The following is a 288358-nucleotide window of genomic DNA, read 5'->3' as shown; positions in this document are numbered from 1 at the left end:
AAGGAAGTTCGTTAGAGTCGTACCCGGCCGTCTATTCGGTCCCACCTCCAAGCAACCTAGTTGTCTCCTTCAACTGGAATCAACTAGGCAGACCCCGTTTACCAGCCAGTATACCATTCTGGATTATTGTTCAAATATATAGAATGGTTATGGCTGGTACCATCATAGATGAGGGGGCTTCTGTGAGTATCCTTTCCTCAACTTCTTGGAAAGCGCTTGGTTCGCCATCGCTTTTACCTGAGATGAGAAATCTAACAGGCTTTGATAAAGGAACCAGTCGACCGTTAGGGATCCTTCCCAATGTGCCCATAACATTGAGAGGGAAAACCGTTCACATGAACACGATGGTAGTTCAAGGACCCCTGGATTACAATCTACTCCTTGGACAAGACTATATTTATTGCATGAGAGCCATTGTCTCATCACTCTTTAGAGTGATGTGTTTTCCGCACGAAGGAAGAGTGGTCAAGCTCGTAGACCAGCTTTCATTTCCCGGATCACGCATAGCAAATAGTCATATACCATCCCTAAATGGTCTTTTCACGCAAGAAATGTCTCAATCTCCAGTCCATCCACCCGATGAGCGCGAGTGATTCGGGGGGACATGACTGAAACCCAGGGGGCATGCACCCTGGTCTGCTTAGGCAGGAAAACTTCGGGTATAAGGTAGGTTTCCGCGAGAGAATATGACTAGTCTGTACCCCCGTCCGTGATTGGAAGAGGGGGTTATTCTGGAACAAGATTCTCTTGTCAAAGTTATGTGAGTTGGCGGGCATCGCCGCTCACCTTTGTTTGTTTCGATAGACATCGCCGAAGAAGTGTTTTGTTTGCACTGTAAATAGAGGAATCTTTGGGTAACCTGTAAGAGGTAGACCTCTCTCGGTAAAACAAATTTTTTAACGGACTAAAGAAGATGTAACCTTGAAACTCTGTTTTATACCTGGGGGCATGCAAACCTTTTGGAGTGCAAGTGAAGAGCGGCTATTTATTTTTTAAATTTATAGGACCTCTAACCCTTTAAACTCGTAGGATTGGTCGTTTCCTAACTTGCATAAAGAAAGGATGTGGGGCAAATCTCTAAAATTTGTCGTTTTTATATGAGACATTCTTATCACACGACTAGATTAATCGAGCAGTTTTAGCACATAGTTCAAGCTCGTTAAAAAATAAACATAAGACATGAGAAAATGTTCCCCCCCGTGTTTAAGCTCGTTAAAAAATGAACTATTCCCCGGTAAATAACCACCGTGAATGTAATACTTCAGCCGTTAAAGCCTTGGTCGTGTTTGCACCATCACCTCCACTTTTTCATTGGCCGATCATTCACCTCCATTTGATTGTTTACCCATTTTGAGGAACAGCTGCGAAGAGTGATTTCACTAGCCATCCTTGTGACACTGCCGTGATTGGAAAATTCCAAACCTTACCTGGAATCAGCTGCTACCCGTTTTATCACTCGTTCCTCAAAAGACGAGTCTCCTTTAAGCTCTTTTCAACTGACTCGTAAAATATGAAAAGATTGTCGAGCCATTGGTCTCTCCAGCTCGTTAAAGGGACAGGAAGTGCTATCCCTCCCTAGATTTTAATCTTTTTGGACCTGAGGGATTATTACACAAAAAGATCGAGCGCTTGTTTTGTTCGGCTCGTTAAAACTATCGAAAATTCATCCCTTCTATATTGTTTTATACTTTTTCAGACTTAAGGGATTAGATGACGAAAAAGGAATTTTGGAGTTACCTTTACGTTCCTTTTCAGACTCTCTAAAATTGAAAAGGACCGAGTTATCTTTGTCGTTAAACTCATTAAAAAGATTAATAACGACAAACTTGTCTTTAGACGAGAACGAGTTTCACTATCGCTAGGCTCGTTAAAACATAGCGATGGGTTTGCCTGAAGGGCAAATTATAGAACAAGCATATGTTATCCTCCTCAAGCTTGACAAAAATAAAGAGGTACTGGTCAGCAATGACTGGGGAAAAATTGGGAAGAAAACTCAAAGAAACTTTGTTGGTAGCAAGTCGCTCTTGAACATGACACTTCCACTCCGTGTCCGAGTCGGGTTGGGTTGTTTCATTCACCGGTCACATCACCATGGTCACGCCATACCATCCACATTTGGGGTTAATGCTACCAATCCATCACATCAATGTCGGCGATATGTTCAAGAGAAGTCATCCAGAGAAGTCACCTGTGTCTCACCCACTACCATACATTATACTCCATTCTTTCATGACCACCATCCTGAACCTTATATCACCAGATCGTTTTCACCTCCATCAAAATCATTTGCTCTGTTCTGTGTCATTGATGTGGGATTCATTAAGGCCCTCCTGTGACGGATCACTTCTTGTCAACATCAGCTCAATATCCAAGAAGTTGATCTAGGAACACCCCATTCAGTACTTTGAAGCTTGCATGCCTCAATGGCAAGTTTCTCACTTCCGGCGACAGGTATACATCAATGGCCTTCGACCGAAAGATTTTACGTGGTGTTCGACGCCAAGTCCTTTATTCACACCACGTGAATTGTACTGCAGTACCTTGAGGGTCATTATCATTATCGGTGATTCCTCTCGCGCTTGTCAACAATTTACATCATTGACTGGTAATCAAGCGATGTCTGTCCATGTTCGACTTCAAAACATTTCTCACATGGATCGACTTGTACTTCGAATGAAGATCGGACGAGATTGAAGACCCCGAATCTAGTTTCATCCATCCGAGCTGCGATATATATTCAGGGAAATAAAAACATTAAATGTACATCATTGCAGCATCCTACCAAAAGGATGATGGCTCTATCAAAATCATCAGTCTACACTCAGACGGTTGTTTGTCCTATGTACATGAAAATGAATTTATAAAGTTGATCATGGGAATGCCCGCCTCAGCTAGATCATGAAAATATTATGAAGATAATGTATTGTATTGTATCTTATTACAGGTCTCCTCCCAGCATTGAAAGAACTTCGGATCCTCATAATAAAGCATTTCACCCGACACCAAAAGGTTAACGGCCTCATACTTTAGGGGGCAACTGTTATAGACATTTTTGTGCCCTACAACTCCAAGCATGAAATGTCCATAAACCAAGGGCTCCTAAGTCCCTAAAAGTGTTGTTCTAACCCCTAAAGGAACAAGGTCAACAGATTACAGCTTCTCCCAGAAGTTCTCCACCAGAAACTGCTCAGAATTGGTCAAAACAGGATCATTGCAGCTGCTCCATTGGCTAAGTGCGTTGCATCTCACCTAAATACACTGTGAGGGTGCGTTGCATTTCAAAAGTCCCTTCTGTGGGGTGCGATGGGCGAGAAATGACAAATGGCAGTGTCATTCCGCGAGGTGGAGAGGCAATGGAAGCTTCCAGAATCTTCCCTTGTGACACTTGCCTCACTAAATTCGACCAAGGATGAGTAAGAGGCCTTCAGTCTCCAAGTGGAAACAAGAACTATCAGAGAGAAGACACTAATCAAATCACAAGCTTACTCATCCCCCTTACAGATATCTATATATGGATCCCTCATCCCAGAGATCCAGAGGCTGGAATTTTGCATATTGTAAGGAATTGTTGTTGGTTTCTAGAGACAAACATCAGATTATTGGGTGATCTAAGCTTTGTTTGAGGTGTAGAGGGGCTTCTTTGCAGGAGGTTGATGCTGGGTCAGAACAACTGGTTGTAACTCCTCCTGGATCTTTTCTTGTTTATCAATAAAAGCTATTTGAGTTTTCCTCCATGCTTTTGTATCATTAATGCTTTTTACATTTGTATGGTCAATTTAAATCTGATCCTAAATTGTTTATGAATATAGATCCATGTCTTTGTATAGTGTTGTGCTTCTGTGATCTTACAGGTACTTTGTGAAGCTGGGCATGCAAGGGAGCTGGTAGCTGGGGACTATCAAAGAAGAGAGGGATCAAATCAAAGGATTAGCGCAAGACAAAGGTTGGTCTTTCTATTCCTCTCTATCTATAATTCATAAAGGAAAAACATAAGTAGCTTTTCTCTGTTTGTTTCTAAGGCAGTTGTCACACCTTAGTGGGATAGAGCAGTTCTAAATAGAGGGATCGAGACCCGATTGGTGATTACCCCTTCATGAAGGCGCTGCATGGCTGGTTGACCGCTTCAGGGAAATCCACGCTATGGGATATATCCACGTGGGCTGGGACGCATTGGACAGGTTGGAGTTTTATTGATTTGCCTCTGGATCTTCTACAGGAATGCAACTGCCTTCGTGCTAAGCTGAATGGAATTGATCCCTCACATATACGCAGAAGAGACTCACATGGCTAGGGTTCATTATCTTCTGGTTACACAGTAGCTCAAGGCTACGCTAAACTCACTTTGAGATCGAATGTCCCTCCCGACCCTGCTCCGTGGAAGGCGGTCTGGCACATTTCCTCTCTGCCCAAAATCGACATGTTCTGTTGGCTCCTATGCCACAGGAAAATCCTCACTGATGACAAATTGCAGAGACGTGGATTCCATGGCCCGTCCAGGTGTTCCCTGTGTAGAGAGAATGTGGAATGTGCCACGCATCTCATGTTAAACTATAATTTTGTTGTGCAGGTTTGGAGTGAGCTGATGGACTATCGGAACCCCAATTTTGTTATTCCCATCTCCATAATTGATCTTTTTGCTAATTGGCAGAACAGTTATCCCAGTCCTCCTCCCAAAAACAAAGTGATTAAAGTGGCTTGGTCTTCCCTTCCTAAAATTTGCTGCTGGCAGATCTGGCTAGAGCGAAACAACAAAATTTTTAGAAACACTCAACATGATGTCAAGGTGGTAGTGGCTAAAATAAAGTTTTAGTTAAAAGAATGCTTGCGAGATCAAAAAGACGCTTCAAATCTAAATCAGTTACATACTGTTTGGGGGGCCTCCTTAAATCTGCAATTTCATCAAGCCATCAGAAATATCTACTCTACTAAAGAATGGCAAATAAGGGGGAAAAATAATGAAGACCTTCAAGACTAGATCTCCAATCAAAAGGTACACTCTCTCTTCTTCGACGGGGCAGCAAAGGGAAATCCTGGCAAGGCTGGGGCAGGAGGAACTGTAAAAAACATTGAAGGCATATCGACCCACAACTTTTCTTGGGGTCTGGGGATCAACTCCAGCGTTCAAGCTAAGGCATTGGCCCTCTTCCAAGGTCTTAAGTTGCTCTTAAATTTGGAAATCAAGGAGGTAAACATTTTTGGAGATTCTCAAGTGATAATAAAAATCATGGTGACCAACTCATCCCCTCGGGACTTAAGATTGGCAACACTGATATCTAGAATCAGAAGTTTGGGGAAACTGTTCCAAAACTTGAAATACTTCCACGTTCTGAGAGACAACAACAAAGAAGCATATCTTGAATCTAATAAAGCTGCTCTTCTCTCTGTTGGGGCAATGATATGAGACGGGGACGAAACATGGGATCCAATTCCATAATCAGACAGCTGATATGTTTTATTGCTTGCTATTGAAACAGTTCATTTGTATTTATAATCTTGGGCAAATCACAGAAATCAATTCCATAGCTGTAACCAAAAAGAGCTGGAAGCTGATCACAAGCTCCATAGCACTTTAGATTGTCGAAACTATTTGGGCTCTGCTCCCTCTCATTGTAATCGGAAATCTGGCATTTGGACCACTCAGCTAATATAATCCATAACCGTCTCTGTGAAAAAAAAAAAAACTATTTTTTCATAAACTCATGATGAATGTGTTAAGGAACTTGATAGATATAAAAACATATTTATAGGAAAAATAAATTTCAAGAAGTGGATGTCTTTTAGATTTTAAAATGATAGTGAATAATTAATTTGAAAAAGTTGAGCTATGAAGCTTTGCAATTTGTTTTTTTTTATATTTTTAATATTATTAATTTAATTAAGCATGTGATGTTTTTTATTTTTTTGAGTATTTTTTTATTTTTATTTTTAATATAAAATTTCAAATTTTAAAACTTTTAAAATAATAACTTTAAACTCTATAATTTTTTGTTGCCTACTAAAAAATGTTTTAGGTCTTGAATCCATTTACTTATATATAAACACATTTTAAACAATAAAAATGCACAATTGAAATAAAGAAAATTCACCATCTAAAAAAATTATCACCAAATTCCAAGCATAATAAATAAAATCATTAAGACAACCATTTTTTCTAAATAAAGAAAATTCACCATCTAAAAAAATTATCACCAAATTCCAAGCATAGTAAATAAAATCATTAAGACAACCATTTTTTCTAAACAAGTTTTTTTTTAAGATCCCTCAAAAAGCATAGTAAATAAAATCATTAAGACAACCATTTTTTCTAAACAAGTTTTTTTTTAAGATCCCTCAACGATTTGGAAATAGATCCTTAGATTTCAAACTCAGAAACCAATCCATGCCATCCTCTTCAAACAATGGTTCCTTATGATGGACCTTGCATGAGATTTCTGAAATGTTGAACAAATAAAATGAATGCAATTATTGCATAAGTTTGATAAAAATTTGACCATTCTTCGATTGAAGAAGATGTGTGCCGAATTTTGATACGTATTTTATTTACGATGGATCCAAGATCAAACCTAAATGGCTCCAATAACTTTCACAGAAGGAAGGAAATTGTGATGGGCTAAAAAATAACTAGCATTTGCACCAAATGTTGCAAAAGAAACGCCGTAAGGCATAAATTGAGGAACAATCACTACATGGGAATGGGCAAATCTAAATGAGATGCAAATATGTAGCAGAAATGAAATTCTAACGTTGTATAAACAGAAGTTGATTTAGGGTGCCTCACACTATTTTTTTATTAATTATTGAATTAATATTGCATATAAATCTCATAAAATTCAATCAACTTATAATTTAAGGCTCCGATCTAAATTTGATTTTGGGTCTTTAACATGGTGATTCCGTGTCTCAACTACTTAATCACTAAACCACAGGCCAACAAAGAAAAGACTGCAAAATGTTACAGCCATTACCATAGTAAACCTGATGACTCTACACACAAGAATTTTTTGGGGAGGGTGTTATTGGAATTAATGAATGGCATAACAGGAGTAGAGCCCTTGTCATCCTTCCAATCCTTGTTTACAAAAGAAAGCTCATTCTGAATGGTATATCTTAGGTATGGATCAGAAGGCAGAGCTGAAGCCTCTGATAAAAAGGAAAGAGATTTTTCCTTCACTTCATTAAAGAAACTGTAAGTGGGAGTGGGAATATAATTTTTGTTAGTTTTGAAGGTATGTGGAGCATCGAATTTCAGTAATTTGTAAGGGGATGAACTGGCCTCACTACAGTTGTTGTGGTCTAAAGTGGCTGTTAGCTATTTTTGTGGTTGATGTGAGTAGTTTTGTGAGTGTGGCCTCAATGCAAAGTGTTCTTTGTCTTCTGTGCATCTATTGCATTGTCTACAAACTCATTCTGGTGAAAATTGGGCTGGCTAGGAATTTAATACAGGACCTGCTCTACCAATGAGCTACCTGCCCTTTTGAAATTGGGCATCTTTACCGGTTTGATATCAAGGTGTGAATTGGTACCTCCAGCATTCCATTGGGTTAATGCCAAATGGTGTAGTAGCACATAGGTAACTTTTGCAGTGACGTTTCGGGGGAGTAGTTCAAGTTCTGCTGATATTCACCTTCTTTTGCTAGCTAAAAATGTGTTTTAGATATGGTTACTCAAGGTTGAAGTTATGATAATGAGAAAGATCAAGGCCTAGGTTTTGGGCCAAGTTCTTTGTATGTTTAATCTGCTACATGTGCCTCTGGTTAGAGTTCCTTCTTGAATACTTACTTGAGTTGGTGGAACTTGGAGTTCATAACACTTTCCAGCTTATTTCAAAATTCATTCCATATTTTCATGCAGCATTGCCTAAAAGTTTCCATGGTGGAATGGATGTCAGCACTGGTTGCCTTTTCTCCAGACGAATCCCGGTTCAATTATGAAAGTACTCTTCTTTATAGCATACGCTGTGTTGGGTGCCAAATTATACATTTCTGTTACTGAAATTCAACTCGATAATATGGTAATATGGATATATGTTTATTGTGTTTTCTATTTTCTAGTTGTGGTCTGCCAATCATGTACACGAGTTTTTTTTTCTTATCTTCACAAGATAAGATAATGCATGCTATGTACGTTTAGGAACATTTGAAATATTATCAGAATTGATGGAAACAAGAGAAGTTACTATGGAAACATCAGATGAGTCCAAAGTAATATCACATGGATCTTTTGATGAACTAGTAGTTGTACCTAAGCTAACCTTAACTGACAACACCTACAAGTCATTACCAACTCCTGTGTTTTATGATGCAAAAATATAACTTATAGCCTTATATGTTACAAAAATGGTTCTCCATCAACAAAAGGAGCATTCTACATCTGCAAGTGAATGGATTTATTTGGATTTCCATCACGCACAGGGAGGGGACTGCAACAATCATAGTTGTTTTTCTCTTCAGAAAAGTATACAAGATGAAGACAACTGCAAATTGATTAATTTTACAGATCCTTCTTTGAAAGCGACTTCAAATTTTTTGAATATAATGGAGTATTTTGATAAGCACCAGGATAGTCAACCTGAAAATAATGGTCCAGAGCTCTCTGAAAGTGTTGGTATATCAGATATTCCAAGGTTCAAGTCTGAGGCTGTTCTCGGTGGGGTACCTGACAACATTGACATGAAAACACAGGATAATCTACAAAATACACTTTAGTCAAGAACTAAGAAGGTCTCTTTATTGTTCAACTCTATGTTTGTATCCAGTGATCTGTCATTTTACTTGAATGTGAAAAGAATTTTTGTAAGATGTGGAGATCCTTTAGCAAAAGAAACAAGTAGCATGAAAAATTCTTTGCATACCGATCTCAATGAATTCTCAAATACTATTTCATCCGATTTTTATTGTCAAAAGAACATGATAGAACTTCATCATATTGAGATGTCCAAATAGACATTATTGATTGCATTCAAACGGATTCTGAAATGGTTTATGAGTTAGATAATGAGCTAAAAAGAATAGTACATACATTTCCAGACCTGAAAAAGCTTTGTATTCCACATGTTAATCAAGTAGATCTAATGAGTTTGATCAAGGACAGGGTTCCCAAATAGGTTCCTTGAAATGTGATACAACTTTGAGAGGACTAGGCACTCTGCATATATTATAGAAGACAACTTTTGATGTTTGTTTCTAAGTGTTCAGGTAGCATATCTGTATTTGATAGAGTTGGTTCAAAGCATAGAGTTTATGGAAGATTCTATAAAACTGCCCTATTCTTTGCTTAAATATGCCTTTCTTGACCATCAATAAGCACTTTGGATGTAACATCACCAAAACAAAGAACTTTTGGAGGAGAGTCTACCATGGACTTCATTTCCATTTTCTTATACATTTGGTTAGAAGTACCTAATTTGTTTAACACATATATAATTTTTTATGAGTTCCAATATGATGCTCACTAAAAACAAACAGATAAATCTGATGCAGCCTTGCACCAATAAGTAAACGGCGTAACGTTTCAATTTAAAACAGCAGCATTGGTCCACAGTAAAAAAGCCTTCAAGAGCCATCCTTTTCCTCCAATTGGCTACCTCGAACATCTTATCAAGTGATATGATACAACCTTGGCTTTTACACCAACAGGTATAACGATGTAATCATTCAGTTAAAACAGTAGAACTTGTGCATAGACAGTAATGAAGGGGTATCTACTTTCTCAAATTGGCTACACCATTTTTTTAGCTGTTGAAAATGCATCATATACCACATTAAAAATCAAAGAGATCTGGTGATTGACAAAATATTTTGTAAAAAAATTACTTGTTTAGATTATAACAAGCAGATCATTGTTTACACAATGGATCACAAAAAGTCCATTTGTAAGGGAATAATAATCTGTTAACTTGATCAAACAAGGGAAAGGGTACAGGGTCATAGAAAATGTGGATTCAAGCTGCTGCTGTAACGTTTTTGAGTAACCCACTTATTTCGATGATGTTTTTTGGTTTTGTCCAGATATTTTTCCATGAACAGGATAAAAAGTTTCTATAGTATTTCTTTTAAACATTTGTTAAATAAAATGCTATAGTACTCCATGCACCTGCCATGCACCTCAGTTTTTTAAAACTAACTTGTACTCGGATGTAACAGGCTGTAAATCAGAATTGGAAGACAAAAGGATAGTGTGTGAAAAAGTTGAAATACAAAAAACAAAAATAGAAGTAAATCAATTTTTCACATCATATGTAAAAGAACTTATATTCAGATCTAAATGAAACATCCAGCTCCCCCATAAACTTTATGTAATGGATGAGCTCGTATACTCCCTGTCATTAAAGGACAAGTAATGATTTCTGTCATGGATGCCCCCCCATATAATTTAAAGGTTCTCCCATTGAGATTTCCGCAAATGGATGGGCTCTCAAACACTCTGCCATTAAAAGACAAGCAAACCATTTATATTAAAAATAAGATTATATGAGTCAAAAAATACTTATTAGGATAACAGTGATGTGGTACTTATTAGGATAAAACCCTGGCAAACCATTTATATTAAAAATAATGTCGTATTGAAGAGACTATATCGAAGCGAGCTCTGCTCTGGCTCTTGCTTGTTATTCCAGATGAAGCAGCCTTCAACAGGATGAATCATCTGCTTTAGCATCCAACATGAATTGTTTATAGGTATTGACTGGACAACTTTCCTTCCTTCACAATATAATTCTGTGAAGGGAAATATCTATGAGCCAACTTCATGCATCAATAGCCACAAAGGACTAAAGCACTAACTTCACTCTATCTTAGATTTTGTTTATTTCAAAACTACTAACCTATAAAATCAATAAGATGGAATAAGCTTCATGCTAATCTTTTATCATTCATTCCTACATAATGCTTTGAACCATCATTGGTCTCAAGAATGTATTTGAGAGTCCAATATTTGATGCATTGTTTTATTTGAGAGAAGCGAGCTCTTCTCTGGCTCTTGCTTGTTATTCCAGATAAAGCAGCCTTCAACAAGATGAATCATCTGCTTTAGCATCCAACATGAATTTTTTATAGGTATTGACTGGCCAGCTTTCTTTCCTTCACAATATAATTCTGCGAAGGAAAATCTTCTCCCTTGAAGTATTTGTCTAGAATATCCTACGTTCCAGCTGCATACATTATCTGAAGTAGAGATTTTATAAATAATTAGTCAGAAAACTCTCAAGAATATCTCTGTACTTTTTATGATTCCTGTTTTCTACTTCCAAAAATGACAAAAATGATGAATTAATGGCAACATTAAAGCTTTGTGTAATGGACCATGATGCAATATAATCGACTTTTTGAATTATTTATGAGGTACGTTTGTCAATCAAAGAAATTGCTAGAAACAAAGGGGTGAAATTGGATGAAATATGACACCTAGCCATCTATTATAGTCCTAGAGATATGGGGAGTCATAGCATGGTTTGGCATGGAGCACCATGGATGATCTTTTGGAGCAGGTTGAGCAAACCAAGAGTTAGCAATGTACCTGTTTCCATCACTGCAATTGGCAAGCTAACTTGTTATAACAAACGGGAACATGGTTTAGAAATTTAGAACACAGAAGAATGATTCATTGTCTTTTAGTTGCCTCCAAGAATGACAAAAAGACTGCCAAAGCAGAAAAATACAGTTACATTGTTTTATTAGCAACATATCATCATGCTCTTTCTAAATTTGAGATAAATGTTTGATGATGGGACTTGTATGTCCATTATTGACATTGGGAAGTAAGAATTACATGGTGTTCTACCTCCTTTCACATAGTCTAATATAGAACCTAGAAGCCCACAAATAAAGTGGAAGCCCATTTACCAGAGATTTACCCAAATACTATATATTCACCAAATCAGACAAACACTGACTTGAGTATGGCTATAATCAAAAGAAACTTCAATAATGTTTTCCCACATAATCCTTTCCTCAATAATGCTTTGTCTTCAAAAAATCTTCGTCCATGACTCTAGTCATTAATTAGGATTTTCAAGCCATGTATATTCAAATTGGAGCCAGCTTTAATCAACCATCTAAGCATGCAAACACTGGCATAAAAAAGAAGATGAGCTTCTGCTAGAGAAAAGGAGATCTCGAAGCATACAAGTGCATTATTATCTCAAAGCTACTTGTGACTCAACAATAGCAGACTTCTGGGCCCTAGGGGTTAGACTGAGAGGACAAATCTCAGAGGGTTAATGCTCCCGCCTCAATTTGAATTCATAGACTTGACTATTCTGTGTGGTTGGGCCTCTCCATGGGACCTAGGGTTTATAGTGGTAGCCCAATGGACTCAAACCCATGCCTAGCGGGTATGAATCCACTCAGTTATTGATTCCCTTAATAGAAATAAAAACAAAAAACTTTCCTGCAAGCCTTGTACCATGCCACAGAATGGGCCTTACTACAAATGGCCAAAGCCTCTAAGTCTGTGTTTCAGCGCATTGGAGATTGGGATTTTTCTCTCCCCTTGCACACAGTTATGATATATAAGGGGGCTTCTATCTTTATTGTGATTAACATGTTGACTCTGTTCTATCTGCATCTATGTTCCAAATTTATTTTCTTTTTAATGAAGCCATCAATAGGGGCTTATAAATTTTCATGCATTCTTGCCAGAAGGACAATTGCTATTGCAGTATAGTTCTCATGCTAGATGGCCTACTTTCTTCTTTATCTATCCATATCTAGTTATCAAAAACATGGATTTCGAGTGCCTACTTTAATGAAGTCTCCACCAGTGGATGAGTCACACTGTCTGTACAACATTCTTGAAGGAAATCGGATGAGAAATGGAAAGAGGACCATAAGTAGTGCAAGAGCAATGCAATGGTATTTTGTATTCCTAAGCCTATTCAGATAATGAATAATGCAGTGTGGAGAATGTGATTCCAACCTTCCCGATGATCTTTTGTATAGAATTCCTAATTATTGTGAATTGCAAGTGTTTTCCAGACAGGAATAGCTTATAAAAGATAAAATTCCATTGCACAGTCAAGGAAACTCATCTGGTAGTGGTGCAAAGTGCCTTCACAAAGGCCCTGGTACTTCATGAATTTAGAGGATGTATCTGCGTTTGCATTTGATCATGTTCTAGCGAAATGTTACAATTTGTTTTAAAAATTTAAACCAAAACAAAAATCTTGCATTGCATTTAGAAGTCCAACTCACTTGACCAAGGGAAACAGTTAGAAATTTTAAGGAGGTCAGCTTCCAGTATGTAAAGAGAAGGAAATGTGGTAGGAGACCTATTGGCTAATATTGCAATAGAGGAGGAATAGAAGGATCAAACCTAAACACAAATTCATTGTTTCAAAGGGTGGAAAAAGCCATGCAAGGCTATAAATTTAATAAGAATGCTCCTGGCCAGCTCAAAGAGGGAGAAATCTTATTGCGCAGGAATTGTAAAGCCATGAGGAGGAATTTAGAAGGACCTGTTTTAATTTGAGAATTTATGAGAGAGATACCACATAGAATTCGAAGGTTGAAAGTAGTTCAGCCTAATAATTTCAAAGGGTGGAAAAAGCCATGCAAGGCTATAAATTTAATAAGAATAGTCCTGGCCAGCTCAAAGAGGGAGAAATCTTGTTGCGCAAGAATTGTAAAGCCATGAGGAGGAATTGTCATGAGAGACAAGGAATTTTCTGAGAAGTGCAAATTGGTGGGGAGAAGAAATGCATATGTAAATGCCCAAATAATAGTAAAGCACAGAAGACACTAGAGGTAGGAAGGGACCTAAGAGAATGATCAAACAGGGGATAAAGAGGAAGCACCAAAGGAGCAATCTATCTTTCCCAATTTTGGAGTATCAATGCAACATGGCTCGTCAAGAGAGGCTTGTCGAATAAAATTCTAGGTTCCAGGAGGAGAGATTCTCTAGAAAAAATAAGGAGGCAAGGCAAGTTGTTTAGCCAACCTGGAGCTATAAGACCTGGGACAGTCCAAGCCACAAAGAAATACCTTCTTGATGGTGCAGGATGAAACAGGAGGTGCAGTCTTTGGCTGGAAACGAATTTGACCTAGAAGACAAGGAGAAAAGGAATGTGAATAAGTATTTTTCACCCTGTTCAGTTCTTCATGGATTGTTGAACCAGTCAATTAAGTCATACCTTTAAACAAAGTCGATATTGAAAGGAGATGAGACTCCACTCTGCCCCTGTGTCCAGAACCTGCCACGCTCTGTTGCCAAGTTGTGCTGAGCTGTGCGGCCGGGGTCACCAGATTGAAAGGAGGCAAGGAAGGCCTCGCTCAAGGGAACACCATCATCCAAATCCAACCCATACTACCTCTATGCGCTCTGGTTGGTTTGCATCCCTGCACAAACAAGAAAACCAGTCAAAAAAAAGATAACCCTAAAAATAGAACAGAAGAAAAAGCAAGAACCCTGGCCTGGCGCTCCTCCTCCTGCAAAAAAATCTGCCCTGTGCGGCCCTCCTCATCCTCCTGGCCCTCCTCCTGCAGAAAAAGCTCGTGCAGCACACGGCGCACTGGCTAGGTAAACGGACGGGTTGGGCTGGGTTTAATTAATTTTTTAACTAATCACTGTTTTTTAATGTTTTCTTCAAACAATGGTTCCTTATGATGGACCTTGCATGAGATTTCTGAAATGTTGAACAAATAAAATGAATGCAATTATTGCATAAGTTTGATAAAAATTTGACCATTCTTCGATTGAAGAAGATGTGTGCCGAATTTTGATACGTATTTTATTTACGATGGATCCAAGATCAAACCTAAATGGCTCCAATAACTTTCACAGAAGGAAGGAAATTGTGATGGGCTAAAAAATAACAAGGAACTTACCCTAACCTAATTAAATGTGTAACGCTTTCTTCCCAGTACAATTCACCTCATAAATATGGTAATGCTAAAAATCCCAAGACATTGATACCATATTAATAAAAGATAATTTAATATCTTATTTTTCAGATATTGATATTTTTAATGCAGGTTATTACTAGCCATGGTATACTTTTTATTCAAGAAAATATATATGTTCAACATTTACAAGCTAATCATTTCATGTATTTGTGGCATACCATACCGAGAAACATGTAAAGCTATTTTGTTTTATCTCCCATGGTTGTAAGTGCAAATTCATTTGATCTCAATCTCCATTATAATCCTATCATTTTATGCTTTATTAGCAGTAGTTCTAAAAGACCGTATCAAAAAAATCATAACAATAGTGGATAGTTTTACTAAGTGAAACCATATTACGCTATGAGCTACATTATTAACGGTTGAAACCTTACATATGGTTAAAATAAAAATATATATAACTACACGATATTATATTAAGAGAATATTTCACATAATTAAAAATGAGATTTATTTCTTTTACATAGCTATTTAAAAGGTTATATTTGTCCAATAAATCAAAAACTTATTTTTTAAATTAATTCATTACAATGACTTCATCACTTTATTGCACATGTGATCTTTTTATTCTAAGATAATTTTAAAAACTCATTTTTTTAATTAATTAATTACAATTACTTCATTACTTTATTACACATGTGATCTTTTTATTCCGAAGATAATTTTATTTTAATTGCTTTTCTAAAAGAACAACACTTCCACTATAAGCACATTTACTAAAAACTAAATTCATCATAATTAATTATTATTTAGACACTCTTTTCAAAATAGTGCTTGAATCAGTGAGAATCCTTCACGCTGCTCCATACTCCTCCAAAAGGTAATCTCCTAACCGTTATCCAAATTCCTAGCATCATTAGACATCACTTTGCACATGAAATGTCTTATATCTCTCATAAAGGTATGCTACCAAACTTTCATATCATGTGCCTTGAATTATTGAAGAACAATCCCCTCATGTCTGTCTTATGACTCTGATGAAATATGATTTCTCTGATCCACAAACATCCTGGACTACTGAACATGTATCTCTTCTCCATTGCATCACTCGTGGTCTTCAAAGTGTGGACATCTTAAACTGCAAAGAATGCCAATACTTCGACGAGATCATCACCACTATCAATATCTGGTGGATCTCCAACAATGGTTAAATCTCCTTTGATAACTAAAATGGCAAAAGCTATGTGACCCATCATTGTAGATACCTAACCAAAACCCTCTTCAGAATTAGAACTTGCATCGGTATTAATTGCAATATTACAATTCTTCCCTTTGTTGTTTATAAGGCGATTAGTTTTCCAACCCACAAACTCCCGCCCATAACAAATAGGCTTTTTTGCCTAATGTATAATTTTTGGAAACTCCATAATCTCATTTTTTAGCTTGAAGCACAACATAGAATATTGTTTTAGACCTACCACAAAAATAGGATTCCTACTGCTCATTTATGTACAACAGCGGCAAAATCGTGTACAATGGACATACGACCATTGTACAAGACAATGATTGGCAGCCAGGGATGGATTTTGACGGGAAAATTGCCAGTCACGAGGTGATTTTCCCATCAAATGCAACCATTTTTTTTCATCACCATCAATATCTTTTGTTAAAATGACTAAAACGGGTGTTAGAATTGCCTAAACCGTCAAATTTAATGAGTGATTCAGATTTGAAATTCCTACACTACTAGCAGCTACTCTTTACATAATAAAAAAATTACTTTGGTAGCTTACTTTGAGTGGTAGCTAGCTACAAACATTAGTGGTTGCCTTCTTGACATTGTCGGCAACTCCCTTCCCTATACTCATTGTCTTCACACGCAATAGCCACTATCACACTGGAGGCACTTGTTTTTCACAACATCAGTTCTAATGCAAATAATAATTCTCTCATCTTTTATTCATGCGGCTCCCTTACGCGCTTTTACTCATGAGCATGATGGTTGCAAAAACTCCTGTGTTTGACGATTATTTGAAGTTGGCAGTTTGGAACAAGGTAGCAGAAAATGGAAAAGGGTATGGGGGAATACTAGTTTTAATGAAAGAAAAAGAAGATCGTCACATCCAATTAATTAAAGAAGATGCAAATAAACAATATTTATGATTGAAAATATCAGAGAATGAGAATCACATAAGAATTGTAGCATGCTATTTCGCCCCTCAAGTCTCAAAAACTTACAAAAATAAGGGGCTTGACAGCAAGTATCTGTATGCAGCTTTAAAACAAGATATTTCTGTGTACTCTCAGCAGGGAGAAGTTCTTTTAGTAGGAGATTTCAATGCTAGAACAACAAATAATCAAGTTATCATTCTTTGTTGAAAAGAGGATAACAATCCTATTTGGCTCACTGAAGACGAGAATCCCCAATGGGTGAGGTGTTCAGAAGATGACAAAGTTAGCAATCATTTTGGAGAGGAGTTTCTTACACTATGTGTGGATTTCAACTTAATTATTTGCAATGGTCTAGATAGATGGAAAAGGTCTAGGAACTTCACTTGCAACACATACAATGGGGCAAGTGTTGTTGACTATGTGATGTGTTCACAAAGCTTGATAGAAAAGATAGACGAAGTTAGTATTGGAGAGCATATTTGGGACTTAAAATCAAACCATAACCCAATTTATATAAGGTTATCATGGTTAGAAGAAAGGCAGCACGAGAGGAAAACTAAATGCTCTCAACAATCGCTATCAAGGGGCAAAATTCTTCTAACACAAGAAAATTTTACTATCTTCAAGACAATGTTCAAGAGATTAATTCAGAAGGAGAAAACCGGTTTTTGTTATGAAACCAGCTCACAAAAAGATAGAAAAGATAGATCAACGCCTTAGAATTCAGCCTCTCAAGGGGGCAACCTCCTTTACATTACACAAATGAACAATTCTTAGATGATACAAATGAAAATACCTCCTTTCTATATATAGGAGTTTAAGAGGTCATAATATAATCAGAGCCGAAATAACAATAATAATGTAAGGGCATAATAATAACAATAGTGGGCTTCTATGGGGCACAATAGTAACAATATGGGGACTACATGGGTACAACAATATAATAAGGGGGTTGTACTAATAACAATAAGGGTTTACACTAGTAGTATAGGGGCCTAACATGCCCCTCTCCTTCAAAAAGTGTTTTCCTCAACGCTTGAGTAGTTTTTGATGATTCCGTATAAAAAATTTGTCCAACCATGTGGAATCTTCAGCGGGTAAGTTCTTCCACATGATGAGATGCTTTGAAATTGATCGATTTCCTAGCTGTCGGGTTCTTGTGTCTATGACTGCTCCAGGTTCCAATATGATTTTTCCTTCCTCTTCAAGTTCTGGCAATATTGTTTGAATTGAGATATTCTGCAACTTTTGAATGAGTGGCCACACTTCTTTGTCCTTCTTCCATTCATCTGTTGCTTCTTTTATCCAATTTGGTTGGATAATAGAAATAACACAAAACAATGCTTCCACATCCTCATCCTTTCTTGAGGGTGCATCTACAACAAAAAATTTCTTCACTTTTCTGTAGATGATGTCAAAGTCATAACCCAACATATTTGTGACCCATTTTTTATGTTCTTCTAATGATAATATTTGTTCTAACATGTATTTAAGGCTATCATGATCCATTTTTACCTTGAAGTGTCTTCCCATTGGGTAAGGTCGCCATTTCTTAAGTGCGTGTAGTATTGCCAACATTTCCTTCTCATAAATAGCTTGCTTGAGATGTAACTGTAAAAATACCCAATCACCTACATCAAAACATTTTTCACTGTGATGTTGATCTACCTATTTTTTCATTCGATTCTGCACCAAAGTGGCGTTATCCTTTAAAAGTTGGAGAACTTGTTGTTGATGCTCGATGTGATGTTTCACGGCTTGAACATCACAAGATATCTTGAGAGTTTGAGGAGTGGTAATTTCTTCCAATGCTTTACAAGATATGGTCGGATTCATTTCTTGATGCTCGATGTGATCTTTCACTTCTTGAACATTTTTCTTCTTGTTATGTCCTTCTCTCTTGATAGTTTGAGGAGTAGTAATTCCGGCCAATGCATTACAAGATATGGTTGGATTCATTTCTTCTTTCTCGATGTGATCTTTCACTTCTTGAACCTTTTTTTCTTCATATGTCCTTCTATCTTGAGAGTTTGAGTGGTAATTCTTGCCAATGCTTTACAAGATATGGTTGGATTCACTTCTTCTTTCTCTGGGGTTGGGTCGTGGTGTATATCCTCTTCTTTTGATGTTTCTTGATCATTTTCTTCCTCCTCTTCATACTCTATGTAAAATAATTTCTTCTCGGCACACTTATGACCTTTAGTGCATTTTCTATCACAATTGTAACAAAACCCTTTTTATCTTTTTTCTTCCAATTGTTGTGGTGTAAGCCTTGTGGGTTGTGGAAGGCTAGGAGAAGAAACACTTCCATAATTATAGTCATGAGTGGTGGGATTCTTTGTTTTCATAATTTTGCTTTCAATTTTTCTTTCCAACTCGAATGCCTCCTCCAATGAATCAGGTTCCCAAAAACGAACCTCATGTTGAACCTTATCCTTTAAAGTCCCTATGAAGACATCAATCTTTTGCTTCTCTGGAATATAATTTACCCTTCTATTCAATTTTTGAAAGTCTTCAATGTGCTCCATTATTGAAACCTTTTGTTTGAGACTTATCAACTGGCTAAAAATAGTGTTGCTTTTTGTATCCTCATAATGTGCTGTCAATTCTTCCGTAAAGATTGCCCAAGTGATAATTTGTTTACGAGAGCAAAGCCATTGATACCATACAAACTAATTTGGTTCCAAATATAAAGTTGCAATACGTACCTTTTGTGTGTTTTGCACATTATTGAGATCAAAAAATTTCTCCATCTCTAATATCCAGTTGCGGGATCCTTGCCATCAAACTTCCTCATATCGATTTTTGGAATATGGTGGGTCTTCGATCCAACATTAGAGTCCATGAAATCATGATTAACATTTCTTTTGTTCTCATCATGAGTTTCCTTTGCTACCCTTTCACCATTAGTAATAATTTCTTGTAGAAACTTTGTCAAATCTGTCTTCAAATCTGTCTTCAAATCTGTTTTCAAATCTTCCATGCCTGTCTTCAAATCTGTCTTCAAATCTATCTTCAAATTGTCCATCTTAGCTTCCACATCATTCATCTTAGCTTCTACGCCTTTCTTTAAACAATCCATCTTAGCTTCTATGCCTTTCTTTAAACCATCCATCTTAGATTCTGTTACTTTTTGTGCAAGTGACACTTGTTGCACTTGGTCCCGTAATTTTGATATATCATGTTGCATTTCTTCCTCTTCTTCATGAGTCATGCTAGAGCTTTCAGGTTTCTTACTAGGTGTTTGCATTTTCTTTCCTCGGGGCATCAATTACTGATAATAATGCTTTACTATGCCCTTTGAATTCCTTCAAACTAATTTTTCAAACCAAGCTTATGCAAAAATTTAAAAAAAAACTACACACCATTTTTCACTTTGTAGGAGCTTGATATTGAATCTAATGTATCTCTATAATTTCGGATCATCCAGTTCTAAAATTGTGACCTGCAGTAGCCCTCTGCGTCCTCTTTTCGATGCCACCAATCTGATCCAAATTAGATTCTCCATGGAAGAGTTATGCCAAATCTCCCACAGTGACCCGATTATAGACTAGTTCAGTAGAGTGAACTCGTATGTCGTGCCACGTATCACTGTTTTGACCTTTGGCTCTAAAAAATATATACAAGAAACTACAGTCCACCCTCTTGATGTACCTTCTTACAAAATTTCAGTCTGATGCTTAGAGAGAAAGTTATGACGATTTTCCCCAGGTCACCTGTTTGGAATGTAATTCGGGGGTCTACAAAAACCCTAACTTCCTCAGACTATATCTCTGAAAATATAGCGAGACAGGATCTGAAATTCAGATTCAAGGTTCAGACTGATTTTTTCTCAAATGGGTTTTTTCTTAGCTTCTGAAACTTCGTAGCGAAATAGTTATAGCGAAAATCCCACGATGACCTGTTTGGAGCAGCGAAACACTAGAATCCACAACTCTGATACCAAATGTTATGAAACCAGCTCACAAAAAGATAAAAAAATATAGATCAACGCCTTAAAATTCAGCCTCCTCGAGGGGGAAACCTCCTTTACATTACATAAATGAACAATTCTTAGATGATACAAATGAAAACACCTCCTTTCTATATATAGGAGTCTAAGAGGTCATAATATAATCAGAGCCGACATAACAATAATAATGTAAGGGCATAATAATAACAATAGTGGGCTTCTATGGGGAACAATAGTAACAATATGGGGACTACATGGGTACAACAATATAATAAGGGGTTTGTACTAATAACAATAAGGGGTTACACTAGTAGTATAGGGGCCTAACAGTTTCAAAAGCTTCAACAGTCATGAGTTAACAAATGTAATTCAAAGTGCACTTGAGAAGTGCAAAAGAGAAAAAAATAAGAAATCAGAATCAAATTGTTTTTCTGTAAATGCTTGGTTTGATGAGGAATGAAAAAATGCAAGGAGAACCTTGAAAAAGGAAGGAAAGGAGAAGTGATCTGAAAATGAGATCTAAGATAAAATAATAAGGTATTATAGACTTATGTGCATGGATTAGTCTATGTCATTATATGCAATGGATCAATAAGATTGTGAAATGAATAGACAATGAAGCACTAACAAAACATAATAGATAACACATGACACAGAAATTTTAATAAGGAGTTCACCCAATACTCCTGGGCTACATCTCCTGGTCCAGCTTTCAGTGGTGGCCTCTCTATTATGTCTTCAAGAAGAGTTTTGTTTACAATAGTCAGCTTAATTTAAGATTCACACAAAACAGAAAACAACAATAAGAGTTTACTTGAACCTCTCAAGTTGTCTATGAGTACACAGACTCCCCTAATGTTGTTTGTGCCAACTCTGTCTCGGCATTTGCCTGAACACTGCTCTCTGCCCCTTATGCTCTCTGTTTGTGGCCTTTAAAGCCAATTTCTCTACCTGTGTTAGTGTCAGTCTTTGAATCCTTCCTCCAGTGATCAAACATGCTCTTACAAAGTGGTCTTAGGGTGTCAAAGTCAAATTTTGTCATTTCAATGTGTCTTCAAGTAAAATTTGGTCTCTAGGTATTAGGTCTAGGGTTTGTTTTCACTCCTTCCAAAGTTTTCTAAGTGTCGGTCCATGTCACCATTCAGCTGAGTGAACCATCATTCAAAGAGTTGTCATCATCATTTCAGGTTCCAATGGGTCATTTTACACCTTGTTCTTGTTTCAGTTGTTCTTGGGTAAGGCTCATTTCCATCTCCTAGGGTTTTGAAGGTAATTTTTCTTAGATGGTCAAATGATCAACAAGACTTGTGTCCTGACGTTCGTACACCTTCCCATATCCTTAATATACCTTCTTAAATAATTCCCATCATTGATATCCCTCAAATTCGTCATTTCCATCAAACCCTAGTTTATTGCTACAATTTGACAATTTTCTAGGCTAGGCCTGTGTTTTGACATTTTGGACCCCTTACCCTCACTCAATATTTGAAATTCCACTTTCCCCTGCTTCCTAACATCCCTCCTTACTTCCCAAAACTTTCTCAAGAATTTAGAAGCCCCTCATCCCCTTCATTTCCCTTCATTTCTACAAATCCCCTGTTCCACATATCGGATAGGTTTTCTTAAAACTATGTTTCTGAGCAAGAAAAGATGAATTTGACAAAAGTGAGAGAGGTTTTTGTCCATAATTGACCCCCCCAAAAAAAAAAAAACCTCTTTCAGTTTTTACACAGGTTTCATTGTTTGGGAGAAATGTCGAAAACATCATTAGCCTCAGGAGGATTGATGCACTTCTGGAGTGACCTTGGGAAAATCAAGATTTCACCTAGTTGGGATGTTCAACTGACTTGCTTGATGATTTAAATGATATCTAGACAGAGAGAGCTTTCCAATGAGCTATCATTAGCTCAATTTGGAGTTGAGAAAGACCTTCAAAAGTTGACTGCAACAACACTCTTCATTTAGGCAGCCTCATTCTGCACATTTTGACCAATATTGGGAGATTTGATTTTTGACAGGGAAAATGAACTCCAAATTGAAAAATTCAAGATTTTCTGGAAATTTGACTTGACAAGCTTTCCAACGAGCTATCACACGCCGAATTTGGACACTGGGAATGCCTTCAAAAGTCATCTGCAAAAAGGTGTTGCGCATCAAGGAGGCGTTGCGTATCAGAGGGTTGGCACTGCGCATTAGACAGTTTTTGCCAGTGTTAAATTACACAGGCGCTGCACATCAGGCAGGCGCTACGCATTGGGCTCAGTGTACTGCGCATTGGCCAGGGAGTTTCCAAAATCACTCAAATTTATCCCAAATTCTCCCAAATGCTGCATTTCACTCCTACAAGTAAGTTTTCATCGATCTTGAGCTGAAATTAGTCTTCTTCATGTTTTGTTCATGAGTTTTTCTTCTTAAAACCAAAACCCTAGCTTGCCTTCATACTTTTCACTTCATTGCCCTAAAACTACCCATTGATTCCATTTTCTCTTTCATTTTTCCCCTAAGAAACTAATCCCCTTTATTAAACCCTAAGTCTCTTATAAGTCAAAACCATAATTTCCTAAATCTTTCCCTTCATTCCCCTACTCCACTTCATTATTGTTATTCCATTTGCAAAATCTCTTCATACTCATCTTCTTTGTCGTCACCCATTGTCATTTTCACTATACCATCATCACATTACATCATTAAGACAAGCATCATGGAAAGAAGCAATGAGTATGATTTTGAAGAAGACACTCCTAGTGATAGCTCAAGGGAAAGAAATGTGCAGTCCAGGAAGCCTCACAAAGGTGGAAAAATCATTAGGGAGTAACCTATTAGCATGAGTGAACTCCTTGCTTGCCCTTTAGCCACCACATGTTTCAGATATCAGTCTTATTTAGAGTTTTGTGAAATGGTTGAGAGGGTCAAATTTCACCATGAGTTAGCAAGGCAGTTTGTGATAAACATGGATAACAATATGGTACATCTTGTTGGGATAAACTTCACTCTTTCACCCACCATCATTGCAGAGGCCACAGGAATTTCGAATGTAGGGGATAAATGGAACAAAAGGAAAAAAAAAGGATGGAAATCTCAACATTTTGGTTCATGACACTTTAGCCCAACAAAGTAACCCATGATGCAACTTTGAGCCAAAATTGGGCAAATTTTGAGACAATTTTGTCATTTTCCAAATTTTAAAAATAGAAACACAGGAAATTCTGGCTGATGCGCAATGCCACCGGTGCTACGCATTGAATTGGTGCACCCACTTGACAAATGGCTTGTAGATTTAGATTTAGAATCAAAAAATAAGCAAACCCAAAAGGTTTCATCAATTTTGGAGGAGTTCTTGGCCACCAAAAGGGCAAAAAACACTCAAAAAATGCCCTCTCTGCCACTTTTTGGACACACAGGAACCAGTATTGGGAGAATCCACTTTTGAGGGGGGAGATGACCTCAAAATCAGAAAATTCAAAATGTTCCAGAAACTAGAAAGGCAGGGCTTTCCAACAAGCTATCTTGGGCCTTATTTGGATGAGTGGAAGACCTCCAAAAGTAGCCTTGAAGTGGTGCTGTGCATCAGGAAAATTTTTGCCAATTTTTCCTGAAAACTCATAATTTCACCCAATTTGACTGTCAGTTGACTTTTTCTCTTCTCCTTAGTAAATTTTTAATGGTTAATGATGTAATATTATGTAAATATGATGAAAAATGACTTGAGGGGGTAGATACATCAGTTATAGGTGGTTTGAGGTTGAATGAATCAGTTTCCATAGTTTTAGAGGCAAGTTGTTGCATTGCCTATTTTCTAGTTCCTAGTTTATATGTTGTTGAAACAGCTCCTTGACTCATGGATTCGACCCCTGATGGCTAGGATAGGTGGTTTGAAGCCTATATAATGTACTTTCTTAGTCATTTTTAAAGGTTGGACTCTTGTGGATGCATTGAGCTACTTTGTACATCACTTCTGCAGTTTGGCAAGGAAATAAACTAGGGTTTTGCAACATTTTGTGGGATTCTTGTGGTAATGTGAATTAGCATTGTTTTCTTCTCAGTTTTTTAAGTTTATCTTATGTTTATGTGTGCAATCATCTCTCTCTTTCTACATAACTAAGTGAATCAAGTTTAAAAGGTGGAATCCATTGGTGTTTCAGGGCTCTACCTTGGGGTTTATTTAGTTTTAAATGTTTTCTGTTGTTTGAAGAGGACTCATGACCTTTGCATGCCCTCTCCAACTCCTCACCAATATTTAGACTCACCATCGCATTCAATTCAAAGTGCTAAAACACTTTCCCACCTCGCCCCACAGAAACCACTGCAAACCTGAGTTGATTTCTCGGACCCAAAGCTACCTTCCTCATCTGATCCAGCAACCAACCATTAAAATCAATCAAATTCCTCTAAGCATATACCTAGCCTAAAATTAGTATTCATACCAGTCATCTCAAGCCTTACTTGCCATATTTTCTTTAAGATTGACAAGGAGAGAGCCCTCTCCCGACCTGGTAGGGCTAGCTACCAGGTTAAGCATGGTTTGATGTTACCCTAGACCTGCCTTTTGCAGCCTGAGGTAGATTTAGGCACTAAAAACCTGTTCGTTTTACATCTTCCGCTCTCAGTCTCCCCGGCCTATGAAACACTTAGAATCCCTCTGCCAATGTTATTTAATCATTGTTTAACGTATGGAGGGGAGGTGGCCACCTATCCATAACGCTAGAGTGCCTAGGTCTCTGAAATTCTTAAGACAGTCACGTTCTGTTAAAACACATGGAAATGCATTTGAAATGGAGAAATCCACCAAAAAATCATATATCGGACTTTAGAAGTCCTTAAATTTGTTTCATTTCTCCATCGAGCCCGTTCATAGATCGAAAATCGCATATCGGGAGGGCTCTGCCTCTGTGTATCTCGTTTAATACAAAAATACACTAAAACACTACAAACCCCCGCATTCTAGACTTGAAATATTGTTTAATATCATTGATAAACCCTTTCGGGTCCAAAACATCGCATCAGTGCTTTTCCCCTTCACATTTCGTTTAACAAACGAAATTGCGAAATACATTAAAACATGGTGTTTGGCGGACTTCAAAATCCCTGCAATCTGGCTTATAATCTCATCGGTTCCGTCCATCGGTTTGCATATCTGTATATACACATAACCCCACTTCTGTGGATTTTCTGATTGCAATCTGGCGATGCAATGTGGGTCATCGATCTGCGCGCTTGATCGACAGTTCTCACTAACCCCGCCAATCGCTATCGCCTCGCTTATAAGTTCCCCGCCGATTGCAGTCGCAAGACTCATGTGAATCCTGCCGATCTCTTCTGAAGGTCACCGACAATTGCGATTACCGATCCGATCTAGACCGTTGATCGGCCATATCAGACGACTATTGTGCATCCTCTATTCCGCCTGCAATTGCTCTGTTTTATTCACGATTTCGTGGGTTTTGCCTCCCGATAGTGTATTAAAAGGCTTCCTCTTATGATATTTTCGATCCTTTTAAAGGATTTCTTTGGCTTTGGCATGATTTTTAATGGTTTTACGAAGACTTAGAGGCGTTCTTGGATCCATTTGGATCACACCTTCCCACTGGAAAAAGCTTTTGGACCATCAAAAGTTGGTTTTCAAGCATCAATTAAGTGAGGATACAGCTGCCTCACCTGTCTAATCTCTATCCATTTTGCACTGCTCGGTTTGAACCTTTGAGTCCAATCCTTAGGTACTCAACATCTCCTCTGCGCGTTGTCCTCACCTTCCTATCCAGAACTGTATCTTCCTGCAGCTCATTGAGGTATTTAGGCAACAAATCATCAATGGAAGGCAATTGAATTTGCTCTTCAGGATCTTCAATTAATGAAGGTTCAAATAGTCTTAAATTTTCTGAATTTACCACTGAATAGTTGTGCATGTATGCTGGTAGATCAAGGCGGAAAGCATTCTCACCAATTTTCTCAAGTACCTCAAAAATCCCATACCTTATTGGCATCAGCTTCTTTCCTTCACCTTGAATTTTGTCCTTGCTGATATATAGCCATACTTGATTGCCAACTTGGAATTTGTGCTCCACCCGGTTTATCATGCCTTGCCTTGTATTTGGCTTGGCTCTTTTCCAGCTATTTCTGCACTACCTAGTGAATCTCTTGGATCTGTTCAATGAATCTGGTTGCTTTATCCACATCACTGTGTCCAGCAACTGCTATATCTTTTTCAAAGACAAAATCCAAGGGAGACCTTGGTATAAAACCAGAACAGGTCTCAAAAGGAGATATCTGTGTAGAAGAATGTTTAGCATGGTTGTAAGCATGTTGCACATAACATAAATGTTCATCCCAAAGCTTGGGATGATTGTTGCAATAACCCCTGAGCAACTAGATCACTGTCTAGTTGACTACCTCTGTTTGGCCATCTGTTTGTGGATGAAAGGTTGTAATTTTCTTCAGTCTGGTGTCCATTAATTCCCATAGAATTGACCAAAACTTCCCAACAAATCGGGAGTCTCGATCAGATACTATGGAAGTGGGTAACCCAAAATGCACCCAGACATGTTGAAAGAACAATTTCGCTATTTATTCAACTGTAATCTGCTTATTACAAGGTATTAGAATACACATTTTGCTGAACCTGTCCACAATAACATATAAATAGTCATGTCCCTTTCTAGATTTTGGCAATCCCCCAACAAAGTCGATGGAACACTTTCCCAAGGACAGGAAGGGATTGGTAGTGGAGTGTACAAGCCTAGCTTTCTATTGCTAGGCTTGCTTTTAGCACACATGGTACACCCTCTTACATATCTAGAAACTGTTTCATGCATTTTTGGCCAATAGCAGTATCTTTGTAGTTGTGCAATTGTTTTGCTTACAACAAAATGACCTGATATCAGAGAAGTGTGTGCTTCCCTAATTATATTAATTCTATCTATTTGTGGAATGCATAGCTTTCCCAAATGATACAAGAGTTGCTCCTTAATATAGTAATCCACTTCTTCTACCTTTTTTCCATTACTTAAAGCTCCATATACATCTTTAAAGTCTATATCTTGAGCATATTGTTAAATGTAGCTTTCATGCATTACTGAGTTATGCTTAAGTATAGTAGATTCATTTATGATTGGTATGGCCAACATATCTACAACTTTATATGCCATTTTTATATCTGATGACTAAATGAAACTGCTATAGGAAACCCATCCACCTATAGTGTCTTGATTGTTGCAACTTAGTTTGTGAGTCCAAGTACCGAAGTGGCTAATGATCAATGTGTATTACTGTTTCTTTGCCCATTAAGTAATGTTTCCACTTCTTTACACTCTGAACTAATGCATACAATTTCTTATCATATGTAGGATAATTAACTACTGCAGAATTAAAAGTCTCAGAATGGTAGCATATGGGTTTACCATGTTGCATTAACACTGCTCCCATGGCATAATCACTGGCATTTGTTTCGATCTCAAATGGTTGTTGAAGATTTGGCAATGCTAGTACTGGTGTTGTACTAATTTTTTATTTCAAGGTGTAGAAGGTTTTCTACTGTTTGCCTCCCCACTGAAACACCTTGTTCAATCTTGTTAATGCATGTAAAGGAGCTTCAATTAAGGAAAACTTAGCAATAAACTTTCTCCAATATTGTGCTGCCCCTAGGAAGCTTCTAACTTCAGTAGCAGACTTGGGTTTAGGCCAGTTTACAATGACTACAACCCTAGAGGGATCTATCTTCAATTCACCATCCCCTACTATGTGACCCAAATAATTCAAAGATGTTTTTCCAAATTCACATTTTGATCATTTAACATACATATTTTCCTTTCTCAAAACATCTAGAGTCTGCTTTACATGCTACAAATGTTCTTCCCATGTTTTACTAAATACAAGAATGTCATCCAAATATACAATTACAAAATCATCAATAAAAGGCTTGAGTACATCATTCATTACTCTCATGAAAGTGGCAGGAGCATTAGTCAAGCCAAAAGGCATAACTAGCCATTCATACAACCCTTGCTTTGTTTTGAAAGTAGTCTTCCATGCATCTTGCTCTGCTACTCTGACTTGATGGTAACCACTATGTAGGTCCAACTTGGAAAAGTAAACAACCTCTTTCAGCTGATCCAATAGATCATCTATGCGAGGAAGGGGATAACGATTCTTGATCGTTATTTTATTCAGTGCTCGGTAATCAATGCACATCCTCCACGAACCATCCTTCTTTCTCACCAACACGATTGGAGATCCGCATGTTGATGTGCTTGGCCTTATGAACCCTTTCTCGAGAAGCTCTTGGACCTGCTTCTTTATTTCTGCATTCTCTAAAGTAGATAACCTGTACATTCCCATGTTAGGCAATGGAGCATCTTGCTACAAATTAATATCATGTACAATTTCCCTTTTTGGTGGCAGACCTTTAGGTTCTTGAAATAATATATCATATTCTGAAACAACCTTTTCTAAATTAGCTTGTTGTTTAGCATCACAACCCTCAAATATATTGGTTTTTTTAGGTTTCTTTTCCTTTACAACCATTAGTAAAAATTGTTTGCATGAATTTACAATCCTCTTCATTTGCCCTGAGTTTATGAGAGTATAATTATTTTTGAGTTTGTGAGCTCTTACAATATATTCTATTCCCTCTTTAACAAGTTGATACTTATTTTCTGCTCTATAGAAAATTGTTTTTCTATCATACAAGTAAGGACTTCCTAAAACAATTCCACATATATCTAAGGGAATTACATCTAACTCAACCTCATCTACAAATGTTGAACAAATGGAAAACCTAAGTTTACATTGTCTAGTCACTTGTAGCTTTGCTTTATCACATAACCAACCTAATGGATATGGCTTCTTGTGAGGTGTGGTTAGTAATCCCAGTTTCTTTACAATTGCTTCAGAAATTAAATTTACTTGTGAGCCACTATCAAACAAAGTATCAATCTTTTGATGCTTGGAAATGACTCTAATATGAAAAAGCTCATGTCTTCTTCTCTCACTTTCTTCACTATTAATAGTTTGGGCAGAATTACTAGAAGATGCTTTAGAATTTTTACCTTGTATACCTGTGGCTGTGATGGTCGTTTCATCACTTAAGTCTAACCCCAAATCTCTCTGAACAACAGCAACAACCTTCTTCTTCTTGCCATCGAACTTCTTGGGTTTCAGCTCCGGATGCAAATACCAGCAATGTTCATCATCATGTCCATCATTATTGCAGTGAGTGCATGAATGTTTGGCCTTTTGTACAGCATTAGCTTTCCTCTCTTTCCATTTCTGCTTTCTCTTTTCCTTGTTCTTGCTTGCAGTGGGTTTGGATGGTCCCCCAATCTCTGGGACTACATTCTTGCCTCTAGCCTCTAGATGGATAGCTTGAACAGATACCTCATCTATGCTAGTAGGGTTAAACATGAGAATGGTATGTCTTAAATAACTATGTATACCACCTATATACTTCAACAAAGTTTCAAGTGAGTCTAAAGAAATGCCTAGAATCAAAGCTCTTTTTCTAAATTCTTGGGTGTAACTTTACACACTTTTCCCTTTTAATTGGCGAAGAGTTTTCCAACTCATCATAGCTTGCTGCATATAAGCTAGTGGATAAAATTGTTTTTTAATTGCAGAAACAAATTCACTACAGAAAAAAAGAATTTTACCATGCTTTTTCAAGTCAGCTTGTGTTCTTCCTTCCCACCATACCAAGGTAGTTCCTCCAAGGCGCAGGTTGGCCAGCTGAATCTTACTTCTATCTGAATCAATATTCTGCACCTTGCAATACACATCAATCTGTCTGATCCAGTTATCTAGCTTCTCTGCATTCAGATCTCCATCATAAACATGCAAATCATATTTAACATCTAATTTAATCAAAGATGCTTTCTTCTTTTTATTTTCAGGACTATTAGGAGGTGTGGGAAGTTTTTCTTCTTTCCCTTTGCCTTTGGAATGGTAATTTAGGAGAGATTCTTCTTCTCCTTTGCCATGTTTGGAAGTTGAAGAATCTTTACTTCGACCCTTCTTAAATTCCCTATACATTTCTTCTACCATGGCTCTCATAGTCATGAAACTGTCCATGAACTGAGAGTTTGATTCCAAAGGAGTTTCTTCTGACATTTTCCTCCTAGTATAGACTATACCAATTTCTGGGTTAAATTCAACCAATTCTCCTTTTCCTAATTTAAGCTTTGATCTAGTTATCATTCACAAACAGTCCATCACAAGCTTGTCTAACCTTAACAACCTAAAGCTTTGATACCCCTCGATCTAAAAATGGGATCTAAGATAAAATAATAAGGTATTATAGAGTTATGTGCATGGATTAGTCTATGTCATTATATGCAATGGATCGATAAGATTGTGAAATGCACAGACAATGAAGCACTAACAAAACATAATAGATAACACATGACACACAAAATTTAATAAGGAGTTCACCCAATACTCCTGGGCTACATCTCCTGGTCCAGCCTTCAATGGTGGCCTCTCTATTATGTCTTCAAGCAGAGTTTTGTTTACAACAGTGAGCTCAATTTGAGCTTCACACACAACAGAAAACAACAATAAGAGTTTACTTGAACCTCTCAAGTTCTCTATGAGTACACAGACTCCCCTAATGCTCTCTGTCCCAACTCTATCTCGACATTTTCTTGAATACTGCTCTCTGCCCCTTATGCTCTCTGTCTGTGGCTTTTAAAGCCAATTGCACTGCCTGTTTGTTTCACATCTTCCGCTCTTAGTCTCCCCAGCCTCTAAAATGATTAGAATTCCTCTGCCAACATTATTCAATCATTATTTAACGTATGGAGGGGAGGTGGCCACCTATCCATAATGCCAAAGTGCCCAGGTCTCTGAAATTCTTAAGACAGCCGCGCTCTATTAAAACATAGGGAAATGCATTTGAAATGGAGAAATCTGCCAAAAACACATATATCGGACTTTAAAAGTCCTTAAATTTGTTTCATTTCTCCATCAGGTCCGTTCATAGATCGACAATTGCATATTGGAGGGCTTCGCCTCTGTGTATTTTGTTTAATACGAAAATACACTAAAACACTACAAACCCCCACATTCTAGACTTGAAATATTGTTTAATATCGTTGATAAACCCTTTCGGGTCCACAACATCGCATCAACGCTTTTCCCCTTCACATTTCATTTAACAAACGAAACTGCGAAATACATTAAAATGTGGTGTTTGGCGGACTTCAAAATCCCTGCAATCTGGCTCACAATCTCATCGGGTCGCATATCTGTATATATACATAAACCCGCTCATGTGAATCTTCCGATTGCGATCTGGTGATGCAACATGGGCCGTCGATCTGCGCGCTTGATCGATGATCCTCGCTGACCCCGCCTATCACTATCACCTCGCTTATAAGTTCCCCGCCGATCACAGTCGCAATACTCCTATGAATCCCGCCGATCTCTGCCGAAGGTCACCGCCGATTGCAATTACCGATCCGATCTGGACCGTTGACCCGCCAGATCGGACAGCTACTATGCATCCTCTATTCCGCCTACAATTGCTCTATTTTATTCATGATTTTGTGGGTTTGCCTCTAATAGTGTATTAAAAGGCTTCCTCTTATGATATTTTCAATCCTTTTAAAGGATTTCTTTGGCTTTGGCATGATTTTTAATGGTTTTACGAAGACTTAGAGGCATTCTTGGATCCATTTGGATCAAGAAGATGAATGTAAGCAGATACTAAAAAGGAAAAAGATGAGTTCATGTAAACAAGGAGAGAAGAGTTAATATATTTAAGCAAGAATAATCCAAAGGTTTTTTGGCAGGAACTGCAACCAAGGAAGAAAAGGAGAGAATAGTTAATATATTTAAGCAAGAATAATCCAAATCTTTTCTGGCAAGAACTGCAACCAAAGAAGAAGCAAATTGAAAATAATATTACAGCCAATCAATGGTTTGAATATGCAACGAAACTCTATGAGAAAGAATTTGAGGTGGAGGCCCCCCTAGGATCAATACAAATTCAAAGCTCTTCATGTTACAGGAGGTGGAGAATGGAATTAAGAAGCTGAAAACAAGAAAGGCAAAGGACTTGGTTGAACTTCAAGTAGAGTATCTAAAATGGGGAATGAAGGCTTTTGCATCGCTGATTCCGATTTAAACAAGAACACAACAAATTAAATATATAACCATACATATAGAGATGTAGCAGAAATAATACTTCATTTCATTACTGTAAAATATTGAAATATGCTTACAAACAGAAATGGAAATAAACTAGCTAGGGTGATGGTAGCTTATCTCTGAGAAAAGATGTGGCGGCTACATGCCTCTTAACTATGTTAAAATGAGGCTCGAATGCCTATTTATTGTTGAGAAATAATGGAAAACCCTAAACATCCAAAAACCTAACCCTAGAAGATGAAATGCCAAACTGTGGGCTCCGTTTGGGTAAATTGGTACATCAAATTCCCGGGGTCGTAACTTTGGAATACGATCTATGTTTTACATGCACAATATCTTGTTAGAAAGATCTATCCGAGAACTACAACTTTGGGTAGAGCAACATGGATCCATGGACCCATGTTGCTCCCATTTTTCCCAAAAACGTCATTTAGGGCCTCAAAACGGCTCTAGAAGTTTAGGACCCGAAAAATGCTAAAAATAGTAAATTGTGCTACAATTAAGGAAACTAAAAATCCAAAAAAAACAATGGTGTGGGTCCAAGTGGACTTGGCGGGTGGCCACCAATATCCACCTAGATCATTCCTCCCCCCTTAGGAAGCAATGGTCCCCATTGCATTGAGTTCCTCCATGAGATGAGGAAACTTCTGCTGAACTTGGTCCCTGGTGAGCCACTTGCCTTGGTGAAGGTGTTGGCCTGCTTTGACAACTCAATACAGCTGGATATTCTACTGGCGAGTGCTTGATATGTGTGTCCATGATCTGATCATTTGCAACTTGTTCCATGCAGTCTGGATTTAACTTTGTGGGTGTGAGTTGTTCTGCAATGATGGATGTGTCTAGTAATGGTGGAAAGTATGGCCGAAGGCGGTCCACATTGAACATTGGGTGCAAGCCAAGAATGGGGGAATGTTGAGCTCAAATTCATTGTCTCCCACAACCTTGGTAATGGTGTAAGGACCATATTGGAGTGGTCTGAGTTTCCGATAGGCTTCGGTAAGGCGTTCGCTTTGCAAATTCAACCAGACTTTGTCGCCCACCTGAAACTTATGTGGCACCCGATGTTGATCATGTCACTGCTTGTACTTGGCATTTGATTTCTCTAGAATGTTGTGGACCTGCTGGCGAATATGTTGGATGTGCTCAATGAATTTGTTTTCCTTATCTGTTTTGGACTAGACATGAGCTGAATATGCAACTGAAAATGGCATGGCCACATCAATGGGACATAGTGGCTGGAATCCCAAGCCCACCTGAAAAGGGTTGTGGCCAGTCAAGTTGTGGAGAGCCCGATTGTAGCTGTGCTAAACATAGGGGAGGCTCTCATCCCATGTGCGTGGATGCTTTGAGTTGTACATGCGCAGAATGTGTACGATCATCCTGTTGACAACCTCTGTCTAGCCATCCATTTGAGGATGGAAGGTTGTGGACTTAGTGAGTTTGGTGTCTAGCATCGACCGAAGACTGGACCAAAATGTACTGAGGAACCTGCTTTCCTGATCTGATATGATAGACTGTGGGATCCCAAAGTGTACCCACACTCTTTCAAATAAGAGTTTAGCAGTGGCTTCAGCTGTGATATTCTTCTTGTAGGCCGCCATAATGGCCTTCTTTTAGAACCTGTCAACGATCACAAAAACATAGTCGTTTCCATGCTTAGTAGAAGGAAGGCCTGACATGTAATCCTTGGATATGGATTCCCAAGGTTGACTAGGGGTAGGCAGCGGGGTATAAAGGCCTTGCTTCTTGAGGGTCGGTTTGGCAATGGCATAGGCAGTGCATGATCTTATGTACTTCTCGACATATTGTCAAAGATTCAACCAATAGAAATACTTCTGCAGTATTGCCACCATTTTCTTGACCCTGAAATGCCCAACAACCCGACTGTAGTGTGCTTCCCAAATCATCTTGGCACGCTCTCTTGAAGGAACACAAAGGTGACCCAAGTGGCATAACATGGCATCCTGGAGGTGAAAATCTTGAACATGCTGACCCTCCAAAAGTGTCTGGTATGTGTGGCCAAATTCTAGGTCGCTTTTATAGAGAAGTGGCCAATCATAAGTCTCATGCCCACAAGAGTTGAGCACTGTGGCTAACACCATGATCGGTGGTCGACTGAGGCAATATACAACATTATTGGTGTTTCCCCTTTTATACTTGATATTCAAATGGAACTATTGCAGGTATGTGGACCACTTCTGATGGCGATCATTCTGCAATTTCCCTTGGGTCTGCATGAACTGCAGGGGTCGGTGATCTATGTGGATAACCGTTTCCTTCCCAAAATGTAATGCTTCCATTGTCGGTAGGCCTACACAATGGAATACATCTCTTTGTCATAAGTGGGATACTTTCGGACTGTGTCTGAAAGTGTCTCACTGTGATATGCCACTGGATGCCTGTGTTGAGTTGATCCGAAAATCACTCATGAGTGATCTCAGTTAAATAATTAATGAATGAAGGTATTACAGACTCATGTGCTAGTGTGTGTCTATGTTATCTTAGGCAATGGATCGATCAAATTGCAAAATACACAGACACTAGAGAATGGAAAACAGTAAGAAAAAAACAGTAAGCAGATACAAGAACACAACAAATTTATAAGGAGTTCACCCAATCCTCCTGGGCTACATCTCCGGTCCAACTTTCAGTGGTGGCCTTCTTTTACGTGTCTTTAAAGTAGATTTTTTACAGTGAGGAGCTCAATTTGAGTCTCCTGAAACAAATTAGTAGGGTGGTTCTTGGATTCCCCAAGCCACTAGAGTGCACAGACTCTTCCTTACCAAGTCTCGACCTCACTGGTCTTAATGGGATGAGTCCAATTTGGTACTCAGTTCCCCGAAAGATATCCTCTCAGGGATTGCTTGAATCTCTCAAGCCTGATTCTATCTGTTCGATGTTGCCTTAGCTATGTAGGTTAGCTCGGCTCTCTGTTTTTTGCTTCTTGCTTCATTGTCTCTTTCTTCCTTTCTCACTGTCTTCACTTTGCTCTCTCTTCTTCTCTTTGTCTCTGTTTGTTCATGGCTTAAAGCCAATCCGTCTCATGACTATTCGCTTCCTCTTCCGCCCCTTCGAATCGCCTACTACTGTTCGCTTGGAATTCCCTGTCTTGCGTTATCGCCACTGTGTAACGTCTCACAGGGAAGTGGCCACTTGTCCTCTCACGAACTGCGCTAGCTCTTCCTCAAACGGTTCGGTATTTCGGTTACGCTGTGTAATGATTCATTTGCCAACTCAGTGGTCAAATTGGACTTCAGACTTTTATATGACACAACTTATTTCTCCCTCCAGATCCGGTCATTCATCGGGAACAATCTCCACCGTTAGATCTAGAGCCCCCAAATCCTACGATGTTCGCTCTTATCGTGCGATTGACTTGCTCGAATGTTAGCCCACGATGAGAGGCGGTTTTATCTCTCATCCGCCGGACACGCGTCGTGCAATGTGTAGAATTGCTCGTTCTCTTGCCAAATACACTTACTGCCCAAAATGCCTCCGATATTCCGCCGGTTTTGGATCGTGGGTCCTGTCTTTCACTTTAGCGCTTTTCCTACAGTTTCCTAGCTTCCCATGCGATTGAGCACTCGGGGCTTTTCCTTCTCGAGGGGTTTTTCCCAACGTAAGCACGATTAAATGGTCTCTGTTTTCCGATCCAGACTTCCTAACTGCTAGTTTGCGTTCTGTGCGGTCTCCATGGGCCTCAGTCAGCACGCTTTGACCGAGGTCCTCGTTGTTCCTTGCTGGCTACAAACTGCCACTGTCCAGAGGTCTTCCTGATAGCTCTTTGTTCACAAGTTTTTGAAGTTTGTCCCGATTTGATACAATCATATAAATTTGATAAATTTCATGGATCCAATTCCGATCATGGCCTTCCCACTGAAAAAGCTTTTGGACCACCAAAAGTTGGTTTTCAAGCATCGACTAAGTGAGGGTACAATTGTCTCACTTTTCCAATCTCTATCCACTTTGCACTGCTCGGCTTTGAACCCTTGAGCCCAACTCTGAGGTACTCAACATCTCCCCTGTGCGTTGTCCTCACCTTCCTATCCAGAACTGTGTCTTCTTGCAATTCATTAAGATATTCAGGTAGCAGGTCATCAATAGAAGGCAATTGACTCTGCTCTTCGGGATCTTCAATTAGTGAAGGTTCAAACAATCTCAAGCAATCTGCATTTACGACTGAGTAGATGTGCATGTAAGCTGGTAGATCAAGGCGAAAAGCATTCTCACCAATCTTCTCAAGTATCTTGAAGGGTCCATACCTGATAGGCTTTAGCTTTTTACCTTCACCTTGCATCCTGTCCTTGCTGATATACAACCAGACTTGGTCACCAACTTGGAAACTATGCTCCATCTGATGCTTGTCATGCCTTGCCTTGTATTTGGCTTGGCTCTTTTCCAGTTGTTCCTATACTGCCTGGTGGATCTCTTGGATTTGTTCAATGAACCTAGTTGCCCTGTCCACATCACTGTGTCCCTCAACTGTGGTGTCTTTACCAAAGACAAAATCCAAAGGAGACCTTGGTGTGAAACCAAAACAGGTCTCAAAAGGAGATCTTTGTGTAGAAGAATGTTTTGCTCTGTTGTAAGCATGTTGCACATAACATAAATGTTCATCCCAAAGCTTAGGATGCTTGCTACAATATCCCCTGAGTAACTGGATCACTGTCCTGTTGACTACTTCTGTCTGGCCATCAGTTTGTGGATGAAAAGCTATGCTTTTCTTCAGTTTGGTGTCCATCAGTTCCCACAAACTTGACCAAAACTTCCCCATGAATCGGTTGTCTCAATTACATATAATGGAAGTGGGTAATCCAAAATGAGCCCATACATGTTGAAAGAACAATTTTTCAGTTTGTTCAGCTGTAATCTGTTTATTACAAGGTATCAAAATACACATTTTGCTGAACCTATCCACAAAAACATACAGATAATCATGACCTTTCCTAGATTTAGGTAGTCCTCCAACAAAATCCATGGAAACACTTTCCCAAGGGTGAGAAGGAACTAGTAATGGAGTGTACAAGCCTAGTTTTCTATTGTTGGGCTTGCCTTTTGCACACATAGTACACCCTCTTACATATCTAGAAACTGTCTCGTTCATTTTTGATAACAAAACCTTTGCAGCTGTGCAATTGTTTTACTTACCCCAAAGTGACCTGATATTAGAGAAGTGTGTGCTTCTCGAATTATCTTTACTCTTTCAGTTTGTGGAATGCATAACTTCCCACAATGGTATAAGAGTCAATCCTTTACATGATAATCCAATTCTTCTACTCGTTTGCCTTGACTTAAAGTTGCATATACATCTTTAAAGTCTATATCTTGAGCATATTGTTCAATGTAACTCTCATGTAACACAAAATTGTGCTTAAGTATAGTAGATGCATTTATAATGGGTCTAGATAACATATTTGCAACTTTATTGTGTATGCCCCTTTTATATTTGATGGCTAAATGAAACCGTTGTAGAAAACCCATCTATCTATAGTGTCTTGATTGCTGCAAATTAGTTTGGGAGTGTAAATTTTTGAAGTGGTTGATGATCAGTATGTATGACTGTCTCTTTTCCCATTAAGTAATGTTTCCACTTTTTCACACTCTGTACTAATGCATAAAATTCTTTATCATATGTAGGATAGTTAACTACTATAGAATTAAATGTCTCAAAATGATAACATATGGGTTTACCATGGTGTGTCAACACTGCTCCCATGGCATTATCACTGGCATCCGTTTGGATCTCAAATGTTCTTTGAAGATCAGGCAGTGCTAGTACAGGTGTTGTACTAATATTTTCTTTCAAGGTGTCGAAGGCTTTCTGTTGTTTTCCTCCCCACTGAAACACCTTGTTCAATCCTGTTAAAGCATTTAAGGGAGCTGCAATTAAGGAAAAGTTAGAAATGAACTTTCTCCAATATTGTGCTGCTCCTAAGAAGCTTCTAACTTCTATAGCAGATTTGGGTTTAGGCCAGTTTACAATGACTGCCACCTTAGAGGTATCTATTTTCAATTCACCACCCCCTACTATATGACCCAAATAATTCAAAGATGTTTTGCCGAGTTCACATTTTGAGAGTTTAACATAAAGTTTTTCTCTTTTCAAAACATCTAGTGTCTGCTTAACATGCTTTAAGTGTTCTTCCCACATTTTGCTAAATATCATAATGTCATCTAGATACACAATAACAAAATCATCAAGAAAAGGTCTGAGTACATCATTCATTAATCTCATGAAAGTAGCAGGAGCATTAGTTAAGCCAAAAGGCATAACCAGCCACTCATACAATCCCTGCTTTGTTTTGAAAGTAGTCTTCCATGCATCTTGTTCTGCAACTCTGACCTGATGGTATCCACTATGCAAGTCTAACTTGGAAAAATAAACAGCTTCTTTCAATTAATCTAACAGATCATCTATGCGAGGAAGGCGATAACGATTTTTTATTGTTATCTTATTCAGTGCTCGGTAATCAATGCACATTCTCCACGAGTCATCTTTATTTCTCACCAAAACAATTCGTGACCCACATGGTGATGTGCTAGGTCTGATGAACCCCTTCTCGAGCAACTCCTGCACCTGCTTCTTGATTTCTGCATTCTCTAAAGCGGACAACCTATACATTCCAATGTTAGGCAATGGAGCATCTTGCTACAAAATAATATCATGCACTATTTCCTTTTTGGGTGGCAGACCTTTAGGTTCTTGAAACAAGATATCATACTCTGAAACAACCTTTTCTAAATCAGCTTGTTGTTTAGCATTACAGCCCTCAAATACATTGGTTTTATCAGGTTTCTTTTCCTTTACAACCATCAGTAAGAATTGTTTACATGAATTTATCATTCGTTTCATCTGCCCTGAGTTTATGAGAGTATAATTATTCTTGAGCTTATGATCTCTTACAAAGTATTTGATTCCATCTTTAACAAGTAGATACTTGTTCTCAGCTCTATAGAAAATAGCTTTTCTGTCATACAAGTAAGGACTTCCTAAAACAATTCCACATATATCCAAAGGAATTATGTCTAACTCAACCTCATCTACAAATGCTGACCCAAAAGAAAACTTGAGTTTGCATTGTCTAGTCACTTGTAGTTGTGCTTTATCATTTAACCATCCTAATGGGTATGGTTTCTTGTGAGGTGTAGTCACTAATCCCAACTTCTTTACAATTGCTTCAGAAATTAAATTTACTTGTGAGCCACTATCAAACAAAGTATCAATCTTTTGATATTTGGAAATAACTCGAATATGGAAAAGCTCATGTCTTTTTCTCTCATTTTCTTCATCAATAGTAGATTGTGTAGAATTACTAGTAGATGCTTCAGAATTCTTACCTCTTATACATGTGGCTGCAATAGTTGTTTCATCTCCTGAGTCTGACCCCAAATCTTTCTGAATAGTTGCAGCAGACTTCCTCTTCTCGCCCTCGAACTTCTTAGGTCTCAGCTTTGGATGCAGAATCTAACAATGCTCATCATCATGCCCATCCTTCTTACAGTGAGTGCATGAATACTTGCTCTTCTGTGCAGTGTTATCCTTCCTTGCTTTCCATTTCTGCTTTCTTTTCTCCTTATTCTTGCTTGCAGTGGGTTGGGATGATCCCCCAACTTCTGGACTTCCATTCTTTCCTCTAGCTTCTAGATGAGTAGCTTGTACAAATACCTCATTTATACTAGTGGGATTAAACATGAGGATAGTGTGCCTCATGTAGCTATGTAGACCACCAATGTACTTCAACAGAGTCTCAGGTGAGTCTAATGATATTCCTAGAATCAATGCTCTCTTTCTAAATTCTTGGGTGTATCCTTGTACACTTTGCCCTTTCAACTGTCGAAGAGTTTTCCAACTCATCATGGCTTGTTTCATGTAGGCCAATGGATAAAACTGTTTTTTGATTGCAAAAAAAAATTCACTCCAGACAGAGATAGTCTTACCATGTCTTTTCATGTCAGCTTGGGTCCTACCTTCCCACCAAACCAACGCAGTGCCTCTAAGGCATAGGCTTGCTAGCTGAATCTTGCTCTTGTCTGAATCGATACTCTGCACTCTGCAATAAACATCAATTTGTCTAATCCAATTTTCCAGTTTTTCTGCATTCAACTCTCCATCATATATAGGTAAGTCAAATTTGACATCTAGTTTAATCAAAGGTGCCTTCTTTTTATGTTCAGGGCTATTAGGAGGCGTAAGAAAGCTTTTTTCTTTCCCTTTGCCTTTTCAGTGGTCACGGAAGTGAGACTCATCTTCTCCTTTGTCTTGTTCAGAGCCTGATGAATCTTCATCCTTGTGTTTTCTAAAGTCCCTATACATTTCCTCTACCATGGAATTTATGACTAGGAAACTATCTATGAATTGAGGGTCTGGCCCCATAGAACCTTCTTCTGACATTGTCTTCTGAGGATAGACTCTCCCAATTTTAGGATTAGTTTTGACCAACTCTCCTTCTCCTAATTTGATCTTTGATCTAGTTAGCATTTAAAAACTAAATCCAGCACAAGCTTGTCTAACCTTAACAGCCTTGAGCTTTGATACCACTTGATCTGAAAATCACTCGTGAGTGATCTCAGTTAAATAATTAATGAATGAAGGTACTACAGACTCATGTGTTGGTGTGTGTCTATGTTATCTTAGGCAACAGATCGATCAGATTGCAAAATACAAAGACACTGGAGAATGGAAAACAGTAAGAAAAACACAATAAGCAGATACAAGAACACAACAAATTTATAAGGAGTTCACCCAATCCTCCTGGGCTACGTCTCCGGTCCAACTTTCAATGGTGGCTTTCTTTTATTGTGTCTTTAAAGCAGAGTTTTTACAGTGAGGAGCTCAATTTGAGTCTCCTGAAACAGATAATGCTTAGTAGGGTGGTTCTTGGATTCCCCAAGCCACTAGAGTGCACAGACTCTTCCTTACCAAGTCTCGACCTCACTGGTCTTAATGGGATGAGTCCAATTTGGTACTCAGTTCCCCGACAGATATCCTCTCAGGGATTGCTTGAATCTCTCAAGCCTGATTCTATCTGCTCGATGCTGCCTTAGCTCTGCAGGTCAGCTCGGCTCTCTGTTTTCTGCTTCTTGCTTCACTGTCTCTTTCTTCCTTTTTCACTATCTTCGCTTCGCTCTCTCTTCTTCTCTCTGTCTCTGTCTGTTCTCTGTCTGTTCATGGCTTAAAGCCAATCCGTCTCATCTCATGACTGTTCGCTTCCTCTTCTGCCCCTTCGGATCGCCTGCTGTTGTTTGCTTGGAATTCCTTGCCTCTGTGTTATCGCCACTATGCAACGTCTCACAAGGAAGTGGCCACTTGTCCTCTCACGAACTGCGCTAGCTCTTCCTCAAACGGTTCGGTATTTCAGCTACGCTGTGTAATGATTCATCCGCCAACTCAGCGGTCAAATCGGACTTCAGACTTTTATATGTCGCAGCTTATTTACCCCTCCAGATCCGGTCATTCATCGGGCACAATCTCCGCCGTTAGATCTGGAGCTCCCAGATCCTATGGTGTTCGCTCTTATCGCGCAGTTGACTTGCTCAAACGTTAGCCCGCGATGAGAGGCGGTTTTCTCTCTCATCTGCCAGACACACATCATGGAATGTGTGGATCACTTGTTCTCCTGCCAAATCTTCTTACCACCCAAAATGCCTCCGATATTACGTCGATTTTGGAGCGTGAGACCCGCCTTTCACTTTAGCACTTTTCCTACGTTTTCCCAGCTTCCCATGCAACCGAGCGCTTGGGGCTTTTCTTTCTCGAGGGGTTTTGGTCAGCGATGCGCAATTAGCGCTTATCGCGCATTAGAAACAGCCTTCGTTTTCCGACCTGGACTTCCTAACTGTTAGTTTGCGTCCTGCACAGTCTCCATGGGCCTCGGTCAGTGCGTTTTGATCAAGGTCCTCGTCGTTCCTTGCTGGCTACAAACTGCCACTGTTCAAAGGTCTTCCTGATAGCTCTTTGTTCACAAGTTTTTGAAGTCTGTCCTGATTTGATATAGTCATAGAACTTTGATGAATTTCATGGATCCAATTCAGATCATGAGTAAGGACTGCCCCAATAGCATAGTCAAAGGCATCTTTCTTGACCTCAAATGGTTGTTGCAAGTCTGGTAATGCGAGCACTGGTGCCGAGCAGAGGTGATCTTTCAACTCTATGAATGTCTTTTGTTGAGATTCAGACCAAAAGAGTTTTTCTTTCACTCCTCCCTTGGTGACTTGACTCAAGGGCCAAGTGATATGAGACAATCCCAAAACGAACCTGCAGTAGAAGATGGCAAGACCTAGAAAGTTGCGGAGCTCTGTTAGAGTGGTTGGAGATGGCCAATCCCGAATGATTTGGATCTTGGTTGGATCCACATGCACCCCCCCGTTCATCAATAATGTATCCCAGATACTGAACCTGGGTCATGCCAAAAGTGCATTTCTCCAAATTGGCACATAACTTGTGTTGCCGCAGTGTTTGGGAAACCTGTCGAATGTGGTGGAGGTGCTCTTCCCAACTCTGGCTAAAGATCAGGATGTCATCCAAGTATACCACTACAAATGAGTTGGCGAATGGCTGCAAGATGTCATCCATTAGCCTCATGAAGGTTGCATGAGCATTCTTCAATCTGAAATGCATAACCAACCATTCAAAAAGGCCCTCCTCGGCTTTGAAGGCAGTCTTCCACAAATCGAAGGGTTCAATTGGTACCTGGTGATATCCTGACTTCAAATCAATCTTGCTAAAATATTTTTCCTCCTTCAGTTGGTCCAGGAGGTCATCAATCTGTGGGATCGGGTACCTATTATGGAGAGTGATCTTGTTCAGCGCCCGATCGTCAATATATAGTCCCCAAGTCCCATCCTTCTTATGTACCAACACGATCGTGCTCCCATAGGGCGATGAACTCGGACGAATGTGACCTTTCTATAACAGCTCCTGAATATGTCTCTTGATTTCATCGTTCTCTAAAACGGAGCACCGATAGATTGGTCCATGGGGCAGCGACGCACCTGGGGTTAGATCGATGGAGTGCTTGACCTGACATTGCAGAGGAACCCCTGTGGGGGAGGTGAAGATGTCCTCATACTCCTCCACGACCTTGTCCATCTGCAATTTTCATGCGGAGGGGCCCTGTCTGAAGGTCGTGGCCACCGTCTTCTTCTTTCCTTAAGGGCGTATCATCACGAAAACAAATTTCCCGGTTTTGGAAATTGGATTACTACATTGTTTTGCAGTAACCAAAGAGATGGCGGTAGGCGGTGCTACCTCTAGTATCCTGTACAAATTATTTCCTAAAGTAACAATAATAGCACGGGGCCTTGGTTCATACATAGCATGCGCTTCCACAAGTATGGTTGTCCTAATAATACATCACAAACATCAAGGGGAGCAACGTCACAGAATACCTCATCCGTGAAGGGCTTGATGTTGTATGGAAGGCGACACTATTGGCTCATGCAAAGATCCCATCCTTGGTGAAGCAACCCGATGGTGTACGGTTGTGGATGTGTTGTGGTCAGTAAGCCCAGTCGCTTCACGACCTCTGTCGAAATGAGGTTCTTTTGGTTCCCACTGTCAACAATGAACTGTAGCTGGGAACCCTTTACCCACATCTGGGAGTGGAAGAGATGCTCCTCCTCCTTTGGATCTTCGGGTTCCTCCTTCTGGATCTTCGTGATGGCAACGATGGCGTTGGGCTCCGCATCGATAATCTACTTCCCTTTGTCATTCCCCTTGTCGGGTTCTGACTTAGAGTCGAAACATGCATCTGATTCTGAAACCTTTAGCTCGGCCACCAGTGACTGCTTGGCCCGACATTCACTTGTGTTGTGAGTGGAGCTCTTATGGAACTCACACCACTTTCCTATGTCCTTTTTCGGCTTCGCCACATTGTTCTTTGCTTGCAGCTTTGGCGGGTTGTCCTGGGCCACCCCGCCTTGGCTTTGTCCTTTGTTTTGTGGTTTGGGGGCACCTTTCCCTTGCTTCATATTCGCAGATCCAAAGTCTCACTTCTTCTAGTTAAACTTTTGCATGATCTTAACGGCATATCGGTATGCCGTGCCGAGCAAGGAGATGTTCAGGAATTATATTTCTTCCTGGATGTACCTGTGCAGGCAGCCGTGGTATTTGAGTACCAAATGCTACTCTGAATCCTTGATACCCAACTTTGTGTGAAGGGTATGGAAAATATTGGTAAACTCCAACACGTCTTGGTCCCTTCCTTGCCGCAGCGTGGTCCACTTTATGTATTGATACTCATAGCTTCCGACAGGGTAGTATTGCTCCTTGATGGCAGTCCGGAATGAACTCCAAGTGGGTGCGACTGAAAACAGTGAGGTCATACTTTCATCTTTCTGCTCGCAGTAGGTTTCCCACCAGTCCTTGATGTGGGGGGTGGCTTTCAGAAGAGCAAAAGTAATCTTTTCCCGGCCGGAAAAATCATGAATAGAAAAATACCCTTCTAGCAGATTTAACCATTTATCTACGACGTTTGCATCTATCTGACCCTTAAATATGGGAATGTCAAAGTTGACTTGTACCTTAAAGGGTGTGGTGCTTCCAGAGTAGCTACTGGAAGTATATGTGTCACCCCTGGGTAGCCGCTGAAGGCTCTGGGCAAAGTTTTCCATCATCGCATTCCTTTGTCCCTCGAGGACCTTTTCAAGCGAGATTTTGATAGGATCTCCTGCCCCCTCATCTTTCTTTTCATCCGCCATGGGAGGCCATCGGGATTTGCAAGACTGGTCTTACAAAGGTTCGACTAGTTCAAGCCCTAACTCCTTATATCCCGACCTCGTTGGGGACATGCAAAGAAAGACAGAGAAAGAACAGACCGCTCTGATACCACTGATCCAGATTTAAACAAGAATGCAACAAATTATAGGTATAACCATACATATAGAGATGCAACAAAAATAATACTTCATTTAATTACTGTAAAATACTGAAATATGCTTACAAACAAAAATGGAAATAAACTAGCTAAGGCGATGGTAGCTTATCTCTGAGAAGAGATGTGGCGGCTACATGCCTCTGAACTATGTTACAATGAGCCTCAAAGGCTTATTTATTGTTGAGAAACAATGGAAAACCCTAAACATCCAAAAACCTAACCCTAGAAGATGAAACACCAAACTGTGGGCCCCGTTTGGGTAAATTGGTACATCAACTTCCTAGGGTCGTAACTTTGGCATATGTTCTTCGTTTGACTTTCACAATATCTCGTTAGAAATATCTATCCAAGAACTACAAATTTGGGGAGAGCAACATCAGTCCAAGGCCCAAGGTTGCTCCAAATTTTCCCAAAAAACGTCGTTTAGGGCCTCAAAACGGCTCTAGAAGTTCAGGACCCGAAAAACTGCTAAAAATAGTAAACTTCGCTACAATTAAGGAAACTGAACAATTGAAAGAAACAATGGTGGGGGTCCAAGTGGACTTGGTAGGTGGCCACCAATATCCACCTGGATCAACCGCACATCATGGAAATATTCAACAACATCATTCAGGAAGGATTTCCAAGAGACTGGACAACTAGCCTAGCAATACCCCTTTTTAAAAGTGGAGACATTAATAATCCATCCAACTATAGAAAAATTATGATCAATCCTTTATTTGCAAAGATTTTCGGCAGCATGGTAGAAGACATAATTAGTAAGTGGGCAGAAGTAAAAGAAAAGAGGGCAAGAGGACAAGCGGGTCTTAGACCGAAACATTCTACAGTGGATCATGGTATCACATTGAGACACATTGTTGAAAAGGTTTGGGAGGATAAAGAAGAAGTATTTTGCTGCTTTGTTGACTTCAAAAAAGCATTTGACACAGTCCCTAGGCATAAGTTGTGGCATAGAATGGAAGAACTTGAAATTCTTGTGCATTGTAGAGTCGTTGTCCATAGATTTTATGAAGAAGTGAAAGTCAAGGTTAGAACCTCAACAGGTATTTCAGAAAGCTTTAGAAGTGACATTGGAGTCAAGCAAAGTTTCCCTCTATCCCCTACTCTTTTTGGTCTATATATTGATAAATTGGAAGAGTGGCTACATCTGCAAAGTGGAGATGGTGTTCGGCTGGGGGAGTTTGTAATAAAGCTTCTTTTGTACGCTGATGATATTGTATTGATTTCTATATCGGTCCACAGATTGCAAATGCACTTATATGCCCTTGAGCATTTTTGTAGAGCAGTGGGGATGCAAGTCAATACTAGCAAGGCCAAAATAATGATTTTCTCTAATAAAAGGAAGCAGAGCCAACATACTTTCTTCTTTGAAGACAACATTTTTGAAGAAGTAAATGAGTGCAAGTACCTTGGTATTAATTTCAACAACAAACTCAATTGGGAGGACTTCAGAAAGAAGATAATTTTAGGAGGTTGGAAAGCATTATATGTTCTTCAAAACAGATGTAGAGAGGCAAAGTTATGGGATTGGAAAATGATTAAAGTGCTTTTTGGACTCCTAGTTTGTCCACTGATGCTATATGGGTGTGAATTGTGGGCTAGCAGCGTTCCCGTCTCAAAATGGAAACAAATTGAGAAAATCCAAAAACACTTGATCATGATCAAGTTCAAAATAAAAAGTTCAGTACCTTATGAGATAATGTTGAGTGAAATAGAAGCAACTCCCATTGAAGCAATTGTTATGGTGCGGCTCATAAGATATCTAAAAAGAATTGAACAAATGAGAGTAGGTAGATGGCCTAATGTTATCTTCAATGAAGGCATGAGTGAAAGAAAGAAAACATGGATGAAACAAAACTACACATGGATACAAAAATGAAATATCTACCTCAATGCCTATCCCACAAATAGCAAGGAGCTAAAGGATTTTGTTATGGAGAAGTTTTGTAAAAAGGTATGGGGAAAAGAGTTGGGTAGAAAGAAGAAATATTACATTGAAGAATTCAACCCTACATGTGATCTACAACAAAAAGAGTTCATTGGAGCTAGCATTTCGTGGAGGGCAAAGGTTCTTATTGCTCAATTAAGGACCAACTCACATCAACTTCGGTGTGAAACAAGACAGTGGAAAAGGCCTAAAGAAGCTTGGGAAGAACGAGTGTGTACATTTTGCACGTCTGGGGCTATGGAATCAGAAAAAAATTTCATTTTGGAATGTGATGCATTCAAAGACATCAGAGAAAGTTATGAGAACATGTTAGCATTAGTGTCTTGGCATTGTCTTTTTAGCGAGCGGATTGTTGGAAGTTTGGGCCAGCTCATCATCAATTTGAATCGGAAAAAATTGAATTGCAAAAAGCGAAAAACAGGGAATTAATGGTCTCATAGACTATTTTTAGTCTCGTGGACCTTAAAATACCATTTCATTTCATTTCTCATAGTTTGGCCTTCGCCCATTTAGATACTCAATTTGCATGAATCTTGAGATCTATTTTCCTTTCTCTGAGCTCAACCTAGGTAAGATAAACCCTCTCTAAGACCATATTATGAAATGAGCTATATTACTAAATGCTAAAATACTAAATAGGGTTCATATGGAAATACACACAATATCATATTATGAAAATACTTCACATAATTTTAACGGGATTTGCCTCTCTTATATAGAATTTGTAATGTCATATTTTTCCAAAACCTTAAATGCAAACAAATTAACAATAAACGCACAACCAATCTTTAGCTTAAGTCACTATGGTAACTCATTACACATATAAGCCTTATATCCTAACAAGTCTCTTCATTTCCCATGTTTGTAACTGCAAGTTAGCTTGATCTCAATCTCCATTTTGATTACAAATTTACGATGGTCAAACCAGATCACTCCTAAATTTTTATGTTTTGAATTAAATAATCTGAAAAACATGTGTAGATGTGATATCGTGTAAAATATGCATATAGCAGCATCGAGGATATACCCATTTGACATGGGCTGCATTTGATTGTAGTCCATTTTAAACACGAGGTCAATGAAATCTATTGTTTGCTTTGTAGCGCGAACCCAAAACCATGTTAGCTATTAACCCCTGTAACTTGGATTCATTATTTGTCCATCTAGGGAAGTCATCTCTACATCCAAATCCAAAACTACTACAAAAATCAAAGAATGAATGATAACACTAAGCACCTTGGAAATGATTCTCGAATTCAGCATGACTTGAATCTGTACAAAACTGATTGGTATGAGAACTCGGATATGCCCCTTGAATTAATGAAGTAAGAGCCTTATTGGGAGATGTTAACAAATAATACAGATGCTCAATATTTATTCTGAAAATGCAAAGTTGCCCTCTTCTGTAATCTCCTTTGCAGTATACAACCAGTGAGAAATAGTAAGTGTAGTTGAATCCTTGGATAGGGCATCTTTGCAAATCAATTTGAAGATGAAAAAAATTACAATTTTAATTTTCAAATAAATCTTGGAAATGCCTCTAAATTTCCTAGATAAAGGTTCCACTAGGGATTATAGCACCCTTGATTATGACGACAATACCCGCCTTTATGAAGTATCCATCTGCCTCTCTCGCTGCTTCTTGTATATTGTTCACATTTATAATCTGAATCAAAATGTCCGTTCCAATATGCCATTAGAGAAAATTATAGCTAAAGGTCATGAAAGCAAGAACTAATCCTTTAATGTTAAGGAATTAATCATTACCTTGACATTATCTCCAATACGAGCATTCTTGTCAACGATCGCTCTTCGTAGATGTGAGTTTTTTCCAACACCAATTGGCACACCGCCTTTTGCAAAAACTGAACTTCTTTCTTCATCAGCCTGAAACCAAAAGGCCACAAAATTTTCAACAATTATAATTTCTGTAAGACAGCTTGCCATCCAGATTTGGCTCTAGTGTCAGTGATGAAATTTGTTTGCACATATTCCTGAGGAACCAAACTTGAAATATTTCTTTTCCAACAGATTTTCCACATGGAAAGAAATGAAGCAACGAATTGGCCAAATAAAATGACATACTTCATAGTAATCAGCACCTAAAAGCAAAGAATCTTCTATGATTGCACCTTCTTCAATCCGAGAACATAACCCAACAAGCGAGTGATGAATTTTGCATTTCTGCATTTGTAAAATTCACAGTAATCACCATCTACTGTGAAACAAACAACTGAAAAACTTTAAAATTTGGCGTTGGCATCTCCTACCAATACCGACGCAATTCTACAAACTATATTTTGTTGTAGGTTAACATGTTAGAGACTGCTAATACCACTAGAACAAATACCTATTTCGTTTTCAATGCAACCACTAGAACAAATACCATTACAAAAGTACCACCTTCATGATGCAACCTTCGCCAATGACACTGTCAGTGATATTTGCGTCAAGTATCTTCGAAGGTGGCAGGGACCGTTTCTGGGTATAGATTGGAGCAGAGCGATCATAAAAGCTACAAAAAATACTTCATTTTTAATTTTGAATAAAAGCTCCGCACATTCTAATTGAATATCACATGCATTCAACAACTCTATGAAACTAAGCAAATAATTCTTTGTACTCAAGAATAACAGTTATCATAAAATCATGACAAAAGATATATGTTTTCTATAATCCTTTTTATTTGATAAAAAAGTACCTGAAATCTGGAAGTGGTTTCTTGGTAAGTCCTATGTTTGCATCGTAGAAAGCCTCAATAGTACCTATATCTTCCCAGTATCCATCAAAGAGATGAGCTTGTACCTAGAGAACATGGTCGCGAAGTCAGCTTCATAAAGGATGGGTAATCATAAGTACCATATATAATAACTCTAAATGAAAGCTTTATTTTAAAAGTAGAGAAAGGACAATTGACAGAAAAGTCTCGACATGGGGAAGAAAACTGACATAAAGTAATTTGCAATGACTCTAAGAAACCTGTTGAAGAGCATTACTGTCTTATACCTATATCTGTTTTTGGGACTTATTGTAGCATCTTATGGATCTCATTGATTAATGGCGTTTCCTTATGCAATTTCTCCTTGGCTTTAACAGTCTCTCTCTTCTCTTTGCATTATGTTTAGGAATGTCTTGGTTGAAAACATCGATGTAGTAGCCTAATGTTGAAAGAATTGCAATGTCATAAATGATGCATCAACAATTAGGACATACATAGAATAATCATCCACCAAATCTCTCCATAAACAAAACACGAGAAGGAAGAAATCTCTGACATTATGCTGGATATTATTGTAAAATCGGTAAGAGGAAAAAAAAGTTACAGTATTGGGTTGGTTCAATAGAAGTTTCAACGTAACAACCATAGAAATAAAGAAAATTAATACAAGCAAATGTTTAGGTTCACGAATTAAATTGCATCCAGATATGCTCAGCAGTAAATCTAGGCCCACCAGTTAACCTAACACAGCTAAGAGTCTAGGATCAAGCAAGTTGCAAATTGTATATGAACAGAAAAACTAGGATCATTGCATAGACAAGATATTTTCTTCCTAAGTATCTTCAGCTACTTCTACTGTAATTCAACTTTCTCTCAAATGCACTAAAAGAAGCTCGTTTCCATTTAAAAGTAAGAAATACTGCTCAAGCCTTTGAGGTTCTATTTCTAAGAAAATTAGAACCTGCCTAGCTCAAACTATCTTTCTTTGTACTTTTGAGATAAAAATCCTTATTTTTAGGGATATTAAAGTAAATTTCAACTAATTTTCGCTGGCAAATGTTTTTGGGGTTTACGGGATAATTCAATTCAGCCTCCCACACTGTGTTTTTTTTACAAGTTATTTATGACGTTTTGACATGTGTGGGATGTTATAGCATTTTGGGGTTTGGGGTTTTGGTAAGTTAGAATCAATTAGTCAAAAAATGAAAATATATTTCAAAAAAAATGTTAAGTTAGGATACCGACAAAAAGAATATTGATTTAAAAAATGTTAGGGATTTTTAATAAACAATTCCATATCAAATAAAATGTTAGAACAAATGCCCTAAAAAAATAAAGGCAAAAACAAAATGTTAGGTTAGAAACAAAAGCAAAAAACAATAAACTCTAAAAGTGTTGCAAATCTAAATGCCACTACTCTTAGTCTAATTCAGTTTTGCAAATAATAGTTGTGTGCAGTTTGTTTAGATGCCACACTAGTTTATTTGATCCAATTATACAGTGTAATCATGATTGGATGTTATTTAAATTTGATTGTAAATAGGTAGAAAATAAAATGGCTCAATAGTTTAATCTGAGCTAATGGAGGAAATAAGGGATAGCGGTAGATTAGTCATAAAAAGGAAATATTGAGTTGCTAGCTTAAATGCACTCGAATAAACAAATGAAAATGTTAGGAGTAAAAGGGTAGGTAGACATCTGAAATGTAATTGGAGCATCAAATTGATTTTATCTTAAGTTGTAACACTGGAAAGCTATGCATTCAATAATGGGTTTTAATTAACCGTAAGTTTTAAAAGCATCCATGTTGTTTCATAAATCTCTCCATTTATTCTTTTATTCGCCATAACCTGCAGCTGTCACATCCGCCCCCAAAGTCGTGACCCCATCATCACTTCCGCCTCACATATTAAACACTCCCCACCTTACCTTTCATCCTGCACACTCGCACAAGATTTGATGGCCCACGTCCCTCCTGGGCCCTTATTCATCGTCCGAACTTTATCGGCGGGGGTGGGGGGCGAGGCGAGGGTCTGAAATGGGCAGTTTCCTAAACTGTCGTCATAAACAACCTTTTCCACGTTTTAGTGTTTTGGGACTTAAAATCCCGAAACTACTTACCGCCTCACCTTAGTCCCGAACGCAGTATATAAGCGATCGTTTACCGCCGCTCCACGTCACACTCCATCTCATGTCTACTGTCCAATCAACTATCGCCTATCCGTTATCCATTCAATTCCGCTCCCGCGAATTTATGATTCAAAGACCCGTTAATTAATCTCGTTGGATAATTAATGCAAAATTTAACCGTTCATTGCCACCCCTGCTCCAATTTTTCCATTATAAACCCTGTTAATTCATGAAAATGGTTACACAGTCCATTTCTGTAACCAAAGCTGATCATTGAAGGTTTCTTCCCTGCAGCTCGACCACTGTCCGACATTAAGCAATTATTTTTCCTGTTCAGGAAACTGACATCTAGGTCCACTTGCTTCTTTTACAGTTATATTGTTTTGACTGTGATCACTCTATTTTAGGCCTATTTCCATCATTCTCAATCTGCAATTTGTTTGACAGAATGCCTCCTAAGAGAAAAGAAATTGCAGAAGTCCCAAATCCCCTAATTCATCCACAGGTCGACTTCCATCATACCCCACTGGTCGACAGAGATTGTAAAATCGTTGAGACTTCTTCTCAATTTGATTTATATGAAATATATTGCTGGATGGAAGATTAACTAATTGATCAAACATATGAGATAGGGCTCTGGGACTCCCAACTCCCTCACTGTATTTTCCCTCAGATACACAGAACACCTGATTTTGTGAGGAAATGCCATGAATCTTATGATCCCAGTCAGAGAGCAATTACTTCACCCATAGGAGAAATTCTTTTTTTTAATCAATTATGATTCCATTGAGAAAATGTTGCAGGCCCCTTCTACTACCCCAACTCATCCTTTTTCTCATGAGAACCTGATAGAAGCCTATCAAAAACTAGACTTTACTAAAAGATCCCAGACCCTTGAACTTTTTCTAGTTGTTGATAGTCCTCTGCCTAAAAGAAACCCTCCTTATGATTCATCCATGTTCCCTGATAGAACCAAGAAAATCACCTCTATTTTGTCCTATTTGCTTGGTTACAACTCTGATCAAAATGTTAATGAAGCCATCCTTGGTTTCTTGTCCATCTTTTCTGCTGATTCTAAACCCACTGTTATTTATGATTTCAGTTAGTTCCTAGTTGAAGCAATACATGAGCAATTTGTCAAGTTTAATACTAAAGAAGTATTCAAGTATACATCAATACTTGTATACCTTTTTATATATTTTCAGGGAGACAAATTCCCATTTGCTTTATAGAAACTAGATGAGGAAAGAAAACAACAATCAGTGATATTATGGACTTCAATGGGAATGAAGGAGAAGGAAGAGTTCACATATAAACAATTCATGGAACTGTTTATTCATCTATCTATCAGTCTTATGAGCAACACTCCAATACCAAGGACCAGTGAGGATATTGTCAAAGTATTACAGTTGGTTGATCAAGCTGCAACAGGGGATTGGTATTGCTACCAAAACTATACAAAGATCAGGGTTTATGGTTGTGAGCTTCCACCCTACAAACTGCCCAAGTACCTGCCTATCAGAATCTTTGCACTGGAATACATAAGACAAAGGTTAAATGCAGATGAAGTGCACTTTGTGGCTGCAAAGAAGAAATCACAATTCAAGTTGAAAGCCCAAGTTGGTCCATTCATCTGTAATACTAGTGCAGCAGGAGAGGAAGAAGACAAGTTATTAAAGGAAATGAAGTTTGGTCTCAGTTTCACATGGTCTTATGACCCAATGGGAGTGGTTTCTAAACTCAGGCTAGAAAACAAGTTCATTGCATATCACCATACAGCCAGGCCTGAAATAGAACAATATAAGAATCAATTGGAATGGACAGAGAACACCCTCCAAGAGGCTGAAGAGTAGGCAATTTCTACATCAAATGTGCAAACTCCACTTGCACAAGAAAAGTCAGCAAAAAGAGGAAGGGAAGAACAGTCTTCTCCTACAACTGAAGCATCAAGCCAAGGCTTCAGAATAGTGCAGAGAAAGAAGAGACCAAGGATCTCTGTGATTGTTGGTGCAACAAATGAACCTCAGAAGACAACATTAGATGGACTTGGAGATACTATGCTTTATACACAATCTAGTGGACAATCTACACAGTCCCCAACTCATTCTACTACTTCTCATGAACAATAGGTAATTCAGACTAGTGGAGACATTCCGAAGGATAAGGAGGAAGACATTTTCCATGTCTTCAGTGAGATTAAAAGGAGGAATGAAGAATTGAAGCTGAACACTTATACCCAATTCTGGAAGCATTCTTCCAGCTCTCAAGCCAGGCTTCTCTCAGTCTTTGACTTTGAGAAGGGAAAGATGCAGATGGCTTTCTTACAAGCCCAAATTCCACAACCTAGGACTGTTGCTCACTATCAAAAGTATACTTCTTTTGAGTTCAATGTGAAGGATGTGCATCCAATTGATCAAATTGAGATGCACAAACAAACTGGGCAGATGATTTCTTCCACCTTGACTAACACTGCCATGAGTTTGTCAAAAATGCAGGTTACCTTGGCCAACACTCAATCACAACTTAAGTTGGAGAAAGTCTCCTCATTAGCAAAGGACACCAAGATTCAATCCTTGGAAAATCTAGTGCTGAAGATGGGATATGATCCCTCCAACATAAACGCTGCAGAAGAGCTTATTAAGAAGAAGAATGTTGAAGTTGCAACATTAAAGAAGCAGCTCAAATTGCCAGCCTCTGAGGACCCAATGGCTAAAGAAATTGAAGAAACAAAAAATCAAAAGTCTGACATGATGAAGCTCATCATAGAGCAAAATCTACAGATAAAACAAATGGAGGAGCAGATGGAGAAACTGGTCAAGGAAAAAGAGGAAGCTGTTAAAAAGGCTCAAACTCCAATGGATATAGTCCCCCTTACAACAATTCCCACCACCAAAGTTTCTACTTCAGCTACAACATCGACTACAGGTATAGTAGAAGGAGTTGAACAACTTGCTGAAGTTGTTCAAAACCTGTCTATCCAGATAGGAGAAATTAAGAAACTGAAGGATGAACTCAAGGAGTTACAGCTTATGAAGTCAGTAGCAGACAGTTCACATGCAGCTGAGTTGAATAGAGTCAAAGGTCAGATTGAAGTACTACAAAGGGAACTCAAGGAATCTTTCATTGGAAACAAATTGGGTTTAGCAAAGGAAATTCTGTGGGAAGAAATTATAGAATCAATCAAGGATATTTGGCCCTATATCAAGATAGTGTTTGATTAGAAGGATCTCTTGGAGAAATCTCAGGAAGCAGTTGAAACTATTACTAAGCAGCTTGAAGACATGCTAGAAATTGCTTCTGATATCATCAAGTTCCTGAATTCCAAAGACAATTATGAGCTTGAGGAATTAGGCATAAGTGACAGAACATCAACTATATTGGAGGTAAAGAAGATCATCACCAAGAAAAACCTCATCCTTTAGCTGCAGGAAAAGTGCAGCAATGTCAATACCATAATTCAACGGTTTTTCAGCAGGATAGAACCCTTGACCAGCAAGGGTTTACCCTCCATGCTTGTGATTAATGACAAATTGATGCCAATTGAGGATTATGTTCAGAAGTTGATAGAGGTGGGCAAACATGCAGCTTTAGTTTCAAACATAAGAGATTCAGCTACACCAGAACTTATAGTAAATACACTCAGGGATACTTTCTTTATTTTAAATGAGATCAGACACATATTTTTAGTAAAATCTACTTTTACTAAATATAAAGAGATGGATGAAATTTACAGAAGAGTAATTAAGATATATATCCTAGAAAAGAAACGCTAGGAAGAATTGAAAAATTTACTTGACTGAAGGGTGATCTAACATCATTCAAATTTTAAAGGAACAGTCAACATAGCTTCAACAATTTTCAATATTTCCAGCAATAGTCATCAACAACTCAACAACTAAATAGTGCCACATCAACTAGTAGTTTATAATTATGATTTTGTAATCATCTATTTTTGTAAAACAGTGTGAGATATTTTCTTAGTTCTATTATTGTATAAATAAATCTTTTACGAGTTATTAAGGGTTGCACCCTTGAAGAAGCATTTCTAGATATTGAATGTACTTGACTCTTCTGAAACATTAATACAAAGCTGAGGATTCTGAATTCTAGTTCATACAGTTTCGTTTTTCCTGTAAGTTTTTCCAGTTATATTCATAGTGTTTTTCTTCATACTCTCATGTTTTACAGAGATAACTAGGTAGGAATAATTGAGTTTCAATCTAGTCCTATAAGCTTCTGAAGTGATCATTTATAAAGAGAATGAATTATATTAACTGTTTGGTTAATTAATTCCCTCTTAATTATTAAATCATCAACATCTTTTGTAAACTTAAGCATATTCTGTTAAACCTTCTGAACATGGTTTAAAGGTTTTCCGACTTACGATTGTTTGATGTTCAATTTGAATATTGCAAAAATCATATCATTTCTCTGTTTCTGCTCATCAACATACAATCTATATCACTGTGTGAATTTTAATAACAACCTTCTATTTTAATATAATATTATTCAAAAGGTTAGGCATCACTGTTTTATATCTGTTTCATACATTGGTCCTCCAAATTAAAACAAAACTCCCAAAACAATTATCTTAGATGGCCTGGCATGATAGCTGACCATTATCATCTCAGAGATACATTGAAGAGATTATTGTTGGCCATCTGAAAGGTTGTTCATTAGGTTTTAATGAGAAAATGATACAGTAAAGGTTTGTATCATTATCAATGCATATAGACAACCTTAGCAAAGAATTGGACCTTTGATTGGTTTCTTATGCCCAAAATCTACTTGGTTGAAAGCTATCATACAATTCCTAAACTTTACTGTGCTGGGACCTCACTGGGGAAAAATGATTGATAGTTGATTGTCAATATTTGTGACGAATGACTGGATTTACAATTTGTATCATGTCAAATATGTTTCATGATAGTTTTTCAATAAACTTTAGATGCATTTATGGGGCAGATTTGTAATGTGTTTGAAATTTGAATACCTAGCATATCATAGGGTAATAAAAATCTTCTTGGTGAATGTGTAATATACATGACAAAAGTTAAATGAATATTTATTTGTACTAAGTATAGAAATTATGAAATGGCATCTTGAAAGGATAAATGAAAAGTGTTGAAATCCCTTTAGGCAAGACCTCGTGCCAATTGAGCCAAAAGTCCAAGCGAGGTTAAGTCCAATCTAAATTGTAATGTATTTGAATACAAACTCACACTGCTATAGAAATGCGGTTATGAACCAAAATAAAAAAGAGATATAATAGATGCAAGCTTAGGATAACAAGAATAAGCAAAAAAAATAGAGGAGTATTGGGGTGCCCTGCACACCCAAGGGAATTGCACATACAAATATGAATGTTGTGAAGAAAGCGCTTTCTAGGAGAAACTTTGTTGGATAGATAGTTGATATAAGTTATAAACAACAACAGAAAACCACTACTTATACAAAGAGAATGAATCCACAAATTGAGGGCTAAGTTACCTTTAGAAGGCATTTAGACCCTTACTACATTGAAAATTTAACAAGGAGATCTAGGACAAACTTTATTACAAACTTATGACCTTAAATATATTTTAATATAATAGGCCATGTACATAACATCTACTTGTATAATAAAGATGTGTCTGGGTACATGACATGCCCTCACCCTTAGGGGACTTTGCTCCCAAATTTGAGAAACCAAGACAATCGGTGTCCAAGTTGAATAGTCCACTGAAATAACTTAAAATATGCATTTCCACCAAAATAAAAGTCCAAAATATGAAGCATAATAACTCAAAAAATATGGAAACATGTGTTTTTTTCAAATTGTTTTTGAAAATGCAACTTTATTTACATTAAAATACATTAAAACAACACTTGCAGGTGCAATGGAGAGTGAGAGCAACGAAGGAGGTGTGATGTTCTTTTTTTTGGTGTTTCTTATGGCATGGTTAGGATGGACTTTCAGGGTTGGAGGTAGACAAGTCACAAGTACAAGTTTACATCATCAACGGGCCTACGTGATTTTGGAGATGTTTCATGGGGTTTTGAGGAGTTTCTTTGGGATCGGATGGCACTTGCTTGGCGCGTTCCATCAACTGCACAACTTGCCTTTCGTTCCGTTGCGTTTCGACAACTCTAGTCAAATTTAGCCGTTGATCTTTTTTAGCCGTTGGAAGCTCTGCTCAAGCTATTTAACATGCAAAGCTAGTTCTGATTCTTCAACTTGTCCTGACGATGAACCACACTAGTTGGTTCAAAACGCATCGACAAATGACAGATCTTGTGATTTACGTCGAAAAATATCTCGTAAAACTTTTGAAAAACAAGGTATTATTGGGTCTAACTCAATTAATTATGCTTAAGATGACGTTTCGAGAGGAATACTTGACATAACACCTTAGTGTAATAGCTCATTGGAACCGAAATGAGAAGATATACTGGGTGGGATGGTTAGAAGTGATTTTCAGTTACCTGAGGTGGCATGGTGGCCAATTTACCCTTTTTCCACATTAAAAAAATATTTTAATTGAAATAAAAAGAGGAAAAAGTGCTCCATGATTAAAATAATAATAAAATAGGAGGTTCTATAAGGGTCCATCAGATGTATAAAAAGAGGAGGACGATGCCATTTGGATTTGATATTTCTTGTTGTATGAGAGGTTGAGAATCCGCTTCTCTGCGTCAATGATAACCCAGGATGGAAACTCTCAGGTGATTCAGTGAGATTGGGTGAGTATCCATCTCCCCTTGGTGAATTCAACCAAAATTCACAAGAGAGTTCAACAATGACATTTCAATTCAGCTTTGGAGGGCTAGCACAACATTAGAGCAGATTCTTGAGGTTCGTTTTCCATCTTGGCTATTTTATTGTATTAACATGTAGACCCCTGACATTCTTTCTTCTTATTGTATTATTGAATTGCATGCACTCTATTTATTATCTTTTACATAGCAATTTTGTGTTAATTGAATGATAATTTTATGGAGAAATTTTGGTTGAGCTAGATTTCCATAAAATTACCCAAATATCTCGTTTCAGACTCTGCAGTATGAGGGTTTTGCTTGCAAATCGTCAAAAGAAAGTGCCAACGCCATCATTTTGTTGTCCAAAATTGTTTTGGGCAATAACTATTCTACAAATTCCTACTTCAAAGGGCCAGCCAAACCCCCTTAATTTTGTTGACTGCCTAATAATCACGCGACAAATCTTATAGTCAAAATTAAAAAGGACCGAGCTTAAAGTTGAGAGAGGAGTTGAATGTTAGTTGGCCAAATTATTTCTTGGGTCGATTATCTATTAACCCCGAAATTTATTTGGAGTCGGCAAAGTTAGCCAGGGTCGGGTAACTGCAAAATTGAAGGGCTGTCAATATTGGAATACTGGGAAAGGGGTCAACTCATTTCGTGGTTGTGTGGAGTTGCTTGAAAAACCGTCGAAAACATTCCTGTCAGCACTATCGAAGCCATCGTCATTGTATTGCAGGGTCGAAAGACCATTTTCATCAGCGCCGAATTCAAAGCACATATCACCCCTTCTGAAGGTCGTGAAGCATTGCTGAATGGGTAGTGACGTATTTCGGGCAAAGTTCATAACTCAAAATCTCAATTAGTGGAGCTAAATTCTGTGTTGCCGCAAAACTATTCGGAGGGACAGTGCGTGAAGCCGTGATCTAGGGTCATCCTCTGGTGACAGGAAACCGACTGCCAATCCTTTATTGAACCCGAAATTTTTTTTTGAGCCGTCAGTCAAGTAGCCAAAAGTCAAAGCATGGTGTGTCGTCAGCAATTGAATTTAATGACTAAGAATTATCTCATATACCAGTTCACCGAACCCTTCGGCAAAGTATAAGCAGTGAAAGAGAATGTTGACGGCGTGTTTGGTCAGCGACTGTCAACGAGACTGAAGGACCGTATTTGCCACCACAGAAGTGAGGGTTTTTTTTAGTGACAAGGATATACTGGAGCGTGAACGCAGGCAAAGTTAAGTCGATCCGCTAGGTGGCACGTAGACATTCCACGATTGTGGCAATTCGCAGAGGGAATCTGAGCAAAAGGTTGTTGGCATAAGGAATATATCTAAGCATGATTCTTCATATGCTGCAACCTTTGCGACTCATATTAGTTGCTGGAGTCAATGAATGTTAGCGTAATAAAGTCTAACCTGTGTATGTTCGACGTTAGCCATAAATTGTAGCCGAGATAGTCTTGGAGGTGGCCAGTGGTTATGCTGTGTGGGCTGAGTAATGATAGAGAAGCAGAGCCCACTAATTATTCATGTGGTTGAGTCCCATCTCATTCTGCCCTGAGCCAAGTATTATATAAACACTCATCAGCTCGTGGAACGCCTCCTGCATGATTCGAACCTGTGTATGTTGTTGGACTGAACATGAACTCGTTGGTCCAAGTTCCAATCTTATACAAGGCCGAATTGCATTTATTTTCAGGAAATCAGGTCTGAGCAAGTTGAAGCAAGTTCCCCCTGTAGCTGCGAATTGGAGGAGTTTATTGGCTGAGGATTCGTTTGTGGGGCTGATCGTTGTGCCCGAGAAGGTCCAGGTTCATGACCTATCTCATTGTATTCTCTCTAAAGATATTTTCTGTTCAATTTCATCAAAGAATTATCTTAACGCAATACTCCGTTTGTGATCAGGTGATTGTGATTAGAAATATCATTGGCATTTTATTATTTATTACTGTTGTAAGAGGTCTCATGGGCATGTTTGTATATGACCAAGTGTGGAGTATCTTAATGTAAGGTTGTATAGAGTGGAAACAATACTACTGTTATATTGCCAATTTATTGTCGTAGGCTCGTAGCTGAACACAAGGGTGTTGGCAAAGTTGGTAGGCTACCAGCAGTGGATATATCTGTTTTTATGGCTAACACTGAGAGTTTATATACTTTGAGATACATTATATGAATACTACTGTCAAAACCTTGTAATAATTTAGTCAACAGGGTTAATTACTGGCAATATACCTAAGTCTTGAGTCTTGAGTATATAGGGTTAATATTTGAGTCATGTAGTTGTGTTTGAATTGGTCGTATGTTGTACTATTGGTTGAGTCTTGTCTATGTTGCTCAAATACTGAAAGCAAGATACTAGTCTGAAGCTTTAGAGTCTTGTCTATGAGATCATATTCATGTTCTGGTGTGAAAAATCTACATATTGAGATGGTCATATCACTCTAATACTGTCAGTCAGCTTAATGTGCCTTGTCTTCATTGAACTAAAACATGAATGAAAATTTCACAAAAACCCTTCATAAGCTAGCAACAACAATCAACCAATCCTTTTCCAAAGGGATACTTACTTTGCTACAGCAAGAGCAGCCATAGAAAGAACGTGAGTTGGGACACAAAATCTTTAAACTCGGGACGGATTTGAAACACAAGAGGGTTCTTTTCAAACTAGAAGAACAAGACACACTCCTTTCCAAGATAGACCAGTTAGAGGGGAAGAAGTTGATGTGGGCTTTGAAACCTGCCATGCTAGCTTTAATACAACCCAAGTTTTTGGAGTACCCTTGTGAAGGGGTCACACTTCCAGTTGCCTCTTGTCTTAGTAGCATCATGATGTTGACCGCCCCTATAGCTCCTTACAATGATGATGTTATGAAGAGAGTTTTCAAGTTGATGATAGAAACCTTACGAGACTTGGATAACTCCATGGGTCCTACATTTGGGAAGAAGCTTTAGGTTTTGGAAATTATGGCCATGACTAGGACTTATGAAATCATGTTTGATCTTGAGTGTGATGACTTGATCCTACAAATGTTCCAATGCTTTTTCAGCATTAGGAGACATCATCCTGACTCAGTCAAAACACACAGGCAATCCAGCAGGACAAGGAGAGGGGGAGGCTAACCCTATGTGGACATAGTGAATGCATGTGGACCCAGATGGGAGAAGAGATGAATGGGGCTAAAACGAGTGGAAGGGGAGTAATGTAGGTGGTATTGGGAAGCAGAATTACACAACCAAAATCGGGATTTCCCATGTAGTGCCAACCCTAAAGTCGATGGCCAGTAAAGGAGATCCCACAGGACTAGGATACAAGGGTAACCATGGAATTGGGCCATGGAGACAAGAATACAGACCTAACCCACTCTTTTCGTCGAATCCCCCCCCCAATCCATGCCTAAAAGTGACCATGACAAGTAAGAAAAATTACTCAACTATACCAATGAAAAGCCATACCTTTAGGGTCGGGAGGCCCACCTTCAAACATACATTCATAACAGATGGGTGAGGGACCATATGGCTGGCTCAGGTGGTGAAGAAAATGGCACATCGAGCTATCTGGGGGTCGCAAGGGGCTATTGGTTGGCATGTCTAGCTTGCCTTTTTGGCAAGCCCAGGTGCACTCATGCCAAACCCCCATTGTACTGCTGTTATATTTAATAAAATGGCTCAGCTGGGTGATATTTTTGGTGGTATTCTAGATGTTCACTTATGTGTTTGAATTTTTAGTGCGTGCATGTTCTTATTTTCTTTGTTTATAACTGTATTTCCTAAGTACGAAAATTATAGTGTTTAAACTCTCATTCTCTTTTGTGGCAGTATGTTGTTAATCATCATTATCTAATTGGCATTCTAGCATTGTTGAAAGAAGCATTGGATTTATGGTCATTTCACGAGCAATTATCTTAACAACCTTTTTGGCGCCATCTATTTTGTTCATTGAGCACGTTCTTTTGGTGAAGATTGTCATCTTATATTATTAAGTACTTCATTGTTTTAATTGGATATCATTGTAATTTATCTCTAAGTACTTAAGACACTTAGCAACTTCACCTAAAAAGATAATCACTCATATCTTGCACTCACATTCTAGGATTAGCCTTGCATTAATTTATTTACATCCAAGCATAAGCTTGGTAGAAAGATTTTAATACCACCTTTCTCATCTAACTTGCTAAGTCTAGACCTTCTTTAGTGGTTAACACGGTGACCTTGTAGTCGTCAGCGCCATAGTCTCTGTAGTGCCGGAGGAAGCACTGGGTGGTTATATTTCCAAGGGAGGTATCGTTAATATAGCCATTGCTATCTTTCCTTGGGCTATTGTCCACAACCTACTCTAGAGACTAGTTTCAAAATAGTTGAGAGGAAAGATTCACCTAGTTAGGCATCTAATTTATAAACCAAGATCTTGCATTTCACTTAGTGTTTAGGTGTTGCATTTCATATAGGATAGTGAAGCATCCTAAAGTAACAACTATTCATCTGGTGGCTTGGTAGACAATTCATTTTAAGCAATTAATTTAACTCCATTAAGGCACTGGTCTTTCAAAGTAATCTAATCAAATCATTAAACTTGCTAAATTAAACAAGTTGCTAGGCCATTCAGTTGTGTCTCCCAGACTTGTTGGTTGTTAACAGGTCTTTCATCTTCGCATCTCATAGGGACTACCCCCCATAGCCTGATGTTGGGAGACAACTAGAACGGAGAGGGCGGGGATCAGAGTGACAACCACCGTCTTGATCGTTGTCGCATCTTGTCTGTACAATTTGAGCATCAACACAACCAAAGTCTGTTCTTTCCGCCATATACCCCCATTAATCCATGTCCAAATGTGCCCAAGAAAAGAAAGCATAAGCACCCACTTACATGATGAAAAACTCATGCCTTTGGGGTTGGATGGCCCACCTTTAAACATACGATCATAACAGATGAGCGAGGGCACACAATGGCTGGCTCAGGATGCGGAGAATAGTAGCACATCAAGCTATCAGGCAGTTGCAAAGGGATGCTAGCTATCGATTGAAGGCTAGGAGAAATTTTTTCTTATAAGGGTCACCCACTAGTGGTGGGTAACATGGCCTTCAAATACATGAATGTCAAAATTAAATTGTACCTTAAAGGGGCAATGCCTTCGAAGTGGCTGCTAGATGAAGATGTGTCACCTATTGGTATCCGTCGAAGGATCTGAGAAAAATTATCCATCGTTTCATTCCATTGTTGCTCGAGGGCTTCTTGCTCCTCGAGCAACAATTTGATAGGATCTCCTGCTCCCTCCTCTTTCATTATTGTTGCCATGGGAGGTCGTTAGGGTCAGTGAGGACGGTCTTGCAAGGGCTCAAGCAATTCGAGTCCCAACTCCCTATACCCCCACCTCGTTGGGGACTTGCACAGAAAAATAGAGAAAGAGTAGATTGCTCTGATACCACTGATTCATATATATGAAGGGAATGAAATGAAATGTACATATGAAACAGAAACACAAAGATACAATAATTGAACTTCAATTAATAAACTAGCTCAAGCGGTGGTAGCTTATCTTGAAGAAGAGATTTGACCCTACGTGCCCTTCTTCATCTTTGTTACAATGAGGCTTGTTACCCACTACTTCGTGGGTGATATCCCCAGGAGAATTTTTTCTTCATGATGACACTCAGCCGACAGCCACCAGCGCCTTGCAGCTTCCTACTAGCTCGTTGTGCCATTTCTCTACCACTTGAGCCAGCCATGTGGACCCTCCCCCACCTGTATTGATCATATGTTTGAAGGTGGGCCTCTTGAATCAAAAGTTATGTCTTGTCATTGGGTAATTGAGAATTGGGTTTACTTATCATGGATACTTCTGGGTATGGATTGATGGGGGGGATTTGGCAGAAATGGTGGGCTTAGTTTGTGCTCTTGTCCCCTTGACCTCTTTTGGATGCTACCCTTGGATCTTAGTCTCGTGGGATCTCCTTTATTGACCATTTGGTTCTAGGGTGGTACTACTTAGGGAACCCTGACTTTGGGTGCGCGGTCCCGCTCCTTTATCTGCATATATTACTCCCTTTCCACTCACTATAACCCTTGCAACTTCCTACTAGTTCGTTGTGTCATTTCTCTACCACCTGAGCCAGGTGGTCCCTCACCCACCTTTATTGATCGTATGTTTGAAGGTGGGCCTCCCGAATCAAAAGTTATGTCTTGTCATTTGGTAATTGAGTATTGGGTTTACTTATCATGGACACTTATGGGTATGGATTGATGGGGGGATTTGGTGGAAAGGGTGGGCTTAGTTTGTGCTATTGTCCCCTTGACCTCTTTTGGATGTTACCCTTGGATCTTAGTCTCGTGGGATCTCCTTTATTGACCATTTGGTTCTAGGGTGGTACTATTTGGGAAACCCCGACTTTGGGTGTGTGGTCTTGCTCCTTTATCTGCATATATATACCCCATTCATCATTTCTCTCACCTAGGTCCACATTTCCATTCTGGGACCACATAGGGCCACCCTCCCTATCCCCTTGCCCCCACCTTAGGTTAGGCCAGGAATGATACCTTAGAGGTTGAAGCAGCTAAAAGAAAAAAGAAAAAAAGCATAATTGGCCACATTTAACAGGAAATTGTACCGCAAAATGCAAAAGATGGCAAGGACAAAAATAATTAGCACGTGGGCAAAATCCAATACATGAGTTGTACCCCAATCCATGGTCATCACCTTGGTTCCATATGCCCTAGATGAGCCTCCTTTATCATTCAGGAAACCATGATTGTCCCAGCCCCTAGAGGGCAATGAACTGCCCTACCTAAAATGGGGTAATCACGGCTATATCTTACACATCATGCTTTTGTCCTTTGAGCCCTGAGCAGTTAATTAAAGAAAATTCATAAAAGGCAAAAGGCATATAAAGAAGGGTGTAAAAATCAAGGTCGGGGCACCTCATGTACCACGATTTCTCCCTCCTACACATTATATACCCAGGTGTGGGCTTCCCCTTATCGACCTACTCCTAAGCCCCAATATGTGGCCTAGGATTGCCCCTCTCATTCCCTACTCCATTCCACTTATTTATCACTTTCCACTACCATTAGATGGATGTACCTTGGACATACTATCCCCTTTAAGGGTGGAAACCACCTAATAAGGTACTTGGTTAACCCCTTTGGAGCTTGGATACACAAGCACATGCCAAAGCCCACTACGGAAGGGCATGCCATTATGAAGTGCCCACTTTGTTATCCATGATTTGTAAACTTTTTTACCCGATTATTTTAATGACTAGCTGTACTAGAAACCTAGGGGACGCATTGGATCTTATGCAGGATTACAAGTGGTTACCATTTGGGTTTGGTCTCCCTATACAAGATCCTAACCCCCAGAGGTCTACATCGGCACTTATAGGATGTGCATAGAGAGACATTGGTCTCCACAACAACAGACAACACTCCATGGATCTTCATCGATGCTCACAGACTTCTAGCGATCCACTTTTGGGATGATGGTGATATGCTTGGTACATTATGCCCAACAGGCCCCCACAGGAGCCCCACACCCTTGGCAGGTGTCCCTGGACTTGTACGATGTCATGGAAACTTTCATTCCACCACTCGAACCCTTGCAGAGGATCTATAGGCATCTCCGATTCATATGGAGACCCATGGGGTCATTTATGTGCCCTTAGACGCACTGGAAGCACCACAGGCCTACTACTTGGAGAACAAGGGGCCACCCCCTTGTCCATCATATTCCGTGGAATTTATTCCTCAATATGTCACTTCAAGATATTATTAGGCCTTTGGAGGGCCCCACGACAAGTACATATTATTATTTTGCCCCTTGTGAGGCTTATTTTTACACTTGTAACCTAGTTTGGTGGGCTTGTCAACAATAGGGGTTTTCTTTGCACATTATTTTATCATTAGGGGATAATGTAGGCCCATAGGCTAATTCAAACTCCTTAGGAGGCTATATATTGATGTTAGATACATTCATTTGGATCATCACTTGACTTGGGATCTCTCTAATATAGAGAACTTCACATTTTTCCTTGGAGGATATTTTTTGGAGATGGATGAATTTTGACGTATGGATTTGGGCTATTTATCTTGTCTTGGAGCTTTTTCTTGTAAACGAAATGCTGGTTGGATATACTCTATAATGTTGTAAGTAAATTTTGATGTTATTATTCTTGTTGTTGCATACTGCTAAAATTAGGGCTAGTTGTTGCATGATTGAAATGTGGAATTGAGCATGTTTTAGCTAATTTAATGTATGGGCCAATGTTATATGAATGAAATGTCCTAGAGATTATTTGTCTCGATAAGGCTGCATCATTTGCTTTGAAGTATAAATGCTTGAAGGTCACTTTTCTTTTCTTTCTCTCAACATTGGATGAAGTTAAATTTCTAGGCCTTCTTGATCAAGAAGCCAAGTTCTTACACATCATCATCCTTGACTCCATATCCCCAAGTAAATTAGGCACTGATCCCTAAAAAAAGGTGGTCATCCCCTTCACCTTTTTCACTTTTTATCACTTTTTCCCAGGTCTAGCCCTCATTGGTCACCTAGGGCATCAATTTCCCGCGAATTGACCCAAGGAAAAACTTCAATCTCCTACAAGCTACTGCATTGGTGGGTCCCCTCCCTCTCCAAATTTGAGGAAATTCTAATGGTGGAATCTCTGAGAACCCCAAGCCCTAGCTCTAGGATCGAATTTTGCCTAGGCAACCCCAAGGCTAGACCTCAACAGGATCAATTCAACATTTTGAAGTAAATATTCTTGTTTGGTCCTTTCCCTTCACCTTGCCCAAGATAGGAACATCATTGGTTGCTGCATTGCATCCCCGAACCTGGGCTGGGTCCAGTTGGCCCTGTGTGGTCCCACTTCTTAATAAAGATTATTTGTCATGGAATGTTTGGGAATCCAAATTTCCCAAGGCTTATAGGGATTGAGAATCTCGTCCGTGAGTCTATTCCTTCTCCCTCAACCCTCCAATCCTCACCCCTTAACCTTGGAAGACCAAGTCCCTTTCTTAAAGAGCAAGCAAATTCCATTCTCCACTCCATCCTCGGGAAAGGGTTTCTAGGGCCACCTTCCACCTATTCATTGAGATATACTTTACAAGTGGTCCCTACACTTCCGGGACTCCTCCCATCGGTGAAAGTCCATAAAGAGTTGGGAGACTTAATTGTGGTGACACTGGGCTAAGCCTCCACGGTTGCCCTGAACCTAGCAATTACCCTCTTAAGAACCCCTTTAGGTCCCCTGCTGGTTTGAGTGGTAACATTTCTAGCGCCGTTTTCGGGGACACGAAACGTGTGTTTTGTTCCCCATACGACATATCATTATTGGCAACTCCATTGGAAGAACGAAGCCCTAGTTCTTCATTGAACTTTAAGGTCGATGCTTGTAGGGTGAAGCAAGAATTTTTCTAGGCATCTTTAATTTCACCCTAGTGACTCCTACATATGTTTCATGTACACCTCAAATAAGTTGTCATTCTTTTGTAAATTTCCATCTTTGGACATTGCTAGCATCCCATGTCGCGGGAAGGATGCTACGTGGGATGCCTATGTTTGATGGTGATCCACTCTATGCAATTAACCATGTAGAAAAATTTAATGCAGATGCTTCAAGAGAGAAGGTTGTACATCAAGATGTCCTTATGTTATTATTCATGGGATCTCTCGGTGCTCATAACTCATGGCTGCATGATCATGAACCTAGGAGCATCTTATCTATTGAAAAGTTCGTTGATGGTTTTCTTAAACATTTTCAAGTACACCCTAAATTAAGCATCCAAGAGGAAACCCTCATCGAGCATCATCAAGACATTAATAATCTAGGTAATGAGCAAGAAGACGAGTCCTCCTTGGGTCCGCATGATGAAGATGTTGATTTTAAGGACATATGTGATGGGAAGGATGAATTTATGGAAAGTGAAATTGAGACCAACCTTATCTTTCTCAAGGATATTACTCCCAATGAATCCTGTTTTGAAAACCTTGAGAGAGATGATCCCATTAGCCCCTTAAAAGATGGCATTGAAGATTATTTCCACATTGAAAAGGAGAAATGGGAAATTGTTGGTCTTGAATTTGATTGTGCTCCCATTTATGACACTGACAAGGAGGATGAGGATGAGATTGGTCCTCCCTTCCTCTCAGGCACTATTTATGATGACATACCCATTGATACCCTTGGGAAGGAGAATCTTCATTTTCCTTTGCAAAAATAGGGGCAGTTAGAAGTGGTCAACTTTCCTTTTAAGAGAGGCTCTATCTTTGATACTAAGGGAATTGATAAGGCTTCCACTTTGCCTGAGTATGATTCTATGTTAAAATCACTTGAGCCTTTAGATTAAGACTTTGGGAAAGCACAACTCAATGAATGCAATATTCCTTTCTCCTTTTTTCCTATTGGTCATCATCTTGAGTCTTTGTCAAGTGATTCCCTCACCCTTGGTCATATGATGTCAAGTAGCTGTGAGCCCTTTCCCCCGCCCGAGTATAGTGTTAAGGAAAAGCCCTTCATCAATTATACTTTTCCTCTTTGGACACACCCTCAGGGTTTTGTTCACTGAATAGTCTCCCCTCTCTAGTGTAATCATAATGTGCAACCTACTTGTGTTTCTCCATCTTGTTGGCCTCCCTTTCCCACTAATCATAACCCATGAAGGCCATAAGTCATGATGTAAATAGTAAGGACAATGGTGGAAGTGATATGCCAGAGGTTGCCATCCATGAAACGTTTATGAGCTTGGTTGTTGACATCTCTATATTTTGGTTGCGTGAGAAGATCTCATAGACTAGATTACATCCTTTCCTCATCTCTTCTCACATAATCATCCATGTATGGGCATCATATTTTCCCATCTCCTGCCCACAATATCCTCCATGCGTTTGGATTTGCATTCGCTTTGGGATTTGCTACATGAGTAATGAGCATTTAATTTCTAGTGGTTAGAATTTTTATTTCTGCATTTCAGTTTGAGGAGGAAGTGACTCTTTGCAAACAAAGTTTCATGGAGATTTTATGTAAGTCCATATATTTTTGACTCCATGCCCAATAGTGAAGGATACTGGTCTGCATGTTCTCAGCACCTTTCCAACAAGGCACTATCCCCAGTAGGAGCCAATGTTTTCACTCACTGCTAAATGTGTTTTCAGCTGTGAAAGGGGTAAGAAAGAGCAGTGAAGTTTGAAGCCATTTTCCAAGCCACAGAAGCTCTCATAGCTTAATCAGACCCTCTCCATTGCATAGTGCTTGTGATAAGATTTCCAACGGTATATGGAAGTCCAAGAATGGACTTATGGATCAGACGTTAGAGCATATTGAAGCTGCCCTTTGGAAAGCTAGAAAACAAAGAGAAAAGACCAAAGGAAAAGGCTCATCGCAAATCGCAATTGGAGCTTCTAGTAGCAGCAAAGGAGGGCAGTAAGATCAACGATCAGCCGATCGTCGATATCGCAGGTCGGCTATCGGCGGGTCCAAGGCAGAGCGCCAATATCGCATATCGGCGGTGGGCAAATCCCGCAGTCACACGATATAGCAAACCCGCAATCCCGCGATATAGTAGTCCCGCGATCCTGCATATTGGACTTCTCGACAATCAAGCATATTGGCGGGTCCAGTCTTATCGCAAATCGGCTATCGGCGAGACCAAGGCAGAGTGCAAATCGCAATCGGCGGTCAGATGGCCCACAACACATAGCGTATCGGCGGTTCATGATGTTGAACGCCGATATCGCATATCGGCGATCGCAAGTGCAAAGAGGTGCACACAGGCAAAGGGTCCTGAACATTGCCGAACGCCGATAAACACTAAAATCGTCGATAATTCGGGCCCTCAGTGTTAAAGCGCTGGGAGGGGCCGATTTCATTTAATAAAGAAAATCATTGAAAAACCAAGGACAGGCGAGCCTTTTTCTCTCTCCTCTAGGAGGCCACATGGAAGACTACCATTGGTCCTCACAAATGACATGGTAGCTAACGTCATCATGATGTGGCGGTACAGAGGTGACGTGGCAGTACAGGTGACACGTGGCAAGGATGACGTCACCAATCTCGTAAATCGGCGATCGACAAAGGTAAAAGGTCACAACTCCAGTTACATGTCTGCGATTGCGATTTGTGGTAAAAAGGGCTTTGATAAGGGGGCTGGCCCACGATCACACGGAGGTCCGAAGAACCATGGGCCATGCACTAAAGGCGCAAATCGGCGATCGCACAGGTCAAAGCTTCTCCTCTGCCGAAGTCCCTTCCGGCTTGCGATTGCAATATGCGGGAACTTCTTGGATGCGTTATTTTATGTGTTACATCTTACGGGGATTTCACGTCTGGACTGTCAGCCAACGCTATGAAAGAAGGTAAATGGTCTCCCTCTTCCGTATTGCGATATGCAGGCGATCCTCTTGGATGCGATATTTCATGTGTTCTATCTTATGAGGAGTTCGCGTCCGGACAATCGACTAGTGCTATGAAAGGAGGTAAAAGGTCCCCCTCTCCTGTGTTGCGATTGCGATATCCTTTGGTGGGCCCGATCCCGTAGATCGGCGATTGCAGGTGTCAAGGGGTGTTATCAAAGGCAAGCGCTATAAACCGCCGGTGTGAGGGATTATAATTAACAAAGAAAAATCTCCCCGGACAGGAGTCTAAAGGCCTTAGCGCCTGAGGGCTAAGAATATGGTTCAAGCCCCCGGCCATATGAAGGAAATTACAAAAAGGGGCCAAGGTAAAGGGGTTAAAGCAGATCGGAAGGTCCCGCCCTGTAAACACTTATTTAAGAGGAAAGGTCCCGTTGTTGTAAGGCCCCGAGCGCATGGTACAGAGTTTTAAAGACGGATGGGTCGGCAGCTGAAAGCGTTGAATGAAGTAGTGGCGCAGTGGTAAACCAGTAAGGGGGGCTCAGGAAGACTTAATGGCACGACATGGTGCTCCACTCCTATACACAACAAAGGATTGCCGGGAGGGGCTCCATTTCTACTTTGCGATAGACACTCACAGTCGACCCACTCCCTACTCCAGAGAACGAGCTATTCAAGCAGTTAAGGCGGAAGTGATAGGAAATGGCCAAATAGCAAGAGAAGCACATCACAACTGAGACGTGGCTTGACCAGAGGCCTTTCACAGGAACAACAAGGGGGGCACTTCCTCCATCATCTTCTAGTCTTCCTCTTTCTTTGCATTATTTTGTAATTTTTGTTTGTTTCCAAGAAAGGGATCAGATCCTTAGAAATCTTTTTGGGCAGCAGGAGTTATCACAGGCCGAGGCAGCTAGTACATCAGACAACTGGCCTTTGGTTGAGATATTTTGTAACTGTAATCTAAGCTCCCCCTCTTCTTATAAATAGGGGGAAGCAACACTTTAATGAGGTTCTGGAATTCTGCACCTACGGGTCAAGATTTATGTGATTCCACTTTGGTTCTACTTGCATGTCCATGAGGGACTTGAGTGATATCTTGGCTGAATGTAAATGGATTGGTATGTTGGACTCATATTGGATTAATGAAACTCCCTGGTGATTCCAAGCAGATCAATGTGCAGTATGTTTTCCCTTATGTAATCTCATCTCATATATGTTTTTCCTTTCTTTGAAATAGTGTAATGAGACTGTTGATTCTCCCCGATTCATGGATTTATTTGGCTGCTAAATAGCGACCAGTACCTATGCATAAGACATATTTACTTGTGTTAGCCTATAATCTATAATACCTGTGTACAAGACATATTTACTTGTGTTATTTGATTAACCTGCAGTACCTGTGTGAGCCCAGATTTACTTTTGTTGTTTAAGCGCTAATGCTACCCATGTTATATTTGATATGCAACCTCAATAAGCACTCCGTTGTTTCTATCTTTCTACCTCCTCTCTCTTCTATATTTCTGCTGGAACATCGCTGCTTAGGATTTTGTCCTGTTTACAACCCTCTACACCTATTTCCCTCCTTCCTTTCCTCCTCTTCACTTTACTACAACTTCAGTATTAAGTTGTCTCATTGTTGTGTGTCGGCCACCAGAAGAAGACATTTCTCTTTGAGATTGCCCCAATATACCCCCCGCATTTGGATCCATGTGTTGGCTTGAGTCTACCTTAATGAAGGCCTATTGAACCAAGCCCCTCTTATTATCTTTTTATTACGTGACAATTGGAGTGCAACAGAAACCCCACTCATAATCTTCCATGCACTCCTCTATTTAAGATGTCCTAGGCACTAGTCTACAATCAACCCAGAGGCTATCTCTAGGAGGCTTTCTAGGTCCCCTGAAGCACTCATGCTGAAGGTGCTAGAATTAGCCACAATAGAAGGGATTGGTGAGGTCCAACAGGCCCACTACCTTACATGACGTAGTGGGGAGGGCCCGAGATCTACAGGATGCCCTACCCAGGGCTAGATCATCGTTACCACTTAGACAGGGATTCCAGTAGAGGGGAAGAGACACAAGGGCTCCACCATCGAGAGCCAACTAGGGGCGAGAGGAGTTGGATGAGGAGAGGAGGGACCTCCGAAGGAGGAAGTTGTGTTTCCCCTGTCAGGAACCATGGGCACCAAGCCATAGATGCACAGTAGCAAGGCCCATTACATTGAGGTCTTTTCTGACAATGACCTGGAGGACGATGTAGAGCTGGAAGTGGGCGGAAATGAGAGCGCAGAACATGTGGAGAGAGGACCACCACCACCACCACCTTTAGGGGGAGCTCCTTTCGCACTAACAGGAGGGGTCCTTGCATCTTTGTGAGGGGTACCCAAGTTTTTGACCTTGAGGACCAGGGGCACAGTGCAAGGGAAATGTGTTTCAGTTTTGGTGGATAGTGGGGCTACCCACAACTTCATCGATGCACAGATGGTTCAGAGGAGGGGCATCACAACTGAGGAGTTTGAGGGATTTTCAGTTCTTGTGCCAGGAGATAGAACCATGCAGTGCACTCGCTATGTTCCTGCCTTGACAGTCACCATGGGGAACTATTCAGTGACATACCACTTTTTTGTGGTAGATGTGTCGGACACCAACGTGGTGATGGGTGTCCAGTGGCTCTATTCGCTTGGCCAAGTCACTACAGATTGGAGGAAGATGGAATTCACAGGGCCAGATGGCAAATTGGTTTTGCTGAGGGGTATGCACTCTTACCCTCCACAGACTGTTTCGGCCCATAGGATGGAGGTTGATTTGAGGCATGGTGATATTGAGTGGGCCGTGGAGTTGAGGATTTCTGAGGCTAGGGGTCAGCCCAAGCCACCACACCCAGACATACAGGCTATTTTGGATAGGTACCTAGTGGTGTTTGGAGACATACGCTTGGGCAACCTCTTGATCGAGGTTTTGAGCATACTATTGAGTTGGAGCCGTGGGTACAGGTCGTGATCACTACACCCTATAGACATCCCAAGGCATACAGGGATGACATTGAGAGGGCCATTCATGAGTTGTTGGCACTTGGGCACATCAGGCCTAGTTCCAACCCTTTTGCTTCATCAGTTGTCTTGGTGAAGAAGGATGGGTCCTTACGCATGTGCATAGATTACCGAGCCCTCAACAAGAAGACCATGAAGAACTGTTACCCCATCCCACGCATAGATGAGCTGATGGACAACTTGAGGGGGGCTAAGTTCTTTTCTAAGATTGACTTATATTCGGGGTACCGCCAGATCAGGGTGAGGGACCAGGATATCCCTAAGACAATTTTCAGGTGCCACTATGGGCACTTCGAGTTCTTGGTTATGCCCTTCAGGCTGACCAACGCACCAAACACCTTCCAATCTTGCATAAACCACGTATTTCGTGTTGGTGTTCTTTGATGATATATAGATCTACAGCCGGACTTAGGAGGAACACTTACAACATTTAGAGACAGTGTTGCGTATTCTAGAGGTGCAATAATTTTACGCTAAGTTGTCCAAGTGTGAGTTTGGTTTGACGGAGATGCTCTATCTAGGGCACATTATTGGAGAGGACAGTGTGAGAGCCCATGAGGAGAAGATCACGGCCATTCGGGATTGGCTAGAGCCTCGGAATGTGATGGAGTTGAGGGGTTTTGTGGGCATCTGTACCTACTATCGAAAGTTCATGAAGGGCTTCTCGCAGTTAGTAGCTCCTCTCATTGATTTGACGAAGAAGGGGGCATTTGAGTGGACAGATGGGGCGCAGGAGGCTTTTGAGTGCCTCAAACAAGTCATGAGTAGCTGCCCGATGTTGGCACTCCCCGATTTCGCACAACCCTTTGTGCTTGAGTGTGATGCATCAGGGGAGGGTGTAGGAGCAATTTTGATGCAGGGGGACACCCGATAGCTTTCAAGAGTCGAAAGCTACTGCCCCACGAGAGATTGTACTCCATTTACGATAAGGAGATGTTAGCTATCATGCATGCGCTAGCCAAGTTCAAGCAGTGCTTGGTGAGAAACGGGTTCTGGGTCAAAACAGATCACAACAGTGTCAAGTTCTTCTTGGTACAGAAGCAGTTGCAGGAGAGGCAACAGAAGTGGGTGAGCAAACTCCAGGCATATGACTTTAACATTGAGTATGTCAAAGGGAAGCACAACATGGTAGCTGATGCATTGTCCAGGAGGCCAACTACCCTTTTGTTGATGAGCATTGCACCTGATTGGAGGGCACAACTGCAAGTAGAGTATTCCAAGGATCATTTTGTATGTGAGGTCCTTGACGATTCAGTGATGGGTGATTGGTACAGGGTGATGAACGAGGTCATTTACTTCTAGGATCGGATTTATTTAGTAGCCAACACCTTGTTGAGGGATAAGATCATGTAGGCAGCCCATGACTCACCATTATCAGGACATCAAGGGTTTACCGAGATATACATGACCATCAGGGAGCGCCTTGCATCGAAGGGCCTTAAGGATGATGTTTTGAGGCATGTTCAAGAGTGTGACACATGCCAACAGAACAAGGGTGAGCAGAAACACCTTGCTGGGTTACTACATCCTCTTCTTATTCCCGAGGGGAAGTGGGAGAGCGTGTCAATCGATTTTATCACTGGGTTGTCCACAGTGCAGGGTAAGGACTGCATATACGTGGTGGTGGACTGATTGACAAAGTTTGCACACTTTTTCTCCATCTCAGCATGGTCCTTGACCTCATAGGTGGCCAAATTGTTTTTAAGGGAGGTATTTCGACTTCATGGTCTCCCGAAGACCATTGTTAGTGATCGAGATAGCGAATTCATGGGAGGATTTTGGAAGGAGTTGTTTCCACTAGTGGGCACATAACTCACTCCGAGCATCAGTGATCACCTCTAGGCGGATGGGCAGACGGAGATCGTCAACAAATGGCTGGAGGGTTACCTACATAACTACATGATGGGTCAGCAGCGTGCATGGATATGGTGGTTGCACTTAGGTGAGTGTTGCTGCAACACCACGTACCACATGTCCATAGGTATGTCCCCGTTTAGAGCCTTGTATGGTTATGATGCATTATCTTTTGCTGACGTGATGTTTGGAGATAACAAGGCCCCTAGGGTCAAGGATTGCATACAGGAGAGCCAAGATATCTTGCGGGCTCTCAAAGATAACCTGTAGACTGCGCAAAACCAGTAGAAGCTCTATGCAGACAGGGGCCGAGTAGAGAGGTAATTTGAGGTTGGGGACTTAGTCTTCTTGAGGCTCCAGTCGTACAGGCAGTCATCAATAAAGCAGAAAGGGGTCGAGAAGCTCAAGCCTCGCTTCTATGGGCTGTACCGAGTCATTGGGAGAGTTGGGGAGGTGGCATATGAGCTAGAGTTACCCCCGGGGAGACGAGTACACAACATTTTTCATGTGTCTTTCCTAGAAAAGGCACTGGGGCAGTAGGTGATAGCAACTACAAAGCTACCACCTATGGATGATGAGGGGCACTTAGTTTTGGAGCCAGAGCCTATTTTGGACACCCGTGAGAGGCACTTGTAGAACAGGGTTATCAAGGAATTTTTGATCAGATAAAAGAACCTACCTGATGAGGATGCCACTTGGGAGGGGGAGTAGATGCTTTTGCATCCTTCATTACAGTTGCTTGAGGACAAGCAACATTTTGGCGGGGAGGACTGTGATATTCCCACTTAGCAACATTGTTAAGGGGAAATATCAATTTTGCCCAATTTTGGATAAATTTGCACTTACACTTAGGAAATGTGGTTTTAGAGGTCCCAAGTGACTTTTTGAGTAAAGTGAAGCCCAAACATTAGAGGACAGAGGAGAAAAATCAAGCTACTAGTGGTATGTGGGGGCCACCCATAGAGAAATGCGGCCCACAAAGGAAACACGCACTCATTAGAGGGAGATTGGTGGGGGAAAGTCGAAGTTCGGCTCACATGAGCATTTTGGAGACTCTTTGACCAAAAGTGGAAGAGGTAATCATTTTGGGCATTCATGGTTATTTGAGATTTGTCTTAGACTAGCACGCTTGAGTTAAAGCCAAGTCTGCAAGTGTTGTTGAGCACAAGAGGTTTCCAAGTGGAAATCTCGACCCTTGCTTTGTGGAATTTGAGTACCATCCTAAAGAGGGAGTCTCATCCTTTCCAGTTCGATCCAGGAGCAACAAAGTGCGAGTTTGGGGAAGTTCCAGTAGCAGCAGTGCAGGTACTGTGTAGTCATTGGAGGTGTCACATGCGGGGGGTTGAGGAAGAGAAGGGAATTTTGGGCTAAAACTTGGGGAGGAGTTTGGGGAGGAGATTTGTTGGTGATTGCAATCATTTTGGGGGCTTTCAGCAGTAGGATTATCAGGTGGGTCGAATTACCCAGCAGCAGTGCCATTGAAGGAAAATTGGGCCGAAATTCCAAAGTCAGCAATCAACAAATTCCTTCGTGGGTTTTTGTGGGTATTTGGTGGAGAGTCTGGGGTTAATTTCTCGGAATTTTCTGAGCACCGGAGGAGGTCCTATCAGCTACTCTTCAAATCCAGCAACTCATCTTCTGGGCATTTTGGCGCAGAGCCAAAGGGAGATCAACCAACACGCTTGGGGGACTTCATATTCTTGCATACTTTCCAAGCACCCATTGTAACCTCATGTTTTATCAATAAAATGGCTCAGCAGCGCAGTTTTTGGCTCTATTTCATGTTCTGATATTTGGGAAAATTTTCTGTGTTTTTTCGTCTATGCATGCTTTGTTTATTACTGTAAAGTTTCCTTAGGGATATTACAACTATATAGCCTTAAGAAAAATTAACACTTCAGGAGCCTACACCTGAAGTGCACAAGAGGGACTATTCGGTAGAGAAGTTTCATGACGAGACGATCAGGATTTTATACTACCATGATGCTCTACTTAGTGGCGGTATGCTGAGGGTGTCTGGTGCCCATGCTAGGCTGGACAGTGAGTGGAGCAGGGGATGCCTCATGCAGGTCATGATGGCTTGGGATCCTGGTACCGAGGGATTTCCCCAAGCCAGGACAGTGCAGAGATCAGGGATGACTCGGTGGCACATTTGCGACTCCGATATTGTTCACATCGACAGTTTGGGTCAGTTGATCGAGAGGGTGCTTGTTCAGGCATTGCTTGAGGACAAGCAATTTTTGGTGGGGAGGACTGTAATATCCCCAATTAATTAATTTTGTTAAGAAAAATTTCCATTTTTTCAATTTTCGCAAATAAGAAATACTTTGGCATTAATCTTAGGAGAATGGATAAATCAAAAGAATATTAATTTTGATATAGAAAGGGGACCCACTTTAGAGAAAAAAGAAAAAAGGAAAATCGTGGAGCTGGTGGAAGGTGGGGGCCACTCCATGAGGGAATACACACCCTTTGGAGAGCTCGACTTGGAGAGAGGAGGGAAAAAGGAAATTTGTTGGGTGGAGCCCACAGTGCAAGAGAAGGGGAAAAAATTATTAATGGAAGGTGGAGTACTCATTTTGGGTACCTTTTGCTAATTTTACATCTAAACCATTGTTACTCAAGTTGTTTAGTTGGGTCACAAAGTGTTGTTCAGCACCATAGATTTCTAAGGGGAAATCCCACTCCTTCGATGGACCTTTAGCTCCACCCTAGGGGAGCATTGTCATATTCCTTGAAGGCATTCTGGAGTGATTACAGGGAAATCGAGCTGCATTGTGGAGCAATCTGGGCGTCGAAAATGGATCACGTGCTCTTGGGGAGAAGTTGCTATAGGCTGAGTTAGTTTCGGGTTTTTGCAAGTTCATTCCTTGGGCATTCTACAACAAATTTCAGGTAGATTTGTGGGCAGATGCTGTGAGTATAGCCCATGTCGAATCATTCTTCCCGGGGCATGCGCAGAAAGAGTTGTTGGACCGCACAGTTCTTTGTGAGGGTTGATTGTGGGGAAGTCTTGACAGAGGATTTGGAGTTGGGCTTGCTAGAAGATACAAGGAGGATTGCCGAGGGAATTTTCCCAACATTTTGGAAGGGTTCCAGAGGTAGTTCTTGTAGCACGTATTACCCAGTCAGTGGATGAGCTCACAAGAATTGGGGGTAATTTCGGAGGGTTGGAACGAGGCCCAAATCTTTCTGGATTTTTATGGGTATTTGGAGGAGAGGTCCCAGTTAAATTTGCAGAATTTTTCGGATAGTATTCAGGCCAGAAATCCCCTTTTTGTTCAGCAGTGCATTTTATTACTCAGTGGTAATTTGCACCATTTTGTGGGTTTTCTGGGTGGTTGGTGTAGGGCATATTCCTTTCTGGGTTTTGTTGAGCACATTGTGGACAAGCACCACTTGCAATTTTAGGAGGTTTTGAGCGCAAGAGTGGCAGATATCACCATTTTCTTCCAGCAGCAAGAGCAAGAATTTACTGGGTTTGCGCAGAGCTTAGTTGGGCTGATATTTGAGCACTTGGGCAGTGTTTTCTCAACCTGAGTTTTGCTTTCTTGTTGTAGCAAGCCCAGGTTCCTCTTTCCCTCACTATATTGTACTTATTCTGCTCAAAATTTAATATAAATACCCAATTTTTGTGCCAATATACGTGTATATACTACTTATGTCTGTTTTCCATTTTTGGGTGTTGTTCATGAGCATGTTTTTCTGTTATTCACTGTTAATTTCCTATTAGGAACATAACATTAAATAATCACTAAGTTAAAACACCCCAAACATACTAACACTAATAAAGAATGGTAGTGCACTACAACATCAAGAGTTTTGGCCATTAGGCGTATGCTAACTCATCAATTAGATCACTGTTAGCACACTAAAACATTTCATCCCACAGTTACTAGTAGTTGTCACAGCACCAAATCCACCAAAAGATAGCATCGTCTATAAGCCGAAATACAAATGCACCCCCTGTCCATCAAAACATCTAGCAAAGTGATCTTACAAGCTCAATCCTTGGGACAAAACATCACAAATGTTGTGATGAAAATCATAGGTGCAAGCCTCATGCAACATGAAGGGTAACACACTAAAGGAACACTGATATAGCAAGACAATAAAATCATAGAGTGGTAAGATGCATGACATTATTTGTGTGTGTGTGCGTTACATCATTTTTTCTCTTTTGTACAAGATTGATGAAGAAGAGCAAATGAAGGAGCAAAGGCAGAAAAATAAGAATAACATCAAATCTTATTCAGATAGAGCAAATAGATGTACTATACACTTTTTGAACAAAGAAACAGATGTTTATAATTTAGAATGGCAAGAGTGGACAGAAGAGAACACAGAAAATTATACACAACCAAATATTTCCACACCAGTTTTGTTGAAATTTTAACTACATACACTTTTAGATGTATTCTTTGCAAAAGATTAAATGGAATTGAATGTGGATATCCCCATCAAAAGTTATAGCTCAGGGACTTAAGGGTATTCCTTGAACGTGTCAGTCCAATAATCCTCTACTCTGGTACCACATTTTATAACTTATGATCCAAATCCATCCAAAATAGCATAGAATACCACAATGCCACTCTAATAGCATGCAAAATCATGAATGGAATATTATTTAGAGGGAAAACCTCCCAAATACAGTAGAAAATATATAATAGAAAACAATTACCCATGAATCTCCCTCATGCATATATAGAAGATCATGATAAGGTATTCCCATACGAACCCTTTAAGGACTAGGCCAACATGCCTAGAAGTAAAGGGAAGACCCCCCCAATCCTAAAGAGGAAGCCCAAAGTAGAACAGTGAGTGAATAAAAGGAAGGAAGATATACTACTAGGAGAGTAACGAAGAAACTAATATTACAAGTTATGTACATAACACTCTTAGCCTCTTGATGTAACAATTTATGTAATCTTATCAATTTCCATGTAATATTATCACAAAGACGAAATAACTGTAGGTTACAATACAATATTGTGTATAGGTACAAAATGCAATTGGATAGATTTAGGTACATGTTTTATTAATTTTGGGTATTTCTCTTCATAACTAAGTTCAAAGATTCTCAAAACTAATTCAAACAAATGATCTTCCATTAAGAAAGATAAATACCATTGCATTGAGACAGGTTTGGTGCTGAAATCTATTAGTGAATAACTTCAAATGAGTATAGTATATGAGAATGAGAATAAAAGAGAATAAAAGGGAATGCATATAATAAATAGGTAACAAATATGGAAAACTTCACAAAAATGAAAATGAAAGCAAGGATTCTGATCTCTAACATACCTTCATCCCAATGGAAGTAGCACCAGGTATTACTTCACTCCCAAAATCATTGGCTTGAGGAAATTCTTCACATAATAACTTCTTCATTGCATCTTTGCTAATTACATAGATACCCATACTTGCAATGTATGGCATCTCCTTGGCTCTTTGTTCATTGAGACCCAACACTGAAGTATCAACCTGAATACAAGTCAATAAATAGAAATGTAAACATTGTAATAATGAAAAATAATGGCATAATGTTAAGGTTCCATGTAAAAAATCATGTTATCATACACAAATACAAATAATAATAATAATAATAATTTGACAAGCAATGAAAAATGTGTCTCAGACAATTAATCAAACGTTAACTGAAAAGGAAGGAAGCTTCATTGAACTAAGTGCAAAAACAACTAAAATTTTGTTTTACTATTAAACAAGGCCTTGATGGAACTGAGATGTTTCATCAAGTTAAGGAGGTCCTCTTCATATGGAGACCACTGACATAGATGGTGATTTCTACCAGGGAGTTTGGGAATGAATAATGCATGCTGGCTAGGACCAATTAGAGGGTAATTTAGCATAATATGTCATTCAAGAAGGAGTCCAAACTCAATTCATTCATATATACACACTCCACAACTCCTGGTCTTATCATTATTCATCATCGTGCATTTGAATGAGAGAATCTCTTGCACCTTACATGATAGATTTAACAATAGTGAGGAGAAAGATCTATTGCAAGAGTGTGGTATATGTCTGGCAATATTTTAAGCATTAATTGTAGTTCTCTTGTTAAGTTTTGACATTGGCAAGACAGAAAGACTTTAAAACATACAGAATTTCATTTATGGTAATTAAAAAAGCAATTAAGAAGGGCAACTTGCTTCCAAAGTACAACGTACACTGCTTGGAAGGAATAGCTCTGTCACCTTGCACTAGATAAAGTATCAGGCCAATATGAAACAATGAACTAGACCAAAACATATATAATAGGCATTAGATACTATGTACACGAACTATTTTATGTGAAGTTTCATGATTTTGTAATAATGTTATAGTTTCAAACCTTTATGGCATCATATTCCAATATTTGTAGAAGGCCAATTTTATGTGATATGGGACTAATCATTTGCATTAATAACATAGGTCTTAATTTAAGCTTTCTCTATCTTTTTGTCTAAGAAAGGAGTTCACCCTTTCTTCTCTAATACTTCATCAATACAATCAACAAGCTACAATGGAGAGCTCTTCCTCCGCATATCCTGATTTGCAAGTGCAATCCACTTAGTTGTGCAAGCAGCCCCAACCTTTTGTGTTTTGTTGTTAGTTTGATGTCTATTGTTCCCATATATTTTGTGGTTGGTTTCAATTCTTCCTATTGTTGCAACATTACCGCCATTTTTGGTAGAAGCACATTGCCAATCGATATGAGATCTTCAAATTTGAGATTTGATAAGTAGTCAATTGAGGATGGTCAATGAAGGGAATTGCAAGGGATATAACAAAGATGGTGATGTTAAAAGTTAAAACCCATGAACATGTAACCATAAGGTAATTGGACAATATACTCCAAAAGTTCAATGAGGAAGTTAGGGTAGCCCGGCCCCTAGCTGAAGGAGTGAAAGCCAAAACTCCCTTATAGAATGATTAGCACTCTCATGTCATTCTGGATGACCATTGTGAGAATGAGGACACAATGGGAAGAAGAAATCCCAACAAGAAGGTTTTCCAAAACCTCCAAATAAAGATTTTACAATATGATTTAAGAGGTGATGTTGAAGTATATACATGTAGTATTCCTTTTTATTTATTTGGCTAAAAGTCCCTGTAAAATATTACAGCATAAAATTTAGCCATAAACATTAATAAAATGCAGCACAGAACCACTAATTTGTAGATAATAATTAACGCAAGAAATCCTAGTTTTTATTTTTATTAATAATTTCTGGGAGGTGAAAATTATAAAAATAATTTTATTTTACTTGTACCGTAATAATCTTAGCGATAGAAACCCTAGTGTCTTCATCTGCCACTGTGTTCTTGAGAGATTCTTCACTTCAGGACTATGCCATTTGCTGGAATCCTCCTCATTCTGTTGCTCTTGCATCATATCTAGTAAATAAAGGGTAATTTCTTTTGCCACTGGGTTCTTCCTGGACCCAAGCTGAGGTCATTGATCCAAATCTCCTGCAATTTTTGGTCTCTGTCAGGTCATTCTTTGGTGGAACTTTTTGCATTCAGGTGAAAGCAATTGATCTAGTATCTACGCTCGCTACCAAAATTCAAGATCGGACAAGAATCCCTTTCATCTTTATGCGTCTCCTTCACAGAGGTAGGAAACATCAAGAGGAACATTCACTCAATGATTATAACGTTACCAAGGACGCTTCAATCTCTCTTGTTTCAAGTTTAAACAGTGGTGCCATAGGCGAAGGTGAACCTCCTGCTTCTAAGTATAATTGCTTTAAGGATGCTCTCAAGCCAAAGCCCATTCATCCGACAAATAAATAACTCTCAAGTCCTGCCTTCTTTATGGATCAGGTAGAGGATACCCCAACTATCGAAGTGGATCACCCTCACTCTTAAGAATCTAGCATAGATTTTTTGCAATATTGTAATGTCCCCGATTTTGTGAGTACAGAAATATTGTTCCTTCTTGGGTAATGTCCCAAATGAGATATTTTGTTGATTTCGCAGAAATTCACTCAACCAAAAATTTTCCATAAAAATTATCATTCATTTAACAAACATTGCCATGTAAAATATAACCCATAGAATACAACGAAATAACCAAAAGATGAAGATGAACAATCTCATCTTTATTATAATAGATAAATTGGGGTTGCATGCACATACTATCCAAAATAACTGAGATAGGAAGTTGGCCTCCAAACTAAACTGTTGAGCTATCCTGTGAATTTTGGATGAATTCACCAAGGGAAGGTGGGTACTCGCCCATCCTCACTGAATCACACGAGGGTTTCCGTCCTGGGGCTATTGCTGAAGTAGAGAACTGGGTTCTCAAACCTCTCCACAAGAAGAAAATACAAATCCAAGATGTCCTCCAATGGCTTCCTCCTCCTCTTTTATAGATCTGACGGACCCCTCAAGAACCTCCTATTTTATTATTATTTTAATCATGGAGTACTTTTCCCTCTTTTATTTCAATTAAAATATTCTTTTTAATGTGGGAAAAGGGTAAATTGGTCACCATATCTCCTTAGGTCACTGAAACTCACATCTAACCATCCCATCCTATAGATATTTTAATTCCGGTTCCAACGAGCTATTACACTAAGGTGTTTTGTCAAGTATTCCTCCTGGAATGCCACCTTAAGCGTAATTAATTGAGTCAGGCCCAATAATATCTCTTTGTTTTAAAGTTATCAGAATGCACCGGAACGAAAGGTAAATTACACGGATGATGGAATATACCAAGTGAATGCAATCAGATCTCTTAGAAACTCCTCAAGAGTCAAAACCCCTCCAAAATCCCTTTGGGCCTACTGATGATTCTGCATCTGGTATGACCGCAGTTGATTCTCAAGTAACATCTTCCTCTGCACAGAAGTATGCTGATACAACGTCTTCAAGGTGTCCCACATTTCCTTTGCCGTCTCATTATCGACAATATGTTGGGCCACATGATCCTTGACCCCATCAAGGATGATGCATTTCGCCTTGGCCATTTCCTCCTCGTACTTTTCATTATCAGTGGGGTCAACTGGGATAGCCATTGTTCTTAAGGTGAAGGCTTTGATGCGATGTCTATCTAGAATGGACATGATCCTGACCTTCCAGACCACAAAATTGGACGCCTCGTCTAGCCTGTCCTAATCCCTCAGTCCATTCATGGGCATCTCTCTGCTCTTACTTTCGACTCCTTTGAGTCTCTACTTCCCTCTGGAAGTTCTCTCTTCGACTCCCTCTGAGTCTCTACTTCCCGTATGGAAGTTCTCTGCTCGACTCCCTCTGAGTCTTGTTTCCCTCCTAGAAATCCACTTGCCAACCGTTGAGTCGCAATTTGGTACTGTTTTGTCTCAGCCAACAACAACACCCCACCAACTTCACTCCTCGCAATCTGCCCACAGCTTCCTATGCCCCAACAACTAAAGGACTGAGCCTCTAGGCTCTGCGCAATCCCGACACTGGCTAAAATGCTCCCCTAGCCAACTGTGTCAACCCTCCTGGTCTCTGCGTGGCTCTTCGTGAGCCTTTTTTGCCCTCCTCAGCCTCTGCACTGGCCTCTCTCTGGCTCGGACTGATGATGCAGTCCCTCTGCGTCAACCCTTCTTCTACCGCTTTCTGCAAGGAACAACTTCTGTCACTTGGGACAGTTGTTTCTGCTGCAAATGCTCTGCTTCAACTGGTGCCTTCAGCTCTCCAGTGATCTGCAACCACACTTTGATACCATATTGAAATCTCTAAGTATTACCCGTTAGAAATTTTATCTGTATTCTCTGGTTTATTTCTCCTACTTGTTAATTACGAACAAGTTATTTAACCATATAAATACTGAAATAAACACAATATAGTCTTAACCATCTACAGATCAACAACTGAAAGAAATATCAAACACACAAGTGACAACGTTATTTTTGGACAACTCGTCCCCGAAAAAACCCAACTTGGGAAAATAGGTGTAACAATTCTGAGGGTTATATTATTATGTTGTCTTTTTGAGTACAACTGGGTGCCAAACTGGCTCACTCGACAGAGAAAATAATTCGGCAGTAATATCTCTCTATTCGGAAGCAGATATTTGGAAAGTCTGCCCCACGAAACCCTCTCTAGCACAATCTGAAGCTCAGAGTTAGCCCTTCTGGCCTCTGTGTCAGCCCGAAACCCTCTGCGTCAGCCCGATGAGGCGCTGCAACCTCTACGGCCCTTTGCGTCACTCCTGCAGCCTCTGCGTGGATGACGCAGACCCTTCTGGCCTTTGCGCAGTCTCTTCTACCTTTATGTGGCTCCTTCTGGCTCAGCGTATGCCTCTCTGCCTCTGCACTTGACTTCTGGCACTATCTCTGCCTCTTTGCCTTGCACTCACTACCCCTCGCTGCAAACTGATCACTGATTCGATTTCTCTTAGAAAACGCCGCTCTAGAAAATCGAATGGCTGATCACTCTGGTGTATTCTCCAACTGACCCTCAAGCCTCCTCTTATACTTTTCTTGTTGGTCCTTCAACGGCCGAGATTACATCTCTAATCAACGATTAAGATTAGATTTGGCTTGATCGATGTCATTTAGAACCTTCTAACCCAATTTTATAGTAATACTCATTAATATTTTATTTTTCCTAAGTTTAGAATTAGGACTCCATTAAAAATATTAATTATTTTAATATCTCCTTAACCAGGTAGAATCTGCCCAAACCATTTCCGGGTATTGGAGATCTCATGTGCTTTAGCCTCTCCACCAATTTTCATGGCTAGAGCACATCTGATGCTACCCCAAATCAACACTACCATGAGAAATATCATATGATGTTATTTATAATGCAAAAATTAGCATGCAATGCATCCTACTCTCCCATACATATAATACAATGTCAAGTCTCAAGGAAGGAGGTGATACAAATTAATTTGACCGGCTCAGGCCAAAGTTCATCGTTAAGTTTAGCAATGTAGTAATAGTCATCCCCAACCCTTCCATGAATCCTGATGGGTATGGGATCCTTATCTACCAAGACTAAATCCCCAACCTTATATTCTTTCTTAGGCTTCCACTTTTTGCTTGTTTGAGAGATTGGTCGCTTGAGGATTCAGATTTCCTGGGTAGGGAGGATATGGGAAGGTTTCTTGCCCTCGCATGTCTCATAATATGGTCCAGGCTTGATGACATGCAACGAATAAGCAGGCTCCCTATAAAGGATAAAAGGGGTACCATCGGATTGGGGGATGGTTGCATATGATAAATCCATTTGAACATGCCCCCCAATGATAGCTCCCCATTTCCGAGATAACAACATCCCCCACACATTAGGTATATCAATGACAATAATATCCGTGAGGAGGGATATATCATGATTCCTAGCTAAAGAGACCTTAAGATCTTTGATGATGCCTTCTACTTCCACATGCTTGAAATTAAAACCACACACCCTTTTATATGGTTGAGTGATGTTGAGACCCAATTGCTTCATAACAGTCAAAGGCATGATATTGGCGGAAGCACCAGAATCTAACATACAATTGTGTAAGAAGAGGTCATTGATAGCCAAAGTGAGCAAGAAAGGTTTATGCCTCGGGTTTCGATCAGGGATGTGAATGTTTTGCAATTCTTCAAGTATTTCCTCATCTTGAATCTCAAGGGATGTCTTAAGTTGTTGTTGTTGCTCGAGAAGCTTAACAATTCCTTTTAGGGGAACATGTATAGTCATATTTCCCACGACAACCCCTATGTCAATGTGAAGTTTAACTTCCTTCCCCTTTTCCTTCTTCCTGTATTCTTTCCTAGGAGGACCCTTGTAAAGTTTTGTAGATGTTCTATGCTAAGAGCAATTTCACTTTTCTCACAGCAATCATACAAGTAGTTAAGCAAAATGCAGATAGAACATATAAGCAGATCTTACAGAAGACAAATCAGAAACAAGAAAAATGTGTGTGTTCGTTTCGGCGGTCAACAGGATGCTTCAACCAGCAAAGTCTCCTTTGGTCAGCGAGCCCAGATGTGTCACAAGATCCCTCCAACTAGTAGATGAGTCAACCCAAGTCAATTCTACAAAAAGTCAACGCTGTCCTGAAAAGTCAACGCAGGGGCAGCAAGCTAAAAGTCAACGCAGCAGCAAAACGGTCAACCCTTTGACCTCGATTTTTGTGCTAGATAGTACGGCCTTCAAAAATCGAACTTTCCACCAATTTTCAGCTTGATTGGACCAAGCGTTGACCAAAGTCAACGCTGGTCAAACTTTCTGCGAAACCCTAGCAGCAGAAACCCTAGCAGCAGAAAATCCGTACGGTCTGTCCTCTTCGTCCTTCCCACGTGTGGCTGAAATTCGTCCTCTAGGTAGCGTACTCTCTAAGATGAGAGAGGAAGATGTGAGTTGAGTTGTGATAAAATTCTCTCCAACTTTTCCTGTATATATATCCATCAATGAGGGTGTGTGACACATCTGTTGGGCATGTGAGCCTACATTACAAAACTGGCTGACCTTGCACATATAATTTATTAAGAATAATAAATTCACAATATAAGTTCTACTCATCGGATTAAGACTATTTTTATATGGATTTTACACCTCTCAGAAAGAGGAATCCAACAAAAATATTAGCCTCTTAATCTGAGCATCAGAACATGGAGTTTGGACCTAGTTGTCCAAATTTAACACTCCCTCTCAACTAGGGAGAACTCCATTTATTAGTGCAATCAACATCGTGAGTCATCCCGCCGAAACTTGCTTTGCTGGCTTCTTAATTTCAGAACAGAAGTGGGTCAGTCACAAAGACATCATTCCCCGACTGACATAATCAGTCCAGAGGTCCCAGACCTCACAAATCTTGATCCCAGATCAAGAGGTTGGACCATGCCATCCTAGATAGAGAGTACGGCAATCTCTGATGCGTCCATCAGTCTTTGCTAATAGTCTCTAGCTTTTCCACACCTCATTGGCCAAATGAGAGGTACTTCCCATGAGCCCTGAACTCAATGGGTAGGATGCATACGGGGCACAGATTAAATGAGTGGCGAACCAGCTCAATAATCACAAGGGTGGGGCATAAGCATTATGAGTGCTTATAGCTTCGAGAAGCTATCCCCAAAGCCCCCCAGAGCTCCCAGAGCTCATCGTCCAACAGGACCCACATCATAGGGTCTTTCCACGACACCAAGACTCTCACGGAAGGTTAGGAACTTGACCTTCCCCAGGGGCTTAGTGAGAATATCCGCGACCTGCTCATCAGTTCCTATATGATCGAGCCTTACGGCGCCTCGCTGTACCATATCCCGGATAAAGTGGTACCTGATATCAATATGCTTGGATTGGTCGTGGAACACAGGATTCTCAGTCATACGAATCCCACTCTGATTATCACAGAGTATTACAGTGGTATCTAGCACATGTTGGAACAGCTCACTAAAGAGCTTCCTCAACCAAACTGCTTCACAACAGGCCATACTAGCAGCAATGTATTCGGCCTCCGCGGTGCTCAAAGCCACCGACTTCTGCTTCCTGCTCATCCATGAGATCGAAGCAGAACCAAGATTGAAACAGCATCCAGATGTGCTCTTACGATCCACCACACTGCCAGCCCAATCGGCATCAGTATATCTCGGAGTATCACACTCCCGGCAGTGTATCTCAGCCCATGGTTTATCGTGCCCTGAAGATATCTCAAAAGATTCTTGGCACCAACCCAGTGAAAATGATGAGGCTCAACCATCTGTTGGCTCAAAGTATTCACTGCAAAACATATGTCCGGACGGGTGTTCACTAAGAACATCAAAGCTCCTATGAGTTGACGATACTCAGTAGGATTGGCCAAGATAGGCCCTGCAGCGCTGCCACTCAACTTCTTAAAGTTGAGTTCCATTGGTGTCGACACGGACTTACAGTCCACCATCCCAAATCTTTCCAGAAGCTTCACAATATACTTTCCTTGAGAAAGGAAAAATCTCTCCAGGTCTCTGCCAGACCTCTAGGCCTAGGAAATAGAGCATCAGTCCTAGGTCTTTCATCTCGAACTCAGCAGCAAGCTCCCTCTTACATTGATGAATGAGAGGGTCACCACCTGTCAGGAAGAGGTCGTCCACATATAGCACTAGAATGAGAGGCTTTCCTTCCACAACCTTAAAGTAAAGGTTTGGATCAGCATTGCTTCGAGTGAAGCCCAGCTTCATCAAGTAACTATCCATCCTCTCATACCAAGCTCTGGGTGCTTGCTTTAACCCATAGAGGGCTTTCTTCAACCTGCAGACATAAGTGTCTCGATCTTGAACTTCAAATCCCAGAGGTTGTTCTACATACACCTCTTCCTTTATTGCACCATGCAGAAAAGCGGTCTTGACATCCATCTGATGAAGACTCCATCCTTGCGTAGCAGCAAGGGTTATGATGGATCGGATGGTGGTATATCGAGCCACAGGTGCAAATATATCGTCATAGTCAATTCTCAATCATCATGGATTTGCACCTCAATGACTGTAATGTTGCTCTCATTATACAGCATCACATTGCTACCCCAAATCAACAAGAATGACAGATCTGGTCTTTTCATTGTAATATACTCCTAGTGGAGATTCATATCTTCTTTGCTGTCTATGCATCATCACGCTGCATGCTACCCATGCTGCCTTTGCATCATCACGTTGCAACACTACAACACAGTCAGATCTGCACTAATTGAGGCTTACGATCACCCAATCAAGCCTCCAAATTTGCTCCCACAGGTTGCCCAACCATCTGATCCAAAACTGATCAAATTCCTTGACCCAACACAAGGCATAAATTGTTGTTCCAATCTGTTTTCGCTGCTGCTCCTAATTGTGACTGGTTAGGGCATCCATATGCTGCAACAGCCCTTAACCAAGTCACCAAACAGCCTTCAAAAACTACGTGCTACCCTTGTATAAGTCCTCTGCATCCACGCTGTTGATTAGGGCTCAATCTAGCCCCAAAACAGTCCCACGCAATGCCTTTTCAGTGGGGTAAGGGCCTGCGGCCTACCAAAGGTGGCTTCCTGTACCCACGGCCTGCTGAAACAGAGTTTCCAGCCCGCACATAATATTCAAATCAACCCAGAATTTTGTCTCCTTTATTGAGGCCTTTCTGCTGGTTAATTTTCACTCCAAAACAGTCATAGGAGTGACCTAAACATCCCCTCTTCCTTCACTGGAAATGCCCTTACCTGCACCCAATAAAACAGAGATTTAGGGCCCAATATACTGCAGATTTAGGGCTCCTATTCTTAGCGTGTAAGGGCCTCTTGGGACAGCGTATGAGGGCTCTTTAGAACTGCGGATTCTCCTCTAGATCTCTCTGTCCACAAAACCCAAACACGTGGAGAGAGTGCAGTGGTGGTCTCCCTCTTAATGCCAGCTTCTCTGCAGAAGTCTTTGAACTCATTTGACTCATATTCAGTGCCATTGTCAGTCCTCAAAATCTTGATCTTCTTTCCGGTCATATTTTCCACCAAGGCTTTGAAGGTACGGAACCACATGAAAGCCTCATCCTTCTTTTTCAAGAAGTATATCCAGGTTTTGCGAGAGAAGTCATCAGTAAATGTCATATAGTAAGAACATCCCCCCAGGGATGTTACAGGCAACATACCAGAAAGATCAGAATGAACCAGTTGCAATATCTCAGATGTCTTTGTGACACTTGAGGGGAAAGGTCCCCTTGTATGTTTTCCTTCAGCCCTTACATACACCTTTATGATTATTTCCAAAATCAGGCAGCCCTTCATGTTCATGATCTTATAATGCTGCCTATGCATCATCATCATGCTGTCCTATATATCATAGTCACATCACAGCCATATAAATCACTGTCATACAAGAATCACTTCCATACATCAAGAAACATTGTCCAAATATCACTAAAGTCGCTGCCCAAACATTATTGTCATAGGAACAAATATCTCTTCCATATATCATCTCCATTTGTCAAGAGAACAATATCACTGCTATGCATAACTGTTATAAGAGTAAGTGACACTACAATGAGTGCAGAAGATCACTGTCAAAAACTCTGTCATATTGTCATATTTCACTGTCATACGTACAGAAGATGGGGTCTGATAATAAGCCCACTTGACTACCCTTAAGCTCTTCCATATATCCATTTTTAAGACTCCAAATCATCTACCTTCTAACAGCCCTTGTTGTCCTTCTCAAGGGACTATACTTGGAGCTTTACCAAGCATCTTCTTACAGCCCATTATACCAGAATTGCAAACTGTCTAATCTGGACCATAGTATCTGGCAAATTCATCATTATAAAAGACAAGCACATACCTGTGATAGACGTCATATTTCTGTCCACAACTACATTTTGACCAATGCACAGGACCCTGAAATTTCGGCCCTGGTTAGGGCTTTCTGTGGCTTCTACGACAACCCACTATACAGCCTTCAAACCTCTTTAATTCCTACGTTGATGGTCAAGGGTACTGCGGCCTTCTTCCTGCTCCTTGCTGGGCCTCTCGGCCCTCTCAAAACAGACTTTTGTCCCATTGTAAAACTCAAAATCACTCAACGGCCTGTGCATAGAGAATAACCCTTGCATTTATGCTCAAAACTCCTCTTTACAAGCTCAGCTAGCCTCCTTCCTTACTTGGCCAATCAGATCATAAACAAAAGACACAGAAATACTCCTCTTCGCACTTTGGCCAGAGCCTTAAGCCTGCAGATACCTCTTCATCACTACGACTTGACTCTTCATGACGGTAGCCTCATGTCCTTATGACTGCGGCTTCCTTTACTGCCTAAACATATCCTCTACAGCTGCGCTGTATATCTTTCCGTTACAACGTATATCATTGATAGCGTATATAATCCTCTATGTACAGCGACACAAAGGCATCCATTGACTTCGATTAGGGCATGCTTATTTCGATGATGATTGCTATAGATAGAGTTTGTCTTCACCTCAGCTCCGATACCATGTAAAGTTTTGTAGATGTTCTATGCTAAGAGCAATTTCACTTTTCTCACAGCAATCATACAAGTAGTTAAGCAAAATGCAGATAGAACATATAAGCAGATCTTACAGAAGACAAATCAGAAACAAGAAAAATGTGTGTGTTCGTTTCGGCGGTCAACAGGATGCTTCAACCAGCAAAGTCTCCTTTGGTCAGCGAGCCCAGATGTGTCACAAGATCCCTCCAACTAGTAGATGAGTCAACCCAAGTCAATTCTACAAAAAGTCAACGCTGTCCTGAAAAGTCAACGCAGGGGCAGCAAGCTAAAAGTCAACGCAGCAGCAAAACGGTCAACCCTTTGACCTCGATTTTTGTGCCAGATAGTACGGCCTTCAAAAATCGAACTTTCCACCAATTTTCAGCTTGATTGGACCAAGCGTTGACCAAAGTCAACGCTGGTCAAACTTTCTGCGAAACCCTAGCAGCAGCAGAAAATCCGTACGGTCTGTCCTCTTCGTCCTTCCCACGTGTGGCTGAAATTCGTCCTCCAGGTAGCGTACTCTCTAAGATGAGAGAGGAAGATGTGAGTTGAGTTGTGATAAAATTCTCTCCAACTTTTCCTGTATATATATCCATCAATGAGGGTGTGTGACACATCTGTTGGGCATGTGAGCCTACATTACAAAACTGGCTGACCTTGCACATATAATTTATTAAGAATAATAAATTCACAATATAAGTTCTGCTCATCGGATTAAGACTATTTTTATATGGATTTTACACCTCTCAGAAAGAGGAATCCAACAAAAATATTAGCCTCTTAATCTGAGCATCAGAACATGGAGTTTGGACCTAGTTGTCCAAATTTAACAACCCTTTTCTTTATTGACCTTTGTTGGAGGATTCTTCTTGGGAGGAACTTTGGGGATGGACTCTTTAAGAGGGGCTTGCTTAGGTGATGGATCTTCCTTAGGTGATTCCTTAGGAGGTGAGGGGTCTTTGTCCTTTTCCTTTCGAGAATATTGGACCCCTTTGAATCTTCCCTGGCTATCGGCATTAAGAATGGATTCTTCCTTTTCTTCCTTAAGGGTGACCTCACTAATGGGAGGATGCGTGTATGATCCTCCTAGCAAAATGTTGAAGACATCAGCTTCCACGAGATTGGCTTGCTCATCTGTTTGTTCATCCTCACTTTCATCCTCTTCACTCTCCTCATCATCAGATGAAGAATTTGGCTCAACAACATTAGTTGGGGCCAATGTGTTTGGGATTTGAGAAGAGCTTGGCCTATCTTCTTCATTTTGCTTTTTGGGAAAAGGCTTTCCTTTAGGGATGTAACTCGGTTTTTGGGCCCTTTCTAAGGTAGTGATTTTATTCATGATAACCCTGTCACGTGCATTGGCTTCTTCGATGAACCTTTCCACCTTTTTGAGAATAGCAAGAAGAGTTTCTTCGTGTTGATCTTTGGACTTCTTGGTTTCAAATTTGGCTCTAGGGTGGTCATTGATATCAACCTTTGAAATTTGCAGGTTTTCTTCAACTTCCATCGCCATTTCCTTAGCCTTGGCCAAAGTGGATGGTTTCTTATCCCTCAACACATAGGTGAGGTGGCCACCCACGACCTTTATGAATTTGTCAAGAATGTTGGCTTCAGATGGCTTCAAATGATCAGGTATATCTTTGACTACCCTATCAAACTTTTGAATGAATTCCCGCACATCTTCCCTTCCCTTGGTTATTTGGTAGAACTTTTCAATGTTGAAGGTCCCTTGGGCATTGCATGACCACCTTTTCATGAATAGTTCCTCAAATTCATCGGAGTCCTTTATGCACCCAGGGGGAAGGCTAAGATACCAATCTCTTGCTTGTCCCTCAAGTGATGAGTCAAAAAGCATCATGATCGTATCTTCATCAAATATCAATCTAGGGGACAACTGCCAATAGAATTATTCAATAAAACCATGGGCAGTCCAAGTAGCATCCCCTTTGAATTTGGGCAACCATTGGTTAAATTCTTCAAGTTATGGCTTGGGATTGTTAATTAATTTCAAAAGGGCAAAGACACTAACCAAGTGTCTTTCAATCTTGGTCACCTTGGGTTGATCACTTTTGGAGTCAATGCTTGAAGTAAATACCATCCTTGGAGATGTATCACTGACTTTCTCGAATTCGGGGAAAAGGGGGGTTCCAATAGGAGATGGAGTTCGCTTTCCCCTTTTTGCAGCAACCCTAGTTAAAGGCGGAGTGTTGTCGCCTTCAAGTAAACTAGGGGATTGGACAATGAGTGGACTTGCCAGAGGAATATTTATAAATGTCGTCAATGAATCAATTCCTCAATGATTCACTAGGGAGGTAGAACTGCTTCCTACTCGGCAATGGCGCCACAAATGTTACAACTCAAACTAGAAGGGGACCTAAGGGGAACCCTAAAGGGCAAATGCTAGGCCAAGGGGAACAAATGGAGTCCTAGCCCACTATCACCTTAGCTAAGGCTCCCTTTTATTTACGAAATTTCACTGATGGGAGTAAACCCGGTATGTGTGGAGTCATTAATGAAGGATAAGTCAATGGATGTGAGTGACCCGAATAACCCTTTCCCAGAATTTGAAGGATAAAGATTGCTTGCTTTGTAAGAAAGGTACTAGGTAATCTAGGGAAAGGAAGAGAGGATTTGAGGGTTAGGTTTATGGGATAAGACGTGTGAAGGAGTTTCCAAATCCCTAAAATCCTTGTTAGAATTGGTATCCCGAATGGTTCTTGAAGAATGGTCTTTCAAAGGAGTGGGATCACACGGGGCCAAGTGGACCCAGTCTAGGGTATGAGGAAGGAATGTAGCAACCAATGATATTCTTACCCTAGACAAGGTGGAGAGAGGATCAAAGAAAATGTAATTACTCAAAGATGTTGGTTTGACCCTAGGAAGTGCTAGCCTTGGGGATGGCAGGGCAAGTTTTGGTCCTGGACCTAGGGCTTGGCTTTTCTCCCAATTCCATTGTTCGAATGTCATGAAATTTAGAGGAGGGCTAGAGGAAAGGCCAGCGCAGGCGACCCTAGGAGATCGAATTTTTTTAGTGGCTAACTTGTCAGGAAATTGATGCCCTAGGCACCCCAATGTGGCTAGACTTGGGAGATGGTGAAAGAATGAGAGTTTCGGTGACCACCCTTGGTAGATCAATGCCTTAATCCTTGGGAGAATGGAGTCTATGTTGATTATGTGTAAGATTTCTTGGTTCCTAGTCAAGGAGGCCTCAAAATTATTCACAAACCCTCTAGGTCAAGTGAAAGCAATCTCACAACTTTAATACTTCAAATGCACAAGAGGAATGGATTATTAAGGTCAAATTTTACCCCTAGCAGATTCCGCTCACACTACATGGCCCATACATGGACAGAACGTTATAAAAGAGACAATTCCACAATATTAAGCAATAATTGCATGCACTAATTAGCCCTAAAACAACGAAAATCCCAATTAAGCATATATGACAAAAAGTAACAAGAATAACATCAAAATTCCTTACTTACATGCAGTAGAATATATCCAACCATTCACAAATGACAATAGAGAAGCTCCAAGAGAATATAGACCAACAACCATACATCAAAATTCACCCATAAAAGCTCCAATTCATCCTCTAGAAAAAGTGCGAAATTTTTTAAAGAAGAGAGAGATCCAATCCAAAGTGATGATGAGAGATGATCTCACCTCACTTGTATTTATACACATCTTAGGAGTTCGAAATAGCTTCCTTGGCCCACATAAGCCCCAAAAATAAAATAAGGTGCTAATAATACAACATTTTGGTGACAAGCCCACCAAACTAGCTCATAAATGAAAAAGTAAGTCTCTCAAGAGGTCAAATAATAATCTATGCGTGTTGTAGGGCCCTCTAAGAGGCCTAATGAGGTCCATGCGTGCCACAATGAAGAATAGAACCCTCAAAAGCAATGGGCAAGGGGTTGGACCCTTGCAATAACCTGTGGTGCTCTAACTGACATGTGGGGGCACACAAGTGTCCTCATGGGTCTCCAAACCAATCGAAGATGCCTGTAGGTTGCCCGCAAGGACTAGGATGATAATGTAGGTGATGCCACGTCATCGTACAAGTTCTGGATCATCTACCAAGTGTATGGTGTAGGTCTGGGGCCAACTGGGCATGATGGAACAGGTGCATCCTCCTCATCCAATAAGTGAAGCACGAGCAATCTCTGAATGACTGTGGGGATCCATGAAGTGCAATCTGATGCTGTGGAGGCCCATGGCTCTTAATGCTCACCCTATATGTGCCAATGTAGCCCTCTGGAGAATTAGGACCCCTTGTAGGGAGACTAAATCCAAATTGAAACCATTTGGAATCCCTTAGCCTTCCAGTACAACATGTCATTAGAGAAATGCATCCCCTAGCCTTCCAGTACAACAAGTCATTAGAGAAATCAAATAAATGAGCTTACCTAATCATGGACCACAAGTGGGGACTTCGTAATGGCCTACCCTTCCATAATGGGCTTCGAGATGTGCCAATGTCTCCTAAAACTCCTAATGGGGTTAACCAAGTATCCTATTAGGTGGTTTCTACCTCTAAAGGGGTAATATAGTCAAGGTACATCCATCAAAAGGTGATGGTATGTGATAGGTAGGTGGATGAAGTAGGGGATGAGAAGGGGCAGCCCTAGGTCATATGCTTAGGTACAAGGGTAGCTAATAAGAGGGAAGCCCCTCAAAAGCAATTGGCAAGGGGTTGGACCCTTGTAATAACCTGTGGTGCTCTAACTAACATGTGGGGGCACACAAGTGTCCTCATGGGTCTCCAAACAAATCGAAGATGCTTGTAGGTTGCCTGCAAGGACTAGGATGATAATGTAGGTGATGCCACATCATCGTACAAGTCCTGGATCATCTACCAAGTGTATGGTGTAGGTCTGGGGCCAACTGGGCATGATGGAACAGGTGCATCCTCCTCATCCAATAAGTGAACCACGAGCAATCTCTGAATGGCTATGGGGATCCATGAAGTGCAATCTAATGCTGTGGAGGCCCATGGCTCTTAATGCTCACCCTATATGTGCCAATGTAGCCCTCTGGAGAATTAGGATCCCTTTAGGGAGACTAAATTCAAATTGAAACCATCTGCAATCCCTTAGCCTTCTAGTACAACATGTCATTAGAGAAATGCGTCCCCTAGCCTTCCAGTACAACAAGTCATTAGAGAAATCAAGTAAATGAGCTTACCTAATCATGGACCACAAGTGGAGACTTCATAATGGCATACCCTTCCATAATGGGCTTCGAGATGTGCCAATGTCTCCTAAAACTCCTAATGAGGTTAATCAAGTATCCTATTAGGTGGTTTCTACCTCTAAAGGGTAATATAGTTAAGGTACATCCATCAAAAGGTGATGGTATGTGATAGGTAGGTGGATGAAGTAGGGGATGAGAAGGGGCAACCCTGGGTCATATGCTGAGGTACAAGGGTAGCTAATAAGAGGGAAGCCCACACTTGGGGTTTATAATATGTAGGAGGGAGCAATCGTGGTACATGAGGTGCCCCGACCTTGATTTTTCCACCCTTATTTATATGCCTTTTGCCTTTTTATGATTTTCCTTGATTAATTGCTCGGGGCTCAAGGGGTTAGAGCATGATGTATAAGATATAACAATGAATTCCCCCTTTTAAGGTGGGGCGGTTCATCGCCCACCAGGGGATGGGACAATCATAGGTTTCTATATGATGAAGAAGGCTCATAGAGCCTGTAGGAACTAGGGTGATGGCCATGATGGTGGGGTAGAGCTCATGTACTGGGTTTTTCCCATGTGCTAAATGTTTTTGTCCTGACCAACTTTTGCATTTTGTGGTACTTTTCCTGTTGAATGTGGACATATATGCTTTTAACTTTCTTTTTAGCTGCATCAACCTTTCGGGCTTCTTTCTAGGCCATGTCCCAAGGTGTAGGCAAGGGGAAGGGGCAAGCTGTATGTGGAACCGATGGAGTACTAAGGAGCCAAGTGGGAGAAATGATGGATGGGGTAATAATGAAAGGAAAGAGGATGAGCGGATAAAGGAGTGGGACCACACAACCAAAATCGGGGTTTCCTGTGAAATACCATCCCTAGAAACAAATGGTCAGTAAAAGAGATCCCACGGGACTAGAATCCAAGGTTAATTCCTAAAAGGGGTCTAGGGGACAGAAGCACAGACCTAGACCATTCTTTCCACCGAATCCCCCCATTGATCCATACCCAGAAGTGTCCATGATAAGCAAACTACAATACTCAATGTCCAAATGACAAGGCATACCTTTAGATTTAGGAGGCCCACCTTGAAACATACAATCATGGCAGATGGGTGAGGGACCACATGGCGGGCTTAGGTAGCAGAGAAATGACGCAATGAACTAGTTGATGGCTATAAGGCGTTGCTGGTTGCCGACTGAGGACCATCTTGGAGAAAACATTTCTCCTGGGGATATTACCCACAAAATGGTGGGTAACACTATGGATGCCCATGGCTCTCAACACACACCCTACATGTGCCAATGTAGCCTTTTAGAGAATTAAGACCCCGTATAGGGAGCCCAAACCCAAGATGGAGACCATCTGCCATCCCGCATACGATCCAATGTGTCCCCTAGCCTTCCAGTATAACAACTCATTAGAGAGATCGAGTAAATGAGGTTACCAACCATGGACCACAGGTGGGGGCTTCATAATGGCCTGCCCTTCCATAATGGGCTTCGGGATGTGCCAATGTCTTCCAAACTCCAAATGGGGTTACCCAAGTATCCTATTAGGTGGTTTCTACTTCTAAAGGGGATAATTTGTTAAAGGTACATCCTTTAAAAGGTGGTGGCATGTGATAGATAGGTGAATGAAGTGGGGGATGAGAAGGGGCAGCTGTGGGCCAAAGTCTGGGGTGCAAGGGTAGCTGATAAAAGGGAAGCCCACACTTGGGTTTATAGTGTATAGGAGGGAGAAATCATGGTACATGAGGTGCCCCGACCTTGATTTTTCACCCTTCTTTATATGCCTTTTGCTTTTTTATGATTTTTATTTGATTAATTGCTCGGGGCTCAAGGGGTAAGAGCATGATGTATGAGATATAGCAGTGAATACCCATTTTTAGGGTAGGGCACTTCATTGCCCACTAGGGGTTGGGACAATCATGGGTTCCTATATGATGAAGGGGGCTCCCATCAAACTCAGTCAAAGGTCAAATAGTGCGGCCTGAAGTGTTGGTCAAACAGAGCCAAAAACAGTGCAAAACCATCTAGTCAAACTCAGTCAAATGAGAGAGAAGCTTTTGTGGTCAAGTCTGCAATTCTTTCTGCGGTCAACCTAAGTCAAACAACTCCAAATGCCTCGTTTTGTGTGCAAAAAGATTTGGCCTAGAGGGGAAAAAAGATGCGGCCTAGAGAGACCAAAATGCTGCAGAAAAATCAAAGTCAAACTCCCCTCCAAAGGTCAAAGTCAACATTGGCCAAAGTTGCAAAATAGTTTAGATTTTCGGCCTCCTGTAATTCCGTGCTCCTTTTTTCCCACACATGTGAAAAATAGTTACCTCAGACCTATATGAACCAATCAGATTGAGAGAGAGAAGATGAGTTGATGTGTGTGATATCTAAATGAGGTTAAGGTCACTTGTATTTATTATGCGTTGGAGGAGGGGCAATTTGTCCTTAAGCCGACCTTGACAATTTGTGTACGTGTTAGCTCTGTTACCCACCATTTTGTGTGTGATATCCCTAGGAGAAAAAATTTCTCCACGTTAGTCCTCATCCGATAGCCAACAACCCCTTGCAGCCACCAACTAGCTTGTTGTGCAATTTTTTCGCCACCTCAGCTAGCCATGTGGGCCCTCACCATCTGTCATCATCGTATGTTTGAAGGTGGGCCTCTCGAACCTAAAGGGATGCCTTGTCATTTGGTAATTGAGTATTGTAGTTTGCTTATCATGGACACTTCTGGGCATGGATTAATGGGGGGATTCAGTGGAAAGAATGGGTTAGGTCTGTGCTCTCGTCCCCTAGACCCCTTTTGGATATTAACCTTGGATTCTAGTCTCATGGGATCTCTTTTATTGACCATTTGGCTCTAGGGATGGTATTTCATGTGATACTCTGATTTTGGTTGCATGGTCCTGCTCCCTCATCCACATATATTGCCCCCTTTCTACTCATTATTACCCCATTCATCATTTCTCCAACCTGGGTCCAGATTCCTCCACAAGTTCCACATAGGGCTAACTCTCCACTTCCCCTCGCCCACACCTTGGGTCAGGCCTGGAATGATGCCCCGGAGGTTGATGTAGTTGAAAAGAAAAGTAAAAGCATAATTGGCCACATCCAATATGAAAATGTACCACAAAATGCAAAAGATGGTCAGGACAAACACGTTTAGCACGTGGGCAAAAGCCAATACATGAACTCTACCCCATCATCATGGCTATCACCCTAGTTCCTATAGGCTGTATGAGCCCCCATAATTATATAGGAACCCATGATTGTCTCAACCCTTGGTGAGCAATGAATCGCCCTACCTTAAAAGAGGGTATCCACTGCTATATCTCACACATCATGCTCTTACCCTTTGAGCCTCGAACAAATAATTGAAGAAAAATCATAAAAGGGCAAAAGGCATATAAAGAAGGGTGGAAAAATCAAGGCCGGGGCACCTCATGTACCACGATTGCTCCCTTCTATACATTATATACCCAAGTGTGGGCTTCCCTTTTACTAGCAACCCTTGTACCCCAACATGTGGCCCAGGGCTGCTCCTCCTCATTCCCTATTCCATTCACCTCTTTATCACATGCCACCACCTTTTAAAGGATGTAACTTAGACATATTATGCCCTTTGAAAGTAGAAACCACCTAATGGGATACTTGATTAACCCCATTTGGAGTTTGGAGACATTAGCACATACCAAAGCCCATTATGGAAGGGCAGGCCATTATGAAGTCCCCACCTGTGGACCATGGTTTGTAAGCTCTTTTACTCGATTTCCTTGATTACTTGTTGTACTAGAAGGCTAGGGGACACATTGGATCTTATGCAGGATTGCAGGTGGTCTCCATCTTGGCGTTTCTCTCCCTATACGAGGTCCTAACTCTCCAGAGGGTCACATTGGTACATGTAGGGTGTGTGTTGAGAGCCATGGGCCTCCACAACAGTATACAACACTCCATGGATCCCCAAAGATGTTCAGAGATTGCTCGAGATTCACCTATTGGACAAGGAAGATGCACCTGGTTCACCTTTGCCCAACCAACCCCACAGATGTACAATGCACTTGGCAGTTGACCTAGGACTTGTAGGATGATGTGGCATCACCTACACCATCATCTGAGCGCTTACAAATGGTCTACAGGCATCTTCGACTCACTTGGAGACCCATGAGGTCACTTGTGTGCCCTCATAGCGATTGGGAGCACCACATGTTTATTATGTGCAGAACAAGGGGCCAACCCCTTGTCCATTATTTTTGGAAGTCCAACTCATCATTTTGGCACTTATGTACTTCATCAGGCCTCTTAGAGAGCCCAAAGACATGCATTATTGATCATTTGACCTCTTGGGAGGCTTATTATTTTATTTGTGAGCTAGTTTCGTGGGCTTGTCACCAATAGATAGTTATTTGCACATTATTTTAGTTGATGAGCTAATGTAGGCTCAAATTAGGTAATTCAAACTCCTAATGAGTGTATAAATAAGAGACACATGAATTCATTTATATCATCACTTTGGATTGTATCACTCTTCTCTTTAGAGGATTTTGCACTTTTCTGGGATGATGAGTTGGAGCATGGATGAATTTTGATGTTTGGATTGGAGTATTTTATCTTGGAGCTTCTTTATTGTCAAATTGTTGATAGTTGGATATGTTCTATTACATGTAAGTACACACATTTAATGCTATTATGGTTTTACTTTTGTCATATGCATTGAATGGGATTTTTGCTATATTAGGGCTAATTGTTGCATTGCATAATTGCAAAATTGTGGAATTATTGTTTCTATATAGCATCTCTCAATGTTTGGGCCATGTCTGTGAATGAAAATTCCTAGGGATAATTCCACCGGTGAATTTTTCTTGATAAGCCATCTCCTTTTGCAAAGCGAAGTATAAAAGATTTGAGGTCTCTTCTTCTTGCCCTAAAGGCCAAGCGAAGTAGCCCTGAAGGCTTCCTTGACTGAAATACGCGTTCCTTTCTCAGCATTCTCCTAGACTCCATTCTCCCCAAGGGATTAGGCATTGGTCCACCAATAGGTGATCACACTAAGAACATTGTTTCTCCACCTCTCCCTTTATCTTCTAGGTCTAGCCAAGTTGGGTCACCTAGGGCATTACTTTCTTGACAAAATAGCCAAAGAAAAAGTTCGATCTCCTAGCCACTACTGCGTTAGTGTTTCCTCAAGGCCTCCACCAATTTTGAAGCCATTCCGACGATGGAGTTGTGAGATAACCCAAGCCCTAGCTCTGAGATCAAACTTTGCCCTAGCATTTCTTAGGCTAGCACCTCATACGATCAATTTAACACTTTTCATTGGAAATTCTTGCTTTGATCCTTTCCCCTTCCTTGTCTGGGTTAAGAACATCATTGGTTGCTAGATTCTCTCTCCTTAACCTAGGCTAGGTCCACTTGGTCCCGTGTGGTCCCATACGTTTGGAAGGTCAATTCTTCAAGAAATATTCCGGAAGCCAAGTTCAATAAGGATTTTAAGATTGGGAAACTCCTCTACAAGGAATATTCCTCTAACCTAACCCTCAAATCCCACCCTCCTTATCCTAGAAATCTTTGTACCTTGCTTGACAAGCAAGTAAGCTCCATTATTTACCCCCTTCTAGGAAAAGGATCACTAGGGTCACTTCACATCCATTTGTTGATTCATCCTTCACAAGTGACTTCCATATACCGGGTATCCTCCCATCAGTGAAAGTCTGTAAAGAGTAGGGAGTCTTAGCTGAGGTGACAGTGGGCTAAGTCTCCATTGTTGCCCTTGGCCTAACACTTGTCCCCTTTAGGAATCCCCTTTAGCCCCCCTACTAGTTTGAATGGTAGCATTTTGGCGTTGTTGTTGGGGACACGAAACGTGCATTGGAACGATATATTGACATAACATTATTGGCGACTCCATTGGAAGAACGAAGCCCTAGTTCTTCATTGAACTTCAAAGTCAATGCTTGTAGGGTGAAGCAAGCATTTGTTAAGGCAATTTCATTCACCTTGGCGACTCCCATGTCATTAAGGACCCAACAACATGTTGACCACATATATTCCCGCCATAGATATGACAGGGACCCCAAGATATCCTTCATTGAAATCCATGAAGAATATGCCAATGTTCAATGGGGATCCACATTCCGTAGCCAACCATGTGGTAAGGTTCATAAGGTACCTTTCAAAGAAAAATATAACTCAACCTTGTGACCAAATGGAATTGTTTGTCCTATCCATTGCCCCAAGTACCGATTGGATTGAGTCATGTAAACCTAAAAGCATTCCTTCTCTTCCAATGTTGACTACGCACTTCTTGTTGCATGAGGGCCGAGTTTCGAATCTCACGAAGACATATCCTAAATGTTAGATATGGCCCTTCGAGAGGAGGAAGTTATTGAATAAGATTTTATACTTGAGGAAGAGTCTCCTATTAATGCATACTTTAATAATGCTGCCAAAGGAGAGACTCGTGAATTGGAAAGCATGTCCTCTAAGGATTATGAGGACGATATCAACCCCGATAGCCCTCAGACATTGCAAGAATGGATGATGGAATATGAAAAGTCTTGCAGGAAATTGATGGACACATATAACTCCCAAGAGATTTTCTCCCACTATTGTGATGTAATGTCCCTTCCTAATTGTTTTCCCAAGGAGAGGAGAAACTATTTTTGGCAATTTTGTTATTTTTGACTTAATGCATTTTTGGTGGAAGAACTCAGGAGAAAGGGGGTCGATGTGCTTTTTAGTGGATTGTGGGGGTCACTCACCCACCCAAAATACACACCCCTTGGAGGCAACTCAATTTTCCTAATTGGGGGATCAAAATATTTTATGAGACCCACGTGGGGCCCAGGGAGCAAGCATAAATAGATGGAAGTGAGCAACATTTGGGGCCTTCTGATGATTTGAGAATTCATTGTTGCTTTGGCTATTTAGCTAAGCTACAAGTGTTGTTCAGCGCAAGAGCTTCCCAAGGAGTGAAGCTCATCCCTCTCTTTGGTGGACTTCGAGTGCCACCCTAGGAGGGCTTTCTTTGCCATTGGAGACAGAGACAAATATCACCCAATAGAGGAGTATGTTGCCTTGGCCGGCGAGGACACAATTTTGGGAAGCAGCATGAACGCAGTGGGAGACATGTTGGGTGGAGCAGCGTTGAAAATATTGGTTTTGGCAAAATATCAGGGAGGGTCCAGAAAACATCTTATCGGCAATCATAAAAAATGCATAATATATTCATTTTTATTTTATTTATTTATTTTTATTTTTTATTTATTTATTTTTTTAATTTTTTTTTTCAGATTTTTAAACATATAAAGAAATAACAACATCAAATAAACACATTGGCACAGAAATATGAAGAAAACACTGATATATATGATGTCAAATAGAAATGATACATCAAATCCTGCTGATCCCTGATAATTGTCCATTCAAGGACTCAAATGTGGAGAACCAATACAAAATAACATCACATATATAAAAGTATCTCATCATCATAAGTTATATGTAGCAAAACAAATAAAACTAGCAACTATCTATCTAAAATTGTTAAGTTTAGGTATGTTCTATGCTAGAGCAATTTATTTTAAATCTCCAATATCTTTTCCAGATTAGCAATCACATCAGCATTAAAGTAAACTGCAGATAGAACATAAACATAAATCACAGAAGACAAGCCAAGACAAGAGGACACAAGATGTGGCGCCAACCAAGGACAAACCCCAATGTGGGGAACCCTTGATCAACTCTTCTTTTATGTTCTTCAAAGTTCAGCAGAGAGAGAGACAATACATTTACAACAGAAGTCAACATTTTGACTTATCTAGATTTGAGCATAGATCATCTCCTATAACGATGATACCTGAGATCAGTTGAAGACATTTTGCTTCAATTGCTTCTCCAAGGTGATGGCTTCACCTATCCATTTCGTCCATTTACCACACCTTACTGTGTAGCACCATCTCATCTGCTTTCATCATCATGCTACCCATTATTCTGCATCTTCCATTGTTATGCAGCCCTATTCATCATAATGCTGCTCATGCTCATTATGCTGCATCATACATGAGCATGCAGTCTCATTGTCTGATCATGCTACCCTTTAGATCATCGTGATCATGCTGCCCTTTAGATCATCGTGATCATGCTGCCCTTTACATCATAATGCAGTTCCATTACTGATCATGCTTATATACATATATATGATGCTTATCACTGTTCTTTGAAACATGTTGAGACTGTCGTATGCTACGGATCTCTTCATTGAACCCTTATCTCATTATCGAGTCATAGCTGGGCTGTACCACGATTGCTTATGCCGAGAATGGATAATCTTTAGTTCTGCAGTTCCTTAACTTATCCGAGGATGCAACCAAACCCTAGATCCAACCTTGACTGCAGCTTCATTCCTTACTGCGGCTTCGATGTCCTGTGCGTATAAGTGTCATATGAACAACGTATATGAACATCATATTAAATGTCACCATGACTGCGTATGAATCTTTCGACCCTGCGTAAAGAATAGCGTATATAGGTAACCATGACTGCGTATGATTATAGCGTTTAAGGCCACATGGCTGTAGCGTAATGGTGACATCTTCACACTGTGTTTGGCAGCTATAGGTCTCCTTTTAACTGCGGCTTCTTCTCTTCCATATGACAATGGAGCAGATTAGGGGATCACGCTGACTGTGAATGAATGTCTTCATGAACTGCGTGTAAGGTTGCTAGGACAGCGGATAAGTTAATGGCTGTTTGGACAACGGATTGACTGTGGCTCCTTCATGCATGCCTGCAATTATCTCACCTGACTGTGGGCTTCTTTTTATTACTACGGCCACCATCTATTTCTGCGGGATTATGACTGCGGCTCTTTCTACTACAACTAGTCACTAGTGGGGGTCACTTGGAGGGAAGCTTAACCGGAGGATTGGGGAGCTGGGTTGTGGGGAAATTGTTGGGAGACTGGTTTGGGAGGTTTCCTGACATTTCGGCAGCGAGTTACAACAGTTCCAGTTACAGGCATCGATTTCCAATATTGGAGGAGGGCCAATCCCCAAGGGGTCAGAATTGGCAGGTCAAAACCATGGAAAATCCTTTTTGGGTTTTTTCTAGGTTTTTGGAGAGGAGAACATCCCCAAAATTGCAAAAATTTCTGGGCTGTTTTGAGGGGGTAAATCAGAGCTTGAAGTCCATCAATAGTGTAGATTTGAGGGGACAACGTAGTTCTCTGGGAAGTAGCAAATTCACAAAAGCTTGGCACTTTTGTATTGATCACTTGAGACTTATAGCTTTCCTTGTGCAAGCCCAGGTGAACCTCATCCAACTTCTATTGTACTCCAACATATTTGTTTAATGAAAAATGAGCTAGTTGGGTGTTTGATGAGAAACTTGTATTCATGTGTTCATCACTGAATTAAATTTTATTGTGAATTTCATTACATGTCTTTGTTATCATTGCAAATCTTCCATTAGGAATATTACAGTGGTATCAGACCATGTTTTTGACTAGGGTGGGGAACAAGAGCGGGTGATGCCACCGAGATACCAAGGACTGGTTCTCCAGAGAGGTCGTGGTAGAGGCGGAGGTAGGGGTCGAGGTAGAGAAGAGGGGTCAGATCCATTTTCAAACATTGAAGTGGAAAATATCAGAGGCAAGATGGAGAACCAAGAAGAAAATGAGCAGCCAAGGCAAAGGAATGCGGACCAAGCCTTATAAGAGCTGCTAAGGACAAACCAACAGATGATGAGGCAAGGGCAACTGATGATGGACATGATGTAGCAGGTGGTGGGCCTGCAAATGGGTGGAAGACCGAAGGGAGAACCTCAAGGTTACAGGGGTTTTAGAACGGGAGGAGACGGTCATACCTATTAGCCTCCACACACCCCACAGCGTGGGCAAGCTGGCCACCCCACAATGCCTCATTTCATGGAGGAGGCTGAGCCAGAGAGAGAGCCGGACCCGATTGCAGACTTGGTACATTTTGTTGCATCGAGCATTGATGAGTATGAGGGGTTGGATGGTCGGATCAAGAGGGTGATGTCTTTTGGAGAGTACATCCACCTCAAGGAGAGGCGCACTACGGGGGTTGGAGGCCACTATAGGGGAGGAGCATCCAACAAAGATGTGCAAAAGCTATCAGGGAAAATTACAATCCCAAATTTCAATGGGTCAGCGGAGAGCTCAGCGAAGGCATGTAACCAAAAACTTGATACATATTTTCACTTGAATCCCATGAGGGAAGTTGATGCCATACGTTTCGCCACCCTTCACTTGGAAGGGGATGCCCAGGAGTGGTGGTATCATGGGCTGATCACGCTGGGGCACCTTCACATCACCACTTATACAAAGTTCACTAGGAGATTTTTGGAGAGGTTTGAGAGGAAGGATCCAGAGCTACACTTCCGAGAGCTAGCCCACTTGAGACAGATTGACAGTGCAGAGGCCTACATCACGGAGTTCCAAAGACTCGCAGTGATGGTGACAGATATTTCGAAGGCACGACTGATCATGTTGTTTGTAGAGGCGCTTGCTGAGCCTCTGCGTGGATGGGTGAGGGCTTACAAGCCCACATCACTACAGGATGCTATTTCTAGGACCCGGGACATGATCGATGCAGTGCCCAAGAACCGGGCCTTTGTTCCCACGAGACCCACAGCCCCACAGGGGAACAAGATGCGAGGCCACCACAGAGAGATGGAGGACGTAGCCAGTTGGATGATGACACCCGGAGGGACCTCAGGAGGAGGAGGTTGTGTTTCACGTGCCAGGAGCCTTGGGCACCAGGGCACAAGTGCACCAAGGGCAAAGCCCATTTCATCGAGGTGTTCTCAGATAGTGAGCCTGAGGAGGAGGAGGCCGAGGCAGTAGAGGAGCCGGGAGATGAGGGAGGACCATCATCAGGAGGGCCACCACCACCACCACCTAGAGGAGGGCTGTTTGCCCCAACCAGGGGAGTCCTTGCTTCACTTCGGGGTGTGCCGAAGTATTTGACACTCAGGATCAGGGGGACTATATAGGGACAACGTGTGTCAGTCCTGGTTGACAGTGGGGCCACCCACAATTTCATTGATGCCCAGATGGTGGAGCATAGGGGCATCCAGACAGCTACATTTGAGGGGTTCTCAGTTTTGGTACCCGGAGACCGGACCATGTAGTGTACTAAGTATGTACCCGAGCTAACCTTGAAGATGGGGAAATACTCGCTTACTGACCATTTCTTCGTGGTTGGTGTCCTAGACAGCAATCTGGTGTTGGGTGTCCAGAGGCTGTATGCATTGGTGATCCAGGTGGATATTGGTGGCCACCTGCCAAGTCCACCTGGACCCCCACCATTGTCTTTCTCAGCATTTTCAGTTTCCTTAATTATAGCACAACTTACTATTTTTAGCAGTTTTTCGGGTCCTGAACTTCGGGAGCCGTTTTGAGGCCCTAAACGACGTTTTTTGGGAAATCTGGGGGCAACATGGGTCCATGGACCAATGTTGCCCTTCCCAAAGTGGTAGTGCTCGGATAGATCTTTCTAACGAGCTATTGTACGCGTCAAACAGAGATCGTATGCCAAAGTTACGACCCCGGGAAGTTGATGTACCAATTTACCCAAACGGGGCCCACAGTTTGGCGTTTCATCTCCTAGGGTTAGGTTTTGGAATGTTAAGGGTTGTCCATTGTTTCTCAACAATAAATAGGCCTTCGAGCCTCATTGTAACACAGTTCAGAGGCATGTAGCCATCACATCTCTTCTCAGAGATAAGCTACCATCGCCCTAGCTAGTTTATTGCCATTTCTGTTTGTAAGCATATTTCAGTATTTTCCATTAATGAAATGAAGTATTATTTCCGCTGCATCTTTGTGTATATGGTTATCTCTGTAATTTGTTGCGTTCCTGTTTAAATCCGGATCAGTGGTATCAGAGCGGTCTGCTTTTTCTCTGTTTTTCTTTGCATGTCCCCAACAAGGTCGGGATATAAGGAGTTAGGGCTTGAACTGGTTGAACCTTTGCAAGACCAGCCTCGCAAATCCCGACGGCCTCCCATGGCGGACGAGAAGAAAGACGAGGGGGCAGGAGATCCCATCAAAATCTTGCTCGAAGAAGCGCTCGAGCGACAACGGAACGCGATGATGGACAGCTTTGCGCAGATCCTTCAGCGGCTACCCAGAAGCGGCGCATCGGCTTCCAGTAGCTCCTCTGGAAACACCACACCCTTTAAGGTACAAGTTAATTTTGAAATCCCCATATTCGAGGGTCAGATAGACGCCGATGCCGTAGATAAATGGTTAAATCTGCTAGAGGGTTATTTTTCTGTTCATGAATTTTCGAGTCGGGAAAAGATTGTTTTTGCTCTTCTCAAAGCAGCCCCCCACGTCAAGGACTGGTGGGAAACCTACTGCGAGCAGAAGGATGAAAGTAATGGCTCACTGTTTTCAGCCGCACCCACCTGGGATTCGTTCCGGGATGCCATCAAGGAGCAGTACTACCCTGTCGGAAGCTATGAGGATGAATACATAAAGTGGACCACGCTGCGGCAGGGAAGGGACCAAGACGTGCCGGAGTTCACCAATCTTTTCCATACCCTTCGCACAAAGTTGGGTATCAAGGATTCGGAGCAACATTTGATACTCAAATACCGTGGCTGCCTGCACAAGTACATCCAGGAAGAAATACAGTTCTTAAACATCCCCTCGCTCGGCGCAGCATACCGGTATGCCGTCAAGGTCGAGCAGAAGTTTAAACAAAAGAAGCGAGACTTTGGATCTGCGAATCCAAAACAGGGGAAAGGTGCCCCTAAACCACAGAACAAAGGACAAAGCCAAGGCGGGACAGCCCAAGACAACCAGCCGAAGCTGCAAGCAAAGAGCAACGCCGCGAAGCCGAGAAAGGACACTGGAAAATGGTGCGAGTTCCATAAGAGCTCCACTCACAACACAAGTGAGTGTCGGGCCAAGCAGTCACTGGTGGCTGAGCTAAAGGTTTCAGAATCAGATGCATGTTCCGACTCTGAGTCAGAACCCGATAAGGGGTATGAAAAAGGGAAGCATATCATTGATGCGGATCCCAGCGCCACTGTTGCTACCGCAAAGATCCAGAAAAATGAACCCGAAGATCCAGAGGAGGAGGAGCGTCTCTTCCACTCCCAGATGTGGGTAAAGGGCTCCCCGATACAGTTCATTGTTGATAGCGGGAGTCAAAAGAACCTCATTTCGGCAGAGGTCGTGAAGCGGTTGGGCTTACCGACCACAGCACATCCACAACCATACACCATTGGGTGGCTTCACCAAGGGCGAGATCTTCGCGTGAGCCAGCAGTGTCGCCTTCCATACAACATCAAGCCCTTCACGGATGAGGTATTGTGTGACATTGCTCCCCTTGAAGTTTGTGATGTATTACTAGGACAACCATACTTGTGGAAGCGGCATGCTGTGTATGAATCAAGGCCCCGTGCTGTTATTATTACATTGGGAAATAAGTTGTTCAGGATACCAGAGGTAGCACCACCTGCCGCCATCTCTTTGATTACTGCAAAACAATGCAGTAAGATCATTTCCAAAACCAGGAAATTTGTTTTCCTGATGATACGCCCTCAAGGGAAGAAGAAGACAGTGGCCACGGCCTCCAAACGGGGTTCCTCTGCACGGCAGCTACAGATGGACAAGATTGTGGAGGAGTACGAAGACATTTTCACCTCCCCGGCAGGGGTTCCTCTGCACTGTCAAGTCAAGCACTCCATCGATCTGACCCCAGGTGCGCCGCTACCCAATGGACCAATTTATCGGCGCTCCGTTCTGGAGAACAATGAAATCAAGAGACAGATTCAGGAGCTCCTGCAGAAAGGTCACATCCGTCCGAGTTCTTCGCCCTGTGGTAGCCCGATAGTGTTGGTACAGAAGAAGGATGGGACGTGGAGACTCTGTATTGACTATCGGGCACTGAACAAAATCACTGTCCGTAATAGGTACCCGATCCCGCGGATTGATGACCTCCTAGACCAACTAAAGGGGGCGAAATATTTCAGCAAGATCGATCTGAAGTCAGGATATCACCAGGTACCAATTGAACCCTCAGATGTGTGGAAGACTGCCTTCAAATCCAAGGAGGGCCTCTTCGAATGGTTGGTCATGCCTTTCGGATTGACGAATGCTCCTGCAACCTTTATGAGGCTAATGGATGACATCTTGCGGCCATTCACCAACTCCTTTGTAGTAGTATACTTGGATGACATTCTGATCTTCAGCCAGAGCTGGGAAGAGCACCTCCACCACATCCGACAGGTTCTCCAAACACTGCGGCAACACAAGCTATGTGCCAATTTGGAGAAATGCACTTTTGGCATGACCGAGGTTCAGTATCTGGGATACATCATTGATGAACAGGGGGTGCATGTCGATCCAGCCAAGGTCCAAGTCATTCGGGATTGGCCCTCTCCAACCACTCTAACAGAGCTCCGCAGCTTTCTAGGTCTTGCCAACTTCTACCGCAGGTTTGTGTTGGGATTTTCTCATATTTCTTGGCCCTTGAGTCAAGTCACCAAGGGCGGGGCGAAAGCAAAATTCTTTTGGTCTGAATCTCAACAGAAGTCATTCAGGGAGTTGAAGGATCGCCTCTGTACGGCACCAGTGCTCGCGTTACCAGATTTACAACAACCATTTGAGGTCGAGACAGATGCCTCTGACTATGCTGTTGGGGCAGTCCTTACTCAACATGGACATCCAGTGGCATATCACAGTGAAACACTTTCAGACACAGTCCGGAAGTACCCCACTTATGATAAAGAGATGTATTCCATTGTACAGGCCTGTCGACAATGGAAGCATTACATTTTGGGGAAGGAAACGGTCATCCACACAGACCACCGACCTCTGCAGTTCATACAGACCCAAGGGAAATTGCAGAATGATCGCCATCAGAAGTGGTCTACATACCTGCAACAGTTTCACTTGAATATCAAGTATAAAAAGGGCAGCACCAATAATGTTGCAGATTGCCTCAGTCGACCACCGATCATGGCGCTAACCACCGTGCTCAACTCTTGCGGGCACGAGACTTCTGATTGGCCACTTCTCTACAAAAGCGACCCAGAATTCGGCCACACATACCAGACACTCTTGGAGGGTCGGCAAGTTGCAGATTTTCACCTCCAGGATGCCCTATTATGCCACCTCGGTCACCTCTGTGTTCCTTCAAGCGAGCGTGCCAAGATGATTTGGGAAGCACACTACAGTCGGGCTGCTGGGCATTTCGGGGTCGAGAAAACAGTGGCAGTACTGCAAAACTATTTCTATTGGCCGAATCTTCGACAGGATGTTGGGAAGTACATCCGATCATGTACTGCATGTGCCATTGCCAAACCGACCATTAAGAAGCAAGGCCTCTATACCCCGTTGCCTACCCCTAGTCGACCTTGGGAATCCATCTCCATGGATTACATGTCAGGCCTTCCTTCCACTAAGCATGGAAATGACTGTGTTTTTGTGGTCGTCGACAGGTTCTCAAAGATGGCCATTATGATGGCCTGCAAGAAGAATATCACAGCAGAAGCCACTGCTAAACTCTTCTTTGAACGAGTGTGGGTGCACTTTGGGATCCCACAGTCTATCATCTCAGATCGGGACAGTCGGTTCCTCAGCACCTTTTGGTCCAGTCTCTGGTCAATGCTGGACACCAAACTCACGAAGTCCACAGCCTTCCATCCTCAAACTGATGGCTAGACGGAGGTTGTCAATAGGATGATTGTGCACATTCTGCGCATGTATAACTCAAAGCATCCACGCACATGGGACGAGAGCCTCCCCTACGTTCAGCACAGCTACAACCGAGCTCTTCACAGCTCCACTGGCCATAGCCCTTTTCAGGTGGGTTTGGGATTCCAGCCACTATGCCCCATTGATGTGGCCATGCCACTTGCAGCTACTCACATGAATTCAGCTCATGTCCAGTCCGAAACAGATAAGGCCACCAGCTTCATTGAGCGAATCCAACATATTCGCCAGCAGGTCCATGACATTCTTGAGAAATCAAATGCCAAGTACAAGCAGCGACATGATCAACATCGGGTGCCACACAAGTTTCAGGTGGGCGACAAAGTCTGGTTGCATTTGCAAAAGGAACGCCTTACTGGAGCCTATCGAAAATTGAGACCACTCCGATATGGTCCTTACACCATTACTAAGGCTATGGGAGACAATGCATTTGAGCTCAGCATTCCCCCATTCCTTGGCCTGCACCCAGTATTTAATGTGGACCGCCTTCGGCCATACTTTCCACCATTGTTAGACACATCCGACATTGCAGAACAGCTCAAACCCACAGAATTAAATCCAGATTGCATGGAACAAGCTGCAACTGATCGGATCATGGACACACAGATCAAGAACACTCGCCAACAGAATATCCAACTGTATCGAGTTGTCAAAGCGGGCCAACTCCTTCAGCAGGGCAAGTGGCTCACCAGGGAACAAGTTCAGCAGAAGTTTCCTCATCTCATGGAGGAGCTCAACGCAATGGGGACCATTGCTTCCTAAGGGGGGAGGAATGATCCAGGTGGATATTGGTGGCCACCTGCCAAGTCCACCTGGACCCCCACCATTGTCTTTCTCAGCATTTTCAGTTTCCTTAATTATAGCACAACTTACTATTTTTAGCAGTTTTTCGGGTCCTGAACTTCGGGAGCCGTTTTGAGGCCCTAAACGACGTTTTTTGGGAAATCTGGGGGCAACATGGGTCCATGGACCAATGTTGCCCTTCCCAAAGTGGTAGTGCTCGGATAGATCTTTCTAACGAGCTATTGTACGCGTCAAACAGAGATCGTATGCCAAAGTTACGACCCCGGGAAGTTGATGTACCAATTTACCCAAACGGGGCCCACAGTTTGGCGTTTCATCTCCTAGGGTTAGGTTTTGGAATGTTAAGGGTTGTCCATTGTTTCTCAACAATAAATAGGCCTTCGAGCCTCATTGTAACACAGTTCAGAGGCATGTAGCCATCACATCTCTTCTCAGAGATAAGCTACCATCGCCCTAGCTAGTTTATTGCCATTTCTGTTTGTAAGCATATTTCAGTATTTTCCATTAATGAAATGAAGTATTATTTCCGCTGCATCTTTGTGTATATGGTTATCTCTGTAATTTGTTGCGTTCCTGTTTAAATCCGGATCAATTGGGGAAGGTGACTACTGATTGGCAGAGGCTGGAGATGGAGTTCAAGGGTCTAGATGGGAAGCCGGTAATGCTGAGGAGAATGCACTCTTATCCCCCTTAGACAGTTTCAACGCACCGGATGGAGGCAGATCTGCGACATGGAGATGTGGAGTGGGCAGTTGAGCTACGGATTTCTGAGTTGGGGGCAAAGACGTAGGCCATACATCCAGACATACTAGCCTTGTTGGAGAAGCACCAGGGGGTTTTTGTGGATGTTCCACAAGGTAGACCGCCAGATCGTGGATTTGAGCACACCATTGAGCTGGAGGAGGGGGTGAACGCAGTGATCACCACCCCTTATGGGCACCTGAAGGTCTATAAGGATGAGATAGAGCGGGCCATTCAGGATTTGTTGAGATTGGGACACATCAGGCCTAGCTAGAGCCCATTTGCTTCTTCCGTGGTGCTGGTGAAGAAGAAAGATGGGACGCTGCACATGTGCATAAACTATCGGGCTCTCAATAAGAAGACCTTGAAGAATAGACCAGTGAAGACAATATCGCCGAAATATTGCGATATTTTCGGGGAGATGAGATATCGCCGAGGAAATATCGCAATATTTTGTCTCCCCGAAAATATCACGATATTTCCGAAATATCGGCGATATCTTGGGAAAATATCGCGCTACAATCTAAATATCGCCGGGCAACAGCAACGATTTCCGCCGCGGGTAGAAAAGGCCAATTTTGTTTTTTTTTTTCATTCATTTTCTTTTCTGAGTGCTGGAGAAGGAAGGGGAGAGCTATATGCTTGCTGCCAAGGAGGATTTGAGTGTTGAATAGCCATTATTGCCACCAACAATGAAGATTTTGTTGATCTAAGATTGAAGAACAGTGAGACAATTTCATTTCTTCCATTAACATGTATGTTCAAATAAACCCCTATGTTAATGAATTTTTTGATAGTTTTAGGATTATTCTTCCTTGCCTATTTGCCTACAATCATTTTGCTTTTTTTTTTTTCCATTTGCTATGATTTTCATGCCCATGAGTAAATGCAAGGGTTTTCTCCATATTTGGAGAGCAAACTCCATTTTTTTTAACTTTCAAATGCACCCTCTTATTGTCATTTATGGTTTTTCTTTGAATTCACATTGCAAATAATGTAGCAAAAAGAATATTTTGTAAAATGATGTGGTTATTACTTATTAATTCTAATTTTTTTTTTGTTGCCCTAGATTTGAGTTAGCTCATTACAAAATTCAAATATGCCAAAAGCCTTGGACCCATGTTGGGAGTATGGGGAGCCTGATGGTGGAACAAATCGGGCATATCTTACATGCAAATTGTGTGGGACCAGGATGATAGGAGGGGTTACATGATTGAAATACCATCTGGCTAGACTCACAGGACATGATGTTGGGATTTGTACAGTTTCTAGTCCGGAGCCTATACAAAAAGCTCTTGAGGCAATTGATGAAAAAGACAGAAAGAAGGAAGAGACAGAAAGAAACAAGGCTAAATGTGCAGGTAGATCTTTCGGGATATCTTCTCTTGATTTTGATGCCGAGGGTAGTGGGGAGGGGCTCCACAGCATCACCTGCTACTACTAGTGAGAGGTCATCATTTTTTGTTCCACGAACAGGACATGGATCACAACCTGGCATAAAATCACTTGTTAAAAAAAAGGAGAAGCAAGAAGCAGATAGAGTCATGGGGAGGTGTCTTTTCTGGAGTGACTTACCTCTTAGCGTCACTAAAACCAATCCATTTTGGCAGCCAGTGTGTGATGCTATTGCTGTTGTGGGCCCAGCGTACAAAAGTGCTACATATGAGGAGTTGCAGGGGCCAATTCTTCAAGCAGAAAAGCAGGACATCAACTCTAGATTGTCAAAGTTGAAAAAAACATGGGAAGTTACTGGATGCACAGTGATGTCTGATGGTTGGACAGATAGGAAGGGTAGGACCCTTCTAAATTTCTTGGTACATTGTCCTAAAGGTACCATGTTTATTAAATAAGTGGATGCATCAGAACATATCAAAGATGCAGCAACGATATGTGAATTGTTAGATGGGTTCATTTGGGAGATTGGTGTGCAGAATGTGGTGCAAGTCATAACAGACAATGCAGCGAATTATGTGTCTGTCAGAAAGATGCTTATGGAGAGGCATCGCACATTGTTTTGGACTCTGTGTGCAGCACATTGTCTTGATTTGTTGCTTGAGGATATGGGGAAACTCTCCTTCATCAAGGAGGCGGTTGATATGGCTAGGAGCATCCCCAATTTTATTTATAACCATGCTTTTGTTCTTATCCTCATGAGGAAGTTCACTAGAAACAAGGAGTTGTGGCGTCCTGCGATCACACGCTTTGCCACAAATTTTATTACTCTTCAGTATTTTCTTCGATGTCAGTTCAGGTTGAAGCAAATTTTTGTGTCTGATGACTGGCGTAATTGTAGATACAGCAGGAGACAGGATGAGAAAGCCATTGCAAAAATGGTGTACTCTGAGACGTTTTGGCATGGAGTAGAAGAAGCATGCTCAGTTAGTGAACCTATAGTAAAGGTTCTCAGATTGGTGGATGGGGAGAAGCCTGCAATGGCTTATTTGTATGAGGCCATGGATAGGGCCAAGGAGGCCATTCGTTCTTATTCTGCCGACAAGGGTTCTACTAGCCTTGATAGGCATATGATGTTATGGGATGTGATTGATAGTCGGTGGACAAGGATGCTTCACCGACCCATTCATGCAACAACACTCTTCCTCAACCCCGCATTTTCATACAAATGTGGCTTTGATTTTGATGGCGAGGTGATGGAAGGGCTCCATTCCTGTATTCATAGAATGGTACTTGATCCTGAGCTTCGTAGCAAAATCAATTGCAAGATACAGTTTTATCGGGATTGTGTTTGGCCTATTTGGCTTTGATGATGCTATTAGGGAAAGGACCCTCTTCATGCCACGTAAGTGACAAGTCATCACTCATTAGAAATTAGAATTTTCAATTTAGAATTTCCTTACTTATAATTCTATTTTTTTAAATTCAATTATGTAACTTTTATTTGAAAGTTTAATTATGTTTTAAGTTTTTGAATTTTTTATTTCTTTATTTTGTTGTTGATATTTGGTGGCGAAGCTATGGTGCAAGGGCACCAAATTTGCAGAAATTGGCCATAAAAATCTTGAGTCAAACATGTAGCTCTTCAGGGTGTGAGCGCAATTAGAGTGTATTTGAGAAAATACACGCAAAAAAGCGCAACAGGTATAACTTTGAGCTCCAGCCTTCAGTTGAGCAATTACACTTATTGTAATTTTTAATTTTAAATTTATGACCTTCAAGTGTTAAGAGTCAAGAGTCAAGACTCATTAGTTTTTTTGACACTCTTACAGGTTGGAGTTCCCACGCCTCAATGATTTAGTGTATGTGCATTACAACATCTGACTTCGAGTGAGGCAAATAGAAGCACCAATGGATCCAGATGCCATTTCCTTAGACAATATTGATGTATTGTCTCAGTGGAGGGTGGAGTCTGAGGAGCCCATCTTGTAGGAGTCACCTTCGTGGTTAGAGCCAGATGATCCATTAGAATAGGGCAGCAAGAGGAGGAGCAAGAAGAGGAGGAGGAGCAGGAGGAGGAGGAGGAGCAGCACTCGGAGGAGGAGCAGGAGGAGGACATTGTGGGAGCATCAACATCAACACCATCTGCTATAGATATAGGAGAGCACAGCTCCATACCTAGCACTCATTATTTGACATTAGGTGCATAGGCAGGGCTAGGGCTTTCTAATACTAGGGGCAGGCCTGGCAAACAACCCATCATGTTTTCTCGTAAAAGGGGGAGAGGGCAGTGATTTCAGATAGATAGCTGCTAGTTTTATTTGTTATGCTACATATAACTCATGATGATGAGATACTTTTATATATGTGATATTATTTTGTATTGGTTCTCCACATTTGAGTCCTTGAATGGACAATTATCAGGGATTAGCAGGATTTGGTATCGCCTTTGATGTATCATTTCCATTTGACATCATATATATCAATGCTTTCTTCATATTTATGTGCCAATGTGTTTATTTCATGTTGTTATTGCTTTAAATGTTTAAAAATCTGAAAAGAAAAATGAATATATTATGCATTTTTTATGCTTGCCGATATTTTCGCCGATATTGCCGATAAGATGTTTTCTGGACCCTCGCCGATATTTTGCCGATATCGATATTTTCAACACTGACTACAACTACTCTTGACTGCGTTTAGAACATCTGTAGCTAGCGCATCCAATGTATTCTTTTGTGTCTTCTCTTTCTCCAAAAACCCAGGACGTGGAGAGGAGGAGATCACATGAAGAATGTGTATGTAAATGAATTCAAGTCCACACTTATTTATACTAAAAATGTAGATGATGAATAGACACGTCTATTGGGCTTCTGAGCCTACATAAGATGCTGGCTGACTTAACAATTTGTCCATAACATAAATAAATTCATAACTTCATAAATACTTATTTGAATCGGATGATCCTTAGATCAATCCTACACCTCTCGATGAGAGGGATCCAATAAAAATATCAGCTGCCATAAATAAGCCGACCCACATGGATTTTGGCCCTAGTTGCCAATTTTAACAGAAATCACTGCCCTCTCCCTCTTTTCTGGCAAAACATGATGGGCTGTTTGCCAGGCCTGCCCATAGTAGTAGAAGGCCCTGGCCCTGCCTTTGCACCGAATGTCAAATAATGAATGCTAGGTATGGAGTTGTGCTCTCCTATATCTATAGCAGATGGTGTTGATGCTGATGCTCCCACAGTGTCCTCCTCCTCCTCCTCCGAGTACTCCTCCTCTTGCTGCCCCTGTTCTAATGGATCATCTAGCTCTAACCATGAAGGTGACTCCTCCAAGATGGGCTCCTCAGACTCCACCCTCCACTGAGACAATACATCAATATTGTCTAAGGAAATGGCATCTGGATCCATTGGTGCTTCTATTTGCCTCACTCGAAGTCGTATGTTGTAATGCACATACACTAAATCATTGAGGCGTGCGAAATCCAACCTGTAAGAGTGTCAAAAAAACTAATGAGTCTTGAATCTTGACTCTTGACACTTGAAGGTCATAAATAAAAAATTAAAAGTTACAATAAGTGTAATTGCTCAACTGAAGGCTGGAGCTCAAAGTTATACCTGTTGTGCTTTTTTGCGTGTATTTTCTCAAATACACTCTAATTGCGCTCACACCCTGAAGAGCTACATGTTTGACTCAAGATTTTTATGGCCAATTTCTGCAAATTTGGTGCCCTTGCACCATAGCTTCGCCACCAAATATCAACAACAAAATAAAGAAATAAAAAATTCAAAAACTTAAAACATAATTAAACTTTCAAATAAAAGTTACATAATTGAATTTAAAAAAATAGAATTATAAGTAAGGAAATTCTAAATTGAAAATTCTAATTTCTAATGAGTGATGACTTGTCACTTACGTGGCATGAAGAGGGTCCTTTCCCTAATAGCATCATCAAAGCCAAATAGGCCAAGCACAATCCCGATAAAACTGTATCTTGCAATTGATTTTGCTACGAAGCTCAGGATCAAGTACCATTCTATGAATACAGGAATGGAGCCCTTCCATCACCTCGCCATCAAAATCAAAGCCACATTTGTATGAAAATGCGGGGTTGAGGAAGAGTGTTGTTGCATGAATGGGTCGGTGAAGCATCCTTGTCCACCGACTATCAATCACATCCCATAACATCATATGCCTATCAAGGCCAGTAGAACCCTTGTCTGCATAATATGAACGAATGGCCTCCTTGGCCCTATCCATGGCCTCATACAAATAAGCCACTGCAGGCTTCTCCCCATCTACCAATCTGAGAACCTTTACTATAGGTTCACTAACAGAGCATGCTTCTTCTACTCCATGCCAAAACGTCTCAGAGTACACCATTTTTGCAATGGCTTTCTCATCTTGTCTCCTGCTGTATCTACAATTACGCCAGTCATCAGACACAAACATCTGCTTCAACTCGAAATGACATCGAAGCAAAGACTGAAGAGTAGTAAAGTTTGTGGTAAAACGTGTGATCACAGGACGCCACAACTCCTTGTTTCTAGTGAACTTCCTTATGAGGCTAAGAACAAAAGCATGGTTATAAATAAACTTGGGGACGCTCCTAGCCATATCAACTGCCTCCTAGATGAAGGAGAGTTTCCCCATATCCTCAAGCAACAAATCGAGACAATGTGCTGCACACGAAGTCCAGAACAATGTGCGATGCCTCTCCATAAGCATCTTGCCGGCAGACACATAATTAGCTGCATTGTCTGTTATGACTTGCACCACATTCTGCACACCAATCTCCTGAATGAACCCATCTAACAACTCACATATCATTGCTGCATCTTTGATATGTTTTGATGCATCCACTGATTTAATAAACATGGTACCTTTAGGACAATGTACCAAGAAATTTAGAAGGGTCCTACCCTTCCTATCTGTCCAACCATCAAACATCACTATGCATCTAGTAACTTCCCATGTTTTTTTCAACTCCGCCAATCTAGAGTTGATGTCCTGCTTTTCTGCTTGAAGAATTGGCCCCCGCAACTCCTCATATGTAGCACTTTTGTACCCTGGGCCCACAACAGCAATAGCATCACACATTGGCTGCCAAATGGATTGGTTTTGGTGATGCTGAGAGGTAAGTCGCTCCAGAAAAGACACCTCCCCATGACTCTATCTGCTTCTTGCTTCTTATTTTAAACAAGTGATTTTATGCCAGGGTGTGATCCATGTCCTATTCGTGGAACAAAAAATGATGACCTCGTACTAGCAGTAGCAGGTGATGCTGTGGAGCCCCTCCCACTACCTTCAGCATCAAAATCAGGAGAAGATATCCCGAAAGATCTACCTGCATGTTCAACCTTGTTTCTTTCTGTCTTTTTCATCAACTACCTCAAGAGCTTTTTGTATAAGCTCCAGACTAGAAACTGTACAAATCCCAACATCATGTCCAGTGAGTCTAGCCTTTTCAATCGTGTAACCCCTCCTATCATCCTGGTCCCACACAATTTGCATGTAAGATATGCCCAATTTGTCCCACCATCAAGCTCCCCATACTCCCAAAACGGGTCCAAGGCTTTTGGCATATTTGAATTTTGTAGTGAGCTAACTCAAACCTAGGGCACCAATTTTTTTTTGGAATTAATAAGTAATAACCACCTCATTTTACAAAATAGTTTTTTTGCTACATTATTTGCAATGTGAATTCAAAGAAAAACCATAAATGACAATAAGAGGGTGCATTTGAAAGTTTAAAAAAAATGGTGTTTGCTCTCCAAATATGGAGAAAACCCTTGCATTTGCTCGTGGGCATGAAAATCATAGCAAATGGAAAAAAAAGAACAAGCAAAATGTTTGTAGGAAAATAGGCAGGCAAGAATAATCCTAAAACTATCAAAAAATTCATTAACATAGGGGTTTATTTGAACATACTTGTTAATGGAAGAAATGAAATTGTCTCACAATTCATCAATCTTAGATCAACAAAATCTTCGTTGTGGGTGGCGATAATGGCTATTCAACACTCAAATCCTCCTTGGCAGCAAGCATATAGCTCTCTCCTTCCTTCTCCAACAATCAGAAATGAAAATGAATGAAAAAAAAAACAAAATTGGCCTTTTCTAGCCGCGGCGACAATTTTTTGCTGTTGCCGGGCGATATTTTCAATCGTAGCACGATATATTCCCGAGATATCGCCGATATTTCGTAAATATCGCGATATTTTTAGGAAGACAAAATATCATGATATTTCCTCAGTGATATCTCGTCTCCCCAAAAATATCTCGATATTTCTGAATATCGGCGATATTGTCTTCATTGGGGTCGAGCAATAGAGCTGTGGAATTCAGATGTGAAGGCTGCTGGAGGTATCTCATTGAGTTTCCACTTCAGAAAGGAGAAATTATAGCAGGAAGGCAAGCCAAATACTCAGTTCGATCTGGTGGTCGAAGGGATTGCGTAATCCTCATCCAAGATTGCGTAGTCAGTGTAGATACCCCATTCCACGCATAGATGAGTTGATGGACGAGCTTAGGGGAGCTAAATACTTCTCTAAGATAGATCTGCGTTCGGGGTACCACCAGATTCGCATGAGGGAGCAAGATATTCCAAAGATTGCTTTTCGCTGCCATTATGGACACTTTGAGTTCTTGGTGATGCCCTTTGGGCTAACCAATGCTCCAACCACATTCCAATCCTGTATGAATCACGTGTTCTGTCGACAACTGAGACGCCTTGTCCTAGTTTTCTTCAATGACATACTCATTTACAACAGAACATGGGAGGAGCATCTTCAGCATTTGGAGGAGGTGCTTCGCATACTTGAGGAGCAACAAGTATATGCGAAGTTGTCCAAATGTGAGTTTGGGCTAACAGAGATGTTGTACCTAGGGCATGTCATTGGGGAGGATGGAGTGAAGGTGCGTCAGGAGAAGATTCAAGCAATTATGGATTGGCCTACACCCATGAACGTGACGGAGCTGAGGGGTTTCCTGAGCATTTGTATGTAATACAAGAGATTTGTGAGGGGATTCTCACAACTTGCATCACCTCTTACGGATTTGATGAAGAGGGGAGCTTTTGAGTGGACGCAGGTGGCGGAGGAGGCCTTCATGTGCCTCAAGTGGGTCGTGAGAAATTGTGTGGTCTTAGCCTTTCTGGATTTCACGTGGCCATTTATGCTGGAGTGCGATGCGTTAGGTGAAGGGGTTGGGGCTGTTTTGACACAAGGGGGCCATCCTATTGCATTTGAGAGAAGGAAATTGCAGCCTCACGAGCGGTTGTACTTTGTGTATGACAAGGAAATGTTGGCAATGATGCATGCACTGGCCAAATTCAGACAGTATTTAATGGGAAACCATTCGAAATGAAGACAAATCACAACAGTCTTCGATTCCTCCTTGAGAAACCATCCTTAGAGGAGAGGCAACAAGAATGGGTGAGTAAGCTCCAAGCTTAAACCTTTGAGATAGAGTATGTGAAGGGAAAACACAAGGTGGTAGCAGATGCCCTCTTTAGGAGACCACTAGCGCTGTCTTTGATGGATGTCATGCAGGATTGGAAGGCTCAACTATTGGTTGAGTACTCCAAGGATAGGTAAGCTTGTGACATTTTGGATGGCTTGCACTGAGATGACCAATTTCGGGTGATGGCCGATGTGATTTACTAAAAGGATCGGATCTATTTGGAGCCAGGATCTCAGCTGAAGGAGAGGATTATGCACGCAATCCATGATTCTCCACTAGCAAGGCACCCAGGTTAACTCAAAACATATCATGTTGTCAGGGAGAGGTTCCCTTGGCGGGGACTTAAAGGAAACGTGCTGAAACACATGAGGGAGTGTGTGGATTGCCAGAGAAACAAGGTGGAGTTGGGTCACCCGGCCGATTTGCTACAGCCGCTCCCCATTTCAGAGAGGAAGTGGGAGAGCGTATCCATGGATTTCATCATCAGACTTCTGGCAACACAGGGGCGAGACTGCATCTATGTGGTGGTCGACAGACTGACCAAGTTCGCCCACTTCTTTGCTATTTCATCGAGATCTTCAGCTTCCTAGGTGGCCAAGTTATTCTTTCGGGAGGTTTTCCGGTTGCATGGTCTCCCCAAGACCATTGTGAGTGACAGGGACAACAGATTTATGGGGGGATTTTGGCAGGAGTTGTTCTGGCTAGTGGGTGCAAAACTTACACCTAGCACCAAGTACCATCCCCAAACTAATGGGCAGACAGAGATTGTGAACAAATGGCAGGAAGGGTACCTGCGCAACTACGTGACTAGACAATAGAGAGCGTGGGTCAAGTGGCTACACCTCGGGGAGTTATGCTACAACACGACTTATCACATGTCCATTGGTATGACTCCTTTCCGAGCACTTTATGGGTATGATGAACTTGCTTTTTCTTACATGGTATTTGGAGATAGCAAGACCCCAGGGGCAAAGGATTGGGTTCAATAGAGCCAGGAGATTCTCCGAGCTCTCAAGAACAACTTACAGGTGGACCAGAATAAACAAAAGGTATACGCTGATAAACATAGGGTGGAGAGACACTTTGAGGTAGGGGAAATGGTCTACCTACGCTTGCAGCCATATAGGGAATCTTCGCTCAAGCAGAAGTGAGCAGAGAAGCTTCGCTCATGGTTTTATGGGTCATATAAGGTGGTCTGGAAGGTGAGAGAGGTGTCCTATGAGTTAGAGCTACCTAAGGAGTGTCAGATTCACAATGTGTTCCACATCTCATGCCTAAAAAAGGCATTAGGGTAGCAAATTACAATAGCGGCTGAGTTTCCTCCCTTGGATGATGAGGGGCACTTAGTTTTGACACCTAAGATCATATTGGAGACCTGAGAGAGGAGGTTGAGAAACAAGGTGATCAGGGAGTACTTGGTCAAATGGAAGGATCTGCGCAGAGAGGATGCCACATGGGAGAGTGAACAAATCTTGCAGCATCCAGTTTTGCAGTTGCTTGGGGACAAGCAACATCTGGGAGGGGAGGACTGTAATATCCCTCCCTAATTGTTTTCCCAAGGAGAGGAAAAACCATTTTTGGCAATTTTGTTATTATTGGCTTAATGTATTTTTGGTGGAAGAACTTAGGAGAAAGGGGGTCGATGTGCTTTTTAGTGGATTGTGGGGGACACTCACCCACATGTGGTACGAAGGTACCACTACATAGGCCCACGCAGTCCCTGGTGATGGTTATTTGGCATAGCAGACTCACACAAAATGGAACTCTGGAAACACTCCAAATATTCAACAAATGATGGCCTTGGGTTGTCACTAAAAGCCGAACAAATCCCCATCTCCACAACCAGCTCACCCAAATGCAGCGTATTTCCCTTTCCTGTGTCTCGCTTACTAAACTAGCTCCACGGATTCACTTGGCAAGCTCCCAAATCAAATCAAAAGTGATGCAGGTCACCTCCTTGGGTTGGCACTCGAAGTCCACAGAAGGTAGGGTGAGATTCTCGCTTGAAAATCTCATGTGCTCAACACCACATATAGTCTTGGGTCTTAGCTCAAGTGTGCTAGCCAATTGTGAATGTCAAATGATCAAAGATAGCCAAAATGAAGAATGCTCCTCCTATTTTAGTCATTGAGCCTCCAATTTCCCCATGTGGGCCCCATCCCTCGATTTCCCCATCTCTCTTCCCTCCATGAGAGCGTATTAGCCAAGGGGAGTGTATTTCTCTTTGGGGTGGCCCCCACCATCCACTAGCAAATCGATTTTCCCTTTTTCCTTATGTTGGAGCCTCCTTTCACCTCAAAATCGCAAGTGGGACCCCACAACCCACTTTTCCTAAGTTGCCACCCAAAAATTGACAAAATTGGTCAAAATTGATATTTCACTTAGCAACCTTGCTAAGTGGGAATATCACAGTCCTCCCTGCCAAGATGTTGCTTGTCCCCAAGCAACTGCAAAGCTGGATGTTGTAATATTTGCTCACCTTCCCAAGTAGCATCCTCATCTGGTAGGTTCCTCCATCTGATCAAGAACTCCTTGATGTATCTATTTCTCAATCTCCTCTCCCTGCTGTCCAAAATAGCCTCAAGCTCCAAAACTAGATGCCCATTCTCATCTAGTGGGGGCAACTCAACGGTGGTTGTCACACGTTGTCCTAGTACCTTCTTGAGGCACGAAATGTGGAAGACAATATGCACCTTGCTCCCAGGCGGTAGCTCTAACTCGTATGCCACTTCGTCAACTCTACTAGTCACCTGATATGGGCCATAAAAGCATGGTTGTAGCTTCTCGGCCCCCTTTTGTTTCAGCGTAGACTATCTGTAACAATGAAGGCGCAAGAAAACTAGGTCCGCCACCTCAAAGTGTCTCTCAACCCTGTGCCTGTCTGCATACATCTTCTGTAGTTCTGGGATGTCTGCAAATTATCTTTGAGAGCCTTAAGAATATTTTGGCTCTCTTGTATCCAATCTTTGGCCCGACTATCTCCAAAAACAATGTCAGCAAAAGATAAAGCATCATACCCATACAAAGCGCAGAAAGGTGACATACCAATGGACATGTGATAGGTAGTATTGTAGCAATACTCCCCCAAGTGTAGCCATCTTGCCCATGCTTGTTGTTGCCCTGTCACATAGTTCCGCAAATAACCCTTTAGCCATTTGTTAACAATCTCGGTTTGCTCGTCAGTCTGGGGGTGGTAGTTGGTGTTGGGTGTAAGCTTTGTGCCCACCAACCTAAAGAGCTCTTGCCAGAAAGCTCCCATGAAGCGGTTGTCCTTGTCACTCACTATGGACTTGGGAAGACCATGCAACCGGAAAACCTCCCTGAAGAACAAATTTGCAACTTGAGAAGCAAAGTACCTTGAGGGAATAACGAAGAAATGGGCATACTTCATCAGTCTGTCCACCACCACATAAATGCAATAATGGCCCTATGCCATGGGAAGACCTTTGATGAAGTCCATCGAGATGCTCTCCCACTTCCCCTCCAGAATAGGGAGTGGCTGCAATAACCCTGCTAAATGAGCCAACTCCCTTGTTCCTCTGGGAGGCCTTGCACTCCTGTACATGTCTTAGCACATCCCCCTTGAGGCCCTTCCATGTGAAGCGCTCTTTGACTGTGTTGCAGGTCTTTATGAATCCTTGGTGTCCTGACAATTGTGAATCATGGGCTGCGTGGGAGATCCTCTCCCTCAACGGTGAACCGGGAACCATGTAAATGTGCCCCTTGTAGTAAATAATCTCTGCCATCACATAGTAGCGCTCATCCCCATTGGGACCCTCCAAGATCTCACACACCTGTCGATCCTTGGAGTACTCCACCAGCAACTGTGCTTTCCAATCATGGCAAATGCTCATGAGGGAAAGTGTTGCGGGCCTCCTAGATAGGGCATCTGCCACCACGTTATGCTTTCCCTTGACATACTCTATGTCAAAATCGTAGGCCTGAATCCTGCTGACCCACTTTTATTGTCTGTCATTGAGGCCCTTCTGCCCCAAGAAGTGGCGAAGACTGTTATGATCAGTCTTCACTCTAAATTGTTTACCAACCAAATACTGTTGGAACTTGGCCAAATCATGCATGATGACCAACATCTCCTTATCATAAATCGAATACAGCCTCTCATGAGTAAGGAGCTTTCGACTCTCGAAAGCTATAGGGTGGCCTCTCTGTGACAAAACTGTGCCAATACCGTCACCCAATGCATCACACTCTAAGGTGAATGACTGAGTGAAATCGGGCAGAGCCAAAACTGGGCAACTGCTCATCACCTCCTTGAGGTGCTCAAATGTTGCCTATGCCCTGTCAGTCCATGCGAATGCCCCCTTCTTGGTCAGGTCTATGAGGGGTGCTGCTAGCTGTGAGAAGCCCTTTACGAACTTCCTGTAGTAGGTGAAAATGCCTACAAACCCCCTCAACTCGGTCACATTCCGGGGAACTGGCCAATCCTGGATGGTCCTATTCTTCTCATGCACCCCCACTCCATCCTCTCCAATGATATGCCCCAAATAGAGCATCTCGGTGAGCCCAAACTCACACTTGGACAACTTCGCATAGAACTGTTGCCCCTCCAAAATGCGAAGCACCCCGTCGATATGTTGTAGGTGCTCCTCCCATGTCCTGTTATAAATCAATATGTCGTCAAAGAACACTAGTACAAATCTGCGTAACTGCTTGTGGAACACGAGGTTCATGCAGGACTGAAACGAGGTTGGGGCGTTGGTTAGCCCAAAGGGCATAACCAAAACTCAAAGTGGCCATAATGACATTGGAATGTTGTCTTGGGGATATCCTAATCCCTAACCCGAATTTGATGGTACCCTGAACGCAGATCTATATTAGAGAAGTACGTGGATCTATGTGGGGAAAGGGGTACTGGTTCTTCAACCTCTTCTTGTTGAGGGCTCTATAGTTGATGAACATCCTCAACGTGTTGTCCTTCTTCTTCACCAAGGCAACTGATGAAGCAAAGGGACTTGAGTTGGGCCTGATGCGCCCCATTGCCAATAACTCATGAATAGCCCTCTTAATCTCATCCTGTTAAAATTGGCAACTAGGGCCAAACTCCATGTGGGTCATCTTATTTATGGCAGTTGATGTTTTTATTGGATCCCTCTCATCGTGAGGTGTAGGATTGATCTAAAGATCAGCCGATTCTGTCAAGTATTCATGGAGTTATGAATTTATTTGTCCTATAAGACAAATTGTCAAGTCGGCCAACAACTTGTGTAGGCTCAGAAGCCCTATAGTCATGTCTATTCATCATCTATGTTTTAGTATAAATAAGAGAGGACTTGAAGTCATTTGAGATACACACTCTTCATGTGATATCCTCCTCTCCACGTCTTTGAGTTTTTGGTGAAGGAGAGAGACACTAAGAGTACGCTGGGCTAAGTAGCTGATGCCCTAGCCGCAGTAAGCCGCAGGCTCATGAGGAAATCTAAACGTAGTCAATAGAGACACCTTATACGCAATCAATGGAGACATTTAAAACACAGCAAGGAGACCTGTTCACGCAGTCAAAGGAAACATGTTCACGTAGTCAAAGAAGCACAGAACTCGTATATTTCTCTCTTTGAAATCTCGCATGGAGGAGTAGGTTCGTATTAAGGTCTCACTGCACCTTGGCTTGGGTATTAGGTGCAGTCATGTTCAGATTTCAGAAGTAGGATAAGGACGCAGCAGTAATCTATGTATTGGGCCAAGGCATGAAGCCGCAGTCAAGCGAAGCCGCAGTCAAGTGGAGTCGCAGTGAAGGTCATGGAGCCGTAGTGAGTTCAGTAGTCTCCTCGGATGGGTTAAGGAACCACAAAACTAAATCCTATCCATTCTCGGCATGGCAATCTCGGTATGACAAGGAGCAGTCTTGAATTCGGTGGCAGTCCTGTAGCAGACTTGTCATTGAACAACAAAGAAATACCTATTCTCTCGGATCAATGAATATTATGCCAAATGTTATCTCCTCTTTATATATTATAGTCTTGCTATGACTCGATGATGAGATGAGGGTTTGAATCCTTGGCATACGTATCAACACAGTATTCAGATCTAGAATAAGGCAGTGTCAACATGTTTCGAAGAACAAGTGACAAGGATCATAGTCTTGATCCTAACTTAATTGCAATCATAATAATTATAGATCATGATCATATATATATGATCATGATGATGAATATGGCTGCATGACGATGGAAGATGCAGCATAATGGTCATGTTAAGTAAGGAGCAACATGATGATGAATAGGGCTGCATGATGATGGAAGATGTAGCATAATGGGTAGCATGATGATGAGAGCAGATGAGAGCAGTTCAGTCATCAGGGTCCAGCACTGTGATAGTATAGCATGGTGTTACACGGTAAGGTGCAGCAAATGGATGAAATGCAACACTACGATAGGTGAAGCAGTCACCTTGGAGAATCAGTTGAAGTAATATGTCTTCAACTAATCTCATGCATATATCAAAAGTCAAAATGTTTACTTCTATTGTAAATGCACTGTCTCTCTCTCTCTCTACTGAACTTTGAAGAACATAAAAGAAGAATTGATCAAGGGTTTCCTCACATTGGGGTTTGTCCCTGGCTAGCGCCACATCTTGTGTCCTCTTGTCTTGGCTTGTCTTTTGCGATTTATGTTTATGTTCTATCTGCAGTTTACTTTAATGTTGATGTGATTGCTAATCTGGAAAAGATATTGAGCTAATTGTGAAAATTGAAATAAATTGCTCTAAGCATTGAACAAACCTAAAATTAACATGGTATCAAAGCTGAGGTGAAGACAATGCCCAAGCAAGAGTGAAAGAGCAATCACCGAAGACAGTTGGGTAAGGACAAAAGGATCAATGGATTCCTCATCCCTCTTCAAATTCACCAAGGGTGAAGTCGAAGCAGATAATATTATCAGAGTGGTGCAGCGGAATATGGCCTACCTAAAGATCACTTCATTGGAAGACTGGATCTCAGGGTGGAAGGAAAGGCAGATAACTAGTTCGGCCCAATGTTGCAGGAAGCATCCCCCCCGGCGGTTTTAAGGCCCGAAGCGCATCCCGTGTGGATTTGTACAGGAAGCGTCCCCGGAAGCGCGCTTCCAAAATTCGGAAGCGTGCCTCTGCCTGTTTTGGACGCTTCCGCTTGGTTTGGACACTTAGTAGATATATTCACAATTTACTACTTTTGTCATAGATTACTCATTAGACTTGTAGGCTTGTGAATTTGAATTTTGAACCTTTTTTGTCTTGGCGGTGACCAAGTGACATATTTTGTAAACATTATATTTGAATTTTGGACATGACAAACGTTGACAGTTGCTCACTTGTTAGATAAATCATAATATGCTCTATGTTTTATGTTTTATAATATGCTTAAAAATTTGATGTATGTTTGTAATCGCTAGAATATAGATGGTTGATGTACATACTAGTAACTACAATGGAATCATGAATGCCATATCTATCTTGATTTATGCAAAAACATGCATGTTTTCATGTCTTCTACAACTAATTTGGTATTTGGGATGTTTGCTTTGAGTATAAATGCAAAAAAATATAAATATAAATATAAATAAATATATATATATATAGGGAGAGAGAGAGAGCAGATGCTTCCACAGACGCTTTGCTTCCTAGATTTTTGGAAAATGATGCTTCCGCGTCCCCGCTTCCAAAAAACTTCCCCGCTTCGTCCCCGCTTTGTGCAACATTGGTTCGGCCATTATGCGAAGGAGTGTCCGAATGGCAGGGACACATCACTTGATGAAGTAACAATCATTCCAGGGACATCTTCAATTATCAAAGGAATGACGAGTAATGCAGGTCATCAAGGACACGACCGACTCTTTAGAGAAAGCAAGGAACCCCAGGGAGCTCTCTCTAATTTGGTAGAGATGGAAACAATCATGGGATTATACTCGGAGTCAATGCCACCTATCCTGGAAAGGGTGTAGGGAATGTTATCCCTCAATTGAATGAGGGCAACTCGATTCACTTACTAAATCTCTTTTATGTACCTAATCACAAGAAGAACCTGGTGTCCATTTCGGCAATGGAAGTCAAAGGTTTCAAGTTGGCACTCATCGATGGAAAGGTATGTGTTTGAAAATAGAATTTTCAAAGATGTTTTTGAGTTCAGGGTTGTATCAGGTTGTAGGAAGTCCACTGGGGACCATGTCCATTAACACATAGCACCGAAGGTTTGTGAGTCAAATGGTGACATGGATACTTGAATTCAAGAAGAGCATGAAGGTACATGTTTGAGATGTACCGAAGGAAAATCTTACAAGGGGACCATTCCCCTTATGTAGCAGGTCCACCGGTTTGGAACAACCCAAGGAGTTTGAGATTCATGATCGAGAATCTCATGTATGCAGGTGGAAGAAAGCCCACTATGGCTTGAAGTAAAACACCTCGGACCTAATATGAGAGGATTTATAGCTGTTTGATGAAGCTGAGATTTGCTAACAGTGAAGGTGATCCAAACCATTGTTTGAAGGTTGTGGATGATAGACCTCTCATACCAGCATCTTTTGAGGACGACCTATTTCAAATAGGTGCAGACCCTCTCACTTGCAGAAGTAAGAGGGAGTTGGATTCTGGATGTGGAATGGTGAATTGCAAGCCCGTGACTACCTCGAGGATTTTAACTTTTAGAAGTTATATGGTAGTGATGTTGGACCAGATTTGAGAAATGCCTCTTGAGTTTCATAAACTCATTCGCGTTGATGTTCTTTTTGAACTTCCGTCAGGACATATGTTTTGCAGTTAGCATGGTGAGCTCATATTTGATTGAGCCTCACTGGATTGATGCCAAGAATCTTCTGAGATATCTTCGGGGCACAATCTCTCATGGATTGAGATACACTGCCGGAAATATGGAACTGCATGATTATTTGAATGCTGACTGGGCATGCAGTGTGGAGGAACACTAGAGCACTTCTTAGTGCTGGTTCTCTTTGGATTCTGCTCCGATATCATGGACGAGCAGGAAGCAGAAGTCGGTTGTTATAAGCACTGCCGAGACTGGATACATAACTACGAGTATGATCTCGTATGAAGCTGCATGGTTGAGGAAGCTCTTTAGTGAACTGTTTGTACACATGATGAATACCACTATGATTCTCTGTGACAACCAAAGGTAGTATTCGATTATTGAGGAATCTCGCATTCGATGATTGCTCCAACAGATAGACATCAGATACTACCTTATCTGGGATATGGTAAGTCGATGAGCAAAGAGGCTCCATCGCATTGAGACTGATGTACAGGTTGCGAACATTTTGACAAAGCCCCGGGGAAGATCAAATCTGTGATTTTCCTAAATGACTTGGAGTTGTCGAGAAACCCTTGTAAAAGGGTCCTGCATGTTGCATACATTGAGCTCTGGGAGATCTGGGGGCTTGGGGTACTTACTGGAGCAACATACGACACAGGGTGACTCACCCTCCCTCGGTGGTGCGCTATGTACAGGATGACAGGTTCAACGTTCCCTGTGACACCCCGTGGCAACTATGGAACAGGATGATTAGTTCTCGTGTGGGCCTGGATGATGTGTTCTCCATGGCAATTGTGGAACAGGTTGATTCGTTCGCTTGTGGGCCTGGATGATTAGTTCTTCGATGCATCCACTGGACAGGATGGTTCGCTCTCATATGGACAGGATGATTCACTCTCCTGTGGACATGATGATTAGTTCTCTTGTCAAGGCATCCTACCCATGCAGTCTGGGACTCATGGGAAGTACCTCTCATCTGATCAATGAGCAGGGAAATGAGGATAGGGACCATAGTAGTACCGATGGACGCATCATTGTATATACCGTACTCCCTATGCTAGGATGACCTTCATTGATTTGGGATCAATGGTACTGGTCTGGGACCAGTGAGAGTAGTACATACTCTGAAACTAACTTCAGGTTAGTAGAGTACTGGTCTGGGACTAGTGGTACACACTCTGAGACCGACTTCGGGCCAGTGGAGAATGGTATGAGACATTCTCGATCAATTCTTCTTCTTCATGGTTCAGCAGAGCTGAGCAAAGCTGAACAGAGCTGAGCTGAGCAGAGTAGTGCAGGGCACTAATGGCAGAGATAGTATAGTTGGACATATGGATCAGCAGATGGAGTTCTCCCTAGTTGAGAGGGAGTGTTAAAATTGGCAACTAGGGTCAAACTCCATGTGGGTCATTTTATTTATGGAAGTGATATTTTTATTGGATCCCTCTCATCGTGAGATGTAGGATTGATCTAAAGATCATCCGATTCCGTCAAGTATTCATGGAGTTATGAATTTATTTGTGTTATAAGACAAATTGTCAAGTTGGCCAGCAACTTGTGTAGGCTCAAAAGCCCTATAGTCATGTCTATTCATCATCTATGTTTTAGTATAAATAGGAGAGGACTTGAAGTCATTTGAGATACACACTCTTCATGTGATATCCTCCTCTCCACGTCTTTGGGTTTTTGGTGAAGGAGAGACACTAAGAGTACGCTGGGCTAAGTAGTTGATGCCCTAGCCACAGTAAGCCGCAGGCTCATGAGGAAATCTAAACGAAGTCAACAGAGACACCTTATACGCAATCAATGGAGACATTTAAAACACAGCAAGGAGACCTGTTCACGCAGTCAAAGGAAACATGTTCACGCAGTCAAAGAAGAACAAAACTCACATATTTCTCTCTTTGAAATCTCGCATGGAGGAGCAGGTTCGTATTAAGGTCTGGCTGCACCTCGTCTAGGGTATTAGGTGTAATCATGTTCAGATTTTGGAAGTAGGATAAGGACGTAGCAGTAATCTATGTATTGGGCCAAGGCATGAAGCCGCAGTCAAGCGAAGCCACAGTGAAGTGGAGTCGCAGTCAAGGTCATGGAGCCGTAGTGAGTTCAGTAGTCTCCTCGGATGGGTTAAGGAACGGCAAAACGAAAGCCTATCCATTCTTGGCATGGCAATCTCAGTATGACAAGGAGCAGTCTTGAATTCAGTGGCAGTCCTGTAGCAGAATTGTCATTGAACAACAAAGAAAGACCTATTCTCTCGGATCAATGAATATTATGCCAAATGTTATCTCCTCTATATTCTCGGCATGGCAATCTCGGTATGACAAGGATCAGTCTTGAATTCGGTGGCAGTCCTATAGCAGACTTGTCATTGAACAACAAAGAAAGACCTATTCTCTCAGATCAATGAATATTATGCCAAATGTTATCTCCTCTATATATTACAGTCTTGCTATGAATCGATGATGAGATGAGGGTTCGAATTCTTGGCATACCTATCAACATAGTATTCAGATCTAGAATAAGGCAGTCTCAACATGTTTTGAAGAACAAGTGACAAGGAATGTAATCTTGATCCTGACTTAATTGCAATCATAGTGATTATGGATCATGATCATATATATATATGATGATGATGAATAGGGCTGCATGATGATGGAAGATGCAACATAATGGGCATGTTAAGTAAGGAGCAACATGATGATGAATAGGGCTGCATGATGATGGAAGATGCAGCATAATGGGCAGCATGATGATGAGAGCAGATGAGAGCAGCTCAGTCATCAAGGTCCAGCACTGTGATGGTACAACATGGTGCTACATGGTAAGGTGCAGCAAATGGACGAAATGCAACACTACGATAGGTGAAGCAGTCACCTTGGAGAATCAGTTGAAGCAATATGTCTTCAACTGATCTCATGCAAATATCAAAAGTCAAAATGTTTGTTGAAATTTAGTACCGGAGGACAGGTGGTTCCCTAAGGCTTTGATCTTTGGCCTAGGGAAAAGTGTCCAAAAGAATTTAATTTTTCTCCTAAAGTAACTTTATAATTTTTATAAAGTTAAATCTAATTTGAAAGTGACTTTAAGTGATAAAGTTACTAAGTCTAATTTTAAAGTGACTTTATAAAGTCAATGAAAAATTAGAAAGGAAAAGTGACTTTGGAAATAAATGACTAAGTGGGTCTTTATTAAAGTGGGGTGAATTAAAAAATAGAAAGTGAGATTTAAATGAGCATTTAATCTCAGCCATTGATCTAAATCTATTTCAGCCATTGGATTTAGGGATCACCCAAAAGTCATTTAGGGTTGGGTTAAGGGAGGAAAAGGAGGAAAAAGATCATTCATTCTTTCATGAGCAGATTGGGAGAAGGAGAGCAAGAGAGCAAAGGAGATTTCTGGACAAGGAGGAGAAAGAGGCAGCAGTTTGGCACACATACCAAGGCAGCACTTCAGCAAATCCGTACAGCTCAAAGAACAAGCAGAAAAAGGCAGATTTAGTGAGCAAAACAGTGAAAAAATTGATTTTCAGCACGAATATCGAGGAGGCAATTTTCTGCACGAATTTCGAGGTCTGTCCGTACAAGTCCGTACGGTCCGTACAGCTCGTACAGCCATTTTCCAGATTGTCTGTTAGCTGAAAAACAGATAAGTTTGCTTGCTGGAAAAATTTCTGTTTTGCTGAAAAAATTTTCTCTCTGTAAAAGGCATTTCCCAGAAATAAAGAAAAGCTCTCAAACTGGTTTTCCCCAAGAGTTGTAGGGGGTTTTTCCAGGGTCAAGTTGACCAAAAATCACTGAGTTTAAATGTGTTTTAATGGCTGTTTTTAATTGCTGATTTTTATTTCTGCAATTTCCAGCACTCTGAAAAATTTCCAGAATTTGTGTTTTCAGCAATATTTATTTTTTCAGTCTGTTAAATGTATGGCTATGGGAATGGGCATTTAACTAAATGGGAGAAATAAGGTGAAATTGAAAACCGGGGTGGGAAAACAGAAAATTTTTACATGGTATCAGAGCTGAGTGCTGAAGGGCAGTTTGGGACAGCAAAAGGAAAAAAATACAGCTGCTGATTTTTTCACTCAGAAAATTCCAGCAAGCTGATTTTTCATAAACAGCAGTTTTATCTTTACCACAGCAGTGCTATTTTTCAGTTTTAGGACAGCAAGATGTCATTGGGATTGAGGGTGGAGGATAGGTTGGATGGGCATACAAATTACAGCGTTTGGAAGGAGAGAATGCAGAGTATCTTTGAGGAGGCAGAAGTCTGGGATATCATGGTGCATACAGCACAGCACCCTGTTGTTGTGCCTACTGATGCAACTCAGTTGACAGCTTATAATAAAAAGAACAACAAGGGTAAGAGGTTGATTCTAGACGGAATCAAAGACCATTGCATTCCTCATGTGAGAGGAAAGAGCAATGCCCATGAGATGTGGACAACATTGTCCAATCTCTACCAGAGTACCAATGAGAACCGGAAGATGGTCTTGAAGGAGAAGCTGAAAAACATTAAGATGGGGAATGATAGTGCAGCTGGATATCTCACAAAGATTACCAATGTGAGAGATGAGTTGGCAGCGATTGGAGAGGCCATTCCATCCACTGAGTTGGTGCGTATTGCAGTGAATGGCCTCCCCCATTCATGGTTGAACTTTGCTGATGGGGTTTGTGCACGTGAGACCCTTCCCACATGGGAGAGGTTTTGGGATGATTGCATTCAGACAGAGATCAGGAAAGGACAGCTTGGGGCAGCCAAGCCAGTTGAGCAGGATGAGGACGTAGCACTGGTGGCAGGAGGCAAGAAAGGCAAAGGGAAGAAGCAGGCTTCCACAAGCGGTGGTGGAGGCAAAGGCAAAGGTAAAGGTAAACAGGGTAACTCACAGAAGGACTATTCCAAAGTGAAGTGTTGGAATTGTCAGAAGATGGGACACTATGCAGTTGTGTGTCCGGAGAAGAAGAAGAAGAAGGGGAAGAACCAGGATGTGGCAGCTTCAGCTGAGATTGAGGACTTTGCAAGTCGTTTTGACCGGGAGTTTGCGTTCATTACATGTGAGTCCTCTAGTGCAGGATCACCTGCCACACAGGTTCAGAGGGAGCATGCTTTTCCCTCGATTAGCGGAGCATCTACAGGTATCTGGTATGTGGACAGTGGAGCTTCACGCCACATGACAGGAGTCCGGGAGTACTTCTCAGAGCTTTCAGAGAGTGGCACTGATATTGAGGTAGTACTCGGTGATGACAGAGTTGTTAGAGCAGTCGGGGTGGGTACACTGACATTTCAGAGGGAGTCCAGACCTCCCTTGAAAGTGTCAGATGTTCTTTATGTGCCAGGGATGAGGAAGAACCTCATATCCGTCTCAGCTTTGGAGGACAGAGGATATGAGGTACTGTTCAGGGGAGGACAGGTGTTGATGTATCCCAGGGGCACTCCAGCTGATTCAGCTAGAGTGATAGGTGTACGCCATGCAAAGGTGTACAAGTTTGCATTCCAGCCCCTTTTGGCATTGAGCAGTAGGACCGACAGCAGAGCTAGCAGTTCTGAGCTGTGTGAGATTTGGCACCGCAGGATGGGGCACATGTCTCATGGAGCCTTGAGGACATTGCGGGAGATCACTACAGGTGTGCCAGATTTCAGTACTGATCACCATGATACTTGTAGAGGTTGTGCGATGGGCAAGTTTGCCAAATCCCCTTTTCCCAGCAGTGACAGCAAAGCGATTGGGATACTTGATTTGATTCATTCTGATGTGAGCGGTCGGATGTCTCATGTTTCCTTGAGTGGATATGAGTACTATGTTTTATTCATTGATGATCACTCCAGGAGGACCTGGATTTATTTCTTGAAGACCAAGAGTGAGGTCTTCAAGCGGTTTCAGGAGTTCAGAGCTCTTGTGGAGACACAGACAGGTCGGAAGATCAAGTCCCTGAGGTCGGACAATGGAGGAGAGTACACCCTTGGAGAGTTTGTTGACTATTGTGCGGAGGCAGGCATTAGGAGGGAGTTCACTGTTCCTTACAACCCCCAGCAGAACGGGGTTGCAGAGAGGAAGAACAGATCCATCATAGGGGCTGCTAAAGCCATGTTACATGATCAGGGGTTGCCATTGTTCTTGTGGGCAGAGGCCTGCAACACAGCTGTTTACTTGCAGAACAGGAGTCCGCATCGTGCCTTGGGGCACATGACTCTGGAGGAGGCTTTCTCTGGGAAGAAGCCTGATCTTGGTCATCTTCATATCTTTGGATGCATTACATACTCCTATATACCCAAGGAGAAGAGGACCAAACTAGAGCCCATCGCAGAGAAGGGTATCTTTGTGGGCTACAGTGAGACCTCAAAGGCCTTTCGGATTTACATTCCTGCACAGAGGAGAGTTGTTGTCAGACGGGATGTGAAGTTCGAGGAGGACAGGGCCTTTAGGAGGTCACGGGAGTTAGAGTATCTGGATCAGCCAGACCCTCAGCAGCAGTTGAGTCAGTCGCAGGGATCCAGTGGGCAGGGATCAGGAGGATCCGGAGGTACATCTATGAGGATGTCAGGTCCATCAGTGAGCAGTGGCTCGCCGAGCCAGAGGGGTGGTGCTCCGGGCAGCATGCAGAGTAGTTCACACAGCAGTTCACTAGGGAGTCCACTGATGGACAGTTCACACGGTACCTCAGCTTCTACAGGTTCAGGTGCAGGCAGGAGGACAGCAGACAGACAGTCAGGAGTTCAGGCTACTGATGGTGATGAGGAGGAGGAGTTTCATTCTCCTATGGGAGAAGCATGCTCAGGGAAGAGGAAGCCCAAGTGGCTTCAGGACACCTTGAGAGATGCCACATCTGTTGCTGAGCCGAAGAGGCCGGTCAGAGAGAGTAGACCACCTGAGAGGTTTTGTAGTTATATGGCGATGGTTACCAACATCCTTGACTCTGAGCCTTCTAGCTATGAGGAGGCAGCTAGCCAGCAGGTCTGGAGAGAGGCCATGCAGGAGGAGTATTCTTCTATCATGAAGAACGATGTTTGGGAGGTGGTGCCGAGGCCTGAGGGCAAATCCGTGGTTACTTCCAGATGGCTTTACAAGGTAAAGCATGCTGCAGATGGCAGCATTGAGAAATTCAAAGCGAGGTTTGTGGCTAGAGGGTTCTCCCAGGTAGAGGGAGTTGATTATGAGGAGACCTTCGCTCCCGTGGCTCGATATACTTCGATCCGCTCCATTATATCGATAGCAGCAGAGATGGGTTGGAAGATCCACCAGATGGATGTGAAGACCGCATTTCTCAATGGCTTCATACAGGAGGAGGTGTACATTGAGCAGCCATAGGGCTTTGAGGTGCATGGGAAGGAGTCCCATGTGTGCAGATTGAAGAAGGCCCTTTATGGCCTAAAGCAAGCTCCCAGAGCTTGGTACTCCAGGATAGATGCATATTTGCAGGGGATGGGTTTCACAAAGAGTGAGGCAGATCCGAACCTTTACTTTATTGTGATTGGTGAGGAGCCTCTCATTCTGGTGTTGTATGTGGATGACTTGATCATTACAGGTGCAGAGAGACTCATAGAGCACTGCAAGAGAGATCTTGCGGCAAAGTTTGAGATGAAGGACATCGGCTTGATGCATTACTTTTTGGGTTTGGAGGTGTGGCAGGAGGAGGGGCATTTCTTCCTGGGGCAGGGGAAGTATATTGTGGACATCCTTAGCAGATTCCACATGGAGGATTGTAGACCCATGTCGACACCGATGATCACCAACTGGAAGAAGCTTCATGCTTCGGATTCCGAGTTGGTGGATCCCACATTGTACAGGCAGCTGATTGGTTCCTTGATGTATTTGGTCAACACTAGACCAGATATCTGTTTTGCAGTCAACACGATGAGTCAGTTTATGTGTGAGCCTAGGAAGGTTCACTGGGTGGCTGCAAAACACATTTTGCGGTACTTGCAGGGGACAGTGGATTATGGTCTGGACTACAGGCAGGGAGATGGAGTGAGATTGGCAGGATACACTGATTCTGATTGGGCAGGTTGTGCTTCTGATAGGAAGAGCACTTCAGGGTGTTGTTTTGGGTTGGGTTCAGCAGTGGTGTCATGGTTCAGCCGGAAGCAGCAGTCAGTAGCACTGAGTTCAGCAGAAGCAGAGTATATGGCAGCCAGTCTAGCTAGTTGTGAGGCCATCTGGCTTCGCAAGATGTTGTTTGGCTTATTTGGTCAGCCGTTGAGACCTTCAGTGATTTACTGTGATAATCAGAGTTGCATTAAACTCACGGAGAATCCAGTATTTCATGACAGGTCAAAGCATATCGGGATCAGATATCATTTCATCAGAGACTATGTTCAGAAGGTAGCTGTGAAGCTTGAGTATATTTCCACTGATGAGCAGGTTGCAGATATTCTTACCAAAGCCTTACCACGGGGTAAGCATGTCTACTTCAGAGACAAGATGGGTGTGGTGAGGAACACCTTCCTCGGTAAGAGGGAGTGTTGAAATTTGGTACCGGAGGACAGGTGGTTCCCTAAGGCTTTGATCTTTGGCCTAGGGAAAAGTGTCCAAAAGAATTTAATTTTTCTCCTAAAGTAACTTTATAATTTTTATAAAGTTAAATCTAATTTGAAAGTGACTTTAAGTGATAAAGTTACTAAGTCTAATTTTAAAGTGGCTTTATAAAGTCAATGGAAAATTAGAAAGGAAAAGTGACTTTGGAAATAAATGACTAAGTGGGTCTTTATTAAAGTGGGGTGAATTAAAAAATAGAAAGTGAGATTTAAATGAGCATTTAATCTCAGCCATTGATCTAAATCTATTTTAGCCATTGGATTTAGGGATCACCCAAAAGTCATTTAGGGTTGGGTTAAGGGAGGAAAAGGAGGAAAAAGATCATTCATGCTTTCATGAGCAGATTGGGAGAAGGAGAGCAAGAGAGCAAAGGATATTTCTGGACAAGGAGGAGAAAGAGGCAGCAGTTTGGCACACATACCAAGGCAGCACTTCAGCAAATCCGTACAGCTCAAAGAACAAGCAGAAAAAGGCAGATTTAGTGAGCAAAACAATGAAAAAATTGATTTTCAGCACGAATATCGAGGAGGCGATTTTCTGCACGAATTTCGAGGTCTGTCCGTACAAGTCCGTACGGCCGTCCGTACAGTCCGTACGTCCATACAGTCCGTACGGTCCGTACAGCCATTTTCCAGATTGTCTGTTAGCTGAAAAACAGATAAGTTTGCTTGCTGGAAAAATTTCTGTTTTGCTGATTTTTTGCTGAAAATTTTTCTCTGTAAAAGGCATTTTCCAGAAATAAAGAAGAGCTCTCAAACTGGTTTTCCCCAAGAGTTGTAGGGGGTTTTTCCAGGGTCAAGTTGACCAAAAATCACTGAGTTTAAATGTGTTTTAATGGCTGTTTTTAATTGCTGATTTTTATTTCTGCAATTTCCAGCACTCTGAAAAATTTTCAGAATTTGTGTTTTCAGCAATATTTATTTTTTCAGTCTGTTAAATGTATGGCTATGGGAATGGGCATTTAACTAAATGGGAGAAATAAGGTGAAACTGAAAACCGGGGTGGGAAAACAGAAAATTTTTACAATGTTGACTTCTATTGTAAATGTACTATCTCTCTCTCTTTCTCTACTGAACTTTGAAGAACATAAAAGAAGAATTCATCAAGTGTTTCCCCACATTGGGGTTTGTCCCTGGCTAGCGCCACATCTTGTGTCCTCTTGTCTTGGCTTGTCTTCTGCGATTTATGTTTATGTTCTATTTGCAGTTTACTTTAATGTTGATGTGATTGCTAATCTAGAAAAGATATTGAGCTAACTGTGAAAATTGAAATAAATTGCTCTAAGCATAGAACATACCTAAAATTAACATGGTATCAGAGTTGAGGTGAAGACAATGCCCAAGCAAGAGTGAAAGAGCAATCACCGAAGACAGTTGGGTAAGGACAAAAGGATCAGTGGATTCCTCATCCCTCTTCAAATTCACTAAGGGTGAGGTCGAAGTAGAGAATATTGTTAGAGTGGCGCAGCGGAATATGGCCTACCTAAAGATCACTTCATTGGAAGACTGGATCTCAGGGTGGAAGGAAAGGCAGATAACTATTTCGACCATCATGCGAAGGAGTGTCCGAATGGCAGGGACACATCACTTGATGATGGTAACAATCATTCCAGGGACATCTTCAATTATCAATGGAATGACGAGTAATGCAAGTCATCAAGGACACGACCGACTCTACAGAGAAAGCAAGGAACCCGAGGGAGCTCTCTCTAATTTGGTAGAGATGGAAACAATCATGGGATTATACTTGGAGTCAATGCCACCTATCCTGGAAAGGGTGTAGGGAATATTACCCCTCAATTGAATGAGGGCAACTCGATTCACTTACTAAATCTCTTTTATGTACCTAATCACAAGAAGAACCTGGTGTCTATTTCGGTAATGGAAGTCAAAGGTTTCAGGGTGGCACTCATCGATGGAAAGGTACGTGTTTGAAAATAGAAATTTCAAAGATGTTTTTGAGTTCAGGGTTGTATCAGGTTGCAGGAAGTCCACTGGGGACCATGTCCATTAACACATAGCACCAAAGGTCTGTGAGTCAAATGGTGACAGGGATACCTGAATTCAAGAAGAGCGTGAAGGTACATGTCTGAGATGTACCGAAGGAAAATCTTACAAGGGGACCATTCCCCTTATGTAGCAGGTCCACAGGTTTGGAACAACCCGAGGAGTTTGAGATTCATGATCGGGAATCTCATGTATGCAGGTGGAAGAAAGCCCACTATGGCTTGAAGTAAAACACCTTGGACCTAATATGAGAGGATTGATAGCTGTCTGATGAAGCTGAGATTCACTAACAGTGAAGCTGAGATTCACTAACAGTGAAGCTGATCCAAACCATTGTTTGAAGGTTGTGGATGATAGACCTCTCATACCAGCATCTTCTGAGGATGACCTATTTCAAATAGGTGCAGACCCTCTCACTTGTAGAAGTAAGAGGGAGTTGGATTCCGGATGTGGAATGGTGAACTGCCAGCTCGTGACTACCTCGAGGATCTTAACTTTCAGAAGTTATATGGTAGTGATGTCGGACCAGATTTGAGAAATGCCTCTGAGTTTCATAAACGCATTCGCGTTGATGTTCTTTGTGAACTTCCGTCCGGACATATGTTTTGCAGTTAGCATGGTGAGCTCGTATTTGATTGAGCCTTACTGGATTGATGCCAAGAATCTTTTGAGTATCTTCTGGTCACAATCTCTCATGGATTGAGATACACTATCGGAAATATGAAACTGCATGATTATTTGAATGCTCAATGGGCAGGCAGTGTGGAGGAACACTAGAGCACTTCTCAATGCTGGCTCTCTTTGGATTCTGCTTCGATATCATGGATGATCAGGAAGCAGAAGTCGGTTGTTATAAGCACCGCTGAGACCAGATACATAACTATGAGTATGATCTCATATGAAGCTGCTTGGTTGAGGAAGCTCTTCAGTGAGCTGTTTATACACATGATGAATACCATTGTGATTCTCTGTGACATCCAGAGGTAGGATCTGATTATTGAGGAATCTCGCATTCGATGATTGCTCCAGCAGATAGACATCAGATACTACCTTATTTGGGATATGGTCAGTCGATGAGCAAGGAGGCTCCATCGCATTGAGACTGATGTACAGGTCGCAGACATTTTGACAAAGCCCCGGGGAAAGATCAAATTTGTGATTTTCTCGAACGACTTGGAGTCGTCGAGAGACCCTTGTAAAAGGGTCTTGCATGATGCATACATTGAGCTCTGGGAGCTCTGGGGGCTTGGGGTACTTACTGGAGCAACATACGACCACAGTGTGACTCACCCTCCCTTGGTGGTGCGCTATGTACTGGATGACAGGTTCAACCTTCCCGGTGACACCCCGTGGCAACTATGGAATAGGATGATTAGTTCTCCTGCGGGCCTGGATGATGTGTTCTCCATGGCGATTGTGGAACATGATGATTCGTTCTCCTGTGGGCCAGGATGATTAGTTCTCAGTGGCATCCACTGGACAGGATGATTCGCTCTCATGTGGACAGGATGATTAGTTCTCCTGTCGAGGCATCCTACCCATGCAGTCTGGGACTCATGTGAAGTTCCTCTCATCTGATTAGTGAGTAGGGAAATGAGGATAGGGACCATAGTAGTACCGATGGACGCATCGTTGTATCTACCGTACTCCCTATGCTAGGATGACCTTCATTGATCTGGGATCAATGATACTGGTCTGGGACTAGTGAGAGTGGTACATACTCTGAAACTGACTTCGGGTCAGTAGAGGACTGGTCTGGGACCAGTGGTACACACTCTGAGACTAACTTTGGGTCAGTGGAGAATGGTATGAGACATTCTCGATCAATTCTTCTTCTTCATGGTTCAACAGAGCAGAGCTGAGCTGAGCAAAGCAGAACAAAGTTGAGCTTAGCAGAGCAGTGCAGGGCACTGATGGCAGAGATAGTACAGTTGGACATATGGATCAACGGATGTTCTCCCTAGTTGAGAGGGAGTGTTAAAATTGGCAACTAGGTCCAAACTCCATGTGGGTCATCTTATTTATGGCAGCTGATTTTTTTATTGGATCCCTGTCATCATGAGGTGTAGGATTGATCTAAAGATCATCTGATTCCATCAAGTATTCATGGAGTTATGAATTTATTTGTGTTATAAGACAAATCGTCAAGTTGGCCAGCAACTTGTGTAGGCTCAGAAGCCCTATAGTCATGTCTATTCATCATCTACATTTTAGTATAAATAGGGGAGGACTTGAAGTCATTTGAGATACACACTCTTCATGTGATATCCTCCTCTCCACGTCTTTGAGTTTTTGGTGAAGTAGAGAGACACTAAGAGTACGTTGGGCTAAGTAGCTGATGCCCTAGTCGCAATAAGCCGCAAGCTCATGAGGAAATCTAAACACAGTCAATAGAGACACCTTATACGCAATCAATGGAGACATTTAAAACACAACAAGGAGACCTGTTCACGCAGTCAAAGGAAACATGTTCACGCAGTCAAAGAAGCACAGAACTCGCATATTTCTCTCTCTGAAATCTCGCATGGAGGAGTAGGTTCGTATTAAGGTCTCACTGCATCTCAGCTAGGGTATTAGGTCCAATCATGTTCAGATTTTGGAAGTAGGATAAGGACGCAATAGTAATCTATGTAGAGAGCCGCAGTCAAGCGAAGCCGCAGTCAAGTGGAGTCGCAGTTAAGGTCATGGAGCCGTAGTGAGTTTATTAGTCTCCTCGGATGGGTTAAGGAACCACAGAACTAAAGCCTATCCATTCTCGGCATGGCAATCTTGGTATGAGAAGGAGCAGTCTTGAATTCGGTGGCAGTGCTGTAGCAGACTTGTCATTGAACAACAAAGAAAGACCTATTCTCTCGGATCAATGAATATTATGCCAAATGTTATCTCCTCTATATATATTACAGTCTTGCTATGACTCGATGATGAGATGAGGGTTCGAATCCTTGGCATACATATCAACAGAGTATTCAGATCTAGAATAAGGCAGTGTCAACATGTTTCGAAGAACAGTGACAAGGATCGTAGTCTTGATCCTGACTTAATTGCGATCACAGTAATTATAGATCATGATCATATATATATGATGATGATGATGATGAATAGGGCTGCATGCTGATGGAAGATGCAACATAATGGGCATGTTAAGTAAGAAGCATGATGATGAATAGGGCTGCATGATGATGGAAAATGCAGCATAATGGGCAGCATGATGATGAGAGCAGATGAGAGCAGCTCAGTCATCAAAGTCCAACACTGTGATGGTACAACATGGTGCTACACGGTAAGGTGCAACAAATGGACGAAATGCAACACTACGATAGGTGAAGTAGTCACCTTGGAGAATCAATTGAAGCAATATGTCTTCAACTGATCTCATGCAGATATCAAAAGTCAAAATGTTGACTTCTATTGTAAATGTACTATCTCTCTCTCTTTCTCTACTGAACTTTAAAGAACATAAAAGAAGAATTGATCAAGGGTTTCCCCACATTGGGGTTTGTCCCTGGCTAGCGCCACATCTTGTGTCCTCTTGTCTTGGCTTGTCTTCTACGATTTATGTTTATGTTCTATCTACAATTTACTTTAATGCTGATTTGATTGCTAATCTAGAAAAGATATTGAGCTAACTGTGAAAATTGAAATAAATTGCTCTAAGCATAGAACATACCTAAAATTAACACATCCTGATAGGCCTTGGGATGTCGGTATGGAGTTGTATCACTGCCTGCACTCTTTATTCGAGCTTGATAGTGTGCTCAAACCCCCTATCAGGTGTTCATCTGAGCGGAATGTCCCCAAACACTGTTGGGTACCTGTCTAGAATAACATGTATGTCCGGGTGTGGTGGTTGGGGCTTACCCCTTGCATCAGTTATCCTTAGCTCTACTGCCCACTCTATATCACCATGCCTCAAATTGGCCTCCATCCTGTGCGCTGACACTGTTTGTGGAGGGTATGAGTGCATGCCCCTCAATAAGACCATCTTCCTGTCAGGCCCTGTGAACTCCATCTCCAGCTTTTTCCAGTCAGTAGCAACACGCCCAAGTGAGTACATCCACTACACACCAAGCACCACATTGGTGTCAGGAACATCAACCACAAAGAAGTGGTCCATCATAGAGTAGTTCCCCATCACTACTGCCATCTCGGGAACATATCTAGCGTACTACATGGTACTATCTCACTGTACCAAAACCGAGAACCCCTAGAATGACTCCGTGTGTAAACCCCTCCTCTCCATCATCTGGGCATCTACGAAATTGTGGGTAGCCCCACTATCTACTAGTACTGAAACACGTTGCCCCTGCACCATGCCCCTGATCGTCAGAGTGAGGTGCTTCAACACACCCAGAACTGAAGCGATGACCCCTACCGCTGGCAAGAAAGGAGCTCCCCTTGGTGGGGGTGGTGGACCTCTGCCTCCTCCTCCGGCCATAGGTGGACCCTCATCTCCAACATCTATCTCTTGCTCCACATCATCCTTTAGCTCGCTGTCAGAAAATACCTCTATGAAGTGGGCCTTGCCTTTGGTATATTGATGTCCTAGTGCCCATGACTCTTTGCAAGTGAAGTACAACTTCCTTCGTTGGAGGTTTCTCCTAGCCTCATCATCCAACTGCCCACGCCCCTAAATGTCTTGTTGTGGTGGGATTCTAATGTCTCTTCCCCTCTGCTGGAATACGAGCCTAGTGGGCATCTGCGCTCTAGGCTTGGGCAGAGCATCCTGCAAGTCCCGGGTTCTACCAACTGTGTACTGCAAAGTGGTGGGTCTGTTCGACCTCACCAAGCCCCTCAATGGTTTTGCTAGTCCCTCCAAAAACATGAAGACCCTCCTGGCCTCCGATAAATGTGGTGCCATCACTGGCAATCTCAGAAAGTCAGAGATATAGGCCTCAACACTCCCAGTTGCTTGAGCCATGTCAGCTCTCCAAAGTGCTCCTCTGGCTCTCTCCTCTCAAAATGCTCCAGTACACTCCAAGTGAAATCCTCATAGGCCGTGACTCCTGCATGTCCCATCGTGGTCAACGCATGGAACCACCAACCATGGGCTTCCCCCTCTGTCATCTGGTTGAGCTAGAAATAGACATCCAACTTCTCAACCCATGCCTCGGCTGAGCTCTTAGGCGAGCCATCAAAAGTTGGGAGGAATAACATCCCCATCATCTGTTGTAAATCAGTGCCATGTGTGTCCCCTGCTCCTATTGTTTCCCTTAAGCTGACAAAAGTCCTTGAAGGTGATGGCCTCTCTGAAATCAGGCCATAGGACTGATACTCCACAAAATGTCCCCCATGGGCAATCTCCTCTTGTCCCTGCGGCCCTCCAACACCTGATGCTAGAAAAGTGGGGATGGTTGACTTGGGTGGTGTGCTATAAACAAGAGGTATGTTGGGTGGATTTGCTGCATGGTGGTACAAAGTACTTGAGCATTCACCCAGATAATTTTCTCCCTGAATCCCCTTGCCTTTGTTGTTGTTGTAGTTTTGCTGCCTCAATTCATCAATGACCATAGACAAATCGTTTATGGCCTTCAAAAGATGTTGAGCAAACTCCTCTTCTTTACTCATCTTATCTCCCTCATTATCCCCCATATCTGGCCTCTCAACCTCCGACTCAATGATTACTGGATCAAGAGTAAATTGTAGTTGCCTTTCTCTGCTTCTATACCTATGCATCTTGTAAGTGACGTTCTGCTTATCCTCTGGTGTCATAGACTAGTAGTTGCTCCCATAGGCTGAACCAAGACTATGAGCTCTGATACCATAGTAATATCCCTAAGGAAAATTAACAGTGATAACCAAACATGCATAGCAAAACACACACAAATTTACACACAAAATTAAACACCCAGAAAAACTCCAAAATCCACGCAAAACTAAACCATTTTATTATGATAAATAAGGGTTACAATATGAGATCGGAATGTATGCACTTGGGCTTGCCCAAGGCAAGCTAACAAAACCCAGGTGATGAAATCAGCGACTCAACCACTAGGAAACTGTCCCACACAAATGCTTTGTGCTAGTCCCAAAAACCAGTGTTGCGAAAATTGCGATTTAATCACAATTTTCTCAAAAAATCGCGACTTTTTGAATTAGCCGATGTTATCACTTGCTTTTTATAAAGCTTTTTTTTTTCAAAAAAATCGCTGAAAAAATCGCGATTCGATCGAAAGAAATAGTGGGGCACCGGGACAACGCGTTTTATAAGCGATTTGATGAGTTTTATTTCTCATTTTTAGCAAATTGCGGACTTGTTTGAGAGCCGAGGAGGAGAGGAAGGCGTCTACTAGGGCAAAGGAGGAGAAAAACGGGAGATTTTAGCATCCCAAGCAAGAGAACTTCGTGTTTGGACCAAATTTCTTTGACAAACCATGGTTTCCAGGTATGGGCACCAAATTTGGCCATTTTGTTTTGGTTTTTTTCTTGTTTTTGCTTAGGTTTTTATAACCCATTGATTATCAATAATTTTTGAGTGGATTTGATGGTGTTTTTTTCATTTTTGTTGCATAGAGTGGAGCGGTTTCATTTTGGTCAAAAATGCAAAAACTTGATTGTTAGATTTATTAATTTAAATTTTTCTCGTGCTTTATTTTTTTGCATCATTTTTTATTGGGTTTGAATGTGCATTTTTTCTATTATTGTTGGATTGGGTGGAGGTTTTTTTTTGGGTCAAAAATTCAATGTGCTGTGTCATGTATGTAATTTTTTTTTTTATTTTTTTTTATTTTTTTAACTTGCAATTCTTATTGTGCCATAGGTTCAACTTCAAACTTCATCTTACATTAAAACTCAAGAGTTGTTACAAACATACCAAGGAAATTGGACCCTCTGTGGGAATTTGGTGAACTTGATGGAGGGTTTGATAGATCAAACTTGTCTTGCAAGTTGTGTGGGCATCATATGTTGGGGGGGTTTATAGATTGAAGTATCACCTTGCACAAATCCCTGGACATGAGGTAGGGCCTTGTAACAATACAAATGTGGAAATCATCCAAAGAGGCATCGGATCATTGGAAGAATTAGAGCAAAACAAAGTGACGAAAGGAGATCTGAAGAAGCAACTAGCAGGGAGAGTGTTAGGAGGTGAATATGAAAGTGGCACTGGTTCTACTTCAGCATCAATGTCTACAACCAACCCTGTAGCTACCTCATCATTTTTTGTTCCTAGAACCACGGCTGGTTCACAACCATCTATCACTTCAATGCTTAAAAAAAGGAGAAAGAACAAGCTGACAAGTTGTTGTGCAAGTTTCTCTTTTGGAGTGATATTCCTTTCAGCGTTGCAAGGAATAATCGATTTTTCCAGCCCGCTGTTGATGCTATTGCAATTGTTGGCCCAGGGTACAAAATCCCTTCTTATGATGACTTTAGAGGCCGCATTCTTCAAGATGAAAAGGTTGATTGCACCAAAATATTGGAGTAGTTTAGGGCATCATGGGCACAAACAGGATACACTGTGATGTCAGATGGTTGGACCGACCAAAAGGGGAGAACCCTTATAAACTTCTTGGTTAATTGTCCCAAGGGGACAATGTTTATGAAATCTATTGATGCATCTTCACATATCAAAGATGCAAAATTATTATGTGATTTGCTGGATGTGTTTATTTTGGAGGTGGGTGTAGAACATGTTGTCCAAGTCATAACGGACAATGATGCAAATTATGTTGCTGCTGGCAAGATGTTTATGGAGAGGCATTCTACTTTATTTTGGACACCTTGTGCTGCACATTCTATTGATTTGATGTTGGAGGACATAGGAAAAATTTCCTTTGTCAAAGATATTGTTGAATCATCAAAAAACATTACAAAATTTATATATAATCATGCATCTGTGCTTTAGCTTGATGAGAAAATTCACCAACAACGAGTTGGTGCGCCCTGCCATTACAAGGTTTTCCACCAGTTTCATATCTTTTCAATCCCTCTTGAATTCTATGTGGGATGTGAAGAGAATGTTTCTTTTAGATGAGTGGCGTGCTTTGACATTTAGCCGCAAATCAGAGGGAGATTCCATATGCAGATTAGTTTCATACCAGGAAAATTTTTAGGTGGAAATGTAGGAGATGTGAAGCGTTACTAAACCTTTGGTAAAGGTTCTTCGATTAGTTGATGGTGAGAAGCTCGCAATGGGCTATTTGTATGAGGCCATGAACAGGGGCAAATAACCCATTTAAGCCTACTATGATGATAAGGGAGATGAGGGGTTTCAGAAACAACTCCTCCTATGGGAAGTGATTGATGAACGATGGAACAACACACTCCATCGTTCCATTCATGCTGTAGGGATCTACCTGAACTCCACATTTTCTTACCCATGTGGGTTTTTATTTGATGCTGAGATCATGGATGGATTCTTAACCTGTGTTCAGAGGATGGTGCGATCTCCAACAGAACATGCAGAAATCTCCAAAGAAATGGAGATATACAGGATGACAGGTGGCACATTTAGCTTTGAGATGACTGTGGTTGATAGGAAGACTAAAATGCCAGGTATTTTTTAGGTTGTTTCAAATTTCATTGTCTCTTCAAGTTCATAACTTCATACTTTGCTTCAACTTTCAAATTTCATTTTTTTCTTATGTTTATCTTATTTGTAATTTTGTTGTAGATGTATGGTGGACTCACTATGGTGCCAGAGTACCCCATCCGCAAAAGCTTGCCATTCGAATCCTTAGCCAAACATGTAGCTCCTCAGGATGCGAGTGCAACTGGACTGTGTTGTCACGCAGATTGACACGACTACGCTCAGACCGGGGGCTGTCACTCTGATCCCCGATCCCTCCGTTTAAGCCTGTCTCCCGCGGCTAAGGGGGGTAGACCCTGTGAGATGATGAGACCAACTGTCGACCAGTTGGTTGGGAGACACGAGACACGATGAGATAAGCACTAAAAGGATTTAATTAATTTAGTAGACTAGTGCCTTAAGAGATTGTTGTTAAAACGATTACTTATTAGATGATATAGAAACATAAACCGTGAACAGCAATCATTTGTCATCAAAAGATATCAGCTAAATCACAATGCTTTAAGAATGACCAAAACGATATCTAGCAACTGAGAATTTTGAAAAGATGAATGCTTTAAACCACCAAGAGAATCGTAAATCATTAACCAGACATCATATTCGCATCTCGACTTGAAAAAATTTAGATCTCAACATGAAAGATGATAATTCCCGAAAATAACTGGATCTGACGAAGAAAATTTTCCACAAATTTTTTTATACTTTTTTTTTTTTTTATATAAAACAAAAGTTAAAAGAAATGAAATCTAAAAATTAATCTAAAACTAAAAAATAAAACTAAGCCTAAAATCTTTTTATTTTTTATTTTTACTTTTATTTTTTAAATGAAAAAAAAATCTAAAAAAAAAAACTTATTAAACATTTAACTTAGAATCTAAATAAACTAATAAACAAAAGTTAATAAAAACCTAAGTCTAAAACATAAATATTTTTTGATTTTTTATGAATTTAAAATTAACAAAAAGAAACTAAAAAGAATTAAAATCTAAAAGAATACGTAACTATGCAGAACCCTTTTACATACATATAAAAAATCAAAGTCTAAAATAAAACACGATTTGAAATCTAACATAAAATAAAAACAAAACTAAAATGATATGAAAACCCTAATCTAAAAACCACGCTATTAACATGAATCAAAACGCATCGAACAACTGTAAAAAATAACCATGTAAACCAAAATGTGAATTCACTTGCCCGCACACGCAAATAAAACTTCAAGCAGAAGGACGATGCATCAGTCTCACGCATACTCACCGCATACAATCCAAGGGAAAACGCTACGATACGCAGAGGCTACCTGTTCGAGAATGAAGCTGTGAATCATTGAAGCTGAGCGTGATCATGCCGACACGTTTCCTGGTCTTTCAATCGATGATGAGATCAAGGGAATACGCAGATGCTGAAAACTGCTGAGTGAACAGTTCTCTGTCGTGAGGGCCAATGACGGTGGCGCTTTCTAATTGATCTCTTAAGGGACGTGGATGCAATACAGTGATACGATGTGCAGGGTCGAAGGAAAAACTGAGCCGCAGATTGCCCCAGTCGATGGTAAATGCAAGATATCCAGCAACCTGAGATAACTCGTTCATGAAAATATGCGCTTCGATTCTGCTGGCTGACTGTGCTCGATGGCAGAGAGAAATCGTTTGCAGATCCACGTATTTTCTTCACCCACACTGAAGATTCTCAATGAGTATGCAGAAAGAAACTATGCTTGCAGATGGACAGCGTATTTGAATCGATTCTTTTGAAGCTGCCAACTGTTATTCCCACGTAAGATGCCCACATCGATAGATGTAATGCTTAACTCCAGATCCGCAGGGTTTGCAGGCGGCTTGATGCCCGGTATTACACCGATCTAACAACTGATTGACTGAAACCTCTCCTCGTTCTGCGATTGAGCACGTTGGAGCAATTTTGGTCTAGACGGATTTCTTACCTTATGCCTGCCTACACATGCGCCACTATTTTAGACCGATGAGCTGCCTGTAGATACAAGAAAACTGAGAACCCTAATCAAAACTGTACAAAGCAAAATCTTGAAATTTGAAACCCTAGAACAGCTAATTAATTTACAGATTTGGCCCCTTAACAACCAGATTTATCAATAAGCACGGAAATATTTTAAAGAAATAAAAAAGGTTTTCACTGTGAAGAACTTCAGAAAATCTCTCATGTAAAATTAAAAAAAATAAACTGAATGATAGACCCAGGATCAAATCGAACTGGGCTCAGCAAAAAATGCTTGCGGGAGTTGGCTGGTTCAGCCGAGAACTTCCCCAAGCGCCCACAAATTTCCTTCAGAAAGGGTTTTCTGCACAGCTCAAAACAACCATCAGTAAAGAGGGCAAAAATGCTGCTAGATCTCAAAAAGTAATGGAGATACCTGCCATTACTTCAGAAACCCTAACAACACTCAAACCCTAGCAAGTGAACAAGATACCTGTGCTCACAATACTCTACAAAAAGCTATTATTAATGGCTGAAAATAAAATATACAGAAAATGAAACAATCTCACAGCATTTCAAGAGAGTAACACCAGCAAGATATGGACCCCAAAGTCTTCTTTTATTAACCAGAAACAGATTTACAAGAGAGCTTCTTCAGTATCAGACTCACAGATCTTCCTATTGAAATGACCCCTAGCACCCTATATAAAGGAAATGATCCCAACGGCTAGTTCGAGTGATCCATGTCGAAATGATCTCGACCGCTGATGAGGATCAAGACATCTCTTGATCTCATCCGTCGATTTATTTATTAGAATATATTAGAATATTCCTTTTTAGCATTTAATGCTCATTCCCTTTAGCTGTTGCTATTTATATTCTTTTAGCAGTTTCTTTGATGAAACTGAGTGTTTCTATATTCTACATAGAAACCTGATGTTTCTATTATCTTTTAGCAGTTTCTTTGATGAAACTGAGTGTTTCTATATTCTACATAGAAACCTGATGTTTCTATTATTGTAAATATCTCTGTATTATGATTGAGCTGTTTGCTCATTCGAAATTAATTCATTCAACATTCTTTTATGGTATCAAAGCTTCTGGCTTTTGGAATCCAACTTAGATCGCTTAGCAGCTGGAATCCAAACATATGCAACTGAGCCAAATACTTTGAGGTGACTGATCTTAGGCTTTCGGCCAGACCAAACCTCTTCAGGAGTCTTCCCTGTAACAACCTGAGTGGGTGATCTGTTAAGAAGATAAACAACAGTAAATACTGCTTCAGCCCAGAATTTGTTTGGAACACTCCTGTGTTGTAGCATGGAACGAGCCATTTCAACAACCGTGCGATTGCGACGCTCGACAACACTGTTTTGCTGAGGAGTGTAAGGAGTGGTTAATTGAGCGTGTGCTACGATATGTGCGTGGCACTTCTGATTATGGCCTCCTATACACTCGAAGTTCCAATCCTATTCTCAGTGGTTACACTGATTCTGACTGGGCTGGTTCGGTTGATGACCGTAAATCTACAGCTGGGTATGTGTTTAATCTAGGATCCGGTGTTGTTACTTGGACTAGTAAGAAGCAACAGGCAGTGGCTCTCTCCTCAACAGAAGCCGAGTATCGAGGAGCAGTTAAGGCATCCTGTGAGGCAGTTTGGCTTCGACGTATGCTGGCAGATATGCATGTTTCTCAGACAGGGCCTACTTCTTTGTTTTGTGATAATTAGGGAGTGCTCAAACTTGCCAAGAATCATGTCTTTCATGAACGAACAAAGCATGTGGAAACTCATTGTCACTACATTCGCCAGCTTGTTGAAGACGGCTCAGTTCAGTTGCAATATGTTCCCACAACAGAGCAGCCCGCCGACATCTTCACCAAGCCTCTTGGTCCTGATAAATTTGTAAAATTCAGAGGGTCTATTGGTGTTGTAAATAGATTGAGCATTAAGGGAGGGTATTAGAATATATTAGAATATTCCTTTTTAGCATTTAATGCTCATTCCCTTTAGCTGTTGCTATTTATATTCTTTTAGCAGTTTCTTTGATGAAACTGAGTGTTTCTATATTCTACATAGAAACCTGATGTTTCTATTATCTTTTAGCAGTTTCTTTGATGAAACTGAGTGTTTCTATATTCTACATAGAAACCTGATGTTTCTATTATTGTAAATATCTCTGTATTATGATTGAGCTGTTTGCTCATTCGAAATTAATTCATTCAACATTCTTTTATTATTAAAAATAATATTTTGCATTCATTCACTTAAAATATTATTATTTTATTAGTTAGGGTTTTTGCTCTATTTTTTAATTTTTTTATTATTTTTAAATTTTTTAAATTTTTAAATTTTTATTTGTTTTATTTATTTTATTATTTTTTAATTCATTTTAAAATGGATCATTGAACTAAGCCTTCGGAAACATCACCTAGGACCTAGGACTTAGGACACATGAGGGGTTTTAAAACATTTTTCAACCCTCAAGACACATTACATCATGACTTTTACAATTTACGTCTTAAGGGGACAAACCCACTTAATACAGACCCTCACAAATCACCCAGTTTCTGCGACACACTTATAATCTAGCAGATCAACACACTAGGATTCTCCTAAAATTCTAATGACAAAATCCATCCCGGCTTTGGGGTCAGGTTTGAAGAAAAACTCTGCCGATCATGGATCGGTGAGGCGAAAAACCTTCCGGGACGTAGATTACCATCAGAAAGTTAGGTTCACCTAGGCAATTTACATACATGACTCATGTCTGCTAAGATTATTTACAATTCATACATGCAGACTGGGTTTACAATCAAATTGATGAAACTGCTGATGACTGCAGGATGGTTCGGACACGTCGATCAGGTGCTGCCCCTTTTTTGCAAAGAAAAAGGGGTGTGTACTGCATGGGTAGTTGACCGGTACTGGTCAACATCTGGCTCTACTTGGGGACACGTTGCTGCTTGCAGGAATGTGAGAATCCAGAATCTGCATCCATACAACACAAAAATAAGTAGCGTCCATCCAAAAATCATCATATAACATTAAGCACAGGAAAGATAAAAGGTCTTCATTTATTAACTATCTAAAGCAGAAATAAAAATGCGGAAAAAGCAAGGAGTAAGGTTAGAAATACGATACAAAAGATGCCCCACGGCATCAGATGTATTCAATAAAGTGCATACTGAGCATTTGCCTGCTTTCAGGCAAATCTGTCGGCTGCTTGTCGGATGTGCCATGTCCAATTTTGCATATGGTAGGACTTTTTCCTATCCGAAAATTAAGCTGCTCGCGTCCATCTGATGCGTCAAATCTTCTTCTCATTTTCTTTCTCTTGCGCTTTTTCTTTCTGGCTGGTTGTATGACTGATGACACGGAACTTTCTGTTTCAAAACTATCAAATGAAGTATGTAAGATATGCGTGCTATGTCTTTCTTCATCTTGTATCTGATCTTTATCATTTTTAAGTCTATCCGGATCTCCTTCAATTAACCATCTTTCAATCGAATCAATAACCTTCTCATAATAAGATGGAACTTGTTGTAACAAATGAGAAGGCTCTGGATCTGTTGATATTCCCTGGTTTCTCTTATCTTCCAATTGCTGAAACCTTTGAACTTGTATTCTAATGGCATCCATCTGACTAGAGTGTTGAACCTTTATATCACTGATTTGTCTGGCATGATGTTCTTCCATGTCTTTTATTACTTTATCATTCTTTTCCTTTATGTCCATCAAGCAATGCTGCATGGAGTTTATTTCTTCTCTATGATTTGCTTTCATGGTGGCCAACTGATTATTATGATCGAATGTCATGATAGTCATTTCTTCGTCCATAGTTAACAACTTGTTTTGCATAGAATCGATTTCCCTATCATGATCAGCTTTCATGGTCATCATATTTTCTTCTAAGCCTGACATCTTGCTTTGCATGCTTCTAATTTCTGTTTCATATTTAGTTTTTATGGCCTCAATTTCTTTAGCATGCTGATTTTGCGTGACCTCCATCTCCCTATTACGTTTCTCCAGATGGGTGCATAAAGTTCTTACATCATTGATATGACTAGTTTGATTGCTTTCCATATTTTTCACTAGCATCATTAGATCTCGTATAATTTGCTTTTGTTCTTCCTTTTCATTGTCATTTATCCCTGATTTTTCACTATCATGAACTTGATCTACAATATTTCCGGTGGATGACACATTCTGACATGAAGAATCGTCTTAGGATCTTTCAGCTGGACCTCTTATCAAATTCTGTTGCACAATTTTAGAGGCAGAAGGCAAGCTGTCCGGATAACCATATCTATCTTCAAAAGCATTGATAATGTCTTCCAAAGAAGTGAAAGAATCCTTAGGAAAATTGTTAAACCAATTCAAAGCATCATCTTCTAAAGAAAGGACAAATAGACGCATTTTGATATCTTCATGATTAAACTGAGGGGGTCTGCAATATATGATCATGATGTGAATAAACAAGTCTAGATGCCTTTTAACAGCGATTGGATCACCACCTGAAAAAATAGGTAATTCAGGAATGGCCTCCTCCGGAAAATCATGGAGACGGTGAGTAAAACGACATGGTTTAAATGAATAATCCATGATGAACAATAAGAGATTAGATGGATGATAGAACTAGATCTCTGCTCAAGAAAATAAAAAAATGAAAGAAATGGAGTCGCCACTTGAACAATGAATCTGATTTTAAGATCCAAAAAGGTACCAGCGAGCAGATATGAGGAAGGCTTCTTGTCTGGGAAAAATGAAAAAATGGAGTCACCACCCAAACAAGAAACAAACCAAAGAGATACTGCTGATATGACGAAAAATAAGGCAATAAAAGACCCAAATGATAACCCAAAAGTTGAATATGCCAGCCCAAATGAGAGATGAGAAATATGAGAAAATGATTGTCGTTGAAACGCCGAGAAAACAATTTCCCCGGCAACGGCGCCAAAAAATGTTGGCGTTGCCGGCTCAAACAAATGATAGATAGATGAACGATGAATGATGAAAAGATGTTGAAACACCAAGGACAGAAAAACTCTATCCCCGGCGACGGCGCCAAAAAATGTTGTCGCGCAGATTGACACGACAACGCTCAGACCGGGGGTTGTCACTCTGATCCCCGATCCCTCCGTTTAAGCCTGTCTCCCGCGGCTAAGCGGGGTAGACCCTATGAGATGATGAGACCAACTGTCGACCAGTTGGTTGGGAGACACGAGACACGATGAGATAAGCACTAAAAGGATTTAATTAATTTAGCAGACCAGTGCCTTAAGAGATTGTTGTTAAAACGATTACTTATTAGATGATATAGAAACATAAACCGTGAACAGCAATCATTTGTCATCAAAAGATATCAGCTAAATCACAATGCTTTAAGAATGACCAAAACGATATCCAGCAACTGAGAATTTTGAAAAGATGAATGCTTTAAACCACCAAGAGAATCGTAAATCATTAACCAGACATCATATTCGCATCTCGACTTGAAAAATTTAGATCTCAGCATGAAAGATGATAATTCCCGAAAATAACTGGATCTGACGAAGAAAATTTTCCACAATTTTTTTATATATATATATATATATATTTTTTTTTATAAAACAAAAGTTAAAAGAAATGAAATCTAAAAATTAATCTAAAACTAAAAAATAAAACAAGCCTAAAATATTTTTCTTTTATTTATTTATTATTTTTTTTTTTTTTAAATGAAAAAAAAATCTAAAAAAAAAACTTATTAAACATTAAACTTAGAATCTAAATAAACTAATAAACAAAAGTTAATAAAAACCTAAGTCTAAAACATAAATATTTTTTGATTTTTTATGAATTTAAAATTAACAAAAAGAAACTAAAAAGAATTAAAATCTAAAAGAATACGTAACTATGTAGAACCCTTTTACATACATATAAAAAATCAAAGTCTAAAATAAAACACGATTTGAAATCTATCATAAAATAAAAACAAAACTAAAACGATATGAAAACCCTAATCTAAAAACCACGCTATTAACATGAATCAAAACGCATCGAACAGCTGTAAAAAATAACCATGTAAACCAAAATGTGAATTCACTTGCCCACACACGCAAATAAAACTTCAGGCAGAAGGACGATGCATCAGTCTCACGCATACTCACCGCATACAATCCAAGGGAAAATGCTACGATACGCAGAGGCTACCTGTTCGAGAATGAAGCTGTGAATCATTGAAGCTGAGCGTGATCATGCCGACACGTTTCCTGGTCTTTCAATCGATGATGAGATCAAGGGAATACGCAGATGCTGAAAACCGCTGAGTGAACAGTTCTCTGTCGTGAGGGCCAATGACGGTGGCGCTTTCTAATTGATCTCTTGAGGGACGTGGATGCAATACAGTGATACGATGTGCAGGGTCGAAGGAAAAACTGAGCCGCAGATTGCCCCAGTCGATGGTAAATGCAAGATATCCAGCAACCTGAGATAACTCGTTCATGAAAATATGCGCTTCGATTCTGCTGGCTGACTGTGCTCGATGGCAGAGAGAAATCGTTTGCAGATCCACGTATTTTCTTCACCCACGCTGAAGATTCTCAATGAATATGCAGAAAGAAACTATGCTTGCAGATGGACAGCGTATTTGAATCGATTCTTTTGAAGCTGCCAACTGTTATTCCCACGTAAGATGCCCACATCGATAGATGTAACGCTTAACTCCAGATCCGCAGGGTTTGCAGGCGGCTTGATGCCCGGTATTACACCGATCTGACAACTGATTGACCGAAACCTCTCCTCGTTCTGCGATTGAGCACGTTGGAGCAATTTTGGTCTAGACGGATTTCTTACCTTATGCCTACGTACACATACGCCACTGTTTTAGACCAATGAGCTGCCTGTAGATACAAGAAAACTGAGAACCCTAATCAAAACTGTACAAAGCAAAATCTTGAAATTTGAAACCCTAGAACAGTTAATTAATTTACAGATTTGGCCCCTTAACAGCCAGATTCATCAATAAGCACAGAAATATTTTAAAGAAATAAAAATTTAAGGTTTTCACTGTGAAGAACTTCAGAAAATCTCTCATGTAAAATTTCAAAAAATAAACTGAATGATAGACCCAGGATCAAATCGAACTGGGCTCAACAAAAAATGCTTGCGGGAGTTGGCTGGTTCAGCCGAGAATTTCCCCAAACGCCCACAAATTTCCTTCAGAAAGGGTTTTTCTGCACAGCTCAAAACAACCATCAGTAAAGAGGGCAAAAATGCTGCTAGATCTCAAAAAGTAATGGAGATACCTGCCATTACTTCGGAAACCCTAACAGCACTCAAACCCTAGCAAGTGAACAAGATACCTGTGCTCACAATACTCTACAAAAAGCTATTATTAATGGCTGAAAATAAAATATACAGAAAATGAAACAATCTCACAGCATTTCAAGAGAGTAACACCAGCAAGATATGGACCCCAAAGTCTTCTTTTATTAACCAGAAACATATTTACAAGATGTTGAAATTTGGTACCGGAGGACAGGTGGTTCCCTAAGGCTTTGATCTTTGGCCTAGGGAAAAGTGTCCAAAAGAATTTAATTTTTCTCCTAAAGTAACTTTATAATTTTTATAAAGTTAAATCTAATTTAAAAGTGACTTTAAGTGATAAAATTACTAAGTCTAATTTTAAAGTGACTTTTATAAAGTCAAATGAAAAATTAGAAAGGAAAAGTGACTTTGGAGATAAATGACTAAGTGGGTTTTTATTAAAGTGGGGTGAATTAAAAAATAGAAAGTGAGATTTAAATGAGCATTTAATCTCAGCCATTGATCTAAATCTATTTCAGCCATTGGATTTAGAGATCACCCAAAAGTCATTTAGGGTTGGGTTAAGGGAGGAAAAGGAGGAAAAGATCATTTATTCTTTCATGAGCAGATTGGGAGAAGGAGAGCAAGAGAGCAAGGGAGATTTCTGGACAGGAGGAGAAAGAGGTAGCAGTTTGGCACACAAACCAGGGCAGCACTTCAGCAAATCCGTACAGCTCAAAGAACAAGCAGAAAAAGGCAGATTTTTGTGAGCAAACAGGGAAAAATTGATTTTCAGGCACGAATATCGAGGAGGCGATTTTCTGTACAATTTTCGAGGTCTGTCCGTACAAGTCCGTACGGCAGTCCGTACAGTCCATACATCCATACGGTCCGTACAGCTCATGCAGCATTTTTCAGATTGTCTGTAAGGCTGAAAACAGATAAGTTTTGCTTGCTGAAAATTTCTGTTTTGCTGAAAGTTATTTGCTGAAAATTTTCTCACTGTAAAAGGCATTTTTCCAGAAATAAAGAAGAGCTTTCAAACTGGTTTTCCCCAAGAGTTGTAGGGGGTTTTTCGAGGGTTAAGTTGACCAAAAATCTCGGTGTTTAATGTGTTTTAAAGGCTGTTTATTACTGCTGATTTTTATTTCTGCAATTTCCAGCATTCTGTAAAATTTCCAGAATTTGTGTTTTCAGCAATATTTATTTTTCAGCTTGTTAAATGTATGGTTATGGGAAAGGGCATTTAACTACATGGGAGAAATAAGGTGAAACTGAAAACCATAGTGGGAAAACAAAAATTTTTACATGGTATCGGAGCTTGAGTGCTGAAGGGCAGTTTGGGACCGCAAAAGAAAAAATTACAGCTGCTGATTTTTCACCCAGAAAATTCCAGCAAGCTGATTTTTTTATAAACAGCAGTTTTATCTTTACCACAGCAGTGCTATTTTTCAGTTTTAGGACAGCTTGATGTCATTGGGATTGAGGGTGGATGATAGGTTGGATGGGCATACAAATTACAGCATTTGGAAGGAGAGAATGCAGAGTATCTTTGAGGAGGCAGAAGTCTGGGATATCATGGTGCATACAGCACAGAACCCTGTTGTTGTGCCTACTGATGCTACTCAGTTGGCTGCTTATAATAAAAAGAACAACAAGGGTAAGATGTTGATTCTAGACGGAATCAAAGACCATTGCATTCCTCATGTGAGAGGAAAGAGCAATGCCCATGAGATGTGGACAGCATTGTCCAATCTCTACCAGAGTACCAATGATAACCGGAAGATGGTCTTGAAGGAGAAGCTGAAGAACATTAAGATGGGTAATGATAGTGCAGCTGGATATTTCACAAAGATTACCAATGTGAGAGATGAGTTGGCAGTGATTGGAGAGGCCATTCCACCCACTGAGTTGGTGCGGATTGCAGTGAATGGCCTCCCCCGTTCATGGTTGAACTTTGCTGATGGGGTTTGTGCACGTGAGACCCTTCCCACATGGGAGAGGTTTTGGGATGATTGCATTCAGACAGAGATCAGGAAAGGACAGCTTGGGGTAGCCAAGCCAGTTGAGCAGGATGAGGACGTAGCATTGGTGGTAGGAGGCAAGAAAGGCAAAGGGAAGAAGCAGGCTTCCACAAGCGGTGGTGGGGGAAAAGGCAAAGGTAAAGGTAAATAGGGGAACACACAGAAGGACTATTCCAAGGTGAAGTGTTGGAATTGTCAGAAGATGGGACACTATGCAGTTGTGTGTCCGGAGAAGAAGAAGAAGAAGGGGAAGAACCAGGATGTGGCAGCTTCAGCAGAGATTGAGGACGTTGCAGGTCGTTTTGACCGGGAGTTTGCGTTCACTACATGCGAGTCCTCTAGTGCAGGATCACCTGCCACACAGGTTCAGAGGGAGCATGCTTTTCCCTCGATTAGCGGAGCATCTTCAGGTATCTGGTTTGTGGACAGTGGGGCTTCACGTCACATGACAGGAGTCCGTGAGTACTTCTCAGAGCTTTCAGAGAGTGGCACTGATATAGAGGTAGTACTCGGTGATGACAGAGTTGTTAGAGCAGTCGGGGTGGGGACATTGACATTTCAGAGGGAGTCCAAACCTCCCTTGAAAGTGTCAGATGTTCTTTATGTGCCAGGGTTGAGGAAGAACCTCATATCCGTCTCAGCTTTGGAGGACAAAGGATATGAGGTACTGTTCAGGGGAGGACAGGTGTTGATGTATCCCAGGGGCGCTCCAGCTGATTCAGCTAGAGTGATAGGTGTACGCCATGCAAAGGTGTACAAGTTTGCATTCCAGCCCCTGTTGGCATTGAGCAGTAGTACCGACAATAGAGCTAGCAGTTCTGAGCTGTGTGAGATTTGGCACCGCAGGATGGGACACATGTATCATGGAGCCTTGAGGACATTGCGAGAGATCACTACAGGTGTGCCAGATTTCAGTACTGATCACTTTGATACTTGCAGAGGTTGTGCGATGGGCAAATTTGCCAAATCCCCTTTTCCCAGCAGTGACAGCAGAGAGACTGGGATACTTGATTTGATTAATTCTGATGTGAGCGGTCGGATGTCTCATGTTTCCTTGAGTGGATATGAGTACTATGTTTTATTCATTGATGATCACTCCAGGAGGACCTGGATTTATTTCTTGAAGACCAAGAGTGAGGTCTTCAAGCGGTTTCAGGAGTTTAGAGCTCTTGTGGAGACACAGACAGGTCGAAAGATCAAGTCCCTAAGGTCGGATAATGGAGGAGAGTACACCCTTGGAGAGTTTGTTGACTATTGTGCGGAGGCAGGCATTAGGAGGGAGTTCATTGTTCCCTACAACCCCCAGCAGAACGAGGTTGTGGAGAGGAAGAACAAATCCATCATAGGGGCTGCCAAAGCTATGTTACATGATCAGGGGTTGCCATTGTTCTTGTGGGCAGAGGCCTGCAACACAGCTGTTTACTTGCAGAACAGGAGTCCGCATCGTGCCTTGGGGCACATGACTCCGGAGGAGGCTTTCTCTGGAAAGAAGCCTGATCTTGGTCATCTTCATATCTTTGGATGCATTACATACTCCTATATACCCAAGGAGAAGAGGACCAAACTAGAGCCCACCGTAGAGAAGGGTAACTTTGTGGGCTACAGTGAGATCTCAAAGGCCTTTCGGATTTACATTCTTGCACGGAGGAGAGTTGTTGTCAGACGGGATGTGAAGTTCGAGGAGGACAGGGCCTTTAGGAGGTCACGGGAGTTACAGTATCTGGATCAGCCAGAACCTCAACAGCAGTTGAGTTAGTCGCAGGGATCCAGTGGGCAGGGATCAGGAGGATCAGGAGGTACATCTATGAGGATGTCAGGTCCATCAGTGAGCAGTGGCTCGCCGAGCCAGAGGGGTGGTGCTCCGGGCAGCATGCAGAGCAGTTCACAGAGCAGTTCACTAGGGAGTCCACTGATGGACAGTTCACACGGTACCTCAACTTCTACAGGTTCAGGCAGAAGGACAGCACACAGACAGTCAGGAGTTCAGGCTACTGATGGTGATGAGGAGGAGTTTCATTCTCCTATGGGAGAAGCATGCTCAGGGAAGAGGAAGCCCAAGTGGCTTCAGGACACCTTGAGAGATGCCACATCTGTTGCTGAGCCGAAGAGGCTGATCAGAGAGAGTAGACCACCTGAGAGGTTTTGTAGCTATATGGCGATGGTTACCAGCATCCTTGACTCTGAGCCTTCTAGCTATGAGGAGGCAGCTAGCCAGCAGGTCTGGAGAGAGGCCATGCAGGAGGAGTATTCTTCTATCATGAAGAATGATGTTTGGGAGGTGGTGCCGAGGCCTGAGGGCAAATCCGTGGTTACTTCCAGATGGCTTTACAAGGTAAAGCATGCTGCAGATGGCAGCATTGAGAAATTCAAAGCAAGGTTTGTGGCTAGAGGGTTCTCCCAGGTAGAGGGAGTTGATTATGAGGAGACCTTCGCTCCGGTGGCTCGATATACTTCGATACGCTCCATTATATCGATAGCAGCAGAGATGGGTTGGAAGATCCACCAGATGGATGTGAAGACCGCATTTCTCAATGGCTTCATACAGGAGGAGGTGTACATTGAGCAGCCACAGGGCTTTGAGGTGCATGGGAAGGAGTCCCATGTGTGCAGACTGAAGAAGGCCCTTTATGGCCTGAAGCAAGCTCCCAGAGCTTGGTACTCCAGGATAGATACATATTTGCAGGGGATGGGTTTCACAAAGAGTGAGGCAGATCCGAACCTTTATTGTGATTGGTGAGGAGCCTCTCATTCTGGTGCTGTATGTGGATGACTTGGTCATTACAGGTGCAGAGAGACTCATAGAGCACTGCAAGAGAGATCATGCGGCGGAGTTTGAGATGAAGGACATCGGCTTGATGCATTACTTTTTGGGTTTGGAGGTGTGGCAGGAGGAGGGGCATTTCTTCTTGGGGCAGGGGAAGTATATTGTGGACATCCTTAGCAGATTCCCCATGGAGGATTGTAGACCCATGTCGACACCGATGATCACCAACTGGAAGAAGCTTCATGCTTCAGATTCCGAATTGGTGGATCCCACATTGTACGGGTAGCTGATTGGTTCTTTGATGTATTTGGTCAACACTAGACCAGATATCTGTTTTGCAGTCAACACGATGAGTCAGTTTATGTGTGAGCCTAGGAAGGTTCACTGGGTGGCTGCAAAACACATTTTGCGGTACTTGCAGGGGACAGTGGATTATGGTCTGGACTACAGGCAGGGAGATGGAGTGAGATTGACAGGATACACTGATTCTGATTGGGCAGGTTGTGCTTCTGATAGGAAGAGCACTTCAGGGTGCTGTTTTGGGTTGGGTTCAGCAGTAGATTCATGGTTCAGCCGGAAGCAGCAGTCAGTAGCACTGAGTTCAGCAGAAACAGAGTACATGGCAGCCAGTCTAGCTAGTTGTGAGGCCATCTGGCTTCGCAAGATGTTGTTTGGCTTATTTGGTCAGCCGTTGAGACCTTCAGTGATTTACTGTGATAATCAGAGTTGCATTAAACTCACGGAGAATCCAGTATTGCATGACAGGTCAAAGCATATCGGGATCAGATATCATTTCATCAGAGACTATGTTCAGAAGGGAGCTTTGAAGCTTGAGTATATTTCCACTGATGAGCAGGTTGCAGATATTCTTACCAAAGCCTTACCACGGGGCAAGCATGTCTACTTCAGAGACAAGATGGGTGTGGTGAGGAACACCTTCCTCGGTAAGAGGGAGTGTTGAAATTTGGTACCAGAGGACAGGTGGTTCCCTAAGGCTTTGATCTTTGGCCTAAGGAAAAGTCTCCAAAAGAATTTAATTTTTCTCCTAAAGTAACTTTATAATTTTTATAAAGTTAAATCTAATTTAAAAGTGACTTTAAGTGATAAAGTTACTAAGTCTAATTTTAAAGTGACTTTTATAAAGTCAAATGAAAAATTAGAAAGGAAAAGTGACTTTGGAAATAAATGACTAAGTGGGTCTTTATTAAAGTGGGGTGAATTAAAAAATAGAAAGTGAGATTTAAATGAGCATTTAATCTCAGCCATTGATCTAAATCTATTTCAGCCATTGGATTTAGGGATCACCCAAAAGTCATTTAGAGTTGGGTTAAGGGAGGAAAATGAGGAAAAGATCATTCATTCTTTCATGAGCATATTGGGAGAAGGAGAGCAAGAGAGCAAGGGAGATTTCTGGACAAGGAGGAGAAAGAGGCAGCAGTTTGGCACACAAACTAGGGCAGCACTTCAGCAAATCCGTACAACTCAAAGAACAAGCAGAAAAAGGCAGATTTTTGTGAGCAAACAGGGAAAAATTGATTTTCAGGCACGAATATCGAGGAGGCGATTTTCTGCACGATTTTTGAGGTCTGTTCGTACAAGTCCGTACGTCCGCCCGTACAGTCCGTACGGCCCGTACATCCGTACGTCTGTACAGTCCGTACGTCCGTACGGTCCGTACAACCCATGCAGCATTTTTCAGATTGTCTGTAAGGCTGAAAACAGATAAGTTTTGCTTGCTGAAAATTTCTGTTTTGCTGAAAGTTATTTGCTGAAAATTTTATCACTGTAAAAGGCATTTTTCCAGAAATAAAGAAGAGTTCTCAAACTGGTTTTCCCCAAGAGTTGTAGGGGGTTTCTCCAGGATCAAGTTGACCAAAAATCTCGGTGTTTAATGTGTTTTAAAGGCTGTTTATTACTGCTGATTTTTATTTCTGCAATTTCCAGCATTCTGTAAAATTTCTAGAATTTGTGTTTTCAGCAATATTTATTTTTCAGCTTGTTAAATGTATGGTTATGGGAAAGGGCATTTAACTACATGGGAGAAATAAGGTGAAACTGAAAACCGGGGTGGGAAAACATAAATTTTTACACAAGAGAGCTTCTTCAGTATCAGACTCACAGATCTTCCTATTGAAATGATCCCTAGCACCCTATATAAAGGAAATGATCCCAACGACTAGTTCGAGTGATCCATGTCGAAATGATCTCGACCGCTGATGAGGATCAAGACATCTCTTGATCTCATCCGTCGATTTATTAAAACTAATATTTTGCATTCATTCACTTAAAATATTATTATTTTATTAGTTAGGGTTTTTGCTCTATTTTTTAATTTTTTTATTATTTTTTAATTTTTTAATTTTTTTTTTTATTATTTTATTATTATTTATTTTTTATTTTTTAATTCATTTTAAAATGGATCATCAAACTAAGCCTTCGGAAACATCACCTAGGACCTAGGACTTAGGACACATGAGGGGTTTTAAAACATTTTTCAACCCTCAAGACACATTACATCATGACTTTTACAATTTACATCTTAAGGGGACAAACCCACTTAATACAGACCCTCACAAATCACCCAGTTTCTGCGACACACTTATAATCTAGTAGATCAACGCACTAGGATTCTCCTAAAATTCTAATGACAAAATCCATCCCGGCTTTGGGGTCAGGTTTGAAGGAAAACTCTGCCGATCATGGATCGGTGAGACGAAAAACCTTCCGGGACGTAGATTACCACCAGAAAGTTAGGTTCACCTAGGCAATTTACATGCATGACTCATGTCTGCTAAGATTATTTACAATTCATACATGCAAACTGGGTTTACAATCAAAATGATGAAACTGCTGATGACTGCAGGATGGTTCGGACACGTCGATCAGGGGTTGCCCCTTTTTTGCAAAGAAAAAGGGGTGTGTACTGCATGGGTAGTTGACCGGTACTGGTCAACAGACTGTATTTGAAAAAATACACAACAAGAAGCGCAATAGGTTAAACTTAAAACTTAAAATATTCCAAATTTTCAATTAATTTTTTGAATTCATTAAATAATATTTTTTTTATAATTATTATTTTATGATCTTTGTACAGATTGGAGTCCCAGCGACTTAATGACATGGTCTACGTCTACTACAATCTTTGATTGTGGGTGAGGCAACTTGAGAGGATACCTGATATGGAGGCCATCTCATTGGATGGGATTAACACCACTGTTGCATGGAGGGTTGAGGCCGAGAGGCCTTTCATGGAGTCTGTCGATGATTGGTTAGAGCAGGAGGTAGTGGAAGACGTAGAGGAGGAGGAGGAGGAGGAGCAACAGGAGGAGGAGGTGACACCACCTACCCAGGCTACCCCTACCACCAGTAGAGGACGTGGTCTACCTCATGTAGCTCCTAGTTCTTCGACTTCTAGAGCACAACAAAGTCCACTGCCAACTCCACTGACATGTACATCTAGAGGGAAAGGGAAAGCTATTGCATTTTCTTGCAAGAGGGGCAGAGGAAATTAGCAGTATTAGTTATTTGGTTCATTTCATTTTATATGACATTATGACTCATGATATGAGATACATTATTATATTTTTTGTTGATATTTTGAGGCTGAGTTGGGACTCAGGAGTCAGGAGTCAGGAGTTAGGACCTATTATTCTGGACATGATTCACTGTTATGTGTGATGTAGCACTAGAAATGATATTACACATCTTATATATTAGTTATTTTATCATATTTATGTGTCAATGTATTTATTTTATGTTGTAGATGCTTTAGATATTAAAAAATTTGAAAAAAAATGAATATTTTTGTATTTTACGATTTTTTTCCCGATTTTTACGATTTTTTTTTTTTTTTTTTTTTTTTTTTTTTTTTTTTTTTTTTTTTTTTCCGTTTTTTCCCCTCGCCGATTTAATCCCGATCGCGATTTTCACAACATTGCAAAAACTACACTTCCAGCTGCAAGAAATGGCTGCTAGGTCGTCCTCCGATGCTCCGAAAATTCCGGGAAATTAACCTCGGTCTATCCACCAATAACCCACCAAAACCCAAAAAGGGTTTGGCCAAATGGTTCCACTCACCCCTACAGCTGCTATGTATATCGAACCACCTATAAATATCATTGTTGATGGCCCACAAAATGGTTGCAATACTTAGCAAATTCCCCTCTAGAATTACCCCACAAGTCTCAGCCCTCAATTCCTCCTTCTCCCAAGCTCCCACGTGTGGTACAAAGGTACCACTGTGTTGGCCCACGTAGTCCCTGGTGATGGTTGTTTGGCACAGCAAATCACACAAAATGTAGCCCCAGAAACACTCCAAATCTTCAGCAAATGATGGTCCTAGGCTGTCCCTAAATCCCAACAAATCCCCATCTTCACAACCAGTGCTCCCAAATGCAGCGTATTTCCCTTTCTTACATCCCACCTGCTAAACTAGCTCCACGAATTTGCTTGGCAAGCTCCCAGATCAAATCAAAAGTGATGCAGGTCACCTCCTTGGGTTGGCACTCGAAGTCCACCGAAGGTAGGGTGAGATTCTCGCTTGAAAATCTCGTGTGCTCAACAACACATGCAAACTTGGCTCTCAGCTCAAGCATGCTAGTCAAGTGTGAATGTCAAATGATCAAAGATAGCCAAAATGAAGAATGTTACTCCTATTTTAGTCATTGAGCCTCAAATTTCCCCATGTGGGCCCCATCCCTTGATTTCCCCATCTCTCTTCCCTCCATGAGAGTGCATTGGCCAAGGGGAGCGTCTTTCTCTCTCGGGTGGCCCCCACCATCCACTAGCAAATCGATTTTCCCTTTTTCCTTATGTTGGAGCCTCTTTTCACCTCAAAATCGCAAGTGGGACCCCACAACCCATTTTTCCTTAGTTGCCACCCAAAAATTGACAAAATTTGTCAAAATTGATATTTCACTTAGCAACCTTGCTAAGTGGGAATATCACATGGACATTGTTTTAAAAGATAAAAATTTGATTTTTTTTTTATTATTTTTGTTTTTATTTAAATTTCCCAATAATTTCTGATATATTTTTGAATACTGCCGATAATTAAAATTTTGGACCCTTGACGATAAATTGCTAATAACAATAAATGTAAGATTGACAGACAAACACGTGTCTAACTTCTCCAGTTTAGAAATGGCATTCCCTGATTTCATAAACTTCAAATATGATCCAAGTACAAAGAGCTAATTCCCCTCTTCCTATTCTTTCTGTAGACTCCTCTGTTGCTTGTGCTGAAGAATAGCATGGAATCCTTTGGAGAAGGGTCTCCTAATCTACCTTGTTCTTTGCTCCATAAGAACATCATTGTCTAAAGAACCAATGGATGTGCTACTACTGCCTTCTTGGCAAGTCATAGAAGGTGTTTATAATGCCCTTCTAGGGCTTCTTTTCTTCTATCATTTATGAACCAATAAACTTGCAAAATTTTTAGATTTTTTTTCAGGTGTTTTGACAAACACTGTGGAGGAGAGCATTTTGTCAAACACATTACATGAAGACGTTTCGTCCAACATGTTGTATCCAACCAATTATCATTGGGATAGTTAGTAAATAAATATTAAACCCTTAACAAATCAAACCCTCATTTGAACAGTAAAAACTCAAAGTCCACGTGTCAGTCAGTATACTACTGCACCTATTCCTAAAGAGTACTAGGAACATTTTTTCTGCTGAGGGAATTGATTCTTACTACAACTGACTCAAAAGCATTTTTGAAATAAACCCTTCAGCTTGGTAGGAAGACCAACTCTAATACCACTGTAATGTCCCCTTCTTGTGAATTTCAATGGATTTTGGCCCTTGGGACACTATAATATGCCTCTTAAGAATATGTCAATTTTTATCGACCCTTCCATAAATTTTGATTAAGGGATTTCATCAAACAGTTAGGACAACAGTTTTTCTTCATATGCAAAGAAAATAAGCAACTATAACCACAACACTTTGCATACAAAAAGAGAACACAAAGCATAATACTAATAAAAAACTCAGCCTTATTTTTGTTAAAATGGAACATCAGATTACATGGAAATGCTTCAATTTCAGAACCTGGAACATTTCTGTAAATAACCCCTGCTATATGGCATGCTTGGTTGGATACTAAGCTGATGTTGTGGCCTCCAAAGATGAATGCAGCAAACACTAAACATGGCCTCCTAAATCCTGCTTCTCCAAGCATTAGGCACCTGTGAGAGATCTAATTGACCTCTCCTTGTGATCTCCACATTAAGCCCTGGTGAGTGGATCTAATTTGATCCCTCCTTTTTTAGTGGCTAGGGTATATGGTCTCAATACCGAAGCCCCTTGACTGGATCAGCTAGGGTGGATCACTCACCACCAAAACTAACTTTCTTTCATACAAGCTCTCATCCAGACAAGTTCCAAGGGCTCAACTCAATAACAAGACAGTAATCCAAAATGCATACCTAAGAAGTGAGCTCTCATCTTCTTTTAAAGTTAGGGGCTGCCATAATACCATGGGTTATCGAATACCATCCTATCTAATTTTTTAATTATTCATTACACAATAATTTTGTTTTATTTCCTAAGTGATAATGAATAATTAACTGGACCTACTCCAAATGGACATTACACATGGCACTTTAAATATTGTAGATAATTATATACTTTGCACACAGAAATAAAATCATCGCATAATCATCATGATGCTACTAGTAAATGCCTTATAAATGCCATCCTGTTAAGAATCATAATGTAGGACCTGGAATAGTAAACGAATAAATTAACTAGAAAATCGTCAATAAGTGAGTGGATTGACCCTTAAAAGATTTAAAATATGCAGAAATCCAACAAAAGCATCAAATTATAGGTACTCTGGTTCGACAATAGATAGGATTGCATAGGGATGAGAAATCAAATGGTTTAATCTATAAGAATTTGAGGACAAATTTGAGCATGGGCAAGTACAGTAGCTAATCATGGTAGTTTCATTCACGGTAATTTATAGTGGTTGTATTCCATACACATCTTTGATTGGTAGTTTCAATCACGCTAATTTATAGTGGTTGTGCTCCTGTATACAAATCTTTGATTTAGGGACCGTGACTACAATTCCTGAAGTGTTGCAAATTGCAAATTCCTGGCCATAGGGGAAGTCATGTATTATACGGACAACGCTATTATTTCTTACCGCCATGTCGGCAAAGGGATGGGAGACACTAGCATAGTGATCATGTGTCCCAGACCTACTAGTTTAGGCTGTCTTATGACTGTAGAGTGTAGACCATGATCATAAGGCACTCACCTTTAGAGGAGGATCTGCAACAGGAGGCTTTCGTTGGCAATACAGCTTTCCATAATGGTGGGGGGCTGTCCACCATGCAGACAATGTACGAGTTGATAGCAACGGACCCCTAGTTGATTGAGAAAATATGATTTGAGTGCCAACAACTATAACTATTTCTTTCTATTTTTTGTTACTAGCTGTAAAAGGCTGGAGCACTAACACTCCACGCAATAAGGCAACTCGGACCAACGTTTGTGTTAACAAATTTTAAAAGAAAAGTGCCAGAATGTTTTTCAAATTGATATAAGAGAAATATACTAACCATACATATAGGAACATCGAACATCTTTTTTCTACCAAAACAAAAAATAATGGAGGACAAAAATTACCGCCATAGCCTTCAATCGCTCTCCTTTAGGTTTCTCTGCAAATTCAATAATTTGACCTTCATTGTCAATCTTCATTAAACCTAATGAGGTTGCTCGTTTCTCGTCTACAGGCACGGCTGCAATGGTGATATCTGCATGGGTTTCTCGATGGGTTCGAATAAACTTTTTGTAATCCATTCGATAAAGATGGTCCCCAGCCAAAATTAAAAGCTCCATTACAGGATGTTCATCAAATAACCATAAGTATTGCCTTACAGCATCCGCTGTTCCCTGCATCAAAATACCATAATGTCAACTTCCAATATACAAAATTATTGTATAATTAATTTAGCCTCTTGAATTTAATTAAATATCTAACCAATTTAAATTATAAAACAAGATTTATGTGCACTTCAAGGTCAACTTCCATAAAAACACTATGACTATGATAGGAGAGGCACGGACTTCTAGCAATCCAAAAACTTGCAATCAGCAAAATTATATATAAATTTGAATTTAATACCTTGTATCTCAAGGTAACAAATACTAGGTAAAGAAATAACTTTTTGTGTTTATTTATACTTCAAGAGGAACCACTAGTGAAGCTATCACCATTTAGGTATGCGTAAGATTGAGGTGTCTAAGACCTGAAAAGTTTTGAGATATCATTAGAAGAAAGTGCATTTCCTATTATGCCGTCTCTATCAATTTTTTCATTAACATTGGTCTTTTAAATGAAGTAAGAATAAATAGCCATGCGTCGAAGAGCAACAAAGACTGATTGGGGATACCCTGTTTGAGCATGCAGGGGAACCAGGGGACGAGGACTCGTTTAGATTCCTGGGATTGAGTTTGCATAAGTCAAAGAATAAGAAGCAGTGGCAGTTCTTGTTACCTCCAGGGTCTGCGCAAAGATAAGTCCAATCACCATGCACAAATACTAGGGAAACTTAAAAGTTCCACCCATTGTCACCTTGGTGGACACTTCCCTCACTTTACACTAGTTCTTTTCCAGCACAATCGGTGGTTCTATAATAGGATTTCCAATCTTTCCTGCAAATTCCCTTGAAAATGGGCAACATCCAGAAGATATCCTGAAGCATTCACTGTCAACAAATTCAAGAGGCTAAGGGGCACCCATATCGGATGGAACAATGCAACATAATGGGGAAATAAAGAATTATTAACCAAAGAAAATGCGAAGGCACTAGAGAAGATAGTATCTCCATGAATACACATCGTAGTTCAAATCCCAAACAAGTCAATATCTATGTGATAAAGGACCAATCAATCCAATCATAATCCTTTCAAAATGTATTTTCACAAAAAGAGACCGCTAACTAGACTCTCAGGCTCATTCCATAGACTTCAAGGTTGAGATCCCCATGTCCAAAATAAACCAACCCTACAAAAAGGGCTATTTACTACTACAAAATAATCTTCCTAGCCATAGAGCGAATACAAAGAGTCACTACTTTAGCCAGTGCTTTATACGCAACAAGAAGAAAGGTAATGAGCCTCCAACCCTCAATGCTATCTCTAGCTACATTCTTTGGAATAAACTTGATAAGAGCCTGGTTAGGAGATTCAATTAACACACAAAGGGAAATGACTTGCTCTACCATACAATAGAAATCATGCCCTACCATGTCCCACATGGTCTTTGTCGAAATCACAAGGAATACCATCCAAACCTAGAGACTTGCCATTTTGCATAAACTAAGGGCCTCAAAAAGATCATCTTTTGAAAAGTCCCCATCCTAGTCTCCAATAGAAACCTTATGCAGGGTGACCTATAACAATAGCATCCACCCAACACTCTGTCAAGGCATATAAAGATAAAATAATATGAAAATGTAATCAAAACATACCTTTGACCTTAGTTGGATCCTTAGCAAGAGACCCATGAGCGTTAAGTAGATTAAGAACATTATTAGCCACTACCTTCCTTTTTAGGAAATCAAAGTAGAACTTGGAGACCTTGCCCCCTTCCATAATCCACTACGACCTGGAAAAAACCCAAGCCACGATGTCAATGTACTCCTCCCCCCTTACAAATGACCATCTCCAAATTTGAAGCACCCTCTATGTTACCCCTCAATTTCACATCAAGAGTACCACCTTTTTCACCAGATATGTCTCATCATCTAAGTCAATCTCATGCATGATTTGAGATGATACTTGAGCCCAAGATTCGATGATCAATTGTCCCATAATGAGGATCCTATTATGTATCATAAACCAAAAGTTGTGACAATGTCTTTTCTATATTGTTACTAGCCCATGCTCAGTGATCTATGTAAAGTATTTTTTCATCTAGGCAATTTCTCTAAACCCTTGTGGTTTTTCATGGCCCTTCCTCTTAGTCACCATTTCAAGATAGTCCCTTCCCTTGTGGCTTGTGCTAACTATCTCATAGAGGTCATTTATGGCTAGGGTGTGTGCATGGAGGTCCTAGAGTGGATATATTAGGACACATGACTTAGGGAATCCCTAGGTTTCTTCACTTTACCATTATGTAAAAGTTGTGCTAATGTGTTGTAACGTTTATCATACCTAGAAGCACACTTTCCCTTTAGCCTAAGCCTAGATCTATTTATGTATTTGCCTGAATTTGTATTGGGTGATTGTCTACCTAGAACCTTTGGTCTTATGACATGTATTTGGCACTTCAGATCATGTAAAACGACTTCATGAGAGGCCTCTCTCTCTCTCTCTCTCTCTCTCTCTCTCGATATATATATATATATATTTATGCATTTGGATCTTGGAGGAGCCCTCTCTCCAACACCTTGAGCCTTTATAGATGGTTTTGCATGCATAAGATCTTGGTATATGATGTCACATCATCATTCATGGAGTGCTCCACCATTTCTCACATATTTGGAGGCACATGTCATTTTATTTGAGTAGTCGTCCACCTTGGAGAGCATATTCTTTGATTGTTGGAGCTTTGCCTTGACACGTGGGAGTGGTTTGGACCTTTCTTGGCTTGAGGGAGGTGGTTAACATCGATATTGGAGGTCGTTACACCTTGGAGGACTCACCACATGGTTGTTGGCGCTATTCTTAGGTGAGTCATCCACTTTTGGAGCCCCCATATGCCACATATGTGGACTAGAGGATCATTCTCCTAGTTGTTTGTTCATTTGGTGGATTGATCTTGCTTTAAGGATTTGGTTGAGGTGTGTTTCCACAATCTATCAGGGGTCCTAGGGGGTACCTAAGGGACAACTACTAGACTAAGTGACAACAATGGGACAAAGACCCACTGCCACTTAAATCAGTGTCCCCTACTCTTTACAGACTTTCATCGATGGGAGGAGTTCAGGTATGGGGGAAATCACTTGCAATGATAGGATCAATGACAAGGTATGAAGTGATTTCCAAGGCCCATTCAAGAAGAGACTCAATTTTTGAAGAGAAGCTAGAAGGCTCTCCAAGAAAGACCTAGACCTAGGGTTATGAATATTCAATGATGATGAGTACGTCTAGGATCAAGACTTCCAATGTGAGGCAAGATCTCTCTAGGAGCTTTGTAAGATGATTCTTCTTCAAAATAGGGCTTTTGCTCCACTAGAGAGACCTAGGAAGAATCCTATGTGAGACCTAGGGTTTATGAATAATCATGGGAGGAGCTCCTCCAATGTGCCCACTAGGTCAAGATAAGACAGAAAAAAGGGTCTCGAATGATTTATTCCTTCGAATGCTAGGTTCATATGACCCTTAATGTGATGCTCCCATAGTTGTGGGGGAGTGCCCCCCCCTCGAACCCGCTCTCGAATCGTGCTCCGGGCCGGAGCGGCTTCGGAGTGGCTGGGGAGCGCGCTCCCAAAATCGCTCCCGGATGGGAGCGATTTTCTTGAGCGCGCTCCGTAAAAAAAATTTACGCTCCCTGCCCTGTTCAGGAGCGTTTCGGGGAGCGATCGCTCCGGGAGCGTTTCGACGCAGGCCGGGAGCGATCCGACGAAAAAAATTCCGCGGACGCAAAAAAAATCAAATTTTTTTTTTTTTTTTTTTTTGGTTTTAAAAGCCCAATGGACCTAAAAAAATTTCATTGTGACTTCATTGAGCAAGAGTTTGGAGCAAGAGCAAGAGAAAAGGAGCGAGGAGCAAGTGCTGAGGAGCGAGGAGCAAGTGCCAAGGAGCGAGGAGCAAGCCTGCAGAGGTAAGTAACTTAGTAATTTAGTTAGTTTAGTTAGTTAGGTAGTGATTTAGTTAATTTAATTTAGTTTATTGAGTTTAAAAATCATAAATTTAAATTAAATTAATAAATTAAATTAATTAATCCCAATAAATTAAATTAATTCGCAGATTCAGGAATCAAAACCCTACAAACATCAAACACCATGGACCTGGCTATATTTCTTGGCATTTTCCTCTTCCTAGTCCCTTTTATGGTTATTATGGTGCTGGAGAGTAGGAAACGGAGGGGCCAAACTGAAGAGGGGGATGAAGACGCTGGAGAAAGTCAAATTGGTGAAAACCCTGGTGAGGAGGAGCTGGAGGAAGGTGAACATGACACTCAAAAAACTAAACAAGACCAAACTCCATTGTGGAAATATGTTAACAGGGCTGAAATAGGGAGAGGGGGTGGAACCACTAAATTTCATTGCCCCCATTGCAACACTGATTACATAGGTTCATACACCCGTGCTAGAAGACACCTCTGCGGAAAAAGGCCATGGGATGGAGACAAATAAATAGGAATCAAAACTTGTACAACGGTGTCAGTGGCGGATAGAGCCAAAGACATAAGAGAAGAGGAGGAAGCCCAACACAGATCAAAAAAATCAAGGGGTTTCTTTGAACCAAGCTCACACTCACAAAGAACTCCTTCAGCATCCTCCCAAGGCAGTGGATATGGAGGCACAGGGTCATCATCTTTAAGGCGTAGAACCATATCAGATTTCCTTGATGAGGGGTGTAGGAATGATGTGGATTCAAAGGTTTACAGGTTTCTCTATGCATGTGGGATACCATTCAATGTTCTTCGCTCACCTTATTGGCACGAAATGGTTTCTGCCATAAATGATGCCCCTAAAGGATACAAGAGCCCTGGGTATGACAAGGCAAGAACCGTTGGCCTTGATCATGAAAAAGAAAAAATATCACATTCTTTGAATAGAATGACAAGTTCTTGGACTGGCCATGGGGTGTCCATTGTATCTGATGGTTGGACAAATGTAAAAGGCAAGCCATTGATAAGTGTTCTTGTTGTGTCTGTTAGTGGTCCCATCTTTCTAGCTGCACATGATTACTTAGACAAGTTCAAGACCGCCATCAACATTGCAGAAGCATTACTTGAAACAATTGAGCGTATTGGCCCATACAATGTCATCCAAGTCATCACTGATAATGCTCCTAATTGTAAGGCAGCGGGAGCAATTATTGAGGATAAATACCTGAACATATTTTGGTCTGGATGTTTGGTTCACACATTGAACCTTCTGTTGCATGATATTGTCAAGAACAAAAATGAACAATACCAATGGATTGGTGATTTGTACAAGAAAGGCAAACAAATGATAAAATTTATTACAAATCATAGCAATACCCATGGCCTTTTCCGTAGTCACTCGAGATTGGAGTTGTTGAAGATTGCGAAGACCAGATTTGGTAGCTATTACCTCACCTTCAGGCGCCTTTTGAAGGTAAGAGAGGCATTAGCTAGCATGGTATCAAGTCCACATTGGCAGGTATTAAAGGAAAGGGCTACAAATGTAGCTGACATGGCAGGTTTTGAAATGGTGGAGGAGGCCGCTCTTGATGGGCAGTTTTGGACAACTGTGAGGCAGGTATTGGATTTCACCAAGCCAATTTATCACATGATTCGGTTTGCAGATACAGACAAACCAGTGATTGGCGAGGTGTATGAGCAAATGGATACCATGTTGGGGGAAATAAAAGACATTTTTCATAATAGAGATCCCAACTTGTACAAACTGATTCATGATTGTGTGTGTGAACGGTGGAATAGGCTTAATCTTCCACTACATTGCTTGGCGTATATCCTTACGCCAAAATACTATTCTACATCTTGGTTGGGCCAACCTGCAGCAGGGGGTGGGGTTAGGACCAAACCTCATTTAGATCCAGAGGTAACTAAAGGATATTTGAAAGCATTAGAAAAGTTGGTACCCGACAGGGAGGAATGTGCAGCTGTGCGCCTTGAAATAGGCAGATACTTCAGTGGCACTAGTTTGTATGGTAACTTCCATGCAATGGACGACAGAGATAGATTTGATACTCTCACATGGTGGGAAACATATGGCGGGCATGGACTTTTGCCAAAATTGGCAAAAAAAGTTCTTTCACAGGTTGTAAACACTTCTTCTGCAGAGAGGTGTTGGAGCACCTACAACTACATACATAATGTGAAAAGAAACGGACTCAATGAAAACCGAGCAGAAAGCCTGGTTTATGTGCACTACAACTTGAGGTTGTTGAGTCATTACTGTGATCGGGCTTATGAGGATCCCACATATAAAATTTGGGACAATCACCCAGAGGATGACAATTTGGAGGATGGCATTGTACATATTGAAGAACTGGAAGAGGAACTTGTAAGGGATGAAGATGAAGCAGCTGCAGCAGCCATGCCACCTCCACCTCCACCTCCACCATCCAGTAGCAGTGCTCGAGGTCCGAGTCTTGTTCCTTTGTTGTCGCCACCTCCATCTACACCCTCACGTGGAGGTTCTAGTTCTGGTCGTCGGTCTGTGCGGGAGACTCCTAGAAGACCACCACGACCTGCTTATACTCCTGGAAACTCTCGTGGCAAGGGCCACATGTAGATTCTGAATTACAGTTTACTTGCCTTTTTTAGTTTCTATTAGACTTTAGTTTTCATAACTATTGAGTTTTGAGTCCTTGACTCTTGACTCTTGACTCTTTCATATCATAATGATATTTTTTGTAAACAATATATCACTGTGACAATGAAAATTTGAAGTTTGAAGTTGGGCCTTGGCAATTATAACTCATTGGTAATGATGTGAATTATGAATATGATGCTTCGTGAAAGACTAAAGTTGTTTCATTTCATTTCATTATTCATGTTTCATTTTATAAATTTATAACATTTCATATCATGTTAATAGTTAGAAGTTAGGATTTAGAAATATCTTAGATATTACTTCTTGTAATGGTTAAACTTAGCTTACAAGTACAACTTTGGTGATCAATGATGATAAATGTTATTGAATTTTCAATTTTGAAAGCTTGAAGTTGAAACTTTAAGATTGAATTTGATGATTCATGATGATGAGACTCAATATGTTTCAGTTGTAATATGTATTTTACTAACTTGTGGACATGGTTGATGACGATTATAATTTCTAGATGATTGATGTGATATGGTTCAATGATCAATCTATGTTTTTTTATGTTTTTTATGTCTAATTCATCATTCTATATGTTTTTGTTGACATATATGTATCAAAAATTAAAAAATATAAAATATATATATATATATATATTTTTAAAAAATCGCTCCCGGATTCGCTCCCAAACCGGGAGCTTCTGAAAATGGTCGCTCCCACTCCCATTTTCGCTCCCGCTCCCTGCTCCCAAGCAACATTGGATGCTCCTTTTTCTGGTGTTCCTTATGGATGGACTTTCAGGGTTGGAGACAGACATGTCATAGGTGCGTGTTTATTTCATCAGCAGACCAGGGGCTTTTCGAGATGTTTCATAGGGTTTTGAGGAGTTTCTATGAGGTTCGATCGCATTCACTGGTTATATTCCATCATCCGCACAACTTGCCTTTCATTCCGGTGCATTCTAACAAATTTCAAAAAATAGAGTTATTAATGGGCCCGATTCAATTAATTATGATTAAGGTGGCATTCCGAGAGGAATATTTGACAGAACACCTTAGTGTAATAGTTTGTTGGAACCAGAACGAGAATATCTACAGGATGGGATGGTTAGAAGTGAGTTTCAGTGGTTTGTGGAGGCATGGTGACCAAATTACCATTTTCTCACATTAAAAAGAGGGAAATGTGCTCAATGATTAAAATAATAATAAAATAGGAGGTTCTAGAGGGGTCCACCGGATCTATAAAAAAGGAAGAGGAGGCCATTGGAGGACATCTTGGATTTGATATTTCTTCTTGTATGAAAGATTGAGAGCTCAGTTCTCTTCTTCATTGGTAGCCCCAAGACGGAAACCCTAGGGTGGTTCAGTGAGATTGGGCGAGTACCCATCTCCCCTTGGTGAATTCATCCAAAATTCACGGGAGAGCTCAGCAGTGACATTTCAGTTTAGTTTTGGGAGGGCCAACACAACATTGGAGCAGATTCTTGAGGCCAAGTTGCCATCTCAGTTATTTTATCATATTAGCATGTAAACCCCAGTTTCTATTATAATAAGAGCTGAGATTATTTATGCTCATCTTATTATTGATCACATGCACTCTATTAGTTATATTTTACATGGCAATCATTTGTTAATTGAATGGTAATTTCATGGAGAAATTTTTGTTGAGTTAGATTTCTGCAAAATTAGCCAAATATCCCATTTGGGATGTTACAGTGGTATCAGAGTTGGTTTTCCTGCCAGCTTGAGGGTTTACTTGCCAAATTGTCTGACAATATTTATTGCATGAAGGACGGTTTTCCTGAAGTCAAATCCTTGTCAAAAATTTAAATCTCTGAGTGCAAATTTATCTCCTGAGTATTAATTGTTCAATAATATGCTCAGCAAATTGTCTGATGAATAATAATGAATCGACAATCTGAGAGGTCGAATATTTCTCAAATGGACCAAACCAATATTTTTTCAAAGGAGCCATCACATCATTAAAGTGGCCAATCACATTTTATGAAGGGGAAGAGTTTTTTTTAAGGGACAAAGTTTACAAAATTTTAGGGGTCGAATTATATTCATTCCTTGGAGTGATCATATTAATTATTTGAAAAGGGGTCATACTAATTTGAAGCCAAAGTTCAAATTTATTAAGTTGGTCGAAAAATTGACAAGATTCAAGACAAATTCTCTGCGGTTTATGGTTTTTCCCCTCCTGCTGAGTATCATTCCTTCTGGCCAATCGCATTCTGAAAACCATTTCTTCGTGGTAACACGACTCACGTCATGGAAGGATGTCGATTCAAATCCCTGTGTTTGTGTAGACGTTCTGCTGGACATGGCACCATGTCAGCTGCAGAGTGAGATCAGTTTCGACCAGCAACTAGAATACCGAGTGGGCCGAGTATCGAGCTACTAAAGCCAAGATGAGTTTGGGTCCAAATTGTCGTTTTGCGTGTGATCAAGGGTCGGATTTTGGTGAAGCTGAATTGTCGAGTGACCAAGAATTATTGCAGTGATGTTTCATGATCGCTGTGCACACAAGACTAAGCTAAGAAAGCCTGTGTGCATGGCTTTGCCATAGTATAATTAAGTGTTGTTGTGGAAGCCGATTGGAGTGTTGTGTTAGATCTCTCCGTTGTGCGATCAATTACAGAAGTCTATGAGCATAAAAGGAAGTGCGACAAAGTACGTAACATGTAGATGGTTGATGGTTGTGACAGTATGCACCATGAAACTAGTGCGATGGTGACTGCGTAGACAAACAAGAGATCATTGGTAAATTATTTAGACAGTGTAATCTGTGCGCATAGAAACCTATTGTTGTGTGTTGGGTAATGCGATGATGTGAGATTTGGAAGCTAGAATGCACGTGGGGAAACAACAGACGATGTGTCATTCAAAGAGATCCTATAATTCAGTACTAATAACACATTCCTGAAGTCTGCTAGAATGAGATCCCAGTGTTTGGCAGAGAGAGAATTATCATTTTGGAGTATACACCAGATTGAAAAGACAGAGTTTCCAGATCATAGTGGCCTAATTCTTCAGTTAATTTGGGGCTTAGATTTCTGTATCAGGGATGTCCAGAATTATCATTATATTGTTGAGCAAAATTTTGGAGATTATCCAACAGGAACTGTAAGCACACTGAGGAGTTTGCCTGAAGCAGAGTGCATTACAGTATTGTCTAAATTCTCTCAGAAGTACTGTTATATGTCAGGGTTGCAGTGGTTTGAAGAGAAATGTGGCAGAGTACTGGCCTGAGTTTGAATTCTGAATTGACAAATCACATCTGGACTGCATATCTCTGAACCGAATACTGAAACATCATTTCAAGAGGGTTGTGTTTGACATATACTTCGCTGGCAGCAACTTAGCCCAGGTTATATCATTTTTTTTTGCTCACTGTGTATTCATTTTCGAGAGTAGATAAGAGAGAGTCTATGCTGGTATTGTTTCAATATTGTTGAATGCTAATTTCTGAGTTTCATATGCATACATTAGATTTATTTTGAAGTTTGTGTTTCTGGAAATTAAAATGATAAAATTCCCCTACAACATAACTATTTGATAATATTTCCAAAAGAGATTATATCAAATACACTCAGAAAATTAGTGTCACAATAAGGCGATTTTTGTTGTTGAGAGTACCATGTTGCTAGTCTTAATGGGACATGTATTGTTGGCAAGTTGCTAGTCTGAAGTTTGAGTAGAGTCTTGTCTATGAGATCAGACTTATGTTGCTGATGTAAGGTGGTCTGTGTATTGAGTCAAGTATTGTTGTACTACTGTCAGAGTCATGTAAAAGTCAGCTTGATGTACTTGTCACCATTGGACTAAAACATGGATCACACCTTCATAAACTCCCTTAATAAATTGGCAGCAGATTTCAACAGATCCTTGTCCAAGGGGATACTTCCTATGCTACAACAAGAGTGGCCACAAGAAGAATATGAAATGGGACACAAAATTTATGCACTTGGGACAAATTTGAGTTTCATGGGGGTTACAACAAAAGCCCTTCTCAAGCTGGAAAAACTTGATTCACTCCTCTCCAAGGTGCATCAGTCAGATGGGAAGAGCTTGATTTGGGCTCTCAAACTAGCCATGCTTGCCTTAGTACAACACAAGTATTTGGAGCACCCTTGTGTAGGAGTCAAACTTCCAGTTGCCTCTTGTCTTAGTAGTATCATGATGCTGACCGCACCTATACCTCCTTACAGTGATGACATTATGAGGAGAGTTTTTAGACTAATAATGGAAACCTTTCAGGATTTGGATAATAGCGAGAGCCCTACCTTTGGGAAGAGGGTAGAGATTCTAGAAGTCATGGCCTAGGTTAGATCATATGACCTCATGTTTGATATTGAATGTGATGGTTTGATTCTGTAGATGTTCCAATGCTTCAGCATTAGGAAGCATCATCCCGACACAGTAATAGCGCATATGCAGTCCATTTTGTCTTCACATATGGGAGGCCATAATGCTTTTTGCAGGAGGCTGCAGACTAGATTATTGACCATTTAAAGGGAGAGAAAAATTAGTCTCACTTGCTACTTGTGAACTAGCCGAAAGGTTGGTCGAGTAGACATTGGGTTGTTCAAAAGACAGTTGACCAGGGAGGAGTTGCTCAGGTTTGGTGGATCATGCAGCAAGAATGAGTTGAGGAGGAAGGGTCTTTGCTTCATCTACAAGGGACCATGGGGACCTAAACACTCATGCATGGGTGACATCGAGGAGACGACAGGGGGATGGGTGACATCGAGGAGACGACAGGGGGAGACCAGGAGGAGATTCCTTTTGACTTTCAGGATGGGGATTCTACTTCTATAGTTGATTCCATGGGTTCTTACGAGGACACCTCTGAGGAGTATGGGCAGTCATATGGAGTTGTTGCCAACAGGCCAGATTTATATTCCAGTATGTATGGTGAGAAATCAATAGACATTATGGGAGACATTTGGGATGATGAGTTACCAGTGATGATTCAGCATGAGCAACATATGGTGGAGCAGGAGTTAGTTGAGGAGGATGATATACATGATATGCATGATGAGCCTTTTGGGGAGAGCTAATTGGAGGTTCATGTTGAGCCTGTGATGGAGGATGATGAGCAACCATCCTCGGGGCCAGCCATTGATGAGGAGCAGGCAGATGTACAAACAACTAGCAGGGTGACAGTATTTGCAAACACTTGTCCTGAGGAGGTGTGAGAGTCTGACAGGATAGTTTTGCAAGAGTTTGGTAGACGGGAGGAGCGTGGAGTTTCCAGTCAGATGTGAGAGGATCTTTTTGAGATGGTGGTGCACCCGTCTTTGGGCCTACCCATTGATGAGGTGCAAATAGGCATAGTGGCATCCAGTAGAGCTGCAGTATCTCCAAGCCACAACCTTCTCCAGGAGTACATAGACAAGGCTTGCAACACATCTTGCCCACTTTTGCCTATTATAGAGAGAGGGGCAGGTTTCCTTAGACACATCTTGTTGACTAACCAGGCAACATCATGAGTTAAGTAGGGACCCATATCAGCCTAGTAGACTTGTTCCTTACATAGGTGTCCATGCATTGGATAGGCGAGAGGTCATGGGTTAGTATCCTATTGATGGCGCAGTATTCTTAGTCAAGGGCGTAGCAGAGTGGGGATCCTTAGACATGTCAGATATTACATGCCCCAGTTGGCAGTGGGATACATGCCTACAACTCTTTAGCATTCCATCCCAACATAAGGAGAGTGGGATTGACATTGGATTGAGTTAGGGGTTGGACTGGAGAGCGGTAATGAGTTGGTATGCAGTTGATGGCGCAACATTCACAATCGGAGCTATAGCACAACAGGAGCCATGGAGCATTGGTGCTTGTTCTTGGTGGCACTGGGATCCAGGGGATTTTGTTGATGACAAGTTCAGTCAGAGATTGGTCTGGGATCCGGGCATTGAGGGGTCCGTTCATGGTGGGATGACACAGAAGCATAGGATCACCTAGTGGTTTGTATGGGATTCGAGCATTGGGTCTCAGTTGCATTGGGTCACCAAACTGGTCCATAGGTTTGGATTGCTTGAGAGAAAGCAATCCTGGGGCGGGAGGATTTGTGATGTTCCATTTTCTGGTGTTCCTTATGGATGGAATTTCAGGGTTGGAGGTTGTTAATTTTAGGTATGTGTTGAAATTTGGTACCGGAGGACAGGTGGTTCTTTAGGCTTTGATCTTTGGCCTAGGGAAAAGTGTCCAAAATAATTTAATTTTTCTCCTAAAGTGACTTTGTAATTTTTTTTATAAAGTTAAATTTAAGTCAAAAGTGACTTTAAGTGATAAAGTTACTAAGTCTAATTTTAAAGTGACTTTTATAAAGTCAATGAAAAATTAGAAAGGAAAAGTGACTTTGGAAATAAATGACTAAGTGGGTCTTTATTAAAGTGGGGTGAATTAAAAAATAAAAAGTGAGATTTAAATGAGCATTTAATCTCAGCCTTAGATCTCAATCTATTTCAGCCATTGGATTTAGGGATCACCCAAAAGTCACTTGGAGTTAGATTAAAGGAGGAGAAGGAGGAAAAGGTCATTCATTATTTCATGAGCAGATTGGGAGAAGGAGAGCAAGAGAGATTTCTGAACAGGGAGGAGAAGGAGACAGCAGCTTGGCACACATTCCAAGGCAGCAGTTGAGCAGATTTGTACTGCTGGTTCAGCACACAGTGAAAGACAGATTTTGGCACGATATTCGAGGAGCAGTTTGCTGATTTTTTGCACGCAAAATGAGGGTCGTACAACGCATTTATTGCAGGCTAAACAACGCATTTATTGCAGTCCGTACAACACATTTAACGCTGGCCGTACAACAACATTTAATGCTGAAAGTGGGCACGAAAATCGAGGAGGCCGTACAACATTTATTGCTGTCCTGTTTGCTGTAATTTCCAATTTGCTATGAGGCATGGGAAAAGAGATAAGTTGTAAATTTGCTTGCTGATTTTTTTGTTGAATATTTCTCACTGTGAAAAAGACATTTTCAGAAATAAAGAAGAGCTCTCGAACTGGTTTTCCCCAAGAGTTGTAGGGGGTTTTTCCAGGATCACATTGACCAAAAATCTCAGTGTTTAAATGGGTTTTAATGGCTATTTATTACTGCTGATTTTTATTTCTGCAATTTCCAGCATTCTGAAAAATTTCCAGAATTTGTGTTTTCAACAAATTTATTTTTTCCAGCTTGTTAAATGTATGGTTATGGGAAAGAGCATTTAACTATATGGGAGAAATAAGGAGAAACTGAAAACCGGGGTGGGAAATGAGAAATTTCTACATGGTATCAGAGCTTGAGTATTAAATGACAGTTTGGGACAGCAAAAGGAAAAATTACAGTTGCTGATTTTTCACTCAGAAAATTCCAGCAAGCTGATTTTTCATAAACAACAGTTTTATCTTTACTACAGCAGTGCTATTTTTCATTTTTAGGACAACAGGATGTCATTGGGATTGAGGGTGGAGGATAGGCTGGATGGGCATACAAATTACAACGTTTGGAAGGAGAGAATGCAGAGTATCTTTGAGGAGGCAGAAGTCTGGGATATCATGGTGCATACCACACAGAACCCTGTTGTTGTGCCTACTGATGCTACTCAATTGACAGCTTATAATAAAAAGAACAACAAGGGTAAGAGGCTGATTCTAGACGGAATCAAAGACCATTGCATTCCTCATGTGAGAGGAAAGAGCAATGCCCATGAGATGTGGACAGCATTGTGCAATCTCTACCAGAGTACCAATGAGAACCGGAAGATGGTCCTGAACGAGAAGCTGAAGAACATTAAGATGGGTAATGATAGTGTAGTTGGATATCTCACAAAGATTACTAATGTGAGAGATGAGTTGGCAGCGATTGGAGAGGCCATTCCACCCACTGAGTTGGTGCGGATTGCAGTGAATGGCTCCCGCGTTCATGGTTGAACTTTGCTGATGGGGTTTGTGCACATGAGACCCTTCCCACATGGGAGAGGTTTTGGGATGATTGCATTCAGACAGAGACCAGGAAAGGTCAGCTTGGGGCAGCCAAGCCAATTGAGCAGAATGAGGATGTAGCACTGGTGACAGGAGGCAAGAAAGGAAAAGGGAAGAAGCAGGCTTCCACAAGCAGTGGTGGGGGCAAAGGCAAAGGTAAAGGTAAACAGAGGAACACACAGAAGGACTATTCCAAGGTGAAGTGTTGGAATTGTCAAAAGATGGGACACTATGCAGTTGTGTGTCCGGAGAAGAAGAAGAAGGGGAAGAACCAGGATGTGGCAGCTTCAGCAGAGATTGAGGACTTTGCAGGTTGTTTTGACCGGGAGTTTGCGTTCACTACGTGAGTCCTCTAGTGTAGGATCACTTGCCACACAGGTTCAGAGGGAGCATGCTTTTCCCTCGATTAGCGGAGCATCTTCAGGTATCTGGTATGTGGACAGTGGGGCTTCACGTCACATGACAGGAGTCCGTGAATACTTCTCAGAGCTTTCAGAGAGTGGCACTGATATAGAGGTAGTACTCGGTGATGCCAGAGTTGTTAGAGCAGTCGGGGTGGGGACACTGACATTTCAGAGGGAGTCCAAACCTCCCTTGAAAGTGTCAGATGTTCTTTATGTACCAGGGATGAGGAAGAACCTCATATCCATCTCAGCTTTGGAGGACAGAGGATATGAGGTACTGTTCAGGGGAGGACAGGTGTTGATGTATCCCAGGGGCACTCCAGCTGATTCAGCTAGAGTGATAGGTGTACTCCATGCAAAGGTGTACAAGTTTGCATTCCAGCCCCTTTTGGCATCGAGCAGTAATACCGACAGCAGAGCTAGCAGTTCTGAGCTGTGTGAGATTTGGCACCGCAGGATGGGACATATGTATCATGGAGCCTTGAGGACATTGCGGGAGATCACTACAGGTGTGCCAGGTTTCAGTATTGATCACTTTGATACTTGCAGAGGTTGTTCAATGGGCAAGTTTGCCAAATCCCCTTTTCCCAGCAGTGACAGCAGAGCGACCGGGATACTTGATTTGATTCATTCCGATGTGAGCGGTCTGATGTCTCATGTTTCCTTGAGTGGATATGAGTACTATGTTTTATTCATTGATGATCACTCCAGGAGGACCTAGATATATTTCTTGAAGACCAAGAGTGAGGTCTTCAAGCGGTTTCAGGAGTTCAGAGCTCTTGTGGAGACACAGACAGGTCGAAAGATCAAGTCCCTGAGGTCGGACAATGGAGGAGAGTACACCCTTGGAGAGTTTGTTGACTATTGTGCGGAGGCAGGCATTAGGAAGGAGTTCACTGTTCCTTACAACCCCCAGCAGAACGGGGTTGCAGAGAGGAAGAACAGATCCATCATAGGGGCTGCCAAAGCCATGTTACATGATCAGGGGTTGCCATTGTTCTTGTGGGCAGAGGCCTGCAACACAGCTGTTTACTTGCAAAACAAGAGTCCGCATCGTGCCTTGGGGCACATGACTCCGGAGGAGGCTTTCTCTGGGAAGAAGCCTGATATTGGTCATCTTCATATCTTTGGATGCATTACATCCTCCTATATACCCAAGGAGAAGAGGACCAAACTAGAGCCCACCGTAGAGAAGGGTATCTTTGTGGGCTACAGTGAGACCTCAAAGGCCTTTCGGATTTACATTCCTGCACAAAGGAGAGTTGTTGTCAGACGGGATGTGAAGTTCGAGGAGGACAAGGCCTTTAGGAGGTCACAGGAGAGTATCTGGATCAGCCAGACCCTCAGCAGCAGTTGAGTCAGTCACAGGGATCCAGTGAGCAGGGATCAGGAGGATCCAGAGGTACATCTATGAGGATGTCAGGTCCGTCAGTGAGCAGTGGCTCGCCGAGCCAGAGGGGTGGTGCTCCGGGCAGCATGCAGAGTAGTTCACTAGGGAGTCCACTGATGGAAAGTTCACACGGTACCTCAGCTTCGACAGGTTTAGGTGCAGGCAGGAGGACAACAGACAGATAGTCAGGAGTTCAGGCTACTGATGGTGATGAGGAGGAGGAGTTTCATTCTCCTATGGGAGAAGCATGCTCAGGGAAGAGAAATCCCAAGTGGCTTCAGGACACCTTGAGAGATGCCACATCTGTTGCTGAGCCGAAGAGGCCGGTCAGAGTGAGTAGACCACCTGAGAGGTTTTGTAGCTATATGGCGATGGTTGCCAGAATCCTTGACTCTGAGCCTTCTAGCTATGAGGAGGCAGCTAGCCAGCAGGCCTGGAGAGAGGCCATGCAGGAGGAGTATTCTTCTATCATGAAGAATGATGTCTGGCAGGTGGTGCCGAGGCCTGAGGGCAAATCCGTGGTTACTTCCAGATGGCTTTACAAGGTAAAGCATGCTGCAGATGGCAGCATTGAGAAATTCAAAGCAAGGTTTGTGGCTAGAGGGTTCTCCCAGGTAGAGAGAGTTGATTATGAGGAGACGTTCACTCCCGTGGCTTGATATACTTCAATCCGCTCCATTATATCGATAGCAGCAGAGATGGGTTGGAAGATCCACCAGATGGATGTGAAGACCGCATTTCTCAATGGCTTCATACAGGAGGAGGTGTACATTGAGCAGCCACAGGGCTTTGAGGTGCATGGGAAGGAGTCCCATGTGTGCAGACTGAAAAGGGCCCTTTATGGCCTGAAGCAAGCTCCCAGAGCTTGGTACTCCAGGATAGATACATACTTGCAGGGGATGGGTTTCACAAAGAGTGAGACAGATCCGAACCTTTACTTTATTGTGATTGGTGAGGAGCCTCTCATTCTGGTGCTGTATGTGGATGACTTGGTCATTACAGGTGCAGAGAGACTCATAGAGCACTGCAAGAGAGATCTTGCGACAGAGTTTGAGATGAAGGACATTGGCTTGATGCATTACTTTTTGGGCTTGGAGGTGTGGCAGGAGGAGGGGCATTTCTTCCTGGGGCAGGGGAAGTATATTGTGGACATCCTTAGTAGATTCCACATGGAGGATTGTAGACCCATGTCGACACCGATGATCACCAACTGGAAGAAGCTTCATGCTTCGGATTCCGAGTTGGTGGATCCCACATTGTACAGGTAGCTGATTGGTTCCTTGATGTATTTGGTCAACACTAGACCAGATATCTGTTTTGCAGTCAACACAATGAGTCAGTTTATGTGTGAGCCTAGGAAGGTTCACTGGGTGGTTGCAAAACACATTTTGCGGTACTTGCAGGGGACAGTGGATTATGGTCTGGACTACAGGCAGGGAGATGGAGTGAGATTGGCAGGATACACTGATTCTGATTGGGTAGGTTGTGCTTCTGATAGGAAGAGCACTTTAGGGTGTTGTTTTGGGTTGGGTTCAGCAGTAGTGTCATGGTTCAGCCGGAAGCAGCAGTCAGTAGCACTGAGTTCAACGGAAGCAGAGTATATGGCACTAGCTAGTTGTGAGGCCGTCTGGTTTTGCAAGATGTTGTTTGGCTTATTTGGTCAGCCGTTGAGACCTTCAGTGATTTACTGTGATAATCAGAGTTGCATTAAACTCACGGAGAATCCAGTATTTCATGACAGGTCAAAGCATATCGGGATCAGATATCATTTCATCAGAGACTATGTTCAGAAGGGAGATGTGAAGCTTGAGTATATTTCCACTGATGAGCAGGTTGTAGATATTATTACCAAAGCCTTACCACGGGGCAAGCATGTCTACTTTAGAGACAAGATGGGTGTGGTGAGGAACACTTTCCTCGGTAAGAGGGAGTGTTGAAATTTGGTACGGAGGACAGGTGGTTCCTTAGGCTTTGATCTTTGGCCTAGGGAAAAGTGTCCAAAAGAATTTAATTTTTCTCCTAAAGTGACTTTGTAATTTTTTTTATAGAGTTAAATCTAATTTAAAAGTGACTTTAAGTGATAAAGTTACTAAGTCTAATTTTAAAGTGACTTTTATAAAGTCAATGAAAAATTAGAAATGAAAAGTGACTTTGGAAATAAATGACTAAGTGGGTCTTTATTAAAGTGGGGTGAACTTAAAAATAAAAAGTGAGATTTAAATGAGCATTTAATCTCAACCTTAGATCTCAATCTATTTCAGCCATTGGATTTAGGGATCACCCAAAAGTCACTTGGAGTTAGATTAAAGGAGGAAAAGGAGGAAAATGTCATTCATTATTTCATGAGCAGATTGGGAGAAGGAGATAAAGAGAGCAAGAGAGATTTCTGAGCAGGGAGGAGAAGGAGACAGCAGCTTGGCACACATTCCAAGGCAGCAGTTGAGCAGATTTGTATAGCTGGTTCAGCACACAGTGAAAGACAGATTTTGGCACGATTTTCGAGGAGTGGTTTGCACAAAAAATCAAGGAGCAGTTTGCTGATTTTTTTGCACGCAAAACGAGGGCCGTACAGTGCATTTATTGCAGGTCGTACATCGCATTATGGCAGTCCGTACAATGCATTTAATGATGGCCGTACAACAGCATTTAATGCTGAAAGTGGGCACGAAAATCGAGGAGGCTGTACAACATTTATCGCTGTCCTATTTGCTGTAATTTCCAGTTTGCTGTGAGGCATGGGAAAAGAGATAAGTTGTAAATTTGCTTGCTGATTTTTTTGCTGAATATTTCTCACTATGAAAAAGGCATTTTCAGAAATAAAGAAGAGCTCTCGAACTGGTTTTCCCCAAGAGTTGTGGGGGGTTTTTTCAGGGTCACATTGACAAAAAATCTTAGTGTTTAAATGTGTTTTAATGGCTGTTTATTACTGCTGATTTTTATTTCTGCAATTTCCAGCATTATGTAAAATTTCCAGAATTTGTGTTTTCAGCAAATTTATTTTTTCCAGCTTGTTAAATGTATGGTTATGGGAAAGGACATTTAACTATATGGGAGAAATAAGGAGAAACTGAAAACCGGGGTGGGAAATGAGAAATTTCTACAGTATGTTCTATACTAAGAGCAATTTATTTCAATTTTCACAGTTAGCTCATTATCTTTTCTAGATTAGCAATCACATCAGCATTAAAGTAAACTGCAGATAGAACATAAACATAAATCGCAGAAGACAAGCTAAGACAAGAGGACACAGGATGTGGCGCTAGCCAAGGACAAACCCCAACATGTGGAAACCATTGATCAATTCTTCTTATATGTTCTTCAATAGTTCAACAGAGAGAGAGAGAGAGAGAGAGATAGTACATTGACAACAAAAGTCAACACTTTGACTTATCTAGATAAGAGAATAGATCATCTCTAAGAAGATGATACATGAGATCAGTTGAAGACATGTTGCTTCAACTGATTCTCCAAGATGACTCCACCTATCATTGTGCTGGATCTCATCATCACACTGCACCTCACTGCACCATGCTGCACCCATCATTACAATGCTGGACCTTATGACCATGTTGTACACATCATACTGTTGCACCTTATGTTGCATTGTTGTCCTAGTGTTTAGCACTGTTGTACCTTGTGCCATTGCAACACCATGTTGTCACCCATGTGCTTGCTGCCCCATTGCTGCTTAGCGTACTTGCTACACCAAGTACCATACTATTGCAGCACCATGAACTTGTTGCACTAAATACTAGTTGTCCCATGTATCTTTGTTGCACAATGTCACAATGTCATTGATCATTGCGCTGTCCCAACAAGCTGTTGTCCCATCATTGTATTGTCCAATGAGTTTGCAACATCATGTACCTTTGCTGCCATGTCACAATGTCATTGTTGTCCATGCATCTTTGCAGCACTATGTAGCCTTGCTGTCCATGCATCTTTGCAGCACTATCTAGCCTTGCTGTCCATGCATCTTTGCAGCACTATCTAGCCTTGTTGTCCATGCATATTTGCAACACTGATTTGGCCTTGGTGTCCATGCATCTTTGCAGCACTATGTAGCCTTGCTGTCCATGCATCTTTGCAGCACTATCTAGAAACAACGTTTAGGGCTGCCTTTAGGACAGCATTTAGGGCTGCCTTAGAACAACGTTTAGGGCTGCCTTAGAACAATTTAGGGCTGCCTTAGAACAATGTTTAGGGCTGCCTTTAGGACAGTGTTTAGGGCTGCCTTAGAACAATGTTTAGGGCTGCCTCCTTTGCTGCGGCTAGGGCAGCCTCTTTTCCTCCAACATCTAGGGTTTCCACTCCTAGATTTCTCTTCCACTAAAACCCAAGACAAGTGGAGAGAAATCAAGATAGAAGTGTGTGTAGAAATGACTATCAAGTCATCTCCTTTTATACTAAAACGTTGAGCACATGTGGGGTTTATTTGGTTGTTGGCCGACCTTGACGAATTGTCTTATAACACAAATAAATTCATAACTCCATGAATACTTATCGGAATCGGATGATCTTTAGATCAATCCTACACCTCTCGATGAGAGGAGTCCAAGAAAAATATCAGCTGCCATAAATAAGATGACCCACATGGAGTTTGGCCCTAGTTGCCAATTTTAATAGAGGCAGACAAGTCACAGGTGCAGGTTTACTTGATCAGCGGGGCCAGGGGATTTTGGAGATGTTTCATAGGGTTTTGAGGAGTTTCTATGAGGTCTAATGGAATTTGCTTGGTATATTCCATCATCCGCACAATTTTCCTTTCATTCAGGTGCATTCTGACAACTTTCAAAAAACAGAGTTATTAATGGGCCTCACTCAAATAATTATGATCAAGGTGGCATTCCAAAAGGAATACTTGACAAAACACCTTAGTGTAATAGCTCGTTGGAACCCGAACGAGAAGATCTACAAGATGGTATGGTTAGAATTGAGTTTCAATCGCTTTAGGAGGCATGGTGGCCAAATTACCATTTTACCACATTAAAAGATATTTTAATTGAATTAAAAGGAGGGAAATGTGCTCAATGATTAAAATAACAATAAAATAGTAGGTTCTAGAGGGGTCCATTAGATCTATAAAAGAGGAGGAGGCCATTAGAGGACATCTTGGATTTGCTATTTCCTCTTGTATGAGTGGTTGAGAACCCAATTATCTTCTTCATTGGTAGCCCTAGGACGGAAACCCTCGGGTGATTCAGTGAGATTGGATGAGTACCCATCTCCCCTTGGTGAATTCATCCAGAATTCGTAGGAGATCTCAATAGTGAAATTTCAGTTCAGTTTTGGGAGGGCCAGCACAACATTGGAGCAGATTCTTGAGGCCAGTTTTGCATCTCAGCTAGTTTATTGTATTAACATGTAAACCCCAGTTTCTATGACAATAAAAGTTCAGATTATTTCTGCTCATCTTATTATTGATCGCATGCACTCTATTTGTTATATTTTACATGGCAACCTTTTGTTAATTGAATGGTCATTTCATGGAGAAATTTTGGTTGAGTTAGATTTCTGTAAAATTAGCCAAATATCCCATTTGGAATATTACACGTAAGATGACCACCTTATCCAAGAGGCTCAAGTTAGGTTTCCTAAGACACAACTAGGGCTCAAGTTTTCTTGGAAGATAGGTGTGATAATTTCACCAAACTTTGAGACTCCCTAGAGGAGACACCAATGTGGATTCCTATCCAAACGGATTTGAAAAATACCTCCTATAAGGAATTTCGCAAGGTGCCCTAGCTATGTTGTCTAGGAAAAGGGGTCAAAATTTTGGAAGAGAGAAAAGGGAAGGGAAAAGGGGATGACCACCAATTTTACTTGGACCAGTGCCTAATTCTTGGGCTATGGAGTCTATGACGATTAAAGATTTTCCAAATTCGTCTTCAAGGAGGTCAAAGAATGATGCCTTAGCAACCACTCTTCAACAATTACCTACTCAATATCTATGAAGTTTCATGGAAAAAGAACAAAATGCCATGCAGTAGGAACATTCATCTATTGGCATTCAATGAGTAACATGTCCAATCTACAACCAAACCATCTTTTACAGTGATATTCAATAAATTAGAGCAAAAGAGATTTAGCTAGTTGCAATAATTCCACACATCAGACATTATTCCAAGAAAAATATTCAACAAAATAACACTTATAGGATCAAAAGAGATATATCCAACCATAGAAGAACAAGTAGCTCCAAGGAAGATCGAAATTTCAGCCTCCAAAGATATCGAAATGCATCAATAGAAGTCTCCAGTAGCATCCAAGAAAAAGTGTGGAATTCCTATTACAAGAGAAGTCCAAGTGTGATGATGATGATCTCTCTCAATGGGAGAGATCTAAATTTATATGATCCTCTATCCTATTCGAATTAGCCTAAGATGCCCCTAAAATTATTTTAATGTGCAAAATAACATATCCTTGGTGACAAGCCCACCAAGTAGCTCATAGAGTGAAGAATAAGCCATCCAAATAAGCCGAAATGACGAAATAATGGTGTAGAAGGGTCATTGGAGGGCCTATGATGTTCCTGTTACCCACTACCTGTGGGTAGTTGATCTGAAAATGAAACTTCGATCATCCTCTAACACTTAGCAAGTCAATAAACTTGGGTCTTTATAGGTAAAATTAGTTTTCCAACCTCTTCAAAGATGTTGAGTTAAGTTTTCACATGAACTTAAAAGTGACACAATTCATATGCAACTCAATATGATAACATGAAGAGAAGAAACCAGCAAGTGGTAACAAGGTTCACCCCTCCTGGGCTACGTCTCTAGACCCTGCTTCAATGGCTAGGCCGCTTTATTGATTTCAGAAGCAAAAGAGCACATTACAAATTGTTGACTCTAGAGTGGCATCGTTTCTCCTACAAAGAATTCTCACTCAAAAAGATGACTCCCTACAGCAAGTCATGATTGTGTCAACAGAAAAAGGACTCTCTCACAATAGGTCCTTGTACTCTGTAACGACCCTCCTATAGTTACAAACCGAATGTGAATATTATCATGCATCCGAGGCATGCATATGATAGCTACATATGCATGCATCGCATGCACTGCACTAGTATGCATACCGATTAATATTGGAAAATATCTAAGCTAGGTTAATAAATCGATTATCGAAGTAAATTCCTAACTTACCATAATATAATAAATATATCAAGTGAGGCCTTTGATACATACCACCCGTATAAATATATATCTATATATATGATTAAAGGAAATAATAAAATATAAATTCAATTTATTTGATTTATAATTTAATTAAGTAAATAAAATAGCTTATTTAAATATTTAATAAAGTGAATTATTAAAAACTATGAATAAAACAATGAACATATTCATAAAACATTATATTAACTAAACAAAACATAAAAAAAAAACATAATATAGAACTTATGTGATTAAAAGAAAAATAATGAAGGCCATAAGTTCAAAATCCATGAGTCACATAGGGTATAAATACACTTTAAACGCAAGGGAGACAGACAGACTAAGACATTGTAGGTGGCAAGTAGTAGGGAGGAGCCGAGAAGATAGTGTGCAGGGGCGGTGGAGAGGTTGAGACGGTGGAATGGAGCATATAAGGGAGTCGAGGAGGCCATAACAAGGGGGAAAGTTTTTATAGAGAGGAGGAATTTCTAACAAAGTCATTGACAGAGAGATTGAGCTTGATTATTCTTGGAGTTTTGGGCACATGGACCAGAATCCTTGTCTTCTGGATTTGGGGACTGTATAGGTAGATCCCAAATAGGCTGGGAGGAAAAGGGCGGTTTAGTAATGGGAGCGGGAGCCACGGTGGGTCAGATTCATCTTCAAACACAGAGTTTTAGGTAAGTACTCAATAGTGAAATGATAAATTCAGCTTCAAAATTTCACTGTTCAGATTCTGAGTACAAATTTTGTTTAAAATTGTTAATTTCGGGAAATTAGGGCTTCACATACTCCACCTGAAATCAAAAAGCATAAACATACAACCACTTCACAATGAAGTGCTGAAAATGGCTTTTCTCATAAGCACATTGAGAGAAGACTGAAAATAGCTGCTCTACTAAAGTAACAGCTGCTGCAGATGTAACTAGAAGGTTGGAAAACCTCTAAATAGGCTCTTTCCATGCTCAAATATGCCTCCATCTAGCTTCAAAACTCTCTTTGTCTTTAGCACTAAAGGACTTGACTCTGCAAAATTTCCATCATATAGTGCTCAAATAAAAAATCTGAGGCTGCCATGAATTCAGAACACTAAAAAACCCCTATCTAGGCTCTTCTTGAGCTCAAAAAGGTTGAAATTGAGCAAGATATGCTTCTTGACCAACCAAGCTTTGTTATTTGTTCTACAAATTGGCAAAACCTGCTAACTGTACTACAAATTAGCCGTTTACATAGTCCGCCGAGTGAGAACTTTGCCTGGTGCTCGCAGGATTCCCGCAGCAAAATGGGCAATTTGTCGTCTCTTTAAAATGTGCCATAACCCCTAAGTGTCGATTCAGGGTTACATGGAGAGCCATGTGGCCGACGACCAGGGCTAACTGTTCACTCCCTCCTGCTAAGCCCTCGCTTCGGAGGTTTTTGGTAATGTGGCGTTCACATAAGACCGGGGGTCGGGCCAACCACCCACCCCCGCAGGCTTGGCGCCTGTTGTGGTCTCTTGGGCATTAATATGGCCGGGGGTTGGGGCTAACCGCCCGCCCTCGCCGGCTAAGCCCCTGTTGCGGAAGTTTTTTGACATGTGGGCATTAGTTAAATTGGCCAGGGGCCGGGGATAACCGCTCGCCCCTGCCGATTTTGGCTCTCGCCCTGTCCATCGTTGGACATGTCTATCTCTGAGAACTGGGGACTAGGGCCTATTCGCCCAACGACTCTGCTAGCTCCTTTGCGTGGCCATGTGGGCGCTAACAAGACCAGGGGCTGGGACCATGTGCCCGCCCTTTCCGCCGTAGCGCCTCCGTTGTCCTCCATGGGTCGTATGTTGGCAACAAGATCAAGGCTAGGGCCATGTCCCCTCCCTCTTTGCCAAAGCTCCTCTGCTTGGTCTCGTTAATTGCATATGGCTTGGGGTTGGGGCCAAGTGCCCTGCCCCCTTCACCCAACAATGAAACCATTAAACTTCAAATAAAACCCGCGACAATAGTATGTTAAGAACTAATGCAGTGGCCTAACGAATGGGCGTTGAACTATGTTACCGGCAGGTCGAGGGGTCAAACCCTGCCGAGGCCCTTGGGCCTGTTATAAAAATGTTGACCAACCATCGAGAACCATGTGGTGCCCTCCAATTACGCTATGTGGTGCCTCACCATTGGTCCACTTCACACCAAATGCACCCAATAAAATCGCTCCACCTGAACCTGTACCACTGGGCCACATGTCAAGCCCAGATTGGTCCACTATCATCCATACCCTGCATAGTCAGCTGATGATGTCAGTTGTATGGTCTACCCAATCAACCCTGCTATTTGACTTTTTTAGCTGTTTGGCCAAAACTTCAAAATGTCATAACTTCCTCATACTACGTCGAATTGAGGTGATTCAAGCGTCATTGGAATCAGGACGACGAACACTACAATTTGATTTTCTAAGCAATTTCATTTTTGAGCCTCTTTTTGATCTCCAAATCAGTAGTATGGAGAGGAGAATTTTTTTCTCCTAGGTGGTCCTCAGTCAACAACCAACAATCCCTTGCAACCACTAGATAGCTTGATGCGCCATTTTCTCCATCACCTAAGCCATCCATATGGTCCCTTGCTCACTTGTTATGATTGTATGTTTGAAGGTGGGCCTCCCGACCCTAAAGGTATGGATTTTCATTGGTATAGTTGAGTAAGTTTCCTTACTTGTCATGGAAAATTTCGGGCATGGATTGGTGGGGTGATTCAGGGGAAAGAGTGGGATAGGCCTATACTTTTGTCTCCACTACCCGATTTCGTAGTTAGACTTGTATCGTAGTCCCATGGGATCTCCTTTACTAGCCATTATCTTTATGGTTGACACTACATGGGAAATCCCGATTTTGGGTGTGTGGTCCTGCTTCCCGACACATTATACATCACCCCCTTTCACTCATTTTAGCCCTATTCATCTGTTTTCCCATCCGAGTCCACATAGGGTTAGCATCCCTTCCCCTTGTCCACAACTTAGGTTGGGCCTAAAACGATGCCCCAAAGGTTGATGCAACTAGAAAGAAAAGAAAAAGCATAATTTGGCTACTATCAACAGGGAATGTACCTTAAAATGCAAAATATGGCCGGGACATACAAATTTAGCACGTGGGCAAAAGCCAAACATGAGCTCTACCCCTTATCCATGGCCATCACCCTGGTTCCTATGGGCCCTAGATGAGCCTCATATTTCATTAAGGAACCCATGATTGTCCCAACCCCTGGTGGGCGATGAACTGCCCCACCTTATGGGGTATCCACTGCTATATACTACACATCATGCTCTCATCCCCTGGAGCCTTGAACAATTATGAAGAAAAAATTATGAAAGGAAAAAGGAATATGAAGAAGGGTGGAAAAACAAAGGTTGGGGTAACTCATGTACCACGATTTGCTCCCTCCTATGCTCAACAGGTGTGGGTTTCCATTATTATAGCTACCCTTGTGCCATGACATGTAGTTTGGATGATTCCCTTGATCCCCACTCCGTCCCATTATTATATCATTTTCCACCTACCACTTTAGGAATGTACCATGGACATGTTGCCCCCTTTAAAGGTTGAAACCACCTAATATCGTCCTTGATTAACCACCTATTGAGCTTGTAGACACTTGTACATGCCAAAGCCCACTATGGAAGGGCATGCCACTATGTAGTGCCCCATTGATTCCATGACTTGTAGGATCTTTTACTTGATTATTCTAATGATGTGTTGCATTGGAGGGTAAGGGGACGCATTGGATCTTATGTAGGATTGAAAGGGCGGTCTCCATTTGGGGCTTGGTCTCTTTATATGGGGTCCTAGCCCTCCAGAGGGCCACATGGGTACTTGTAGGGTGAGCATTGAGAGCCATGGGCCTCCACCATAGAAGAGATTACTTCATGGGTCCCCAATATTGCTTGTTGATTGCTTTTGTTCCACCTTTTAGATGAGGATGATGCACCTGGTTCACTATGCCCAGCCAGCTCCACACTTGCTCCATACTCTTGACAGATGTTCTAGGTTCCCAAGGATGTCTCCCGCTGCAGAGGGAGGGCTTACATCATCATCATAGCCCTTATAGATGGTCTACAAGCCTTTTCGATTCACTCAGAGACCCACTTGGGAGCCCCATAGGTTCTTGCTTGGAAAACATGGGGCCAAGCCCTTGTCCACTATGTTGGGAGTCCAATTTCACATCTTGGCACCCTTTGGACTTCATTAGGCCTCCTCAAAGGCCCAACAACTTATTTTATTGATCATTTGACCCACTTGAGAGGCTTATCTTTATGTTATTGAGCTATTTGGTGGGTTTGTCACCAAAAGTATTGTTATTATGCACATTATTTTATTTTAGGGGCTCAATTAGGCCAATTTAGCTAAATCGAATTCTTTAGAGAGTGTATTAATAGAAGTGAGATGATTCATTTTGATCATCATCACTTGGATTGGATTAGTATCTCTTAAGAGATTTTCACATTTTTTGCTAGGATGAATTTTTGGAGCTTTTCTTGATGCACTATGATGTTTGGATTTCTCTATTGTCTTTGGAGCTTCTCTAATACGAAGTTGATGAATGGATATACTCACTCTCTCATGTATGTCGAAATTTTGATGCTACTCTTGTTATCTTACTGGTTAGCTTCATGTATGTTGTTACCTTTATTCTTGTATGTGTTAAATTTAATGCGAAATTCTTCTGGGACCTTGAATAAGTGATTAAATGCATGTGTTGACCTTTGAGGGATTGGGTGAATGTTCCTAGAGGCACCTCTTAGGTTAAAGACCTCAAAAATTTGTCTTCTTTGCAAATTTGAAGTATAAATCTCTATTGATCTAGTTGTTGCCCTTGGAGAGGCAAGCAAAGATCAATTAGGGCTCCTTAGCTCACGAAATTCCATGAATCTATGTGTATGTTGACTCCATTAAATCCAAGAAATAAGACATTGATCCCCATATCCCTTTGGTGGTCAAAATAACACTTCTTTTCTTTGTTTCTTCCAATTCTAGGCCTAACCCATAAGATCTCCTAGGGCATCACATGAAATCATTTGTATCTATCCAAAACCCTTGAAAATTGGTTCACTACTGCGTTGTAGCTTGCTCAAGAGGTCCTCCAAATTGCAAGTGATTCCGACAGTGGAATCCTGAGATATCACAAGCCTTAGCTTGAGGAACATTTCTTTCCCTAGGACGATTTGGGTTAGTGTCCTCATTTGGATCATTGCATTCAAATTTGAAAAGAATGTTACCCCTTTGATCCTATTCTCTTCCCTAACTAGGTCAAGCCCCTCCTTGGTTGATCAATTCCATACCCTTGACCTAGCTTAGGTCCACTTGGGTTCTTTGTGGTCCTGCAATTCTACAACTCAAATTCCACAAGGATTACATAGAATCCATTTCTCTACAAGGAAACTTAGGAGGAAGCCCCTTATCAAGGCATATCCTCCAAACCTAGGGTCAAGTGTCCTCTTAGCTCTTCCTAGAGGGCCTATTGCCTTGCTTCTCAAGCAAGTAAGCTATTGAATTGAGTCTCTCTTGTGCATAGGCTTTAGGAGTCATTGCATATCTTATCATTTATCCCTCTATTCCTGTAATTCCTCTTATACCGAGACTCCTCCCATCAATAAAAGTCTGTAAAGAGCAGGGAGCCTTAGCTGAGGTTACAATGGGTTATCGCTCCATTGTTGCCCCTTGACCTAGTACTTGCTCTATAGGATCCTCTCCTAGGACCCCTGATAGTTTGAGCGGTAACATTTCTTGCTTAGTGGTTTGCTAAGTAGTCACAATTTTTGCACAATTTCGAGTTTTTCTCAGGAAGATTTAGAAAAAGTGGGTTAGGGGGACCCCACTTGCAAATTTTGGCTAAGGGAGGCTCCAATACAAGGAGAAAAGGGACAAATAAAAAAATGAGTGGATGGTGGGGCCCACCCCCAAGAGGAATACGCACCCCTTGGAGTACTCTTCTTTGGATGAGTTCGTTGGGTCATACGAGGATGCCTCTGGCGAGCATGATTAGTCATGTGGAGTTGTTGACAGCAGACCAAATTTATATTCTAGTTTGTATGGTGAGCCATCAGTGGACCCTATGGGAGACATCCATGATGATGAGTCACCAGTGATGATTCAGTAGGAGTAACATATGGTGAACCATGAGTCAGCTTAGGAGGATGACATGCACAATATGCATGATGAGCCTTTTGGGGAGAGCCAGCTGGAGGTTCATGTTGAGCCCATGAGGGAGGAGGATGAGCAGCCATCCTTGGGCCTAGCCATTGATGAGGGGCATGCATATGTACAGACAGCTAGCCAAGTGGCAATATTTGCAGACATATGTCCTCAGGAGGTGCGTGGGTCTGATGAGATAGTTTTGCATGAGGTTGGTAGACTAGAGGAGTGTGGAGTTTTCAACCAGATGAGGGTGGATATTTTTGAGATGGTGGTGCATCCATCTTTGGGCCAACCCACTGATGAGGTGCAGGTACTTGCACAAGCAGCTGGCAGAGCTGCAATTCTTTCAGGGAGCATCCCTCTCCAGGAGTACATAGATAGGGCTTGTAGCACATCTTGCCTATTTTTGCCTATTATAAAGCGAGGGGCAGGGTTCCTTAGACAGATCTTGTTAATTGACCAGATAGAGCATCCTGAGTTTAGTAGGGAAACATTTTAGCCCAGTCGACTTGTTTCTTACACAGGTGCCTGTGCATTGGATTGGCAAGAGATCATGAGCTGGTAACCTATTGATGGAGTATCATTTTTAGTCAGGAGCATTGCACTGTAAGAGCCCTTAGATGTGAGGGATACTATATGCTCCAGTTGGCAACAGGATGTAGGTTGGCCACTCATCAATATTTCAACACAACATCAACATGGTGAGCTTGATCTTGATCTATGCCAACGGTTGGATTGGAGAGAGGTGATGAGTTGGTACACTGTGGATGGAGTAACACTCATGATTGGAGTTATAGCACGACAGGAACCATGGAGTGTTGATACTTGTTCTGGGTGGCAATGGGATCCAGGAGGATTGGTTGATGGTAGGTTCAGTCAGAGATTGGTTTGGGATCTGGGCATTGAGGGGTCCATTCATGGTGGGTTGACACAGGGGCATACCATCACCGAGTGTTTTGTATGGGATCCGAGAATTGGGTGTCAGTTACATTGGGCCACCAGACTGGTCCATAGGTTTGGATTGCTTGAGGGCGAGCAATCTTAGGGCGAGAGGATTGGTAATGTTCCTTTTTCTGGTGTACCTTATAGCATGGATAGGGAGGAATTCAAAGTTGGCGGCAGACATGTCACAAGTGCAGGTTGGTGTCCTTGGTGGACCCAAGGGATTTTGGAAGGGTTTTGAGGAGTTTTTATGAGGTCTGATGACATTCTCTTGATATATTCCATCATTTGCACAATTTGCCTTTCGTTTCGTTGCATTTGAACAACTTAAAAAAAAGAGTTATTATTGGGCTTAACTCAATTAATTACGCTTAAGGTGGCATTTCAAGAGGAATACTTGGCAAAACACCTTAGTGTAACAACTCGTTGGAACCGAAACGAGAATATCTACAAGACAGGATGGTTAGAAGTTATTTTCAGTGACCTGAGGAGGCATGGTGGCCACTTTACCCTTTTCCTACATTAAAAAGAATATTCTAATTGAAATAAAAGAGGGAAAAGTCCTCCATGATTTAAATAATAATAAAATAGGAGGTTCAAGAGGGGCCATCAAACTTATAAAAGAGGAGGAGAAGGCCATTAGAGGACATATTGGATTTGATATTTCTTCTTGTATGAGAGGTTGAGAACCCGGTTCTCTACTTCAGCAGTAGCCCCAAGATGGAAACCCTCAGGTGATTCAGTGAGGTTGGGCGAGCACCCACCTTCCCTTGGCGAATTCATAGGAGAGTTTAGTAGTGCAGTTCAATGTGGAGGGCCAACATAATAGTGGAGCAGATTCTTGAGGCTAGCTTCCCATATCAGCGATTTTGTTGTATCAGCATGTAAACCCCAGTTTCTATTATAAAAAAAAGTTGAGATTGTTCTTGCTCATTTGCTGTTATTTTGTCGTATGCTATTGGTTATATTTTTACATGGCAATGTTCTCTTAAAATAAGTGGAAATTTTTATGGAGTAATTTTGGTTTAGTTAAATTTCTACATAATCAACAAAATATCCCATTTGGGATATTACATAGGGTGATGGCCATGGTTAGGGGGTAGAGCTCATGTTTGGCTTTTTCCCACGTGCTAAATTTGTGCTCGCCCATCTTTTGCATTTTGTGGTACATTTCCTGTTGAGAGTGGCCAAATTATGCTTTTTATTTTCTGTTTAGCTGCATCAACCTCTGGGGCATCATTCCAGGCCCGATCCAAGGTGTGGACAAGGAGGGGGAGGCTATCCGTATGTGGACCCAATGGACACATGTAAACCAAGATGGGAAAAGAGATGAATGGGGCTAAAATGAGTGGAAGACGAGTAATGTAGGTGGTAACGGGAAGTAGCACCATGCAACCAAAATCAATATTTCCCATGTAATGCCATCCCTAAAGCTAATGGCCAATAAAGGAGATCCCACGAGATTAGGATACAAGGGTATCTTAATGGCCAGTAGAGGAGATCCCATGGGATTTGGAAGGGCATGCCACTATGAAGGGTCCACTTTTGCCCCTAGTTTGCAAGCTTATTTACTCAATTGCACTAATGGATTGATGTACTGGAAGGTGAGGAGACACATTGGATCTTATACAGGATTGCAGGTGGGCTTCCATTTGGACTTGGTCTCCCTATATGGGGTTCGAGCCCTTTAGAGGGTCATAAATGCACTTGTAGGGTGAGCGTTGAGAGCTATGGGCCTCCACCACAACAGAGCATCGATTGCCACGCCATGGGCTTCTTCAGCACCAGACATTGTTTTTTCATGCCCGAGTTACACAAAGATAATGATGTATTTGGACCATGTTGCCCAACCGGCCACACACTTGCACTTGATACTTGGCAGCTGATCCAGGGCCCATGTGGAGTTTTGTCTCATCTAGAGAGACATGGGAGGGCATATGTCATCATTTAGCCCTTATTGATGGAGCATTGACATGTTCAATCTAGTTGGAGACATTTGAGACCCTTGATTGCGCCCTACAACCACTTGAGAGAACCATAGATGTTTTTCTTTGGAAAACAAGGGGCCACCCCCTTGGTCATCATTTGGGAGCCCTCCTCCATTAGGAATAGGAGAGCCTCATTTATAACTCGTCATCATTTGGATTGTGATTTTCTCTTGTAAAAGAATTTAGACCTACAATTGACGGATGAAATTGGATGTTCTCGATGCATTTTGATGTTCGGGATTTTTGCTATCTTGTTGTGGAGCTTATAATTGCAAGTATGATGGATGGATATACTCATGTTATCTTGTAAGTTTGTTTTGATGTTATATTCTAACTTTGTTACATGACTAATGTATGGAATATCTTGTCATAATCTTACATGTGCCCTAATTGAATGTGAATGCATGAAAAAATGGAGTTTTGAAGTATTGCATGCATTACATGTTAGATAATGTGAATGAATGTTCCTAGAGGCTTGTTTTGCTTGTTGCATCCTCGGATCTCCATCAACCTTTGCCAAACAAAGTATAAATACCCCTTGTAGCCGAGTTGTTGCCTCTTAGGGTTAGTGGAAGCTTCATAGGTCTCCTTGATAGAGCGAAATTCTTTCATCAAAGGGAATATTGACTCGATTTCTCCCAATTGATAAGGCATTGGTCCTAAACCTTTGTTGATCAACCTAAAACATCTTCCTTTCTTTTTCGAATTTTTGCCCTAACCCTAGAAGGTCACCTAGGGCCTAGCGTGAATTGCATTGGAGAAGTCATCTTGAGAAGTGAGTTGGTACGCTACTATGTTGTGGTATCTTCTAGTTGCCCTCAAAATTTGAAGGAATTCCTGTGGCTAGTTTGAGAGAAATATCAAACCCTAACTCTAACCCTGATTCTATCCTTAAACTTCTTTGGTTAGTGGCATTCCAAAGTTCATATGCTCTTGAAAAGTCAAAGGAAGTTAATCATTCATTGATCTTTCTCATCCTGGCTCGAGCTTGATATCTCCTTGAAAATCATCTTCTAGCCCTAGTTCTCTCTTGTGGTCCCAAGCCTTTATATGGTCATTATCTTACAAAGCCCCAAGAAGGATCTTGCCTCCTTAGGAAGCCTTTGGTCTAGGAGTATCTGCTGTGATTGTATAACTCTTCCTTCTAGGTCTAACTCTCCTCATAAGCCTTTCTTGAAGAGCCATTAGCTTCTCTTTGAATCAACTGAGCTATTATTTGAGCCTCTCCTTTGAATGGGCTTTAGAAATCACATCACACCTTGCCATTGATCCTATCATTCAAGTGATTTCCCATATGCTAGGACTCCTCCCATCAGTGAAGGTCCGTAAAGAGCAGGGGACATTGATTGAGGTGACAATGGGTCTCTGTCCCATTGTTGTCATTTGGTCTAGTAGTTGTCCCTTAGGTGTCCCTCTTAGGACCCATACTAGATTGTGTGGCAACAATACCAATGATGATGTTAATAGGAACCTCGTCTTTCCCTATCTCCCTTGTGATCAAGAGTAATCATCATTGAGCCCTCCTATCACTGATGAGCCTATGTTGGTTGCCCCTTTTCAGTATGATCCTTATAATAAACAACCTACTTGTTGAGATCCTCTACGCCAGCTATTACCTCAAAATCTAGCAGGCCCTAAGGAGGGAAAACCTATGGGTAAAAGAGCTAGACCAAGTGATAACAATGGGACAATGGCCCACTATCACCTCAATGAGCATCCCCTGCTCTTTACAGACTTTCACCAATGGAAGGAGTCCCGGTAGATAGATAATCACCTTTGATCGATATTCTAGGGTTAATGGTGGTCGGTGATGAGGTAGGATCTCTCAAGGGAAGCTCTATGTGATAGTATGGCACTTCAAAACATTTTCGCTCCCTTTAGGAGACCTAAAGGAAACTTGCATGAGATCTAGGGTTCTATGAATTATTATGGCTAAAGGTAGTCTTGAGATCAATACAAGGAGAAGAAAGGGCCTCTTATGATTTATTCCAATGAATACTAAACTCATATAACCCTCAAAGAAGTCCCCTATTCAAGGAAATGCAAGGTCAGGTTTCCCTCTTAGGGCATACCTAGGGGACAAAATTTTATGGCTGAAAACCAATGTGATTCTTGTCAAACTTTGATGTCTTGGAGACAAGATCCTAAGCTTGATGTCTATGCTCCCAGAATCCACCAATTCCCTTTCTAATGAATTTCCCTCAATGTCCTAACCTAGTCGTCCAAGAGAAGTGGACTAGAATTTTAGAAGGAGAAAATATTCAAAGGGAAAGGTTTGATCACCAAATGGCTTGGAGCAATGCCTTCTCATTTGGGCTAGGGAGTCCTAGATCCTCAAGATTTTCCAAAAGCGTCCTTAAGGAGGTCAAGAGTTAATGCCCTAGCTACCAACCCTTCAACAATTACCCACTCAAAATTGATGGAGTTTTATGGAGAAAAGAATATTTCATCCACTAGGAACATTCATCACATGTCATGCTATGAGTAACATATGCAATTTCCAACCAAATAACTTTCAAAATCAATCTTCAACAATTAGGGCACAATATATCATTAATCTAGTTGCAACAATTCCATTCATTGACATTTTTCAAGAACGAAAATTCAACAAAAGACACTTACAAGATGACAATATGATATATCCATCCAAAAATAAAGATATAGCTCCAAAGAATATTGAATTTCAGCTCCAAATATTGAAATGCATCCAACACATCCAATTGTTAATCCAAATAAAATGTGTGAATTTTCCAAGAAGGTTGAAATTCCCAAGTGTGATGATGATCCAATACAAATGAAGTTGAGTTCTATTTATATGAGACCAAGTAGGTCAAATTCTTGGCTTAAGAGTCGCCTAACATTATAAAATTAAGCAAGATACATGCCTTGGTCACAAGCCGACCATGTAGCTTTTACAAATTACGAAATAACCATCCAAATGCTAACTGAATTGATGACATCATGCTGATGTAGGGTCGTTGGAAGGCCACGTTGAGTCCTCTTGGTGCAAAAATGTGTCAGAGGGCTCCATAAATTATGAACTAGGGGATCTCCCCTAACTCTCCATGCAAGTCATCACATGGGGCCCCTAATTGGGTTTGGGGCATAAAAATTGGTCTCATGGGTCTCTAGATGATGGAATAGCCTTAAATGTTCCAATACTAAGGGCTCTGACAATGGTGATTGCCCTCTCGTCTCTCAAGGGTTGAGACAAACCACCTCTGGGCCTCGGTTCAACTGCCAAACTAGGTGATCATTGCTAAGTGAGTTGGGGTAGACTAGTCCAAGTGCATCATCTCATGAATAAACTGGGAAAATGAGCAGACTGCTGAAGGTGTTGAGGGGTGTGAAATGATGCTTTGCACATGATGGGAGTCCTATGGCTCTCAACACTTCACCGAGGGGAATTAATATGATCCTCTACTGTATTTGGGCCATAGTTAAGTTGCCCAGTCCATGATGAAACCACCTGCCAATTACATATAATGTCCAGTGTTGCATCTTCACCATCAGATACAATAATTCATTAGTTCATCTAAGTGAACCAAGCTTGTTTATCAAGGGTGCACTGAGACTTCATAGTGGGCTTCCCTTCCAAATTTGGGTATTTAAGCTCTTAATGGTGTTACCTCCTTAGGTAGGAGTGGATAATAAAACATCCTATTAGGTGTTCCCAACCCCTGAGGGGAAAGACAGTTCCCTTGTACATCCTTCATTTGGTAGGTTTCATGTGAATGATAATGAATGGATGGGGACACAAGGGCTCTCAAGGCCAAATTCCATGGGTTCAAGGGTGGCAATGATGAGGAATGTCTACATATTGGGTGTATAAATGTAGGAGGGAGCAATCATTGATACATGAGTTACCCCAGCCTTTGTTTGTCCACCCTTCTATATTTTACTTTTGCCTTTTCTTGATTTTTCTTTGTATTACTGCTCGAGGCTTCAAGAAATGAGAGCATGGTGTGTCTGATGTAAGAAGTTATTATCCCCTTAAGGTGGGGCAGTTCATCGCCCACTAGGGATTGGGATGTGCATGGGTTCCTTAATGATGTAGGGGCACCCATGGGGCCCTAGGAACTAGGGTGATGAACATAATAAGGGGTAGAGTTCATGCTTGGATTTTTCCCACATGTTACATTAATGTCCGACCATCTCTTGCATTTTATAATATTCTTTTCCTTTGTTTCTTGATTATGGCCATGATATGTTTTAACTTTCTTTTAGCTGCATCAACCTCCGAGGCAACATTTTTGAGCCTGACTCAGATATGTGGACAAGGGGAGGGGGTGTGCCAGTGCCTTGTGGATCCAGTGGTCATGTGGACTAGAGAAGGAAAATGATGAAATAGAGCTTGTAATGTGCGGAGGGGAGTGAAAATGTGGAATGAAAAAATGGGACCCCGCAACCAAAATCGAGGTTTCTCAAGTTGTGCCCTTCTTGAAACATAGGTCAATAAGGGAGATCCCATAGGACTAGGATTGAGGATTAACCCCCATTTAAGGTGAGGGAAGAAAACCACGGTCCAAACCCTTCTTTCTTCCAAGCCACCCAATAATCCATGCCCAAGATGCCTAAGGAAAAGCAAGCATAAGCACATGATTGCACAATGAAAAACATACCCTTTGGATTGGATTTTCCACCTTGTAACATATGCTCTCGACAGATAGACGAGGAGACATATGACTTTTGAAATTTCCAAACTGGAACCCTATTGCAACAACTGAAATTATTTCTCCTAATTGTTAATTATTTAACAATTATCTACTACAACCAATATTGAAATAAATACACTCCAACCTTCACAAATAAAATTCTGGGGAAAAATAAAACGTTGGAAGCTGAGAAATGCTAGCACACACATAAAATTAACACAATTATTTTTGGACAAAAGTCCCCGGAAAAACCCAATGTGGGAAAACCGATGTAGCAATTGAGGGTTTTATTATCATGCAACAGTCAGAAATTCTGATTACAACTGGATTCCGAAATTTGGCAATCCTACAGAGAAAAGTATTGGCAAAAATATAGCGAGGAATTTCCTCACCCACAGGCAAACCCCGACATAACTTGCCTTCATAAACTCGGCCCTCTGAGCCTCTGCGCTACGTGCTTGATGTCAAGCCTCTGACTGGTCTCTGATGAAGTCGTTTTTCCTATGTTGCAGGAAACATGGTATAGAGGTCCGTTTCCGTACGGAAACGGGTACGAAACGCGGAAACGCGTTTGGTACGGCCGTGAAACGCGTTTTCGGCCGTACTGCCACGTTTCCCGAAACGGAAACGTGGCCAGTATAGCCAGAAACGCGTTTCAGGGCCGTACGACCCACATTTACTCATTAACTTGTGTTTTTATTTTATTTTATTGTTTTTTAATTTGTTTTTTAATTTATGTTAGTGACTTCTTGTTGCTTTTAGATGCGTGTCCAAAGTTATAAAAGTGAATTTTTGCTCTAGTGTTGATATGCAGTTCATCAGGAAGTTCGATGGATATGCAGTTCATGGTAATGTTAAATTCTTAAAGTAAAAGTGATATTCTCATTTATTTTTCATTTTCATCCTTTTACTTAAATTTTTAACATTACCATGAAATGACTCAGGATGTTTGAGAGTGGTTTTGCCCTCATTGGATTTCATATGGAGAAAGTAGAATTTTAGATCTCACTCAAAATCCAGCAGACTTATTGTTTTTCAGGATTTCAAGATTGGAGGGATTGCAATATTTCCATTGGATTTTATCATGTACTAGGGTATGGAACTTGTATTTAATCAAGAGAACCAAGCCCTCTATGCAGGGGAAACTCCCAATAATCAAGATCATGTAGGGTACTAGGGTATGAAACGTGTATTTAATCAAGAGCACTAAGGTCGTTCGACTATGTAGGAGGAGACTCCCAATACAACAGTGGTCCTTTTAAAGAATGGGATGTGGATGCAGAAAATCCTGATTTGGATCTCTCTCTTGCAGTCTTATAGTCTTTATTGTACTTGCAGCCTCATATATTAATGTAAACAAAGACTGATTTTGAGATTTGGATATATAATAAAGGTTGCTTTTGGATATTCCGATATTTTTATTTTCATTATGTGATCATTCATGAGTAAATGTGATGTAAATTAAATCTTAATGTTTAAGTGTAATAAATTATAATGTATCATTTATGCTTTATGATTGCACATATATATATATATATATATATAATATTTTCAATATATATATATATATATAAATATTTTCAATATATATATATATATATATATATTCGCGTTTCCCCGTTTCCAAAATTTGGGGAGGTCGCGTTTCGTATCGCTTCCCGTTTCGGAAACTCGTACCCATTTCCCCGTTTTGTGCAACTTAGCGTTTTTCCATCTATTGGCTGGAAATATGCTTCTTTGGCACTCTGGGACTCCTTCCCAGCCTCTGGAACTGAATATGTCTTTCCCTCTCAGCAAATCGATCTTGCCTCTAGATGCTACTACGCTACCCCAACGCCACCCTCTCTATGGCTCTTCTGCCTCTTTGCAAATGCACTTGTTGGATCTGGAATGCCTACTCTAGCCTCACTGTCTCCACCCCTCACTCACTACTTCGATCTCTAGCTCTCTCCGACAACTGATTACTGCTACTCTGGAAATCGATCTGCCAAGAAATTGAACTGCTCAAGTGTCTTCTCCATCACCACAACGACCTTCTCTTATAATCCTCTCTTAGAGCACCAACGAACAAGATTAAAACATAATCGATGGAGAGGATCATCTTTGGATCGATCCGTGTGAGTTTCTAGATGATTGTCGCCTTGACTTAATTAATACTAATTAATTAACCATATTCCCTAAGTTTAGACTTGGGAAATATTTTAAAATTGGTTAATAATCTAATTAAGTCATTTCTAGGCGGAATTTCTAGAAACGCTTTCTGGGTTTCTGAGATCTCATGTAATTTAGCCTCTCCACAAAATTTCAAGGCTAGAACACATCTGATGCTACAAAAACTAACACTCCCTCTTAGGAAGGAATGTGTTCTAGTGCTGCACACCCTGCCACAACACCCTGTCTCTACATCATCTCCTCTCACGCTACTGATGTCTGGCATACTTCCCACCAACCACTGCACAGCTCTGATATACGTTGCATCTGTGTTGTTGCTAACACTGCCATACTGTTGCCAACACTACAACTACCTCTCATCTGTTGTTGTTGCAACTACAACATCTGCAACTGAAAAGCATCCAAAATATTGAATCAACTGTGATCAGTATAATGCATCTATCACTCGAGTCTCTGATTGCTGCTAGTATTTGCACTGTCACTGGAGACTCTATGTTGCTGTTGACTTTGCACTGTGCCAACTGAACTGCTGCCAACTCTACACTGCGCTCCCCAGCATTTGACTACTACTAGTCTCTGCAACTGTCACTCTGGCATCTGACTGCATCAACTGTCATTGATCCATCCTGCTACTGAATACTGTGGGCCCCTGTAGCAAGGTAATGATCCATGAGGTGGACTCCTCAAGGATCCTGCCCATTTGTAGCACTTTGGGACTACAACACCGAGTCACCCCACTTCACTCCTGGATGTATATCAACAAACATCGCGAAGTCTTCCTCCAGCTTGGAGGAAATCCTGTCGATCTTTGCAGAAGTTGCCTGTTGGTTCTACTTCTCCTCCTTGTCCTTCTTCCTGAGAGGACATTGGGTACTATAGTGACCAATCTCACCACACCTGAAGTACTTGACCTTTGACAGGTCCTTCTTCTCCCTCTGCTCCCCTTGTCCCTGACTGGGACCCTTAGATGTGAGGGCCACATTCTCCTCGTCCTTCACCTGCTTCTGTCCACTGCTGCTACCACTAATGGAGCTATTTAGAAGAGCTCAGTTCAATTCCTCCTGCTGCAAGTTAGCTCACATTCTATCCCACTCTAGTAACTTGTCTATGCCCAATATGCTTTGGACAAAGACCTGCCAGTCCTCGGAGACACTGTTGAGTGCTAATCTCACTAGCTCTATAGGTTGAGGTGTTGCCCTAATAGCTGACAAATGGTCGTAGACCTCCTGAATCCTAGTGAGGAAGGGGTCTATGCCTTCCCCTTTTCGCATCCGGATGAGCCTCAACTTCTCCTCAAGGTACATCTTCCGCTGCTCAGAAGTACCCTGATATAATGTGGCAAGAGCATCCCACATCTGCTTGGCAGTATCTTTGCCAGCTATATGTGAGACTATATGATATCAGACTCCATCTAGGATCAACCGCTTCACCTGTGCGATCTCCTTCCTATACTCTTTCAACTAATCTGCATCCCGAGGAACTACCACCATTGCATCAATATAGGCTTTCAGGGCATATTCATCTAGCAGGAAGGACATCCTTGCCTTCCAGATGTTGTAGTTGGAAGCTCCATCCAACCTGTCTTGATCACGAAGCCCAAGAGTGGCCATCTCAATGAATTGTCGAAAACTTTCTCTTTCCTTTTGCTTCATTGCTGCTCTACTATTCGCACTCCCTTATGGAGTGAGAAGATATGCTCACAACCACTGTCGATTTGCAAGCAAAATTGAACTTCTTAAGACTAGAAGTTCCCTGAGGAAACTTTTCCCTCTGTGTGTGCTCTTCTCTCTTCCACCCGACGCGAATTCTGCTTCTGCAACCTACAACAAAACCCTCTATTCCAACCAGGAATCTACTCAGCGAAAATATGAGCTGCTGCTGCTGCTCCCACTACATGCTGGAATCACTGATCTAGGAGATTCAAACTTTTTCTGCCTCCTGCACTAAAAAAACCGAACTTCCCCAAGCAATTCGGTCTGCCTGGCAATGAACTGCGCTGCCTCAAGAATTTCAACTTGTTGCTCCTTCTGAGCAGTGAAATTCTTTTCTTTGCTTCTGGCTGATCAATTATGCTCTGATAACATGTGAAAATTTCAAACTGGAGCCCTATTGCAACAACTGATGTTACTTCTCCTAAATGTTAATTAATTAACAATTTATCTGCTACAACAAATATTGAAATAAATACACTGCTATCTTCACAAATAAAATTATACGGAAAAATAAAACACTAGAAGCTAAGGAATACTAGCACACACATAAAATTAACACAATTATTTTTTGACAAAAGTCACCGAAAAATCCCAATGTGGGAAAACCAGTGCAACAGCTGAGGGTTTTATTATTATGCAGCAGTGAGAAATTCTGAGTACAACTGGATGCCGAAATTTGGCACTCCTACAGAGAAAAATACTGGCAAAAATCTAGTGAGGAATTTCCTCACCCCACAAGAAAACCCCAACACAACTTGCCTTCAGAAACTCAGTCCTCTGACTAGTCTCTGATGAAGTCGTTTTTCCCTTTGCTGGATGGAAAGATGCTTCTTTGGCACTCTGGGACTCCTTCCCAGCCTCTGAAACTGAAGACGTCTTTCCCTGTCAGCAAATCAATCTTCCCTCTAGAGGGTGTTGCACTGCCCCAACTTTAGCCTCTTTGTGGCTCTTTTGCCTTTGCAAATGCACTCGCTGGATCTGGAATGCCTCCTCCAACCTCTCTGTCTTTGCCCCTCACTCACTGCTTCGATCTCTAGCTCTCTTTGACAACTGACTGCTGCTTCTTTGGAAATCGATCTGCCAAGAAATCGAACTGCTTAAGTATCTTCTCCATCATCACATCGACCTCCTCTTATAATCCTTTGTTGGAGCACCAACGACCATGATTAAATCATCTCTGGATCGATCCGTGTGAGTTTCTAGATGATTCTCGCCTTAACTTAATTAATATAAATGTTGCAGTAATCGTTATCGGGATATTATCAGTGAGGGGAAAAATCGGAAAAAAAAAAAAAATCGGTAAAAATCGGGAAAAAATCATAACATACAAAAATATTCATTTTTCTTCAATTTTTTTAATATCTAAAGCATCTACAACATAAAATAAATACATTGACACATAAATATGATAAAAGAACTAATATATAAGATGTGTAATATCATTTCTAGTGCTACATCACACATAACAGTGAATCATGTCCTGAATAGTAAGTCCTGACTCCTGAGTCCCAACTCAACCTCAAAATATCAACAAAAAATATAATAATGTATCTCAAATCATGATTCATAATGTCATATACAATAAAATGAATCAAATAACTAAAGTCTAATACGACTGATTTCCTCTGCCCCTCTAGATGTAGATGCCGGTGGAGTTGGCAGTGGACTTTGCTGTTCTCTAGAAGCTGAAGAACTAGGAGCTACAGGAGGTAGAGCACGTCCTCTACTGGTGACAGGGGTAGCCTGGGTAGGTTGTGTCACCTCCTCCTCCTCATCAAAAAATCGGAGAAGAATTTTTTTTCCCAAAGATTTTTTCCCAAAAAATCGCGATTTTTACGAAAAAAATTGTGATTTTTACGAAAAATCGCGAATTTTCAAGTTATCGCGGTTTTTTCGTTATTTTTTGTGAAAAAAATCAAAGTAAAAATCAGGCGATAATATTGCCAATATCAAAAAATCGCGATTTTCTGATCTTATCGCGATAATATCGCGATTTTCGCAACACTGATTAATATTGATTAATTAACCATATTCCCTAAGTTTAGACTTAGGAAATATTTAAAAACTGGTTAATAATCTAATTAATTCATTTCTAGGAGGAATTTCCAGAAACAATTTTTGGATTTTGGAGATCTCATGTATTCTAGCCTCTCCACAAAATTTCAAGGCTAGAACACATCCGATGCTACAAAAACTAACATGACTTATACAGGGAGTGGAGATCAAATGGTGCCATGTATCAACTACACTGGAGGCTGTTAGGGGTTGCTTGCTACCAGTTGAAGAGAGATCTACGAGAAAAAGTTCTTCCATGGAGTCACCCACTATTGGTGGGTAACATCTGGCTCCAACTGGGACATGAGCTCTTTGTGGAGTGCACGATCAACATACTCAAATGGGGAGGTCATGAGAACATCAATTATCTTCTAGGACCACAAACTTGTATCCTACACATCATAAACAATGTTGGAAGCATGTGTCATGGGCATGCTTTTAACGCTCATGTTTTCATCAAACAGTAAAACCATACAGAAAAGTAAATCTACTCTAAGATGCAAATCTAATCTAGATGCACCTGTTCTAGTATGACAACATGATATGATGATAGTAGCTATGCAGAATCAATATGCAACGCATCCTACTCTAACATGCATGCTACATTATGCAAGTGCTAGGTATAGTCATTTAGCCATTGTAACTAGCATATGATTAGATCAATATTAGATCTCCTACCCAGATGATCAATTATGATATATATTTGCAAGCAAACATGATAATCATGGTAGCCATATGCTAGGTCACAAGGGTGGGATGTTGGAAAATACGTGACCATGAATCATGCAAAGGGGTCATGAGAAATGGGGAAGAACATGAATCAAGCGTGATCAATCAGATCATTCCCTCAACCTAAGTATGGAGAAATCAATGACCAGGCTCAAGCACTCCTCAAAAGTCTCTTTAGTGGTACAATGCTTCATGGGGTCCTTAGGAACATGATGAGAAGAATGAAGGGATGGCTGGCAAAAAACAAGTTGCTTTTCCTCACGATCAAATTCAAAAGGGGGAAATGACCAAGGATCATCATCTTTAATGATGGTGCTTTGAGGAATGATAGGAGGGTCCATGGATGGCCTAAACATCTTTAATGATGGTGCATTGAGGAATGATAGGAGGGTCCATGGATGGCCTAAACTCACCTTCAGGATCATAATGAAAGTTGGGAAAGTCAAGGTTTCTATTGATATCATCATCGGTGTCATAGATAGTGTAATTATCAAAACGATGTCAATTGATCTCCCACTTCCCTTCTTCAGTATGCATGTAATCACCAATGTCAATGTCCACGGGGCTAATGGGGTCTTCTTTCTCAAGGTCCTTGATATGCACAATGTCAGGGACATCGTCCTCGAAAAAGATTGGGCTATTTTCAACTCTACTTTCTAAGGAACCCTCTTTATCAAAATCCTTATCACTCTCCCTATTAGCTCTGCCATGTTCTTCAACTTTTGATGGATAAAACAGGTTGGGCAGTGCTAATTTTGGTTGCAAATGAGCTCACAGCAGTTCATTGTATTTTTCCTCCTTCATTTTCATTATTCCCTTATAACTCCCGCTACCTTCGTTTCTGCCTCCTCTTCCGTTATCCTATGTCTCCCTTAACACATTATTTCCATTTTTCTCTATAGTCCTTTGTAAACCCCGCCTAAACCCTTTTTTCCCGGCTCCCAGGCGTTTTTGTTTAAACGCTATAAAACCCCGATAACCCGTTTAAACCCCAAATAAACTCATTTTTCGTTTAGCCCCAAGCACTAAGGTTTCAAAGTTCATATAACTACGCGCCTTTGCAAATCATATAACTCAGCGGGCCCTCACCTGTTACATAACCCGAAGCACGTGTGCGATTATCCACCGCTGTCCGATCCTCCGCTTTATGATCCAACGTCATACGCTGTCCCCGCTCCCGTAAACCGCATGTCCGATAGCCCGCGGGGAAAGCAGTTTCCCGCCGGACCCTACAGCGACGTGCCTCATTCTTATTGCATCGCGCCCCGCGGTACGATTACCGCTCATTCCCGAAAGCGGTGCGGGGAAAACCATTTACTGCTTGTCCCGCCTGTCCTGCCCATTAACGCTCGTGCAGTTCCCGCTCCCGTCAGCAGTTGGATCTGCCCACCCGCAATCCAACGGCCCTCGTTCGTCCGCCCCAGTTTTCGTCTAATAGCCCTTGTAATCCGATCTCAGCCGTTCATCTCGCGAGATCCAACGACCTATAATCTATTGTGCCTCCGTTTCTCCCCATCACCTCTCGCCATGAGATCTCGGTCGTTCGTCTAAGCCATCCAATGGCTAGCTTTCGTTCTCAGCTCCTCGTTCGTTTTCAATGCCATTTTCGTGTTTTTGGCAGTCCTGTGCACCCGAAGGAGAAAGGAGCCCATGATTCAATACTTTGCGCATTAAATCCTCAGCTACCACATTCAAAGAATAACATGACCAAGGACAAGAAGGACAGCCTTGAGCAGATAAACACGACATTTCACCTGTTCGTGAAGTACAACAGAGCAGCAAAATGGTCATTTTGTCCATTAAAACGATCAAATTGTATCAAAGACCATATTTGATAGTAAATGTGGTTGTGGTCAGTTATGACCCCTCCATGCATAGGTTAGCAAAGATTTTTGTATTCAACCTCCATATATACCCACAAAGAAGATGTAATGAGGTTGATGAATGTTATTTTGATGTAAGAGTTCAACTTCCGGAGACTGTAACGACTGTGATACCTGCAGCGTCTGGTCTTCATTTTTAGCTAATACAAGCTTCTTTTGCTGTTAATTGCTCACTTTCCATTTCTTCTTTGTTCCAGGTTGTGCCTCTTATGCATTTTTCATGGGCTCTTGATGTTTAGCATTAGAGGGGCTGTCATCCCACCTCTGTGTTAGAATCTAGTATGTTCCATTGAATTTGTATGCAGGTTTCTGTTTGTTTAATTCCAGAGAGCTGTCATCCTGTTTGTGCATTAGGAAATAGATTTACAGACCTTTTGACTGGTTGTAGCCGGCCATCACAGGGTCCTGTGCATCCGCTGGTGTGGTCAGTATTCTCCATCTTCACCTGTTTCTCAAACTATGAGTAATTGGTGGTCTAAAGCCTTGTAGTCGGGGGGTGTTCACCCATGTCTGGGGTTAAGCATAGTAGAAGTGGTTAACTGGCTTGAACATGCATCATTTCTTCCATTCATCCACCATCTTCCAACATTTTTGTTGAGTTTGTAATGTTCCCGAGCATCTCTGATATACAACCTAGGAGAGTTTCTTGGGGTGATAACATTAATTGGCGCCATCGCCGGGGAGAGGAGATTGAAGCTTAGCGTCCCTGGGAGAACGACATAGTTCCAAGCTTTAATGATAGACAAGGTTTGGGCACATATTCTGGTTGTAATCATCTATCTGGCGACTCCACTGGAGGAAGACCAACCTTTGGTGACTCCACAGTGAAGTTCTGGCTCAGTTTGTGAGACATACTCGAAGAAATCCTCAAAAATCACCAGCTGAACCAGTGCCTGACCTTGAGAGGGCTGTTAAATCGAAGAAAGCATCACAGAAAGGGGCATCAGGATCAGGTAAGCCTAAGAAATGTCATGCATCTCTGAAAGATAAAGTTATTGCGGATATACAGTTTGAAGATTTAGAGCCCAGCACTGTTAATAAGGAAATTCCTTCAAAGACTAGTTTAGCCTCTTGATCAGTTAGTTCCCCTTTGAATCTCAGTCCAAAGAAAGCTTCCTATTTAGTCCAAAACATCCCCTTGTCTCTGCCATCCATTTCAGTGTTTCATACTACTCAATCTGCCAGTGTTCTTCCACATACCCCGGTTATGGCAGGACAGCAAGCACCCACAAGGATAGAAAGAATTGTTGCTGCTAGATATGGACCTTTGGTCTTGCCTGTTCTTTTGAATCCTGCCCAAGTTCACTGGCACAGAGGGAGTAACAACAGAAGAACACCTTGAAGCTTTTTATAGTTATGCTGATAACTTAGATATAAGTGAAAATGATGTATGGATGAGAGTTTTTGTCTAGAGCCTTGATGGAGAGGACAGAAAATGGTTCAGAGAATTACCCCAGAGATCAATAGTAGATATTGAAGCCTTAGATGATGCATTTTTGAAGCACTGGGGAGATAAAAGGGACTTGCTGTATTATCATACCGAGTTTGGCAACCTGAAGAGGGAAAATGGGGAATCTTTGCCTGATCTTAATAAAAGATTCAATCGTATGTATAGTAAGATACCAACTGAAGTAAAGCCAACCCCCACCTCTGCCAAACTCACTTATGCCAATGCTTTTGATTATGATTTCTGCCTATGATTGAGAGAAAGAAGATGTGCTACTCTGGCAGACATGTAGGATGCAGCCCTAGAAGTAGAGTCTAATATCATGGCTGCAGAAAAGCTCAAAAGTCAAGCTGACAAAAGAAGGCAGAGAGGTCAGGGTTATACTTCCTCTACATCATCTTCAGAGCTTAAATTAGATAAAATGACTAAGATGATAGAGTCATTGGCTGCTGAAATATCTAAGCTAAAGGTTGAGCAAAATTCAGGAAAGACAAGGCAGCAGAACACATTTGCTCCAAGAAATCAAAATTCATTTAGAAGAGCAAATGAACAGTTACAAATTATGCAGAGGGGAAAAAAACAAATGAAGATTAGAAAGTTAAAGCCCCCTTCCAAAATGTAGTCATGGAGGAGGAACAGTTTGAAGATGAGGATGAAATTCACTGTATGGAAGATAAAGGCAACGCTGCATTTTTGACATTGGCTGCTTATGAAGAATCTTTGTTGCAGGAACAAATAAGTCAGTAGTGGGACAGAGAGGTTGTTCTACAAACGCAGGAGCATCAAAGATATAATTTGAGGTCACATGCAAAAAATATCAAGGAGAATCCTGCCCAAAGAGCTGCTGTCCAAACATAGTCACAAAATATCAGATAGAGAAGACCAGCAGCTGATTCAGTCATCCTTAAAGCTCCAGTTCAAGAGGTAAGAGGTTCTGATAAGTTATCTTTTTCTTTCAGCTTTGAGTTAGAAGTCCGGAAATTAAAAATATCTGTGCCTCTGGTAGAGTTGGTGAAGAGTCAAGTATTTAGAAAGTCTTCCTTGATGCTCTTGAGTTGGAAACCCCACAAACCTCCACTGACACTGTCAATTTGCAAGATGACAAGCCTGCCATTGTGCTTAGTCCCATGATTAAACCTGCTGATAATAATTCTCCATCTTTTTATGTTTCATTGACCATTCATGATGAAATCCTCCACCATTGCCTACTAGACGCAGGGGCCAGCCACAATTTGATGCCTAATGCTGTCATGGAAGAGTTAGGCCTTGACATCACTAGACCATATCATGATCTATTTTCTTTTGATTCAAGGAAAGTGAAATGCCTAGGATTAATTAAAGACCTGGCCATTACCCTAACTCAGCTGCCCATGAAGAGTATGATGATGGATATTGTGGTAGCAGATGTCCCTCCTAAGTTTGGCATGCTGCTGTCTAGAGGATGGATTAAGAGACTAGGTGGGACATTACAGAATGATCTATCTTATGCCACTATCCCAGTTTTTGGAGGAGAAAGCAGGAGATTATACAAAGAAGCACAGTTGGCATACATCATCAGTGATGAGAAGAATCCTACTAATCATCCCATATATGCTGTGGACACCGATTTTGGAGCATGTATTCTCCAAATAGAAGAATCTCAGAAGGCCTCAATGCAGCTCAAGAAACCAACAGTTCAGGCCAAGGAAGAGCAAGGAAGTCAGGTTTGGGAGATGTTCTTTGATGGAGCATGTTCCAGGGAGACTGCAGGAGCAGGGGTGGTGCTAGTATCTCCAAAACAAGAAAGCATTCAACTGTCTTTTAAGCTGGTTTTCCAAGTCACTAATAATATAGCAGAGTATGAGGCTCTGCTATTGGGCCTTAATGCAGCAAAAGACAGAGGAATCAAGAATCTGAAGGTATTTGGAGATGTTGATTTGATCATTCAGCAAGTAAATAAAACATTTCAAGCAAAGCACCCAAGGCTGAAAGCATATAGAGATGAGGTATGGAGAATCAAAGATTCTTTTGATTATTTCTGTATTTCATATATTCCTAGAGCCCAAAATCAGCTTGCTGATTCCCTTGCTGTGTCTGCTAGTCTGTTTATCCCTCCCATGCCTCCCAGACTAGTTTATGAAGTCCAAATGAAATACAGACCATCCTTGCCTGATAATGTCCAGCATTGGAAAGTTTTTGATGATGATGATGAGATAAATAGGTTTCTACAAGTCATTGATGAGTTTGCTGAAATGCAAATTGACCAAGAGAATGATGCCTTGGTAGAAAATCACTAGTCCTAGCTTAGAAATAAGATTGGTAAAAATAGCATTGTCCAGCTTCCCAACAATCATATTCCTAAGGGTTTAATTCCTTTAGAAAGACTGTTTGACCAAAATGATGTGCCTTACAAGGCTGCTCAAAAAGAAGATAATTTGCAGTCTATAAGCATGATATAGGAAGTCTAGGTCAGCCTAGATATATAAATTTGTCCACTCATCTGTCTGCTGACCAAAGTTCTGAATACTGCAAATTAATGAAGCAATTTGCTGATGTGTTTGCCTGGGAGTATAGTGATCTGAAAACATATGATAAGAACATAATCCAGCATAAAATCCCTCTAGAGAAAGACACCATTCCTTTCAAACAGAAGCTGAGACCAATAAATCCTATGCTTCTTCCTCTAATTGAAAAAGAAATTAAAAAATTGTTGGCTGCCAAGATTATAGTTCCTCTTAGATATTCCAAATGGGTAGCCAATCTAGTAGTGGTGAGGAAGAAAAGTGGAGAAATCAGACTGTGTGTTGATTTCCGAAACTTAAATAAATGCTCTAAGAAAGACAATTATCCCTTACCCAAGATGGAGCATTTGTTGCAAAAGGTCTCAGGAGCCAAAGTAATGTCTTTCTTGGATGGTTTTTCAGGGTTTAATCAGATTGCTGTGCATCCAGATGATCAAGAGAAGACTGCATTTACCACTCCTTGGGGCACTTTTATGTATGCTAAGATGCCTTTTGGATTGATGAATGCTGGAGCCACCTTTCAGAGAGCTATGGATATAGCATTTGTGGGAGAGAAGGATAAATTTGTCCTTATCTACCTTGATGACATAACTGTTTATTCTAGCAGTCATCAAAATCATTTGCAGCATTTGAAAAAAGTGTTTCTGAAGTGCAAAAGGTTTGGGATTCCAGTCAATCCTAAAAAATCACAATTTGCTTTAGGAGAAGGCAAGCTGTTAGGACATGTTATTTCTGCTGCAGGTGTTCAAGTTGATCCAGAAAGAGTAAGAGCAATACAGACTTTGTCTGTCCCTAGATCAAAGAAAGATATCCAGTGCTTTCTGGTCAAAATAAATTTTGTAAGGAGGTTTATCCCGAATTTTGCTGAATATATGAAGCATATAACCTCCATGTTGAAGAAAGGGGCAGAAATCAAATGGACTGATATAGCAAGAAAATCATTTGAGTCTATTAAAAAAGCTAATATGAAGGCTCCCACTTTAATAAGCCTAAATTACAGCAAGGAGTTCCATATATTTTCTTTTGCCTCTAAAGACACCATTGCAATAGTTTTATTGCAGGCATATGAAGAAGGTTCAGAGCATCCGGTGGCATTTTTCAGCAAAAACTTAAGGGATGCTGAACTAAGGTATGATATTATTGAAAAACAAGCATATGTTCTTATAAAATCGTTGAAAGCTTTCAAAGTTTATATCTTACATTCCAAGATAATTGCATATGTACTCTCTGCTGCAATAAAAGATGTCTTAACACAACTTAATGGTGATGGAAGAAGGGCTAAATGGATTGCAAAATTAATTGAATTTAATATAGAACTGAAACCCACCAAGCTGGTCAGAGGTCAGGGTCTTGCCAAGTTATTGGCTGAAGAAAATTGCAAATCATTGGATATTGATTTCCTGTGCACAATTGCAGAAAATGGTCAAACAGAAGAAAGGGAAGCAGCTGAACCAGAGGAAAAGTAGTCAGTGGCCAAGAATCTAACTTCTTGTGATTGGTATTCTGCAATAGTTAATTTCTTGTTGAAGCTAGAAATCCCCTTCAGGATTTACTCAAAGTCAAGCCAAGACTATAAAGCTTAAGGCAACAAAATATTGTATTAATGAAAATCTGCTCTACTGGAGGGATCCATCTGGAGTGCTTTTAAGGTGTCTGGACAAAGAACAGTCAATAGAAGTGATGTAGCAGTTACATAGCATCATGTGTGGAGGGCATCATTATTGGAAAACCACTACCCATAAGATTCTCAGAGCTGGGTACTATTGGCCCACTTTATTTTCTGATGTATTTGCTTTTGTTAAATCTTGTGACAGGTGCCAAAGATTTGAAGGAAAACAGCAGTTGAAGTCCCTGCCCTTAAAACCAATACATGCAAAAGGACCATTTCAGTAGTGGGGCTTGGATTTCATTAGAGAAATCAATCCACATTCTAGTGGCCAGCACATATGGATATTAGTAGCCACTGATTATTTCACCAAGTGGATTGAAGCAATTCCTACTAGAAAGGCTGATCATAATGTGGTCATGAAGTTTTTGACAGAGAATATCTTCAGTAGATTTGGTTGTCCACATAAATTAGTCACAGACAATGCAACAACGTTCAGGGCAAGAGAACTGCTGGAGAAGTGTGATTCAATGGGTATTAAACTTGTTCATTCCACCTCATATTATCCTCAAGGTAATGGTCTAGCAGAATCCTCTAATAAAAGCCTGATAAGGATAATTAAGAAGCTGTTAGAGGACAATAAAAAGAATTGGGATTCTAAGCTCAAGTATGCTCTGTGGGCTGACAGAGTGACCATTAAGAAATCCACAATAATTCTCTTTTCAAGCTGGTATATGGTACTGAGGCTGTGTTCCCAATTCAACTAACTCTCCTGTGGCAAAATTCCTTCAAACAGAACAGAATGAAGAAGAAGAAATGGCAAATAGGATCACTGATTTAGCAGAGGTACATCAAATTAGAGAACAGCTGGTTGAAAAGGCTGCAGCACATCAGAGAAAGACCAAGGAAGCCTTTGACAAGAAGGCAAAAACAGATAATTTTCAGGTTGGTGATTTGGTTTTGAAATGGGATGCACTAAAAGAAAAGAAAGGCAATCATGGGAAGTTTGATGATTTCTGGACAGGGCCTTTCATCACTTCACAGGTTCAAGGGAACAACACCTTCATACTGAAAAGTATGGGAAGAGAAGCAGTTTTTGATGGCCCAGTTAATGGGCGTTTTCTGAAGAATTATGTTGTTTAAGGTCTTTGGCCTTAAAAGTTGTAAATATTTGGTTTTATCAGTTTTAGTTAGACTCCATGCCCAACGGAACACTAGGAATTTTGGCTAATTTGTTTTCAACTAGAAAGGCAATGGTTTGCAGGTTCTTGAGACCTCATAGGGAGGATCTCATCCCCAGAAGGAGCCAGTGTTAGCTCTGCCATGTTCTTCAACTTTTGATGGATAAAACAGGTTGGGAAATGCTAATTTTGGTTGCAAATGAGCTCGCAACAGTTCATTGTATTCTTCCTCCTTCATTTGCATTATTCCCTTATAACTCACGCTACCCTTGTTTCTGCCTCCTCTTCCATTCTCCTATGTCTCCCTTAACCCATTATTTCCATTTTTCTCTATAGTCCTTTGTAAACCCCGCCTAAACCCTTTTTTCCCGGCTCCCGGGCGTTTTTGTTTAAACACTATAAAACCCCGATAACCCGTTTAAACCTCGAATAAACTCATTTTTCGTTTAGCCCCAGGCGCTAAAGTTTCAAAGCGCATATAACTATGCGCCTTTGCAAATCACATAACCCGGCGGGCCCTCACCTGTCACATCACCCGAAGCACGTGTGCGATTATCCACCGCCATCCGATCCTCCGCTTTATGATCCAACATCATACGCTACCCCCGCTCCCGTAAACCTCACATCCGATAGCCCGCGGGGAAAGCGGTTTCCCGCTAGACCCTACAGCAATGTGCCTCATTCTTATTGCATCGCGCCCCGTGGTACGATTATCGCCCATTCCCGTAAGCAGTGCGGGGAAAACCATTTACCGCCTGTTCCCGCCCATTAACGCTTGTGCAGTTCCCGCTCCCGTCAGCCGTTGGATTTGCCCGCCCGCAATCCAACAGCCCTCGTTCGTCCGCTCCAGTTTTCGTCCGATAGCCCTCGTAATCCGATCTCAACTGTTCATCTGGCGAGATCCAATGGCCTATAATCTATTGCGCCTCCATTTCTCCCCATCACCTCCCGCCATGAGATCTTGGTCGTCCGTCTAAGCCATCCAATGACTAGCATTCGTTCTCAGCTCCTCGTTCGTTTTCAATGCAATTTTCGTGTTTTTGGCAGTCTTGTGCACCCGAAGGAGAAAGGAGCCCATGATTCAATACTCTGCGCATTAAATCCTCAGCTACCACATTCAAAGAACAACACGGCCAAGGACGAGAAGGACAACCTTGAGCAGATAAATATGGTATTTCACCTGTTCGTGAAGTACAACAAAGCAATAGAAAGGTCATTTTGTTCGTTAAAACGATCAAATTGTATCAAAGACCATATCTGATAGTAAATGTGGTTGGTGGTCAGTTATGACCCCTCCACGCATAGGTTAGCAGAGATTTTTGTATTCAACCTCCATATATACCCACAAAGAAGATGTAATGAGGTTGATGAATGTTATTTTGATGTAAGAGTTCAACTTCTGGAGACTGTAACTACTGTGATACCTGCAGCATCTGGTCTTCATTTTTAGCTAATACAAGCTTCTTTTGTTGTTAATTGCTCACTTTCCACTTCTTCTTTGTTCCAGGTTGTGCCTGTTATGCATTTTTCATGGGATTTTGATGTTTAGCATTAGAGGGGCTGTCATCCCACCTCTGTGTTAGAATCTAGTATGTTTCATTGAATTTGTATGCAGGTTTTTGTTTGTTTAATGCCAGAGAGTTGTCATCCTGTCTGTGCATTAGGAAATAGGTTTATAAACCTTTTGACTGGTTGCAGCCGGCCATCACAGGGTCCTGTGCATCCGCTGGTGTGGTCAGTATTCTCCATCTTCACCTGTTTCTCAAACTGTGAGTAATTGGTGGTCTAAAGCCTTGTAGTCGGGGGGTGTTCACCCATGTCTGGGGTTAAGCATAGTAGAAGTGGTTATCTGGCTTGAACATGCATCATTTCTTCCATTCATCCACCATCTTCCAACATTTTTGTTGAGTTTGTAATGTTCCCGAGCATCTCTGATATACAACCTAGGAGAGTTTCTTGGGGTGATAACACTTCCATTCAAGATCTCCCTTAATGTCTTCATTAATGCCCTCATCTTGATGATCTAAAAAGGGATCCTCTTCTTCTTCATGGTCCTCCTCATATTCAATGAAGGCTTCCTCTAAGGCTTATCCAAGATTTGACATGCTTCTTCAATGTTTTGAAAATTTGGTCCTTTATGCAAAAAGAAACATCAAACCAACATAGAGAAAGAGGAAATGCTTCTATGCTCATATGATTCAAGCCAATCAATATCCAGAGAAATAGATAAGATAAACAATTTTGTCTTGTCCTGATGCTGGGTTATGTTGAGTCTTGCAGTATGCCTTTTAAACTTTACTATATGATTCGCTGCTAAAAGTGGATCCTTGTCAAATATTGGCATATCCCTCATGTATCCTGATTTTAGGTATTGTGGGACCCATGCTATATCCAAGGCAGGAAAAAACATGTTGTTGGTCTTTATATATCAATAACATGGAGTCGTTGTGGTGAATAAAAATTGCCTTAAAGAATGCCTGCTTCACCCTACAAGCATCAAACCTTGAAGCTTAAAGAAGAACAAGAGCTTCGTTCTTCCAATGGAGTCACCAGAATAGGATCTATATTGTCATTAAAGGCGTCACCTCTTCAAATGTTTGATCTAGGAAGGCACACTTGCTTCCTCCCTAAGAACGACACCAAAAATGTTACCACACAATCTAGTATGCCCTAAGGAGGGAAAACCTATGGGTCAAAAAGCTAGAAGAAGTGATGACAATGGGACAATGGCCCACTATCACCTCGACCCGCATCCTCTACTCTTTACGGACTTTCATCGGTAGGAGGAGTACCGGTAGGTAGATGATCACCTTTGATCGATATTCTAGGGTTAATGGTGCTAGGTGATGAGGTAGGATCTCTCAAGGGAATCTCTATGTGATAGTATGGAACTACAAAAGGTTTTTGCTCCCTTTAAGAGACCTAAAGGAAACTTGCATGAGAAATAGTGTTTTGTGAATTATTGTGGCTAAAGGTACTCTTGAGATCAAGACAAGAAGAAGAAAGTGTAATATTCCAAATGGAAAAATACCGTAAATAACAGAAGCAATGAACTAGCTACAACTACTAAATTCAGAAATGTTCAACCATACACATTTGAACATAAAATATGGGCAAAAACTCTGAGTCATTGTATTAATTTTGATATATATGAGTACAATAAATGAGATCAAAGGAACCTAGGCTTGCTACAACAAGCTAGACAAAACTTGCGTTGGAATTGTGATGCCCAAGTGTTGGAATGACTCCACCCAAAAATATCTACACTGACCCAAAAAATTACTGCCACTACTGCTGTAGGTGAACTGAGATTTCGTCCCTTAAATATACTCCAAAAATTATGCAAAATTAAATGTAGGCTCTCTACACGATATCAAACAAAACCCAGAAATATCTCACGGACCCAAGTGGTGGAAATGGCCTTGGGGTAAGTTGCGCCGCCCTCTAACAATTTCTATTGTTGGCTACTAAATGGAACTATGAATTATGCCCTCATAAGTGCTTAAAAAATTATGTAAAATTAATCCTAGCCTCCTCTCACCAAACCCACAAAAACCCAGAAAGGGTTTGGGCTGAATCCACCGACCCCTAGTGACCCCCAACAAGTGTAAATTGCTCACTTTGGCCAAAAAACGCCTCACAATTCAGATACTGCTAAATTAGGCCGAAATCTCCCTCCAAGAAATTCTCCCTAACTCCTACAAATTTCTCCCCTCAATCACCAAGTAGATCACAACTCGAATGCTCCCCAAATTTTGAATCTCTGCAAGTGCAAAGACGCTGCCAGTAAACCCCTACGCAGGCCCTGGAATAGAAAAAATTGGCCCTCTAAAATGCAACACTCTCACCCCTGCAAATCTCTAAGGAAAACTCGTTCTCCCTTAAGATAATTCTTTGCAAATTCTCCTGCCAATACTCCACTAATTGCTAGCTTCTCTCATCCCCCATGAAATTCTTCTGCGCCCTTGGAGTAGCAACCATCAACTGAAAGAAACCTGTAATATAGCTCCTCAATGATCCGAAATCAACTCCCCAAATTCTCTCCTAGGGTGACACTCGAAGTTCACCGAAGGAAGAGTTGAAATTTTTGCTTGCAAATTCCTTGCTAAACAACTCAAGAGAACTAAGGTTTGAATTGTAAAATGACCAAAAGGTGCCAAAAGTGAGGCCCTCAAGCTCTATTTATAATTTGTTGGCCTCTTCTCCCCGTGTGATCCCCACTCTCTATCTCTCCTAATTTTCACTTCCTTTTCTTTTCTCTCTCCTCCGAGAGTGCGAGTTCCCTCCTTGGGTTGAATTTCTCTTTCTTGTGGTCCCCACATTCCACTAGAACTGCAGTTTTTCCTTTTTCTCCTAAGTTCCAAAACCGGAAATGTCTCCTCATTCCAAAATTATCGCTAATGCGTAAAATAAAAATTGGGGACATGATAGAAAGGGCCTCTTATGATTTATTCCAATGAATACTAAACTCATATAACCCTCAAAGAAGTACCCTAGCAAGGAAATGCAAGCTAGGGTTTCCCTCTTAGGGCATACCGAGGGCATAAGACTTTATGGATGAAAACCAATGGGATGATTGTCAATCTTTGAGGTCTTGTAGACAAGACCCTAAGCTTGATGACTGTGCTCCTAGAATCCATCAATTCCCTTTCTAATGAATTTCACTCTATGCCCTAGCCTTGCCATCCAAGAGAAGGGGACCAAAATTTTAGGAGAAAATATGGAGAGAGAAAGGTTTGATCACCAAATGGCTTGGACCAATGCCTTCTCCTTTAGACTATGGAGTCCTAGATGCTCTAGATTTTCCAAAATCGTCCTTAAGGAGGCCAAGCTCTGATGCCCTAGCTGCCAACCCTTCAACAATTACCCACTCAAAATTTATGGATTTTTATGGAGAAAAGAATATTTCATCCTCTAGGAACATTCATAACATGCCATGCTATGAGTAGCATACGCAATTTCCAACCAAATAACTTTCAAAATTAATCTTCAACAATTAGGGCATAATACATCATTAATCTAGTTGCAACAATCCCATACATTAGACATTTTTCAAGGACAAAACTTCAACAAAAGGCACTTACAAGATGACAATATGATATATCCATCCAAAAATCAAGAGAGAGCTCCAAAGAAGATCGAATTTCAGCTCCAAATATTTAAATGGATCCAAGAAATTTCATTTTTGGTTACTCCTTGCGAGAGCGAAAAAAGTTATAACGAAAATGCCAAGATGACCTGTTTGAAGTTTGAAACAGCAGAACCCCTGAATCCAGAGCTTTGATGCCAAATGTTATGTAACCAAATCAGAAAACAGAAGAAAAGATAGATCGCCCACTTGAAAATAAGCCTCTTTGAGGGCGCAACCTCCTTTAACATCAAATAAATGAACAATTCTTGGATGATACAAATGACAAGACCTTCTTGGTGTATATAGGAGTCTAAAGGGTCATAATATAATCAGGGCCTACATAACAATAATAATGCAAGGGCTCAACAATAACAATATTGGACTTCTACAGGGCACAACAATAACAATATGAGGGCTACACTAGTATTATAGGGACCTAACACTATTACACTAGGGTGTTTCTCCAAATAATCCCCTCCACACAACACCTTTAGTGTTTATTAATTAAATTATGCTGATAATAACCTTGTTCTACGAGATTCATCAAAATGCAACGGAACCAAGAATGAACTATGCCAAACTCCCCCTAATGGTGAAATACAACAAGTAAACTCCATCGAACCCCATAAAACTCCTCAAAAACCCTTTGGGCACTCTGATGATGTTATCTCGCTCCTATAAACTGGCTACCACCAACCCTGGAAGTCCATCTTGACTGCATCATAAGGGAAACTGAAAATGAGAACATTACAAGTGGTAAGGTGAGAGAATAATTTTACAATCAAGATCAATCAATCATCCCTATCACCCCTTTGTCCATGAGTAAAATAAGTTGATTGCAAAATGCTTAAAGTACATGTCGAGTGGTAGCCCATCTTCATTCAAAAGGAATGTCGAATGTTGAGAGGTTTATGACTTGTGGAAATGGCAATGGAATGTGGCATATCATCATCACTGAGTCATATGTAAGGCTATTGGCTCACTAGGTGTCCAAGATAGGAGAAATTTTTTCTCCTAAAGGGTTACCCACTTTTGGTGGATAACAGTCCTGACTCTATTAGCCCTAGATTGAGAAGATATTAGTCCTTTCTCTCTTGTGACAATCTTTAAAACCTGAAATCTTCTTTTTATTTTATTCCAAGGTAAATTGACATTTATTTATAGCAAAATCATATATTTTCAACATTTCTTGACTTGGACATTGATGTCCTATGTTGGACAGTTGGCATTGTCTAGATGGCTAGTGGTTGTGAATGTGTTGGCATTGATGTCAACTGGATTAGCATGGTGATTGGGCGTCCAGGAGGAATCCTATGGAAGCTGCAAGCTTTTGGTAGAGAATCATCATAGTAGCAGACTTATTGAAAAGCCATAAAATGATGACTACTACGGTGATTGGTAGTTGAGGTTCAGGAGGAATCCTATGGTAACAGTAGGCTTTCAATAGAGAATCATCACAATAGCAGGCTTACTATAAAAGCCATAAAATCATGACTATGGTGATTGGGAGTCCAGGAGGAATCTCATGGTTGCTGCAATCCTCTATAGAGAATCATCATAGTAGCAAGTTTAATGGAGAAGCCATAAAATGATGACTATGGTGGTTGGGAGTTCAGGATTCCAGGCACAAGAAGAAGAGTCAAGGAGCAAAGAATGGAAGAGAGTTTGCAGCCATTTTATAGGTAGTAGATGGGCTCAAAGTCTACATTGGATCCTCTCCATTGGAAAGTGCTCTAAAAGAGCTTTCCAACGGTGTGTGGAAGTCTAAAAATGGTCTCCTAGATCAAAAGTTATGGTCTGTCAAACTCAGGGTCTTGAAGTCCTAAGCATGGTGAAATATTAGAGGTCGAAATATTAGAACCTCGGAGTAGGTCATATCGAGATATTAGAAGCTGGAGGCTATCGAAACATTGGAGTAGGAGGATATCGGAATATCAGAAGCTGGAGAACATCGGATCAGGCGAATATCGGAATATGGGAAGGTTAAAGCCATAGGAACCTTGAAATTTCTTAACATTTGAATTTTGAGAAGTTACGATATATGAAGCTGCCGATATTGTTAAAAGCATCGAGGGATGTGTAGCAAGATTAAAAAAGGTTTTCGTTGCAATACCAAGGCTTGTCGGGACCCCTTCTCTCTCTTCTGGTAGGACACATGGAACATGTGATTGGCTCTGAGAAGTTGTAGCGGCAACTGACGTCAACATGACATGGAAGTACAATGGACACATGGTAGCTTGTTTTGGCATTTTCAGTGGCCCAATGGGGAAAATCAGGGTGACACGTGTCACCACTCAAGGGAAACCACGTGGAGAAATGGCGAAAGCATGACGTCATCTCAAAGGTCAGCATATTGGAGGATGAGAACATCGTAATTCATATGCAAATGTCGTTTGAAAAGGTTACAATAAAAGGGGCTTCGATGTTATTTGGGACATGGTCGTGTGGAGACCAAAGGAACTAAGGGCTAAGAGAGAGAGCTAAAACATAATTGAGACTTTGCAAAAGTTACGATATGCAGGGGCTCCGATATAACGCTACAATGCTAAGCTAAGTTGACGGTCACATGCCTGGCCTTATGAGAAAGAAAACACTCAAGGAGCTAAGCGCCAAGAAGCTAAAGGTATCGAAGCTGGGTGATATCATAACATTCCTCTTGTATGAGTTACGATATGTTGTGGCTCATATATAACAATACAAATAATTAAAAGAATGGATGGGTTGGCAGCTAGAGATTGAATGCAAATCAATGGAGTTGGTTTATGGAGTTAGCGGGATGTGCAGAAAACGCTGAGACAAGGCAACAAGGACAACGGTCCACTGAGTAGAACTGATGAGATGAAGAATCCATCTCCTACTTCTCGTGCACATCTTGTAGATTTAAATAAGGAATAGAGTGGTCATTCCTTAGTACTTTCAAGCGCTATGGAGTAATGAATAAGCAAGGGAAGTCACGGTAGAGTGTGCATGTTGACTAAGATTAAATTCTCAATGTGGAGGATTACACAGGGAGTCAGTGAAGAATTCGGCAACGCATTCTGATGTTTAATGCCTTGACAAAATTCATCCATTAGATGCAACAACAACAGGAGGAGCCATATTGAGGTACACTCGGGCAATATGGAAACAGGCAACAGAGATAGCATCGTCCAATGTGCATCAGAGGATCAAAACCATCGATTGCCATCGAGCAATGTTGGGTGCAAAGTGTATTGTTGATGTGTTGAGCAGTGAGAGCAGAGAGTGCGTTGTGAAATGAGTGCAAGAGCAAAGCCGAAAGGAGTGTAGTAGAGAGCCTATGTGAGAGAATGAGGATATTTTGTTTTGAGCAGAGGATAGAGTGTTGTTGTATGAGACCAAGGGAGTCTGTGGAACAATAGAGGACCGAGAGCAGAAGTTGTTTCTGCAACCAACTAGATTGGTATTTTTCCATAATTGTATATGCCTTTGTTTTCAGTTTGAAAATTGTATGAAATAGTAGAATAGTGGCAAGAGCAAGTTGTAGCCTGCATTTAGAAGAGGTTGGTGCCTCTTGGCAAGTCGGTGCTTGCTAACCTAAGGGGGTCGGTGCCTCCTGTGAGTGGGTTCTCACAAACAAACTGATGTAATTAAGTAGGTGCTTAATTTACATCATAAACAAACAACAATTTGGTGGTTTTTTCCCTCTAGGTTTCCACGTGAAAACACCGGTGTCAAAATGTGTGTGCTGCTCATGTGATTGGTTGTATGAACATATGAATGCTTAAACTTGCTGCTCACTTTCTTTATGAATGAATGCTCTCATAAGTAACAGAAAATAAAAAGGACTAAAAACATATTCAGGAAAAAATTTAAGAATCTCACTATTACTGATTCACCGCCCCCCGCTCAGTTATTCCTTATTCCAACATCCTAGGGTTAGGAATATTTTTGGATGCATTGAATAAGTAAAATTTACATTTCATTTGCAATTTCCAGTCATTAATTAGAGCTGACATATATGGTTTAAGTGTTGTTACATGCCCTTTTAACCATAGAAAATTATTGTAATTTATCCTCTTATTTACTCATATTTTTCCCTCATTCCACATTTTATTATCACAATTATTGTGGTTAAATTTGTTGGTATGAATTACGATATTGTTGGAAATTCTGATTGAAAGAGCTAGTTTATGACAAGCAAGTCTAATTTGTTGTGTGTGTTTGGGAACCTTTTTAAGCCTTTATTGGTTGACCTAAGACTTCAGGTTGAGCCATGGGAACCTTTCAATTCAAATCTGGAAATTACTCTCCAATCCACCCTAGATCCTAATTCCCTATTGTTATGCCTGTGTGGAAATTATTTTGGAACTCTTGGGGGACCCTTAGCTCATGGTAATTGGGTTATTTGATCCCTTAGATCTAATAGGGAATCCTCGCTTGTGTTGTATTGCTTTCATTACTAAAACAAGGGGAATCGTGGCTGAGGTGACAATGGTAACACTCCCATTGTTGCACTTGATCTAGGCTGCCTAGTGAGGCTTTACACTAAGATGCAAGATTTTGCTATAACAGTTCCTAAGAACTATGGTCTTGTGGAGATATCGGAAGCCACCTCAACAATATGATTCCAACTTCCAAGAACCCTTAATCTATTTGCATCAGAAGCACCATCTATCTCTTGTGTTGAATGTTTGATGGGCATCTTCTGATCCCGAGGCTAGATGGATCTGCTGGTTGCACAATGTTTTGATCACTCTGATCAAGCTACAAACTCCACGTCTTGGTATGGTTAGTTGTTTATCAGGGGCTTCCCTCTAAATCCCATCATGTTGGCAGCTGCTCAGAGACTTTGAAGAATATTCTATGGGAGTGTAAGTTTGCCAGATTTTGCTAGCAGCTTGTACATGATTGAGATGCAGTGTTGGTTCAGGGACAGCTTCATTGGTGTGCAACTCTATTTTGTGACTTAGGGTCTGGTTTTGTCTCACTTTTCTGGCATTAGGGACTACCTCTGGATCACAGCCTTATTTCCAATCTGGATACTTGGATGCAAATGTCCTTTTTGATGAGGTCAATTCATTCCAATCTTTTTTCTTTTGATGAGAGGAGTTATGTATGTAATTGTCTGTGAAAAGTTACCTCCTGATTAAGGATGGCAAAGAGTCACAAACAGTAGCATATTCTGAGTTTATTTCTGCCATAGTACCTTTCGGGAAGAGGATAGGGGAGATCATTCTATACCCTTCCATTTTTGTTTCCTTTTTATGTTAATGCAAATTTTCGCTTGTACTATCAGACGTAAAGAAGGATAAATAAGTCGAACCCATTTTTCTTCCTAGCCTCTGTTTCCTGTCACATCCATTAACGTTTTGAATTACAGCTATTAGTATTAGGTAGGCATTTCTGGAAAGGGCTCAATAACTAAATAAGCCAACACATATTTCATCCTAGACTCTGTTTCCCATCGCGTCCATTAATTATAACTATTAGTAGCAGGTAGGCATTGCCAGAAAGGATTCAAAAGCTCAAATTTGTACCATCCAACTTAATATGGATTGGTAGACAAAGGATGTCTTAAACGGTGTGCAGTGGATATGAGGCATTCATTAGATTAGTAAATATTCTTGCTATAAGGTGGTATATACTAGGTAGTAACGGCACATAGTTTAAAGTTGTATCAGCTTGTAGTGGAGTGACTGATTTAGATTTTGGACAACCGTGCTTAGACTTCCAGAGGGAGCTGGCTAAGGTATTGAATGCCGTAAGTCTTACAAAAAGAAGAAAACAAATCCATGATTGATGATTCCCAATTATTAATAATCAATTATGCTAATTACTACCTAGGAACCTGGCTGATTTATAGAGACAATCCCCATAGCGAGTTTTCAAGCTAGGACTGGTTTTATGAAAGCAAACTCAGACTTGGGTACACCTGTAAACAAAAGAAAGATGACCAACTATTGTGAAATCTCTGGTATAACTGAGACATTGTTCTGAAAAATGTTTATTTGAAATTTTGACATCAGCTATGCATACAGTGAAATATATGTATTATTATATGTTATGGCACTGAGTTACTATTGACTTTTTCTTTATCTCCACAGGTTATAAATCTGTTACCTAGATGTAGAACTTCGCTTGTTGAGTAGAGAATTGCAGATAGTGTCATATTGCCATATAAAATGTTAGTTATTACTGCTGCATAAATATACAAGTAAACTAGGCATCTAAGGTATCTGTCCCATGTCCAATATTATCAACAACTAAAAAGACTTTAAGTTATGAATTTCAAACTCAACATTACCTGGAACCAATTTGGATTTTCAGGGCTCTGCTGAGCTGCTAGTATCTCCACAAAGCCCACATTCTTGTAGCTACCCATATTGCCTGGATAAGACTGTGAAATATGCCGGTTGAGAGAGGTAGAGTTAAACTGTGTGAGAACATAGACCTTTGTAATGTCACTATTGATGCAGTTACTAACAGGAATGTCAATCAATCTGTAATTGGCAGCTAAAGGAACAGCAGGTTTCGCTCTCTTCATTGTCAATGGATATAAGCGAGTTCCTGCACCCCCTCCCAGGATGATGCCAAGTACACTCTGTCATTTTAAACACAGCCATCATGTTATCTATAGAATATTACCCATGAGAACCCACTTACATTAAGACACAAGAAAGTGCATTGACAAGCATTGACATCATTGATACAATCCATGGTTGATATATAATTTGAAAATATTGCAGATTAAAAAACAGCCAACTATCTAAGTGTTATAATTTTAGGAAAACAATGGTACCCTAGGAATCATAAGAGCATTCTACCCATTTTATTTCAAGGATTTCTAGGATATTTGAGTTTTCAATATTGAGAAGTTAACCAAAAAATTGATTGAAATATCTTCCATCTCAAGAAGTGGAAATAGATTCTCTCAGAAATGTAGCACTTCTATTGTGGACACCTTTTTCCTGAACCAGAGATTTTGTTCAATGAAACTGTGCTGCCAGTTTGTAAGCAATATGCAGTGTACCTTTCCTTTTCTTCCATCCTCATTTTCACAATTAAGTCCCAATTCGCAGAAACCGTGTGTTTTATGGAGCCATTAGAAGTTATCTTCAGATTCCATTTTCTCACTGAGATATAATTCCTTGCCAGTGAACCAAAAAGGCCCAATTCAAGATCCTTTTACCCTTTTTCTTAAATGGCATAACTTGCCCAAATGCTCTCTAACTTATGCTGTCATCTGGGTAATCACAAGTGAGGGAACCTTCTGAACCAATAACACTGACACCATGCCTTGGTGCAGACTGTAATAGTGCTAACTGTTCCAATAAAATTGATCACCACCAAATGGTGTAAAGGGTCCCAAGCATCAAAGGGATAGTTTGTGCAACTTAAGAAGCCTATCCACTCTCACCTGCATAGCTTTTCATCTCTCTTTTAGTTGGTGCTTCTCCAACTCAAGGTGGGCTTCTCTAAGAACAGGATTATCAAGGCTATGGGATGGAGGCTCAAGGTGAAAAATGAAGAGTAAGCCTTGATAAAACCAAGTGGTTGTAGTATGTGGAAGTGAAGTGGAAATGGAAAAGAGGTATGAGAAAGAAAGAAGAGAAACAAGGGGATGAAATGATGGGGGACGAGTGCCTATCAATCTAAGAGCTAATGGAGTCATGAAACATTCCAAAATGAATAGATTGATTTATCACCAACAACTATTTTGATGTAGGCTATGAGGTAGAAAGGCTAATTTGACCCCTTCCACTGACATAGATAAAATATCTAGTTCAAAACCCTCATCAATTAGCTTGTACTTAAAGAAAAGTGAACTTGTTTCATACATTGAACCTTCAGGTGCTTGCTGAAAATTATGACATGGAAATAAATCTTGGATGACTCACTTTGACACGCATCAAATTAAGATAAAGGGGTCATTTTATTAGTTGAATTATTATCCTATGACCTATCAACAACTAGATATGGCAGGAGAAAGGAAACAAAGTAGAAATAAAACAGTGAATAAAAGAAGAGGGAAAGTCTCCTCAGTCTGCTTATTGCGAGATGAGTAGTGTTCACATAACTAGGCCTTTATGCAAGAATGAAAGCAAGAAGTTTCTACAAAAGATTTACAACAAATGAATATCATAGAAAACCATACCTTAAAACAGCAATACTTCATTTCTTCATTTTTTTCAAATTTGATACACAAGGGAGCCCAACACCTCATCTCCAAGCTTCAGTCTTCAATCACTACTCTCACTCCACAATCCTCCAATTGCCAATTTCCTCATGAAATGAAGAGAAGCTCCTCTTTATATAGAGAGAAATTCATCTTTGATAAAATACAATAGTTGCCAAGTCAAACAATAATAAAATAATGGATTAGTTAAGCAACATCGCACAAGAAGGTGGAGTGCCTCTTCTAAATGAGTCCATAACTCCCCTCTAGGTCAAGGGGGGAATCCCTAAGGCAACCTAAGTCCAACTATGTATAATGTTTAAATGGTGAACAAGGAACTTAGGGAAATCTGGTTTAAGAGTTGACTTTAGCAATTGAAATTTCAGATTTAAGCTTATGACTATTTAGCCCAATTAAAGAGTATAGGACGATAAATAATTCTTAGGCTAATTAGCAAATATAGTGTGAAATAAAGTATTCGAAATTGTGAACTTACATGCAGAGAATTTAAGTCTAATTTAAGGTATTGAAATGAGGGTTCATTAGACTTGAGGAACAATCTGAAATAAAATAATTTCTGCTATAAGTTTTCAGATTGTCAAACAGAATAATTACTTGAAATTTTATAATGCATTTTGAGTGGTTGACAGGGGAGGATCGATGCTTTTATACCTGGATTGGGATATGAGATCAAATAAGCCTAATAAAGCGCTCTTTTAACAAGGATTTGGGGACAAACCAAGTTGCAAATGTGCATCCTACAACAGCCCTAATTTGGATGGCAATTAATACAAAATTTGCAAAAGGAAGTTGTAATGTTCGCCCTAATTAAATTTTACCGAGGCAATCCCACATTTTTGCAATTTTGAGTAGTGGACAAATTTTGTGTACAAGACTTAAGAAAATGGGTGAAGAGGCATCAAATTAATTTTGTGAGACAAAGGGACTTCACAAGCATTAGGGAGATGGGGAAATTTGATGAGTAGTGGATGGTGGGGGCCACCTGAAAAAGAAATTTGAACCCCTTGAGGAGAAAATCAAGTTGGAGAGAAGAGGAAGGAAGGAGGTCGAGTAGGAGGGACCCACAAGGTGAGAGAAGGCAGCAAGTATAAATAAAGGAAGGGAGCTCCATTTTGGGACTTTTTGCCAATTTGTGAATTGAACCTTGTACGCTTGAGCTACTGAGCCAAGTCTACATTGTGTTGTTGAGCACAAGAGGTTTATGGGCAGAAATCTCACCTCCATCTTCAGTGGACTTTGAGTGGCACTCTATGGGAGCCCATCTACGTATTTCTAGTGTTGTTCCAGAGGTGATTGCTGGAAATTTGTTCCATTTTTTGAGCAAACTAGGTGCAGGCGAAAATTTCACACGCCTTGGGAGAAGGGGTTACAGAGAAGGTATTGTCCCGAAAGTTTGAGGGATTTCTCTTGTGGAATTTTGCTCAAGGTTCACGGGAGTTTGTAGGCCAGAATTGGAGAAAACTCTGAAGGCGTAGTTGTGCATTTCTAGGGTTTGCGCAAAGTTGGAGACACAACTAATTCGTGGGAGGTTGGGAAGCCGGTAAAGCTCGCATTTTCTATTGGGAAATTTGTATATTAGCAGAGGCTACTTACTTGTAATTTCTCAGCTGTTGGTGGGAGGTTTTTAGCTCATTTTCAGCAGTAGATCTCTTGTGGGACACAGAGCCAGTAAACCAGAAAGTTCACACTTTTTAGGCTCTGTTGGGCTAGTTGGAATTGGGTAGTAAGCTTTATGGGGTTTGATGGACTTGGCATGCGGAGCTCATAGCTAAAATTTCAGAATTTTGGAGCTGAATAGAGGGTAGAAAGAGCAGATCACCTACAATAGCAACAGTGAGAAATTTTTGGACCAGTGTAGTGTATGGAAACGAGCTCACTTAGCGCGTGGGCTTCACTATTTCCACTTATATTTTGTCTCGCTTGTTGTAGCAAACCTAGGTTCCTCTAATCCTCCTTGTACTCCATTCTTCATCAATAATAAAATGGCTCAGCTTATGCTGATTATTTTGGGCGTAAACTGATGTTTTTGCATGTGTGTGTTAGTTTTTGTAGCATTAGATGTGTTCTAGTCACGAAACTTGGTGGAGAGGCTAGAATAAATGAGATCTCCATAAACCAGAAATTGTTTCTGGAAATTCCACCTAGAGATGGCTTAATTAGATTATTAACCTATTTTTCAATGTTTCCTAAGTCTAAACTTAGGAAAACTAGTTAATTAATCATAATTAATTAATTCAAGGTTAGAATTCTCTAGAAACTCACACGGATCAATCCAAAATTGATTTGATCCATCGATTAAGATTTAATCGTGGTCGTTGGAGTCCCAACAAGAAGATATAAGAAGGGATCAATGTGGTGATGGAGATGTGACACTTGAGCAACAGTTCCTTGTGTAGATCGAGCTAGCAATAGTAGGGTTCGAGCTAGAGAGGGACACAATGTTAGTGAGGGGCAAGGACAATGATCTAGAGGAAGATTTCCAGATCCAAAGAGGCAACAACAAGAGGTTGAGTTATTCCCAGTGCAGGAACCCGAGTGTAAGAACGCGAGTGCAAGGACACAAGTGCAGGAATGCGAGTGCATGAACGTGCAAGTCCAGGAATGCACGAGTGCAGGTACAAGAGTGTAGGAATGCGCGAGTGCAGGCAGGGGTTTGATCCCACCATACAAGCTGGGCATGCTATGCAGACATACCACCAGGGAATACTACCTTCCCGCGGGGTTGCTTAGGGAATATCTTTGCCATATTTTCTTGATGTGGATTGCCAGTTTTTAGCATCCAAATTGTACTCAGAATTTCACTGCTACATAATAATAAAAATGCTCATTGTTGTACTGATTTTCCAACATTGGGCTTTTTTCGTGGACAATTGTCCAAAAATAACTGGGTAAAATTTATGTGTGTGTGCTAGATTTTCTTAGTTTCCAGCGTTATTTTATTTCGCATTTTATGTTAGTTTTTGTAGCATCGGATGTGTTCTAGCCACAAAATTTGGTGGAGATGCTAGAGTACATGACATCTCCAAAACCCATAAATCGTTTCTGGAAATTCCACCTAGAGATGGCTTAATTAGATTATTAACCAGTTTTTAAATATTTCCCAAGTCTAAACTTAGGGAATATGGTTAATTAATAAGAATTAATTAAGTCAAGGTGAGAATTCTCTAGAAACTCACACGGATCGATCCAAAAATGATCTGAGCCATCGATTAAGATTTAATCTTGGTCGTTGGAGTCCCAACAAGAAGATATAAGAAGGGATCGATGTGGTGATGGAGAATACACAAGAGTCACTTGGAGAATTCGATTTTCTAGAGTAGCAGTAGTCAATTGCCAGAGAGTTTGAGCTTCAGTGAGGCAACAGTGATAGTGAGGAGCAGGGACAATGATCCAAAGAAAGTTTTCCAGATCCGGAGAGGCAACAGCAAGAGGGTCGAGTTATTCCTAATGAGGCAACGCAGAGGACTGCGCAGTTGCTTCAGAAAGGCAGTTCAATTTGCTGGAGAGAAATTCATTCTTAATTCCAGAGGTTGAGCAGAGGGTCCAGAGTGTCGGAGAGGCGATTTCCTCAGTAGAGACTGGCATAACAACTTCATCAGAGGCAGGTTGGAGGCTTGACGTCATAGGGTCTGCGCAAAGCAGTGTAGAGGTTGACGCAAAGGGTCTAGGAGGCCGATTTTTCTTAAGGAAGTTGTGCTGGGATTGCTTGTGGAAGAAGGGTAATTCCCTTAAAATAATTTTGCCTAGATTTTCTTATTGTTTGGATTTCCAATTGGGCATCCATAGATTGTACTCAGATTTTCACTGCTGCATAATAATAAAAACCCTCACTACTGCACCAATTTTCCCAAGTTGGGTTTTTCTGGGGACATTTGTCCAAAAATAATGATGTCATTTTTATGTGTGTGCTAGTATTTTCTCAGTTCCAACGCTATTTATTTTCCGCAATTTTATTTGTGAAGGTTGCAGTGTGTTTATTTCAATGTTGTCATAGCAATAAAATGAATAATTAATTTATTAGTTAGAAGAAATAATACGAGTTGTTGCAATAAGATTCCAGTTGTAGGAATTTTCACATGGTAATGAAAGCGTGAGTGATCAGCCAAGAAGCTCAGAAGTGGAGAAAGAATTTTGCTGCTCAGAGAGAGAAGTAGGTCAAAATTCTTGAGGCAACGCAGTGCTTATATAGGTAGGTCGAATTACTAGGCTAGCAATTTGATTTTCAGTGGCAAGGGTGCAAAAAATTTGATTTGCCCAGGAGAGTGATTCCAACAGTCATAGGGAGCAATTGTAGCTTCGATTTTCGCTGAGCAGATTCCTGGTTGGATGTAGAGGGTTTTGTTGCAGGCTATAGAAGCAAAATCCACGTCGGGTGGAAGAGAGAAGCACACACAACATACGGAAATTTTTCTTGAGGGAACTTAGAGTCTCAGAAGTTCGAATTTCTAGTTGTTGATTGGTAGTAGCAGCTAGCAAAGTCACACATTCCAGAAGGAAGTGCAAATAACAGAGCAACTTTCGAGCACAGGGAAAGAGGGAATTTTCGACAGTTTCAGGGATGGCCACAACTGAGCTTAAAGATCAGGATAACTTTAATGGACCTTCCAACTATGTCATCTGGAAGGCTAGGATGTCCTTCCTTCTAGATGAATATGGCATGAAAACCTACATTGATAATGTAGTGGCAGTTCCTCATGCAGACCAACTCAAGGAATATAGGAAGGAGATGGTGCAGGCGAATCGACTGATCCTAGATGGAGTCCCGGACCATATAGTCTCACATATAGCGGCCAAGGGAACAACCAAAGAGATGTGGGATGCTCTTTCCACACTATATCAGGGTACTTCCAAGTAGTAGAAGATGTTTCTAGAGGAGAAGCTGAGATGCATCAGGATGCAGAAGGGGGAAGGCATAGATCCCTTCCTCACCAGGGTTTAGGAGGTTCGGGATCATCTTTCCATTGTTGGGGAGCGCCTCAACCTTCACAGCTAATACGATTGGCACTCAAGAGTGTCTCATAGGATTACCAGGTCTTTGTCCAAAGTATATTGGGCAGAGGTACGCTACCAGGATGGGACAGAATGTGGGCCGATTTACAGCAGGAGGAGTTGAGATGAGCTTTGTTGAAGAGCTCCATCAATGGGAGCAGTAGCAGCGGACAGAAGATGGTGAAGGAGGAGGAGAATGTGGCCCTAGCATCTAAGGATCCCAGTCAAGGACAGGGAGAACAAAGTAAGAAGAAGGACCTGTCAAAGGTCAAGTTCTAGAAGTTCATTCTCCTTGAGAAGTAGATCAGTCCTCTTCTTCCATGCAAGAAAGTTATTGGTACCTACCAATTTGTTGCTTTCCTTGCAAAAAGACATTGATGTATATTCAAAAGGGGACATATACCCCACTGTCTGACCTCCTACTAGTTCCTCCATTAGTTGGAACTAGTTTAACTGACTTTAACTTAGTTAAACTGAATTAATTAATTACAACTCAAAATAAACTCAACCATGGATCCTATAAAGTAGAAGACACTCTACATGACTCAAGTTAGACCCTCAACTCGAATTAACTGAGCCAACTAAGTCAAATTAACTTGGTTAACTCGTACAAGTTGTCTTGTGATGTGGAATTACAATTTTATTCCTAATTTATTTCAAGGACAAAATTAAATTAGGATTTTCTTGTTGCATTTTCAACAAAATCAATCTCATAATAAAATTGATCAGTAACTATTTTTCAGGATATACACATATTAGTTTAGGCTAGAGTCTGGGGTTAGGTTGTGTAAGTCAAGTCCTCAAGACTGGAAAACCCAAAATAGGTCATTAAAGAGAGAAAATCCTGTTGCACTCACATCAACTAGGATTGCTCCTCTAACAAGGGAGTTAAGTGCGAGGCAACATCAGAGTGTGAGAGAAGCTAGCCTGCCTTCAATTGCATTTTGATGGGTATTCTATGTATGGGCGATCCTTTGGTGATATCGGAGCTGAGTCGGGGGCTCAGGTGTCCTGCCCACACAATATACTACCCACGATCATGACCCCCCTGGTGGTGCATGTGATTTGATGTGAACTTAGTGGCCATACTTCTAGGAAGTTATAGAAGGTGATTGGCTGCGTCAATACTTAGACAGATGAACCTACTCCATCTTTGGTTTTTTGGGAGGGTACTCGTCTCCACGAGAGTGCTTTGTCCCTTCTTTCCAAGGTTTGGTTGAAGCTCAAGAGTAATCTTAATTGTCACTTTCGACCACCTCTCTCTTATAGCCCTTCGATATTGGGTTTCATCTCCAATTTCCTCATGAAATGAAGAGAAGCTCCTCTTTATATAGAGAGAAATTCATCTTTGATAAAATACAATATTTGCCAAGTCAAACAATAATAAAATAATGGATTAGTTAAGCAACATCACACAAGAAGGTGGAGTGCCTCTTCTAAATGAGTCCATAACTCCCCTCTAGGTCAAGGGGGAATCCCTAAGGCAACCTAAGTCCAACTATGTATAATGTTTAAATGGTGAACAAGGAACTTAGGGAAATCTGGTTTAAGAGTTGACTTTAGCAATTGAAATTTCAGATTTAAGCTTATGACTATTTAGCCCAATTAAAGAGTATAGGACGATAAATAATTCTTAGGCTAATTAGCAAATACAGTGTGAAATAAAGTATTGGAAATTGTGAACTTACATGCAGAAAATTTAAGTCTAATTTAAGGTATTGAAATGAGGGTTCATTAGACTTGAGGAAAAATCTGAAATAAAATAATTTCTGCTATAAGTTTTCAGATTGTCAAACAGAATAATTACTTTAAATTTTATTATGCATTTTGAGTGGTTGACAGGGGAGGATCAATGCTTGTATACCTGGATTGGGATATGAGATCAAATAAGCCTAATAAAGGGCTCTTTTAACAAGGATTTGGGGACAAACCAAGTTGCAAATGTGCATCCTACAACAGCCCTAATTTGGATGGCAATTAATACAAAATTTGCAAAAGGAAGTTGTAATGTTCGCCCTAATTAAATTTTACCGAGGCAATCCTACATTTTTGCAATTTTGAGTATTGGACAAATTTTGTGCACAAGACTTAAGAGAATGGGTGAAGAGGCATCAAATTAATTTTGTGAGACAAAGGGACTTCACAAGCATTAGGGAGATGGGGAAATTTGATGAGTAGTGGATGGTGGGGGCCACCTGAAAAAGAAATTTGAACCCCTTGAGGAGAAAATCGAGTTGGAGAGAAAAGGAAGGAAGGAGGTCGAGTAGGAGGGACCCACAAGGTCAGAGAAGGCAGCAAGCATAAATAAAGGGAGGGAGCTCCATTTTGGGACATTTTGCCAATTTGTGAATTGAACCTCGTACGCTTGAGCTACTGAGCCAAGTCTACATTGTGTTGTTGAGCACAAGAGGTTAATGGCAGAAATCTCACCTCCATCTTCAGTGGACTTTGAGTGGCACTCTATGGGAGCCCATCTACGTATTTCTAGTGTTGTTCCAGAGGCGATTGCTGGAAATTTGTCCCATTTTCTGAGCAAACTAGGTGCAGGAGAAAATTTCACGCTCCTTGGGAGAAGGGGTTACAGAGAAGGTATTGTCCCGGAAATTTGAGGGATTTCTCTTGTGGAATTTTGCTCAAGGTTCACGGGAGTTTGTAGGCCAGAATTGGAGAAAACTCTGAAGGCGTAGTTGTGCATTTCTAGGGTCTGCGCAAAGTTGGAGACACAACTAATTCGTGGGAGCTTGGGAAGCCGGTAAAGCTTGCATTTTCTGTTGGGAAATTTGTATATTGGCAGAGGCTACTCACTTGTAATTTCTCAGCTGTTGGTGGGAGGTTTTCAGCTCATTTTCAGCAGTAGCTCTCTTGTGGGACGCAGAGCCAGTAAACCAGAGAATTCACACTTTTTAGGTTCTGTTGGGCTAGTTGAAATTGGATAGTAAGCTTTATGGGTTTTGATGGATTTGGCATGGTAAGCTTCCACATGTAATTTTATTTTCATTAATAAAATTAAAATTTTTCCTATGGAAAAATTAACTTTACACATAATTTTATAAAATTATTATTATTAACTGAAATTTTATTGTTGACACCCATCACCCTAATATCATAAACCCACCCCATGCTATGTGTAAACATGCAACCGACTCGGAAGGATATTTGGGACAGAACCTTCCAAACCCAGAGGAAGAAGCCCAGGGAGCAGGAATAAGAACAAGGTGTGGTAAAGTTATTTATATTTTTAAATAATTTAGTGTTCCAAGTCTGTTAAAGATATATAGCTCAAATATATGAATATTATATATAACCGTTTTCAAATTAATTATATAACCATCTTTAAAATTATATATAACCAATATGATGGTTACCGTTACCCTACTCACGAGCCCGAGTCGTTCCTTCCAGCGATTCCAATGCAGTGGGAGGCCATCAGAATTTGCATAAGAATAAGCTAACTGCAATCCGATCGTATTTCATTGTGAATACCCTGCCAACTGATTACTTTCAATATGGTGTTGTACGTAGGACAGCAGCCTCCTCATGCATGCCATGTTTGATTCCAACCACAAACTTTCTCACAAAATATAATTTTGAGTTTAACAGATTACTTTCAATATGGTGTTGTACGTAGTACAGCAGCCTACTCATGCATGCCATGTTTGATTCCAACCACAAACTTCCTCACAAAATATAATTTTGAGTTTCACAGATTACTTTCGATATGGTGTTGTACGTAGTACAGCAGCCTACTCATGCATCCCATGTTTGATTCCAACCACAAACTTTCTCACACAATATAATTTTGAGTTTCAGTGGCATGCGACATACAAATTTTGCTAACCGAAAACTCTGATCAAACCCTCGGATTGTGCCTCAGACGAAGGATAGAATATTTGCCGCTTATTGAATCACCACCATCTATACCATCATTTTTAATTTTTAAAGATTTGAAATTTTTCCATTTTTAATTTTTAAAGATTTGAAATTCTTCCATCCAGAATTAGGTTCCAATATAATTTTTAAAGATTTGAAATTATTGGATATTATAAAATCCTGTCAGCTTGATTAAATAAAGTAGACATTAGAATTTTATAATTGACTTTAAGAGCTGTGTGGTTTTCTTATTAATTAATATATATATATATATATATAATTTATTTTAAATACACTTCTCAACTCCAGATTGAGCATGGTATGAATGTAAAATGTGCCTCTGGAGGCAATGAATAATTCAGCATAATAGAATATTGAACTTAGCTTCCGCAGGTATATGATAGTTGATGGGCATCTTCAACTTTTTGTCCAGACCAACCAAACCCTAGGAATACCTCCGAAAAAGGCGGCGCTGAAAGTCACCCACCAAAGGATTTGCGAGTGTTGTTCATTAGGTATATGGAGAGTAATCGGTGGAAAAGCTTTTTCCGGTCTTGGCAGTACTGTTTTCATAGCTGTCATATCTGATCGGATTCAACCCAACCAGTTCAGCTCTGCCTGGCTTAGCTTAACCTAGCCCAGCTCCAAATAAAAAGTGGAATGACTGGTGGCCGAAAGGAATACGGTATTATGATAATTATAAAAAACGACTTTGATGTGACGGGAGAAACGAGAGATTTGAAGGAAAGCCCAAACCCCAAAGAATGGAATCCTGAGTGGCGCGCATGCATGCTCCTTCGTTGCCAATTTGTTGGACAGAGGTCGTAAAATTTTAGATTCCCAGAGGCTCGCCTCGCCTGGGAGATGGACAGGCTACCGTCGTTATCTTTGCAGCATACGGTGAGAGTTTCGAAATTCGATGGCGAAAAAATTCATGTATTTCGTTCTTGTTTTTCACAGTTAGTTGTTATATGTTTTTTTTTGGAATAATGCTGGCTATCTTCGATATGATATTGTTCATTGTTTGCGTAAGCAAATCATATGATTTGCTTTCCAGGTAGAAGAGGAATATGATCTCTACTTTCAGCCTGTAAAGGATGCTCGTAGGCCAGGGTCACTGTCTGATTCCCGAGGCACAAATTCGATTATTCCTTCATAGTTTATGTGTTTTTGTGGGCACATTTTAAAATAATGATAATGATGTTGACGTGATTATCATGTGACATTCAATTTCTTTGAATAAGTTCCTTCCTTGCTCCGGACTTCTCTTCTTCCCTTCCTCTCATACAATTTAATTGCATGTCCCCCTCCCTCGTTCAACCTTCACATCTTGTACTTTTGAAAAGTAAATGATTACATTACGTTAAAATGAAATCGATCGTGATATTAACATTCACAAAATAGGGCTGAGTATAAGTAAATAGAAGTAAAGTTTTTATATAACACTCGTATTTAATTATAAAAATTACTTGTATACAACATCTTAAATGTCCAAGAGGAAAAAATAAAATTTCCAGGTTGTTTAATAGTTCATAAAATCAATGAAGGAAAGGGTAAGTGAATCTAAATCATGGTAGATGAAAGGAAGGGTGAGTGAATCTAAATCACGGTAGATGATGTTTTTTGTCAATCATAAAATTAATGAAGGAAAAGGTAAGTGAATCTAAATTATGGTAGATGATGTTTTTTTATTAGGATTAAAGCTTAAAAATTATTTTGATAAGGGTATTTTTCCAAAATCCATGATATAAAAACCAATTCTAAGAATGATATCTCTGTCTTACTTAAATTTAAAAAGGAAGATAAATAAGTTTTCTTTGCATGCATAATTCTAATACCTTTTTTTCATCTTAAAGACCAAGTTTTCTTAAACTTAATGATCAATTGAGTTAGGGCTTAAGAAGCAACCAATAAACTTGCACACCAAGGCCTAATCTCAAGATGCCACAACATTTTCACTAGACAAATGGATTTTCAAATTAAGTGAAGGATTTTACTGGCATATTCATAGGGGTAGATGCTATATATTAATTAGGATTAAAGTCTAAAGACCATTTTGAAAGAATATTCCTCTCAAATCCATGAAGGAACATATCTAAAGATGATATCTTTGTCCTACTTGAACTAGAAAATGAAGATGAAGAAACTTGTCCTACTTGAACTCAAAAAAGAAGATGAAGAAACATCTTCTACAAGCAAGAACCCAATAATTTCCTTTCACCTTAGAGACCTAGTTTTCTTAGACCCAGTAGTCAACTGAGCTAGGATTGACTAATGGCCAATAAACTTGCCTACCAAGGCTTGATTTGAATATGCCATATGTTTTCATAAGCCAAAGGGGTTTCCAAATTAAGCAAATGAATTTTATTATATTTTACTAACATATTCCCCACCTAGATTTAAATCCTTCTTGACAAGCCTTTTTTTCCTATATGACAAGAAAATCAAAATCTTCCCCAATAGGTTTGAATGCGTGAAACTTATGGGACTCCATGCCAACATAGTAAAAAAACATAAGGAATATATTAAAATCATGAAGTAAGAACACCGAGGTAGTTAGGGGAATTGGGTTGCATATCTAAGCTTACCATAAACAACAATGCACTAAACCTTCAAAGTGGGATGAAGCTCAAAATCCAAAGCACATTATCATTTTTCAGATTAAATAAAGCTATACTTTAGGAGAGGCAATGATGAGAATTAATCCCTAGTCACAAACATAGAAATAGAATCACTTCTATCAGGAGGATACAAGAGTAGGGATATTTTCTTATCCCATAGTCAAAATTCCATGGGTTTGCAATAGTTTTCAATTCTACAATAAGCTTTCCACCCTCCATTTATCCTTTTCTCAATGTTATAATTCTAGTTGAGCTTGCGATGGATATTGATTCTAAGATATTAGTACGAAGGCACTTCCTCCAAGCTATTATTTCGATAAAAGAATGTATCATAAATGATCTTTTTAGATTTAATTATCATACCCTTCCATTTGTTAGTGTTAACAGTGTAATGATCAGGATCTTTGGCGCGAGATTATGATTTATCCGTCTTAAATAGAATGTGAAATACCAAGCTTGACCAAAATATTATTAAAAATATGAAAATAAATAAACAACTGCTGATAACATGAAAAAACACAAAGAGATTGATAATAGAGTTCGCTCAATGTGCGCTACATCTTTGGGTACGCTTCCAATGGAGTGGCCTCTTCAATTATGATGTAAAATAACTTCAATTACATCAATCCCCCAATCTCAAAGCTTGCTCTCTAGTCTATAGCCTTACAAAAAGACTCTAAGAACCCCTCGCAAAAACTCTCCTTTTAAAATTCTCCAAAAGGGGGAAAACTCTATGATTTATCATAAGAATAATGATAAAAATGCTACAAAGTGGTAGGGCTTGACCTTTCACTTCACACTATTACTCTATACTATATTTTGTAGTTGCACATTGACCTTTACAAACCCTTTTTGACCTATCTTTCCTTTTGTTGCACTTCAAAAGGGTTGAAACTGTGTTTTACACACTATACATAATATTAAAAAGGCCTTAAAAGACAAGTGTTAGGCCATAATATCATAGCCACACAACTTGAGTGCAATGGAAATGTGTTTTACATATATAGGCTTTGAGGGCTCATAGCATTGGGTCAAACCTGGGGAGGTTGGCCTTGTTGCAACAACATATAATAAGAATTGCATATATTAAAACCCGATGACATATGTTATAAAAACCATATCCTATGGTTGATCTCTCGATGGTTTTATATCATAACCATATGACACAAATAACATTTTTGTTATGGGGTGCGATTATGTTAACATAACTGCAAACTATAATATATTGTACGGTCCAATAACATATCCTGGCCGCATTTTATACAGTCCACGTGCATATACATCGATGCATATCCATTAGTTCATATGCTATATATATCATAGCATATAATAAAACCCTCGACATATATTAATATAACATATTTTCCCAAACCATATGTCGTTAATAAAACATTCATCCACCATGTCTTGCACTTGTTAGATTTCGTTGGTGGCTTGTAAGGTCCCTATAATACTAGTGTATTCCATCATTGTTATTGTTAGTGTAGCCCCTTTTTGTTATTGTTGTGCCCATGTAGTCCCCATATTGTTATTATTGTGCCTCATAGAAGCCCACTATTGTTATTGTTGTGTCCTTACATTATTATTATTATGTTGGTTCTGATTATATTGTGATCCCTTAGACTCCTATATATAGAAAGGAGGTTTTTTCATTTGAATCATAGACGAGTTTTTAATCTATGTAATGTAAAGGAGGTTGCCCCCTCGAAGAGGCTAATTTTGAAGTAATTGATCTATCCCTTCTTCTATTTTGTGAGCTGGTTGCATAACATTTGGTATTAGAGCTTTGGATTCTAGGGTTTCGCTTCTTCAAACATGTCATCTTGGAATTTTCGCTATAACTTTTTTTTCTACGAGGCTTTAGAAGCTGAAATTTTTACCACATGGAGCCGAAATCTCAGAGAAATTCATGTAAAAATTTCAGATCTTGGTTCGCTATATTTTCAGAGATATGCTCTGAGGAAGTTAGGGTTTTTTCGGGCTCCAGAATTCTGTCTCAAACAAGTGACCTAGGTAAAATAGTCATAACTTTCATTTCAAGAATCAGATTTGAATTCTATAAAAAAGTGGTTGAAAGTGCATGAACTATAGTTTTCTGTGTAGCAATTTCAGGGCCGAAGGTTGAAACAGTGAGGCGTGGCATCTAGTACAACTTCTCTCCACTGAACCCGTCCATAAGTAGGTCATCGTGGGAGATTTGGCATAACGATTTCTTGAAGAATCCAATCTTGGTCTAACTTGTGGGGTTGGAAAGAAGACTCATAGGGATACCACCAGATGAAATTTCAGACTTTGGAGATCCGAAATTAAAGAGATACAACAGATTCAATATCGATCTCCTACAAAGTGAAAAAGAAGGTGTGTAGTTTTTTTATAAATTACATACTTTTTGTTTGAAAAATTAGTGTGAAGTGATTCAAAGGGAATAGTGAAGCACAATTATCATTAATTTATCCCCCGAAAAAAGAAAATGAAAACACCTAGTAAGCAACCTGAAAGCTCTACTATGACACATGAAGAAGATGAAGAAATGAGACATGATATATTAAAATTACGAGACCAAGTGCAATAAATTTCGCTTTCACAAAAAGTAACATGAGCTAAGATGGATGGTTTGAAGAATGACACCAATTGTATAAAAGAAAAACTGAAAGACAACATTGAATATTTGAAGAAAGACATGGAAAGTTTGAAGGAAGGTTTGACAAAGTTTCTACAAGAAATGCTTCCTAATGGTGAAAAGATAGTAGAGGAAACTCATGATGAGAACAATGGAAATGTTAATCATGATTTCATAGACTCTAATGTTGGATTGAAGACCCGCCATATTCCAAAGATTGATAAGAGGAAGTTTGATGGCAATGATCCCATAACATGCATACTAAAGATGGAGCAATATTTTGATCTCAATAATGTGAAAAACACACAAAAGGTACTTATTGCAACTTTATATTTAGAACCTAATCATTTTGGATGGTATCGATGACTTTGCTCTTGTAAACCACTTATCACTTGGCCAATTTTTACAGAGGAAATGATAACACATTATGAGGATACAAAGATCAACACCTTCTTTAGCCAATTGATAAATATTAAACAAAAGGGTTCAATGGTGGAGCACATTGAGGACTTCCAAAGACTGAATATAAGGGTAAATGATATTCCAGAGGAACATAGGATTGATGTCTTCATAGGGACTTTAAAGGATAACATCCAACATGAGGTTCACCTTTGGGAACTTGATTCATTGGAGAAGGCATTCAAGTTGGCAAAAAAAATTGAAAGAAAAATTATGGCAACAAGAAAACCTACCACTCACAACTATAAATATGGAAGTGTTGCTGCCCCTAGCCTTCCACAACCTACAAGGTTGACACCACAACAATTGGAAGAAAAAAGAACAATAGGGTTTTTTTAGAGTTGTGATAGAAAATACACTAAAGGTCATAAGTGTGCTCAAAAGAAATTAATTTACATAGATTGTGAAGAGGAAGAAGAAAAGGAACAAGAAACGTCAAAAGAAGAGGATATACAGTAGAAACCAACTCCAGAGAAAAAAGAAATGAATCCGACCATATCTTTTAATGCATTGGCGAGAATTACCACTCAAACTCTCAATATAGAAGGATATATCAAGAAGAAAAATGTAATAGTGTTGATTGATTTAAGTAATATCCATAATTTTATTCATTGTAAGATAGCCAAGGAATTGAACTGCTTCCTATATTCAGTACCAGAGTGTCAAGTAATGGTTGCAAATGGAGGAACCATAAATTTCTCTGGAAAATTCCATAATATCAAGATATCCATGGGAGAATATGTATTGAATAGTCCAATGCTTTCCAATCCAATGGTTATTCTGATGTTGTACTAGGAGTCCAATGGTTACAATCTTTGGGTACGATAGCTTTTAATTTTCAAGAACTTTTCTTGAATTTTTTTTGGGAAGGAAAAAAAGTTGAATTAAGGGGTATCATAGGGAAATCAAGAAAGATAATCAACTCTAATGGCATGACAAAGCTTCTAAAGAAAGAACAACAAGGTGTAATTGCATGATTATGTTCATTAGAGGTTCAACCATCGAAATCATTTATTTCTCCAGATCTCCAACAAGTCTTGGACATTAATTCTAAGGTTAAAGTAGTGGAAGATCACATCGAGCATCAACAACAATTTCTCCAACTCTTAATGGATAACCTCACTTTGGCGCAGAATAGAATGAAACAATAGGCAAATCAACATCACAACGAAATAAGTTTTGATGTAGGCGACTAGGTATTTTTATGGCTACAACCATACAAACAAATGTCCCTCAAGCAAGCTAAGAAGGATAATAAATGATCACCAAAGTATTATGGTCCTTACAATGTGTTGCACAAGATTGGTACTGTGGCATACAAATTGGAGCTTCCTTCATCTTCCCGAGTGCACCTAGTTTTCGATGTTTCATGCTTAAAGAAGGTTATAGGTGACAAGCTCCCAGTTCAAACAATATTTCCAGAACTTGACGAGGAAGGAAAAATCATATTAGAACCTGAAGCAGTCATGGAAACAAGAACATGATAGCTACGAAATCGATCAATTTCAAAGTATCTTATCAAGTGGAAGAACTTACCCGCAGAAGATTCCACATGGGAGGATGAGAATTTTATAGAGAAGCATCCAAGACTACTCAAGTGTTGAGGACAACACTTTTTGGAAGGAGAGGGGCATGTTAAGTCCTTATAATACTGGTGTATTCCCTCATTGTTATTGTCAATGTAACCCCCTTATTGTTATTATTGTGCATATGTAGTTCCCATATTGCTATTATTGTGCCCTATAGAAGCCCACTATTGTTATGCTTGTGTCCTTACATTATTATTGTTATGTCAGCTCTAATTATGTTATGATCCCTTAGACTCCTATATATAGAAAGGAGGTTTTATCATTTGAATCATCTGAGAATTATTCATTTGTGTAATGTAAAGGAGGTTTCCCCCTCGAAGTGGCTAATTTTGAAGTCGTTGATCTATCTCTTCTTCTATTTTGTGAGTTGGTTGCATAACACAACTATAAAATGTAACCATATGGTATAAAATTACAATAACCAACATATATTCCATCACCGACATCAACATTACCAATGTATATTTCCACCAATGCGAGTGGGGCATTCAGCTGGTTGTCGAAGGTCGTGGCCCATGGCCTCCCCATTTTGACAACACAAATACAACCAAACTTATATATATATATATATATATATATATATATATATATATATATGCCACTTATCCAGTCAAAGGGTCATGGTGTGGCTCATTGGTTGAGTTGTTGGTCACTTGCTCGATGGTCTCGCGTTTGAATCCCCTTAGTGCTAGTTGGTTGAACCAAACCCATATTTTGGTGTTCAGGTGCCATGTGGTGTCCTCTGGTTGGGCCACTTGGAACCAATAAATTGGTCCACTTGTCTACCACATACATGCCCAGTCATCAACCACATAATGCCATGTGTTGAGACCGGTACTGCCATGTGTTACTATTTGGTCGCTGCGATATCACCTTCAATCATTTCCAAGTGTCATCCATATGGCCTACCACACGTCACCCTGAGAGGCTGCCGCATGTCATATGTATGTATGTATGTATATATGTATGTATGTATGTATATATAGTATATATATATGTATATATATGTATATATATATATATATATATATATATATATATATATATATATATATATATATATATATATATATATATATGCCACTTATCCAGTCAAAGGGTCATGGTGTGGCTCATTGGTTGAGTTGTTGGTCACTTGCTCGATGGTCTCGCGTTTGAATACCCTTAGTGCTAGTTGGTTGAACCAAACCCATATTTTGGTGTTCAGGTGCCATGTGGCGTCCTCTGGTTGGGCCACTTGGAACCAATAGATAGGTCCACTTGTCTACCACATACATGCCCAGTCATCAACCACATAATGCCATGTGTTGAGACCGGTACTGCCATGTGTTACTATTTGGTCGTTGCGATATCACCTTCAATCATTTCCAAGTGTCATCCATATGGCCTACCACACGTCACCCTGAGAGGTTGCCGCATGTCACTTTATCCTCCTTTTATACTTGTTGTCGCAAAACTTCAAAGTGCGATAACTTTCTCATACAGAATCATATTGACACGATTCAAGTTGTGTTGGAATTTTCACATTGAGCTCTTCGAGTTGGCATTATTTCCATCAAACTTTGGGCCTCCGAATTTTAGTCCATTATGGATCCTCTTGGATTGATCCTTCCCACTAAGAAGCTTTTGGACCACCAAAAGGTAAACTACTCAGCAAACCAGTGAGGGTATTTTTCCTTCACTTTACCTATCTTGATCCATCATGCCTTGCTTGGATTCATTCCCTTAAGACCCACTCGAAGATATTCCACATCTCCTCAAAATGAAGTCCTTGTTGTCTTCTCTAGAATGACATCTTCCTACAACATATTGAGATACTCAGGAACAAAATCATCAATGGAAGGAAATTAAACACTCTCATCCTGATACATGGTTATCGACGACTCATACATTTTCAAATTTTACACATTCACAACTGAATAAATTTGCATATACAGTGGTATATCTAACTGGAAAGCATTATTGCCAATCTTCTCAAAAATAGTAAATGGGCCATATTAGATTGGATTGATATTTTTGCTTTCCCCTGTTAACCAACAAAGATAGGTGAACCAAAATTGATTACCAACTTGGAAATGATGATCCATCTTGTGTTTATCATGCTTAGCCTTATACTGGGCTTGGATCTTCTCCAACTATTCTTGCATTGCTTGATGCGCCATTTGGATCTTTCTTATGAATTTTGGGGCTTTATCTTCATTTCTCTGTCCATCAAAATCAACATCCTTCCCAAAAACCAAATCCAATGGAGACTTCGATAGATACCCAAAATAAATTTCAAATGGATATCTTTGTGTAGATGAATGCAATGCTTGGTTGTACGTATGTTGCACATTTGTCTCTATCTCAAACCACTATTGCAAGTTTGGAAATGCTAACACTGGTGTAATGTTGATCTTTTCTTTCAATGTGTCAAATGATTTTTGTTTCTTACCTTCCCACTGAAAGACCTATTTCACACTAACATGCTTGACATGTTCATCTGAAGTTCTGCTAAACACCAAAATATCATCTAGATAGACAATCACAAATTCATCAATGAATGGTCGAAAAACATCATTCATCACATGCATAAAATTTGTTAGGGCGTTGCAAAGCCCAAAAGGAATCACTAACCATTCAAACAAACCTTGCTTTATTTTGAAAACGGTTTTCCAAACATCACCTTCTGTAATTTGAATTGACGATAACCACTTCACAAGTCTATCTTAGTAAAGTAAACTGCATCTTTCAACTGATCTAACAAATCATCGATATGAGGAAGAGGGTATCAATTCTTTACCATGATCTTATTTAACGCATGAAATTCAATACACATTCTCCACGTACCATCCTTCTTTGGTACCATTACAATACGTAATCCATATGGAGAGGTACTCGATATAATGACTCCCTTCTCAAGCAACTCTTGAACTTACTTCTTAATCTCTGCACTTTCAATCACGAACATCCTATACATTCCAATATTAGGAAGAGGGGCACCTTCTTGTAGCTGAATTTCATGTTGTATCTCCCTCTTAGGAGGTAATCCTTTAGGTTCCTGAAAAATCTCATTATAGTTAGAAATAAGTTTAACCAATTCATCCTTATGAGATGGATCACAACCCTTAAAAGCATCAGATTGTCCAATATCTTTTGCTTTCACAACTAGAAGTACAAAATTCTTGCTAGCATTAATGAGCCTCTTCATTTGCCTTGCACTAACAAGTGATAAATTAGTCTTCATGTTGTGCGCTCTTACAATATACTCAACCCCATCTTTAGTGAGGTGATATTTTTCTCCTGCTTGAAGAATACAAATTTCCTGTCATACAAATAAGGGCTTCCCAAAAAAATTATGCAAATATCAAGAGGAACCACATCTAATTCAACCTCGTTAATAAATTTCGAAGTGATATCAAATTTAAGTTTACATTGCTTTGTCACTTGCAACTTTGCATTATCACAAACCCAACCGAGAGGATAAGGTTTCTTGTGAGGTTTCATTTCTAATCCCAACTTCTTGACAATTGCCTCAAATATCAAATTAACTTGGGAACCAATATCAAAAAGAGTATCTACTTTCATATGCTTAATAATCACCCTTACATGAAAAATCTCGCTTCTTTTGCTTTCAACACTAGGAGATGGAATAGAAGAACTAGAACTAGCATGAGTAGATGCTTTACCTTGTACTCCAATAGCTGTGACCTGAGTTTTATCCCCTGAATCAGATCCCAAATTTTGTTGTTCTATCACAACAATATTTTTCTTTCCTTTACCTCCAAACCTCTTAGGCCTTTGTTTAGGATGCAGCTTCCAATAATGAGCATTGTCATGCCCTTCCTTCTTACAATGAGAGCATGTCGTCTTTTCCTCTTCTTTCTTCACTGTCGCAACTTTCTTGCTTTTCCTCTTTCCTTTAGATTTTCCTTCAACGAACTTGGATGGTTGCTTCTTTGCGAAATAATTCTGCACACTCTTTCCCCTGGACTCAAGATGAGTAGCTTGGACACATACTTCATCCAAATTAGTGGGATTAAATAAAATAAGAGTATGGTGAAGATAACTATGTAATGCACCAACATATTTCAAAAGCATCTCTGGAGAATCTAATGGAATATTCAAAGCCAATGCTTTCTTCCTAAATTATTCAGTAAAACTTTGCATGATTTTTCCTTTTCCTTGTCTCAAATTTTTCCATTCCATAATTGCTTTCTGAGTATAAGATAATAGTTAAAGTTGATTATTTAATGCATTAGTGAATTTTGACCATGAAGAAAGGAGTTTACCATTCCTTTTTCTACATTCTCAAAGTTTACTTTCCCACCAAACCAATGTTTTACATTCAAACGAAAGAGAGGCCAATTGTATATTTACCTCATCTTCTTCAATCTACTGAATACGACAATAAACCTATATTTGTCAAATCCAATTATCCAATCCTTTTGTATTAATCCCACCCTTATAGAGTGGCAAGTCGAACTTAACATCCAACTTCAACAATTGATTCTTGGAAGCAATCTTCTTATGAGGAGATGGTGGCAGAGCCAGAGAAGAAGGAGGTGAATAATGAGGAGTTGGAGGTTTGAAAGGAGGAGGAGAATACAAAGGAAGAGAGGTTCGATGACCCTCATTTTGTCCTTAACTAGTGCCTTCTCCTTTCCGAAGCTCTTTCTCTTTATAATGTTGTTCCACCTTTGACTGCAACATAGAAAATACCTTGAGAAAATCTAATTCAGATTTAAAAGGATTATCTCGTCTTGGTGAAGCCATCTCTCCTCTTTGGGTGAAGCTCCTCGAACCAATTTTAGGATTATAAGCTTCAATTTCACCTTCTCCCTTCTTAAGCTTAGACTTGGTAATCATTCACACTCAAAAAACCAAAATCATTCTAGCTCAACCTAGCTCTGAAACCAAACTTGATTAGGATCTTTTATTGCTAGCCAATGATTTATCAGGTTTAAATAGAATGTGAAATACCAATCTTGACAAAAAGCTTATTAAAAATACAATAACATAAATAAACAACTACAGATAACATAAAAGAACACAAACGAGATTGATAACGAAGTTCACCTAGTGTGAGTTACGTCTCTGGGTCCGCTTCCAATGGAGTGGCCTCTTCAATTATGATGTAAAATAACTCCAATTACATCAATTCCCCAATCTCAAAGCTTGCTCTCTAGTCTACAACTTTATAAAAATACTATAAAAACCTCTCACAACAAAATTGTTTTTTAAATTCTCGAAAAAAAAAAAAAAACTCTATAATTTATGACAAAAACAATAATAAACACACTACAAAATGGTAGGGAGTGTGACTTTTCACTTCACACTATAACTCTATAATCTCTTTTGTAGTTCCACAATGAACGGTGACCTATCTCTCATTTTGCTGCACTTCAAAAGAGATGAAACTATGTTTTACACATTATACACCGTATAAAAAAGGCCTTAAAAACAAGCATTAGGCCATAATATCATAGCCACAAAGCTTGGGCAGCCTCGAGGTCGAATCTGTGGAGGTTGCAGCCCTCTTGTAACAACATATAATAAAAGTGTCATATATTAAAACCCAACGACATGTGTTATAACAACCATATCCTATGGTTGAACTCTCAGCGGCATTGTATCTTATACATATGACACAATTAACATTTTTATTATGGGGCACGATTATATTAACATAATTACAATAATATACGTGACGGTCCAATAACGTACCCTGCCGCATTTTATATAGTCCACGTGCACATCCGTTGGTTCATATGCTATATATGTTAAAACCCAGGACACGTATTAATATTACATATCTTCCCAAACCATATGTTGTTAATAAAACATTCCTCCACCACGTGGTGCACTTGTCGGATTTCGTTGGTAGTTATACGTTGTAACCATATGGTAGAACATTACAGTAACCAACATATATTCCATGCTCGACGTCACCATAACCAATGTATATTTCCACCAATGTGAGCAGGGTTGTCGGCGGGTTATCAAAGGTCTTGGTCCGTAGTCTCCCCTTTAACAGTAAACATACAACCAACCTTAAATATATATGTCTCTTATCTATTCAAGCACTCATGGCGTGGCTCATTAGTGGATTCGTTGGTCACTTGTTTGGAGGTATCATGTTTGAATCCTGTTTGTGCCAGTTGGTTGAACCAAACATATATTTTCGTGTTTAGGGTGCCACGTTGCACTCTATGATTGCGTCATGTGGCACCACTATATTGGTTTATTTATCTGCCACATACATGCTTAGTCATCAACCATATGTTGAGATTGGCACTGCCACATGTTGCTATTCAGTCATCGCCACATTGCCTTAAATCACTGCCAAGTGTCATCCATACATCAACCACGTGTTGAGACTGGCATTGCCACATGTCGCTATTCAATCATCGCCACATTACCTTAAATCACTGCCAAGTGTCATCCATACAACTTGGCACGAGTCACCCTGAGAGGTTCCCACATGTCACTTTGTCCTCCTTTTTTACTACTTGTCGCAAAACTTCAAAGTTCGATAACTTTCCCATATAGACTCAAATCAATGCGATTCAAGTTGTGTTGGAATCGTCTCGTTGAGCTCTTCGACTTGTCGCTATTCCATAAAACTTTGGGGACTTTGAATTTTAGGCCATCCTCGATCCTCCTAGATCACATACCTATACTAACAAAGAAATCTTTAAGTATTCTTATTTTCTTGTTGAGATCACAAGGACTTCTTGCCATAAGCACAATCATCAACATAGAGAAGAAGGATGATGATTATACCATTGAGAGTTAGGACAACATAACCTGCTCCATCTAAACAATATTCTAACTTGTCAATGTGTGTAGATATCACACATTGTAATAGAAATATATAAATAATTAGATTTCAGTTTATAATCATAAAAACAAAATTATGTAGATAAATCTTTACCTTAATTATACTTTTAGAAAAAATCTATTGGTTTAAAGCTTAGACAATATTATAATTTTTTCCAATAATTTTGTATCTCATTTAAATAAAAAAGGTGACTTATATTTGTATCAAATAGTGCTATGGTCCAACCTTAATAATGCAAAAAATACCGTAGTTCTATCCTTTATTTCTCCAAAAAGAGTTTCGAAAAAGTTATATCCTAATGCTTACCTACTTTAGACTCTATAATTGTTACATTTTATCTGGCATGAATATTACCTTATATACTGACCTAACCAAAGGATAAACCTAAAAACCATGATTTCATTCAGAAATTAAAAAATACCATGCCCATTAAGAGCTTCATTCTTGCTACATTCCTATACGTTAATTAACTAATTCATTATTTGGAATGAATCCTACTAAATTGTCTCTTCTTCCTTGTTGGATTATGTTCTATTCTATATATTCCCCTCCATATAAGCCCCAAATCCTTTACAATTTCCCAAATTCTAGATATTAAAATCAATATAGGGATTCCAAACTCCTATGTTTCTTAATTGCAAGTTGGACTTCCTAAGGCTCAATTAACTACTTTATTCCCATACACGTACACAAGAAAATAAAGGATTTTAATCCTTGAATTTGAAACAATTATTCCACATCTCACTTGTTGTCCCATTTTATTAGAGCCATTAACCAAAACATTGAGATTTGGTGACAAAATGAGGTATTTTTTCCATTAGGGAGACATCAACCCCTTCTTGTTCTATCAAGAGACCTCGATGATTCACACAAAAATTGAGGGATGCTCAGGAGTATGTTGGGACTCCTACAAGCACATTTAGGAAGAGAAGGCCTGTAAAGAAGTTTCCTAATTAAATTTCATTGATGAGCATCAAGACTAGTAGGTATGGTGGGATGCCACATTGGATGAGTACACCTCATCATGAAGAATGATGTTTGGACATAGTGCCAAGACCAGAAGGGAATTAGTTGTGAGTTGAAAGTGGATCTACAAGATTTTTCATACTACAAATGACAATATTGAAAAGTCGAAGGTGAGTTTCATATCAAGAGGTTTCTCCCAAAAAGATGAAGTGGACTATGAGGAGACTTTTTCTCCAATTTCCAAGTACACTTCTATTAGAGAAATTATGTCTATAGTTCCAATCGCAAGATGAGAGATACATTATATGGAAGTGAAGATAAATTTTCTTAATGGGGTCATTGAGGAAGAAATGTACATAGAGAAACCTCAAGGATTTGATGTAAAGGGAAAGGAGTCCCATGTTTTTTGGCTTAAGAAAGCCTTATATGGACTCAAGCAAGAACTGAGAGCATGGTTTTCCAAGATCGATGGATATTTACTAAGTATTGGCTTCTCTAACGCTGAAACAGATTGGAAGTTTTATTATGTAGTTGTTGGGAGTGATATGCCTATTTTGGTGCTATATGTAGATGATTTTTTTCTTCTTTTCCTAATAGGTGAAAGGAAGCTCATTGTAGGGTGAAAAATAGATAGGGACATCGACATGATGCATTACTTATTTGGTTTAAAGGTTTGGTGGAAACGAAGGGAGATATTCCTTGGGTAGGGTAAGTTTGTAGTTAAGATCCTACTACAAACCTATGGCCACACCCATGATTACCAATCTAAAGAAGGTGATACTTTCAAATTCAGAGTTGGTAGATCCCACATCATTTAGGTGGTTGGTATGTTTTTTGGTGTTTTTTGTTAACACTACACCAAATATATGTTTTCTAGTGTACTCCTTGAGTTAGATCGTGGTAAAGTCGAGGAGTGAAAATCGGGTAGCAACAAAACATGTCGAGTATTTGAGGGGCATAGTGGAGTATGGTCTAAGATATCTTGGAGATGTTGAGGTGAAGTTGCATGCATATGCAAACTTATATTAGGTAGCCAATGCAAGAGAAATAAGAGCTTAGAATCAATGGATATCCTGGTTCAGTAGGAAGTACATTTCCATGACAGTTAGTTCAATAGAGATAAAGTATATGGTAACTAATAATGTGAGTTGTTAAGCCATTTGGAATTTGAATTTGTTTACAAGTTTATTTGATCATAAGTTGGATCCCACGATGATTTACATGATAATTATAGTTATGTCAAACTCTCTAAGAATCTAATGTTACATATGGGACAATGATTCAAAAGGGAATAATAAAGCTTGAGTATGTATCCATAGATCAATAAGTTGTTGATATTGTGACCAAGCCCTTAGCAAAAGGGAAGCTTGAAGTACTAAATACAAACTTGGATTAGTGCATAATCCTTCCTCACAAAGAGGGAGTATTAAGAAATATAGCTCAAGCAAGAGCTTCTTGCACATGTTAGGTGTGAATGTGCGAGAAGTAGTTAGAGGCAACTTCTAGTAATGACTTAGTAAAAGTGGGAAATAATACCATCTTGCAATTTCACTTAAATAAATAAAAGCGAAAGTCATTTGTTATCTTCTCATAGTCTTAGAAATATAAATGAAATATTATAGATATTATAGAATATTAGTGATTTAGAATCTAATCTTAGCCATACACCTCATTGTTAAGATAAGACAATTGTTAGGATTAAGGAGATTAATTGCTAAGATTTGAGAAATTAATTTGTAGGATGGGGGATATCAATTATCTCTCTTAGAACATAAATAGGACAATTTGGGGGAAGTTGAACACACACCTTTTGCCCACCAAGAAGACTCAGGAGGTTAGAGAGAGATTAGTTATCTCTCTCAAAAATTTAATCAAACAATATGGGAGAAGTTGAAGACACACCTTTTGTCCACCAAGAAGACTTAGGAGGTTAGAGAGAGATCAAATTGAGTAGATTCAAAGTAGGCAAAGTTTTTTAGTTCTTACAAACATATGGATTCCATATGGACATATTTTGGGATAGGGTCAAACAATGTTGTACAACAATTCAAATATGTTGATTCTCAGTTTTCTAGTAGGTAGATGAAATGTAGATCTGATTTTTTGTGTATACCATATAATTCTTAGTTTTACAAATTGTGGAGGTTTCCTTATAAGCTTGGAATATTTAAATAAAAACATGATTTGAAGGGTTAATTATTTGTGTACAGTTTTTATGCTTTAGCTAATAATTTTCCACTTATATGTGACTGTTGCATGTTTAGGAATATTTATTTTTATGGTTTAAAATGTTCAAATCTGATTTATTTACGATTTGTCTTTAGTGAGACTTTTTGGAAGCTTTTCTGGTAGTTTTTTCCAGTATAGTTTCTCTAAAATCCCACAGGAATTTATTGAAATCACAAGCTTAATGGGTAACCCTTGCACAATCAAAGTGCCCTAGGGATTTTTCAGGGTGTTGAATCCATATATGCAGTCAAAAAACTAGTTTAGATAACACAAATCAAGATTTTACCTCAAAAATTTTCATCGGATTTTGACATCAGAAAGTCCAAAAAGTCGCACTAAAGACAACTCCATTTATTTAATTAAGAGAAACATTGGACAAATAATCACCTCGAGCTTGAAAATTTACAACCTTCTTTATACTTTTGGTTAATTATCCAATAAATATCAAGTATTCAATCTACCTTCTTTCTTTATTGTGCCGAGAGGCACATTCTACAACCCAGTATGACCCCGATGTGTAAGTATGTCACGTCCTCAAAAAATAATAAAAATAATTTTCGCTAATGTCGGCCAAAACATTCACTTGAATCTTAAATCACTAATGTGTTTAATATCTCTTTTATCATATACGTGAATTTGAATGGATCATAAATTTACCTTTAACAAAAAAATTTACCACATTAAAGTTCCAAATTAGGTAAAATTTTAAACATATTTACTCTTTACTCAAGCCAATACCATTTCTTAAATCAAAAGAAAAAAAGGTTAATTCAACACAAATAATGAAAATCCTGCTCCAAAATATTTTAATACTTCTTTTAATTAAATATTTGTAAAATGAATCTTTAAAAGGAAAAACCATATATATTAATTTGATGTAGTTTTATTATAAATTTTGTTATCATGCTATGTAAAAAACATCATTAAATCTAATATTGATATTAAAATATTAATATTAATATTAAACATTATATTAATATTAATATGTTATAATATTGATATTATTAAATTTAATAACTCTGGATTAATACAATATTAAATTTAATATAATATTTATTTTGTTATATTATAATATATATTAGTATATCATTATATATAATTAACTCTAGATATATATTGAAGGAAGAACAAAGACATAGAGTGATAGAGGTGGAAAGATAGAGAGAGTGGCAAAAGAGAGATGGAGATAGAATGAAGGAGAGGGGAGAGGAGTAATGAAGATAGAGAGGGAGAGATATGAGTGAGAGAGAGGGGTAAGAGAGTGAGAGAAGGGCACAAAGATGGAGGGGGGAGAGAGAAGGAGAGAGTGACAAGGTTGGAGGGCAGAGAGAGAGAGAGAGAGAGAGAGAGAGAGAGAGAGATGGGAGAAATGGGGGGAGAGAGAAAGGGAGAGAGGGGAAGGACCAAAGAGAGGACTTGAGAGGGAGGGACAAAGAGATGGAGTTGGAGGGGGAGAGAGGGAGTGAAGAAGAAATACATAGAGAGAAAAGTGGAGAGAGAGAGAGGGGAGTGACAAGGGAGATATGGAAAGAGTGTTTATGTTTGGAGTGAGATAGAAAGACAAAGGACAAAGAAGGAGAGATGGAAGGAAGGTGAGAGAGAAGGAGAGAGGGAGGGATATAATGACTGAGTTGGAGAGAGAGAGAGAGAGAGGAGGAGGAGGAGGAGGAGGAGGAGGAGGGAGGTGGGACAGAAAGGGAGAGAGAGGAAGGAAGAGAGAGAAGGAGAGAGGGAGGGGGAGAGAGATGTAAGAAGAAATAAATATAGAGAGAAAGGGGGAGAGAGAAGGAGGTAAGAAGAAATAAATATAGAGAGAAAGGTGGAGAGAGAGGGAGGTAAGAAGAAATAAATATAGAGAGAAAGGTGGAGAGAGAGAGAGGTAGTGATAAGGGAGAGAGAGGGAGAGTGGAGAGTAGGAGGGAAGAGAGATAGAAGGGGGAGAAGGGGAAGAGAGGGAAAGATAGATAGATATGGAGAACAAGCATGTAAGTTTGGGGGTGATATAAAGAGACAAAGTAGAGGCAGAGGCAGATAGAGATATATATGGGAGGTGAAGAAAGGGAGGAAGAGAGAGATAGAGAGAGGGAGAGAGAGATAGATAGATATGGAGAAAGAGTGTCTGTTTCGGGGGGGGGGAGGTGAGAAAGAGAGACAAAGAAGGAGAGATGGATATATATATATATATATATATATATATATATATATGGATGGAGGGGGGGAGAGGGAAGAATATTTCTTGCACTAGATGCATTGATTTCAGTATAGATGATGATTTCTAATCCTATTTGATTGCTTGCACTAGATGTATTTTTTTTTTTCTAAGTAAAGGCTACTGCTATATTAAAGAAAAGAAAAATATGTAAATAGATTAGATCTCGCGAGGAGGCCGAGGCCAGTCCTCAAGTTGAAGAATCTGGACTATACTGTCTATCTGCTTTAACCGAGTCACAAAACATAGTCCATAATCATGGTTTCTGGACATCAAATAACCTGGACTCAAACTAACAAAGACACCATGGCTACTGGCAGGACAGAGCCATTTTACATCATTGACACTGAAACAAAAAGAGCATGCTGCTGAAGCCTGAGACTTGCAGCAATAGCTATACTGAGACCTTGGACTGAAATGGACACAGGAAAACAACACCATTTGTATTGACATGATTACAAAAAAGATAAAACAGAGCACCCGATGATAACTAGGCTAGCTGGCTGGTCGAGGCCGTCTGCGTGCCATTGTCCTGGCTGGGCGAGTCGAGCCAGATGACCATCCCATCCTCGTCCCGAAGCAACTCTCCCGGACCTGGCTGAGCCTGAGCGCTGAAGACCTCCATTTCCAGATTCAAATTGGGCAGCTGCAGAATCTCTTGCACAGAGACGTCATTACCCGAGACATCCTGAGACGAAGCTTGCTGGACCAGGGCGTTTTGGGCTGGAGCTGCCTCGAAACAGTGGGTTCTGTAAACCAAACCATTCATGTCGCCCAAAAAGATGTCGCTGTCGTGAACACTTGCAGGGGAATTAGAATTGTGCATACCAGGTTCTTCCTCGGTGATGAAAACCGTGAAATTAACCACAACTTCTGGCCTGACCAGGCGGCTAGGGAACCTGAAGCGGAATGTCTGGTAGGTGCCTTGTGGAAGAAGGCATTCCTGCTCTGAGTCTTCCATCTCTGAGGAGGGTGGCGCCGCGGTTATGGGCGAAATTGGCTGCACATCTTCCATCTCTGAACCAACCCGGATACCAGATCTTCCTCCTCGCCTGGGAATTCCTCTGCTACGCGGCATGGCTCTTAAGACCAGAGACCCCAGGCACTTGTCAAGCCCTCGAAAACTGGAAGCTGGGGTAACCTTTCTCCGAATGCGCAGAGCAACAATATACCGGTTCTGTGCGAGAATTGATATGTGAATTTCAATATAATGCATAGCGTCCATACTTTCCATGGGGGGAGGGCCTTGGGCTCTACTCCTGTTCTGCCTTGAGTGCTGAGCAGACATGCTCGGCATGAATGCGGCGTCCCGTCTCCACTGCAACAAACTGAATGCACTGACCTTGTGCATTAACTCCTCATACCTTATACCATCCTCCGCGTACCAGAGCTGGCGGTCCGTCCTGCTCCCATGTGGCATGGCGTGTGCCATCTTTAATGACTGGTGGAAGCACCCGCATCCGGGTGGCTTGCACTAGATGTATTGATTTCAGTGTAGATGATGATTTCTAATCCTATTTGATTGCTTGCACTATATGCATTCATTTTCAGTGTAGATGTTGATTTTTAATCTTATTTGATTGCTTTCTCTAGATGCATTGATTTCAGTGTAGATGGTTTTTTTAATCCTATTTGATTGCTTGCACTAGATGCATTGATTTCAACATAGATGTTGATTTCTAATTATATTTGATTGCTTGCACTAGATGCATGGATTTCAGTGTAGATGTTGATTTCTAGGCTTATTTAATTGCTTGCATTAGATGCACTAATTTTCAATGTAGATGTTTTTTTCTAATTCTATTTGATTGCTTGCATTAGATGGATTAGATGTTATTAATCTTGAGGCAGTGAATTATTTAAAATATTTTTCAAGATTAGATGGAGGGGGGAGAAAGGGAAGAAGATTTATTGCACTAGATGCATTTAGTTCAATGTACATGGTGATTTCAAATACTATTTGATTTCTTGAACTAGATGCATTGATTTCAATGCAGATGTTGATTTCTAATTATATTTGATTGCTTGCACTAGATGTATTGATTTCAATGTAGATGCCGATTTCTAATCCTAGTTGATTCGTTGCACAAGATACATTGATTTTAGTTTAGATGTGGACTTCTAATCCTATTTGATTGCCCACACTAGATGCATTAATTTCAGTGTAGATGTCGATTTCTGATCTCATTTGATTTCTTGCATTGGATGAATTGATTTCAATGTAGATGTTGTTTTCTAATCGTATTTGATTGCTTGCATTATATGCATTAGATGTTAATCTTGATGCTATAGATTATTAAAAAATATATTTTTCAAGATATATTTAGTAATACCTAGAGGTACACTATTAAGAACTATTCAGTTGTCAAAAGTTTCCATACCTAGAATTAAAATGAAATAGATGTGAAGAATCAATCCTCATGCAAAATGCAAATTAATCATTGACAAGATTGCCTCCCTTCTTCATGGCCAACTAATTACTAATGGACAATTACATATATTCAAATTACATTCAAAATTACTAATAGATAATTGCTTACAACAATGTATTCAAAATATTTATAAGAGGAAAATATATGTTTATAAACATTCAAAACAAATCAAAATATTCTTGAAAGAGATGTGATAATTGTTTGGATTTAAAGATTTTATAAATATGACCACTCGTTAAAAAAATTCAAAAAAATATTATTTCTTGACTTTGCAAAATAGACTAGATAAAAAAAATCATCAAAATATTCTTGAAGGAAATAAATTATTTCAAACATTAGAAAAGAAACAAAGTATTTCAAGAGTAATATTGAGGCAGTCAATTATTAAAACTACTCATTAAGATATATTTAGTAATACCTAGAGGGACACTATTAAGAATTAATTATTTGTCTCATGTTGTGATACCTAAATTTAAATTAAATAGATCTGCAGTATCAATATGCAAACTATTGAAAAGATTGTCTCTCTTCTTCATCACCAACTAGTTATAAAAATATAACACATACAATTATAATATTCACAAACACTATCATCCAAATCCAAACATGTAAATACACAAAACACTCAAAACATCCAAACACTGATGTACAAACCGTTCAAGGCAAACAACACAAACTAAATTAAAGAAGAGAATGATATGGTTGTGCCAAGCAAAGAAAACATAATGTGAATTTTGAAATTAATCTCAAACATATATATAATAATGATGATATAAAAATGTGACATTGTTGCCTTCAATTCGAACCAACTTAAATCCATCTAACACCAGATCTATCATGCACAGTGATCTGAAAATGGGGCACTTAGGCTTCTTGTCTAACTTACAAGAACCTCTCCCACTCCCAAAGCTTAAATATTCCTAAGTCTGGATGATTAACCAATGCGGAATTAAATATGTGCTTGAAAATAAGGTGTATGCTTATGTTTATTTTTGACTATTTATGTGCTTTACAATTCTGTTGTTTATGCTGATATAACATACATATAACAGTAAATAGTGCAGCAATAAACAAACACACAAAACAACAATTTAATTAGGAGTTCACCCAAAACTCTTGGGCTACGTCTCCGTGAGCTCTAGTCAACTCAACTAGGCTCTCTGGGATTATGGCGACAATCATTTTACAAGCTCCACACTCAACTCCAATGTTTTACATAGAAACATTGGGCTCAGAACACCATCTTATCCCTTGGCTCTTGAAGCTCTTCAGCTTTCTGGCTCTGGCTCTGGCTCTTGGCTCTCGGCTCTTGCTCTTGGCTCTGGTTCTGGCTCTTCGGCTCTGGCTCTCAGCTCTGGCTCTGGCTCTTCGGCTTTGGCTTCTGCTTTCTGCAACTTACAACTCTTTGTTTTTTCACTTGACCTCCAAGTGACTCCCTCGGCTGCTCTACGCATTCGCCTTTTGCTCTCTCTGCTCTCTTTGCCTTAGCTTCCTGCTTTGGCTTTGTTACCTCGTCAATTGGCTCTCTGGCTTTCTTTGAGGCATTTTTTTGGCTATTCGACTACCTCAACCGTTTCTCTGCGTATCATCTTCCCTCTGTGGCTCTATGGCTTCTCTGCTACCTGTCGGTTAGACTAGCCATCTGGCTTTGCGGCTCTATCGCTTCAAAATGCATTATTGCCTGTGAAAACGGTTGCTGCAGCGTGGCATGATGAGCAGGAGCGGTTATAGAAGGAATCGGGACCGTTTCATAGGTAGAAACTCGAAAAATGAGAAAATTCCCTTACACAGGGAATGTTTGCAAAATACACTATCGGGCATGATTCTCGGACGTGAAATTCCCTTCAATCGCCCCTAAAATCCCTATCGGGTCCGCCACCAGGCATTATATTGCTATCACATGGTGCAGGGCTTCAAACCCAACACACGATAATACAAAGAAAATCCAAATTCCCGGATTTCAATTTTTATGAAGTCGAGTCTATAAATCCCATTTGGTCCACACTTTATCGCTTACTGCAATCACTATTGCATTAGCCCTGTTATCAGGGATCGCCAATTGCCAATCACCGATTTAATCTTGGCCGTCGATCTAATCCCGTGATCCGACGGTCCAGATCGCATCGCATCGCTTTGGGTTATTTTCCTTTGTATTTTGGTTTTCATGCTGAAATGCGCCAATACACAGGAAATCCCTTTACGGCGGAACTCAAACATTATGAAGTCAGGTTTATAAAACCCATCGGGTTCGGCGATCGCATGTGCATGTATTATCGCCTCTTTTATCACTGCGATGCGACATTGCGATGCGATATATCGAAATCGTTCGTTGCATAGCCCCGAGGGTCCGTCCCTTGTCTTATGCCATCACCGATGCCTATCCATCGATTGACGATCGCAATGTCGCATCGGCTCGGGTCCTTTCCTCATGTTATATGCACCAGCTTGCCTTTGACCCGATATGTCGGGGATCGGTAATCGGGGGCCTCTTCCCCTTTCCGCTTAAGTTCGCTGTTGGACTTTCTTCGATGCGATTTCCCTTTATAAGGGTTTTTTGCCCATTTTAGGGGATTTTGCCTCTTTTTCTAAAGAACAAAGGGCATCTTCTTTCTGCGATAACTTCTGCATTCTAAGTCCATTTTTTCCCATTCAAGTCGCAGTAGATTCCGAATGAAAAGATCTCTGCAATGGGGCTATTTCCAGGAACTTCCTTGGACTTTCATTTTCCTCAGTGAGGAACACTTAGACTTAGGAGTCTATCCAAAATCTATTTCGGATCACCCCTTCCCACTAAAAGAACTTTTGGTCTCCAAAAGACTGATATACTGATCTGAACAGTAGATGAGAGTAACAACACCCTCTTATTTTAGCCTCCATACACTTGCCTTGCATAGTGTATCTGAACCAAATCCTTTGACCACTTTCCTTCCTGGATATGCTGGTGCTCCTGGGAAGAACTGTCTTCCTCCTTGCCTTCCTACAGAATTCCTGCTAGAATGGTCATAGAAGGTAGTTTGAACTTCTCTGCCTTGATCATTGATCCTGTTATCACCCTAAAATCTTTGTCTCTAAGCTTTGGTAAGTTGCCTTGTTTCTAATCATAGTCTTATAAGTTTTGAGTCAGCTCATCACAATTAGTGTCATTCTCATTTACAAACCCTTCTTTTAGTCATGGTGTTAAAGGGTCTCTAGGTCATTTCATGCTTTAAGAGTTAGGTCATAAGGTTAGAAGTCTTTCAAGGTCATATCTCTTTTCCATCAAAGTTTGACAGCCTCATTCCATGTCCTAGAAGCCTCACCATGAGTTTGAAAGTCATATCTCACATTACTTTGGAGAAATTTTCAAACTAGCTTCGAAATCACTGAACTAGGAGTTTTCGTAGCGCGCTACGAAACCCCTGTAGCAGCTTGTTTTAGCAGAAAAACTCTGTTTTCTGCTTTTACTAGTCAATTTCCAAAAGCTTTCCTGAGCAGTTGAGAACTTAATTTTGCAAACTGAAAGAGGCTTTTCTTCCTAACATGCTGCACTACAAAAACCTCTTTCAGTTTCTTCAAATTCGTTCTGAGGTGGGAGGCATTTATGGTTAAACTTGCGCTACGAAACTGCTGAAAGTCAAGCTTTGTCTATTGGTTTTAGCAGCCTTTTTCAAGATCAGTTTTTGGTCACATGAAAGGGTATTTTGGAATTCTGAAGGAGGTTTATCTTCATAAACTCTCCTACTACAATAACCTATCTCAATTTCTTCATAAGTGTTTTCAGTTGGGAGATAATAAGCTTTCTTTGAAACCCTAATTTCAGAAAACGGATTTTTCCTGTTTGCCACGTGTTTTTCAAGGACAGTTTCTGGACAGCTGGAGTAATGTTTTCAAAAACCAGGAGAGGTTTTTGTTCTGGACAACATGGGCTACAAAAACCTCCTTCAGTTTCGTAAAATGTGTCATGGATGAAGAGATAAAGGCTCTGTCCCACGTGCCAATTTTCAAGGATCTAAACCTAAAAACAGGGAAACATGTTCCCTAATTTCTAGGGTTTGTCATCAGCAGTTGGGTGACCACGTGGGAGGCTTCATCAAATTCGACTCCTTGAGGTTGCAAGTTGTCAAATAATGCTTTAAATGCTTAGATAAGGTTGTTGAATCATGATAAGGAGTTACACTCCTAGTTGTATTAGGTCTCTAGGACTGCTAGTTAGGTGTCATTTGCATTTAATAGTTAGTTTTGAGTATCAATAGGTGTCATAGTAGGATGAATTCGAATTTCCCTCATGCTGGAGGAGGAATATAAGTTGTGTAAAGATCTCTATATATAGCAGAAGAGCTGATGTACAAGGGGTTGGAAAACTTTATGACAAAGCATGGTATTTGGCATATGTATGACTCATTTTCAATAATAGATGCTTGACTTTGCTTCTCAGGATTCATGAAGGGTTTTTCATGTTCAGAATATGTGATGTTGTCCTTTTTCTTAATTCTTACAGTGGTATGGATGTATAATCACTCAGAATTCACTGAATGTGCTCTGACTTCCTGTATACATGCATAAACTGTGTGTCCCATATGAGTTTATGTTCTGAATATTTAAACGCTGAATGCCCTGACTTCCATGTAGGGTTGAGTTCATTGTTATATTGAGGTGTTGTTGACTCCATAAGCCCAAGGGAAAGTTGTTTAATGTGTTTCCACCATTCATATTTTTCACTTGTTTCATAAGTTAGCCATCTAATCTTTATCAAAATCATTAACCTTTGAGAGAGCCCTCTCAGGTTGAGGAGGCTAAGCCTCAACCAAAAGTTGGTTTGAAATAGTTACACTGAGATAGTCTGATCAGCAGCCTATCAGGGTCCTATTTTGGTGATAACAGATCCAAGGTGGCTCAAACAAATGTGAAGTACACCTGCTCCACAAAATTCTCATTTGTACCTGTTTGAAAAGCTGTCAACAACAACTGTTAACAACAACAGAAATACAAACAACAATTGGATGGACTAAACTCCTGCTTCAACAAAAGAAACAAATTTCACATCTTGTGAACACCTCCATGTCTTACATTTGCATACAAATGATGGACTAGACAACAAGCCCACAAAACATGCCTTTAAAACAAATGACCCTTCAAGTCAAGCATGCAGAAAAAGACCATGAGGACTCTTTTCAAAAGATAAAACACTTCATCATTATCTCCATTTTGGAGGTCAAGTTAACTTCTCTCAAGTCAACATTGCATCACATGCATGTCAAAGCAGTCAACCCTGCAAGTTAATTACATATACATGTTCAAATACAAGGAAAAAATCAACATCCCTGTGTTCATGCACATCATGCTTATGCATGCATTTCATCCTTCAACTTTCGCTTAAGCACACTGTACTTTTGAAGCTAAAATGAAATATACTGTTGCAGCAACAAAGTGAGTCTCCTACTCAACCTTTTTCCATTCGCCTTCTTCGTAGAAACTTGCAACTTGCATCTCATCAACAAAGAATTGCAAATAGATGCATCAATAGACATGCAATCCTTAATTGGAAAAGAAATCTAACCATTTCTTACCAATCTAGTTCAAAGGTCTTTCCTTTATTTGCACATCAACATCAACATGGGAATCATTGTGAAACACATCATCCATGGAAACTTCCTTTCCATTTCTGCCATCTTCTCTTTCCACCTTCTTCAATTTATGTGGAAGCATTGCTAGATTCAAAGTCCAACACCTTTCAGCAAGATGCCCTTGCTTATGGCAGTAAGTGCAACACGTGTATCCTCTTGACAACATGATTTGCCTTGTCCAATGGACCTTTGGTTTTTTTCTTTTTTGCCTTTAAAAGTTTCCTGTATGTGGCCATTCTCTTCCAACATCTAGAAACATGATGGTTATCCAAACCACAAAAGAAACATGCAATTCTTTTCCCATGCTTTGCAAAATCAAAAGGAATGTGTTTAGAACCAGATTTATACCTGCCTCTTTCACCTTTATTGCCTTCATGAGGAGGTGAAGCAAATGAAGAAATGGCTCCCTTTGGAACACCATCAATCTCTTCAAGGCTGTTAGAGTTTCCACAACTCTCTGGTTCAAGCGTGTGCTTCTGAACACCTGCATCTTGCAAATGATGTTTCAAGCTATTGCATTCCTTCTGAACACAATCTTCACACTCCTGAGTTAGAGGAACTGCAATGAAACTCCTTCTTGGAACTGTTTTAAGGACCTTCATGGCAGCTTTGGAACTTTCTCCATAAGATTGTCCATAGCCAAGACCCAAATACTTAGGCCTTTCCTCAACCATTATTGGTTCAACAATACCTTTTGTGTGCTTACCCAAGCCTTTTCCTTCATAGCCCATCTTGGACATTAGCTTGGAACCTATGCCTCTATTATGCTTTTCAAAAGAACCAATGTAAGCATTCTTAGAAGAGTTTGAAGACAAACTGGAATGATTTATCTCTTCTTCAAGCTGATACTTGACCAAGGTTTCTTTGGCAAAAAAGAGCTATGAATCCAACTCATGCATCCTTTTCAGGTTCATATTTGCAATATGAAGTTGCCTCTCCATTTCCTGCAATTTGTCAGAAAGCAACTGCTTCTCTTCCTTCATGGAATTGAACTACTCTCTAAGTATGCTGCTCTTTCTTCCATCCTCATACATTTCTCTCACCATATCCGTCATGGTGGACAAGTCTTGCTTCATGTATTCATCAAAGAGTCTTGTGATGAAGGAGGAATTTGAGGATACATTTGTAGAAGTTGTCATTATGCCAATGAACAAAATAACTTCAAACAAGATTAATAAAGAGCTTATCCAAGCAACCTTTTGCAACAAACCTCTTGTGCTTTAAGAATTGCTTTGAGGTCCTTTGGGATAGAAGAATGCCTTCAGCCCTTCTTCCTTCTTGTCCTTCTTGGACTGAGCTATCAATAACTTTCTCTTCACCTCTGCAAACTCAAACAATAGTTAGTTTGCAAACACGCATACAATCAACCTCTGACTGTATAAACACCTTTTAGACAAGAAATCTTTGCTCTGTCAATCAAACATTCTGATATAACCTTCTTTGAAGGTGGGGTTAATCAATCTCAGGCTCTGATACCACCTGATCTAAAAATGGGGCACTCAGGCTTCTTGTCTAACTTACAAGAACCTCTCCCACTCCCAAATCTTAAATATTTCCAAGTCTTTATGATTAACGAATGCGAAATTAAATATGTGCTTGAAAATAAGGTGTATGCTTATGTTTATTTTTGACTGTTTATGTGCATTACAATTATGTTGTTTATGCTGATATAACATACATATAACAGTAAACAGTGCAACAATAAACAAACAAACAGAACAACAATTTAATTAGGAGTTCATCCAAAACTCTTGGGCTACGTCTTCGTGAGCTCTAGTAAACTCAACTAGGTTCTCTGGGATTATGGCAACATTCCTTTTACAAGCTCCACACTCAACTCCAATGTTTTACACAGAAACATTGCGCTCAAAACACCATCTTATCCCTTGGCTCTTGAAGCTCTTCGACTTTCTAGCTCTGGTTTTGGCTCTTGGCTCTTGGCTCTGGCTCTGGCTCTTCGACTTTGGCTCTCGGCTCTGGCTCTGGCTCTTCGACTTTGGCTCTCGGATCTGGCTCTGACTCTTCGATTTTGGCTTTTGCTTTTTGCAACTTACAGCTCTCTAGTTTTTCACTTGACCTCCAAGTGACTCCCTCAGCTGCTCTGCGCATTCACCTTTCGCTCTCTCTGCTCTCTTTGCCTTAGCTTCTTGCTTTGGCTTTGCTACCTTGTTAATTGGCTCTCTGGCTTTCTTTGAGGCAATTTTTTGGCTATTCGGCTACCTCAACCATTTCTCTGTGTATCCTCTTCCCTCTGTGGCTTAGTGGTTTCTCTGCTCCCTGTCAGTTAGACTGGTCATCTGGCTCTACGGCTTCGTGGCTTCAAAATGCATTATTGCCTGTAAAAACGGCTGTTGCAGCATGGCATGATGATCAGGAGCGGTTACAGAAGGAATCAAGGCCGTTTCATAGGTAAAAAGCCGAAAAATGAGAAAATTCCCTTACACAGGGAATGTCTGCAAAATACACTATTGGGCATGATTCTCGGACGTGAAATTCCTTTCAATCGCCCCTAAAATCCCTATTGGGTCCGCCATTAGGCATTATATCGCTATCGCATGGTGCAGGGCTTCAAACCCAATACACGGATAATACACAGAAAATCCAAATTCCCGGATTTCAAATTTTATGAAATTGGGTCTAGAAATCCCATCGGGTCCGTGCTTTATCGCTTATCGCAATTGCTATCGCATTAGCACTGCTATTGGGGATCGCCTAGTGCTGATCGCCGATTTAATCTTGGTTGTCAATCTAATCCCGCGATCCGACGGTCCAGATCGCATCGCATCGCTTCGGGGTATTTTCCTTTGTATTTCTGTTTTCATGCTGAAATGCGCCAATACACAGGAAATCCCTTTACGGCGGAACTCAAACATTATGAAGCTGGGTTTATAAAACCCATCGGGTCCGACGATCGTATTTGCATGTATTATCGCTCCTTTTATCGCTGCGATGCGATATATTGCAATCGTTCATCGCATAGCCCAGGGGGTTCATCCCTTGTCTTATGCCATCGTCGATGGCGATCCGTCGATCGACGATCGCAATGTCGCATCGGCCCGGGTCCTTTCCTCATGTTATATGCACTAGCGTGCCTCCGACCCGATATGTCGAGGATCGATAATCAGGGGTCTCTTCCCCTTTCCGCTTAAGTCCGCTCTTGGACCCTCTCCGATGCGATTTCTCTTTATAAGAGCTTTTTGCTCATTTTAGGGGATTTTGCCTCTTTTTCTAAAGGACAAAGGACATCTTCTTTCTGCGATAACTTCTGCATCCTAAGTCCATTTTTGTCCATTCAAGTTGCAGTAGATTCAGAATGAAAAGATCTCTGCAATGGGGCTATTTCTAGGAACTTCCTTGGACTTTCATTTTCCTCAGTGAGGAACGCTTAAACTTAAGAGTCTATCCAAAATTCATTTTGGATCACACAAAGAGGGATCAAATCCCTGAAGGTGCAAACCTTTCTTCAAATTCTACGCTCTGAAAAAAAGATTTGCACTTTTAGAGATTTGATCTCTCTTAACACATAATAAATTCAATGTTAAATGAATCTAAACTAGTATATAAAAAACATAAATTAATTAAATAAAATTTGAATGATTATGAATAAAAGATATTATCGATTGTATGTAAATTCCAATCCTACGTTTGTAAACATCAATCTAAAAAACTTAGATTTTAGGTTATGAGTGGAGGAGAACACACCCATAGCTCACCCTTCCTTTATTGAAGCCATACACTACTCCGACATCCTACGCACAATTGGAGAAATAATATATAGGATGAGTGAATGTAATGGTCGACATTCGATGCGATTTGAAATAAATATTTTATCTTTATTTACATAAAGGGTTCTTAAAAAATGTACGTCTAGGCACACATTTAAGGTCATTTATAACCCATTGAGTCAAGGGTAATAATTATCTTTTGAAGTTGTAAAACATTTATAATGTAATTCAGTGCTCATCATTTATAGTAATTCTAGAACTCTCGTGTAAAAATAGAATTGATCTTCCCTGTCACCTGTCGTGGGAATTAATGTGGTTAGACGCTATTTACGTAATGTTGCCTCTAGCCTATGGTAACACTGTTAATAGTCAAGAGACGCTATTTACGTAATGTTACCAATAGCCTATGGTAACACTGTTAATAGTCCAAAGTTTTAGAGCATGTTTAAAGTAAATTTCTTCTTATAACAATTCTAATAATATACTTTTCATGGAAAAATGCACTTGGTATAATGATGCATGACAATTATAATATACACAATACTATGATGGAAAATTGCAATTGCTCCTACAGTGGGACTTGACTTTCTTTTTCTTTTGCACTTTGGTTTCCGAGGGCTTTGTTTGTTATGTTGAGAGTATATTGGTGTTTCTGGTTTCATTAATTCTCATACAGATGATCACTGATTGATATTATTGGCCTCATTTGATTTGCTCATACAGAGTCTTGGATTGGATCGTCGTTTGGGCTTCCTTAATTTTTGTCATTCACTTATTGCATCAATCTAATCATGATCTTAAGCTACAAACACAGAGTGTTAAAAAAAAAGAAACAACCATGGGGTTCAGATCTCCTGGGTTGCAGTGATTTAAACGTTCAAAGCAAATAGGTAATGAATAATATACCCGGCTGACTTCTGGGTCAAGGCAAGGCTCCGAGCCTCTGGAATCAGAAATCGCTCTGGGAGAAACCGCAGGTGTGTCATTGTTGAGGGGGGTCTTCAGCTTTTTGTCCAGACCAGCCAAACGCCGACCAATACCATCCAAAGAGGCGCTGAAAGATAAGTGAGCAACCCAAGAAGGGGGCCGCCTCCTGCTGCGCAAATGATTGTGCGGGTGTTGTGCTGCAATGGCTGTGTGGACAGAAATGGGAGGAGCAGCTTTTACTCCTACATTCATTGTCGATGTCGATGTCGATATCATGGCTGACCCAATTCAACGACCCGACCCGACCACCAAATAAATAAATATATGGAGTATAATAATAATAATAATTAAAAACAACAGCGTGGGTGCCGCGGGAGGGAGGGAGATTTGATAGGAAGCTCAGCTCCCAAAGACTTTATAAATACATCCATCCATTCTGCTGAGGGAGAGGAATACAAAAATCTTCGTTGCCAACTCCGCACGTCACTCGTACTTCATATAAACGCTATATTATACACTTTTACGTTGTAAAGGATACGTGTAGGGCAGGGTTAAGGTGTGAGTCTCGCAGGCACGCACGCTTTTTGAAGGGACAAATTAGCAAGTTTAATTATTATTATAAAAACAGTTTTGTTTTGATTTGATCCGCATATTTATTTAATGATGGAGATGTTGATTATGTAAAGGAAGCCTCCCTCCTGATGGGCCCCCCTCAAAATCCTTGGATAAATTCCTTCCTTGCTGCACACCTCGCGCCTTTCTTTCCCATATGTGAGTGAGGCCATCCCATCTTATTGAACGTCACCGTTGCTTTTTCCTTTGCTCAATTAAGCTCACATCTCCTAGTTTGACTGTCTACGGGAAAAAAATTCTAATAAAAATAAATGCTTTTACGCTTACTGAGAAATATGAAATAAATATATATATATATATATAAAAGTGTTAAATTTAAAATAATTAGATAAATTAATTAAATTTGAAATATATATTTAGTATTTATTTTAAATTAAAGTTGATTGGTGAATTTTTGTTTTTATTTTTTTATTAATTATCATTATTATATGAAGGTAGTCTAATTTAGAGATGAAATACAAAAATCACATTCTTGCTTGATATTGTATTATCAGATTTTAATAAATTCTAATGAAAAAGACTATTTCATATATATATATATATAAATAATCTCTTGCATCTTTCATGATGGGTCCATTGTGCATTCAAAATATTAGATAATTCAAAACACATATTATTAAAAAAAAAACACTCTTTTTCTATATTTCAAATTAAAAATATTTTTCTATCATTACAGATAATATTAATTTTATAAATCTTTTTTTTAATCATGTTTAATTTACATGTATAAGATGATTATTAAATAATATCTTTTTACATAAGAAAACTCAAATTTTTTTTCAAATTATTATAAAATAAAATATAACAATATTCTCTAAAAATTAATCTCAAAAAGATGATTCTTAAGTTAGGTAAATTATATATTATGAAAAAATATGTTAGGTAAATTATATATTATGAAAAAATATTTTATTACTATTATATATATATATATATATATATATATATATATATGTTATGGCATGTTTTAAATTTCAATTTTTTAAAAATTTTCTATGTTAAAGACTATTGGCATTGGTCCCTATATGGGTAAGTTAGAAGCACTTGCCACTATGACAAAAAATGTTGCAAACATAGAAGCTCTTGTATAACCTTTATGATCATCACAAGTCAACTATCATTAAGTAGTAATTACTTGAAGTGGGATAAAGAACAAGAAAGAGAAAGACATCAACTGATCAACAACGAAAATTCCTTATTCGTTGTTGGAAAAATGGATTGGTTTTCCACATTTTATCTTTGATTTTCTTTTAGATAAAATCTAATTTTAAAGACTAAAAATCAACAATTGCCAGATTTTTCTAGATAAATATTGATTTTGTTAGTAAAAGATTGCCTCATGAAACTAACTTTCATTGTAAAATCTTTGTATAAACATCCAAAAAAGGCTCATTGCAAAAGGGGGGTTTTTGGGGAGAGAATTAGAGTAGGCAGGAAGGCTATGTGAAGCCCAATGGGCTTTTATATCTTGTAGATTTTTCAGATCCAAAGGGTTTCTCTTGGATTCATGGCTTGAATGAAATAGAGCCATGTTTCTTTATCATTTGTGTTAAGATTTGTTATTTTTTCACACCTATTCTAGCTCAATATTTGTGAATTTGTTATTTCTATCTATGTATGGAGTATTTATGCATTTTTAGGATACAATGGGAGAATTTCTTTAAAGACAAAGACTCTTTCTTCTAGATGTAGAGTATATGTCAAATTGTTCTTAGAATTGCACATGTTCATGCTATGATATTGAATTCATCCTCTATGCCCAGTTTCATGGAACTTATTATGCTGAATTTATTAATTTAATTCCCAACAAACCCATAGTCCTCATCACAAGACAACAATGACTTCCTTACTCACTGTTTGTGTTTGTGATTTATTATTTTTCTTCATCTCTTCCACTTTTCGCTTATAAAGCATTGTGCTCTATCATTTAGGATTCCATGCTTAATGGATTCTCCAAGCTCTCTACCATTCTGATTCTTAACCCTTTCTACTTTATTTTTACCATCTAAACCCAGTCTTTGCGCTTAATATTTTAGTTATTGTTCAACCGCAGTGAGCAACGAGTTTTATCAATAATCTCTAAGGGAGCCCGCTATGTTTGGAAGGGCTAGCTTTCATTCTAAATTTTGGTTTAAAATGTGTTTAGCATGTTCTTGTTCAACTTGAGAAAATCTCAAACAAACCATGGCTCGATCAACCTAACATTCACCAACTATCTTGTTGCAAAGTTTCCAATGTACAAATGTCATGTCGCTAGCAGTTCCCTAGTGGATAGGGTTCCAATACCTGAACCATGAATGCACTAGCATGTAAAATGACTTTAACCAAATTTATTGTATCATGGGCCCCTCAACAATGGTTGCAAGTTTTGGGAGGGGGGGGTGCCACAATCATTTATAGTTGTCAATCAAGTAATGTTGGATTGAGGCTAATCCGATACATAGACCACGGGGGCTTCACTCAATGAATCTCTGACATATCACGTGCGTTCATGGCATATTAAACAATACCCCTAACTTGACTACATATTGGAAAACACCTCTAAAAATCACATTATTTAACCCTCTACGAATACGAACTCAATAAACCTTCCCAATTTAAAAATCCCCTACTTTCACCATATATTATAGGTATCCATTTTTTCACTAACATTTTTTATACCCCTTTATATTTTTTCATTAACTTTAAGCTTCATTTTTTATACCCGGCAATATAAAAACCCTTCACCCCCTATATACTCCCCAATATATCATGTCATTTTCCCCTCAATATATATCCCCCAATATGAACCCACGTGGTATGGTATTTCTCCCCCAGTGAAGCCCCCGTGACACAGACCTAACCCCCTTTATTAAACGTTGATGTTGAGGGGGGTCCCTTTAATCAAATTGAACGATCGATCAAGTCCCTAATGGTCATCTGTTGCTCACTTAGCTACCTCACTCCACGGAAACAACATCCCAATAACCTAGTTGTAGGGTTCCACCTTATGTGGCTCCATCACTAGATTGACCATTTCCCATGTGGATGTGATGCAATACATCTGCTTAGATGTGGCCGGTATTTCGAAAACAAGGTTCCAAGTGGTTAGAACCATGGTTGGATTGGCCAATATCTCATCAACATTTCTTCATCACCTAGTTTGGTAAGAGAAAAGGGGCACATAGGTGGGCAGTAACTTGACATCATAGTTCCATGAACTAGAACCTTAGTCGAATCAAACAACTTCCTATCAGCACACCCGTTTTAACAAAGGTTATAAAAGTGTTACGTTATAACAATGAGCAATGGGTCATGATAGGGTTCTACTTTGGAACGAAAACCATATCGTTATACACTTCGTTGACATGCTCATTTCAATGTTAACAATACATAAATAAAATCAGTAGTGGGCGGTCTCTTGACATCATGGTTCCATGAACCGAAACCATGGCCGGATCGACTAGTTCTTCATCATCACTGAGATTGGAGATTATCTAAGTGCAAACACTCCACGGTGGCGAGCAATGGACCGATGATAGGGTTCCACTCTAGAATTGTGGCTGAATTGACCCACTCTTCATTGTCCACACATATTCAAAGTTAATCAATATGAAAAATATTTCGGTGGTGACAAGTGTGCAGTGGCCAAAGATAAGGTTCCTTAACTGAAACCACTATTAGATCGATTGAAGTCCTTCATTTTCCCATGTTCAAGAATTAACAATTCTCATGAGGGTATCAACAGTGATGGTAGCTCGCTGTCATAGTTCCACTATTGGAGCCATAGCCAGAGCGACTTGCTTTTGTTGACCCGTCTGTCACAATGTGTTAGGTTTTAAAGCGTTAGTGATGGGTGGTGGCCGGTCTTGCTAGCACAATACTTTGCGGCATAGGAAATCCCTAGGCTAATGATGGAGGGAAACCATTGTCGAGCTAAGATGTAGTTATAGGAATAGTAAAGGGAAAGAACACTCTTGCCCACTCTCTTAATTCGGTCTAGGCTTTCAAGTCTGGTTCAGTAACTCTGCACTCTAACACTTTAGCCATATTACTGGTTGTTTAAACATAATAAGGGCATCCAATTGACCTATTAGTGAATAGGGGAGACACTAGATCATCCAACTACTCAAGGAGAGCTACAGTTAAAGAACCAATGCTTCATAATCACTATTATCAGATAACATGGAGAAAGACCACATATTCTAATGCATTCATCATAATCACAACCTGAATCAACATTGTTCAGGCATTTATCAATTTATTGCATATGGAACATTATAATAGGTATGAGCATAATAAAGGCTTATACCAACTAGGTAGTCAATAACATTCATGCATGTTCATGAGCCCATACCAAACTTGTGCATCCATAAAACATTACATTCATAACTCAACACAAAGCTACAATAAAATTATCTGAGTATGTTAAGGTGGTGGTGAGCCACGATATTACAACAAGAATACTACAACTCCCAAGGCTACCAACTATAATTATCAATCTGAAGTTCTTAAAAACTTAAGAGGTGTTGACACTATGTGTGCAACGTGCAATGTGTCCCACCTTCACTAATCTGATGCAATGAAGTGAATGAAGATGCACAAAGAACACTATCTTTTAAGCATATCTTAACTTTGCATGGAAAGGGATGACTAAAATATATCCTATTCTATTGCAGAGAATCAAATGGAAAGAGAGAAACCCTAATCTAATTGCATGAAAGTCAATGACAAAAGAATAAACCCAATCTACTTTGCAAGTAAACCTAATCCATTTTGTAGAAAGGAAATTACAAGAAAGTAAACCTAATCTATTTTCTAGAAAATAAACATATTCTATTGTAGGAAAGGAAAAATGAATTCTATTTGTAACATCCCTAGGTTAAAGTTCATGTAATAAAATTTAATAAAGGAAAAATAAGACCAAGGTCATGGGACACATATTCCAAGCTGAATGTTGGGAAAAACATCATAGTGGGTTTCACTTTCAGTTTATTTATGGCTAAGGAAATTGGCAAAGGCAAAGAGGCATTAATCAGTATTTATTTATGAAAATAGAGGAAAATAGGAGAAAAGGGAGATGAAAGGTCACAAATTTGCATAGGGGAAATTGAAAGAAAAATAGAGGAAATGAAGAAAATAGAGGCATCAATGATAAAAAGGCTTCTAAGGATCAATTCACAATTTTTGTTGGTTGAACCTTTGGTCAATTCAATTTTAGAACTCTCTCTATTCTCTCATACTATTGCACACTTAGAGCATTCTTGGAGCACTCTTGATCAGGTTCTCATGTCCTAAGTGTCATAAAATGCTCAAAATTTAAAATGATCAGAATTGGTTCAAAGTTGAACATCTGGAAAGTTCTCGTCCTCCTGATTCTGGTGCCACAAACGGTTCGAAAAACGGTCGCCGTATGAGGAAGTTATGGCAAAAAGAAGAATTTGTCAATAACATTGGAAATTTTAATTTAAAAAAAAAAATAAAAAAGGAATATTCTGTAGAATATTCCTTGGAATATTCCCTTTGCACAGCCAATCACAGGATGCCACGTGGCAGGCCCGGAGGTCGCCACGTGGCCCAAGGATGACGTCAGCAAATCCAAATGGGCGCATATGAAAATTTTTGGCACTAGCAAGTTTTGAACCTGCGACCTCTAATGTAATAGTACAACGCCTTACCGTTAGGCCACAGGAGGAAGTCTTGTTAGATGGGCGAAACCAATATTATTTAAAGTTTAACTTTATATTTGGCGGGGCCCGAAGGGGGCCAGCCCCCCCATACCATATGACCGCGGGCCCAGAACCAAGGGCTTAAGCCCCAACCGCCAGCACTAACCACCAGCACGAAATCCGAGATAAACCCCAGCATTTAATGTAACTGCAGTTCATTTGGCAGAGATTCTGGCAGGAGCGCCAAAATTGGCGGGCCCGCCATATTTGGTGGGCCTAACTGGACTCCAACTAAAGTTAGCTAGAGTGTTTCTAGGCATAACTGAAGGAAAACTTTAATTGGACATAACTTTGGCTAGGAAAGGCGGTTTTGGACGATTTTTTTTTTTTTATTTTGGGTATTTTCGACCTTCTGAAGCCATTGGTGCAGGTCTTACAGCCATCTGAGGTCATTTGCAGAGG

The 288358-nt window shown here is 40.5% G+C and overlaps 1 protein-coding gene and 1 long non-coding RNA gene across 3 annotated transcripts; one reads left to right on the top strand and one right to left on the bottom strand.

The window, feature by feature from the left end:
* Nucleotides 1-49183: 49183 nt before the first annotated feature.
* On the bottom strand, nucleotides 49184-281982 carry LOC149221930 (glucose-1-phosphate adenylyltransferase small subunit, chloroplastic/amyloplastic-like). Of its 2 annotated transcripts, XM_089385270.1 has the most exons (9): nucleotides 281595-281982; nucleotides 238661-238957; nucleotides 174507-174776; nucleotides 82065-82244; nucleotides 50627-50730; nucleotides 50329-50440; nucleotides 50011-50109; nucleotides 49693-49812; nucleotides 49185-49591 (listed from the first exon to the last, which is right to left on the bottom strand). In XM_089385270.1, exons 1-9 carry the CDS (start codon nucleotides 281889-281891, stop codon nucleotides 49475-49477), a joined length of 1596 nt encoding a protein of 531 aa, XP_089241396.1. In that variant the 5' UTR covers nucleotides 281892-281982; the 3' UTR covers nucleotides 49185-49474. The 2 variants fall into 2 exon arrangements, with proteins under 2 accessions (XP_089241397.1, XP_089241396.1); XM_089385271.1 differs by lacking the exons at nucleotides 50011-50109; nucleotides 50329-50440; nucleotides 50627-50730 and having other exon boundaries at nucleotides 49184-49591.
* On the top strand, nucleotides 59967-61458 carry LOC149221931 (uncharacterized). Its single transcript, XR_016249405.1, has 2 exons — nucleotides 59967-61318; nucleotides 61419-61458. It is a non-coding gene; the product is annotated as an uncharacterized LOC149221931 (long non-coding RNA).
* Nucleotides 281983-288358: the final 6376 nt, after the last annotated feature.

Source organism: Pinus tabuliformis, chromosome Q (assembly GCF_031772625.1).
Source record: "Pinus tabuliformis cultivar Carrire ecotype Pingquan chromosome Q, CPIR1, whole genome shotgun sequence".
NCBI classification, from domain to species: domain Eukaryota; kingdom Viridiplantae; phylum Streptophyta; class Pinopsida; order Pinales; family Pinaceae; genus Pinus; species Pinus tabuliformis.
This window is presented reverse-complemented; position numbering and strand designations above follow the sequence as displayed.

Bases quoted from the DNA above. Each gene is read 5' to 3' on its own strand.
- LOC149221930 (XM_089385270.1), bottom strand. From the start codon at position 281,891: ATGATATCGACATCGACATCGACAATGAATGTAGGAGTAAAAGCTGCT. The intron at 238,958-281,594 runs GTATATTATTCA...TTAAAATGACAG, and splicing joins TTGACCCAGAAGTCAGCCGG to AGTGTACTTGGCATCATCCT. The intron at 50,110-50,328 runs GTGGTACTTTTG...TTACAAATGCAG, and splicing joins GCGAAGGTTGCATCATGAAG to AAATGCAAAATTCATCACTC.